General features: G+C 40.4%; 1 protein-coding gene across 1 annotated transcript; it reads left to right on the top strand.

Annotated features, from left to right (window-relative positions):
* Nucleotides 1-50,242: 50,242 nt before the first annotated feature.
* SLC35F1 (solute carrier family 35 member F1) lies at nucleotides 50,243-279,318 on the top strand. The gene is made up of 8 exons (XM_033055053.1): nucleotides 50,243-50,445; nucleotides 182,239-182,414; nucleotides 229,701-229,828; nucleotides 243,300-243,459; nucleotides 248,781-248,937; nucleotides 253,116-253,168; nucleotides 258,431-258,585; nucleotides 275,245-279,318. Exons 1-8 carry the CDS (start codon nucleotides 50,243-50,245, stop codon nucleotides 275,467-275,469), a joined length of 1,257 nt encoding a protein of 418 aa, XP_032910944.1. The 3' UTR covers nucleotides 275,470-279,318.
* The last annotated feature ends 9,040 nt before the right edge of the window (nucleotides 279,319-288,358 follow it).

The raw sequence follows: 288,358 nt of genomic DNA, 5'->3' as shown, positions 1-288,358 counted from the left end.
TTTTGTTGTGATTTTAATGGAAAATTTCTCCCTGAGTCAGCTATCAAAGTTAAAAGCTTCCCATTAGGCTTTATAGTCTATAATTCTGGAAAAGTTGCCACTTTGTTGGTAGGGTGCCTAGTATGTTTTTGCAAGCATGAAGGTGTCTGAAAATGAAATTTTCAAGGGGCTCTCTCTAAATCTGGCAGCGCAAGGATGTTTTTGTTAAACTGATATCATGAGTCATTCTGCAATTTTCAATATTTGAAGTTGACATCCAAATAAAATCTCCTCTTGTTAGCATGACAGAGGAGTCACACTGTTGGAATTGGAACCCTAGGAGAAGATACTTGCGTTATGAAAATAACAATGTCTTACACAGAATTAAGTGCTGTGCTGGTCCTGATTATTTGTGGTAGAGTGACACTGAAGGAAAGCAGAGTAAGATGGTGATGAGAATTGCAGAATAGCAGGAAAATTTTACTCAGGAGGAAGGTGGCTGGAGATCACCTAGTCCAACCTGGGTTTCAGTTTTTCATAGTCCTTTTCCAGCACTTCATCCCTTGCAGAGCTGGGCTGCTGTAATTCAGTACCCTGAACTGGCAACTTTAAGGTGTGAAAGAAAACTCGGGAAGATTTCAGGAATGAGTCCAAGTGTTTTGCCTTAGATGCTGTCAGATTACATACTTTGGGGTTGGAGAGGGAACATTAGGGTCTGGGAAGGTGCCCTGGACAAGGCCCTGGCAGTCTCATTCCAGCAGAATGCAGCTGCTGGTCTATCTTTTAGAGCAGAAGCTTGGATTTTCACAGACTCAACTTGCAAATTTTATGAGTGGCTTATATATTTTAAAGTAGTTTTAACTGATCAAAACATCTGTAATCTCTTTCATGCAGCAACTGAGAGCCCATGAAGCCTGTCTCAGGAGCTCCCTGGCAAGCCCTGTGTCAGCTCTGGGGTGGGCTTAGCTCACTGCCCCTCCCATTGCTTCGACACCGGGGATGGTGGCACCAGGCTTGCAGGACTGGCAGTGTCCAGCAATGGCAAGACCATTTCTGAACCCTTGGCTTCTTTACTGAAGCTCTGCTGAGTCTGATGAGCCTCTCTGTGCAGGCATATTCAGGAGGCATAAAACAGCATGTCTAATGATGATCACTACCTTGCAATTATCTCCATGTAGCTGCTTCTGACCACATTTTGTTTAGCTGGCTACCTACAACAATCCCTCCTCTGCAAGCCTGCAGCCTCCTCCAGCTCAGAGCAATTCCTCTGAGTGTTGTGTTGACTTAGTTCTCTGACTTGCTTGTGCCCAGGAGGGAACTGGGCAGAGCCTGCCTCTCGTATCTCAGGGGAAAGCAGAGGTGAGGGTAGAGCCAGCCAGTGCATCAGCAAGGAGTCCTTCTTGGCAGTGCCTTGTGTCCCAACCACAGCTCCCTTCCCCAAAACTACCTGACACCTTTTCCCCACCTCTGCAACACCCCACTTTTTCTGTGTGGGCAGAAAGCCTCCACTGGTCCTAAAGTCCCTTCTGCTCTCACATGACTCAAACCTGCTTGACAAAACAACTTGTTGAAGACCAGCCTCTTTCCTTGGAGACCCCATCCTGCAGGATCCCCTCATGCAGGCAAAGGCACAGGGGAAAGCTCTTCTCACACAACAGGTTCCCTCCCAGTAGCAGCCTCTCCTACTGCAGCTGCAGCTCTTGCTGGAAAAGCTTTCAAGTTCTTCCAGGTAAGAAGGCTACCCTCATTAAAAAGCTGCTTTTAAAAATTTTTTTCAAAATAAATTAAAAATTTACTTGCTTTGAATGTGTTTTCATTCATAGTGAATCTTTAAAATATGTGAAATATGTAGGAGGTAACAGCAAGGCTGGTATATGAGTTTTTGGGGGATGTCTTTCTTTTCAATTGAAAGAGAAAATTAAATTTCAATTTATGCATCATCTCCAGTAAGAATTTAAAAGTGCAAAGGAATGGGAGTAAAAAGATAAAACTTATTATACTGACACCAACTCAGCTGCATTGCATACATTGTCTATGTGCAAAATGAGCTCATTAATACCACAACAGTTGTGCAATATAATGAGTTTAATACTGCTGGGTTTTATTGTTTCCTACTGTCCCTCATTTTAGTGCTAGTGGTGTTTAAATCCTGATGCACTGAGATTGTGTTTACCCAATTTGTCCTGTGTTTTTATTGTGACCAGGTAAAATTAATCCATTTTTCTTTCAGTAGAAGCAAGACCTGTGATTGTTACTGTGGCTGAGACTGCTTACAGGGTGTTTTGCCTTCACAAGGCATGTTCAGAGATAGGAACAATGGTTGCAGCTCTTTGAATTGTACTCAGGCTAGGGCAGCGTGTAAGGAAGGTTGTGGAGACCTGCAGGTATAAGACAGCAGCTTTCTGAGGGAGAGTTTTGAATATGGAAACCTCTGCCACACCTCTGCTGGCAGTGTGCTACTGGCCACAAACCTGAAATAAACTTGCTCCTAATTTCTGCTCTTTTTCAGGTTTGTAAAATGCTGATTTTCTAGGGGACCAGGAAGGTGGAAGTCACTTTGAACACCAAGCTCTTCAGAGCTGTTAGGTTGCAAGATTGTCAAGTGCAACCTTTGACCAAGCACCACCATGCCAACTAAACCATAGGACTAAGTGCTGTGTCCAGTAATTTCTTTACTGTTTCCAGGGGTTGTGACTCCACCACTTCCCTAGGCAGCCTGTTCCGATTCTTGACAACCCTTCCTGTGAACCTGAACCTCCCTGGTGCAGCTTGGGACCATTTCTTCTTGTCCTGTGACTAATTGTCTGATAGAAGAGGCTGAACCATACCTTGCTACAACCTCCTTTCGGGTAGTTTTACAGAGCTATGAGGCTTCTTCTGAGTCTCCTTTTCTCCAGGCTAAACAGCCCCAGCTTCCTCAAATGCTCCCCATATGATTTATACTCTAGACCCTTCAGCAGCTTCACAGTTCCACTTTGGACACTCCAGCCCCAAAAGTGCTTCTTTTCTTCTTTAAGTGAGGGGCTAGATAATCAGTGGAACACCTCCTAGAGCCTTGCTAAAAGTAGTTGTAGACATCTGTGGCAGTGGACAGCAAAGCTCCAATCCCAGTCATAAAGCAGAGGCAATGCTCTCAGCTCTCAAGGCACTCTACTCCACTACCCTGCACTTGCTGTTTGCCCTGCTGTGCTGTAAACCTGCGAGGTCAGAGTTGTATATGGGGATAACAACACAAGAAAGGAACTATCAGCTCTGAAAAATAACTGCAAGCTTTTAGAAAGCTCCTTCTACATAATGTCTGTAGCCCTTGGCAAGCCACCAATACATTACTGTAATAACCGAGTTTAACTGCTGGAATATAACTGTAGGAAAAAGAGCATACAAATCTCAGGGTCACTTGCATTTTATTAATAACATTAACTCTTTCTCATAGTGCTCAGATCTGAGGGTGTGCCATATTTCAAAATGTGCAGAGCTCCCAAACCTCAGACAGGTTGTTTTAAGGTACTGATTTATCTCAGACCATAAAGCCCTGGAAATGGCTTTATGTTTTGGAGAGTTCAGGAGATTTTTTTCTTCCCCCTGCAGTATGCAGTTAAAACAGGTTTTGGGAAGGTGTAAATACTATTTAGGCAAAGCTCTCCCACTTCAAGCACTCTGCCAAAATCTGTCTGAGCCATCACAGCCCTTATGGCTCACTGTGGTATTGGTTTTGGTATGTGGGCTAGGTTTATCCACCTTTTCCAGTTTTTAAGGAGCTTGCCAATGTAGCTATTCTAATCATAATTCCAAAACACTGTGTTGTTGGTTCAGGTTGCTTTCAAAAACAGCCTTGTGCATCTTTAGGCACCTACACTTGTAGCATATCTGATCCCAAACCTTGGTACAATGAATAAAAATGGATCTACTTGTACCAAAACTTGATAGCTGTTTGCATTTTTCACCACTTGAAGAACTGGTATCAGTGTCTGTAAGGGTATTATATCTATTTTTATTGGAGAAATGTGAAAAAGAGTTGTCGTGTTTTTGAGCTGCAATCCCATTTCTTCACACTACATCCATGGTGCTACCAGGGCAACATAAACTGCTTGATGGCCTCTGGCTGCTGCCTTTCTCTGTGGCATCTCTCAAAGCACACTGTGTGCCTGGGGAAGTAACCAACCCTGTATTCCCAGTACCTGTGCTGTCACCTGTCACATTATGTCCATGGTTTCTGCACTGATCAGAAATGCAACCCTGGGTGTGAGCCCAAGGCTTAAGGGAGCTTGCAGAAACAGGCACAGCAAATCTGTGATTCCATGTTTCATGGAAGCATCATACTTGTTTCTATCACCTAGGGACAGCACCTGGTTTGAGTTGCTATGCAGTAACTCAAGGGTGAGGGTCAATGGTCCAGAAGGACTAGGGAGATGGTAGAAGAGCCCAAATTCTGCTGGGGCAAAATACCCAGAAGAAAAAGTAAGGGCATATTTGGGAAACTTGCATGGGTAGACCCAGTCGTTCTGTATGCCAAAGGATCAGCTTTTGCTTTGACTCAAGGAGAACATCTCTTCAAGACCTCAGCATTTTGCTGTTCAATGTGGAAGAATAAATTCCACCTTCAATTATTGTTTTGTAAGCAACTAACAACTAGAAAATATAGGTCACCAGGACTTTTACAGTAAGATATCACCACTAGATAACATCAGCTTTGACATTAAATCAGGGAATGGGAGACATAACCTACTCATATTCATTTTTATTATGGTTGTGAAAGAGATGACTCAGGTAACTCAAATCTCCATGGTCAGAACATATTATCTGACAACAGGCCCACAAGCGACTGATCACAACATTATTTTGACCTTAAGTTGTTCACAGTTTTACTCTTCAGGGCATTGTGTCAGCTTATCTTGATCATTACACCTCTTGAATAGGGAATCAATTAAATGTCATCTGATCTCTCTGATCTGTAGTGCACAGTTTATTTTTATGCAGGAGTTTAATACTGCAGCATGATCATCCTGCACCTTCAATTTTCACTGTATAAACATACTGAATAAATACTGCTGCTTTGGCATGTTTAGAACAATACTTCCCAAAAATACAGTAATATCACGACCATAAGGTGCACCGGACTATAAGGCGCACCCCCGGGGAGTCAGCAAAAGTCGCAACTTTGTAGATCATATAAGGCACACCGGATTATAAGGCGCACTTTTTTTTTGCAGCAAGGCTCCACCCCCAGCTCCCCCCGTGCGATTGCTGGCCGAGGCCCTGCCTCAACCCGGCAGCCATGGGCCCCCAGGACCGCCTGTACCCGGCGGGGCCGGGGCATGCCTGATGTTGTTCTGTGCTACCTCACCGGGACCGGGCTGTGGCTACCGGGGCTCCTCCCTGCCTCCACGGGGCCAGGCTATGCCTGCCGCCCCTCTGTGCCCCCTCCACGGGGCCGGAGCGTGCCCGCCGCTGCTCCGCCCCGCCTCCACCTGGCAGCCGTGGCCCTGCCGGCTCCCCCCGTGGCTCACAGCTCTCACTTCCAGGTAGGCAAATTTCCGAACTTTGTACATCAGATAAGGCGCATGGGACTATAAGGCACACTTCTGGGTTCAGGGGAAAATTTTAGTCAAAAGGGAGCGCCTTATAGCCGTGAAATTACTGTATATGTTTTTCAGTGGCCCAACCCAGTTCTTCAGGTGAAAAAAAAGGTTGTACTTTTATTGAAGCAGAACTACAATATTTCTAAAACTACAGTATTCTTAAACATTATGATAACATATTCTCATTAACAGAGATGATTTTCTAAGAAGATCATGTCTGAAGAGTCAAAGAGCCAAAAGTTGTTATGCAATTGGGTTTTCTAATAAAACTCACTTTGAATTGTTTTGGTATGTTAGAGTACATCACATGTTAAGCAGAACTCCAGCTTTTTAATAGAAAGACATTTGTGTAGAAAGAAGTGCTATTGTTGAAGAGTTAATGCGAACATAGAGGGCACCAGCACTGCTCTAAAAAGAGGAAATTCTAGGAAGGCTTAGCCATAATATGCTGAGAAAATTAAATTCTTTGGTTTAAATCTGTACTGTTTTTAAGGCACAAAATTCTGCAGATTTCGGTGGGGGGGAGGGATGGTGCGGAAAAAGCATTAACCACCCAGAACAAGCATAAACTGGAAGCTAAAAATGTTCAGATGTGAAACTTTTGTTACCTGACTTTGGGGAAGAAGCAAACGGCTGCAGAGCATCCACTGCTATTCCAGAGGGAGCAGGATCTCAGCAGAGGTGACTATGAAGGTTATGGTATTGTCAGACTGAAAGCAGCAAAGTGGAAAGCAGGAAAAGGAAAGAATAATATCATATTGATTCCAGATCATGTTTGGTGATCTCTTTATATATCTTTTTAGCAAAAGACCCGTGATGAAAGTCCACCCGGGGCTGTCCTGTGGGAACATAACATTACATGTGTGAGCTTAATTCAATCATCTCTAGGCTTTTACAGTCAAGCTCCACCATTCTAGGGGCCAGTGCCCAGTCCCCAGACTATTAAAAAGTGAATCTAGCTTCCTCTTCCTTTCATCCTTAAAGCCTCTTTTGTTGTTTGCAGGCTGATAGAAGAAAGTCACTTGCAAAGGGATGGAGCAAATTTCTTAACATCAGAAAGAAGGGCAACGAGAGGGCATCGTATGCTGCAGAATCTGCAAACATGCAAAAAATTAAAGTTAGTGATACTTAAAAGGGAAAAAGGAAGGAGTAGGTTCAAAGCAAATTGCTCAGTAACACATTTTTTTTTAATCAACAAACAATTGTGAGTGGGAATGGGTATAGCAAGGTGTTAAGTTTAGAGATAAGACAGAAATTTAAATTACAAAAGAAGAAAAATTTTCTGACAGAGAAGCTGCAGATCTTATACATCCCATCCCCACTCCCATAAATAAATAAAATGAAAAAAAAAAACCTCTAAAAGGTAAGTTTTTTCCATAACTAGAACATAATACTATTTTTTATGTTTTACACAGCGCTGAGTTGGCAGCTTGCAAGAAATGAACTTTCAACACCCATTCATATTCTCAGAGTCCCAGACTGAAATAAATATGAGTTTTTAAGAAGCACTGAGCATCTTCTTCCAAAAACTCAGGTCTTTTGGGACAGTAAACATTACTGACCATTTTTAAAAAAATTGTGTGGAGCCTTGGCTGTTCTTAACACTGTGCCTTCCTTTATGCCCAGAGCAACAGCAAACCTGAAACCACAAGCATTAGTGTTTTGGGAAATTTTCTTTCCCAAGGAACTGCCAGCTTTGGGTTCTGCTGCTACAGGTCCTATGGTTTATTACTTAACAAAGATCTCCTATTATGCAGTTTTGGTCAATGAAAGGTTGCAATAGTAAAATATAGGGGAAAAGACAAAAAGAATTACCGAGTGTAGCAGATTTCAAAGTATGGAGAACATGCTGGGTCTGTCTTGGGAAATGTCTGACATTCCTGTGTTCAGCACTAGAATTTCTAACATTATAAATCAACACTGATAAAATCAAAGGGCTGCTGTGGGTATAAAGGAGGATGCAGACTATTGTTTGGTGTATCCCTGTTGTATACAGAGTTAGAAAGCCTCAGCTACCTGTTCTAAAAAAAAAGAAAAAAGAAAAAAAGGAAGCTGTGAAGCTGTGAAAATTGGCTGTGTGATCCCCAGTTCATACTGGAAAAAAACCTAGCCCTAAGTGGCTTTCAGCTTTCAAAACCTTGCCTTTGGAAAACAAACCTACTGGTGCTCAGATGCCAATAGAAAATGCCCTTTCTTTTTGCAGTCATGTCTTGTCCTCTAGCTGGGCATGCCTAGTGTGGTCAGAGCAAAGCAGTTTCCTGGTCCCATTTTGCCTCTGAGTCGCACTGAGTTTTGAGAGGCAATTCTGCTGACCTTGCTGTGCCTCAGCTCAGCCATTCAGGGACTTGGTCTTCCTTACCTGGCCTAAGGTCATTGTGAAATTTAAAAACTGCCTTCAACTTCTGAACAAAAATTCAAAGAAATGCAAAGAAAATGCCTATAACTCAGGTGTTGAATGCAAGCAGAGGCTGGAAGGGTCACACTGGTCTTCCCGTAACACAATGAGTGACTTTGGGTTTGACCCAGCAGAGCCATTCTTAGGTTCTTATTGCAGCAAACCTAGAAATCTCCTTAAGCATATTAAACATTTGGCTGACATGCTCTGCCCCTCAAGGGCCAGAAAAAGCATCTCAAGTTGTGGCTTGGAGAGTTGGTAACATCCTGAAGGCCTTTTGAGTATTTTGTTGAATCAGGGCAATCCTATTCTCAGTGACTAAACATTTGGGTAATGCCTTCTTTTCAAGATGTTTGTTGAGAGCACACTACTTTTACAACATGAGCCGAAAGCTCTTCAATCATTTCTTATTTTAACCATAGGGACTAAAGTTCAAGTTTGCATCACAAGAGATGTGTGTCAGCTGGATAACAGCTGGATCATTTGGGGTGAGCTGATACAGACTGGCTCCTTCAACAACAGTTTCCCAGGTGTGCAGACATGTTCTTGATTTTTTTCCTGGATTTTTTTGTGTGGAATTTTTCATATAAAAAGTAATATTGAGTTTGGCTGCTGTGTGGCTCCACTGGAAAAAAAAGAATCAATTTTTTTTTTTTTTGAAATTATGTTCAGAAATTTATCAACATCCCTTTTCACTTGAACCTCTTGAACTGAGGCAACAGAGGAAGGAAAACTAAAAACCCCAAACGAACAACAGAGGAAATCTTGAACATTATTTATGAAAGAGCAGGAGACAAAATTAATATCCATGTACTTTAGACACTTGATTACACTGTGTTTCTTATGCTGTGCAATTTTGCCTCTAAGCTCCCTCTCTCACCTTTCCTTCCATCTGCATTAAGAAAGAAATTAGTATAAATGTTTGTAGGACATACAACTCTGACAGATGTTCAAGTGATAAATATTTGCAGGCAGTGTAATTTTCAAAACTGGTGTCATTTTGTTGATTTAGGATTTTTCTGTACCTTGTGTTTTTGTGCAGACACATAACTCTGGGAAATAAATTTGTCTTAATCAAAGAAAAAGTAATTAAAAGGATTGTAGCTGAAACTGCTGATGTTGCTTCTGAATGTCACAAAAAATGGGGTTTCAAGTGAAGCATGATGCTTTTCAAATAGATTTAGGATATACAAAATGAATTGAAAATTTCTCTGAAATGATATATATGTTGGAAAGTGTGGACACTAATTTACTGCAAAAACTAGCAAAGCAGAAAGGAGAAAATATAGGTAAAGCAAACAAAGAGATTGAAAGAGATGAGTAGGCAAAAGAGAAACGGCCTTTGAAAAACAGTGCTCTGAAGTCAGGAGGACAACTTGTATAGAGCTGAAAGAAACACATGTTAGAGGATGGTATCACTGCTGCAGTGCACTTCCCAGGGCACTTCCAGACCAGCAAAGCCACAAACAGCACAGCAAAAAGGAATTTTCTTTAACATTGCAGTTTTTTCACTTTTTTCTTAAACTTACGAAAAAAGAAAAAGTGGGAAGAGATATATTTGTAGTCTTATAAAATAATTAATTCCTGTCTAGGTGTTTTATTTTTTATTGTTCCTGTTGTTCCTGACCCTCCAGACTTCTGACTCAGGTTTAAGCAAATGTGTTTACAACAGCTAAAACTTGGGTGAAAGAAATTTTACCTAAGCCACTGACTAAAAACGTCATGTGGACTTTATTCATCATTGATGGGGAATATTTCTGTGCACTAGAAATGAAAAGGCAGGGAGCCTTCATTTCCAACTTTTTAAATTTTAAAAACCTCTTTATTTTGGATGTATTGACTTCTGGAAAAGCAAACACTAGTAGATTCATGATGTGGGGAAAAGAAAATGTGTTCTTCACCTTTTCCTTAGCAAAGTGCTTGAGTTTACAAGTTTACAAAACCTCTGCATCTGCCAGGGAAGCAATCCTCCTCTGCTGTGGGAAAGTAATGGAAAGGAATCAAAACCACCTCAAAGGGCTAGAAAAATCTATATTCCTGGCTGTTTTACTGCAGCAAACAGCACATTTCCTGCCTGACACACTGACACAATCTGAAAGGCTGTGTGAAGTGTGGTGAGGAGGGAAGCCTTGGAAAGGGATGCCTGGATCACCAGCAGGCACCACTTTTCAGCAGAAGAGAAAAAACTTGTGGGAAGGAGAATGCCAGCAGTGCTCTTAGCTGTGTCTTTTGTCTTGTCTTCTGTACCAGGAGAGAGGGCAGGGCCTGAATTACTTGGTAGACTGGGATGGGAAAGAGAGCACAGAAAGGTGAAAGTTCCTCTGGTTTCCATCGGGAACCCAGAGTTCCTGTAGGAGAGGCAGTTCCTTGGAGGAGCAGGTCCTCCCTGGCTTCTCCTGGGGCCATCCCACCTCACCCCAAGGCCATGATGCTTTTCTTCCTCTCACCCTCCACTGACTGCTCTTCTCAGCTCTGATTCTCGACACTTTCATTCTGTTAGGGTTCCCTGATCTCTTGAGCAATATCGTGCCTTTTAGAAGGGAAAACTTCTATTTTATTTGGGAGACTGCTATTATTTTAATGAACACATCTAATAGTAAAATCACAGAATAGTTTGGGTTGGAAGGGACATTTAAAGTCCCCACTCCAAACCTGCTGTGATGGCAGAGACAACTTCAACTGGACCAGGTTGCTCAAAGCCTCATCCTCAAACATTCCTGGGGATAAGGCAGCCACAACTTCTCTGGACAATTTGTTCCAGTGCCTCACCATCTTCACATTTCTTCCTAATATTTAATTTAAACCTACCCTCTTTCAGTTTAAAGCCATTGCTTCTTGTCCTATCGTTATATGCCCTTGTAAAAAGTCCTTTTCCAGTTCTCTTGTAGCCCCTTTAGGTGCTGGAAGGCTGTTCTAAGGTATCCCCAGCACCTTCTCTTCTCCAGGCTGAACAACCCCAGCTCTCCCAGCCTGTCTTCACAGAAGAGGTGTTTCAGCCCTCTGAGTAACTTCATGGCCCTCCTCATCTAATCAATCTTGTTGTGCAGGCGCATGTAGGGTGGAGGACTGCACCCTCTGCTGGGTACCTTCTGAAAGGAGAAGAGTGCTCTCATCTCTTCCTTGCCCAGGACTTCATTTATCCCATTATCCTGAGGGTGCTGGGAATAGAAGAACATTTTGTTAATAATATTTTTGGTGTGTTGTGCTCACAGGCCATAACACATGCCAGGGCTTCACAGATCTCAGCCAACACTGAGCCTAAAAGCAAGACACAATGACACAGGACATAAGACCCTTCTTCTAGCATCTCTAGAAAGGATGCCTTTCTCGTCCAGCACTGAGCCACATTCCCCTGCCAAGGCACTCACTGCTTGTCCTGTGGGAAGGGAAGCCCTAGAGGAAAGCTTGGGGGACCAAGAAGAATTTGTGCAGATAAGCACCTTATAAGTGCTCCTAATTTGGGGGAATGTTGCAAAGAATTGAGAGGAAGGAAAATTTGCTCTTTGCATTTTGTTGATTGAAAAGAAAAAATGTGTTTTGTATCTCAGTTCTCTGACAAACTTGATTTTCTCTGTCTTGTAAGGGCTTAGAACTTTCAATAAATTCCTGGCAATACCATCAAATTATGACAGCATTTGTAAAGATCGGCTTCCTTTTTCTCTTTTCCTTCCCTTCTTTGAGAGAAAAATCTTGTTGTGTTTGAAATGCAGAGATTATTTGTCAGAAAATATTAAATCTTTTGAAGGAATCCAGCACTTGTGCAGTACAGGATTTTTGTATCCATGCAGTCAATGAATTCTTCACAAAAGCCTCCCATCATTTTAGCCTTCAGACATAACTCCAGATACTTCTCTTCTGTTTCTGCCATAAGAAAACTTGATCACATTAAAACAGAATAACACACCCAATATAAATATAGTGAGCACCTATTCCGAATGAAATGCATGATAACCAGGGGAACCCAGGGGTACCCTGATTTCTCCTGGAAGTCATGTGTGTTCATGAAGGGTTCAGGTTGTGGCAGTACTAGAGCATTTTCTAGTATCAGCACTCTGTATCAGAAGAGTTTTTGTTGCCCCAGGTTGGTGAGTTGAGTTATCTTCAACACAATATTGTAATGGTGGTGTTGAGAGTAAAAATTACTGAATTAATCTGAGGCTAATGGTAAGCTGAAATTTTATTATTGTTGACATTCAGACAGTGAAAGCACTGCTTTGTTTTATTTTTTTTTTTCCCCCCCCCAGAATTAGACAAAGGAAATAAAACATTTGAGGATGACACTGCCGTTGTCATTCAGCTACTGAGACTTCTCCACTCCTTTCCTGAAGAGTGGTCTCTGAAACTAAGTTACAAATAAGTAGTGGGCCATGGAGGGAACACAGAGAGAGAGAGATGTACCGTGATAGGAGCAGAGATAAGTCACAAGATGCAGCGAGGGACTTTCCATCCCCATGTGGGGGAAATGGGAAAACAGAAGTCTCAATGAGTGGGTCACATGCTGGAAACAGGGCCCAGGGTGCGGTCTCTGCAACCCTGAAGATTTGTTACACTTCACTAAACAATGTTCCAGCCAACCTTGGGATCTCTACCTAACTTTGAAGCTGACTCTGGTTTGAATAGCAAATCGGATCACATGACATCCACAGTAATCTAATATTTTTTTTTTTTTGATACAGTGGAATTTTTGATACATATTTCTTTGAAGGGCATTGTTTCCCTCCTGATCCCACCCATCTCCTATGAAAATCAAGGATTTAAAATAAAATTTTTCCCTTTCCTAAATAGTCTTAACCAGCCCTGTTTATCCTTTTAAGGACATAACCTCTCTCCACTTAAGGATGCCCATATCATATCCATACTGTTCTTCTGGGCAAAAACTATCTCTTTTTGATGTGCCTTTTTCAAGTTTTGCTGCCTCTGGGCACTACTATAGCAATGAAAATGCATTTCTCCAGGCATGCCCCAAGGGGAGGACTGAGTTTGTTGCTGAAGTGCACGAGAAGTTTTCACCAAATCTCCTGGTTTTTCTCGTTCCCCATCAGGCCCTGTGCTCCCTGCACTCCTGCCACTGTGTTCTCATGCAGTACTTCAGCTGTGGCCCTATGGAGTGCACCTGGGGCAAAGGATCCCTAAAATACCCAGTGCCATGGAGCAAAAATGCTCAGATGCCTGAGAACCCCTGGGGGCTGACTCCACACCTTGGCATGTGCTAGCCCTCACATGCTTCAGGAGGACAGTCCTGCTTCAACATCCCTCTCTGGGACACAACCAGCAAAACCAATTTTAACAGCCAACTGGCACCAAAGCGTGTTCAGGATCCCTGTCCTTCCCTCTGGCTCAGGGATGATGGTGCAGCAGTCCCTGAGGGAGCAGGCTGTGGCAAAGATCCTGCCAGCATTTCAGCCTGGATTGCTGCTCTGTGTGGTATTTCAGGGCAGGGCTGGAGGGAGGCTGCATTCACTTTGGCCTGGGAGAAGTGGTCCAGAAGAAACGAAGGGAAATTCTTACAACTGACGGTGTACTTTGAAATCAGCACAAAAAGTGAGGTTGCTACGTAAGGGAGATCAAGGCTAAAGCATGATGTGAAGTGTTGATTCAGCCTCTCCTGTAAGAAAGAGAAACAACCTGTCAGTGCCAGACAGGAATGCTTAAATCACCTGTACCTCAGTGAAACCAAAACACAGAAAGCATCAGACGGGCAGAAAAACACCATTAAAGGTATTTACAGTAATTTCACAATTATAAGCCACACCATTTTGACTAAAACTTTGGTCTGAACCCGGACGTACGGCTTTTAATCAGGTGCAGCTTATATATGGACAAAGAATGAAAAGTTGCCGACACCCAGAAGTGCGGCTTATAATAGTGAACATTTGGCTTGGTGAAACCTGCTCATGCCAATGTCCAAACTGTGTGTGCAAGGCCACTTCCACCCAGCCACAACACAATTGTTAACACCAAAATAATCACAAAGGTTTTTTGCCCCTTGAGATCTGTTGGGTGCTACCTGCCTTGGAACTGTACCTGTATTTTCCAAAGGCTTGCAAAAGCTTTGGTTCTCCTCCGAGAAGACGGGGAAAGGAGATGCAAGGGAAGTGTTTGCCTTGGGTGGGAGCCTGGACACATCTGCCTTGAAATGCTCTGCTGGTCACTGCCCCAAACCCGCCAGCTTTCATGGGAGCCAGCTCAGAAAAACAAGTTTGTCTCGCATTTTCCAGAAGATGGAGCTCAAGAGTCTCCCATGTGGAATGGTAAAAGGTTGTCTGGGGAATACTGGAAGATAGACATTGTTCCTGAGGAGCTGCCTGAATAATAATTTTTGTAGCAAAAGGCTTAAAATATCTTCTTGTGAGAAAAGGAAGTACATTCCCTCCCCCTGCTCCCCAAAAGTGTGTCTATAAATGAGACAGAAACTGTGAATTTGCGTCTATGGTAAAAGATAAATGAAAAAGTATAATTTAGTTGTGAGAAAAACAAAGCATGAACTAGACATTTTCTGAAGTAATTTGTGCCCTACACCACATCCCTCCCCAGCCTTTAATATTCTTACTGGCCAGAAACTGCATTTCCTGGAAAAAAACCCAAGAAAACAAGAAAACACCAGTCTCAAGAAATCGCGAAGTCAATTTCCAGAATGGCTTAAAACATTATCCGAGTGCTGCAAGTGGAATGACAGACAAGGCAGACTGAACCACCTCCTTAGGAGCGAACCATGCACGTACAAGAGGTCAGCAGGAATTTGCAGAGATTAACAACTAAAACCATCTGCACTCTGGAAAAAATCAAACTTGTAGCATATATTGTGTGGGAAATCCATGCAGCAGCATCAAAATCCCTGGGGGTCCTATTAGTCAGACCTCTAGATAGCCATGAGAAGACAGTCCAAATGAAAATTATTAGCAGCTTCCTCTCTTCAGGTCCACCACAGTGCAGTCTAGTATAGTTTTTGAAAGAAAAAGATGAGGTAATTCTCTGTTAAGCTCTTTGGGCATCGATAACAACTTCCTCTAAAACCAGATGGATTTTTATATCCAGTCTCAGCTGCCCAGTTCCATACTTAAGTATACACACTCCCAATCTAACTGAGATGATGTTGATGTAAAGTAATAAATATTTATTTTTATGCTACTGTTATGGTATCCATGTTCTATATAAAGAAAAAATTCTATAACTTAACTTTTGCATAGATCTGAGTAAAGCTGAATTAATAAAAGTTGGAATGAATTCTACTCCTATAGAATATCTGAAGGCTGGACACTAAAAAGTTTGAAATCTCATCGTCTCCATTTTGCAACTGTGAAAAATACTATCTATATATCTATAAATCCATAATGCCAAATAGGCTACTTTTACTGCCTGGGGTTAGGAAATTCCCAGACTTATTAAGTCCTGTTTCTTTCTCACTGCAAGACTGAGAGAACCTATAAGTCTCTGATAGCTCAGCTCTCAGGGACTTCTTTCCCCCAATTCCTTCCTCCTTTGGGCTTTCCCATTATAAAAGACCCAGTGCAGCTGCCTATTTTCACTCTTGGAGGAAATGTGAGTACACATTGCCAGGTCCAGCCTTACATCCACCAGTACACCCAGGGTTAACCCAGAGCATGACACAGGCACAGCACAATCCCAGTGTATGATGGGCCTCTCCTTTCAGCAATATCACCTCTACAAATTTGATTGGAATCCTCCCAGGTGAGCTTTGTGAGAATATCTTTGGACTCTTAATACACATCTTTACACAGAAGGAGCTAATGGAATGAATGAAACAGATATCAGCTGTTTATTTTCAAAGAGGAGTATAGACACCGCTGCTACAGAAAAGAAATATCTGGGACCAGGGCAGTGAATTCTCCTTTGTGCTCTTTGCTCAAGGCTGCGAAAGGAAAGTCCCAAGTACTGACTAAGACAACCAGTCTTTAGATATTCAGTGCTGGTGAGCAAAGGACCTTCTTTTTTGGTCAGAAGTGTCTTTTCCCATATTTCATGAACAATTTTTATGACGCACATTTATTATTGGACCTTTTATAGGCATCTATTTGATGCAAAGTCAGCTAAAGACAAATAAGTTTTCTTGTTTTTGTAACAAATGGTTATAACTTGCCTTTGCTACTAACCTTTTTATTTCAAAATTAGTGTTGAAATTCAAGATTTTCAACAAACTTCTTAAATTTGCAGCAGAAGACCAATTACTGTGAGTTTATGCAAAAATAAGCACAGAAGCAGACTATTCTTGAGATACTGAATATGTAGTGCACTTTTGGGAACAGTGAGTAAAGAAGATAAACAAGGCTGAAAGCAGAGAAAAGTCTGAGGATGATTCTACCTGCTGAAAAGGGGTGTGGAAGAGGAAAAAAGTAAAAGCAAAGTATACTAAAATGAGATTTAGTGAATTCCTCTTTTGTAACTTAATGATAAAATGGATGAGACGTATACATCAATTATCAAAGAAAAAATTAAGCATCAGACTACACTGAAAGCAAACAACTTGGAAAGCCAATTAGGTGAAGAAAACTTTGCTTTTATCTGGCTGGAAAAAGATTTGTGTCAAATATTTGTTAAAGCACAGACTCAGCATCCTGTCCTAGTTGTGTGGAACTGAATCTCCCTTCACTCCCTAAACCTGCAGAGATAAATGTATTCCTGAGATTTGAAAACAAAGGTAGAACCAGATTTTGCCAGAGACTTGACCCTCTTCACCTAGTGCTAGTAGAGAGGCATGGACTGAACATACTTTTCCCTGTAATCCACGGATTTTTGTTGAAGTCCAGTCACAGAAGAGTTAATTACATGCCCAAAAAAGTGGCAGATTAGACCTATGGGGGGAGCTGTGCTTGAGTGGGTAAAGATAAAACATGATTATTGCTCTGTAATAGCTTGCACCTTGCAGGAACTTGCAGCATTTCATACAGCTAAGGGCAGTCACTCCTGTTCTTTATGCATATTTCTTTAATTTCATTTTTTTGCTCCTTTTTTTCCTTTCTGTTTTTACAGTAAAACTTATGTGGTTTGCTAAATGGCACCCAGACTGATAATCTGTGATACAGACATACAGATAGACAGATTCTTAACACCAGATATACCAAACCTTGAGTTGGACACATGCAGTAACTCTGCCTGCACAGTGAAGAACACAAACTCTTCACTCACACATTGTGCTGAGGGGTATGGGGGTCAGAAGAGCAATATCTTGGACTAACTGTCTCTGAAGCTGCTCCAAATTTCCTGTTAGTGTGTTCAACATGACAGATAGCTTCTCTCCTTTTCAAAATGATGACCTATTTTTCTACTGTCACTGCAGAATACATTATCATAAACTACAGTTTTCAAATTTATTGCTCTGGACCCTAGAATCATTATTTATAAGAATTATAAGCTTGTCTACATGTTTTATTTTTAGCATTAAACATGGCTGAAGTTTAGAATGAGCTGTTTTCCATTCTTACCTTATTTTGTAGGCCAGAAGTGCTCTGTGTGGGTGTCAAAATACAAAAGGTTTCACAGTTTTCAAAATTACAGCATTTTCCAAACTATTTCCAACATTAGGCTTTGAAATAGGGTGGAGTACCACTCCACATGCATTTATTTTCTGTCTTAAAATAGAAAATTATTGTAATATCAGCTTGCAGGGTGGAATAGCTCTAGACTAGGTCTTTAGGTTGGAAAAGACCTGAATACTACAGCAAACCAGTAATTCTGTACTATACAAAGAATGTTTTCAAAACAGTCTTTGAAAGAAGTGTGGCATTTAAGCTATGCATCTTCATATTCTTGAAGTATCCAAACAGTTTCACCTCTGTCTCTTTGGCAAGGTCAAGCTCCTTTTCTCCCCTTCAGGTATGTTTGCCTGTCATTTGGATACATGTTCTACACTTGCAGGGAAAGAGCTCTCTCACTGAGCGACCTCCAGACTAGAGAAAACTTGGCTTAGAATTTGTCTTAATTTGCTGGCAACAAATACTAAAAGAAAGCCTGGAGGATGAGCCTTGCTCTTTTCTTGGGAGAAAGTGGAGAAGGAAATATCTAACTCCAATATCCAGCTTTGTTTGTCCCAGTGGTGTTCTTAGGGAAAAAAATTCCTATCCTCTAGTTCAGTGTGTGCAGTGAGTCAAAGCTGGCTGGGAGGCTTCCTCTGCAGCCAAAGAGAGTTTTACACTGATGGGATGTGGCATCTTTAGGAAGTGCCTGAATACCCACACATACACTGACCAGAGGAGGAGCTAACTAATTACAAGTAGGTAGGGTAATGTCTTCCTCTGCCCTCAAGGTGAAGCTTGTCTGTAAAGGAATACAGGGTTTCTCCCCCAAACACTGTTTCTCTGAGTGAATAAATGGATGAAGTGTTTCAAGATCAATCCTCTGGAGACAGGATTAGAACAAGTTCAAACCAAGTGCTTCATGGTCACTGACAGGTACTATTGTTCTTGGTTGCTGATCAATATTGAGACCGGGTCAGACAAAGGTACATCACTGATAGTCTTGGGCTATTGTTCACTTCACTTTCATTGAGCACTCCCACAACTCTGTATGTTTTACCAGAAATCTGGGACTACAGAAACATTCCAGATTTACTCTGGATTTGTGAACCATGCTGCTCTTAAATGTCTACACTTTGACACAGAGACCATGAAAACTTTTCATATGACATTTAGCAAATTTCTTCCCCAAGCAACTGTAAAATTTACTAATGTGTTCCCAAAACTATGGTTTTATAAACCAAACAAATGGATCCTGTACAATGCAATGTGTTAATTGTATCTTTATCCTCGTTCATACTCCTGTCCTGCCATGGAAAATAGCACTTCTAATTGTTCTTCTGTGTGCCACACTTTGACAGCATGTTTTGCTGAAAGCAGGCTTCTTTAGCTGAAGTTAGCAGTTGAAGAGTAGCAAAATATCTGGAACCCACAGACATCCTGCATTTATAAAATTTTAGAAACATTTTACATTTGTCTCTATTGTACAAAAGCTTGAGTAAACGCAATACATCTACGCTAAGAAGAGTTCATATACTCCAGAACACAATCTGACATTTACTCCCATTTATTTTGAAATGCAAATGAATCTAGTTTATTCAGGATTCTTTTGCAGCTTACCGTCTTATTAGTGATCATGCTGATAACTTGAATTTCTGAAATGTTGTTGCTAAGCAATGCAACTTCAGGCATGTAATGAGGCTTTCCAGTGGCTACTTGAAGATGAAGAAAATTATCTCAGCTTCACAGGTTGTTTGATCATCAACCACATTATAATGGTTGGATGATAAATAGGTTTTCAGCTTGCCCTCATTCTCCTGCAAATAATTTATTTGTGTGTGGTAACTGAAGATCATACAGTATCAAGAAGAAAGTTGTATATTTTGGGATGCAAAGGCAGAACCAAAGAACTTGTGTAGCTCCTTTGTGAAACTTTCTATAAAAAGAAAATTCCTTACTGCAGCTCATTACTTCAGGGAACAGTGGAGGAAAATTAGGATTCAAAGTTGTCCCAGCGGGACCCCTCCCCACACAAGGTGATGCTGCCCCTTTACCCTTCACTGTGCAGACCTCCTGTTGGTGGGACCTGACTGAGGTGACCCTCCAGCTGTGACAGGAACAGGCAGCTGTGCTGGGCTGCGTGCTGAGGCTTTGTTCTTGGGAAGCCAAAAACACACACGGAACTGGGACTAGTTGAATTCCTCTGTCGTGGTCCAGCCTGGAGCTCCCAAGTGCATCCAGGCAGGATTCCTGTTCCAGGCACTCCATAACACAGCAATACCAGCTGGAATCTGGCTATTCTTGAGTAATCTTTCCATTATTTTCCTTCATCAATACTAAGTCCCGTCACTTAAGCCAACTATCAAGAATCTGACATTCCCCTTTTTCTGTGGGATGATCCTGGAGCTCTTCCTTTTCTTTTCCTCTCCACTGAAGCTGAAGGACATGAGAACCACGTCCTGAACAGCTAACCTACTCTTGTGCATGCTGCTTGAGGCAAAGAAGGCCCATCCTGATCATCTTCTCCCAGTACCTCAATGCTCCACCTACCAAAAGAGGCACTATCTACAAGTGCAATCAAACCAGCATCTGAAGTATTTCGAAGTGGTAATAAGGCTAAAGAAAAGGCCAGGGGAAAATAGACAAATCTTTATTCAGAACTGGTTTGAAAAGTCTACAATAGACAAGGCCTGGGGCTACAAACTGGAGACAAAAGGAAATAAAATAAAATATAGACCTCCTGCTCAAAAAGTGCGTTACCTTCTTCCGTGCACTTCACACTGCAGCAGACCAATGAGAAAAGTTGTGTAAGACGGTGCCACAAGAGTCATGCAAGTGGGTTAAATTCAAGTTGTACCAACAACTGTCACATTGTTTCTTCAGTGCCTTGTTTTTGCAGATTAATATTTTTGAAACTGGTGAGTGTTTTGTATTTGTCCGCAGTATTGGTGTACAGGGCTTTCCTAGAGGAATTTTTCTAGAATAAAGGTGTCTCCTACTACCGAAAGCCACTTTTACAAAATTGTAGAGAAGTCTCACATTGAAAAATTAGAAGTGTAAAGTAAGATGATGAATTTCTCACCCTGAAGGATTTATTTGATATACTTTTTGCCCTGGACATGTCAATGTTCAGAGCGAGGAAGTAGTTTTAGAGTAGTCACCCACCCAGCCAAGACACATTTCCTGTGGGTGAAGAAGTGACATTTTTCTGTCCTCATCAAGACAAATTTTTGACTGTTTAACAATTAAAACCTTAAGGATTTAATCCTGGAAAAGCGAGCATTTTAAATGTTGTGGGTTTGAGCATCTTTGATTTCATTTCCGACCAAAAAGCCACTAAATCCATACTTACAGTGTGTAGACATGAACCTAATCTAAACATCAGATTAATTTTCTTACCTGTGGGCAAGCAAGCCTCAAAATTCATGCAACCAAGCGTTTGTGTTATATTCTGTGCACTATTCTTGTCACTGCTAAATGTTTGTGCTCCAGGAGAGATTTCTGTTCATTTTGCTGCTGCATGTTCCGTAGACAGTCACTAGGTGCATTGTTGGCTGCATCTCATTATAGTCACAGCCAGCTATGTTGAATCATACAAGGAAGGGAAAGCATGTGGGAAAAGGTGAGATGATGGGTAGATTTTTTTTTTTACTTTTAAGGAAGGAGAAGAAATTGGAAATTTAAAAAACCAGACTCCTGAGGCTTAATTCAGAGCTGGTTGTGCAGCAGCACAGGATATTCTCATGCAGGTAAACCTGGCATGAAAGCACATATCTCTCCTTTCCTGTGCTGAGAAAGCCCAAGTGAAGGCACAGGCTCTGAGCTTCTGTGGAGAATGTCACCCCAGGCAGGCAGCACACCTCGTATTTCAGCCCCGCAGCATCAGCGCTAGGCAAGGAGCTCCGCGACTTTGATCCTCATAATGATTTTTGTCTTATCTCTGCTGTTCGCTGGTGCAGGAGCAGTCAGGTTTTATTGGTTTGTGCAGTCCCCTTCCTCAGTGGCACACACAGTCTGTGGCCATCTGAAAGGGGATTTATTTTCTGTATCTGTGATAAAATCTTTTCAGTTAAGTCATTAATCTTCTAGACTGACATTTAACCCTATACGGGTCTAGGATTTCAGCAGCTGGAATCCTCTGCATGCAAAGCCTGGCTAATTAATATCCTTCATTTCCACTCAATTAGAAGGAATATATTTTCTAACACAGAAATAGGGCTGTCAAAAAAAAAAATACAACAACTAACATTCAATGAGAATAATCTGATAATGTAATCAAAGATTCTCTCTAGTGTGGAAGTTAAAATTAAACATTGTGAACAGTGCATAATGTTCCCATCTCCTAACAAGTTCCTAAATACTTTAACCCTTAGCAGCCTGGATAATTCCAGCATGTTAAGCTTGTTGGACATGGTTGAGCCACACACAGACAGGAAAAAAAGCAAAGTATTTTGAAAATAAAAATCTCCTTTCTATACTGTTTTACATTTTTACATTTCTTTGCATTCTTACATTGTTTTCTATCCTGTTTTACTGTTGGATTTTACTTTTACTACCAGCACCTCTGTGCTGCTCTGCTCAAGCCCCCAGCCTGTGCTTAGGGAGCTCTGGCAGACAATAGTGTAGGAGATGGGCCAGGGAAGGCAATTGGGTGGATGTTGGTCCCCAAGCTGGAGGCTACCCTGGGGCCAAGTACAGGGTTAATGGGGAGTGGAATATGCAGAGAAATGTAGAAGAGGAGCCTGAGGAAAGAAAGAAATCCATAGCAGCCTGAGGACTGAGCTTAGTGATCTGTGTCCTGATCCTCCTGGGCCACACAAATGCTTCCTCTGCGCCATATGGGAGGGAGCGGCTTCAGTGGTTCAGGCAGGTCTTGCTGGGGGCTCTTCATTCACAAGGAAGCTGATCAAAGCAGTCAGGCAAAGGGCTTCTAAACTTGGGGTGAACAAGAGGATTTGTATTGCCTGTGCCACCTTCAAGGTCACTGATTTCATTACAAGGTCAAGCTCATGACAATGATCAGTTCTTACTGTGTGAATGACAAAGGCTGGATGGGAGAAAGTTCAGCTTCTGGTCCTCTTGTGAATGGGCAGAAATGCTTTTTAACCATTGTAATTCAAGGATCCTCAGTCAAGAAGGAGACGGTGCCTCTAGAAATAAGATTAACAGCTAGTGAGCTTCACAAGAGGGCTTGAGGATTGATTAATACACTGGGACTGCTCGATAGCACAGAAGTGCTACATATCAACTTATCCAGGGAACTGCCAATGCTGCACGAGAATAGAGCATGAGCCCATGATCCTCAGATACACAATCTTTCCTGGAGTTTTACATGCTAGACCTTGTAATAGAGTGATTGCAGATGAAGATGTATGGAGGGCTAATCACCCAGATGAGGAAGGTAAAGCCCCCAACATTCAAACACCGAAAACCTTCAGCTAAGGAATAGTATTATATGTGTTTGTATGTGTGTATTTCTTTTAGCATAAGTAATTGATAGCTCATTAACAACCCATCAGAGTGAAAACTCCTGGGATAAAGAGCATGCTTGCCGTTTGTATTTGAAAGCCTAACACAAACATAAGAAGGAAAACAATTTTGGAGTCTGACACAGTTGATCCTGCCCTGTAGCAGGATCTTTCTCTGGCTTCCAACTGCTATGATCAGCTGACATCAGGGAGACAGGGATTTTCCATCCTGACCAGAGGAGACCCAGCTCTACTAGGTCTGTCATTTTTTTGCAGTAGGATTTTTAATGGTTTGCACTATAATGTCCTTCCTGCAGTCCAAGGGTTCTGATCTTCACAATGGCATAAAATGCTCAAATGGTTTTCTTCTGGTTGAAAACCTAAGGGCTGGTAGAAGGAAAAGAAACTTTCCAACCAGAGACACTATCCCCACTCTTCTCCTCTTGACCCAGCTCTAGGCATCTTGTCCGTGAATGAGTGTGGAAAATGTGAGCGCCTTCACAAATGCAGCTCTCAAAATATACTGGGATAAATAGGATACATTTTCAAAAAGTAATTTATTCTATGCAGTTATACATTTGACCATCCAAGGTATCTCTTTTGAAAAACATTGATAAATGAACCAGGAAATAATGCTGATCCAGGGTCAAAAGTGGTTTCTTTGCTCTTATGTTTATTTCACAGCAGGTCAGGGAATTAGGGGAAGACTGATGGAAAAAAACCAGAAATGTGTACCTTGAAATACGTCAGACAGAAGTTTTGTTTTTAGTGTGTCTTGCAATAAAAAAGATCACCATGTCTTCCACTCTTCTAGTATGTAAATCGTTTTCAGATTTTAGCATAAATAAATTTTGCATAAACAGAATCTTTTATTTGGATCTGAATATGTAGACAGACAAGACATTTAAAAATTATGGGAAAATTATTCATTTCCTCTGACAATTTCTAAAATCAAAGGCATGCATTTTGGAATAATACATACTAACTAGAAAAATAATTTTTAAAAAGTCTTTCGCAAATTAAATATAACCTTCAATACTATTTCTGAAACATTTTCTTATCAGAGGCTCCCTGTGTTAAATTTATTCTGTTGTATTCCTTTTATATCATAGCAATATAACAATGAAATAGTCAATGACTGTAAAATACACATTTATGCAGGAGAAACAGGTGCATCAACACTTTCTTCTAGATGCTGTTTATCATTGTATTTAGCAGACAAAAGCAACATCTCATTCGTAACACAGGAAACTTAACAAAAGGCAAGCAGATATCATTGCTACTTGATCCTGTAAAATATTCAAATGGAAACAAAGAGTTGCAGGTGAAGGAAAATAATCTTCATCTTAGAAAGGAAGAGAACATTATTTTTGACAACTGGACCAAACCTAGCAATACACTTACGTTGCAAGGAACTGTGAGAGGGCAGAATGGAAAAGGTCAGTGTGGAGCCCAGATTGCCTGCAATCACTGAACAGCAGCATTGTCTGGGGAGGACTGAGCTGAGCAGAGCACGACAGGCCTGTCAGAGCCTAAAGCAAAGCCACAGAGACCAGCCAGCCACGGGCAGCCCCTGGCTCCAGACCCTGAACAGGGCTACAGGAGCATGAGGAGCTCAGCCTGCGCCATCCTGCAGCTGTGTTACAGGCCCAAGGGCAAGAAGGGGCCTTCCTCCCCCAAACACAGATATTTCTTTTGAAACTGTGGAAGATAAACATAGAATTATTAATGATAATAATCATTAATCACAGCCTGCAGACTATGGGGAAAGTGTGAGAGCATTCACCCTGGAAGGCTAACTAGCCCTGGAGACTTCTAGTGAAACAGATGTGGCTGCTTTGCAGCTGTATGCTGGTTCTGAAGAGGCAAGGAACACAGATTTTGGATCTCTCCTCTTTCCAGGCTAAGAGCCTTTTTTTTTTTTTTTCCCTGAAGCTTTCTTCTGTTATATTGAGCACTTTTCTCAGTTAAAAGTTTCAGTACAGGTTTTGTATTAAGCTTCCTCTAAGATCATCACCAGCAAAAGCATTTACTGAGTGCCTGGAATTAGTCAGAATTTCCCCTTTCATCATGAGTGATTCCACATCCATCCATAATTCAACCATCTTCTGTGATCAGTTTTAACCCCAGAGAGAAGCCAGATGAGACAGACCAACACTCTGATCAAGCCTGAAAATTCTGGTGGTCTTTCTAACAGTGTTAATACTCTACAAATCACACAGAGTGGTTTTTTAAAGGTATTTAGGCACCTAACTTACACTGCAATAAATTTAAAGGTCTTTGAACAAATTCTTATGCAAGAAACTCATATTAAGGAAAGAATGCTTGTCCTTCTCACTTAAAATGAAATAAAAGATCTGAAGTCTGCTAATGAGCAGTGATATTCTTGAGTGCCAATTTAAATGGAAAAAATTGCTTTCATTATGCAGATTTTGACGCTGGCCGTGTCATGACACTACTTTCTCCAGAGGATTAATTTAAGTCCAGTAAAGCAGAAAAGAATCCCCTTGAAAGTGATGAAGTGAACAAGAATTGAAATTGATTTATGCAAAGTAAGAAAGTCCTGAAAGTGTTGTAGATTATGCAAATGATTAAGAAAAAAAAAGAACAGGAATAAAGTAATTTGAAATTTGGAGGGGAAAAATCAAATTACACTATACAAGAAATAGTAACTCTTCAGTTAAAGGTCTTTTTATTTGATTTTGTAAATGGAATAAGTTAATAATAACTTTAAAAGAATTTAAGAATGCAATGCATATTGAAATGAGCCCAAATCTTGCTGGGGACTAGACCTTTGCCAACTCCTGTGACAGAAATATTGAATAAGAACACCCATGTGCGGTTATTTTTAAATAGCATTACTGCCTGCTGGCAGCTCGAACTGCAGTGCTTCGGAGAGTACAGAAAGAGGAATCTGATTAGTATCTAGTATAAGGTGCAAGTTCAGGCTCATTAGCCAGTGGTGATGAAAGCATTAACGCCCTTCAAGGAGTGCGTTTACTCTGAACACATTTGCTCATTAGGAGGATGAAGGTCTCTTTTTTCACAATGCATCTGAGCTGTGAAAGAGCTTAGGGAAACTCTTTGGTTTATCAGGAGCTTTGTCTCCTCATACTGAAAACCAAAGGGAGGTCCCATGGCACCATCATCAGGGATGGGACTGAATTCTCTTGGCAGTGCCTCTCATAGGGCAGCTGCTCGCACCCAAGGGGTCAGCGAAGTTTTCACTAAGGTACAGAGAGAGGAACTGGAACTTCCAGTTACTTGAGATGAACTGAGGAAAAATGCCCCATGAAGAAAGAGAAGACTCATTGCTATGAGCCAAAGAGTGGTTTAGATTATCAGTTTGCAGAGAATTGCCCACATCACCCTTGGGCAGATGAGTCACAGCCCTTCTGCCTGGCACAGAGTCATTGTCACTTTAGTCCAGCCACAGCTACAGTAGATGTTATTTTGCTGTGGATCAAGACAACATTTAAAGCCAACAGGAATGGCAACCTCCTATTGCATCCTGAATGGCAGCCTTCTACTGCATCCAGCCACAGAGGTAGAAGAAATGAGGAAAGTGATTTGAAAGTGGACCCTTCAAACACTATTAGAGACAGTCAGGAGTTTCTTGAGAAAATGGCCCGCAGAAATGTCACCAGTAATTGCACACATTTGAAAGAAACTTTTGCCTTAAGACATTTGCCATCTTTGACACAGGATCAAGGCTGGACAGCAAAACAGACAATTAATTGCTCATAGGACATGTCCTTGTTCCTATCCTCACCCTCCTTCATATAAGGGAATTTGCTTCCAGACCCACTTGAACTGACTACTATTTTCCTCCTTGTCTTCCAGAAAGGAATTCAAAAGTTACCAACAGAAGTGTAGCCATAGAAAAGGCTCTTTCTTAATTCTTAGTCTCACCAAATTTAGCCGAACTATTGTGTTAGTTCTCTGGCACATGGGGGAGTAGTTATACACATGGAAGACATGCAAAACAAAGGAATTGTTCCATGTTCTTTCAAAGCTGCTTAAAATGTCTTCCCACTCTGCAGCCTATTATTGTTCAGAGAAATGCGACACACTGACACCCCTTGCATGAATACTGGTGCACAGCTTTGTTAGCCTGGTACAAGTATTTCTTCAAAAACACTGTCTTGTAAAGAGGCTCAAAATACAGATATATCTGCCCAGTGAAAGTTTAGAGAAAAACAGAGATTGCACTCCATGCTCCAAGAAAGAAATGCTCTTTTTTTTTTTTTTGTTATTATTAACCCTCTCTTTCACAAGCTTCCAATGTCTTTGATTACAAAATCTCTTCAGACATGATGAACTGCCAAGCCATTGTGTTATTGTTGGGAAAGATGCTGTCTTCATCAGCTTTGTCAGCATTTCGTGTTGTGAGTTCCATTATACATGGCAAAAAAAAAATACTCTGCAGGGAAAGATGCATATATATGCAAGACAAAAATCCCTCTACTCTGCCACACTAAAAAAGGGGAATTCTGATATCCATGAAAATGATCCTATCTGTACCTTTCATCCTTCTGATCTCCTATTAACTATGCATGGAATATGTTAAGGTATTTTATTATTTTGGGGAATATTAGTTTACTATGAAGTTACATATTATTTAATCATCACCAGCTGCATCTCTACAAAGATGGTGACTTTGTGGGAATTGTCACAACAAGAGGTTACTCCAATAAGAGATTTCTAATGAAAGGGAATTATACTGATTATTAATGAGTTCCAAATGAATTCAAGTCCCATGGTAAGGGTAAGCTTAAAATAACACAGAAGCAAAAAGTACTGCAATGGAAAACAGTTGATCTGATCAGAGGTGCATTGAAATGTAGCTTCAAAAGAGTAATCAGACAGAACTGAGCCAATTTTACTTGTGAAAGTAATTATTTTACTTATGTCATACCCTTCAAAACTGTTCAAAAAAGAACCTCATGCTCCACCAATCCATGGATTTTTGTATCTTCTCAAGAGATAAATTCAAAATAATAGAAAAGAAAAAAAAAAAGAAGAGAAAAAAAGGAGGGTTGCATACTTAGAATAGGAGAAAAAAGAGTTAGAGGGGAGTAACAGACACTGATCATTCTCAAAATGTGTTAAAACCAAAGAAAGAAGGTGCAGTACAGGGGAGGTTAGTTATGCCCCAAAGCATCCCAGTGAAGCCTGAAGATAAATGCAATGTATTGTCAGCACAATGCCTTGTTATAAAGAAACTGGTGCCTTTGTTTACCATCTTGTGTTGTAGGCACTCAGAGAGGGCAAAGACAAAGGAAAAAAAAAACGGTTAAATGTGGTCACATAGTGTTCTGAACAGAAGAAATACTAGTTTTCTATCCTGGGAGGCAACTTCTTACACTGTAAGATCTGTATGGCTGGCAGCCCCAGGTACTACTGTATGATATGGACATGAGCCACCAAAACTGCAGAAACAATTTAAGGCCAAAGTGAAGCTGAAAATCCTGGTACCCAGAATTTCTTCTTCAGTGTGAAATGAATTTCTGCTGCATCTGTTTTCTATGCTGGGCTGTGTGAGGTGTGCTGCCCTCAGCATTAAGCCCTCCCCTAGGCAGGATGCACCATCCCACTTTGAGTGTCAGGAGCCCTCCATCCCCTGACTCCCACCTCCACAAAAAGCTGCCAAGGAAGATTTAGCAACTCCCAAGTGAAGTTACATAGAGGGAAGGAAAATGAAGTTTACCAGAGTTTAAACAGAACAAAAGTGCCTCCATAGCATCTTCCCTAATGGCCAGGCTCCATTAGGCTTCACTGAGATGGACAAGGAGTGAGATGCATCTCTGCCCATGAGTCTCTGGATTTTATTTACTTTTTCTTTGTGAGGTTCTTCCAGAGAAAGTGGATTGTGCTATTTCTCTGACATTGGATGCTATGGTCCCCCTCTATGGAAAAAGGCTGTTTGAAGAAAACAGCAACCTAAACAAAGGGTGGTGAACTTGGTAGGGCAAGAGTCCTCTTCTGACTGAGTTGGGCTCCATGTACCAGCTGGACTTGAACAGAGTAAAGGGACACTGGGAACAATGCAGATTACTGAGGGCTAAGGCATCATGAATAAATTCATTACTGAGCACATCCCTTGAGAATTCCCTTTCTCTTGTGTTTTCTTTCCACTCCTGAGTTACTCAGTATTCCCAACTAAGGATGTTCTGTCAGTAAGCTTAATCTGTAAATAGCAGAGTGCACAACACTTATTTCTGTTGGCATTCACAATCTGGATTCTAATGTCTGCTGAAATATAGGTATGTCCCTTCCTTTTACAGAAAAGGATATTTCCAACTTACCTTTCCTACTCAGTCTCCTTGAAGTTGTGAGTAAGAAAGCCCCATCTTCTTGTGACTTCTTAATATGTGCTAACATTATATTTCATTTTATTATGGTATCTCATCCTCTCAGTATTATATGAAATGCTGAGGAGGAATACTTTTGCTCAATAGTGTTACAAATCCAGATGTCCCATGGGGAATCAGATAGTTTTAAATGTTAGGAATTTGGGAAATGCCGAGAATCTCAGCTTTCTAAAACACGTGCAATATATGTCAGGTCATGTAGCTAACCAGTAATGATGGATGAATACAATACACTCTCCACCAAACACATTTTAATGTACTAAAACACATTTAGTACATTAAAATACATTTTAATTAAACCAACAGCAGCGTCTTTACTCACTCCCTGGCAGATAAAAATGGGTTGCATTTCCTTGTTGTGTTGATCTACCTCTCTGGAATTCTGTGTAGTGCTTAACAGGCTGGCATGGCTCACACGACTGCAGGAATAGCGTGACCTTCCTCTTCTTCAGAGGGGCACTGGGCTGAGGTTAGCACCTGTTCTTGGCTGTGCACAGTTGCTGGGACTGCCTTTCATGTGCTCATCCCTAATGCATCCATCTCCTTTTGCACTTCATGGCACTACTGAAGTAATTTGCTGATACAGAAAGTGAGCTGAGAGACACAAGCCTGCAAGTTTCTTGTCTTTATCAATCCTTTTTGACACAAGGGAGTGTGTGTGGCTGTCATTGATATTTTTGCAATTCCCGGGCCTGAACAGAGGAACACTTTTAGGCACAAAAAACATCTGCACAAGGTGAGATCCATGGCACAAAATGTGTCACACAGCTTGGACCAGCACGTGGGGACTGGTGTGATGCTTTACAGCAATTGAGATAGCCCTGCATAGCTACAGTTAAGTCATGAGAATCTCACCCTTTGAGTAAAACTTGCAAAATACAAGACTTTGCAAATATAAAACATAAGTCCTAATATTTCAGTCGTAATTGCTCTCTTTATTCCCACACTCCAATGCATATTGGAATTGATTCCTCTGGATATTCTCTGATTCAGTATCAGTGGGGAAAAGTGCTGGCAATCAAAGACAAATTGAATATCTGCTTTGTGCTTGATAATTACTTTTTGAAGAAAAAAATTATCTGACATAAGGAGAAAGAAGAACTAGACTAAGAATCTGATACTCCTGATGTCTGTTTCCCAGTTAGAGTTAGATATTTTGCAGCTACTTGTTCTTTTATATATACATATGTGTGTGTTTTATATTTTTCTTTAACCATGCTTCTATTAGTAACTTTTAAAAAGTGAACTTCTTTTTGCCATTTGTCTGCCTTTTATTGCTGAATATGAAATGCTAGTAGTAGTATTTTTAGAAGTGATTTATTGACTGATGTCAGCATTTTATTTTTTCTTTGTGAAAATAAGCTTTTTCATAGCTATTTTAGAAGCTTAAATTAAGCAGGACAAGGACCAGTGCTTTTGAGAAATAAAAGAGAGTCAGAAGGAAATTACTATTATGAAAGGAAGAGAATAAGAAATAGGAAGGAGACTGAAAGAAAGCAGAGAACGTTAGGGGAGCACTTTAGGCAATATTTATAAAAAACCTGTGTTCTTTCACAGTCTTGCTTCTACCAAATGCTATTTTGACAAGTAATAAAATGTAAGATGGGTATGGAGGTCTGGCTTCAGCTCTCATGTTCATGAGGTATGCAACTCTTTTTAAAAGAAAAGATAGAAATGTCAGGGTCTCTATATTTGGGAAAAATGAGAAACAACATGGTGACTTGTCACAAGATCTGTCATCACTATAACTATCTTGTTTGTATTCTGCAATTGTGTCCATTTTGTGACCAGCTCACAAAGATGCGTATCTGCTCCACAGGTGGGCTTTGCTGTTATTTTTAAGCATCCTCAGGAAAGATGGGATCAGCTGGAGACAGTTCAGAGAAGAGGGTGTGAATGGGCAGGGAAAACAGGAACGTCTCACTGGGCCTGGCTGAGCCAGACTTGTTGGCAGCTGGGCTGAGCTGGGCTCTACAGAGGGAAACCACAGGCTGAGGGGAGTAGCATCTCCTCTTGGCTGGGCAATTGCAAGGCTTACAGTCCCCAGTATGAGAGAGACTGACAAACAGGAGAGGATTGTCTGGGATGGTCAGGGGAATGAAGCCTTAACCAAGTGAGGAAAGGCTTGAGAGGACTTTTATTTGCTAAGAACCAGGCATTATCACAAGTCAGATAGCTAGTAAGCCATATAACTATAGAGTAATTTCGCGACTATAAGGCGCACCCTTTTGGCTAAAATTTTTCCCTGAACCCGGAAGTGCGCCTTATAGTCCGGTGCGCCTTATGGTCGTGCAATTACTGTAATTAGAGATGGTTTAATGGGTGCTTTAAAGACTTTTAGATGGCTCTAAAGCTGGAAGACCTTGGAGTCCCTTTGCTCTTGCCCCTGTGCAAAGCCACCACAATGCACATGGCTCAGGCTGCAGATGTTTTCTGTCTGTGCGGTAGTCACTAATGTTCCTTACTGCTTGAACACAGGAATACTGCAAGATGAAAGTGGTTCATTGCCATCACTTTTCCACACTTGCATTGTCACAGCTGCTTTCCTCAGTGAGGGACAGGTCTTCCCAAAGGGACATGAGGGTGACTCCACGCCTCACCAGTGGATGCTGCCCCACAGGCTCTGGCTGTAGTGGGCAGAGACAATGGCTGTAACAAAGTCCACCAGTGGCCCCTGACATGGGAAGTGATGAATAAGGACCAAGGACCATCCAGGAGCTCCTGTCCAGAGCTGAAGGAGAGGATGCAGGAGACAGGACGGGAGACCAGGCTGTGATGTACAACCGAGGGATCCCAACACTGAGCCAGTGCTGCTGTGGTGTGAGTAGGGCAGGACCTGACCCAAGGCTGGGCTGAAATGGAGCTTCTGGCACCAGGTGGATCCAGCAAAGGCTGGGCAGGAGCAGTAGGGCCCCTGGTGCCCCCAGGACACTGACATTTGTGTAGTTAACTCCTTGTGAAGAGAAGGAAGTATGAAAGCTGTCCAGTAGTTGCTCAGTGTGACATTGCTTCAGGCACAACTGGCAGGGAAAATAAAAAGAAAAGTAGGTCTTCTCTCTCTCTGCAAGCTTTCTGGTGGAGGAAATATGCAGGAATCTATTTTTGGAGGTGATCAAATAATGAGTGTGAGGAACTCTGTTGTGCTCACTGCATGGGGAACAAGGAGAATAAAAAACACCCTTTCCTCACCAGGTAGTTAACCAAGAACATCAATGTGCACTGAGCACTTTGTTCATATTTCACCTCAACAAAACTGAAATATCAGATAGGTTTTATAGACAAATTCACAATGATTCAGTTTCATTTTTGGGGGAAGAAAAATAAAATTATGGTGTTTCCCAAAATGTAATGCCTTTATGTTCTGTTTCACTCTGTGTGGCTGAGGTCTTGGGCAGATTCAGAGATGTCCACCAGACCACAGAAAAACATTCTAATTGCACCCTAATATGAAAGTTCCCCCATGGGCATTCAGCAGCTCAAGAGCCACACCATGGCCCATGAATCCTTGTTGCTTTTAACATGAAGCACACCCAAAAAAAGAAGGGGAGAAGGCGGTGAGAATAGGTAGATGGGTCTCCCTGAACCTCATCCTTTCCCTTCAGATTTTAGGTAGGCTGGATTCAGCTCTATTTTCATGACGGTGGGTGCAGAAGCAGCTGCCAAAACCTCACCTTGAGCAGGTGCTGCTCCCTCCCTCCCTCCCCTCCTCTGTCCCTTCCAGGAGTGCAGTGTGTGTCTGGGTCTGAGGTCTGTCTCTCAGAAAAATAAACCTGCTGTTTTAGCTGCTAGGTAGGCAGGTACTTTTCAGCGAGTAACAAAACCCCGCTCTTTCCTGGGACAGAGGCATTCTCCAAGCTGTGTCCACAGCCTCAGGCACAGCAGGGGCTGCCTGGCACTGGGACTCAGCCCAGCCTGGCCTAAGCAGCAGGAAGTGGGTGGCATGGCCAAGCCTGCTCCCCTCCCGCCTTTCTGCTCTGCTGCATGCCAGACAGAAATTATCCCTTTGTTAATTTAAATAAACAGAAACACAGTGATGACAGGTTGTTTATTATAGGCTCCAGGCAAGAATCCATGTTTTCAGGATCACATGGAATTCTGTCGTAACAAAGTGAGGCAAGCTGGGAAAACGCCTGCAGGACCCTTTGATTAATGCTATATTGCTCCTCCTGCCCCCTCCCCACATTTCCTACTGCTGCTTGTCTGAATTCATAGCGCTAACTGAAAGCAGGCAACAATGGGATTTTTACAGATCTGAGCAAGGAAAAGTAAAATGATGACCTGGTTAAGCCAGGCTCAGGTACTCAGCTTCAAAGGAATGATGATAACAATGTCCTGCCTCTACCAGACAGGCTGGGTAGCCAAGTAGCCAAGCCTGCTTTCAGAGGAGCCCCTAACACCTCTGAGATTCAAAAAAAAGGCAGGGAATTATGTGAGCCAGGAAAAGCTGATAGGCTAAAGATATGTTTGGAAAAAAAAAAAAATTAATCTCAGGAAACAGGCTGCAAGCCTGATAGCCAGCTTCCAGTTCTCCATGTTGGGGGAAAAATGCTCCATCAAGGAAAATTAAGGATGAGTACAAATATAATGCGTAAGGCACCTCTCTTAAATCTGTTCTACTAAGACCTGTGCAACTTTTTGGTAAAATAAATAATAATTTTATTTCAGTTAAGCTGCTGTTGCAGGCTACCAGCACACTAGTGCTGGCAGCCCCACATCCCAAATAATGGAGTGAGAATTGCAGAATTTCATGCAGGAGCTATCTCCTAGAATCTTGGGAACATAGAAAGGGAGATGGGATCTTAGAGATACCCACAGCAGGGATGGCAGCACAGCTAACCCAAAAGCACTGATGCAAAGGATTTAAGGCATCCTGGGTGACATTGTACATGTTCTGTCTAGGTCCTTCCTGGACACTGCAAGACCTGTCCTCATAATCTTACATTGTTGTAAAAATGATAATTTTTTTTCGTTATAAACCAGCCTGTAATTCCTCATAAATCCATCTTGCTGTCTCACAGAGATTGCATTGACTTTTCATTTTTCACTCCCTGTGGCATTCTATGGTTAGAGAAAACACTGTGGTGAGCTGGTCACGCTTCAATAGCTCTCTCACAAATGGACTTGTCAATAATTAAATTAATATATTTTCAGACAATGAAGAAAATATTTTCAGCAGAGCTGTGAGCTATCAGTGCTCTGCTTCCAGAATATTTTGAGACCACAAAGGCCACTACAGAATCCAAACCTAGTGCATTAAAAAAAGAAACAAAAGCAACTGAGTTTCCACAGTCTTCATTAATTTAATTTAGCTTGAATAATTCATGTAGCATAGCCCCTCTGTAGTATATTTTATCTGGAGATGCAAAAGTTCTTTAGAAAGTTGGGCAGTGTAATTATCTTTTTGCAGGTGAGGAAGCAGAGATAATCTCCTTACTCAAACCTCAGGCAGCAGGCAGGATTTTCCTGAGGCAGGCACAAAGCCCCTTTCTGCCAGGTGTCATTCTGCAAGAAGGCAAGCCTGGACTCATGTGTTAGGAAAGCAACTCCAGAATTTTGGCTTCTAACCCTGAATGTGACACACGTAGGAGCTACACTTCTGCAAATGAGGTGACTTAATTGACCTTAAGAGTCGAGTGTTTAATGTAGTGCCACTCTGTGTCAACTGAATGAGCAGAAATCTGAAAACCACAAGTGATGGGGGCTCTCTTGGCAGTCTAGTGGCACCCAGCCCTTTGGCAATCCTCTCCTCAGCTGTGGTTTCACAGTCTCCTCACTGCAGCACAATCAGCAGTGCTAAGGGGCTGTTGCCCCATTGCTGCTGCTTGCCCAGCTCTCCTCACACACCAGACCTTCATGCAAACCTAGCACAGATCTGGCCCAGCCTAAAAATGACCAACTAAAGTCACTGCTGGAGCAGGTCTATTGATTCCTCCATCACACTCCGAGTGTTGTGGAACAACAGTGCCTCAGGCAGAAATCTGTTTGAGCAGAACAGTAGGAAGGGACTTCAGACTGGTACTGCCACCAAGGACCATCTTACAAAGCCACAAAATCATGGTCCAACTTTTAGTAGCCCCTCCTTCACTTGAGAACAAAATTTTCAATGCAATTGAGCTTACTGGTCCAGAATACCCAGATTTGGGGTTGCATTTAGCAGTCTAAATCTTTAGAGCCCAGCTGAACAACACTCCAGATGTATTTTCTTAGCTATTGCCAAGTCCTAATATCTGAGCCTGTGCCATAACCATCCAGACTGGTACAAGAGATGGAGCTCTTGTTTGAAGATTGTTTCTCGATAATGGAAAACACTCAGTGTGAACCTTTCATTTTTTGCCAATCAAGGCAAAAGTTTGGTGAACCTTTAAAATGCATTCCACACAAAACTCAAGCTTGGCAGCAGTTACATGGGGTTTTGCTATGACAGAAAAAACCATTTTATCCTAAACTGCACGTTGCCAAGAGGTAAGAGAAGCAAATAGGACACAAGAAAAATGTTTCCTAGAAGAGGATGGACAAATGCATCACACTACTATTGCAATAGCAGTGGCCAGTAATTAATGAGTCTAACAAAATGTACTTATTTGTGGCATACAAGATAGGCAGTTCTGAGGGAGCACTGTGATGATCAATTCTGTTACTAGGAGAAAGAAATGTTAAACGTGGTAGGAGGGACTTGAGTGCAACACTGATGGCTTCCTAGTCTTGTCTTTTTTCCTTTTGTGCTTGTTTTACCAAGCATTTCACTTTATTGTTGCTCAAACTCCCATCTTATTCCTTTTGCTGTTGCTCATAGTGTCAGTGTAGCAATTAGCTAGACAAGACAGGAGCTATTTGCTGTGATTTGCTCTTCAGACATCAAACAGACTCTGGAGAAAAAAAAATAACTTAGAAACCAGACAGGATAAAGTGGACCAAGTAAAATCAGCAATCAGAAAAACAGAAGTAGTTGTATGAGAACATTTGTGGGCTAAAGTGAAATCTTCCATGTTCTCAGAGACAAAACCCTGATTTCGAATTTTTTTTAGGACTTGTTATCATGTAGTTTAGAATAGTTTGGGGTTTTTTCCTGGGAAATAAGACCATGTTGAAATTAATTTAGTCTCACCCAGAATGAGAAACTGCATGTAAACAATCTTCAATTGTTTGTCTTAAAAGAAAATCAGTCATCAAGGCACTTAAATTCCCCTCGTGGTTTTAGGGCAAGGAAGGAAGGGCAGACAGCCAACAGAAAGCCCCATCTATGTGACACATTCTATCAGGTTCATATAAATTATCTGTGCTTTCAAAGTGGGTTGTGTACTAGAGAAGGAGATGTTATTTTGGGAGCTAGGGAATAATAACACAGAAAGGTTTGTATCATTATGTGGTTTGTACACAAAATTGCCAACCCTTCTACAGGGGAAAATGTTGAGTTGTGTAACCTCAGTTACAACCTCAGCTGGTAACCTCACCTCAGCATCTGATGTGAGCCTCTGAGTGGTCACAGAGGCACTGCCAGCAATAATGACATGACAATAAGTCGACTTCACTGTAATGGAGGGCCTTGAAAATGATGTTTGCTTGGAGGTCGTCTGTCAACTGGAAAGGAGGGATGATGAAGAGTTCTCACATGAAATCATTCTTTGTCTTACTGCAACTGACGAGCTCTACAAAACTGGGTTTGGTAAAAATGACCCCAGCTATAAACCAAAAATTCCCCATGGAAAGGGCAGTGCTTCACAGCCTGCCCTGCCTGTGAGCATTTCAGTCAGAGATCTCTGGTGTTGCATCCCAAAATATCCCACAATAGAGTAATTGTACATAACAGTCTACTTGAAAGTCCTGCAGAGAGGCTGCAAAGTCTAGGCTGGCCTAGAGAGTTTACAAGACTCAAACTACAGTTTAGGAAGTTCTCACTAACACTCTGAGCTGAACTAAATCTCCAAGTGCCTAAACTGATTTAAATTTTTAAGTAAAACTCATAGCTGTATGATTCTACCTTTACCAGGGGTGAGACTTACCCTAGAAACAAGTGGTTTAAAGGGGAAAGTGATTTAAACCAGTAATTTTTACTTTGTAAAATGGCCAGCTATTAATATGCAATGATCAACTATGCTGTCTCTGTCAGCATGCAAGGCTTTTTACTCTGCTAAGAGGTGATTGTCCACCAGAGGCAAGGGTTGCAGGGATACTGATAATGCACAAGGTTAGCAATTCAGGTCATGTTTACTACACAACACTGCACTGTAAGGGAAATTTCTTCATTCTGACTAATTTTCTTCTTTTCACATCCAGATACCTTCATACGGCTCCTTCTCTGTCACACTACAAGTCACTCATCATCTTGAACCTGAAAGTCGCCAGCCACCCCTTTTTTATTTTAATCCAGTCAATGGATTAATGTTGGCGCACTGTAAAGCCTTGTCTCTACCAGAAAAGTGAGTCATTTTAATTAAATTGATTTAAACTTAGCTAAATTACTATGATAGATGTACTGAAGCTGGTTTAGCCCATGTTGCTATTGATTTATCTTGCATCAGTTCTGCTCCTATCATGAATGCCAATCATGATTCTTTTTTAACCAGTGTATTTAGACTGGCAAAGTCACAAGACAAAGGAAAAAAGTCAAAGCTTAGGTTTTCTTCCTTTTCAGGAGACAAATGGATCTTGTTGATATCATGTTGTGTGTTGCAAAAAGTAGTGAAATGGTGGAAGAAGGGAAAGAAGATGGCACAGAGGCATAGAAATGGGCAAAACACACCCAGTCGGGCAGGGTTTGAGAAACAGGAAAATTTTAGAACAGCAGTGATTGTTGTCAACCCATATTTTCCATCCCATTTAGCTGTCATTTCTCATCATTAATTTTTGCTGTACCTAGGCAATACTCTGTGCTGAAAAGACCTTTTCACCTGATGCAAAATCATCCCAAAACACCACAAGAGATTCCTGAAGAGCTCTCTGTGTCAGAAGCAGCAGCAGTGCTGACCTTCAGGCACAGGGTAGAGATTGTAAAAAAAAAAAAAAAAAAAATGGTTTGGCTTCCAGAGTATGCTCAGGTGTCTCCAAGTTTTATGCTGAAAGCCTACAAAATTGTCACACTGACATTGTCTGGGTATGTTTTGTTGCTCTACTGCAGCTATTATACCCCCCAGACTTTTCAGAAAGCTACTGCAGCTGCTTGCACTGCTTACTGTGACATAACCTCACAGCTTGTAAGGGGCCTACCAAGGTTTCTGTCTTGCTCTCTGCACAGATTACTGCTGCATTACCATTGGACACAGCTCCAGAGCTCATGTACAGCCACTCACTGCAAACACTTCCTCTGGGTACTGCAGTCCTGAAATAATCTACAAAGCAAGAAGACAATGTCTCACTCTGTCTGAAATCCAGCCCCTTGGGAAGGACAGGCACACAGCTTTTATTTTACTAGTAAAATTCTTTTATTTTAAGTGAAATGGCTGCAGTATGACTCCTGTCAATGATTCTTGTACTCATTCCCTTATGCAGGGATGTATGTCACATGGGATGTGTGTATGTATGTTAGGGATTCCTAATCCAGCAGCTGGTCCAGCAGGTGGAAATACCATAATCAATTACGGTATTATTCATAGAATCATAGAATGGTTTGGGTTGGAAAGGACCTTAAAGATGATTTAGTTCCAGCACTACTGACATGGGCAGGGACACCTTAATCTAGACCAAGTTGCTCAGAGTACCATCCAACCTGGTCCTGAACACTTCCAGGGCTGGGGACCCACAACTTCACAGGGCAACTTGTTCCACTGCCTCACAACAAAAACCCTCCTAATATCTAATCTGAATCTCTCATCTAATTTGAATCCATTCTCCCTTTTCTTGTCACTACATGCTCTTGCCGAAAGTTCCCTCCATTCTCCTTGGAGGGTCCCCTCAGGTACTGGAAGGCTGCAGTTAGGTCACCAAAGTCATCTTTATCTGGGGTGAATAAACCCAATTCTCTGCACCTTTCCATGCATGAGAGGTTCTCCATCCCTCTGAACATCTTGGTGTCTCTCCTCTGGAAATGTTCCAACAGGTCCAAGTCCTTCCTGTGCTGGGAGCCCAGAGCTGGATGCAGCACTGCAGTGGGGACTCACCAGAGCAGAGCAGAGGGGCAGAATCCCCTCCCTGGTCCTTCTGGCCACACTGCCTTTGATTCAGCCCAGGACACAGTTGGCTTTCTGGGCTGAAAGTGCACATTGCCATCATATCCAGCCTCTCATCCACCAAATTCTTTGAATTGCTTTCAGTACAGGTTTTGTACACTTTTGTACACTCATGATTCAATGTGAATGGATGAGTTGCTGTCTTGTCATGACACATGGCTTGGACACTGGCAGATTTTTATCCAACAGGAGATCCTCACCTGGAGTAAACAAATATCCCATGTGCAGATATTGTACTGACCACTTACAGTATTTTGAAGAACAGAAGAATCTCTCTTTTAAGGTACAAAGCACTGATCTAATGACACTTGCTGAATGGCAGATGCTGTACTGCAGGGGACTTGTAGTTTCTTTGTTGCTGGACCACAGTGCTGAGGCTGCATCTTGCATCAACCCCTCTGCTCCTCTTTGTAATTTCAAAAGGCCTCAGATTCAAATTCAGAAGGACTTAAGCACAAGGTGGGTTACGTTTATTGTACCACAGATACCCACTCTTTACTAGAAGTCTTGGATGTAAAATTTGAAATGTCTTTGTACCCTTCATAGACTTTGAAAGGACACTTCCCCTTCAGTAACATTAGCTTTGCTGCCTATTTTTCTTTCTGGTAAATTCTTTGGAGGTGGAGGGAGTTGAATCTCAAACAGCAAATGCAGTCTGTGCTTGTCCAAGGAAGGGGAACAAGCAGAAAGGTTGGCATTATCTGGCAGGCTTTTCATGGGGCAGTAAGCAGTAGTTTACAGGATTAATTGTCAGGCAATACATTTTAATGGGTGCAAGTCAGTCTTCAAGTGATGCTGTGAAATATTTTGCATGTCTACTATCCTTCTGGTACATTCTCTCCAGATCTGTACTGGGCTATTGAGTCAGAGAATGCTAAAAAGCAGTCCCAATCATCTCAGCTGGATTTAAACTCTGTTACCCAGGCTGTGCTGCCTTGAGAAGGATTTCACAGTATGTACAGGAGCATATTATGGTGGGATTTACTTGCTTTTACTTCAACACAGGCATTATATCTGTCTGCTAAGTAGTTCTTATCACAGAGGATAGCTCTTGCTTCTGTTAGCACGGCAGTTAAATACTTTCCAGAATATGATAGGCATGTTCATTAATCCCAGTGTAGGAAGAAGCAAATCCTGGCTGCTTGTACACCAGGACAAGCACATTATTCATCCTAAGTGCAGAGAAGGGTGAGGCTCCAGCTCTGTGGTTTGGTATGAATGTGTGTAGAAATCAGAAGATCTGTGTTTGTGAGAGCAGTTTATGGACCTGCAGCAAGAGTCTTAAACCAAGTAAAATTTCCACCCAAGTCCTGCATCAGTTGTTTAGCATGGAAACTAGTCGAACATGCTCTGAGAATAAGTTAAAATAACCAAGTCAAGAGACGTTAACATCCTAGTCAGCAAAAACAGCTGAATTTATTTGAACACTTTTTCCCATAGACTCTGGCTTCCATATCTCTTTTCAAAATTCAGTGTTCATTCAGATAATCCATTATTAGCCATTAGCATTTCTCAGACTCTGTGTGGGACATGAACTTCTCTAATCATCAAATCTAACCTCTGGAATGAATCAGGGTTAGTTGTGGAAATAATTCCACTTTCCATATATCCTTCTTTATCTTGAACACTGCTGATGGTGTTGACATAAAGACCTGATTAGGTGATACCTTCCTAAGCATGAGTCATCCTCATGTCTCCTGCTGCTATTTCAGTATTCAGAACTAATATAATAAATAATAATTTAATAAAGCCTTGAACCTGACAGTAGCTCTCATTAATTATCCAAAGAGTTCACCTATTTGCAAAGTGTGACTAGCAGGTGTGATTTTCTTGCCCCCAAATACTATGTATTTCATCTTTAATTCCTTCAGCACACTAGCTTTTGGACTTGTCTTAGCAGCAATCTCTCCCCTCATTCACTTGTAGAATTGCAGTTATGTCTTGCCAACAAGGCCTGCAAAACAAATTGACACATGAAGAAAAGATAACATGGAAAGGCACTTTACACTTTGAAAAGAGAATTCGTTAATACCTGGAGATCGATCTTTATTTTTAAAAGATTAAGTCGTTTCACAAAAATGTACCAGATTTAAAGAATCACCAGAAACCTGTAATAAATATCTCCAAAGAGTCCTGCTTCCAAAGGAAGTATTCTGATTTTTATCTGGTTTTTTCAGTGTTTGCTTCTGTTGATGGATACACTAAAACAGCCAGTCAGTCACATACATACTGAGTCTTACTGAGGCAATAATTCTAAGAGGTGCTTCTCTCTCCAGTCCTTCAAGGAATACGGCAAGAGAGCTGAATCTTTGCTGCTCTTTCCAATAAATTTGAGTAATTACGAATTTGCATTTGTCAAGTGCTTCATTGTTGCTTTATTTACATACATTTTATTTTCATTCTTGAAGAATGCCATGTGGGAGTAAGTCACTTGGTAGATCTTCATCCTTTCCTGTTTTCCTGTAACTTTATCCTAATAAAATGAGAAGTATTGAAAAGGTTGCTCTTCTCATCTATTTCCCTTCTGGGTTTTTCTGACCCCACAGTTACACAGGCACATACTGCTGAAACATAACTTGGCACAACTAAAATCCCAATTTACAGGACTGTAGGATAACTTTCCTTGGAAGGGAACACAGAAAGACTCTGATCCAATCTCCTGTGAAACCAGGTGCCTCGTGATTTCATTAATTGGATCATGAAAAGCTCCAAGGATGGAGACTTTCCATCCTGGGCAGTCTGTGCCATTACTTGATGGAGTTAACAAAGCACCCGGCTTGTTGTGATCTCTATGCTAAAGATGCTCTGATTTGGTGCCTTTAGAGCTTTGTCATGCTAGAGAAGAGCAGGTTTGTTCTTGTATTTCCCACACTCTAGGGCAGCCTCAAGGTGTAACCAGGATTCTGGCAGTCCTGAGAAGCCTCGGGAAGTTAGAAATGATAGAAAGGAGGAAAGGAAGTGCAAAGATCAGTCATTCTCCTCCCTGTAGCATTGACTAAAGTGTTGCTGCGCTGTCTGCCACAGATATTTGGATCAGCTCTGAGAAGGTGGGACTAGATGTACACAAGGCCAGAGAGAGAAGACATGAGAAGTCTGAGTAGATGGTGAAGAGTAGGCACTGCCAGCAGAGACACAGCTGTGGTCACAGCAGCATCATTTCAAACGGCGTGTGTGCAGCTGAAATGAGGAGGGAAAAGCTAAACCTGCACCACTGTGTGACCACTGCTTGAAAGCACAACACTTCTGCTCCTGTCTTCTGCAGCCTGTCCTCAGTTGGACCATCCCTCTTCCCACGGCCCTGGAGGAGGAGGGAGCGCCACACTGCACCTGGACTTGGTCAGGGCTGGGGCTGCACTCCCTGGGACCTTGCTTGCATCTCCAGAGGGTTTAATTTAGGTTTCAGCCCTATCATTTTGTTTTCCCATGGGAGATATGACAGCAATAATTAGAAACCCAGAGGCCTCTGGTGTTATTAGCTAGGACAAAAGTCTGTCAATGAGATGTATTACAATACCACTAAGACATACAATATGTATGGTTGTTTTTCCCTGGAGGTGAACACATTTACTGTTTGGGAAGCCCCTTTAATTTTTCCACAGTCCGTCTAATGGCTTTTGTCTTTTACAAAATGAACTCTCATTTTTCTTCTGAGGTGACTTACTTTAAATGTTGAAATTCTTTATCCAAATGGAATTCTTGTCCAGCAAAACTGTTGTGTCACTTTGGCCTGGAATCTGGAAGTCCTGGCCAGTATCAGAAACAGTGTGGTCAGCAGGATCAGTGATTGCGCCCCTGTACTCGATGCTGGTGAGGCCACACTTTGTATCATGTGTTTAGTTCTGGGCCCCTCACTAAAAGAGAGGGACATTGAGGTGCTGCAGTATGGCCAGAGAAAGGCAGTGGAGCTGGTGAAGGTTCTGGAGAACCAGTCTTACGAGGGACAACCAAGGAAGCTGGGATTGTTTAGCCTGGACAAGAGGAGGCTGAGGAGGGACCTTATTGTTGTCCATAGCTGCCTGAAAGGAGGTTGCAGAAAGGAGGGGTTTGGTCTCTTCTCATACATAATAAGCACCAGGCTGAGAGGACAAGTTGCACCAGGCATGATTTAGACTGGATATTAAAAAGGATTTCATCACTGAAAGGGTTGTTCAGCATTGAAAGAGGTTGTCTAGGGAAGTAGTTGAGTTACCAGCCCTGGAGGCATTTAAAAACCATGTACATGCGGTGCTTGAGGCCATGGCTTGGTGGTGGCCTTGGCAGTGCTGAGCTAATGGCTGGACTTGGTGATCTTCAAGTCCTTTCCGACTGAAATGATTCTGTCGTTCTGCATCCCTCACGTCTCACCTTGAGTGCTGTTTGGACATTGTTTACCCAGAGAGGGCATGGCCAGGAGGACCTTGAGATCACCTTAGATGATCTCGTGTGCATCACAGGCCTCTAATTCCACTGAGCTACTGCTCCATGGAGACAGTGTGCTGAAACCAGGGTAGTGGAATGCCTCCCAGTCCAATGGCAATTTCATTCTTGGAAACCCAGGCCTCTCCTTGACAGACTGTTAATTATCTGGCTTGCAAATGGACTAATAAACCACCTCTCTGTGAGGTCTGTAATTTCCAAAAATGTTTCCCAAGTTGTGTGTTGAAGCATGCCTCCAAAATCCCTGCTCCCCAAATCCCCCAGGCAGAGAAGATCCTGCAGGATTGAGGAGTTTTCTATAAAGTACAGATAAGCAAGGAAATAAAGCAATATCATATTGTCATATTTCTCCTGAAATGGATTTTCCAAGACTTGCTTCCTCAAAATCAAAAGGAATTGGTCTGATTTTTCTCATCTGTGTATCACATTTTCTGATTGCTGAACAGTAACAGATTGAAAAAAGTTATTGTTTTCCCATAGAAGAACAAGATTATTTAAAAAACTTGTTATTTCTGAACAAGTAGAGACACTTAAATCAGAGCATGCTGTAGGCTAACATTTACTAATACAATGAGGAAGGACAGGAATCACACAATAGAACAAATAAAAGTAATTTTAATGTGGTTTTATTGAAAAGAACGAGTAGATTGAATAGGCTACTGAGCTGCACAAAACCAGGAACACATGAATTCTTATAAGTTCATTTCTCCTTTGGTATCAGGTTAGGGACTTCTTCCAGCTTGCTTTTTCAATACTGAATACCAGCAAGGGAAATAGCAGTCTGCCTCCCCGCAGCTTCCTGGGCTGATGAGCTGATGAGCTGCTGCTTTCGAGATTCAGCTCTCTTTCCAGTCTGAGGTTGTGAGTCTGTGAGTGACCTATGTTACAAGCAAAGCAGGAAAGTTAATACTGCTCTTAATTAATCTCTGCAGGATTCATTTATGTTTATGCAAATTAGGAAGAGGACAAGTAGGTAAACGTCTGCAACTGTCAAAAAGCTGCCGGTGATTGCACGGCTGTGACAAAGTGCTGAAATGATTGCTGCAGCAGAGAAGCAAGGAAATCTCAAAGAAGAGGCAATCACATATGAGGCAGGAGCTCTCCCCACTCTCCTCCAGAGAAACTGAGCTATTCCAGATGTTCTGGTTCTGAAATGCTTGTGAATCTTGTACTATTGTAAGCTCAGGCATTCACAGATTATTTATTGTACTTTTTATTGTGCCTTTGCTGCTCACCCAAGGTGATGGAAATGAATAAATTCTATTTAATTTTACCTTTTCTGTATTGTATAATGTATCTTCTTTATATGGATGCAGCTGCTTGGTCTCAGGCTCCAAAGGCATTGCAATGTGATTCTCCCTGTCTCTGTGCGTGTGTGCGAATATTCCCCTACAAGAATGAAAATTATTAGTCAGTTGTTGTATTCCCTCCTGCAGCTAATGAAAAATATAAAGTATTTTTATGATGGATGTGAATAATAGACATTGCCACCCACAACCTTCCTCACTCTCTCTGCGGTGCAGGTGGGGTGTCTCACATTTCATGCAAGGCAAGGAAGTGAGAATCAGTGGGGAGAGCAGCTCTGTCTGTGCCTCCATGCTCCTCTCCTCTTTTTTCATGAGATGCAGAGTTCTTGGCTGGGAAGTGTACGTGAGCTGCGTGCTGATATTCCCCACAGCTATGTTGCCTTTCCATAGATGTTCATCTGCTAACATGTATGAATAGACACACTATGCTCATCATTCATCTCGTGACAATTTGTCTTGTGAGGCCATGATTATCTCTAACAATGGTCTCAAAATGGAGCATGGAGGCTGAGGAATAACATGAAGGTTGTGCTGCTATGCTCTACCCTCCCTTTTTTTTGTCATAGTCAACCTCCCACTCTGGAAACTTGTCACTTCAGTGAATCTTTCTCATGTTGGGAGGTGGTTGGAGTAGCTGGACTCTCCTAATTAACTCTGCCCAAGAAGAGGCTGGGAAGGATTTTCAGCAAAGGACTTTTGTACGCACCAACACTTTGCCTCCTTGGCTCTTGCTTGTCCCCCAAAAGCACCATAAAAAAGGCTGTCACCATTTCCAAATGCAGTTCTGCCTGTAGAGATACCTGGGTTTCTTTCAAATAAGCTAGACAGAAGCACTACAGTTTGAGGATGGTGCTCAACCCAAACTCACCAGAAATATGACTAAACCCTCTCTGGAGCACCATGAAGGAATAAGTGGGATGAATTGCAGCTCTGAGCTAATGTTGATCCATCTGGTGTTGCTGTAGAGTGTGTTAATGAAAGATCTCGTTCCTTCCAGCTGCAACTATTTAATTCCAGGGATGAATTTTAAAAAAAAGTAATATTTTATTTCTTAGTCATAATCAAGCAATGTTTTAATAAAATAAAAAACTGTAAGATAAACAAAATGTTATATCAAATATAAAAATTTGCATATCAACATAAAAATTTATATATTTGATATAAATCAAACAGGAAATATATAACAGTCATTCAGAGGGATGAAAAAGAGATCATGATTCTTCCTCTTGGCATCCTTGGTGGTTGATTGAGAAATGACAGTGCATGTCCTGTCTTGGCTGGAGCTGCTTCAGTACCTCAGTTTTCCTGTCCTTGAAAAAATGTGACAGAAGAGTCTAGTTTGTCTGACTGAATGCCCATGAGACAAACAGCCTTGAGAGTTCAACACCCAGAGCTGTTCCACAGAAATGTAACCATTGAAATTTGGGGTTCTTTTCTTGGAGCTGGAAACCAAGGGATGCCAGCAGAAAAAGCAACTTCAGCAACTCCAGGAGACTCAGCAGCAAAAGGAAAGACTGAGTTTAAAATCTTTAAAATTTGGCTAATCTGAGGTGAGAGCCCAAGTCCTCACACCCAGGAAGATTGTTCAACCTACTGAAGGTATAGGGGCATGCCTTTATAAAAATTCCATCTGTGTTAGTACTGCTGCCCTACTTACAAGTTTTACTGGTACTGTGTTGTCCCTCTAGTTATTGGTTAGCCTCTGGTCCTGCCACAAGTCCTTCCAGGTCTCAAGTGGGATGAAGGCACAGCTGCAAGATTGGAGCCCCAGGAGAGGATTCCCATCTAGTTTAAGGATTGTACTTTAGGCACGAGGATTTAGACTTAGGCCAGGCCCCTGGGCAGTGTGTTAGGCACTGAGGTTGCTGTTATAACAGCTTTGTACACCTTTATTGACAGAAACTCAAAAGTTAAAAGGACTTGATCCCCTGTGAACCCTGGTGGCCATGGAGAATTTCTCCCTTTTATTCAGGGAGACTGTTGGAGAACAAAAAGGCTGGTACAGTTCAGTGCCTTTGAGGGTTTAAGCTCATGTGATAATATTGGAAAACCTACACTTGAAACCAGATTCAGTACTGAAAGGTAAATTGCTTCTTCAGGGTAAATGACAAAAAGGAGTCGTTGGACTAACCTGTAGTATGTTCACCTGGGGGGTGAAATGCTTCGCAAAAAATAAATTTTCACAATTATGTGGATTCCATGCTTACATTCTGGAAAAAGTACTCCAGTTGAGTGTTACATAAATGAAAATGCCAGATGTGCCATAGTTGAATCGTCAACATGGGAAGTAACAGTTACAAGGGAATAGAGCATCCTTAGCACTTTGTTTGAAATCAGGCCAGGAGTGCTAGGACTGAGGAATACTGAGACACAGGAACAGCATCTTGAGCAATTATTAAAATGTTAAAAAATGCTGTTCTCAATCAGTGCTTACTGATTGTGTGATGCAGTCCACTGCTGATGTTGCTAAACAGAATGCATCCTGTTTAATTGCTCCTCCCAGTACTTTTGTCTAACCATGGAAAAAACACCGCATGGTTAAGCTGCAATATTAAAAGCATGAAGCCATGGGATGGTGTAATGCTATGTGTGTGGTGTAGTAGTGAGACAAAGTGAAAAGTAATTGGAAACACTTTCATTGGACACAGCAAAAGTTTGGCATCATATTTATGATGGACCTGCATGTGCAAGAAATCCATTTGTCACAATGGCAGCAGGGCTGTCTGCACAGCCTACAGTTTTTCTCTGCATTGCCAAAAAGGAGGTTGCCAAATAAGGGGGCTGCTCTGAGGACAGAACCTCCCTACAGCCCCACCGTTCATGGGCAGATCCCAAATTGAACTTCAGGTATGCATTCATTTGGTTTAATCAGCGGGAATAAAGTTACACAAACACTGTTGTTCTGCTCCGCTCAGCTGTCGGATTAGCCTGAAATGGCCACTGAGCGCCCAGAAGCGAGCACATCTCTGACCTGAACCCTCTCCCACCGTCACAGTGAGTGCTTCCAGAACTCTCACCCAGCAGCAGTGAAGAAACAGTTTGTTTAATAAAGGACATGGAGACATTAACAAAGAAGTGCGAGAGGTACTTAGCACACAGATGAGTTTGCGAGTTGGGAGATGCTCCAGCTGGACCCAGGTGGTGCCGGCTCCCAGCACGGACGGGCTGCCAGCCCTGCAGCTAACCTTGCACCGCCCGGCTGCAGCTCCCGAGCCTCCGTCCCTTCCACTTCCAAGAGCTGCCAGGGAGAATGAACCTCATCTTCTCTCCACTTACGGAAACATGTGGTTGCCGTGGGGGGGAACAGGAGAGACGAGAATCTCTTAGTAGCATAATCCGATTCAACTGAGGTTCGGCTCGCGCTGAAAACAGCTGGCTGTTTGCCCGGAACAGAGAATGAACTTTACAGGATTTCGAGTGAGCGAGCCCCATCCTCAAAAGCATTCCTCTGGTAAAGCAACATGCTCCACCGGATCTCATCTGAAGACCTGTTAGACGGAGACTGCTGAAGTACTCAGAGCAAACCGGCATATTAAACATTGATATTGGTAAAAGGAAGAGTTCCTATAAACAGACATTACAGTCCTGAAACCTAAAAATTTAAAAAAAAAAAAAGGCAAATATAATTTTGAGTATCACATCTATCTGATTTCTCTGGGCATGGCTTTGCAAACACATTTCCCTGCTTATCATGAATGTTCATTTCATCTTTACAGCTTTCACACAAATAGAAATACAGGAAAAGAATTCTTGACGAAAATAAGTAGAAGGGAACAATAGAACTGAGAAGGTGAAATTTCAAATGTATGTCGCTTACAGGACTTAGCAAAATTATCATGTAATATGTTTCAGAGAGACATGATTAAAAAGACACTTCCTCTGAGCCTAATTCAATTTTTGAAGAGAAATATCTTTATCTTTAGAGTAAGGAATTTTGAACCCACGTTCGTTCAATTTCTCTTTGGGGAGTCTCCCAGTATTTGAAAGAGAGAAACAACACTACAACAAGCTTCGCCCAGGCATGAACTTGAAGTGCACTGTCTCCATGAAAAATGCATGGAGCTCTGAACTTCCCAGCGACTGCCATGCCTCCCTCAGTCCCTTACGTGCCTCTGGCAGTGTAAGAGCCAGGGCGTTGTTCAGAGGCGATTTTTGTCTTTACACTTTTCCCAGCTGGCTGAAGACGACACCGGCTGTGCCGCGTTTCACAAGACAAGTGTACGGCAACTCCCGGGTGCTCCCACAGCACCGGCCAGCCGAGAAAGTGCCGCGCAGCTGTGAGCATCCCCAACCCAAAGAGACAACAGTCCCAAAAAAAGGCAACTAAACACCCCAAAGAAAACCGATGAGCACTGAATGAGCCAAAGTTCGGGGCACCCCAGCGCGGAGTTCAGCTGGAGGCCAGCAGAGCTCTCGGGGTGGGCAGGACCCCGCGGGACCGATCCCGGCCGCGCTGACCCGCTCCCTCCCGGTGCGCTGTCCCTGTGGGACCGATCCCGGCCCCGCTCCCTCCCGGTGCGCTGTCCCTGTAGGATCGATCCCGGTGCGCTGTCCCTGTGGGACCGATCCCGGCCCCGCTCCCTCCCGGTGCGCTGGCCCCGCGGGCGCTGCCGCCGCCGCGGGCTCCCCCTGGCGGTCCCGGCCGCGCTCGGCCGGCGGCACCGCGGCGCGCAGGGCTCCGCCGGCACGCCGGGCTCCGAGGGGCTCCCAGGGGCTCCGCGCCGGGCCGGGCCGAGCCGTGCCGCGGCAGCAGCGGCGCGCCAGCGGAGCGCGGGGCGGTGGCGAGTGGGAACAAAGGGGATCGAGGTGGCGCAGCAGCGACAGCTCCGCCGGGGGGAGGCACCGGCTAGGCGCGGGGGGTGTGGGAGGAGGAGGGTCGCCAAACTGCTGCCACTTCGTCGGCCGTGAGCGGCACTCGCTGGCGGCGGCGGCAGCATCCCGCCCCTCGCTGCATGGCAGCCCAGTGAGGGAGGAGCGGGCGAGGGTCTGGCGCTGCCCGGAAGCCGAGGGAGCCAGCGCCGGCGGCAGCAGCGCCCGCCGCCCTCCCGCCGGGATGCGCCCCGCTCTCCGCTGAGGCGCAGCCCCGCCGCGATGCTCTCTCCCGAGCGCCACCGCCACCACCGCCACCCCCCGCCGCCGCAGCCGCCGCCGCCGCCGCACCACTCGCCGCAGCCCAGCCATGTCGTGGCCACCATCGAGAACCTGCCGGCGGAGGGCGGCAGTGGCGGCGGCAGGAGCGGCATCTCCGCGCCCTCCTCCAGCGTGCGCCAGAGGATCAGGAAAGTGCTGAACAGGTGAGGCCAGGGGATGGAGCGGGGCTCTGGCTACCCGGCACGGTGCCGCTCGCCCTGGGGGGCGCAGGTTCCGAGGGCCGCCGTCGGAGGGGCCCCGGCCCGGCCCGCTTGGAGCGGTGTGAGCGGCGGGGCACGAAGGCTCCAGCGGGGCGGCTGGCTCGGCTCGGCTCGGCTTGGCCGGGCTGGGATGGGATGGGCTGTCAGCGCCTTTCCCCACAGAAGCCCCTGGCGGGCAGGGAGCGACGGCGCGGAGCCTCCCCCGGCCCATTGTTGCTCCAAGGGGCGGCGTGAGCCGCCAGCCCGCGCCCTCCCCGCCGGTGCCGGTGCTGGTGCCGACCGCACCTGCCGTGTCCACGGGCACAGCCTCCGCAGCGGAGCCCCCGCGCCTCCCGGCGGCTCCGGCTTTCCTGGCCCGTCACTCGGGGCTCGGGAGGAGGGAGCAGACATCCCCGCTGCCGCAGCCCGGCCGGTGGCGGAGGCGCCGCCGGGGAAGTTGAAGCGCGGTGGCGGGCGAGAGGGCGGCGGGGAAGGGGCGGCCCTGGGGCTCCCGGGCGCGGCCCGATGCTCCGGGGTGTCGGGAGGCGTCCTGTGGGATCTGTGCCCGCTTCCGAGCAGCTCGCGTGCCCCCGCGGCAGCACTCGGGCTGCTGGAGAGAGGCGAGTCCCTCGGTTCGCCCCCGCGTGCGGCTCGGAGTGCTCAGCGCAAAGGTGGGAAACTGCAGGGTACTCGGAGTAAATTGTTTAACCGAAGGCACAAGAAAACGCTGGAACCATTTTAGCTAATCCTTTGTGCTCCCCTCTCTGCCGGTTGTTTCTTTTGCACTGCATTTGATTAGGGCAGAGGGTTTTACTACAAAGCAGAGTCCATCCAGTGCCTCACTGGTTGCTCTTCTCCAGAAGGAGCTCCTGTCTGAAAAGCCAGTTGGAGCCATCACTTCTGCCTAATGACTCTTACGTGCTCAACAGAGCAGTTGCAGCAATGGGATGGTGCGTACCAGCCTTGGCCTCATTGTCCCAGCTTTAGTTTCAGATTCATGTAGCATGGACGAGCTACTGAACCCAGCTATTCTAAATGGTGTATTCGGTTTGAAGACGAAGATTTTAAATATTAAAAAAATTACAATTCCTACAAGTGTTACATTGTTAAAAATACGTGAAGCTATTTGCTCTCAGAACATCCCTATTACACTCAATTAACTGTTACCATTCCAGGAGGATTCCCCAAAGCTTCAGTGACAGAGAAAATACTTATGTTTTGTTACTTGAACATGACAAAGGTTGAAAAGAAGTTGAAACAAGCAAGAGCTGCTTCAACTCAGTTACACAGTTTCTTGCACACATACATTTTACAACTGTCCGTATTGTAAGATTGACTCAATTCCTCAACCCGACAGTCCGTGTCATTTTAAGCATTCTGTGCTTGCAAGATCCCGCCCTCCTTCTGCTTGGTCATCCTGAGGTGTGTGTCGGTCCTGAAACAAGACACTAGAGAAAAGACGTTTCCCCAAGGGCTCCAAGAGAAAAGTGAATGTGTGTGAAGAGATCAGATACAAAAGCAATAGCTCTCCTGTGCAAGGGTGGTAATAATGACCTCTGGGGAGTCATCAAATTGACCGCAGTCTTCATGGCTAGGAGGTGTTGGATTAATTCCTACAGTTCAAACAGTTACTGTGCTCATGCATGTTTATGACTGAGCTGTAGATAAAATGTCAGTTTGTTGTTCTTTATTTATGATTGTATGAGAATACATAATTTTTGTGGTTGTGTGTGAGGGGAGTTGTTGTTTTTGTTGTTTTGGGGTTTGTGTTTTTGTTTGTGGTTTTGTTTGTTTGTTTTGTATTTTTTTTTAAAGGTGAGGGGGGAAAGAGTAGAAATTTGCTCTGGTGACCAAAGTTCAAATCTGTTCTGATTCATAAACTTGAACATAGAAATGAGATCTCCCACAGCCCAGAAGAGCAGCCTAAGGAACAGGGGAGTCAGTCACTTTTTCGTGATTGTGTCCTTATCTCCTTCTCAAACTTGAAATAAGAGTAAAATTTTTCCAAATTTATGTGGTTTATGGAGAAGTCATGTTATTTAGATGTTTTAATTCTTAGACAGTCCTACATTGTGTATCAATGGAAATTTTTCAAAAGTTAGATTTCCTTAAGCTTCTTTCTTTTAATTTACATGGGAACTGATGTCTCCATGTAACATCACAGCTTTCATCAGTTTTTCTGTTGATACAGTGAAATGAAATGACAAATGAAATGACACAATGTTTATATTTGCATCCTCTATGGAAACAATAGCCTGCAAATACATGCGTGAGAGAAAGAAATATTTATGCCATATCCCTAAAGAAGCAGGAGATCCCAACAAACCAAAAACACTGGCTTTTCCAACTGTTTTTCTCCCATAAGAGGGTAGCACTTTCTCTGTGCTCTCTATTCTTTATGTGCACCATTTGCTTGAGACCCATTAGTGGAAGGTTCCTGACCAATTCATTATGCTTCTGTTTCCTGCTGCACAAAGTAGGAGTTCTTCAGGTAGACATCAAAATAAAAAGGTTGACAACAACTGGGGCAGCCAGAAACCTGTTTATGGCTGGTGAAATCATAGAATGGTTTGGGTTAGAGGGGACCTTTAAAGGTCACCTAATCCAATCCCTGCTGCCATCAGCAGGAACATCTTCAACTAGATCAGGTTGTTCAGAGTCACATCCAACCTGACCCTGATTGTTTCCAGGGATGAGGCATCTACCACATTTCTGGGCAACCTCTTTCAGAGTTTCATCAACCTCATCATAAAAAAATTTTCTTCCTTATATCTAATCTTTTAATTTAAAACCCTTGTCCTGTCACAAGAAGCTCTGCTAAGAAATCTGTGCCCAGGGAGAGGACAGATTCTGGTGTGGTCAAGGAGTAAACAAGACATCCAGAAAAAGGACACAGACACTGGCAGAAACTGACCATTGTTTCTTTCTCACTTTCTTTGTAGCAGTTTGGTTACCCAGGCACTTGCTGATTCCTGAATTGCCTTCCATGGCAATTCAGGAGTCAAAATTAAACAATTAAAACAAATTAAAATTGTTTTACAAGCTATGGAAGCTTATTTTACCTTCACCTTCCAACCTCTCCTCTCTGTTCACTCAGTAGATCCCAATGTAATAGAGAAACACTGGAACAACCCCTGCAGGGTATTTGAGAGAGAACACACTGAAAGCAGAGCTGGATGCCTGTAAAAGTCTATTTCAGTGATCACAGCATGCTCTGCACTCTGAAAAAAGTTGTCCATAACAAGAAAGCTCTAAGAAATTAAAACACAAAAGTGAATGGTTAGAATTATGAAGGACTGGAGATGCTCAGCACAGTATGGGATTTACTGAAATAGTTTGTGTATAAATTCTGAGCCTCCAGTGATGGTGAACAGGACCTGCTGCAAGAGGATCAAACTTGCTGTTATTCTTGAAGTAGTTGTGGTGCTTAGGTATGTGGTTTAATGGTGGATATGCTAGTGCTGGGTTACTGGTTAAACTCCAGGATCTTAGAGGTCTTTTCCAACCTTAATGATTCTATGGTTCTGAGTTGGGAGAGGATGGCTTTGAGTTGCTGTTGCATTAAGGGGAAATGCTGTGCTGCAGATATGTTCCTGGACCTGTGACTCACACCCATGGTCCATAAATCCCATCTGCAGGGCCCTGCCTGGTACCTTCCTTGGCACATTTGCTGAGCAGGTGTCCCTGATTGTCCAAACTGGACTCCACAAACCCTGTCTGCTTGCAGAGGACCACTTAATAAGCAGTGACTCACTTGGTCCTCATTGACTCCCACCTCTAGTGGGAAGATAGAAAATAATTCATGCAGTTTGGAGTTCTGTGGTTCTCTGTGCCTCCACCCCATCACCTACCTATTCGTGAGTCCCAGCTCCTCCATCTAGCTGTATTCTGGCACAAGAGGCAGCCTGTCTCCCTTTCTTGCACTGAGTGATCTGTAGGGCAGAGACTCACCTGGCAGATTTTCCCATGGCCCCTGAAACCTTTTGAACTAATTTACAGGTTGATCCCATGTTGGGAAGTCTGGTTATCAGCTCTTGAGAGGAACTGGACAGACAATAAACACTGCTGAAACACAGGGGGAGCAGGTTGCAAAGTAACCTCTTTGGGGGATTCTTGCAAATTGTCTCTAAATGAAAGCCAACAAGCGAGATACCTGCTTATACATGGGCATTATCTCCGTAGTCCTGGGCAGCAGGTCAGGGAGGGAAAGCGAAGTTTCTGCAGGCAAAATGAGTTGATATCTTTAGATACTATAACAAAGTTATTTTAGCTAAGTAAATGAGATTATTCCTGGAAACAAAAAATATCATAGCTGTGTCGATGAACTCAGTTTCTCCAGAGAAATGTCTAAGGCACTGCGATTGTATTGCTTTCCTTGACAAGGACTTTTTTATTAAGCTGGATGGCACATGCATTTTTCTAGGTTTACCCAGTTCTATCTTTTAGTGCTTCCTTAAGGAATAGGAGCTATAAATTCTGGCTGTGCCTTATCTTGCTGTTTCAAGGTTGTCTTCATGGGCTTTTCTTTCTGTCAGTTGCTGAATAGCACTTTGTATTTATCAGAAGTTTCCTAAAAATCATGTCAGAATGTTACAGAATACTCAACTTGAATCAGAAAATGGAATAAGAGTTATTTAAGCCATTCAGTTCCATCTCGTATTTTAAATAGCTTTGTAGTTACATTCTCTGCACTAGTGAATTGCAGAAGTTGTCTGTGGAGCAGTGTGACTTTCTCAGCTTCTTTGCTCACTTATTTACTTTGTCAAATAGATTTCAGCCTTATGCATAAAGCCAGTGCATGGTCTGATTCCTGTCTTAGGAAAAGGAAGCAAAAAAAATGCTTCTAGTAACTATAATTCATTAAATTAGGCAGTGATGTATTGAAAAAATTATCTGAAGAAAAACAATTTAGATTCTTTTTGAAAGAAAACTCATCTGTTTGGGTTCAGTTTGAGTAAAACTTTTGAATTTTTAGTGTGTTACAGCCCTAATTCCTCCTTGACACTGGAGCTGAGAGAGAGTTTGGCCCACTAGCTGACTAACTTTGAACTTGAACCATGTGTCAAAGCTACTAACTCTTCAGAGGTGGATGCAGTTTAAATGGCACTGAAAGTATCAAAAGCTATAACCCAATGTGGTTTTTTTCCCTAATAACATTCACCTGCATAATAAATCAAACATAGGGATTTTATGTACTAAAAAGAACCTGGAGCTGAATAATAATAATAAAATTGAGATGATGTGTTTCATTGCCCCAAAGCAAAAACATCTTTCAGTTGACTGATCAGAGAGGTAAACAAATAATTTATGGCATTTTTCCTTAATGAAAAGCAAGTCAAGGATCAAACATATAATTTTTGAATCCAAAAAAAGAGTGAGTATTCATGACCTTCAGTTGCTTTCCTTTCTTCTTCAAAACAAAATAATTTGCTTCCTTTGGGATTTTTATTCTTAAAAAGTACAAATAGCTCCTCAAAGTCCATCCAGAATAACAGTGACTGTAGAAAAATGAGCCTGAGCTCAATTCAGATAGCCACAGTTCTCCTTTTAGGTAAAAATATTTATACAATTCTGAAGTAAGTCAAAGAAAATGAGATCAGAGCATAGATAAAGCAACTAGGTTGGCTTTCTTGTGCCTGTTAGTATTATTCTTTTTGGTTGCGGAAGTGGGAAGGTCATATCTGCCCGTAGGAAAGCACCCTGGCAGAGGATAAAGAAATGAAGTGATGAAAAATTGTACATTATTTCCTTTTCTCATTAGTTTACTTGTGATTGCCATTTGTAAGTGAACAACTTCTGGAAATTAGATGTGTTCCCAATGATTGGGGCACATAAGTGAAATACCTGTAAAACAGGAGAAAAAGATGCTCTTCGTTTCTCCAAACAGCTTATTTCAGTGAATGCACACTTACTTATTAGCTTGCCATAGTAAACTCAAAATAGTTTAAGAGTGAAGATCAGCTAAAGTACAAAAAGTTTCCACGATTTTGATGTAGCATGCACAGTTTGTTTCAGAGTGTCTGAGTGTCATTTCCTAACAGGTTTAGAAGCCAGGATTGGGAAGTTTTGTCCCTCTTGCCTTGTTTTTGCTCCTGAGAATTTATACTTTAGGAGATAGAAGCCTTACTGGTCCTGTTCTGAAGCAGGAATTGTTTGAAGTGATGTGATATCGCAAATGCACTGTAATCCAAACCCAACAGTCCCCGTACTGAGTGGATAAAGACTTTCCCTAGGAGGGGCAATTCGGCAAGGCAGAATATGTGGGTGTCTTCTGTCTACCTATGACATTCAAAATGCCACTTACTGGGTGCCTGTCTGTAAGTGGGAATTTTTGACACTGGCTGTGCTGTGGGCTTTGGGAAAGGGGTTAGTGCCTCTTGAACTAGGGGGGTTTCAAAGGAGCAGCACCATAAATGGCTCCATAGAGAAAGCGGGAGGAATGGACAGAGTGGCTCTTATGGGATGGACAGAGCAGCTTTAATGTGCTAATGAGGGGAAGGCCAGATGCCAGCAGCGATCAGAAGGGCTCTTTGTGGCTCTGTCTCTTTGGAGATGGCTGGAGTCTCTGTCCTTATCGGGGTTGTTTCTGCAGGCAGAGGGAAACACTGGGGCTATTAGTGAGGTGTTCCCTTCCTTTAAGTCAGCAGATAGCCTTACAGACTAGCACTTGAATACTGATTAGGGCTAATTACCAGGAAAGGTTAGGAAAAAGAAGTTGCTGAAGAAGCTTGACATTAAAAATTACAAAAAAACCAGCGCCCAAGCCCAACAACAACAGAAGTCTCATGCTCAAAGGCTTGTGAGCTGAGCTCAAACTCAGCTGAAATCACCCATTGCAAGAACAGCTGTATGGGGACTCATAAATTGCTATGATTGTAAAGTGTGTAAGTATTGGTGATTCTGAGATTCTTGTTGTGAACTGCCTACTCTACCTGTCTGTGCTTATTTATGTCTGTCATCCATCTAGCTGAGATTTTTACTGAAAACACTTCAAGTTTTGAAGTTCGTCTTTCAGCTTTCTCCAACTTGGTTTCTCTTGTGATTTAAGAAAATATTTCTTCAATACATATTCATTCTCAGTCATTTTTCTCAGAGACACAAAACGATTGAGGTAGCAGGTTTGATTCCCATGCGTCACCTTTTCCTCAGTGCAGGAGAGAGCGTCCCCACAGCCTCGCTGTGCTGGGTGAGCTCATCTGTACAGCAACACTGTGCCCTTCATCTGCAAGGAGTGTGCCAGCTTTTTGGGATGTGCCATGGCACATGGGGATGACCACCTAATTTCCTAGAGGAGGTAGGTAACCCTTGATCTCACCAGAAAGGTCTGCCCACAAATGATACCATGCAGGCTGCACAGTAAAATCCAGTGTCACTTATTAAGCCAGTTTTCTGTTTGTAGCTGATACAGTAACTTCAGTCCATAATCTCAGAGCTAGATAGAATCTTCTCTTTTGCTATAACTTTTTTTTCCTAACAGAAAATGTAGATGAGTCAAAACCTTGTCAAGAAGAGTTGGTCTTTCTCGAGACTGCATGTTTAGTAAGGTTTTTTATATCCAGATTAGATTTTTTGGTTGGAGAGCAAGTAAGACTTCATGGTAATCTGGTGATGGAAGTGCTTATGTAGGAGACCATGTTTAACTCTGCTTTTCTGCATCCCTGAAGGCTGCTGTGAGGTTCCCTTGGGATGAAGGACCCCAAAAGGTCATGGTTTTGTCCTAATGCAAAACCTGAGAAATTTTGAAGACTAAAAGTTTACAACTAGAAGATGCTTCCCCCCCACCTCAGCTCATCTTCCAAGGCATTTCAGGCTTCAAAGTGTTCATTTAAAAAAACACCCTATGCTTGAAACAGATTGCTGCATCTTTAATACGGGCAATTTAAGTACAGTAATTTCACGATTATAAGCTGCACTGAGTATAAGATGCACTTCCAGGTGTCAGCAACTTTTCGTTCTTTGTCCATACATAAGCCACACCTGATTATAAGCCCCACGTTACAATACAGAGTGTGATAAAAGGTATCTGTTCTATCACCATCTCTTGAGGGTGGGGACAGTGATCCTTATCCCAACGGCAGATATTCTGCTAATGGGCCATCCATTGAAACCAGGCGGGGCATTGTTCTTTATCTTTTCACAACCCATCCTTCCTCCAGCGAGTCATTTTCTGCTAATGGCCCATTGAGTCCCACTGTGGGACTGATAAAATTACTGCATCCCATTGGAAGTTGCTCCAGCCAGGGGGAAGAACCCAACATTTCTTACCAAGATAAAACAGAGGTTTTGGAACACTAAGGGAGCCCCTTTCTCCACTGGATTCCAGAGGAAAACCGGATTTCTCCACATCACCACTGGACCTCCGGAGGGAAACTGCACCTTGTACAGGAGCACTGCTCCAACTGAATCACATCTGTCACTGCAGGAGGATGCAGCCACCATTTAATGGGACTGCTACCAACACCCTGTCTGACGGGGTGTCAGGTTGTACTCTGACTTTGTCAGGGTTTGGGGTTTGTTTCTTTGTAGTACTGTATTTCTATTTTAATTTCCCTAGAAAAGAACTGTTATTCCTAATTCCCATATCTTTGCCCGAAAGCCCCTTAATTTCAAAATTATAATAATTTGGAGAGAGGGGGTTTACATTCTCCATTTCTAAGAGAAGTTCCTGCCTTTCTCAGCAGACACCTGTCCTCCAAACTAAAACAGCAACTTTTTGTTCTTTGTCCATATATAAGCCGCACCTGATTATAAGCCGCACTTTGGGGTGAGACCAAAATTTTAGTCAAAATGGTGCAGCTTATAATCGTGAAATTACGTAATTTATGTCTGATAGCAAGACCATAACCCCAGTGTTAATTTCAACCTATAAGCCAGTATTAGCTGATAATGGAATGAAAACAAAATTTGAAACATTCATAGTGATGGCCATTAGTTTACTTAGTCCACTTTGGTGTTCATTTGTCAAAAGAGCTGTTGTGTGTGTGTCCAGAAGCTTCACTGTATGTAATTAGGCTTCACTGATTTTAAAAGGGTGCTGTCTTCTGTCACATTTATTCTCGTTAGTTTCCTCATTGGGCAAGTGTTTTTTGATGGGTGTTGCCTTTTTCTGTTTTCCATTTGTCAGAAATGGAATATGAGTTAAGAGGCATGTAAATCTTTCCCCATCTTTAGTGAAATAGGTAAGAAGCCATTGACATTTTGAGAGGGAGACGCCAGAATATGTTCCTGCTCTGATACCTCTTAATCTACTCCTCAAAGGAGAAGAGAGCGCCACAGCTCCACTCTTGGATCTCTCCAGCCTAATAACTAAAATTCTGGTCCTTAATGTAGCCTTGAGGTGGCTATCTCAGAGCTTTTCAAGGGAAGGGAGAGTTTGAGGGAGCTGGGCTGGGCTGAAGAAGAGTGGTGGCTGCAAGGTAGAAGTGGGGGGAATTCTCTCTCCCTTTTTATGAAGAGAGGAGGTGTCTAACGCTTCAAGAGGAGGCCTGAAGTGAGTCACTGAAAGGTAGGGGCCAAATGCTCCAAGGAGGGATATGGCATAAGCTGTTCCATGTCCAATTTTTTCTTTTCTGGTTTTTACCAAGATTTCAGGCTCTCTCAGGTGCCTCTGTGGCTTTCCCAGGGTGCAATATTATTCTGTATGGATCTTTTGGGGTTTTTTTGTCCTATGATGGTAAGACAAATGCTAGAAAATACTTATTAAAATTAAATTAATTACCTTGTGATTATTTTAAGCCCTGGTATTTTATGGAGTTTAAACAGCTCTGTATTTCTGGTGGCTTCTGCAGCCTGATTTGGGCCATTTGCCTTCAGAAATATCATCTTACTTGAAGTTGAGTGCTGTAAAGAAACTAAAGGTTTCTTTCCTGTTGCTGCTTTCCTTTTCTCTCTCTGCTACTGCTGTTACAGACATGAAACACTTTAGAATATGTTTTTTTTAACTCCCTGCTGCCAGTATATTGAGGTCTGTAGGGGTTCTCCTGGGTAGATTGAAAGTGAGAAAGGATAGAAAATAGCAAGTAGGATGGGAAGAGTTGAGCAGGGAGCTGGAAAATATTTTAATGGATATGGGATTTGATACTTGAAGGAAGTAAAACTTTAATGTTGTAGATATAATTTTCATCAGGCTGGGTATGAGGATTAAGTACCCTTAGGCAGAAAAAGTTTCCAAGCTTCATCCCATATAGTGGGGAAAAAGCCATCACCCACATGTAAGAAATGATCAACTGAAGTACCTCCTTGTACCTTGGGGTTTGGGACAAATTTGGAAGGGAACTTCCAAAGGGATGATTCCCTGAAAGGCAAAATTCAACAACTCTTCCCTCAACTTGTTTGGTAGATAAACCTCCTTTGAGAACAGTGGAAACAACTGTTTGTTTAACAAGCAAATTATTCACAAGCATAAAAAATGAATAATATTAAACAATAAAACCTCTCACTGTTCTGAAGGGATGGCAAATTCAGGGAGTCCTTCCGAGAGAGTCCTGTGTGGGTGTGTCTGGGCTCACTGAGTGTCTCCCAGTCCCTCCTGCTGGAAAATGTCCTGGCCCCAGTGGGACACAGGTGTGAGCTCCTGGTGTTCTTCTGGGTTTTCAGTCCAGAGAAGCTTTGAACAGTTCCAGGAAAAGAAAAAGCCACAGTCCAGGCAACTTCTCTGCCTCAGCTGGCTAAAAACCTAACTAAAAGCAAAGGAGAACTCTCTGCCACTGTCTGTGCTGCAGGCAATGCACACCGAGAGAGAGCTGAAGCTCTTATCTCTGTGTTTTTCACAACAGCCGGAAAAAAATTCCGCTGCTTTTCCTTCTCTCGCCCTTCGCTCTCAGATCTAGTTTTAAAGACACAAAACTTATTTCTGGGCTAAACAGATGAATGGGGATACAATTCAGCATCATAAAGTCACCCCAGTACACTCCTTTTCACCCATAACCTACCAGACATGCACGGGTAACTTCAGTCAGATTTTGATACCTGACCTCTGCTGTCAGGTGCTTGATGTGCTTAGTGGGATGCTTTGTGGAAAAAGGACTTTCAGCATTTGCAGAAGTGCTGTCCAGCTTGTCCCAGAGCAGACAGCACCTGTGGGTAGCCCTGGAGACCTTGCTCCATTGCTGCCTCCTCACATTCTTCTGCCAAAGCTGCTTTGCTTTTTGTTGGGGCTCACCAGCATTTTTTGACAGTATACTTAAGGGTTTTCTTTTTGGGTTGAGTCTGTGGTGGGGGAATCATATCTTCAAAGACATTCAGTAGATTCCAGAATATTTGGAGGATTTAATCTAGAAGCACAGGGGCAAGGTGGTGTGATGGTTATCATACATGTAAGAAGGCACATCTTACTGGCACTGAAAAGGAAAATTCCAAGTTATCTCTCATTTAAACACAATGGTGACAGCAGAACAACTGTGCAGGAGCAGAAATGTGCTCAAGGACTGAGGCAGAGTGGTCAAGGTAAGATGCAGTGCTATGGTGGTGGTTGAAGGGCTGCCAGAAATGAAACAGTTACATTGGATTTATATTAACCAAGTGAAATCTCTGGGATTCAGAGCTGCTCCTGCTCTAGAGAGGTTACTTGAGTTTAAGACATCAAATAATTCCCTAGTAATTCACTTGAAAAAATCTGTGACTGTGGGTAAGCATGTGACATTTTTTGGTTACCTGAAATCAACTTCCCATTATAAATAAATAAATTCTAGCACATTCTAACTAAGAAGAATTTCTGTTAAATTTGATGTCTGAAATTGTCCATACATATTGATTTGGTATGCATTACTGTGTTAATGGAACTTATCATTACTCAGCTAGATTAATTTATCAGATTTATTCCTACATTACAACTTATAGACGTATTGAGACATGAGCCCACAGAATCAATACCAATTTATTTTCTCATTTATGAATGTTATTGCTAACATCCAAAGCACTGTTACACCCAAGAGTATTTACCTGCCATTTATCGTGAAGCATTACACTCCAACAATTTTGTCTTTTTTCTTTGTCCTTTAATGATTATTTTTCCATTTATGTGGGCACGTCTTTGAAAAAAATGCCATGCATCAGGCTTCAAATGAGTAATGATTTTACTAGTCATTGGGTCTACCAGTAACTTAGGTGTGCAAAATTAGGGCTCTGAGACCAGAACTAATCTTTGAGATGCGTTTTGGCTGCTGTTCTGTGTGACAGGCCAAAGCAGGAGAGGGAACAAAGGTACAAATGTAACTTATACTAAGTTGCCTGCCAAATGTGGTGTATTTGCATGTTTTTCTTTGAGCAGCAGCCATGCATGCATTTATCTTTCAGAAGCAGCAGTGTTTGGCCGAAGAGCAGTTGCAAAGAGCAGCTGAAATGGGTAACTGATGTGGAGCTCATTCACTTGCTTCCAGAGCTTGAGCTGTTGAAAGCTCATGGTGGGAAGTAAAAGAAGTGGGGTCGAAAGGAAATATGGGGTAAGAAAGCTGTTTGATCACCTCTGCCTCTGCTGCAATTCAAGACTGGTAGACAGCACTGATGGCAAGGAGAGACAAGTCTTCAGACAGTCCTAACACTGGCATTTCTATTCCAATCACAGCTCCAGTGGTGCTTGGGTTTAATGTCCTTTCTTCCTCTGGATGGATCAGACATGTTCTGTAAGGAAGAGAATTGCAGGGACTGTTTGGTCTCAGCCCAGCCTTTAAATGCAATCCTAAGCAGCTCACCAGACGGTTATGTGGAGAAATCTCCAGCAGCTGCATACGCCCAGAGATAACATTTCATCCAGTGGTCTGTAAGGTGAAACTCTGTAAAACTAACTCTTCTCCAGACAGTCCTTCTTTCTTGCTTTCCAGTAAAAGTTGCTGTATTCACTGAGTATGCTGCTTATCTGACCAATTTTCGTCTTATATTTAACTATTGCTGCTGCTTGTGCACCACTGCAGTTACTGGGCATTAAAAGCTCAAGCCTGATAAATGAAAATCAGATGCACAAAAGGATCAGCCAGGTGATAAAGAGAAACTGAAGGGAAAAAAAATCACCCCCCAAAATATCACATATATATATATATATATATAATATATTATATATATATATATATATATATATATATATATATATGATGCAGACGTAGGCATCAGAGTTAAAAAACGTGGTGAGTTGCCCCATGAATATTGTCTGCCTGACCCAGCTCTGGGGTTTGGGACCAAAGCCAGAGCAGGGTGATTTGTGTCCTCCTGACTGTGCAAGACTAAAAGTTACAGGACAGCTGGTGGACAAAATGCAGCTTTACCAATGTGTGCAGTGCAGGACAGGGAGGGGTAGGCTTTTGCCTGTTTTGTTTTCAGGAGAAGCTGTATTACGGCAGCAGATGAGGGGAAATACTGTGTTTTAAAGGACTTGGAGAGAAGTTCAAACAGTAGCTTTTGATTTACAGTCTAGAATTAGATAACAATTGGTTTTTTTGGCCCTTGATGAATCTCTAACCTCGCTGGGTCTGGTTCAGCACCTGTAAAATGGGGACAATTAACTACCTGGAAGAGTTGTTGATTGGTTAATGCTTGTAAAATGCTACACAGTGCCATAAAACAGAGTGTGGTACTCAGAAGCATCTGGTTTGCAGTTACTGTAGTGCTTCTCTGAAACTTTATGAGCAAACTTTGCCAAGAAACAAAATGATTAATGTGTGCAGTATATGTAGGCATTGGGAGATGAGGGACAGACAGCTTTTCAAAAGCATCTAACTTTCCTGAGGTACCTTCTCTCAAAAGACAAGAGATTTCCCCAAGAGCACCTGAAGTGGCCTGGGGCTGAAAGCAGTGTCAGGTGAATTTGGGGCTGCAGAATGAGGCTCTGGCAGGTGGCAGAAGAGCTCTTTGCTCCACTCCTTCTTTTTCTTGACCCTGTCGCCTACCTCCAAAGACAAGTTACACTGATTTCATTGGAGATATGTATGGCAGCAGAGAACAGTCATTTGGTGAAGAGCTGATCCTAGCTGAAGCTCATCAAGTTGTGTGAAACTCTGCTAACAAAAGGGAAGGTGCTAAGAATGAGCTAGAGACAAGCTTGTGATAATTTCTGAGATTTGCATCTCGACTATTGTTTGAGATACAGTGTAAATATGTGCACTATATGAATAATGCACATGCATACACATATTTGATTTGCTTTAATAGAAGACTTAAAAAAATTAGAAGCACTGATGGAGGGAAGAAACCATTTCCAAATCCATCACTCCTTCACTGATGCTTAGAAAGAGTTAGACCCTTATTAAGAGAGGGTCACAAATTACCTCATGTAAAAATTCAACTTCTCAGTCATTTTACAGAGCTAGGTAAGATAAACATGAGTGAAAGCTAAGAAATGAGTTTGTTCTTAGCAGAGCATCATGAACTACCAAAAGGAGGCTGCACTTCTGTCTCTTCCCTGCTCCTGACCAAATTGCTCCTTCTGCTTTTGCTAAGCCAGGTCTGGTTCCTATCACAGGCAAATCGCTAAAATCACAGATCATTAACCCAGCTGAAAGTGGTTGCTGTTGTAGCTGGGTTTTAGCTAACTTTTGATTAAACTGGTGCCTAGACTGATAATGAAAGGAATGAGGCTGTGAGCAGAGAGGAACAAGGGCAGAGAAAGTGAGGAAAACAGGGATGGGAGCTGAAAGAAACTGGAAAGAAGGAAGGGAAAGTATATCTTTCTATGGTCTCAAGCTTTTTAGTTGGCTCATCTGTGTTGTAATACCATGCCTGAGCTAACTACTTGCTGCCAAAGTCTCCAGCTTCCTCCTGCCTTCTTGTTATAAACCCTGGTGCTTATGTTCCTGAGCAAATGAACACATGTGAGACCTGTTGGCTATTGACAGCTGGTAAACAATCAGCTGTAGCCGATTCCTCCCTCAGGTAGGAGGAAGTAGTGTGAGTATAGCAGAGAGAAAAAAGAAGGTTGTCAGATGCCAGGTAGTGTGATTCTAAGTGGGGCTGGTGGAAAAATGTCTGCTGTTAGACCTATAAGTACTTGCTATTGGAGGTGATGGTGGAGGTGTGATGCAGCCCTAAATTGACAGTAGTCTTCTTTGTTACATGTTGAATTTATTTAATTTTAGGCAAGCCTGAGTTCAGTGAGGATAGGCATGTGAAAAACCTTAATATAAGCATGCTCTGTGTTTCCCTGTTGCTAGAAAATGGAAGGGGAGCCTTATCCATGAAACAGGGTTTTTACCTACAGTAAATAAAAGAGGACGCATGTGTTCAGCAGGTCTAAAATCATTGTATCTGGTGTGCAGCAGTGCTCCTGTGTGCTTTGTGACTCACTTCTGCCTCTCTGCCAAGGTGTGCAGTAACTTCTTTGCTGCAGCTGACTAGGAAAATAGCCCAATCAGTGGTGGCCAAAATCAGTGGCCACTGAACTAGTTTGTCTCCCTTTCCGTGACGATATGTGATGTATTATAACATTCTCCTATAGTACAGTGCAAATAGCTGTTTTTATTTGGCTGATGTGATCTTGGAGGTTTGTTGCCATTCCCTGACCTCTTTCTTCCTGGAGCCAGCAGCCATACACAAGTTTTCCCAAAACTGTGCCTCTGATCTGCAATCCCATAACTTCAGTTACCAAAATAATTCCTGAGGAGTAAAACAGCAACCAATTTGGCCACCTTGGGAATGGTCAAAAGATTGTACTGACATAGACAGTTTTCTGGAAGCATTTCTCTGTTAGTCCTGCTTCCCAAATTGATCCTGTATCCTCCTAGCTGTTTGTTGTATTTTCACTTGCAGTACTGTTGTATAGAGATGCTGCACGGTTCCAATCTATCAGTTCACAACAATTTCTTCTCTCCTGCAGCAAGAAAAGCTTTTGTATTTAGAGCACCAAAAGCACAGGTAAGGAGGAAAAGGGAGTGATCATCTTCAGACTGGGAAGGTGTCTATTAGTAGGAGTACAGGTTGGGTTGATTTTTAAAGAAAACAAAATTACACCACATCACTCTCTCACTCCCAGGGAAAAAACCCAAACCCCCAAAAAGGCAAAACTACACAAAGAAATACCACCAAATGCAGGAACTTTGCTATAGGGCAAATGTATACAATTACACAAATTGTATATATACAATTTATACAGCAATTTGTGTTTTGATACCAAAATGAGCGAGCAGGAAGCTAGGGAAGCTTTCAGGTAAATTCTGTCAGTGTTTGAATCCCATTTGTTGGGAGTGGAGAAGTGCAACATGACAAATACTTCCTTCTTGCTTTGTCTGTCTCTGTTCAGATATATTTCTGTGGCATAGGAATAAATTATCATGGAGGGAAGGACCTGTGTCTTGCTATTTTGGTGTATCCTGATGACTATGGCTCTGCTCTGATCTTAGGTAGGCAGAGATGGGCAATGAACTTGCTTGCAGATGTGCTGTGGTATAACCACATTGGTTGTTTTTATAAACTCAGTGATGTCCTGAAAGAGAGAAAGAAAATGAAAGACTTCTGGTATGAGTAAAGAAAATACATCATCACTGCAGGGAAAAGCAGTATGTCAGTTCTTAAGATACATTCCTAGCTGGACCCCGAAGTACCAGATAATCCCCAGTTTTGTTTCCTTTGCCTGTCCGACTCTCTGCTTTCCTCCTCCTCCCCTGATCATGCAGCCACAGCAGCACCATGGTTTCAGTATTTCCTGAAAAGGAAGGGGGAGTAAGGGGAGAGTCCCCCATGCCTGGTTAAGAGGGTCTATTATAGAGGATTAACTGTGCCCAAACAATGAAGCCCCTCGAGGAGCCCGTTACCCTTTTGAGATGCGTGTGTGGGTAAGAGGGCACACTGCTGTCCCTGTACCCCAGCCCAAGTGCGTGTGGTTCCATGCCCTGGTTGCTATGACAATTAATCGTGTCTTTTAAGGGCTGGTGCCGACTACAGATCCCTGTAAATTGCCTGAAAGACTAGTTAAAGCTGCTCCTCAGGCACCTTTATTTGCTTTTGCCCCAAAGAAATGGGAAGGAGAGGTTTTCTGCTTCCTGCTCCTAAAAAAAATCCAGAGTAACTTGGTATATGCTTTTAGACTGTCTTTGGCTTTCCTGCGCATGGTGAGATATGGAATTTTTCTGAAGAGCAATTGTAAAATAGGGATGTGATGCCTTCCAGCTCTGTGTGTGCAGTTTTCATGTGACCAGCAGATTGTGCATGCCTGGGAAATGTAAGAAGTATAATCTTCAAGAGGTGTGCATGGATTGTTTTGTGTTTGTTTGTTTTTATTGGAAGGTTTGCATGAGGCAATTAAGGTGTATGTCTTTGGCTTTTCTTTGTACTGTAAAAAAGAGCAACAGGGAATTACTGTGGTGTCTCAACCTAGAGCAAGACTGTACTCTGTATTTGCCTGTTTGCCGAGGTAATGGGAGAGAAATAGATGTTTCCCATGTCATTAGTCCAGAAACCTGAACAGCAGTGAATACAGATATTCTTAAAAGTCTTCCTGTAGGTTAAAGCCCTGTTCATTGGAAAGGCAGTCCTAACTCCCTCTGTACATTATTAGAATGGTTGAAAAAAAAATATGTCCAGAATTTTTTTTTTCTTCCTTGAAGGCACTAAAGTCTCTGTTACCTTTAATATTGCTTCTCAGGGGAAAAAAAAAACCAACCAAAACCAAACCCCATGAAGGGAAACATGTTTAAAGGGATAAGTTATCAAATCCACAATATTCTCTCTTAACCTTCAACAAAAGGAGCAGTGCTATTCAGCACAGTCTCTCTTTTTAATGAATGTCACCTTGATGCATACATATTTTTATATACAACGTATGTCTGAGGAAACTTACAATTACTTTGACTGAGGACAGTGGACAAGATTGGCATTGTTTGGTATGTCACATCAGAGTCAAATGTGCTAAAATAGATTAGATAACTTTGATTATCAGAAATATTAATAGCTGTGTGCACTCAGTGCATGCTGTGTATCCTTGTTTTGGGTGACTAATTTAGTCCCACTGGTCACAGAGACATGAATGTACCATCTGCAGGACCATAGGTGTATAATATTGGTTTGCTTTTGATTTGTAATTTCAGTACTTAAGAAGTATCAGGTACTGCTGTTGATAATTAAGCCGTGGCTGAAGAAATAGTTGTGTTCCATCCTGTGTAAGGCAAATATGTGTGATCTTTCAGAATTGGTCAAGCTGGAGCAGCTACAGGAGAAGCAATCAAAATGGACCCAACCCCCAGTCTATGGCTCTGCAGCCATTATGTCTTTCCCTTGTCAAAGAATTTTAAACTGGAAGTGTGCAGGATTGCTGCTCAAGGCCTGCAGGCTAAGGTCTTGTTTATTCAGTTTGTATCCTCCAGCATCAGCTTTCCTGTGTGGAAGAACAAGAGCCAGTTAAATAGCGGTACACTCCCTTCCTTCCTTTTCGTGGTGCCTGTGGAAAACCCTTTCTCCAGTCTACATTCTTCCTGGTCAGCAGAGGCCTGTGAAAGGCCCCACGACAGGTGATGTTTTTGAGGTAGTACCTGTTCAACTTACTAATAGCCCTGGAGGTACTATTCAGAGAAGAAAATAACATCCTCTGGCCTTACCTTGCCTTGCCACTGACAGTCAGAGCCCCATCTTGGCACCTGGAATTGGCTTGCAGGGGATGTGACAGACCACAGTTCAGTTCCTGCCATACTTGTAGTGGCTCTGCATCATGATGATTGTGACCCAGACAAAGACCTGAACTTGTGTGTGCCCACACCCATGGTGCTGTCAGTACTATCAAACATAGCCTCTTACTCCATTTTTCCCATGTAACTTTGTCCAAGCCAGTATATTTTAATTTCTTTTTCCAATAGAATGTGTTTGCTTGGGTTTTTTCCCCTTTAATGCAATGTAATAGTGCAATGGGGCTCTTGCTTCTGGCAGCCCTCTGTGTGAGAGCAGTGCTTGCCTTGAATACATCAGTGTGATTACAGGCCCTGGTGTTGTGCCATGCATCCTATTCAGCCATCACTGTGTATCTTTACAGAAATCCTGAAACTTCTTTTCCTCCTCCTGCATCCACTGCTGTGCCAGGACTCCCCTTTGTGGAAATGGTGGGCCAGGTTCTCAGGGCTTTTCTGGGTGACATTCTTCCAGGTCCCAGTGGGACTGTACTGGGAGGCTGATGGAGGCTGGGTGGAGATAGCCTGCGATGGCAGAAAGAGGAGAGTGCTCTCCAACTGCAGGACCTTGAAGTCCAGCAGAATCATAGATAACAGCTTTTTTACCTCTGCTGGCAATGCAAGAAGAAACTTACTCTTGTTTGATACCCTCTGAGTTCTCACCACTAAAACCCCTGGGTTCTCCCCACTTTGGGGCCACCAGACATCTGGCAGGTGCTGCTGCTGCCACTTGTGTCACTGCTGCCAGCCGTGGCCCTGCTCTGCTCCCATGGGGTGGCTTTAGCACAGAGCCCTGCAGCATTGTGCTGGCTCCATCCGGCCTGGAAAACAATTTTATCTTTGTCCTTTTAATTCTTTGACTTTTGAAGCATTAGTTAGTGTTCCTTTCACCTGGAGCTTCCCCTTCTTTCTTCTCCCCAGCCTTGCTGCCTCTTTTTCTTGCCCTTCTCACAGAGGAAGATATTCTTAGGCAAGGGTCAGATGCTCAGGTCTCTTGGGGAAAGTACTTCAGGGTTCTGAGACTGAAATAGCACAGTAGCTTTTGGTGCCTGCTGGGAGGAGTCACTAGCCTGTGTCCTCTCCCCCAACTTCTTTGGGCTGCCATGGAGTTGTTTGGCCCTACTTAAATGTGTAGGCTTGAAAGGGCTCTGAAAAGCAGAAGTGAGCTGGGTCTGTTTTCCCATGGCTTTGATCTGTTTAGAATGCCTTATAAAGGCAACATATCTAATTAAAAATAAAAGCAAACTTACATTAAGATATGATTTTTTGCGATTGAAATTGTTTGATGTGGCAACCATTGGATTACAAATAATGTCTTGATGCCTCACTTGTCATCACGTGCAGGGCTTTGCACTCCTGTTCTGTCTTTGTCTGCTCAGGGCTATGGATATTCCAGCTGCAGAGAAAATCAGGTGAGGCTCAGCATCTCTTGTGGAAGAGCAGTTTTAACATAACAAGGGTATACATAAAATCAGCTATTTGTAGCTGGAAAGATTGTTGCTGTAATGGGATAATTACTACACAGTGGTATGAACAAAGAGAAAAGCTTCTTTAGTTTTAACCCATGTTCTGATATGCAGTCCTTGCCTTTTGAGCAAGGCGTTTTCCATGTTTGCTTCTGGTTTTCCCCCTTGGATGCAAACACTAGCCCTTCATCAGGAGACTTGGACTATTTAATGAAAAAACAGGAAAGATATTTATAGATGCTTCTAATTTGTATTGTAAATACTGGCTGGCAAGGAGAGCAAGAGGCTAGAAAGGCCATGGCACAGATATGGAAGAGCCTCTTCCTTCTTTCACTGCAAGCTCAGGAAAAACATAAAAGGGCAATGTAATTGGGATGCTGTTGAATTATGTATAATACTGGCATCAAGTTCTCTATCAGTTTAATTTTGGTAATGCTTTCTTTCTTGCCAAGAGAATAGTCTCTGTAAATAAGCTGCCTCCTTGTTTGCTTGCATGGCCTGATTATATACAATTATCCCTTGACTGCTATGACTTTTTAAATTAGTAGTGAGCTCAGCTGGGTAGGTATTCTAGGATTTCATCTGAAATAATAATTGCTTTAACTGACCACATAAACGCACATGGTTCAACCCCAAAACCGGAAAAAACCATTCTGCTGACTGCTTCATTGACACATTCATTGCCCCATTGCCATTATTGCTTACCACAATAAGAATGACCTCCATGGTTTTAAATAGAAGGTACCCTCTTAACAGAGGTAAAATTTGGAGTATTCTATAAATGTTGTACTTCTAGAGTATTTCAAAGTGTCCTGGCAACTGTAAAACATACCTGGGAAGAAGGTTTTTGTCCAGCCTCAGATCCAGATGTGTCTGCAAGAGCATTTTTTTGGCCTATTTTGCAGCACGTCCACGTCCTCCTTAACTTGTGGAAACCTCTGTTCCATGCCTCAGCTCCACATCTCTGAGGCATTGTTATCTTTACTGCTTCAGAGATGGAACACAATTTTCTCCCTTGTCAGAGGGAAATAGCCATCTACAAATGCAGTGGTCTGGCTGTGATATGATAGACTAACGTGAATAAGTTATAAGCCCAGATAAACACTAGACTGGGATTCAGATTTCAGGTTACAGAAATTTTCTGCAGACTGTTGTTTGAACAGAGAGACAAGCTGGCAAACTCATGTTAACTGCTGTTAATGAACTTGAAATTTCAGTTTTAAATATTTGAAAAATGTTGTCTTCAGCATACAGAAAATAAAGATCAGTGTGGAGTGTGTTAGAAAAACGTGTTTTCTAATGAAACTTCCAATGTTTGGCCCTACAGAGCTTGGAAAAATCGACACTTCCATCTTATGTGGTGTCTGAAGAAGGTAAAAAAGTCAGCATACAATTCCCAAGTGTTTTGGTTTCTATGTTTCTACGGCATGGCATGCTCAGTTTCACCACAAAATTTGCCTGTTCACCACGTGCTATAGTAATAAGCTTAACACAAGATTTATTAGCTTCCTAAATAAAACATTACTTCTCTATATTTTGAGATGCATTTTGGAGGCTGATCTAGAATAAAAATTAGCCCCAAAATGCATTGAAAGAGATTTGTGCCCTCCAGTATGTCAAAGACTGATTTAGCCCCGCAAAGCTCCTTAGTTTTTAATTATCTTTTCTCTTTGCTTTCTTCATGAGAAGTTTTTGGGATATCATCTTTTTCTGTGAAGTCCTAGTGCTATGCACTCTTAGAAGAAAAAAAAAGTTATATTTATTTTCTGGTAGGGACGCTGAAGGATGTGAAAGAACATCTACCAACCAACCTAATGTGCTACTTATTTTGATTTTTAAGGGACAAAATCTGAAAGTCTTACTTCTTTGCTGTAGCAGAAGGCTTTTGGGACATCTCAAAAAAGATGCAGTTAGAACTAATAGGATAAATACAAAAACTTGGGAGTAGAAAACAGGATTTGATGGCGGTATCTATTTGTATGTAGACTAATATTTCAGAAGAAGAGATATCATCCAAACTAAATCACAGAAAACCCTGCCAAACCCATTTGGAGGAAATAATTCTCTCCTGATGGGAGGAAGAGAGAGGTACAGATGATATAAAACATCCTTTGTTGCTCTGATATCAATATTTTTTTTAGCTCCTTTGTAAAAACTGACATTTTAGAGTTATTAAAGAGAGGGATGGAAGATTTGTATAAGGTCTAAATGTGAGTGTGACATGCTGTTTGCAGTTTCCCTTGGCACAGGATCATGATTTGCCACAGGCATCACCCTCCCTGTGCACGGGCCCATACGGCACCCTGAGCAGTTCTCTGGTTGCCCACCCTTTCCCTGGAGCAGTGATGGGATCAGGCTCTGCAGGGTTCCCGCGTCGGGGGGCGGTGGGACAGCGGTGCTGCAGCTCCCTCCCTCCTCTGATCCAGTGCTGCTGGTGCCGGGCTGCTTTCAGCATGGCTGTGCCCTGGTCCCGCCCTGGAGGCACCCAGGGCGCGGTGAAAGAAGCCTCAGTGCGCGTCCCTCCGCCGGGCAGCGCGGGGAGCGGCGCCTGGAACGCGCGCAGCTCCCGTGTGAATCCAGCCTGGAAGGATGGCCGCGCCTCTGTGCCAGGGCACCCAGCCCCGGCACACCGAGCGCCCCGAATCGCTGTCCCGGCCCTCTGCCGCTGCCCCTCCGTGCTGGGAGCTCCCACATCCCTCCTGTTAAAGTAATGTGTCCTCACAAACCACTGCGTGAACTCCTTGAGGACTTTTCCATGGAGTTCAGAGCGTTGGGAAGCAGAAACATAGCAGAGACCCGCTGCACGAGGAAGTGAAACAGCGTTTTGTAGCTGCTCTGAAATATAAAAAGACCCCAACAACCTACTGGACAAAAAGAAGTGTGTAGTTGATTTGTTTGTTTGTTTTTACCCCCAAACACAAATGTGAAACAATGGCAATGTCCTAGGAGCCAAACAATCAATGAACTGAGTATGACGTACATGTTTCTTTGCCTGCCAGCCTGAGAGCAAATATTGCATCTGGAACAAATGGGTGAAATTAGACTGAATTAGCAGAGAATCACTGTCTTGAGGTCTCACTTTCCCCACTCTAATTATTATTTCTTATGGAAGTCCCAGTTGTGCTCCAAGGCTGTGAATGAGTGGAATTTGTCTTCCAAAGCAGATAATCCAACTGCTTGGCTATGAATGGAGAATTGCATGTCTTTCAAATTACTACACCAACTTTCAACACATGATGATTTTCTGAGATTTACAAGTGGAACTCTTAAATTAGTTTGTAATTTAAATGGAATTTTAAATTTTATTCCTTCGAGACTTCTCTGGCTGCTTGCTTTTCATGTGCTAAGCAGAAAAATAATGCAGAGCTTGCATCTTTTTCTTCTTCCCTTTTTGTTCTTTCTTCCCCACCCCCCCATCCCCCCCTGCAATGTCGTAGGGCCTGAATCCGTGATGCTTTGACCTTCAGACTCATAGTGCTGATGGATAGAGGAGGCTTGAGAAGTTTTCCTTGTAGACATATTTCTGTAATTGTAGATATAAAACTGCTTCATAGAGTACACATCTTCGTGCTGGAAGAGAAGAGGAACACTTTATTTCCCCAAAGGTTAACCAAAGTAAAAAAAGGTGGAGAAGGAATAAACTTGGGTTTTTTTGGTTTGTTTGTTTTGTTTTGGGTTTTTTTTCTATCTCAAGATGCGAGCTGGAGTGCAGCCATCAGTTTTATCCTTTCTTCTTGGTGCAAGTGTTGTATTTTTCACCGAAGCAAGCTCAGCTACCTGAAGGAGACTTGTCACGATCAGGAACATGAGTTATTCCTGTAAGCTGAAAAGTGCTGAAAGCTGAATAATTTTCATTGACGAATTGCCATTTTTTTTTCCTTGTTTTAAATTTATGTACTCTAAGCTCCAAATTTAGATGCATTTTTAATAAACACGTTTGCCTTCCCCTCTCCTTTTTGGAAGAGTGAAAAGTGACCTGAGAAGTCTGTCTTTTTTTATGGCTTAAGTTAGATGAGATGCATGCCACTCCTAAATTAATAGGTTGCTCTTGTCTTTTGGGGGAAATAAAAAAATCTTTGACAAATTCTACTTGATGAGACTCAATCTACTTTGTCTCCAACATATACACAAGGTAAATTTATGTTATAGAGGCGAACCCCAAAGTTAAGTGAAAGTGCTCCCAGACACACACACACATCCACCCCTATCTGGGAGCAACTGAGTGGTGCCTAGAACAAGGTTTCGTTCTAATAGCTAAAATATGGTTCCTTTTGTGCTATTTGAATAGGAGAAAAGCACCTTGTTGGCTTTAGCAGGTGTATGAAAGGGTGAAATGATGTTGGCAAGAGCATAAGAAGTGAGAAAGAATATTGGTCTTTTTATAAAACCTTTTAATTGATTTTAATGTGTTGCTTTTAATGGCAGCATTTAAAAACCTTTTAGTAAATAATCTCTTCAGTACAGGCTTTTATTCAGAGAAGAGACATCTCTGAGAGATTTTTAAACGACAGGGCTTCATGCCATAGGTAAATCAACTAAATGATGTTTTAAATACCCATTGATTTCTTTCTTTCAGCCCCTGTACTGCTATATTTCATGCTGCCTTGCTGTGTGATAATATTGGGCCGTTGTACAGCTAATACAATCTTACTGCTCTGAACAGCAAAAATAAACCCATGTTTTGCCTCATACTTGGAGACAGATGAGGATCTTTCCAGTGCTGGTGAATGAGTTACTGGGGAAATCTGGCAGACCTAATCCTTGTTGCTAATAGGTAATGTGTTCCTTCAGATTTAATTTCTATGGATTTTAGGTAAGTTTAGGTGATTGTCTGTGTTATGGAGAAAGAGCAGTGAGTACTAGACTTACGTAACTTAATAATTCTTGTAGTTTTAATGGGGGTCTCCCATCAACAGAGCCCTTTAGAGTTTTCAGCGAGACTTCAATACTGAGTTGATGTGGAGGCTGAGTGACACCATCCACTTTTTTGGGTGAAAACTTGCTCTAATTTGGCCAAGAGTCACAGGTCTAAAAAAAACACAAAATCACAAATTGCAGTGAGATATGCTACAATACAGCTTGTGTCTGACACCATGCCAGACTTAAGTGTCCATCTAGTAACACACATCTGTCTTCTACTTGGAAGTGTGGTACCATGAATAACATCATGAGAGTACTAAAAGGAAAATACATTTAGATTTCCTATAGATAAATAAAAGGCAGGGGAGAATTTTTTAACAGCATATGATAAAATTTTCCATAATGTGAAAGTACCATCCTCTGGCCTGCTAATGTAAAGTCTAGTATCTTGCAAATAAGCAGAAAAGTTGCATAAAGAAGATGGGTGCTGTACAAAATAGCTAGATAAAATTAATTTGGCTACTAGAAAAATAAGGCACATATCTTTACCTCAATGACTTTGCAGTAATTACCCTCAGCTACTGCCTGCTAAATCTTGGTTAGATCTTAATTGACATACTCAATTATGAAACTATAAATTTGGGAAAGATCTCCCTTGTTTTTAGCTGCAATAATGTAGCTAATTCTAATAACAGTTTGTTATCTCGCCAAATACGTTCAGTAAAAGATTTTTCTAATAGTTTAATGTCCCTACAAGAAAACAAAGAATATTCACAATCTCTGGAGAATATAAAACATCCAGTCAATAAGTTAATCAAATTAATCCTGTCGGTCGTAGCGAGGGGTTGGGTCTCCTGTTCACTGACACTGTAGTAGCTGAAAATGTTGATAACTAAAATAAAAAACCAGTGCAAAACCTGAGATGTGGGTTGATAATGATGCTCCTTGTAGATCTTGAGAAATGTTGAGTTCTTTGGACTCTTATTATGTCCCATTACAAGTTTTCCAGGTTTACAAATGGGATTTTCTTTAATCGTTGTCTTAAAATAAAGCAAACACCAACTAGGTACAGAAATGACAATGCTAAAAAAATGAACATGAAATTTAATGAGGAAGTTTAAAGCCTCATTTTAAAATTTCCACAGTGGTCCTGTAAAATGTAGTTGTTACCCTCTAGAATATTTAGAGCAGCAGTTTCTATCTTTAACAAAATTGAGTCCTCTTTAGTCTCCAGAGGGGTGTGCTGCTACCAACAGCTTTGAAACCTTTCCTTGGAGCTTCTCTACTGTGGGGTGCTTGTTGCATGTTTTGAGAAAAGAGGGATAACAGATCAGGCTATTTTCAACATTGTCGAAATGTTCGAAGTAAAAAGTTGTGATTTCCCCCGCCACTCCTCCCCCGAGGAGGGGAACTGTAACTCAACCCACTTGTTGGCTCTTCTCCACTGAATACAGATCATATGGTGTAAATCTCACTGAAAGGGAAGTTGTCATTTATTATAAACACATTTCCCTGAAGGGAGTCACTAGTGAACTGTAGACACCTGGATGTACTGAGTGCGTGACTAAACATGTCTCTGCGTGCTTGCATACAAATTTTGGGTACTGTAAAGATCACACAGCAAGCCTAAATAATCCACTGTATCATTTTGGGGATCAGAATTCCCCAGAGGAAGTTTAACAAGATGAAACTGGCTGCTGCTTCCATCTGTATTATTATGTGCGTGTGTTTTAGAGTGCCTTCTCCAGGCTGATCTCTTCAAGTGGCAGCCAGATGTGGCTTTGAACTACTCCCCTGCTCCTTCTGTCCTTTGGCTTTCACTCTTGTGAAATCACACGTGCTTCAAAGTTTGGGAGCCCTGTGCTGCCAGGCTTCAGTGCTGATGTATGAGGTCCAGTTCCTGCCAGCAAAATCCCACCTCCAGTGCTGTTCAGGAGAGCTGTCAGTGCTGGTACCCGTAGTGACAGCCAGGGGTTGATGCTGGCATGTGAGCAGGCCTGCACTGGTACTGATAGAGGAAACCAGTGGAAGTGCTGTGGGCAGCATCCCTAGCAAAAGCAGTAAAACAAATGAGTGGCCAGGGCCTCTGATGTTAGATGGGCTATGGGCTATATTGGATTCTGAAACTGATTTGTGCTTTCAATTTAAAATAATGTTGCTACAGCTGCTTTTTTCTTCTTTTTTATTTCTTTTTCCTTTTTAAATCTCGAAGGGCTATGTGGGAGAACAGAGATTCTTTTTACTGAAGCTGGCATCACCCTTTTCCCTCTGCTTTTCTACGTGATTTTATACAACAACTGCAGCTGACTTTCACGTGAACTGGACAGAAGCAGGAAGAAATTCTGTCTCTGGCATTATTAGCTGACTTCTTGGCATGGGAAAATAAGAGAGTGTGCAGACCGCTAACACAGGCAGTATTTCTTGAGATGAGTTTGAACAGGAGCAGCATCTGATGAAGTGGAAAAATGAGCTTTTCTGTTCCAAAGGTTTCATACTTTCTAGGGCAAGGCAGGAAGTGTTCTTTTCCAGAGAGAAAGGAAATAGGAGGGAGGCTGGTGAAGTGATATGCATGCTGACAGAGGAATAAAAACCAAATAATACTTCCAAGAATACTATAGACCCCAAAGTGTATATTTGTGGATTTTTTTGTTTTTTGGTGGAAGTGATGTACTCACTTTGATGCTGTCAAAGTTCAATGTATGACCACAACAAAACCTGTAATCTGAAAGAACAATTTTCTTCCCCTCATTGTTTCTTCTTGTGTTTAAATTTATCTTCAGTTATTTGTTTGGTACCAGAGAATATAGAATTTGAATTTTGTAAGCAAGGACCATGTATGCAAGAAGCATTTGCCATGTTGCAGTAGTTGTCTGTAAAAAATACAATATTCCTGAAAACCTTTATCAACGGGATACTTCTCTGCTTACACAATATCATTCCACCACTTGTTTGCCCAGTGAGTTCTCCAAAGACATATTTTTCTGTGGCTGAAGTGATGCTGAATGCTTTTATTTGGCATTAAAGCTGCTAGGCAATGAAGTTGCTTGGTCTGTAGCTAATGCAGGTCTTTAGGCAGCTATAAATCTTGGGGCATCAGGAAAGTCAGCCTGCACCAGTGGGAAACAGTGATTTATTCTCATTGATCCCTTTTCTGAATAGTTAGCCATTTCATAAAAATATCTAGATACACAGCAACATTGGCTCTCTGGGTTAGTAGCTAATTATAAAATGCCCTGCAGTTCTCTTTTAAAACAAAATGAATTTTAGGTGTTTGTCTTATTTTTTTTTGTGCAAAGTAAGAGTTTAAAGTGCTCTTGGTTTCAGGAGCACCTGAAGAGACTTGTAGAGGCAGCACAACTTCTGCTGTGGAGCAAACAGCTGTGAAGGGATGCAGGTCCCATCACCTGGATAGTAGTCCAGGGCAGGGTCTGAGTCAGTATCTTGTGTTCCTTTGTGCATTTCAGATTTTATTAATTTTAGTAATTTGAAGCAGAAGCCTTTTCCTTGACTTTAGTGGGACTGAGATCAGGTACTGTATGATTTTGTCTTTCAGTGGTGATTGAAGCATAGGATGAAGTGATTCTGTGCCCAGGGTCTAGCCAGGACATGTTGCAGGTGCTGGATGTCCCTTTGTCAGGATAAACTCTTAATAAATAAGAGTGAGTCAGTCACTTAGGCTCTTGCTTTGTCAGAGAAAACTCCACCTGCTATAAGAGAAGATTTTCTAGTGGTTGGTGAGGAGAACATTCCCTGGGGTTCTTCCCTCAGCAGTAGGGTGAATTTATATGGGGCATCATGTTCCACCTCTGATTTTCTTTTTAGTGTTGTACCTTTTGGTTGTCTTGTGAACTCCTGGTCCTGACCTGATTTTTGTGTATTTTTTTTCCTGCCTTTGTGCCTGGCTCTCTACCTCTCTCTAGGTTCTCTGGTCCTTTATGTCATGTTTCTTAATCACCTTGTTATCTTCATGCTTGCCTTCATGCTTCTCGCCTTTCATTTAATGAGTTTCTCATATCTTGTTGCTTTCATACTTCTACATGGCTCTTTGCTTTACCAAAACCAAGCTGCTTTAAGAATAATAATGTTTTCTAAATAAAAACCAGAGAACCATCAGTCTTTCTTGCAGATTTCCCATAACTTTAGTGCATTCAAAATGCACACAGAGGTATTCTAAGCTACACTTTCTGTTTTTGAAGGATGTAGCAGGTGAGAACAATAAATATTTTTTTCATTTATCCTGGTAATAAATATAACCTCTGTCTATTTGGGAGCAGCAGCTACAGCTGTCTCCCAGCTTGTGTTCCTTTGCTGTGTTAAAGATTAATTATATTTTTAATAATATGAAGTAGAAATACTCAAGATTTTGTTTGTAATTTATGGATTTGATGGAAAGGTTTCTGAAGAAGGGTCTCTTCATACATGTGTAGAACTTCACTAAAATTCTCTCCACAGTTCTTGCATATACAACAAGTACCTAAGTTTTTCAGTAAATGTAGGAAGGAAAATGAAAACAAGTTAATATTGCTGAATGCAGCTTAAGGATAACAGGATGCATCTCAATGTACTTACTGATGCTGGATTTTGGCCAGGATTCCAAGACAATAGATTAGTGAAGCCCAAAATTGTGTGGTTTCTTTAATGATCATAAGTAATTGGGAGATTTTGTATTTGCATTTTACCTTACAGGCAAGTGTTAGAAATAGGTGTAACCAACTGTCACATAATCCAGCTTAGAAGAATGCTGCCTTTCCAGCTGCATGGATGCCTTGCTGGCTGGAGGGTTTTTCTGCACATGAAAAAAAAACCCCAAAACAAAACCAAAACACCACCTGCCAATAGCATATGAAAAGACTTCAGTGTCTTTAATCTCCTAACTGTCTTAAAATGCCTATCTGGTAGAAATAATTGGATTTTCTCCCCCTAAATACACACTAGTTGTGTTGCATAAACCACAATACAAAGCTGATTTTACATTGATACAAGTTGCTTGTGAATCTCTGGAGTTATTTTTAACCTGGAGGTGAAAATAGTGTATTTAGTGTGTGTTCCCACAGTGTTTCCTTTGGCTTGATTTTTCCTTTTACTACCAAGATGTTTCATTGATGCATGTTTCAAATGCACATCAGTTTTCTGTCACAGACTGGTGAGAAGGAGAAACAATAGATTTTGCAGGGTTACAGGTTTATACATCTTCCATCTTGCAGTTATGGGAATTTATTGTATATCCTGTACTTTATTTTTTCTTCCTGTCTCGTTTAGGCTTATTTGGATGAAAAAAAGCTGGAGAACTGCAGTGTGTGAATATATGACAGAATAGAGACAAAAGTCAGTATTCGATGGAGATCCAATTTAGCTTCTTTTCTCTGCAGTGGAGTCACCTTTGTACATTTGCACTGCTCTGACTTTACAAACAGTAAGAACAGCCCTTAGGTCAAGCCTCAGTTCTTCAAATAAACTATTTAAAGTCATCAATTTTATTTTTTTAATGCAGTTGAAGTACAATTTTTATTCTTCAGAAATCAGCCAGTTTTGAGTCTAAATACTTGGATTGTCTTTGCTTTTCTTTCATAAGGTCTTGCTGACTCAGAATGCTGATGTATTTGTAATTTTATTTTCATCTCCAGGATAAAATTCTTCTATAACATGCAACTACAATTAACTTATCTGTGACATAAAACTGCTTTGTTATATGGTTATCTCTGCAAATTTTAGGCCTGGCTATGACTAAACTAAAGTGATACAGAAAAAGCCTTGATTAGGTGGGAAATTGGGTGTTTCCCAGCTTCTTTGTGTAAACTGAGAAATGGCCTTACTAACTACTTCAAGAATAAGTACTACAACAGCATATATGAATTTTGGTTTTGTCTGCATTTCATTTTACAGCTTGTTTTTAATAAACTGCAGTACTAATGGCTAATTATGTAAATACTGAAAAGAAAAAAAGATGAAGGGATTGATTTTCTTTCCTATACCAAAGCAAAATCCTACAGATCTGGTTTTGATAAGTACATAGCATCCCCCATCCCCCCTTCATAGTAAGGGATTATTCATTTACCTTTAGAAAAGCAGATAAATCTCTTTTATGTTGCCACCAGGTGTACCTAAGAATCCCTGACCTTAAGGCTGTCCTTTAGCTCCCCATCACACTCTTCCTGTGGTTGCCCGTACTACCTGAACTCTGCTCCACTCCTTCAACTCAAGCTGTTTGCTCTGACTAGCACAGAGCGTGAAAAGGAAAAAAAAAAAGAGGAAGATAAGGGTGACTTTTTAGCAGGCAGAGCTTCCATGAGGCTGAAGATACCTTGAAATGACTCTGAGGGTGTGTTGGTTGGGGCTGTTGCCTCTTACTGTGGTGGGGGCCTGGCACTTGTCCCCCTTGGCATGATGCTCATTTCTGCCCTGGGGTGATATCCTTCTGCCCTCACATGTAGAGAGGATGTGACGTAGAAAACTGGAATAAACTGCTTTTTTTGGAGGATGAGGGCAAGTCTGAGACAGACCATGCTGCTTAAGGGTGATAACTTGTCAGGGAGATTTGTGTGAAAATGAGAAATCAGAAAATATGGGTGGGTGCGGGAAAGGAGAGCAATCCAACAACAGGAAGGAGGAGATGGAGGCTGGGCAGAGGGCAAAGGGAAGAGTACAGGAGGAGTTATGTTTTACAGATGTGGGCAGAAGCATACATTGGCATGGCAGTACTGTTGTCCAGGTCTGGAAGAGGACATGATTTTTCTGGATCTCATCACTGCTGAGCTTCCATCTAACTTGACATCTCATGGCAGAGAGTTTGCTCTTTGCAGTGGTGATCCACCAAGAGAATAACAACAGTTTCAGTAACTTCATTAGCTCACATGGCAGATGAGAAGTTCTCACTGTGCCAGTGAACCTTAGCAGCATAGCAGGATGGCCAGTGAGGACATTTTGGGTTTGCAGTTTGTTGTTGGAAATCTAAATGATTAATTGCAAACCCACATGGAGAAGGAACTTCAAATGTTAGGGTTACATATGAAGGATATCTCAGTTGCCAGAATGAGTGACCTGTAAATGCTGAATTTGCTTCCCCTTTCTAGAACAGAGAAATTATTATTTCTGTATTATTATTCAGATAATAATGTGCTACAAATTGCCTAGCCCATCAGGAAGCAAATGGATTTGCTCAGCACTACTTCAGGTACTGTGCTACAGCTCTGTGGTGGCTGCTGCCTTTTCAACCCAGTCCAAGGATCAGAAACTGGAAAACATGCAGCAAAGGAGGGAATTTCAGGGTGGCAGAGGAATACTTTGGCAGTTTGGACTGTCATAAGCTGCCTTGAAGGATGAGTCACGCAGGATTCAAAGTGACAAGCATTCAAGTACTTATGGATTTAGTGTTTTAGCTTGTAATGTTAAATACAGAGTCAGGGTGGACATCTATTAGGCTATCAAAACTTACTGTGTTCAGGCAAAGCTACTGCTTAAGAATCTGGCCAGAGTGAACATGAAAAAAAGAAAAAAAATGCCTTCAAGACATGGAAAGTTAGCTTAGGCAATCAATAATGAAGCATCTTTGAAGTTTCTAAAACCATGGAGATTAATTTCCTAACAGAAGAGAATTTCTGTGCCACTTGTGACAATATCTGGTATCGAAAGATAATGAGAACTTTTTATCCTTTGATCAAATTTTAATAATACTGCGGGTAGGCACATAAGCCTGTTATACTGTCAGGTCTCCAGAACCTCTCTGGGCAACCTATCCCAGTGTTTGACCTCTCTTGCAGTGAAGTTGTCTTAAGATGTTTCAGTAGTTGCCCACAGCCCCTTGTCCTGCCAGTGGGCACCAGGGAGAAGAGCTGGGCTGCAGCTGCTTGCCAGTGGGATTGTGCCATCCACACTGCAGGTTTTAGCATACTGAATAAAATAGATGTTGCTGTTTTCTCTTATAGTGGTGATTCAAATTCAGTCTTGTCATTTTTAACTCCCCTCCATCTCCTATATTGTCAGGAACGCTTACACCATTTGGAAAGGTTTCCATATTATCAAACAGGTTACAAGATTTCAAGGGCAGGTACAGAATTTTTGGATTCCATGAAAAAGCACTGGTTTGATACTCATTTCATCTGAACATCTGAAAAGTTACTTGATTACTTTGGAAAAAAATAGCAATACTGACTTTCAGAATTACTATTTTAAAAGAGTCCTGTCTTTCAGTGTTGTCATTTTCTGTTGAAATGGTGGCTTTTTGAGTTGCTTTTTGCAGTTGAATATTGATGGTATGCAAAGGTAAAATAATTTTGTTCTGACACCGGTTAACACATCCTATGCAAGAAGTCTTGTATTTTTGTGAAGATCTCGTTAACTTTAAGCCAACTACTACTCTACTTAATTACATAAAACCAGATATTTCCATGCTAAATCATGTCATGCAGGGTATCAGGATCATGACATGAAGCCAGGTGGTCTCCATCCTGTGAGGTGCTGGCACTTAGGTCTTCCCTCAGCAGAGCACTTTATTTTGTGCCAGGCTGTGATTAGTAAGTAGCACACACTGCTATGCTTTGCTTCTGAGGGGCTGGACACTCAACACCCCGCTGTATCGAGCCCAAGAATGTGCTGCATATTAGAGGGGGAAAAAACTGTATTGTACTCTAAAAATACTACCTTTTTGCAGGTCATATTTCCTCTCTCTATTCCCTTTCAGGTCTCTCTGGTACCTGATATTATTCAGTGGTGGTAGATAGAGAGGTTTGCTGGACAAGTGCAATGCTTTTATAGAAAGAGTCATTCTGCGATTTCAGATTGCTCAAAGCTTTTTCCCTTCACTGCACTTATTGAGGGGAAGGGAATCTAAATGTATGAGGGCAGAAATAATTTCCCTTTTCTTTAACAATTGCACCCATGATGTCAGCTGCTGCTAGTAATGTAGAGTGATAAATTGACATTGAACTTGAACAGAATTCATGGCGTGCTGGAGACAATAAGAACCTCTGAGGAAATAATTATGTTGCTGCCAGGAGCTCATGCATCTCAAATTGCTTGGTGCGGGACTTTAGAGCAGCCTGCCTGCCTATTGACTGGAGTTGAGAGCTGGTGCTGCCAGCTCTGTGTTAGTGCAGGAACTTGGGCTTTGTGCTTTGCTCATAGCATGTCAGAAAAAAGAAAAGAGAGTGACAAAGGTCTGATGTTGCCCACTTTTGCTTGCTTGCTTGCAGGGAGAGGCAGTGGGTGCTGAAGACCAAGTTCAGTAATATGTTTTTTCCAGGGAATATAGGACTTTGATACTCTCAGCAGTACTTAACTGCAGACACTTGGTCATAGCACGACTGCTAATGAGCGGGAGGTCAGTTGCACACTGCAGCCACTAGAATTCAATTTAGTGTTCATGGGCTCAATCGATTTGGGAGGGCAGAGTCCCTCTGATCAGGTGACAGTTGTTAGTGATTGGGGTCACAATAATTAAATTTCCTATGAAAGTAATTAGTTTGCATTGAGTGCAACACTTTGCTGGGGTGTTTTTTTATTTTGTTTTGGGTGTGCCGGTTTTAACTAAGAAGCCCAACCACTCTGTTCTCCTTCTTCCCGCAATGAAGTCAGTTTGAATATTGAGGATGCTCCATGATGGCCTATAATTAAGCTCTTGCTATTCATTAGAATAAAACATAAATGACAAGCTGGCACTGAGTTCCTTTTGGCTTTCACTGAGAGTCAAGCATTTCGATGTCTTTTCTGACTTTGAAAATTTTACTTTTTACTCAAAGGTCATGTTCTTGCAGAGAAATAATCTTTCACTGTGTATTTCAGTTTTCCTAGAAGTATTAATACCTGCAAGGGACAAGAAAAGATAACTTCCCAAAGTTTGTACCTTTCTTATATCTCAAAGAGACTTTTCATTTGAATTTTGACCTCTTAATTCAGGATATGTTATTTTGTACAGGTCATAAAGTTTTGGAAGGTTATAAATTAGTACACTTAAACCCTATCTAAATAACAAACTTACAATATATAAGCTTGCATTTTCAGAGAATAGTTTGGGTCAGAAGGGGCCTCTGAATGTCCCCATCTGGTCCAACCTACTTGTAATGAGCAGGAACATCATCAGCTACATCACTTTATTCTGGGCTGCTCTTGTAATGTGCCTAACAGAGCATGGAACCTTGGTGTCATCTTGGCTCCTGATTTGGGCTTGGCTGCAACTAACAAACCTCCAAAATATGGGACAAGCAAAATAAAATTTTCATCTGTGAAAATCAACATCGTGCCTTCAATAACAATAACTTTTAATAACAGTTAGTGTTCCAGCTCTGTGTTTTTCCAGTGTGCATTTTTTAATAATGAAATTATCAGACATCCAGTGTGGTGTGAACCACCACACTTACTGGACAATAAACTTGATGTCATCCAATGAAACATGGTTGAAAGCTATGTCTGAACCACCAAAGGGTTGTCTCCTCTGATATTTATTATTTTGATAGTCCTGGGTTTTCAGTGATGCATCTCTGGCTATATTTGGTTTGTTCGGTCCCATCAGTTATGGTGTTACACTGGTTAGAATTAACTTTTTGGGGTCTTTTTTAGGCATGTAGCAGTAAAAAAAAAGTGTCATCGATATATTCAGTGGTGGTGCTTTTCTGTGACAATTGAGGATAGTCTGTAGAGTGACAAAGGAAGTCTTCCAGTAATATCTGGGTCAGGAGAGTACCATATATTTAATCTCTGACCTGAGTTCTTTGCTTTATTTGGTGCTTTCAGAGAAGAATCCTCTGTTCAGTATCTTCCCTTTCTTCATGGTACTGAAATCTTTAAAAATGGAGATGTTTCAGTTTGTTTACCAAGGTAAATGGTATAGCTAAACTAAATAGTAAAATGTAAAAGAAAAATAAAATTACTAGTACCTCATGTGCAGGGAGCTGGTTTAGTTACCTGCTGGTAAAGCAATATGAGCTGGCTAGTCTTGCCTGCTGTAATTTAGAATTTGATGAGACATGAAGGCATGAATGAAAAGGTTAAAAATCTGTAATACTTTCACTCAACAGCAGTGGCCCATAGTACTCTTTTTAGGGGAGGTTTAGCCAGTCATTGAGGGAAGAAGGCTTTGATGGTACCTGTGCTGCAGGACAGCACTTCTGTCACTAGAAAGTTTCAGTGTGTCCTATCAATTTTTTCAGCTGAAGTGACAATTCATAAAGTGATCTCTTAATATTGCTTAGGAGTCTGCGCAGTATGTAGTGATTTTTCTGTATACAGATCCATACAAACACCCCGGGGGGAACTCAGAACAGAAGAGCTCTAGTCACCAGAGGAAAGTAAGTGCTTAAGTATTGTGTACATTGCTTGGGTTCATGCAGTAGTTATAATCCCTTCTCTTTTCCTTTTAGCTGTATCACATGTAACACCAAAGTCATAAAATGGTCCATAAAATAGAAAGGTGAAAGGGTTCCTTGTCCTATATAATTACTAGACCTTAGCTCCTGTTCACTAACTCCCATTATAGAAATGCTTTGGCTCTGGTTCCCTGCACATGTTCTTTAATGAATTGCTGGCATTTATACTGAAGACAAAAAAGGAAAATGCTATCCTTTAAAACTTTTCTTCTATTTTCATTTAATTAGTGCTCTTTACAGAAGTAAAGAAAATATTTTAAAAATCCAAATCTGCTAGTTTTTCCTTTTGTGATGTTGGTAATACATGTCTGGAATGCAAGGTGATAACATCACTGATGCTGATAGGAAGTTATTTGTTAGTTGACTGTCTCTGTTTGCCTGTTCTTCAGAATTTGAGATTGAATTTCTCTGGAGTCTCACTGGTGACAGGATTATAAGGAGTTTTTGCATGCTGGATTTTACTGACCCATCATTTTGTGCAGTGGCTGCTGGGTTTCTGAGGAAGCAGGAGTGGGCTGGATTCTTCTTGTTTTTGAAGGGGAGTGACAGCGTGTGATAATACTCAAGTTCTTTTTTTCTGTATCAATTAACAAGTGTCAATGACATGGATAAATAAATGAAAATGTGTCTATCATTGGTTTATGAGATCTGGATATGTGATGGAAAGTCTGACTGGTCTTGTGTTGCAATTAAATTCGAGTTCATCAGAATTTTTGTTTTTTGAAATAAGAATACAAGTGCTGTGATTATTATTCAGGCCACCCAGTTCTCTGAGAGACACCTCTTTTTGGCTTCTTGAAACTTCCTTACCCGCAGCAACCTGACCTCACCCGTTTCCTGACTGGAGTCAGCCTCACCTTTTCCTTGCATGTGCTTTCATTTTACTACAGGCAGTTTTGGTCAGCTGGAGACTGCTCATGAGCAGCAGCTCTCAGTCTCTGCTTTGATGTTCAATTTCTATGCCTGTGTGTGCAGCTTAGGTGTATTTTGGAAGTGCCACTAGGTGAAACTACCCCTTCTGCTTGAGTCTCCATGCTTGTTTTGCAAACATTTGTTCCTTTATGATGCAGAAAATGTCACCATCATAATACCATCTGAGTGCTTTTTTCATAGAGGAATGCAGGGAAAATTTAACACTAGGGCTGTTCCTATTTCTCAGCTAGGGACTTTGAAACCTGCTTCATTCCTTTTATCAGTTTTGGGTAGAAATTTCAATTTGAGTAACCAGTAGAGACTGCTATCCATTTGGGAGAGAGAAAGATAGCCAGACACAAACTGTGTTATGAAGCCAAAAGTTTGATGTGGACCCTGTGTGTCAAGAGTCCAGGAGAAACAGCAACACAAGGTAAGAGTAAGAAAAAGAGGTGGCCACTGAACTAACATGCACGGTAAAGGGCACAATTAGCACTAATCGGTTCAGAATGAGGGAGTCATAATGATTATAAAAAAGTAAAAAAGCTAATGTATTGTTTTGATCATAGAAGATAAATCACCTAGCCAGCTCTCCTTTATAAACAGCTAATGTGGGTTATTTTTGCTCCTGGAGTTGTGGGCCTCCAATTTATATTATGATTGAAGAGCATTAATCATCCTTCTTTGCACAGACTTTATCCCTGAACAGATTCAGGTCAATTAGATTTTGCCCCATCACTGCTTTAAGTAATGACTGTGTTACATTTAGGCTTCGTTAGGGGAAAAGTGTTATAATAGCTGAAGTTTTGTGTGGTTTTGGGCAAGCTAGAGTGACCTGAAGGCTTTTGTGTAGTTCACTGTGATTTACAGCATAGAAGAAACAAGTGGCTTGTGCTGCCAATTCAGAAGATGCCAGAAGAGAATTTTAGTAGGGAGCCTGGTCACATAACTTATGTGGGTTACAATAGTATAAACTAGTTTATAAATTAGTTTTTACCTATATCTAGTAGCATAGAGAGTTCTTATCTTATGTACAATGCAGCTCAAATCTAAAGCAGTATTAAGCTGTCAGGCAGCACAGGTGAATATCTCTGGGTCACTCTTCAGGAGATAATGACAATTTTTCCTGTGTTTAAACTGGAGCAGACCAGCAGGGGGTATATCCATATCTGCTGCTTCATTGCCATGCCATCAGTTAACAGCTGCTCTTGGAGGCTCAGGCAGCACATCACCTGTGGTATATTAAGTGCTGTACTTAAACCTGACTATCAGGGCTACAGCAGACAAATGTCTGAGTTTAGTTGTCCGCTGCTTAATGTACAATGTTGTAAGTAGTTTATAATGTAAAGGAGTAGGGTACCTAATGCCTGATGAGATGCATGTAAATGATTGTCTGGATCCCTCATGCTGTTCTGAATGTCCTGTGATGTGCATTTTGGCTGATGTGCAGGAAATACATTTTTGATTTTTTTTTTTTAATAGGAGGTTAATCAATGTGCATGTAGGCTGTGTGCCACATGTAGACGATTTGTCTCAAACTTCACTGCAACCAATATTTTCACTCACACCAGTAGTATCTTGAGACAGCATACTTTTCTTTGCATTTATTTTGTTAAGAAAAGTTTGTCTAGTGTTACTAGTAACAATATTTATTAGTGAGTTTTTCCTTACCCGACAATTTACTTACGTAGAGACCTGCTAAATGAATTCAGGTATCACACATGGACATCTATACATATATGCTCATGCACAGAGTTTTCTATTAATGTATGTTCTTGTAGACAGTAACACTTAATTAGTCATCACAGCTTCCCAAAATCTGGTTAGATTAGGTTATGGCTATGTGCCATTTAAAAATGAGTGTCTTCAGTTTTCTGTCTTTTTGAGTTACTGTAGTCTAGCTAAAAATTCATCTGAGAATATACACCTATGTACAACACTGATTCAAATGAAACAGTATGATTGCATATATTGTTATTCATATCTATTTATCTATTCAAAGGTTTGAAGCACATGAAGAGCTAGGGTCTGGTTCCTGCTCACTTTACCTCATTCTTGCATAGGAAATGTCTTGCAGTGTTGAGTTTTTCTAACAAAAAGAACATTGGCTAATTCAAAGCTTGGCAGATCCTGAGAAATCTTGACCCAGACGTTTTCTTTCTCCTACCCTTTTTCATGTAAGCTGTTAAAGGAAGTTCTGGGATTTTTTTGGTGGCTGTTGAAATTATCACTTTGGGTTCAAAAGATTTTTTTAGCAATTCAGAATGTTGTAGATTCACATTTGTCAGGGCAGGCCCAAAAGGAGAGACAAAATCCTGGGCTGCAGCAGATACTAGGTAGGACAGGTTGAGCTCTGCCCTCTATCCAGTTTTATTAGCTCACTTGATAACTCAAGGGCAGCTGAACACATAACATTTTTGAAACATCATCTCCTTGGAATGGGTACCTGTGTAAGCCCTACAGCACTAACTTAAAAAGTTCACCAACATGTTGAGAAAAAATGGACAAAGGTCTGAAATGTATCATAATTGAACAAGCGCTTCTAAGTGCCAACCTAGTTAAATTACAGGAATTTGCTCTAATTAATGCAGCTGTAATTAATACAGCTGTACTAGTGCCATAATTAGTATCTTTTTCAGCCATGGCTTGTGTTATGGAAACAAAATACTGTGCAGTGGAATTCTGTTCACATTGGATGCTTTGATTTACCAGTTGTTTGAGGAGTTTTTTTTTAGCTGATGATAGGAAGCTCTAATAGGAACGAATGCAAAAACCCTTTAGACATTATCTTAATTTTAAGCATTGTTACTGGATCTATTGCCTTCAGTAGAATTTCTGTTTTGATGCCTTCCTAGACTGAGCCTGGCTTAACTGGAGTATTTGGTAGATAGGCAGTGTACCTGTTGCAGGCAATCACCAGAATGAACAAGTTCTGCAAATCTTGTACAACACCAGGGTGGCCAGGGAGTATGTAGGGCTAATATGCCATGTGCAGTGTTCATGGATTTGGGGATAAGTGTGCTGGCTCTTTGTCCCGGCTGTAGTTGAAGGCTGTCCACTTAGTACCTTTCCTTAGCCTGTTGTGCAGTATCACCATGCCTGTGCTTTGAGTCCTACCATGCCAAAATAAGCAAAGAAATTGAAGAATTGCAAACCCAAATGTCCTGCTGCAAGTCGGAGCTGGGTACCTTAATGGAGTATTTTTCTATTTGTGTTCTTTGTCTTCTGCTGAGGTACCTCAGCCTCAGATACAGGATGCACACAAATTAACCCTGTACCATTGTGATACTCTTTCTAAAACTTTTTTTAAAAACAAAATTTCTTCGTATAAACCACTTGCTGACTGGAGTTTTCAGTTTTGCCAGGTTCAGTCTACTGTTAGCAGAAAAAGTATTTCCTACTCACTCTCCCTCAGAAATTGTGTATTTCAACAGGAAATAGTGTAATAGACTAATCAAAGAAAGCCTGAGGAAGGCAGCCCTGTCCTGGTGGGAGACACCCAGTTGTCCTGGCTCCCGCTGTGCCATGACACTGGGGAGAATATGCTACCACATTCCCTGAAGTATAACTCTCCCAAGAAAAACTGATTAACTAGTCTTACAGGCTATAAAGCACTTTTTTTCATTAGCTACCTTGCCCTAGCACCACTTTTGCAGTGTTTGTGGTATTTTTTGCCCCAGGGAATATCTTGCTATTTAGATCGTGTCTGTTGTTGAAGAAATTAGAAAACTCATAGTTGTGGTGGTGGTCTTAGTCCTTGCTAGTACATGGATATTCCTCTGAGCTACTGTTTTTTCTAACTTGCAAGAATGTCAGTTGTGTCTGAAAGGCAACTTTTGTACTCTGCTGCAACAAGATGTGAAAATAAGGAGCTCTTTGTCATAAAACTCAAAAAAAAGTATTGAGAGACAATTTATAATTAGCTTTTTTTTTCTGTAGTTGCTAGTGGAAGTACTTATATGAGTCTTTTAAAACCCAAGACATAAATGAAATAAAAAATTTACCATGGATGCTTAGTTTCCTTGTTTGCTATAATGAAATAGTTTGTGCTGGTTTTTTGGGTTTTTTTCCCTCTTGTGTCTTGGAGAAGATCTATTAGAGTACAGTTTAAAGTGATTTTCTGGATGTTGTAGTAAAATTGCCAAAGCAGATTAAAGTATATAAATAGAGACAGCAGTGTGATGAAAAATTCAGTTTTATTTTCTCATGAATTGTTATTCATGACAGGAGTAATTTAGAATCTCCAGGTATTTTCTTGCTCATTTTGCAGGTATCTTTGAGATTCATCTGAGGTTCTAACTCAAAAACACAGGAAGCTTTAGTTAATGAATTTATTTTGTTGATAGCATTAGTCCATGCTTCATTTCTGGTCAGATAACACAATAATGATGTGACTTTTTCATCCATAAAACCTTGTACATATGCAGTGAAGATCTGCACATAATGAATCCATTCATGCAAAGAAAGATAAGTGACTTATTTATCATGCTAGATTTGCAAGAATTTTTCCTTTTCTACAGGCAGCTTCATGTTTGCTGCCATTGAGGGAAAAATTCCACATTCAGTTCCTCTAATGAGCAAGGTACAGGATGGATCCTTAGAAAATGTCCATCCTTTTTTTTAGATTAGCAGGTAAATATTTGTATAGTGAAATAAAAGAAGGCCAAATGATTTTTGCTGTTGTTACTTGCTGAATTACTTTGACAGCCACAAAGCACCGAGTGCTGCCAGTGCATCCTGGATGCAGCAGGTGTGATGTGGGCTGAGGTGAAGACACCCACCCTGAGTCTTACAGAGCTTTCAGCCTGTATGGTCAGCAAAGCCTTGGGAGGTGTGCTTCAGCTGTTTACCAGTATGGGCTCTATGCAGTTACCCAAACATATAATGGCATTTGAGATGTGCTGTAGAGGATCTGAGATATCTTCATGGACAGGTAGGTGCTGTACAGGCTGTAGGAGACCTGCTCCATGCCCTTCTGGACAGGCAGCTGGGAGCTAGGAGGGGTATTCTAGGGAACAGGACACTAGACAATTATGTCCGGTGCCTTGTCTATGTGTGATGTTTGTGACAAGTGCGTTGTGCCTTAGGTGTTGACTTAAACATCAATTGAATAATTGTCCACTGATTGTATTGACTGGATCTGCATGGATCACAATGGTAGTGTACACAGCTGGGGATGCCTGGACACCTGTGCACAGACCCCTAAATGGAGGTGTCTTGCTGCCTGCCCACCTTCAGGTCTAGAAAGCAACATGAAGAGTGGGAAGGATTTTTTGACGTGTGCATTATCACACCTGTGACATTTTAATTTATTCATGGCAGAACAGGGTTCTGGAGTCGAGGAGAGAGAGCAATGTTTGCTGGAATTTTTGTCAGAGGGTCTCCATTGATAGAATTAATCTTTCAGAGAGAAATAGGGCAGCGTTTGGATATAGCCTCCACGTGATGGATCCAGGAAGGTGAGAACAAATACTGACTGAGGGATGTTAAAAGTCACCAGGGTGCAATTATCTCTGTAAACTTCTCAATGGGAACAGATTAACTAGAAGGACATAACCTAGTATGTTCTAAGGATGTGTGAGGGTGGTGAGGCACTGGAACAGGTTACCATGAGAAGTTGTAGATGCTCCATCCCTGGGAGTGTTTAAGGCCAAGCTGAATGCTGCTCTAGGATGCTCACGTGGCTTTCTCCATCCTTCCCATGTGTCTTACTTTTGCATGCCCTGTGGCTTGGAAGGTTTTCCCAGGTTGGCATAGCCCACTGCTTTTGCGGAAAGAGCAGTTTTCTGCTCTCACTAGTGACTTCCACCCCCTCCATGTGCACAGCTGGGAAAGGCAGGCAGAGACCCTCCCTTCCTGCATCCCACTAGCACAGAACAGAATAGCCTTATAATGTACTCCCTCAGGAAACTACATAAATAAAACTGATAGCATTCATCCCAGACTTAATGAGATGAATGGAAAGGGAGGAAGCAATTGGTAAGTTATAGAGAAGTGTACCAAGAATCATTAGACAAGACTCTGGCACTGAAGTAACAGGAGGAAAGTAGATGGTGTGAATTGGGATGTTGTGTACAGTGGGAACTGTTGAAAGTCATAAATGGGCTGAGAGGCATGGAGACTAAGCCAAACCCTTGAATTTGAAGGAATTGCTGGAGACTTCAGTGGCAGCAAAACCATAAAAGGGACATCCATGAAATTGCTGGGAAAAGCAGATGAAATGCGAGGAGTGAAATGCAGCTTTTTCACTGCTGAATTTACCTTACAAATGACTGGAGGAAGGAATCTGAGAAGTGGCTAAGAAGGGTGATTAGGATCAAATGCAAGGTTTTGAGGAAGGTAGGAGGTCCCAGCAGACTGGCACTTTAAATGCAGCTCCCCTGGATGTATTGAATTGGTCTGCTAATGCCTTCACTTAGCTGGCAGTAAAGTTACTAGTTTTAGGATTGTATTTCTCCATCACTTGTTAACAAAAGTCCATTCCTGCTGAGTATCAATAGCTTTTATTGAAGTCTATGTCTCGGGAGACTGAACCCAGAAAGGACAAGGGAAAGGCATCCCTCTACTCTGACAGAGATGCCTTCGAGGCAGAGATGAATAACACAAACCTTGGCACTGTGATGGAACTAAGAAAGGTGGAAATTATTTTCTTCTTGCTACATAGGTTTTTATTTTTTTTTTAATTCTTTAATTGCACCAGACTGTTAAATCTAGTTTGGAAAGGGGAGAATTTATCTATCACAAAGAGTTTTGTTATTGTAGGATTTTGAATACATAGGTAATCTGTTTGCGTAATTTTTTCCAAATTCCACAGATGGATTTTGAACAAACCTATGAGTGGTGGTGTTTTGAGAGCAAGGGTTTGGTCAAAGGAGGCAGCAGGAGTATGTGTGTGTGTGTATATATATATATATATATATGATTTATTTATTTATTTTAGCTGTACTGCACTGCTGTAGCACAGCACACAAATGTAAAAGGGAATGAATGAGGCAAAAATAGAATCAAGATAATTTTTTGTTTGGTACAATGAGGAAATTTTGGCATGCAAATGTGCCAAGAAGGTAAGCTGGCTATGCTCTAAAATTTCAGAAAAAAACCAGTGGTTTCAGACACCTCAGTTTTTTACAGTTCATGAAAGTCTGTCCCTTTTTCCATATGTCAAGATGGACACCAAGAGGCACCAATCTTTTGGTAGCATTTAGGGATTATCCCTTGATTCTGAGTCCAGGGTCAAAAAGGTTGTCTGCAGTCCGGTAATTCACAACAGAAATAGGAAAACTAGGTCAGAAAAATGCTTAAGGGATTCCCTTTTAATGACATGGAGTCATTGGTGTTGTCAAACCGTTTATGAATTCAAGTTCTTATTTCTTTTCCTTCTGTGTAGCAGATGATTTCTAGAAAGTACAATCAATTGCAAGTTCAGGCAGCATAGGAATAAGTGTCAGTAAGTATGGAAAATCTTGTATGCCAGTGTACTGCAAAATCCAACGTGTCTCTGCCCTAGGCACTCTTGCTCTTATTTCGTCACATTTCTGACCTGAGAAGCAGTTGATGTATTAGAAAAATCTTTTGGGAGGGGTAATGCATGGTTTAAGACTAGCAGAAGTGCTGGGAAAGGTCAGCATAGAGGTAGACACCTAAACCTGAGCTCCTGTCTGGAGTGTTCCATATAGTCAGTGCAGAGAAGGGATCTGTGGGAATGATGCACTTCATCCAGCCAGTGTCCCACTGCAAATGGGAAGGAGAAAAAAAAAAAAATAGTTTCTTGAAAGTACTTCTTTATCATCACTGAATTTTAAGGGTGTTTTAAAATAGCTCATGTGTAGTTTGATGTCTATCCCTTGTCTGACATTTAGCAAGGAAACATCCCAGAACACGGGAGCCCAAAAGAGTGCCTAGGAACAATGTCTAGCTGTTGATTTTTGGTTACTTAAAAAACAGGGGAGGAAGCTTGAACTGCTCAGCTTCACTGGCTTATTCTAGGCTATAGAACATGTATGTGCCTATGCTTTTTATCTTGATTGCAGAAAAAGAGCAGAAAGAGGTGAGATCATACACAGGTCTGAATAGACTTATTACAAATCAGAAATCTTGAAGCCTTCTGCAACCCTTGCTGAAAACTGTCAGCTTCAGTGTGACCAAGGTGGAATATTTGGAATGTTATTTAACTCTTTTGTTACAATAACACCTGTCCATAAAAGTCAGGGCTTCATTTGTTTTGTCTGCATTTGCAGACAAAACAGATCTATCTCAGAAAATTTACAGTATATATATATATTTCTCAGATGTATATTTACTTATTTAAACTCTCTATCCTCGAGATGAATGTTAAACAGAAAAGCTCAAAGAAATACATTTTCTTACATATTTATGAAGTTCTATGGGTTAAAAAATTAAAACTTCCAATTCTCATATATTGAAAAGCTGTTTTATGTACAACCATCACCACCCTGCAACAGTGAAAATTTTTAAGTGTAAATAGAGGTGAAGGCAAAGCAGTTAACTTAAGCAAGTACTTTTATACTTAATGTTAGCCGCTTCATCCACCATGAAAAACTCAGTTTGGAGAATGTGAATCAAAGAATATAAATCCATTTTGGAAGACCTTATAGGATCATTGAAACATCATGTTGAAAGGATCTCTGACAGTCTTCAGTCCTGCCCAAAATCAGACTAACTTCAAAGCTGTAGCAGGTGGCTCACAGCCTGGTGTAGTTCAGATTAAAAGAATCCACAGCTTCTTGGGACACCTTGTTCCAGGGTTTGTCACCTACAGATCTCCACTGATTAACACAGAAGTCGCATATTCTTTGCTTTTCTTTGAAGCTAATCCATTGCCATTAAGAGAAAGTTGCTAAGGACTTGTTTCCAAATTCCCCAACTTTTTAGCCTGGAAATGACCCAAGGTGCATTTTGGTAAGCTGCACAGAATGACTTGTAAATGTATTAATTCAGAGGCTGGGAATTGTTGCAGGCCACTTTGCAAAGAGGTTGCTGCTGCTTTTTGAGCAAGGCATTTTTATTTAGGAAGCAGAAAAGATCAGCAGTGGACTGTTTCTTTGAAAAGTACTGATTCAACAGGACCACAGCGTCTTGGGGAACACAGTAATCCTAGTAATGCTTTCCCCAGGAAAGGCTTTTAAAGTACCAATGGATTATATGGTCAAGTCAATGAGATCTGTGGGGGACCAGGATTTTCTTCTGTAGTGGTGGATACAGCTGTGCAAGACATGAGATGAAGACCCCCTAGGCAATACCTGTCTTATCCATGAGCTATAGAGCATGCACAGACACAAATCTTAAGGGAGACACTTAAATTCTGCAGGGCTAAAGTCAGAAAGGTAAAAATTCTTTTTTTTGTCATTTATTTAAATGGTTAGTGTCTATTCCTGTAAATATTTTGTGGATGTAAATTGCTTTGGAAATCTACATGGCAAAATAATAGGGAAAGGAAAGAAACTGATACGAGCTTCTTAAAGATCATGCATTGTGAAGAGTTCCCCTCCCTAGGGAGGGCACAGCTGGACTTGGTTGCACTTTTGTGACATTCCCCTGGCAAATGATCATTAAGGACTCTGTGGAGAACATCTAATCTCTGTCAGTACAGAGATAAAACCACTGCTGTTGTTCTGAGCAAACTTTTCTTGTAGCAATGTTTTGTCTGTTAGCTGTTTAGCCCAGCCTGTGGTTACAAGCACAGAAGTCTCTGCTCCCTCAAGTAAAACAAGCAAATTTTTAGTAATCTAAGTGTTTTTCCATATGCGTATTCTTTTCACATACATGACTGAACTGAATTTCCACCTAGTACTGTTCAAATGCAATCCACAGCCATGAGACCTGAGCATGATTTCCTAAGGATGAAAAACTGCATCCTGCAACTGTGCTTTCATGAAGAAAGCAAGTTGGATGCTTGTTTTGTATATAACAAGGGTCTCAGAGCCTAAATGAGCTCAAGTATTATTTTAAGTTCATTCATAGGCTTCTGCGATCTTCTTGTCCTTTTAGTCCTGATGTTCCTGGTGCCAAATAGGATGAAAAGCCAGATTCTCAATGAAAATGACATTTTTGTCTGTGATTTAAGCTTTCATTAGTGAAAAAGATACAGCACTGAAGACATGGTCATGTGAAAAGGATATAGTTGACATTAATAGGGACTTCTTTAATCACTTTCTACAACCATGGTAGAGCTGGGCATGGGGACAATGTATGTGTTTTCAGATCTTTACCCTTTTATCTCCTACAAACCTAAGACGCTGCTAGAATAGCTTAAAAGCCAAGAGGATTCAGAGCTAACCATAGGATCAATATGAAAGTATTGTTTGTTGTAGTATATACAAACATGTACATTGTTTTTCAGTACAGATTTTGAAAAGCAACACTTTTTTTTTTAAGTAACATTTTTTTGTCTAACCCACCCTGTTATTTGGGGTGTCCGTCTTTCTCCAGAGTTTTGTGTTGTGGCTATATCCTTTTAGAAACCATTTGTTCATTAGTGCAGCAGTAATCATGGAAATGGGTCGCAGCCTCTTTGGAGTTAAGCTGTTGCGTCCCCACAGAGAACGGCACTTAAATATCAATGGCGTAACCGGGAAAACTCGGCAGTTATTTCCCTGTTTTCTGCAATTCAATGAGGAGTTGTTCCATGCAGACCCCATTGCACTCCAGATGAATGGTGGTGATTGTGAGAAAATGATCTTCTATTAATGCAAGATGTCACACTGAGAACAAAGACTACTTCTTACCATGATGGGATGAGCTCACTCTAATCCCCAATTTGGGAGACTTTGATGCTTGTTCAGGTGCCAATTTTTCCATATATGACATACCAGAAAGAACTTTGAAAAGAATGCTGAACAGGGCAGTTTTAAACTGATTCAGGGCTCCTGAATCTCAAGGTTGTACTGGGTAAGATGTCATATAATTATCCTTTTGCATGCAATTTCCCAGAAAACCACCTTTCCTATCAAGAGTTTGAGCTTTCAGGGTGCTATGAAAATCATTCATATTAAATTGCCTTAAGTAAATAAGTGCAGGCCTTTTTTTGAGAGCCCCTGTTTTGCTTTATCTGGCTTAAATGTCTAAAATATGTCAGTTTAATTAAAACCAGCTTTGCCTCCAGGTTTTTTGAACTGCAGAACTTTACACCCCCATCCTGGGGTTTTGGTGTGTGGTCAGTGAAATCAGGGAGGACTCACTGTGCCTTCCTGACACATTGTTCCTCTGCAGTGCTCACCCATCTATCAGAACAGGAAGGATCACAACAGTATGAGCGGTCTGTTTCATGAGCACTCATGCTGTCATAACCTGAGATTTTGTATAAATTTAATCAGTTATAAAATTTTAGAAAAAAAGACATTTGTGGCTTGGAGATTTAGAAATAGTGAGATAGCCAGCAGGATTTAAAACTCAATAATCCTGTAAGCATACAGTTTCCTCTCTGTTTCAATAGTGTTTTATGTTGGTTTCCCTATTCCACTAAGATGCCCTTCTCTTGGTTCTTTATCTCTTCGGCACATAACTGTCTTTTGCCCAAGATCCCTAAGAAGGTATTTGGAAAGTCAAGCAGCAAGTTCTAATAAAAAAAAGGATATATATTGCTCTAAACCCAACTTTTTTCCCTTTTGATGTGATGCAGGTGGCACACAGAGGAGGGTCTGCTGGGTGCTCTCTCATTGTCCTGCTGTTCCACCTTTTTATTCTGCCAAATCTTTTCTCTGGGGAAAGCAGGCAGAGTGCAGAAATTATTCTTTTTCTGTATATCCCACCAGAGTAAAATGTGAACATTGTGTAACCAATAGGATCAAAGGTTTTAAAAACCTCAAAGAAATAGCATAATTTTTTTTTAATTCTAATTTTGAAGGTTATGGGGAAGACTGTTTGAGGGTGTATGCAGGGTGTCAAGAGAGTAGAAAATAAACTCCCTGAAGAAAAAAGAAATAAAATATTCAAAATAGTGCTGGAACTGCCAGACTCATATTCCTTAGAGAACACAAGTTTTTATTCTGTAGGCTGCTTTGTAAGGACTAAACCCTCAAAATTTCTGTTTTCAGTTATGAGTTTATTTTAATGTATGTATGCTGTGATGTAAAATAGAAGCAGATCAATTAGCAAAGTAAAAGGACTAGGCTGATGTGCCAGAAAGACAAAAACCAAAATAACATTCCTTACACCAAGTAGAGGCCTGTAAAATTCCAGTCTAGATCTGTGGGGGTTGAGGGGGGGAATCAATGTCAGAGTAATTGGCAGTTCAGAAGCACTATGTTGGAAAGATGAGGTACATTTTGAATATGACAAGATTAGATTCAGAAGCAGAGATATTGCAAGAAGATGTAAAAGAAATTTAGTATTTTCTTGAGTTTTAAAGGCAACTTAGAGTTACGATTTGTGTTTGTGTTACCAAAGGTGTGTGGTTAATGAAATGCTAGAATGAGTCTGACTACATCACTGATTTCTGGAATATTCTTTTGTTTACCCTGGAGATTATTTTTTTTCCTACCTTCCATTAACTCTGAATGCAGAATCTTTGTGGGTTACCATCAAGTTTTAGCTCAGGAACTTTCCTGAAGATTTTATAATTATCTCCTTTAATTAGTACTGTCAGAAAGATTGTCAGCATCTGTGGCTTTCATCACAATAAACAGAAAAACAGGAGATTGGAAAAGATACAAAGAACAGCAATCCTTCTCAGAGATGCATGTGTGTTCTTCTCAGGTGGCCCAGGAGGAATTTGACACCTGCCATGGTACCAGCCCATACTGGGGTTGCCTGGCAGTGTAGCAACACCTCTTCAACAGCTGTGTAAAGCAGGAGCAGAAATTTCAGCACTCCTTTAGAGCACAGCTCTCCTTGCCCCCTCCTCCCCTCCCAGCAAGCTACAAAGCCCCAGGTCACAAACATACCTTGCTGGCTGCCAGAGGTCTCACAGCAGCAAGGTTGATCAGCTAATGACATCCCTCTGATTTCATACAGTGCTTGTGAACTCCTCTGGGACACTCCTCCTTTGGTTACTGCCCTTTCTCAAATTCAGAGCATGTCAAAAGCCCAACTGCAGGTGTAGAGGGCTCTTCTAAATAACAGTTATTTAAGCAATGCTGTGAACTCCAAAGTCTGTGAACTAATTACATTTCTATAATCAACAGTAGGCTTTTTGTGTTAGCCCTAATGTGGAAGTGGCATTTTTCTAGTCCAGTGATGTTATTTTAGTGCTCTTCTGTAGAAAGTACTCATTGCCTGAAGTGCTTGAAATCACCCCTTTTTACGTTGGTTTGCTGGAGCTGTTGTAGTCCAAGAAGAAATGAGAGACGTGTGAGCCACAGCAAGGAACAAGTGGCTACTTGCACTACAAAATTGAAGGCCAAGCTCAATTTAAATGCACGAGCAGGCAAGTTACTGTGCAGGATTCAGAGCTGACAGATGAAGTGGCATAAGTTACATGTTACTAAGTGTATGTAAGTGGATCTGGCTGAGTCTGAAGGAGCAGAAATTATAACCTGGAAAGGAAGTCCTAATTACAGCAGTGTAAGTGATGCTAGAACAGTTTTAAGCACCAATCATGGAGAAGATTAGCTTAGACAACAACATGCAAAAGTTACAGAGTGCTGGGAGAGAGCTACTCAATTGCCACATTTATCTTAGTTTCTTTCATTGCTGAAACCTTCCTGTTTTTCTTCAAGTTTGGATTGCTGCATACATGGTGCCTAGAAGATGCTGTGTTCTGTGCTTTCTCTGAGCCTCATCAACCTTGTCTGATGGCTAACTTTCCTCTCTGTGCAAGGAGGATGTGTGTTAAGGGGGCAGGGACAGCTGCTGCTCTGCTTTCAGGCATTCCTGGGGCAGCAGAGGAGCACGATGTGCTGCTTCTCTCCTGCATTTTCCTCGTATGTCATTAGCTGTCGACTTGCTGAGCCTTGCCATTTCTGTTTACTGTTGCAGAACATGTCAGCCAAGGCAATATAAAAGGTAGTAGATAGTATCCGGGATTTTTAAGATATAGGTAAGTATTCTTAGACACAAAATCCTAAGTACTAAAGAGCTAGTGATGGAAAAGTTGATTTAGTCTGTGATCTCATTCAGTGACAGCTCAAAGAGCGTAAAACTGAGAAAACTATGCTGTCAATAATAGTGTATTGATTTTATGATCTTAATAAAAATTTTCAAGGCTTTGCACCCTAAAAGGCAGTGAGACACTGTTTTTCTACCTCATGCTATTTTTTTGGCCTGCTTTTCTCTACTTTCTTAATGCAATAATAATAGAGTATGGGGATCAGTGAAGTAGTTCTTTGTTTAAATATGCCAGGTCAGACATCAACATTGTTGTTTCTGCTCCAGTGCCCTTTCAGTTCCAGTTTGTGGAGGATTATATGAAACTCATGTGTACATTAGTTGTTAATACAACTAATTTTCTCCATTTCATTGCTTGACTGAGTTCTGCTGCCTCATGGCACCAGCACTTGATTAGAATGAGATTTGTTCATACCGGGGCAAGGAGCACTGAAGAGGTGGTTCTATATTGGAGAAGCATGTGCTTATCCATGGATCACTGATGTATTTCATTTATTTGGCAAGATTTGTTGTGGATTGGTTTGGGGGATGGAGAGAGTACTTCAACTGCTCTCCAGTTCTGACAACAAAGACAACAGTAACCTTGGTAACTAAGGATGCTGAAATACCACTTAATCCTTACTCATAAGTCAGTAGGGTTTTGCTCAAGTAATAAATTATCAAACCTCTCAGCATGTGGCTGAAGAAACTATAAAACAAATCGGGTGCTGCAGTTCAGATAAAGTATTGGTGCAGCCACTAACTGCATGGCTGCACAATTGAAATAAACTTTGTCAGGAATTTTCCAGCCAGAGGTTTTTTTTCTGTCTGAAATTGCTGATTCACAGAAACCAAAACTGTGGGAGAAGATTTGTTTTCAAGTTTCTAATTTCAAAGCGAAATCAAGTAGTTGTTTAAATATCTTTCTCTGACAGTTTCTTAACAAAAATGTTAAACACTTAACAGAAAAAAATATTTTGTTAGGTAAAAGACTGTAAATCTAGCAGCTGTGTATTTACAGAGTGTTTTGGAGCAAGCAGGTGCCCAAGAAAAAGCCTTGCTCCTTGTCTTGCTGCATAGGGCTCAGCTGGGTGAGCTAGTGGGGTCTGAGCTGTTTCACAACTGTCAGAGTGCCAGGTCCAGGGGCAGGAAGGAGTGGAGTCACCCCTTCTGGCTGCAACTCCTGCTTGTGCTGAAGGTGAAGGTAAAATCAGTCTGTGAGTTAAGGTTTTGCTCTAAATCACTCTTGGAAGACCTTCTATTTGTCTCTCTCTCAAATTTGTTTCTTCTGTCTTTGGGGGTTTTCTTTTGAAATAAATTTTGACTTTTTGTCTCTTCAGCAGAAGCCCTTATACCCTCCTGGTCTTGGAACAATTTCCATTCTACATTTATACACACAGTAAATAGTAAGGAAGTTCCTTTGATATTTCTAGCAGTGACTTTTGTTTATTATCCTGAGAGTCATTCAACATGATTAAAGGTAGTAATTGTTTCTTTATAACCCACACCTCTCCAGAGGGCGTGGAATATAGCTGTCTGTAACAGGACCACAGGCATGCACCGCCTTTCATTTAGTGCCACGGCCTCTTAATGTGGGGAAGGTTGAAGTTGAAGTTAAGCTGCTGTGAAATTTTTATAGTGGGGGGAAGTAAATCTTCTTTCTTCAAACTACTCCTTAATATAGGGATGGCCAGCCAAACAAAGTTGGTTTGGGAGGGAAAAGAAGCCATGGCAGTATGGGCGGGAGATTTGGGATCAGGCAGGGAGGACAAGCTGTCTGGAGTGAAGGTGGGGTGGGCAGGAGGTCAACCAGAGTGTGCTGCCACCACCTCAGCTTCCAGTGCTGCTTGCGAAGGCTGGCTGCAAAACCAGTGCAGCACCAGCCAGGGGAGCACTGCTTGCTAGGGGCAACTTTCAGTTGCCAGTTTTGGAACTACCTTCTTAATTTAGCAGCCAATTTGAGGTGAACCAAGCCCCGTTTGTTGACTTGACATATATAGATATATGGAGCTGATGAAGGCAGACAGTTTTTTTATACAATATAAGTAATTTTGAAATAAATACAGGTATGTTAAAAGGCTTGAGAAATGACTTTTTTTAAGGTTGCGAGCATGAGGAGCAACTTCTACTCTCTTTCCTTGTCTTTCCTGTACTGCTGTCTCATTCAGTTATTCCTTAGTTCCCCATTTCTTGCTTTGTTTTTAGGCTGTTTTCCCACACAAGGTTTGGAAATGTTTTCAGGTCATTTATAAAACCCTGTTCCTTTGGCTTTTCCTGTGTCCATATATACACACATATAATAGAGAAGTTACTATTACAGTTCCTGTCATGTCCTCTTGAAAGGTATTTTCAAGGCTGGAGAACAAGATGTTTCATCTTTTTACTTTTGTACACTAGTCCCACCTTGTGAAGCTAATCCATCTGCTGACTCCTGTTAGCATTGTTAGTACATGTGCTCATTTTATTCCCTTGGTTTTTCTCTTTTAAGCATCTAATAGGAATTCAGCTCAGCCATGCAGGGCATATTGAACTTTGCAATGCCTTGCTGTATTACTTTGGCAGTGTGGATATAAACAGTCCAATATTCATAGGAAAGATTTGCCTCCTGTAGGAAAATCCTTAAAAACCTAGCCAAATGTTCTCAGAATCGAGGGAAATAAAGCTGGGATCTCAGAACAGCTAATTGGATTTTGTGCTACCCTGTTGTTTTTCAACAAATGAAAAGGATCAGTAGTTTTTTGTATGTTTTGGGGTTCCCTGTTGTTCCCCCTCAAATCCTTTTCTTGGAACGACTTTTTTCTTAACAGGATCCAGATGCTTTAGGAAAGAGTAATAGCTACTACTAAAGTCTGACTGTCTTTTCCATTTATTGTGTGTTGAAGGCCTGTTAAGAAAGGTTTTATCACTTTAAAAGGATATGCAAATAGACATGAAGGAATAATTTTGCTTTTGTAGATAATAAGTGTTAAAAATAATTTGTAGGGTTCATGAGGCAAAAGATTCTCAAGGATGATTGTGCTGCTGTGACAGATTGAAAAAAAAAAAAGGAAAAAAGGCTGGAAATGGGAATATTATGAACTTAGATGACTATTTGCAGTTGTGCTGTCAGTATCCTGCATGCCTTTCACTCCCATTTCTAAGGTGAGTTAGTTCTGAATGGGAGGACAGAAAGTGATCCCTCACACTCCATCCTGTGCCCAGGCAGGGGCTCCTCACTCTCAGGCTGGTTTGACTGGTGCTCACACTGCTGCCAGCACATTACTGGATGCCTAGAGGCTGCTACTCGTGTTTTTGGGAGAGCCAGCCAAGGTTGCAGTAGTGCTCCATCATGCCTTTGAAGTTTTAGGGGGAAGCAGAGTTTAATTTACTTTGTTGGTTGCTGCTTTGGCTTTGTACCAGTGTGACTGTCAGGTTTGCAGCTGTGCAAGTTCTGCCCTTGCCATCCAAGGGGAACCTTTCCTTCTCCCTGGCATGTGTTCAGTGCACGTGTTATGCTTGTGTTTGCATGGACATCTTCAAAACTGTGAGCATTTTAGATCCCTGCTGAACTGAATCCTATTCCATTTAATTACTACATGAGCCATAATGTTACTTGGTGCAACTGGGACTAGTTTGAACAAGTCCCCTGAATCTTTAGGGTTGTCTACAGCAGTACCTCAAGCAAGATGCATTAACAAAGGGCCCCTAGGACTCTGTAACATCCCTCAACCAAGTGTAGTATTATATTGGATATATTTGCTCTCGCAGCAGGAACTAGAGCTTGTAAAGCAAAATTTAATGAAAGAGAACTAATAAAAAGGTAGAGGTGGGCGGTGAGTTATTTAGAGAAAACAGTTTTGTACTTACCCTAGGTCTGAGGCTGCCCTTAAGGCTGAGTCAGATTTGGTAGACTTTCACATAACAATAGTGCTGATCTGGAGCATGGTGGTTCATGATGGCACTGCTTGGATTGTGACAGTAGCGCTGGTTGCCCTTTCCTCTTTTCTAACAGGGCTGGGAGCTGGAAAAGGATGTTGCATACTACACGCTGAAGCATCCCTGATAATATACCCCAGGGAAATAAAGAAGCTGAACAGACACTGTTTGAATGCAGACTTTAGCATTCAACTGTCCATGCTTAAATAGCAGTACTGGTCCTCCTTTGCCTGGAGTGATACATCAGTTTGCTGCATGTGATTGTCAGGTTCACTGCAGATCTTCAATCTTATGGTACAGATCTAAAACATTTTTCTCAAAGTTTGCTTCTCTTACATGGACTTTTTTGTTTTTTCTTTGTGTATTTAATGGTTGGTTTTTCTCTCCCTCCACCATTACAATCACTTCATTTTATTGCAGTAGCTACAGGTACAGAATTTGGAGTCTTGTCATTTTGAACAAGTTTTTATTTTATTTTAGTGCATTTCCTACAGAATTATGCCTTTTTTGTCACTAAGTCAAAGGGCCAAAATGGAAACTGCTGACTTCCACAACACACAAAATTAGAGTTTCCTTTATGATTGCTTGGACTTTCAATCAATAGAACATTTAAAAAGAGCATTGATGTCCATGAATAATAAAAGTAGAACATGCTAGAATTAGGCAAAAAGAGCATTTGTAAAATTGTGATGAGTTTTGAAGCAGCTTTTGGGTGTATGAAATTTCTGTCTAATCACTTTCTTTAAATGAAAAGTGACAGGTAGGTGTTGTATCACAACAATGCCACTCTGCTTCTAAGAGTCCTTCCATAAGCAGCAATCCAAAATCAGCCAAACCCAACCATCCAGGATACAGTCTTATTTCATGCAGCTTCTAGACAGGCTTATTTGCTGTAGCATCTCAGACTTGACTTCATTTTAGTTGAGATCTTCCCATTCAACATAAAGACTGAAGTGTCTTGTTTATTTATGATGAAACTGAAAAAAGGGGAATTATTGAAATCGATGCAATCTTTTTCAATTGATACAATCTTTTTTGCCTTCTTTAAAATTGTGGAGATAATTCAGGCACCTAGATGAAACTGAACATCAATGAAAATCAGAAAGTCACTTCATAGATGGACTCAAAAACTTTGCAGAGACCCTTGTGTCTTTTTACTTCCAAATAAAATAAAGACACTAGTGACAAATCATCCTTTTAAAATATCCTCACTATTATGGTTTCATTGGTTAGTTTTGAAAAATCACCAAATTTGAGTTACTAGAGAAGTTTTAAATTTTCTTTTTTTGTCAGATTTGGAAGCATTTTTGCCAGGTGTGATCTACTAAGTCTCCAATTTGGGCAGAAGTAGCTCCATAAATGCAGCAACTCAGGACTTTTCTTCAGTTTGATTTTAGTGTGCACTTATAGATGTTGCTCGTGAAGTGGTGAATGTGAGAAATCTGGAAAGTGAGAGCCAGCATATGGAGCTAGCAAATAAAGATGGGAATGATGAGCTAAATGTCGCTTTGGGGAGACATGATGTTAAGCATTTGGCTTTTCAGCTTTACAGCTTAGACTGCGTAAAGCTAATTTGTACTCTTCGACCCAGTGATGTCTGTCTTCTAACTGTTTATTGGAAATATGATTGCAGTTTATGTACATGTTTTCATACAATAAGTGAGTTGTCAAAAAAAGGGGATAGCATATTGCTCCCCCCCCAAAATCCCATGGCTTACAGTCACTTTCCACATTTTCCTATGAGTACATTATATTATTTCTTTACTTTCTGTATATTGGAGTATGTCGGGTACAAGACTCGTGGACTCTCATTGTAAGGGACTTACTACTTACTCTTAATGATACACAATACACATACTATACAGTAGGAAGAAGAAAATCACTTATTTGTTATTTTTTTTCTAATGTTCAGGCCTTTATATATTTTTCTCTACCATCATCAGGCCCTCTTTATACATTTTACTTTTCCTTTCTTCAAGTATTCTAAAAGTTAATAATATTAATGCTGTTCTCAATTACTTTTTGTGGAAAGTGGTTTATTATTTTTTTTTCTACTTTCACTGAAGGAGCAAATCATCTCCCCTTTTAATAAAGGTGTTCTTCTTTTAACTTTTTCGCATTAAAAAAGCTAGCAACATACTTTTGTTGGCAAAGTGTATTGGGTTACAATACAGAGTGTGATAAAAGGTATCTATTCTATCACCATCTGTTGAGGGTGGGGGCAGTGATCCTTATCTCAACGGCAGATATTCTGCTAATGGGCCATCCATTGAAACCAGGCGGGGCATTGTTCTTTATCTTTTCACAACCCATCCTTCCTCCAGCGAGTCATTTTCTGCTAATGGCCATTGAGTCCCACTGTGTGACTGATAAAATTACTTCATCCCTTTGGAAGTTGCTCCAGCCAGGGGGAAGAGCCCAACATTTCTTACCAAGATGAAAACAGAGGCTTTGGGACACTAAGGTAGCCCCTTTCTCCACTGGACTCCAGAGGAAAACCGGATTTCTCCACATCACCACTGGACCTCTGGAGGGAAACTGCACCTTGTACAGGAGCACTGCTCCAACTGAATCACATCTGTCACTGCAGGAGGATGCAGCCACCATTTAATCGGACTGCTACCAACACCCTGCCTGACGGGGTGTCAGGTTGTACCTCTGACTTTGTCAAGGCTTGGGGTCTGTTTCTTTGTAGTACTGTATTTCTATTTTAATTTCCCTAGAAAAGAACTGTTATTCCTAATTCCCATATTTTTGCCTGAGATCCGCTTGATTTCAAAATTATACTAATTTGGAGGGAGGGGGTTTACATTCTCCATTTCAAAGAGAGGCTCCTGCCTTTCTTGGCAGACACCTGTCCTCCAAACTAGGACACAAAGTCAGAGAGTATGGGTAGCTATGGGAGGAGACACCAGTAAAAGAATTAAAGCAGCAGTTGATGAGATTGTGACTTTGTCAAAAACAAAGAGGACAAGTCCAAGTGAAAAAAACCCAACAAAATGCAAACTCCAAAAAACTTTGCTTTCAAGTGTTTTACTGAGCTACTGGTAAAATTGTTCAAATTAATGCCCCTGAAATACATGATGAAATAGCGTTTCTAAATAGTCTTTCAAAATTGCTAAGGGCTTGTTGTGTCAAGTACCTTTCCAATCCTAAAAAAGAGTTAAAAGAGAGAAGGAGTTTATGCAGATTTTGAAAGTAAAATTTATTTCTGGTAATGGGCTTAAAGCAACATGCAGGTTTCCAGAAGCTTTATTACCCAGTACTTTTATTGGCAAATTGAAGAAGGATGCCTAGTGGAAGGGTAGCCTTACAAATAGTTACACACCCCAATGTGTAGAGGACAACTGGGTCTCACACAATTCTTGTGCGTCTCTGGTTTTCATTAATGCTGGTAATATCTTAGCAAGTATTCAATGAGTCACTCATGGATCTGCAAATTGCAATTTAGAAGCAGGTGTCAATTTCAATGGTAGGAGCTTGGTTCCAACCACCAGCCCTGCTGATGGCACCAAACAGCCGTGGATGCAGTCTTTCCCCAGGCTGGCCACTTGTTAGGAAGCACTGTGGTGTGGCTGGCTGCAAGCCTGTCAGGCTGGAACAGTTCATGTGGAGAGAGGGAAAAGCCCTGTTTTAAACACAGTGACTTAAGTCTGGCCCCTGTTCACGGGCATGAGTTATCGGCTTGAGACCACAGGAAACTTTCCTTGAGAGGAGAGATGAGTCACAGGTGAGAATGGCTGCACTTTTTATCGAGATTCACAAGTTTTATTGAAGTTTAGATTTGGTTTTTGTTAACCTCTGCTCCATGCTGGATGATTTCAAGCCACTGAAGATATTAAATATAGTTCCAGAAAAATCTAATTTTCTCTAGTAAATTACCTGGAACTGTTGTGGGTTCCAAAGTTGTTTGACTTGGCATGAACTCCTTTAAGAAGGTTTGCTTGTGGATATGGCAGCCGAGACTGATTTCTACTGAAGGAGACTCTCCTTCTTCAAAAATAAACTATTTAAATCTTCTGGAAGAGAGCCCAGATTGTTTATTCTTAGGCTTAAAATGATGGCCTTTCATAAAAATCTGGAGACACTCAATCTACATATTCAAGTAAGATTCGCAATACAAGTGAACAAATGCGAGTCCATATGTTTGTTGCAAATCTTCAAGGAATGACAAGGGGGCTCTTGGTTTTGTTGTTCTGCTGGCAGCAGCAGCTTTCTTAAGAGTCTGACTCCTTTATACAGGATGACTTTTCCACAAAGGGTTTGCTGCCCTTGTGACAGTGGCGAGGCTCCTTCTTCCTGACTGACAGCCAGTGTCAAATACCAATCACTTTTATTGAACTTTTACACCTTTTTGGTCTTACCAACACTCTCACTTCATTCTCAGGATACAGACTGCTCTTAGGATCTCTATGGATAGTGAGGAGGACTTGCTCTTTTTACACTAATTGGCAGCATTTCCAGTTGAAAGGTTTTTTATGGATTCTACAACTTCTGTGATGTTTCTCTTGTTCTTTTCATTTTGGTGGCTGTTTCTTGTTCTCCCCTCTTCAAAATGGGATACGTGTTACTAACAAAGTTGCTTGCAGGTAGCGGAATATATCTCATTATAAAGCTTACCTTGTTCCCCAGTCTGTACACACAAGGGTTGCCTCATTCCAGGTGCAGAATCCAGCACTTCCCCATCTTAAACTACACACAATTGGTGATTGCTCATCTCTTTGATTTGTCAAGGTCTCCCTGTAGGACCTCCCTGCTTTCAAGGGAGTCAACAGCTTCTCCCAATTTAGTGTCATCAGTAACTTGTTTAGTATCCCTTCTGGTCCTGCATCCAAGTAATTTATGAAGATATTGAAGAGCACAGGGCTGAGGATAGAGCCCTGGGGGAAACCCATCAGTGACAGGTCACCAGTCCAACATCACCCCATTCCCTACAACCCTTTCTGCCTGACTGGTGAGCCAGTTGTTCACCTATGGCATGATGTCCAGCCAGCTGTGTGCCTGACATTTTGGCCAGAAGGATCCTGTGAGAGACAATATTAAAAGCTCTGCTGAAATCCAAAAAGGTTGCATCAGCTGGGTTCCCTTGATCAACCAGGTGAGTTACCCTGTCATAGAAGGAAATTGGGTTTGACAAGCAGGACTTCCCCTCATAAAATTGTGCTGGCTGTGACCAATGACTGTTTTGTCTTCCAGGTGTTTTTCAATATCTCCCAGAATAATCTTTTCCGTGAAAAGATTTTCAGGCTTTGAAATAAAATGTCGCATCTTCTGTAGGCTAGGCACCAGATGACTATAAAAATCTAATCCATTATCTGAAATAGTCTTGATTTTGTTCTTTTCATTAGCCACTTATATGCAGTAGACTTTATTTTTTTTCTTGTGCAATCTCAGAAATATAGTTTATATTCGATATTTTCAGTATAAACCGTTTGCATTTCATGCTGTCCTAACACTACTGTGTACTCCTTTACTTTGGCCATGCATTTCTTCTAAAATTGATGCATCTGCTTCATATAACCCTCATTTTATGCCTGACATACTCTTTTGATTGCAAGCTATTTCTGTTGCATGTTTTCAAAAGCTTAGTTTTTAACCGTATTCTTAAATCAATTTCATAAATATATTGGAAATAATAAGAAAATCATATTTCAAATATAAATTGCTTCCCACAGGGCTCTGTTAAGGATTTTGTGGAAACATTGCTTGCTTCATCATTCACTGGGGAAAAAAATCTTGAAAGAAGTAGTTAATGCTGGTGTCAGCTCATGAATTTCCATGAAACTGAAGTGAGTGCCTGCTTTTGGTCTTGATCTCTCGTATGTTTACCTCTATGAGAATAGTGCCAGTGCAAGAAGGCGTACATTTAAATCTCAATGCATAAATTTCTTCACAGTCTGGGCTGGAGTTTTTTGTGCTGATGGCTGAGCATTTGCTCAGGAATGCGCAGCATCAGTCAGTGATCAGAAATCAGACTGTTTCTGCAAGAAACAGGTGCTAGAGATGGACATGCTCAGGATCAGAGCAGTACTGATATTAAACTCTAAATGTAACACTGAGGCAAAAAGATCACTAAGCACCAGAAAGTAAGAGTCCAGTAAGAGTGTTAAAAGGGTTAACATTGTCTCATTTTACATATTTTTAAATTGTGAAAAATGTAGTTCAATGTTAAGATGTATAGTTAATAGAAAAGCAAGACAAAAAATAGTAATTATACATTATAAGGCTGAATTAATATCAGTAGTGGGACAGTTGCTTAAAAGTTTACTTCTGACTATTGATGGGAGTCTGTTAATACTTCCTTTTCTATTTAACTCATAATCAGTAAAAAACCCCTCAAATTCAATGTTATCAATTCCGCATTTGATACGTAGAATATTGGAAAAAGAAATAGCATACTACCTTACTCCTTTCTAATTAACTTACTTTAGGGCTATAATTGGCACTAACCAGATCCTTTCAAGTGATCTGATTGTTTGAACTCTTTGAGTGTGTAGCTGTTGGTCTTTGATGGAGTAACTTGTCTTTTCCAGGGTGAGACCAGAAGCTGGGTCCATGACACTGTTGTAGGGCAGGGGCTGGTGGCGGTGTGTGGAAGCAATGCAAGCCTCAGGGCACAGGGAGAGGGGGACGTGTCTGGTGCTTCCTGCTCCTCATTCAGTCACATGGCTGTAGCAAGATTAACAGCTTTGATTTTGAGGAGAAAGCCTCAGTATACCAAGAGTCAGAAGACTGATACCTTGAAAGTATGGTTATTGTTTGTTTAGCAAGTATTAAAGGCTTGAAAAAACCTCCACCCTCTTAACTGTACAGTTTCTCTCTCCAGATTTTCAAATAAGGCATACAACGTTGAGAAGAAATGGACCATGGAAATTTTAATTCTGAAATGGATTCATTTTTGAAATTATCAGTACATGAGTAGAAGCCCCTAATGGAAATTGCTTTGTAAATGCCATGCCTACTGAAAGTATTAGTGAAAGTCTGATTTGCATTTTCATTCCAGTCACTCTGATGAAATTGAAAGAGACAAAGATTAGCAATAAATCAGTTGGAAGAGAAAACGTCTGTTCTCACACTATGTCAGAGAGATAATTTTGAATTCCCTCTTTCATCTGGGTGGAGTTGGTGGGACTGTTACCTGTAAAGTTACAGGAATTTCTGTTCCTCGAGATTTAAATTGGTTCACAGATATCATTTTACATAAAAATGTGCCCAAATGAATTCTCTGTCACATGCCTGACAAAATCAGCCAAGCTGCAGGGAAGCTGTGATGGAAATAGAGATTATCTGCTAAAACTGATGGATCATGATGTAGAAACTCCAATGACAACTTAGAAGCATCCCCTTGACTACTTTTATATAAAATGTTCTTTTTGCCTATGAACTAGGGAAAGTGATATAGTGATTAAAAAAAAAGTAGAAATCAAGGTTCTGATTCTGCTAAGACATTCTCAAAACACTTGTTGCTATATGTAGTGTATATTTCCATTACTATCATGAAGGAATTAAAGGAAAGTCTAAGAAAAGAAAATCTTTCCTTTATCAAGAAGACATGAAGTTTCCATAGCGAAATCCTTGAGAAGAGAAGTATCTGCTGTTAAGGTTGCACAGGTTTGGCATCCAACTTTGATATTGCTCCTTCCTAAGTTTTGAATTCTTTTTCTTTTTCTTTTTCATCTTCATAATGGTCTTTCCTGTAGACTAGCTAGAAGTAAATAAGCATGTAAAAGAGTTGAATAATGTCTCTGATTCTTTTTATCAGTGCAGACCTAGTGCAGAATTAGTTTTCATGTTAAGAACAGCAGAGCACTAGAGCAGGTGATGGCGCTCGTCCTTGTTGTGAGATTTGTCATTCCCTTTAAAAGCAGCAGAGCATTTCCAGTTTTGGCCTCCTCCAAGCAACAAATTTCTCACTCTGCCTTCTCATTCTCAGGGCCTATCCATTACCAAGTAATTTTTTCATATATTGCATTCTAAGGCAGTATCAATTTTTCTTTGCATACAAGTGTGTATTCTGCTAGTGCCAGATTCTGCATGGCCTTATAAGCTGCAGACTCCCACTGGCTACAAGCTTAAAATAACTTTTTTTGAGAATCTACATCTTCCTGAAGGCCACAAGTACAACTTTCATGAATTTTTTTTGGCCTTGATTACTGTATTCCTTACCTATTTATCACATTTTTTGACTGATTACTTTCAGAGGAGCATCCATAAAATGCCAAGTGTGATGGAAGCTGGCAAAGACAACTGGTGCTATGTTGGAACCTGTGCTAAGCTGTTCAGCATGAGGTGTCACAGAAATAGATTATGCAGCTTTTGTAGGGGGACTAAGCCAAAGAACTGTGCGATGGATTGCTGGCTCCTCAGGAATCAAATTGCTGATACACGCAGAGCCTTGCTACTGTTCTTGTCACTCATGTTGTCAACTGAAGGAAAAAATACTTGAGTGTAGTGCTTTGATGGAAAGCCTACAGGGATTGCTGTTCAGGTTACTTGGGATAGTAACTAAGAGGCAGAACAAATTTTTATGAAAGTGATTACGAGGGCATCGAAGAAAGAATTTTCATGTGGTGTGAAGATGCTTGAGCACATGTTGTCTGTAAAGTTTAAAATATTAATTTGTTTGTTTGCCTGCCTTCCTTCTTAGGTCTTTTTCCTCTCCTACTACCCAGTCCTCCTTGAATTTAAAATTGGTGAAACTGTGGTATATGTCTTCAATGAAAAATGGTAGATGATACATTTGTGCTTCCACCTCCACTGGAATCTGCCTTCAGTTGTCTGCAGACTGCCAAACTGCATTCAGTCCAGGAGCTCAATACATCTGGCTCTTTAGACTAAACAATAATTTAACTGGTTTTTAAATTGAAATTTGAGAGACTGTCAAAGAGGTTAATTAGTAAACTAATTTTCTCTGGACTGGGAGTAATACTGCCTGCACACCTCTTCTACCACAACACTTACAAGACTGAAACCCATAATGCCTTACTGACCCAAGAATTCAAACTTGCTTGAGGGTGGTAGGAAAGAATATAGAATATGGCCATAGTGAAGTTTGTTGGTGGGGGCACCTTCCCGGGCATAGGATGATGAATTTTCTTTGTATTCTATTCAGAGTATTAACAAGAGAACCAACAGACACTTAGTTTGCTGATGAGCTAGATATTTTAGCTTACCAGATTTTCACTACTGGCACATTCCACGTGTTTTTGTGATTTCTGCCATAGATTTCTGCCCACTATGCAAGGCAATGCCTGCCCTATAATGCTTTAGACTAGTTTCTCCAAGAGCTCCTTGAGCTCTCATGTTATCATCTCAAGTGAGTCTTGTTTTACTACATAGTCCAAAAGTAAATTTCTGGGTCCCTCTTGCAAAGAGCAGTGACACTGGATAAGTTGAATGCTGTAATTTCATTATGTTCTTGAAAGCTCCTGTATTCAATGGTCCAAAAATTACTAAAATTAGTTAGACATATATGGTTATTTTACACTTAGTTTCTCTTGGCTGCAGTAGACTAATTCTGTCTGTCTTGTGTTTAGAGGGTGTCTTTCTTTGCCCAAGCTCACTTCTGCAGCCAACCTTGTACACTGCAGGAAGCACAGTGTGCAGTGGTCATCTCAGGAAGCAGAGCCAGATTCCTCCTCACACACCACGTTTGGAGCACAGCCAGACTCTGTGTGCTGTTTTCTGCCTTCTCATTCCCTTTTCTATGTCTGCTGACAGGTGCTATTAGGCAGCTGCTTTGTTAAAGATTTGAGTTACTGGCCATGAGGAGTTGCACTTAAGTAGGTGTGATGTTTGTTGATCTGTAGCAATAACCTGTTTTCCTTAATAGGTTTTCTGGTGTAGGTGATTCCTTTTGAACAGGGTTTTCTTTGCTAAATTTACCCTGTCCTTTTTGCTCTGCTGCATGTTCAGGGCAGGGGCTGCTCTGCTTGCTCCTGACTGGAATGCAGTAATTACAGACAGCAGAGGATGAAAAGGGCTCTTTATCAGCTAACCTGGCTGCCCTAAACACTGTGCACCAGCAGCATTTTATTGGCAGATTAAATGTCAGGTACCTGGCTTTGGAACTGACTCCTGCTGTGTTTTGATGAATACTGGTACTTTCCCTGCTCACAATAAAAGGGTGCCAGGAGTACACTAGTGCTTTAAAACCTAATATTTGATAGTCTGCAGTATCATGAGTTTTTTGTCATCCTTCCTGTGCAGCCCACCTGAAAGCATTCCTGCCTTCCAGCAGATTCTTATGTACAAGAAATTAGCTTGAACTCTACAAAAAACAAAGCCATGTGCTCTCTGCATAGTACAAGAACATTTGCAGTAAAAAACAAGTTATGAGAATAAACAACTTTATTTTTCTCTTGAACACAACGTCTCTGTAGTAATTTTCATATAAGCAGTGGCAAAGGAGGTTTTCAAAGTAAGCTTCTGAGACATTAGCATAGGCCATAGAGGATAAATCCAAGTTTTAGGATGGAGATTCTGGTTTTTATTTTTTTTTTATGTTCCAGATATTACCACTCAAATCCATCAGGAAATTTGTTTCTCCCTTAGTAGGAGAAAGGCTCTGATGTTTGATGTGCACTCCTGTCCCAAAACCCCTTCTTTTCTCCACTCCTGGCCCCTGACATGTGTTTCTCCAATGCAGACAAATAATTACACACTTTTTGCAGTTTCTGGTACTTAGATGAGAACATAAATCACAAGGTTCACTGTAGTTCCATGCTTGATGTTGTAACTTTTATCAGTCTGTAGTGCAGATGCTGTAATTACAAAGAGAAAATTGCATCAGTTTTCCAGGTGCTGCCTTGAAAAAAATGAACACCCTGAACTTGTTCATGTATTTCCATTAGATTGATTAGGAGAGCCACAAGGAGAGGGTATAGTGCTTCAGTGACCTTTTCACTCTCCTCACTAGTGACATTCTTTTTTTTACAATTAAGGTCAGTATCTGCTGTGCCTTACTTTGTTGTGGATATGTAGTGAGGTTTTATTCACTTACAGCCATGCAGTATAGAAAGGAGGGTTTTCCAGGGTAACAGGCATTTAAACAGGCTTATAGGCATATACCTCTGTTAGTGATACAAACACTTTATACTTGATGTGCAAATTATAGGCTCAAATCAGCCCAGCTGAATACTGTCACCAGTGCTTCCAAGGTCTGTACAGCTGGTGTGGCACCATTTTACTCTTGTAGCTTACTGGTGGTCCAGAGAGGTGGATAAAAAATGTGTCTGAAAAACCATGCTTTTTAAAAGTCATCTTAAGATGTTGGTGAGGAAGATATTTGGTGCGTTTTTCTAATGGAATGAATATATCTCACTTCATTGCTTCAATTAAATCAAGCTGTGACAAATACATACCCTTAGGCACACAGAGATTCAGGTTTGGGTTTCGTTTGTGTTTGTGGGGTTTTTTTGGGTTTTTTTTGGTTTTTTTTTGGTTTTTTTTGTTTGGAAGGTTACAAAGGAGTTTGAGTACATTAATTTCAAATACTCTGAAACAGCTAATTATTTTCCAGACTATTATCTAATGTATTCATAGGTCTACTTTTTTCCAGTGATTGCATCATTAATGACTGCACACTATTAGCAGATTATGGAGTCCAGTTAATAAATGCATTTACATATTAGACACCTGACAATGTAAATGTGCGTTTGTTCATCACTTGGTTTTATTGAGCTGTTGTGTATTTAGTTGTACACATCACACTGCTAAAATCAGGCATTGCACAGGCTTAGTGAAGAACAGTGGTAACAAACCTGCTATGACACATCTCTCAGGGATCAGCATTTTACTCTGGAGTCTTAAAAACAAGCAAGTGTAAGAAGAATAAATTTGACCATTTTTAAAAGTTATGAAAAGAAAGTAAATGAGAAATTTTAATTAATCATATTAATTAGTTAATTCTTTTATGCATAGCCTCTATAGCTTCCATCTGTGAATGTGCCCTGAAAGAATAATGTTTTCTGTTGATTTAAATTCTTTGGGATTTTTGGAATGAAAGAATTATTAACTTGATAACTTTAAGAAGACCTGCTTTCAGAAATATTTTTGCCATAGCTTTTTAATAATCTGTGAATGATTTTCTAGTATGCCAGTCTCTAACGGCTCCAGAAATACTGTGTGACAGGTATGTCAGGTGAGGGATCCCTTACAGCTGCTTAGTGCATTGGGGCATATTGTGGGTTTGTGCAGTATCTCATTGTTCATCATAATTGTCATTGGTATTACCTAATGGTGTCAATTTGGTTTTCTCTGCTAGGCTGTAACTTCTGACCAAGTGGGCTGATGTTTTCCCATCTGACTGCCACTGTCAATGGGAGCAAAATCTAGGTATAAGAGGGAGTTCATATCTGCTTGCTTGACTTCTACAAAAGCCATTCAGCTATATATTAGAACAGATTCAGAAAAAGTAAATTTTAAAGTTATTAAAATGTCTTAAAATTCTAGGGTCTGGACTAGAGACTTGAAACATGGCAAGGTTGTCACACACACAAATTTTTAAAAATAATACTCTATGAATAATTCATTTTTTGTGAGTTAGCTTACACAACTGGAAACAAAAATATTTCAGGTCAGCTACAGAATTATATTTTTTTTCTCACCAGTCTAGAAAAGAATCTGGCTTTGGATAAAGTTTAACCTGCAATGCTTTACCTGTATTTTTTTTTTTAATGTCGAAAAGAGTAGTAGCTTTTTGTGGCCTTGACATGCTTTTACAAACTTAGCAAGTATTAATTGTTCAGACAGGTTTACCATGTTGCCTTTTGCAGATAGGGCTGAGCAGATGCCATGGTGTGGTGTCTGGTGGGCTGAGTTGTGACTGACAGGCAGCGCTTCTTTCTGTAGATTTCCAGCTCATCAATACCCATGGCTTATTTTTCAAAACTTCTGAAAATGGCAAGCAGTATAGGAATTTTCTGCCAACATTTTCATAAGACACTGAAGTTTCCATGATCTGTGTGGCAGCACCACTGTCCAGAGACTCCTGCATAGTTATGTGGCTCCTACTCCTTGCTCGGTTCTAAAGAAAACATTATGAAACATGACAGCAACATCTCTTTTAACTCTCTGGACCACACAGAGCAGCATCATCCCAGCTGTCCCCCGAGGGCTTGTGCACAGCACAGTGCAGTCAGCCACAGGCAGGTGCCTGCCCAAGCTCTGCTTCCAGTGCTCCAGCTCCTGTTTTGGGTGCTCTGTCAGGACCAGCCTTGGTTTCTTCCTGCTGTCTTTCTGCACTGTAGCCATGACTATTGATGTACTGTTTACTACCAATACACAGAGCAGCAACAGCTTGGCCCCTGCACAGAATTTGGCAAAAATACACTTTGGGGAACATTGCTGCTGACTAAAGAAATTGTGTTTTTTCCAATTAAAACAATGCATGTAGGAGCACACTGGTGTTTGTATTTTTATGGGCACTGAAGGTGATCCAGGGTATTATAAACTGGTGTGCCATGTCTCAGTATCTGGAAAACTGATTAAACTGAAAAAGAAAAAGAAAATATTGCTATCAGGCAGCTGGAAAATCATGATAAGATGGGGTTAACATAGCATGACTTCTACAAAGGCAGCCTGTGCTTTGATAGTTAATCATCTTGAATTGTTTTAATGTAGCAATAGAGGAGCAAATAAAGGCAAATGGCTGGTACAGTTTATGAAAATAAGGGAAGGTCAATGAAGCATAGAGCTATTTTAGCAAAGAGCAGAACAGAAAGGAGTGAAGGAAATTAGACCAACAGTATAAGACTGTAATATCTTTGATGCAGAACAACAACTACCTTGCCTAAAATCTTTCTGCTTCTTCATTATCCATACAAATTATTGCAATTATTAATAATGGCTGTCGTTTTTTTAAAAAAAAGTCAAATAATTTTAAGAAGAAGACTGTAAAGAAAAATTCTGAATGATGCTGAATAAAAGTATTTAGGTGTTTAGACTACAATTTGCTTTAATATTTTTAGAAAGTTGAATGGAAATGTTTTCCATACTGTGACTAGCTTTGGTAATCTATACCTGTGATATAACAAAAATGTACAGAAAATGTGAAGGATGCCTGTATTTGAGAGAAATTTTGAATCAGTGAATTTGTCTAAGAGTGGGATTAGAAGTTCTTGATCAGTATTATTAGGAATTTGTGTTGTTAACTTGACTTTTCTCTTTTTGCTCTAAAAGGTGATGTACCATAGCCACAAAAAATGAAAATCTGATTTTAAAAGCTTTTGAAAAGTTACTGCAGTTTTCTGGTTGTTTTCTCTTGGTCTGAATAATTACAGTAATTTCACCATTATAAGCCGCACCATTTTGACTAAAATTTTGGTCCGAACCCAAAGCGCGGCTTATAATCAGGTGCAGCTTATATACGGACAAAGAACAAAAAGTTGCTGTTTTAGTTTGGAGGACAGGTGTCTGCTGAGAAAGGCAGGAAATTCTCCTTGAAATGGAGAATGTAAACCCCCTCCCTCCAAATTATTATAATTTTGAAATCAAGGGGCTTTCAGGCAAAGATATGGGAACTAGGAATAACAGTTCTTTTCTAGGGAAATTAAAATAGAAATACAGTACTACAAAGAAACAAACTCCAAACCCTGAAAAAGTCAGAGTACAACCTGACATCCTGTCAGGAAGGGTGTTGGTAGCAGTCCCATTAAATGGTGGTTGCAGTCCCTTTGCAGTGACACATGTGATTCAGTTGGAGCAGTGCTCCTGCAGAAGGTGCAGTTTCCCTCCAGAGGTCCAGTGGTGATGTGGAGAAATCTGGTTTCCCTCTGGAGTCCAGTGGAGAAAGGGGCTCCCTTAGTGTCCCAAAACCTCTGTTTTCATCTTGGTAAGAAATGTTGGGCTCTTCCCCCTGGCTGGAGCAACTTCCAATGGGATGCAGTAATTTTATCAGTCCCACAGTGGGACTCAATGGCCATTAGCAGAAAATGACTCGCTGGAGGAAGGATGGGTTGTGAAAAGATAAAGAACAATGTCCTGTCTGGTTTCAATGGATGGCCCATTAGCAAATAATATCTCCCACAGAGATAAGGCTCGCTGCCCCCACCCTCAACAGATGGAGATAGAATAGATACCTTTTATCACACTCTGTATTGTAATGTGCGGCTTATAATCAGGTGTGGTTTATGTATGGACAAAGAACGAAAAGTTGCTGGCACCCGGAAGTGCGGCTTATACTCAGTGTGGCTTATAATCGTGAAATTACTGTAATTTAAGCCTATCTTGGCTGCTCTGTGCTTTTGCTGATGAGAAGAGTGAGAGTCAAGGAGGAGTCTCTGCTACCAGTCTTGAGGGAGGCAGTCCTGTAGAATCTGTTCAGATGAAGAGATACTCAACCCAGAAAGTCATGCTGACGAGCATGAGATGAAAGCTCATGACAGACAATTTTGCTGAGTTTTCTCTTTGCGGTAGCAAATATATGATTTGGAGTCAGGCATGCCTTCCAGAAGGGCTCCCAGCTTTGCCTTGAAGAGAGCGCAGACAGAAAATGTAGCATCTTCCTCAGCTGTTTGCCTCAGCAGCTAGGATCAATTTATCTGGCTTTTCTCCACATTTTCTCAACTTAATTAAAAAATATTTTTTCAAGGAATAGTCTCTTTTTATAAGAGCATTTATAGAGTATAATTAGGTTTTTTAATACTAAACCAATTACACTTTCACAATAAGGTGTTTTCAAAGATTGTAGCCTTTTTACTGGCTTTTTATTGACAACCTTTTCTGTGCTTTCTGAGTCTTTGGAGAAGGCGTCAAGGGAATGTGTCAGGGGGACATGGCCAGCAGGTTGAGGGAGGCGATTCTGCCCCTCTCTTCTGCTCTTGTGGGAACCCACCTGGAGCACTGCCACCAGCTCTGAGGCCCCCAGCATAAAGAAAGATGTGGACCTTGGGGTGAAGCCAGAGGAGAGCCATGGTGATCAAAGGACTGGAGCATCTCTCCCATGAGGACAAGCTGGGGTTGTTTAGCCTGGAGAAGAGAAAGCTGTGGTGGGACCTCGTAGCATCTTCCAGTACCTAAAGGGGGTTGCAGGAGAGCTGGAGAGGGACCTTTGACAGGGGGCAATGGCTTTAAACTGAAAGAAGGTCAAGGAATTCTTGACTGTGAGGGTGGTAAGGCAGTGGAACAGGTTGCCCTGAGGAGCTGTGGATGCCCCATCCCTGGGAGTGTTCAAGGCCAGGCTGGACGGAGCTTTGAGCAGCCTTGTCTAGTGAAAAGTGTCCCTGCCCATGACACAGGGTTAGGAATAGATCATCTTTAAGGTTCCTTTCAATCCAAACCATTCTGTGATTGTAAGATATGTAGCACAAGAATGAACAGCATTGCCTCTCACAAAAAGCCATCAGCTTTTCCTCCCATGCTGGTTCTGGCTTCTCTTTTACCTCCTGTTTGTTTGGGGTTTTCTTTAAAATTTATTTAGCACTTGGTTAGCTACTATTTCTGCATTTCTACCTGCCAAAGATTTATTTTATCCCCGACCCGTTAATTAAAAGATGACATTATTATAATTCTGGATTAGATTTGGAGAGGTTTATTACTTTATGTAAGTATATGTGTGCAAAAGCACCAGATTACAGTATATCTTATTAAATAGACTATACCTTTGCAAAGGTTATCAATTCAGCTCTTTACATGATACATGTTATTTCAACACACCAAAAATTCTTAGTGCAAAAAGACTTTGCTACAGCTCTAAGGCTGCTCTCTAAGCCCTGTAAGATCATGTTCTTTCTACAGCTCAGCTAAAATACAAATTATAAACCTAAACTCTAATCCAGAATAATATTTTATTGCGCAAAATAACTAAGATTGTCCAATGAAACTTTGTGGTGCGTAGTGCATGACCTCTTAGCCTTCTAAAGGAAGATACGTTGGTCATATTGTCAGATATTTAGAAATTTTGTACACTGTGAGAAAAAGATTTTCAAATAGTCTGAGATTCTCCTTCCCTTCATCCTTGCTGTCAACTCCGCTATTTGTCAAGTGCTTTATATTTTGTAAATCTCTTTACCACTTACTATGTTTGACTTCCAGCCTAGTACTGAGACAGTTTTTCCTCTTAGCTGCGGCATCACGACGTACATCATGTCACAGCATTGCTGCTGTGAGAAAGTAGCCTAGTGTCTTGTTTGATCCTTTCAGCATGGAGCAGATATCTGCCCCCAGCTCCCTTGGACTGATGCATGGAGTTGATTAATTTTCATCTTCAGTGAAGACTCTTAGCCCCTTTTGCACTTTCCAGAACTGGCAGATGTTGAAATGAAGTTTTGGCTTTTACTCAGAAATAGTTTGGTACAAATTTTATATACAGGTGTGTTATGGTCTACTTTCCTTTTTGGTTTGCACTTGAGAATTCTTGTGCACTCATTAGAGGTAGCATGATGATGGACAAGTTCTCCCCAGTGAACAAAATCCTTCCTGCTAAGATTTCACTCTAAAGAACATTTTAAAATGTGACAAATTAACTTCGATGTTTTGTCGTTTGGGATAGTTACTCCTTCAGGAGTACAATCTTGCTGTAGAAGCATGGACATCTTGTGATTGCTGCTACAATCAAGTGTTACAATTTTATTTTACAAATTAAACAGGTTTCCCAGAACAGCTGTGGATGCCCCATCCCTGGAAGTGTTCAAACCCAGGTCAGGTGGGGCTTTGAGCAACCTGGTGTAGTGCAAGATGTCCCTGCCCATGGTAGGGGGATAGGAACTAGATGATCTCTAAAGGCATTTTCAACCCAAATCACTCTATGAAATTTGAAAAAGAACTTGCTGAAATGCTCTAAGTTGCAACCCCGTTGCTGATCTAAAATTGCTGTGTTCTGGCTGAGGGCTGTATTTGTTCACAATAATATTTGGTTCATTATCTTCTAATCTGCAGCTTGCAAACTGGCTGTTTTCCTATGACAGTGATGTATGGCCTGTGGCATGTAACTGAAGTTAACATTTGTATTGAGCTTAGTGATTTAAGTACAGTTAATCTCTCTATTAATGCTGATTAGTACTCTGCATGATCATATTTTCATTTCTATTTGACAGAGAGAGAGCATTTGGTTAAGTCAATGGTGAAAACAAGAATGTGTATTTTTTCCCTAATTGAAACTATTTCTAGCAGTTACTATTGTATTTTATAATTCACAACAAGAAGAAATAATGAAGGAAAAAAGCTATGTACCACATTTTAAGCAATTAACATATATCTCATGATTACCTTAATGCATGAAACGCTCTTCTTCAGCTTGATAATATACAGTAATTTCACGATTATAAGCTGCACTGAGTATAAGCTGCACTTCCAGGTGCCAGCAACTTTTCATTCTTTGTCCATACATAAACCGCACCTGATTATAAGCTGCACATTACAATACAGAGTGTGATAAAAGGTGAGGGTGGGGGCAGTGATCCTTATCTCAATGGCAGATATTCTGCTAATGGGCCATCCATTGAAACCAGGCAGGGCATTGTTCTTTATCTTTTCACAACCCATCCTTCCTCCAGGGAGGCATTTTCTGCTAATGGCCCATTGAGTCCCACTGTGGGACTGATAAAATTACTGCATCCCATTGGAAGTTGCTCCAGCCAGGGGGAAGAGCCCAACATTTCTTACCAAGATAAAAACAGAGGTTTTGGGACACTAAGGTAGCCCCTTTCTCCACTGGACTCCAGAGGAAAACCGGATTTCTCCACATCACCACTGGACCTCTGGAGGGAAACTGCACCTTCTACAGGAGCACTGCTTCAACTGAATCACATCTGTCACTGCAGGAGGATGCAGCCACCATTTAATGGGACTGCTACCAACACCCTGCCTGACGGGGTGTCAGGTTGTACTCTGGCTTTGTCAGGGTTTGGAGTTTGTTTCTTTGTAGTACTGTATTTCTATTTTAATTTCCCTAGAAAAGAACTGTTATTCCTAATTCCCATATCTTTGCCTGAAAGCCCCTTGATTTCAAAATTATAATAATTTGGAGGGAGGGGGTTTACATTCTCCATTTCAAAGAGAAGCTCCTACCTTTCTCAGCAGACACCTGTCCTCCAAACTAAAACAGGAACTTTTTGTTCTTTGTCTGTATATAAGCTGCACCTGATTATAAGCCGCACTTTGGGTGCGGACCAAAATTTTAGTCAAAATGGTGCGGCTTATAATCGTGAAATTACTGTAACTGAAAAACAAGCCAAGGTACCTTACTCTGCTTTTGCCAATATCCTTATATGTAAACAGAGTATCACCAGATCTTCAAGTCTGCTCTGTCCCCAACAGATTGTGATAACCTTGGGATTGCTCCAAGGCCTTTAAAGTGCAGGCTGTCCGTTCAAAGTTGGCCTGGCACAACTGTTTCTGCTTGAAGAAGGTTCCCTCTCTCTGCCCTCACCCTGTATCAAAGAGTGGTGTGCAGCGTTTTGGCAAAGTTTCTGACTCAATTATGAAATGCTGTGAGTCTTGCCTTTCGTTTTGAACAGACAAATTGGTACTTATACATCTGGAAGCAAAACCAATATAACATGTTACTGAATGTTAAATTTTCCACCTGAAGATTTATTAAGTGTTCAGAATTTTGCTTTAGTTCTGAATATTAACAGGGTAATTGTATTTCTGGAGTTGTCTGCATTTGAGGTACAAATCACCAAGTGTTTTAATACAGGCCAGGTAATTGTGTCACTTTGATTGATTGTATATTTAAGGCAAAAGAGTATTTTTTCCATCCAGGCTGAACATTTTAGTCAGTTTGCTCTTGATTAAAAGTGCCTCGTGGTGACATATTATCAGAAAGAGGTTCTTTTACTATCTTCTTGGCTAGTAAGATACCACAAAGTAACAGCTCTTCAACATTTTTCCTGTTTCTCTCCACACAAAAGGTATTGTGAAAATTCCATGCCCTCCTAAAATGGCTGAAAGGGAAGGATAGGGATTATACATACATACATAGACAAATATACACACACATATATATATTCATTTTCAGAGAAGAGTGTTTTCATGTACTTCAGAAATGTCACTGCCAGGCCATTACTTGCAGGCTATGACAGAACCCCACTGCTGTGCAGTCACTGGTGAGAGTCCCAGGCTGTGCCAATGGAGAGTGTTTCTTTCTCACTTCCTCTGGGTTCACTGAGTGTTGTTTTCAGCACAAGTTTTTCTCCATCTTGAACTACCTGGATGTGTGCACTTTCCTTTCCTGGCTGCTGTGTAATGTAGAGTTGTTATTAGATGCTGGATTTGGATGGGTTAGAAGAAAGAAGCAGGACGGTTCTATATCACATTCTTAAACCAATGGAGCCAGAGAATCACAAATCCTGCTGCTGGTGTGGGAAGGAACAGGTGCTAATCTTGTTTGCAGAGCTTGAGGCCTCAGTGTTTCGCATTAAGGGCAGTTGTTTAACCGAGGCGAGGCTGTAGAGGGTCTATGAGATTACAGTGAAGGTGAGAGTGATTATGATGGACACAGGACAGACAGAATGAATGATCAAGCCCAGCTAGAGTCACACTCAGCAGTGTGTAGAAGAAGATGAGAGGGCAGCTGAATGAAAAACCACTATGTGAAAAATGCCACATTTGGGAAAAGGGAGCAGTGTGAACAAATGCTCATGTTAAACAAAAACCCAAACCAATCAACCAACCAAACAAAGTAAAGAGAGAAAGGAGGCACTCTTGGGGAGCTGCTGATGTCCCTGGCAAAGATGGATGGACTGAAGCCTGCTATGTGGATAGTAAGTTGTGCTGCTCTAACTGGTATAGTCAATGTGCCAGGCAGCAATGGAAAGGAGTTTTCCTGAGCAGGCAGTTGCCAGAGATGGAAGTTGAGTGATGAATTTCAGTGGCTAGTTACATGGTGTTTTCAAATTACACTTTTTTTGGCCAATGATCTGTGCATTTCCGACTTCAACAGAGCCATCTTTCATAAACATTTTCATACCAGTATCAATGCAGAGTGGTATTGGTGGTGCTTCAACTGCGCTGTTGTAGTTCAGGTGACAGCCCCACGAGTGTAGAAGAGATAAAAGCAACTGACAGGCACAGCTGGCCAGTGACAGTAGCCTTCAGGCTTTGAACATAGTGTTGATCAGCAGAAAGCAAGCAGTGCTCTGTGGAAGAAAGGTGCAAGTAAAACAGGGCCCAAGATCTCATGAGAGACCTCAGCCCAGAGCCTAGCAGTCTTTCTATGAAAAGCTATGGAGAAAGGATTTAAAGTCTCTGCCTCAGCTTGTCCAGAGGTAGAATGGAGATGTGAAAAATATTTGGTGCAATAATGTGGAGTGTGAGTAATCATCTTGTGGAGAGGAGTTCCAAGCTGCTGTTTGTTCTTGGCAAGGACCTTCTGAAATTTTGAGATGGCAACAGCAAATGTTCACCTGGACACTTCTCTGCAATGTGGAGATGTGTGGTAGACTTCTTAATAAATATATTAAATATTAATTTGGTTATAAACATGTTCCTCTTCTGCAGTGAGCTTTACCTACTAACCAAGATTTCAGTGTTCAGAGGAGATTAAATAGATGAGATAAATATTCAAGAAGTTGGATATTTCATGTCTTCCTATTCTGGAGTTCATTTTAGTTGTTACAGATGAGTATAACAACGATGAGGTAATTACTTTTTCTGGTGATTAATACTACCCTGGTGTAAAGTATAAGAACCACAGCCTCCACGAGCACTGTCTTCCAAAGTTACCCTATCACATGGCCCATTGGCAGAGGCAAATGAAGTAATTTAATTCACTATGATTAGCATTTAAAGCTGTCTACCCAGAAACCAATAAAGAGGTTCAAAATTCATCCTGTATTATTTCACATAAGGCTTTAACAATATTAGTTGAAGGCAGTCTAGTTCAGGGAGGTAGTAATTCAATCTGTCCTCCTCCTCTGAATTCCTGATTTAAACCAGTAATGAACACGAAGGTTGTTATTAGGCAGCTGTGATAGGTCTGGTGGTGAGCAAGTAGGTGACAGCCTGGTTGCTCCCCAACAGTTGTATGTGTGACAAAAGTGTCATCCTGGGTGGTGCTGAGCTGCCACCTGGGTTGGCAGGCGCAGCATTCACCCTGGCTGGCTTCATGCCTCTGCCTGGAATCGAATGGTGCTGGGAGAAGGTGTGGGAAAGGCTCCTTTCCTCCCATTTCCCTGTCCAGGCTGCAGTTTAACACAAGTCTGGCTCTCTGAATTGCAAATTTGGCTTCTTCAGAACCGATTGATTTGGTTAGGAAAGCCAACACCCCCTATCCCACCCCTGTTGCATCTTTAAAGGACGTGCCAGTTGGGCACACTGCAAAAGCCATTTACAGTTGGAATAAAGCAGGACCTGGGGTGGCAGTGCCAGCCTAGCTCCTTTTTGAAAGGAAAGGCTGCTGCAGTGTGGGTGCCTGTCTGTACTCTTTTGTGCATTAACATACGTGCCAACTGGGCAAGTGTGGGCAAAGGCAGAGTCTGGCTTAATGGCATACAAAGCAAATGTCAGCTAAATAGGTTTTCTTTATCTTAATAAGTGATGAGATGTTGGCTACAGTACAGCCGTGCTGGATGGTGGTGCAGCGGTTTCCAGCTCTGCTCTCTGCCATCCATCCCAGCTGGTTGCTGAGGTGGCACTGCCTGCCTGGGCATCCCCCTCGAGGGCAGGTTAGTGCTACCACCTGGATATCCCGTTAGAAACACTCGGGGTGCACTCTGCAAAATTTTCTCCTGAAAGCCTAGTTCCATGATTTTCCACCTGGCCCAAATGGCACTCTGATTTTCATATTTAAATGTACCAAGAAATCAAGTTCAAATCATACTTTAAATGTTGTTAGGATTTGTCACCCCCCAAAATATACTATGAGCAGAGCTGTTAGTCAAGGTGTTAACCAGCTTATTTAAAGGATTAATGGAAAATCCTATACTCTTTTAAATACATTTTTAAATTTTTTGCAGCCTGTCAAAAAAGCAGGGAAATAAGCTGCTTCTGCTTGTTACTTGTTGCTGTGAGAGAGGTTTCTAGCCCTTTGGACCAGCTCTTGGCTTTTTTTCACTCCCCACCCAGTGCAGGGGAAATGGAATGTTGCATGTGTAGCACAGATGGGGACTTGGCATATGGGTCACGCCAGCGAGAATTAAGAGGGGGAGTGAAGCGTGAAGACGTGTTGCCCCTGACACCTCGGTGAGAGCTGCTCTTTGGGATGGTTTCTTTCTCTGCCCTGCTAGATTGGCAGCAGTGCGTGGTACAAAGCCTTTCTCTAATTTTCCTTGCCTAGAGGAGAAGGGTTTTCCCACTTTAACAGCCGCAGTGCCTTTTTGTAATCTCCTATGCCTGCCCAAAACCACCATTTCAGTAGCTCAGTGCATTATTTTTATATGGTCTGTAAGTATCTTAAATAGCTGACATTCAGAATGTGCCATTTGTCTTTGTAATAGTGCTTTCCTTTTTAATCATGTTCCTTCTTTGCTGTTTTTCTGCCAGCCCTTGGCAATGTTTCATTTTAGCTCAAAGTGAAAGAACATCCTCCTAAAATATTCTGTAATCCTCAGCTATTGTTTGATCAGTTTTAATTCAATTTCACTGCAATGAACATATAATGGGAGGATGAACTCCAGAATGTGCAATTCAAGGAAAGTTGCTGTCAACATTACCAAACTTGCAACCAACTTTTGAGACAGCAATGGAGATCTAAGCCTAGCAGCACTTGAGAGCATGGTTTGCAGCTCTTCTGTTTATCTGTTCAAGTGTGAGTCACAGTTTTCAAAAATTTTCCAAAGTAATCTCTTAGGTTTTGAGTAGATGCCTTTTGGGATGTTTATATGAAATGCCTTGGGTGTACCTCTCTGATAGGCTTGACTGCCTTTTATTTAACAGCAGTGTTCTTTGTCCTCAAGCCTTTTTATAAGCAGGCTTTGAAGACTTCATCAAAAAAGTTAGCACTTGTTCGATGCACTTTCAGTACAGATATAACTCAGAAATCTGTGCTTATCAAGACTCCTCTGCTATTTTTTTTCTCTTTTCTAATCTTGTATAGGAAAGAAAGAATGAAAAAAACCAACCTCCTTCTCCCCCAGACTGCAGATATTCTACCTTGTCTGGGTCCTCTGATACTCAGTAGCAGTCGTGACTGCTCTGGCTCTGATCTACGTGTCCTCCATCCAGCTTCAGCCTGTCTGGTGCTCTGTCGGGATTCAAACGCAATTTCTCACTCTTCACAGGAATTATTTTTGGAACTTTAAAAATATTCCATCCGTAACACGGTGTTCCTACGCGAGCTGCCTGCCTCGGAGGATGACTCGGAGGAGGAAAGCGAGGCTACAACCTCCCCAACAAAGCTGATACAATGCTGCCTTTGTATCTGGTCCCTATTCATGCATGACTGCAGCATAAAAGAGCAAACTAGTCCCGCTCTTGGGTATGGTCCAAGACCTGCTTGGAGGTGAGAAGGGGTGCCTAAGGGAAGGATTCTTTACAAGTAACCTGTACTCTGCCTCCATTTTATGAGCAGCTAAAAGCTCTTGCTGAAAGATACAGAAGTTAATGTTTGGAGCTGATGACGCTTGTTAGTTTAGCCTGATAGTAGCTCCTGTGTAAGACAAATAGTGGCAGAGCCTATTCTTTTCTCATCTTTCTTTGTTTTCTTTGGTCTTTAAATAGCTTCAGCCAAAGAAGTAAAGATTAAGTCAGATCCTCAAGAAAGGTGTCTTTTCTTACAAACCCATCAGTGGTCAGTATGCCTTCCTGGGAAGGCATCCCTGCTCCTGCTGGCCTGAAGGCCATGCCATGCTTGAGAATCCTCCTACCTCCAATCTGAATAAAAGTGGAATGTATCTTGGTGACCATTGGGTAGACCCTGGAACATCCCACCCTTCCTCTTGGCTCACAGCAACAAGGCAAGTTTAAGGATTTAGTTGTGTGGTGTCGTCTTCCTTTAATGTACTGAGTTTGTTAAGCAGCCACTTGCTTTGATTCCACAAATAGAAATTAATCATCTTGCAGTGCAAAAGGCAGACACAAGAATAGCAGTGATCTATTTAAGCGGCATCTTTTGTTTCTTGAGTGATTTTGGAAGTTTTTTTGGTTATGTGTGTGTACGTATATACACCAATGCAGGTCTTGGAGGATACTGTTGTTCTGAGCAAGATCATTGATTCTGAGATGTTAAGAGGTTGGGGTGAAAGAGAATGGGAATCTGCTTTCTAAAACAGAGGCCAGAAGAGATATGTGCCATTGGTGAGGTAGTAGTGATCAAAAACTAATGTGAAAAAAGGGTAGGTTACAGAAAAATGTTTGCAGTCTTTGAGAAGGAGCTACACAAGCTGTTGCAGTGTGGATCCAGTTGACATTTCTTTTGGGAGTGAGCTATCCACAGGTCTTTTGACAGCAGAATTCACCGGTGCAGAGGGACTGACAGTTAGGTCTTAGAATCCTGTCCGTAAAGCTGTGATAATTTGGAGGTATGAGCCAAAGTGGGCTCTGTTTGCAATAAACCCACAGTGACACGTTCATTTTGATTAATTTAGAGAAGGACCTGCAAGTAAAATTTAGTGGGAAATGAGTTTACTTTCGTGAGTTATGCTTGACTCCAGCCAAAGAGTGTGTGTGATATAGATGCTTATCAGCCTTTAAGAAACAGCACTGGACGAATATAGGATCATAATATACAGTTGAAGATTGTGTCCCCAATTGCACTCCCTTGTCTAGGAAGGCTACATAAGTATCCACTTAACTTCAGGCTTATACTTACATTCTTTTCACTTCAGAGGGATTTAATCATGTGCTGGAATAATTTCTTGTACTAATACTCTCCAGGTGCACAAAGGAGCAAATTCAAAATTCAAGACAAGCAGTTCTTTGCTGTGATTCCTGATAAATATTTAAACCTAAGTTCATTAATGCTATCTCAGAGGTAAATTTATTGTCTGTACACGAGTGTGCAAAGTCTACAAACCTACCATATACTTGCAAACTCAGAAGGAAGTGCTGTCTCATTTACTTACCTGATCAATTTGTGAATTGTCAACCAGCAGCTATGAAAACATCTCCGATTGCTCCTTTGGCCAAGCATTGGTGAAGGGTGTTTGCATCTTAAAATTCAAAGAACACACAGAAATTCTGTTTATTTGCCGGTATGGTTTGACCTGGCTTGTATGGGGTCAAGGCTGATGTTATCAATGATCAAAGGGGAGTTTAGGTAGGTGGCTGGAATCCACCTCTGCTCCAGCCTGACTGAAGGCTTCATCATCTGTGCATCACCTGGAATCACTAATGTAACTCAATTAAAGTTAATGAAGGGAAGCTGCTGATATCTTAGACATGCTGACAGCCCTTCTGTTTGTTTTTTTAGGGTAATGGATTGTGCAACCTGTTTTTTTAATTGGAGCTGTGTTTGTGTTTTCATGAACTGCCTTTTTTTTTTCTCGTTTTTAAAATGAGTTTAGTTCTTTTTAATCAAGAGCTCAAGTACCCTCAAAAATTGTTACAGGTCTCCTCAAGTTATTTTGTATGGGGTTTCTTCTTCCTAGGTTCACAAAAAAGGATTATTCCACCCGACTTAGGTGTAAGAATTGTTTATCTACAGCTACTGTCATACATCTTCCTGACAAAGCTGTTGTGGGTCTGCTGGCTCCTTCATTTTCTTTCTTGCTCGTTGTTCTTTGTTTTGTTGGCTTATTCTGGGTGGATAGCATTTTCTTGCTTGTTTGCTTGGTGCTGGGGTGGCACCCACAATGAGAGTCAATGGAAGAGCCTCTCCTGACATTGCCCAGCAGCTGAGGTTCACTTCTGGGGGTATGGACTCCTTCTGGGAGAAGAGCATTTGGGGGTTGCACAAAGAATAGCTTCTTAAATACGCCTTTTACATCTTACTTGTTTCACAATGGTATTTAAGAAGCCTTTCCCCATCCACTGTCTGTTGTTCAATTGGATGCACGGTTCTGACAGGCTGCACGAATCGCTCACATCAGCTGTTAAAGCTGTGCCACTTAACCTTATGCTTCATCACCAGGAAAAACATAATCGTATTGGACATCTCCAGATGTTCTCACTTTAAAAAAATGGCATATCTGTATTGCTTTTACAACTCACAACTTTGAGTGCTGTGGTGTTTCCAGATACTGGAGTAGCTTGAAGCAAACTTCTCTGCCATGGGTACTGATGACCTTTTCTGCAGAGCCAAAAAAACTTTTGCTAGCCAGGAGAAACCACAGGACTCCGTGAGTGCTTTCAGGCTCCATGGCTGCTACAGTAGGTGTGAGTGCATGTTGGTAGAGCCACTGCTGTCATTATTGTCTAAGCTGCCAACAGGGAAAAACTTGATTTTGAATTCTGGGATCTTGTCAGCCTTGTTGGTGTTACCCTGAAAACTCCAGAGACTATCGTGGCATCGGCTTCATCAAAACCATGATCCCAAAACACATAGCCTGAATCTTCCAGGATGTGTTATAGGATTAAAACACCTCCATGCAGCAGGTGTTAAACACCTTAGTCTGCCTGTTTCTTCCAACCACCTTCTTGGAGATTCTCTCTACACTTCTAAAGGTCATACACAATTCTGTGAGCAGTCATAAGAGGCAGATATTTATCACCAACTGTGGCATCCGGTTTCTGGTTTCTCTGTCTATCTTTTGGTTCGTGGAAAGCACATTCCACCAGTGTTCTTCAGCTACCGGGGCTGTTTTTTATGGAACTCCAGGGCTTTGCTAACAGAAAGCCTGGATTGTCAGAAAGTGAGAAGTTTGGTTATGGGTTGTTGCAATCAGATGGACCAGCAGGAAAATATTCCAGACCCTGAAAATTCAATCCTGTACATTATTGGCTAAAATGGGTAATACATTTTTAAGATACATATGAATGTAAATCTTAAACAATCCCAAGGAGCTTGTATGATTTAATTAGAAAATGACTACAGTAAATGAAATGTGAGGGGAAAATGTATCATCTTTTGTTGGGAAGGCTAATTTGGCTTGAAATGCATGTTTTACTAAAAGTTTTCATGTTTTAAATATATCCTCTGATCATGCTGTGTAACAGCATAATGCTAGAATTAGTAGGAAATTTAAAACCAAAACATTTGGGAGTGCAGATGCTTAGATTATACCCATTAAGCAACTTGGTCTAATTATTCTTATATATACTATTCTTAGGGTTATGTGTTTCTATCACTTCACCAGCTCAAAGCAACACTAATAGGTTAATCTAAACTGTATATTAAATATAGCTGCATTTTGGTGAGCTTCAGTGTAAGCATAGAGATTTCTTTATTACTGCCTTGGAAGTCACAGGAAATAATCCTCATTTAATCACAGTGTGCATCATAGTCTTGAGATTCAGGGAAACAGTCATCTGCCAAGATGAGCAGCTATCTGTTCTCTGAAAATTCCTCTCTGCTTCATGATCTTTCTCATCAACTACTTTATATGGATGGGGATATACATATGTGTCTGTATATAGAGAAAGCACTTAAGCAGCAATCTTTGACTAGCTACTGAAGTTTTATATTGCTGCATTTAGATGTTGATAGCTCCCACCCACACAGGGAAGTCACAGTTAACTCTGATTATTCACCTGGCCACTTACTGTGTACAAGAAGTTGAAGAGAGATTTTGATTAGAAAAAAGAAAACAAAAATTGGTATGAACCCTTTTAGATTTATTTTTCTGACTAAAGAGTCTGTTCATGTGAGGCTGGAGAAGGAATTTCTTGCAATTCTGATCTGTAACTTGAGAAAAGTTGATTACTGTAGCATGTATGATGTGTCAAATTAAGTAAGCATACATGTAGACTGAGTATAAATGCTGGTGAAACAGGCATATATTCATGCTTTGACATTAATAAATTGTAGAAGGCACTGGAATGTGGGTTCAAAATCAGTTACTACAGGTTGCATATAATCAAGTAATACAAATTGCAGAATAGTTCTGTGATTGTTTATATAGATAATGTATTCTGGTTTATGGGTAATCCTAAAATTGCTCCCTGTATCTCACACTACACAGGTGCACAATTTTATTTTTTATAATTTTGGAATTTAAGATCCTCAAAATGATTTTTGAGTAGTTATGGGATCTATTATAGATAAATTCCAGAACTTTTAAAAAGAAAAAATTGTTCAGATGAAGCTGAATAAATAAAGGAGTAGGCCCAGAGCTGGAACTTCAGAAGTTGTTGCTGGTGTTTTTACAAAAAACCTTCTCAGTTTAAAAAGCCAAAGAGCAAACCAACTCAATGCTGAGCTTCTCCAGAAAGTGAAAACCTGTCTGTCAACCATGAATTATAGCAATCTTAAAACATATACTACAAACACTTCTAGTTTACCTTAGGAATCAGATTAAGCCAGACTACAAATATTTGCAGTCCATTACAAATATTTGGGGAGAGTTCTGACTTGTTTTTCTAAATAGCTTCAGTTAATTGGCAGTCAATTAACTTGAGATTTAAAAAAAACAAAAACACCAAGGAGTGAATAGGCAGAGTTCTACATGAAAATTACTTCAGCATGAAGACATTTACAAATAAATTCTCAAAGACATAATTTGCAGGAAAAGAAAATTTCACAAAAACTTCCCCTGGATAGCAGTTTGTGTTTGGTACCTTGTAAATGCCCTAGAATCACATCAAGCTATGTGTTTCACAAATGTAAGGGCTGTGTTCCTGGTGGAGTTTGGCTGTGGGGCTGCAGAGAAGTTCTGGGAGCACTGTGGTGCTGGTCCCATGTGTGTGTGGATCCAGTGCAGAGGAGGTGCTGGTCCCTCCTGGGGAGTCAGACACTTGGCCTTGAGCACAGTTGTGTCAGAGCCCAGCAGACTTTTACCCCCAACAGGAAATTTGGGGTTATTTGGCCCTTAGAAGTAGGAAGTCTAAGGTGGATTTTCTTCCAGGTCACTTTTCTGAAGCTCATTTTTCCCCTTAGATGTGCAGCCATATCTCTAGAAAGTGTCCACCCAGCTCCCCTCTTTCCCATCTTTCTCATAACTATGGAAGAGATGGAAGAGAAATCACTGTACACAACAGTTTGGTTTGGAAGTATTTTTTTCAAGATAATAAACCAGTTTTTTCCCATATAGTTATCTGATTTGAGAGGTTTTATCTAACCCTGTAAACAGTTCTGGTTAAAAAAAAAAGTTGCAAATTATTCTTTTACATTGTGATTACAAAATTAGTTAATGGCAGTGATATATAGTATGGATATGATTAAAATCTTTTTGTTACCTTTGTGTGAGTTCAGCTACCCCACTAAAAGAATGGGTTATGTACTTTAGCATACAAAAAAAAAGGGGGATAAGCTGTACTGGTGTAATTGTATTTTTCAGTAGAGAGATCTTGCAAGTTGAACCCAGCACAAAGAATATGTGTAGATGGCATTGCACTTGACCTTGAAATTTCAAGACATGCTCTCATGTTATAAGAAATTATGCTAGAGAAAAAGGTCTAAATGTCAGCAAGAAAAGGGACTTTAACAAATGAAACCATACATAAAATTTGTTGCTGCGTTATTTCATGGTTGGGGCATTACTCTTTCTTCCTGCCTTGCTGTCAGCTGGCCTGATATACTTTTTGTTCTGATTAATTGTGGTACCCTTTCAGATCAGACAGGCATTGCTGGTGGAGGCTTGCTAGGATGTGTGGCAAAGAAAATTTGCAGTTGCTGTCTGAACTTCTAGGAGCAGAGATTGTATGGTGTAAGATGGAGAAAAACTAATCTCACTAGGGCTGTTTCGAACTTATTTGGCAGAAAATATTTTTAGTATGTCAGTGGATATGGCTGAGCTGGTTTCCTATTGCATTTCTCTGAGGACTGGATAGGAAATATCTGCAAGGGGTGATGGGAAATGGAGGAAATATTTTGAATTGCCTGCAATATCCAGAATTTAAGTGAAGTTCTTGAAAGCTTAAGGTTTTGGGGGGACTTTAAAAAAAATAATTTAAAAAATTCTTTAAGATTCAGAGCTGCTTCATACTGTAAGTAAACACCTTTTAACACCTTTTGGTTGCTTCCCCCATGGATAGAAGTGGTGTTGAAGTGTTGCAGAAGAGGTGTCATCTCTGGTTTTCATTAATTTTTTTGTTTTCTCATTTTGCTTGATTTAAGGTCCATGGCTAGGCTGTTTCCATCATCCATGGGCTCAAGACTGTCAGAAGTCCAGAGGCTTTTTTATTTTACTTTACTTAAGTCCTCAGCAGTTAAGTAACATTGCAGTAGGTGGTGTGGGAACATTGATCACTGTAGAGTTTATTCTTTTGTCTCAGTGGAAGAACTGTGTTGTGGTCCTAAACCACTCCCAAAAACCTCACCCTCAGGCCAGAATTCAGACCAGGCTGGCAGTGCATATGTCTGATTTACAAGGGAAATCCTTGTCCTTATTCCTTATGGATATTTTAACTGTCACCTTACAGCTGCTGTTTGTCCTGTGGACCCAACAAAGTTTGAGGGCAGTCTTGCATGGTTTGGCAGCTTTTGCCACCTTCCCAAGTGGTCTGGTGGGACTTTAAAGTCTTTGATTTTATTACAGGAATGCATGGTTATGGCAAGTGGTAGAGGGACATTTGGAGAGTGGGTTGCAGCTTAACATCTCTACCACTAACTAAGCTTCTAGATCATTATCACTTGTGTTCTGCAATTATTTCTATTTCCCGTGGCTCTGCCAGGGAGCAAGGACTGTCTTTGGGTTTAGTCAAGAAGAATTAAAGGGTATCTGGTCTACATACTCCCTGCTGTGAAGAAGCATCCTACACAAAGCAAATGATCTGTTAGACAAAGAAGTAGCTCAGGGCACTCTTTGCTTTACAAACCTGGCTGAAGCATCCTGAATTGGCCACAAAAGTAATTTTATTTCTTTTTCTAATATAATTTTAAAAAAATGAACAATGGCTAATTTCTCCAGTGTCTTGGGGATTCTGATATAAAAGTGAGAAATGTGAAGGAAGACTTCAGCCCACTCGTTGAATGGGACTATACATTCAGTAAAATGTTGCTGCCTGTTTCCCTCCTCAGGTTTCAAACTGTACATGTCAAGCGTGATAGACACCTTCTTTCTTCAGTCTCCAAGGAGCTGTACAGTCCAGCCCAGTACAGTCAAGTCAGTGGAAAAAGTTCAACTGAAACTGGAGGGAAAAGATTTTTTTGCTCCTTCTCTCAGCTTTTCCAGAACATGGCTATGGTGTGTGTCTCTTTGCCAATTTAAGGGCACTGACGCTTTGATGAAATAAATCAGCTCATTTTATTCAGTTAAAAACATTCTGTTTTGCTCCTAATGACACAAGTACATAAATCCTTATATGAATGGGTAACTATTAATTGGTACAGTTCTGCCTATTTGGAAAAAAAAAAAAAATCACAGAATTAACTAGTTTGGAAAGACCTTGGAGATCATAGAGTCCAACCTATGATTTAACACCAGCTTGTCAACCAGACCATGGCACTAAGTGCCACATCCAGTCTTTTCTTAGACACCTCCAGGGATGGTGACTCCACCAACCTCCTTGGGAAGCCCATTAGGTAAAGGCTTTCTGCATTCTTGCAGGACTGGATCACAGACTGATGAGCCAAACCTTTAAAATAAATTATTATGATTAAGACAGTGATGGAAAAAGTGTAAATATCAATGTGGAGCAATGTGATGAATTAAAATGAGTCACATAAAAGCAAATATTTAACAGAAAGAGTGGGAGGTGTCACTCTGTTCAAAAGCATGTCTAAGTCATCATACACAATGCAAATTTGGAGGAAATATTTCTTGTATTGTCCTGGAAATCATTTGGGCTGTTTACAAATTTAAGTGGGAAATCACAGGCTTTGTACATGGTAAATTAGGTGGTAAATTTCTGCAAATTCATGTGTAGGAATAGCTTTTTTCTGCATTTTTTATCTTGTACTAGCCCTAGAGAAGCTAGAATAGGATTATTGATCTGCCAGTCACCTAGGACTTTGCAGTCACTAGGGAATGTGGAGGTTGAGCAGTTCTAGGAGAAAAAGTGACTTAAAGTAACTTGTGCAGCACCAAAGACACTGATTGCAGTGGGGCAAATGTGCAAAATAATACTGTAAGACAGCATCCCTCTCTGTGTGGCAGGGAGCAAAAAAGCCTCGGTGAAAAAAAGAGTGTTTAGAAGATATATTGAGTATTTTAAGGTGAGGAGTGCAATCAGTGAAGAATGAGGAGGTAATGTGAGCATAGCAAAAGGCAAGTAAGATGTCTATGAAGAAACTCTATTTTTATGAAAAATGAAGGTAAAATGTGGAATTTGAAAACTACAAGGTCACAGAAATCACTTTTGGAAAGAGGCATAAATGGGAGAATATGCTATGTGAGCAGTGGAGGCCTGCAAGGGTAGATTTTAGACATACAGGAATGATCAGTAAAAATAAGACATAGGTAAGGATGTGTGCAGAAACTGAAACTGCAGCGGCTAAGGAGGTTGGAAACTGCTGTCCTGGGAAAGGATGAGGAGGTGAAAAGGGGGTATTTGCATCCCTCTGGAGCAGAAGCACCCTGGGCTGACTGTGTGAGGGAGGCTATGCACATTCTGTCCAAGATGTGCCTCCTCTTGAGAGATGCAAGACTTGGTTCTTCAGACTGTTGGGTCAGCTCTTCCTGCACTTTGGGGAAGGGCATGGGAGGCAAGAGAAAGAAAAGCAAAATGTTTTCTCCCTTTATATAGCAAATACTCACTGTTGGATTATGCACGACAGAACATAGGTAATGTGCGTGTCTGAAGTACCTACAAATTCATTAGATTAAATGCAGAAGAAATATAAACACTGCATTTCAGGAGTATTTAAAACACTATTTTCTTGCTTAGACCATTCTGGCTTTTGTGTATTGTGCTGAGAACAGATTGCTCTACCTTTTAGGGGAAGAATTGCAGCAAAGCCAGCCTTGGCTCATGTCAGCACACTGCTCTTGACTGCTTATGCAGTTGCACAAGGATAAATGTGCTGGATTTTTGATGCCAGGTATGTTGACGTTGAAGCCCAGAACCAGTTAGGAAGTTTCTGCTTTGTAGTGACTTGAAGTTACAGAGCCAGAAAATATTTCCTTTGGTACAGAAAAGTAACTGAAGGCTTATTTAATTGTTTTTTTTCCAAACACCACCAGAAAATATTTCATTACACTAGCTGAAATGCAGTCAGTCAAATTAAAATGGCATAGTGTCCAGTAGATATTTATTCTCTAAGGGTATTTGTCATTAGCACCGAGAGTCATTTGGATTCTCCATTGGATCATACAATGGGCTATTCAACACTAGTTTCAGCACTATAGTAATAATAGAGAAATAACTGCTTAAACCACAATTAGGTGGGAATGTAACATTTCCTTCATGAAAAATTTAGTCATTAATTTTATGTTGATATCTTTTTAACATTATTAAACTGTACACTGGAGACAATGGTTCCATAAAACACATTTTTCCTATAGGAGCTGTATGACTTAGATGACTGCAGCCCAGTATGCATTAGAAAGAGTAATGAAAATGTTAAGATGACTAATGCTGTAATTAGGTGTGCAAAAAGCACTGGCAGGCAAGCACCGACTAATAGAGTATATGTGTTTGTGTGTGTGCATGTACATTTGTAACACATATTCATTTGGGTTTTTTACTGGGTTGCATGAAGCGTCTGAACTCTAATTAGGAGATTTTTATAATGTAATATAATCTCTTCAAGTATGTACTAGCATATCATAGTGTCTGGGACCTACATACAGACAGAAATACAGATGTGTTTCTTCTTTACACAACATACTTAGCTTGAAGAAAAGAGCTATGTTGTATTTCACAGGGCAGGAGTGAATTTTTTTGACAATGTACAGTAATTTCACAATTATAAGCTGCACCATTTTGACTAAAATTTTGGTCTGAACCCAAAGTGCAGCTTATAATCAGGTGCGGCTTATATACGCACAAAGAACAAAAAGTTGCTGTTTTAGTTTGGAGGACAGGTGTCTGCTGAGAAAGGCAGGAACTTCTCCTTGAAATGGAGAATGTAAACCCCCTCTCTCCAAATTATTAAAATTTTGAAATCAAGGGGCTTTCAGGCAAAAATATGGGAATTAGGAATAACAGTTCTTTTCTAGGGAAATTAAAATAGAAATACAGTACTACAAAGAAACAAACTCCAAACCCTGACAAAGTCAGAGTACAACCTGACACCCCGTCAGGCAGGGTGTTGGTAGCAGTCCCATTAAATGGTGGCTGCATCCTCCTGCAGTGACAGATGTGATTCAGTTGGAGCAGTGCTCCTGCAGAAGGTGCAGTTTCCCTCCAGAGGTCCAGTGGTGATGTGCAGAAATCCGGTTTTCCTCTGGAGTCCAGTGGAGAAAGGGGCTACCTTAGTGTCCCAAAAGCTCTGTTTTATCTTGGTAAGAAATGTTGGGCTTTTTCCCCTGGCTGGAGGAACTTCCAATGGGATGAAGTAATTTTATCAGTCCCACAGTGGGACTCAATGGGCCATTAGCAGAAAATGACTGGCTGGAGGAAGGATGGGTTGTGAAAAGATAAAGAACAATGTCCTGCCTGGTTTCAATGGATGGCCCATTAGCAGAATATCTGCCGTTGAGATAAGGATCACTGCCCCCACCCTCAACAGATGGTGATAGAACAGATACCTTTTATCACACTCTGTATTGTAACGTGGGGCTTATAATCAGGTGTGGCTTATGTATGGATAAAGAATGAAAAGTTGCTGGCACCTGAAAGTGCGGCTTATACTCAGTGAGGCTTATAATCGTGAAATTACTGTATTTATTTTTGATGTAACTTTTTTTTTTGTCTGACTGAATTTAATTCTATGTAAGTCTTACTTGGAAAGATGACTTCTAGTTCACTTTTGGCCCATGTGAATAAAAGAGGCACATTTTAATAATACATATCTGCATTGCCCTGAGTTCAAAGGAGCACTGACAGATGACATCTAGGATTTTTAAATCCATCTCAGCTGGATGTCATTTCACTGATGTCATCAGGTGTCACCTAGAAGGTTTGTTTTTCAGGTGTGTTCACTTAAATGATGGCAGGAAAAAAAGAGCAAGATACATCTTTGGGGACATTAAAAAAGAGACCACAGTACAACCAGTCCATAGAGGAATTACTCTAGGCTCCTAAGGGATCAATCGGCAAATAAAATTACAGTGAGTGATGGAATTGTCAAAACTGTTCTTGCAGTACCTCATAAGTCTTGTTGAAACTGTGGACATTGTTGTAGGCTGTAGCTTAGAAAATTTGTCTCTTTTTCAGAAGTGTTTTTGCAAAGTAGTATTACATTGCCCTGTGGTCTGGCCTCTCATCTGAGAGGACTTTGCTTCTCTTTTGCATCACTCTCATGCTCGGTCCAGGGTCCCTCCACCTCACCTCCTCAACTGAGAGGGACCCCTTCTTTCCCAAAGACAGTCTCTTTGGAAAGGAAACCCTGCCCCAGGCAATCACATGAGACAATAGAGTAACCTGGACATACTGACTACTAGCTCCTGCAAAAAATTAACCCTGTTCTGCCCAAAACCAGGACAAGAATCTAAAGACAAATATTAAAAGGTGATCTCAAGCCTGTATGTCCATGTGGATGCATGCATGGTAATTAGCATGCCCTTGCTGTACTATAGAATGTGAAGAAACCAAAGTGCAACAAAGACCAGAGACCTGCTGGAGGGACCTGTCAAAGTCCATGCTAATATTTCTTCTGGTTGATTGATAATGGCTTTCTAGTTCTAATTGAGCTGTTGGAAGCTAAGCCAGGTTTGAAATAATAGAAATGCTTGCATCATTTTCTGGTGCTTGCTCTGTGGTTGAAATGGTGATTGAGAAAAAGGTGGGAGGCTATTCTGTTTGGCCTGGGCTCCAAATAAATTCCATGCCTAAAATGCATTACAGCCAGTAACCAAAGCTTTATACAAAGCCTACCAGCTGGCCTTTGTAGCACTTTTTTTCCAAATGTGGCTGATGTGCTGATGCCAGCACTTGGATAAGACACATTGACTGAAAGCATTGCAGTGCAGTAAAACATGGAGTAAAACTTCTGTAAGAGCTGGTTGCACTACAAAAGACACTGAATCATGTCAGATATTTAGAGCAGCACTGGTGTACTGCCATTGGAAATCTTGGATTGAATCAATTTTGAGCTCTGGAATACAAAATGAGACTGATTTGTGTTTGAAATTGTAAATTTTACAAAAGGGCTCAAAGCAACGAGCCACTAAATGTGTCTCTCTAGTTTTGGGTGGTAAAATTTGTAATTTGGATGCTGATGTTAGAGATACTGTTGAAATATAAGAAAAGCCTTACTGTTCTAGTTACTCTCTCTCTCTCACTCTGTTTCATTTAAGAATATTTGTCTACAGGCTTTCCCAGTTTTCTTTGCCTTCTTTCTTCTACAGATTTACAAAATACTATATGCATTCCTGCAGGCTGCTTTGTATTTTTTTTCTACAGTTTCCTGTTCAGCAGCAAGGGCTGTTTATGGCCTGAATGTCAGATGGGTGTGCACACACCGTTTTGCTTACAAGCAAAGAGCACTTGCATGCATAGGCTTACTCTGTGGGAGAGTTTATATAAATCTCATTTGCAGAATTATGCACCTGGCAGCAAGTGATAGCTGGTAAACCTGTGACAGCAATGCTTGACATCAGATGTGCAAAATACGCCAATTCATAAAACAAACAAGTATCACCCAGGTAAAAAGCTTCAATAACCATCATAAAAACAGTAGCTATTCCAGAGTGCAAATGTAAATCTTGTGACAGTGTGGAGTTTTTGGCCCCTTACTACAAGGAAGACACCGAGAGTGCCCAAATAAGAGCAATAAAGCTGGTGAGGTGTCTGGAGCCCTGGTCTTATAAGCTGCTGAGGGAGCTGGTGTTGTTTAGCCTGAAGTAAGGGAGAACCTTATCACTCTGTACAGCTACCTGAAAGGAAATTCAGCTTCCACCAGGGAAGGTTTAGATTGGATATTAGTAAAGATTTCTTCATGGAAAGTGTTGTCATGAATTGGAAAAGGCTGCCCAGGGAAGTGTACCTCCCTGAAGATATTTAAAAAACATGTAGATATGGAGCTTAGGGACATGGTTTAGTGGTGGACTTGGAGGTGCTGATTTAGAAAGTTTGACTCAGTGATCTTAAAGGTCTTTTCCAAGGTAAATAATTCTGTGATTCTGTGTAGCACTATAGGAAGTTGTTGCACAGCCCAGGCCAGTGTGGGCTGACAGTGACAGCTCTGTGGTCCTGCAGCTGCACCTGTTGTGGCTGTTCTCACTGCTGGGCTGGATGAGTGCATGTCCTGACAGCCAGCTTGGCTCCAGCACATAAGCTGGCTCCAGTGGGCTCAGGAGAGAAGAGGCAAGTTCAGGAGCCCCCATGGGAAGAAGCTACATGCAGGATCTGTGGGGATATGCAGTGGGGAGGGCAATGCAGTGGTAGGAGTTACTGATTACACCACACTGAAGAGCTATGGGCACCCTTAGGAGGGGCTGCTGGACCCAGTCCGATTTTAGCAGTGAGGCGCCTTCACCTGCCTGGTATTGTGGCTGCCCAGGTCTAGGCTAATGTGGATGGCTGTGTTACACTGTTCTTCAGCCTTTGGAAACCCCTGGGACTAGCCTTCTTTCCACTATGGGGACCTGCCCAGTGGCTGCCCAAGAGAGGGTAAACTTTAAAATTCACACAGCAAAGAAAATCAAGACTTTTCAGTTGTTGAGGAGAAATAAAAAAGAACAAAAACAGAACTGCAGATTACCATGGCCATAAAAGTACATCTTAAAAACTCACTGTTTGGGCAAGAAACAGCTGACTGAAGTACTTATCATTGTTGAATCTTTTTAAACATAGCTCTAAGTTTGACAGATCTTGTGGTTAATTGATTTAGACCTGGAGGAAGACCTCAATTTAGACTTTGGTTGTTTCCTATTTCATACAGCTTAGTCTAGAGATAAAAACCTGCTTTTGTCAGAGTCCTTAATTTCATTTGCTCAGCTCCTGCAAGACAGCAAAATGTGCTGTAGAAACAGAATTTGCAAATGAACTCAGTTGGCAGAGCAAATATAAAAAAGCCTTTCAGGTGTGCAAATGCTCTCAGCTGATGCTGGACTGCTGCCATATGTCTTGGCACTGAGGTAATGCACAGCTGTGTTTCCTGGCCTGTCCCTAAACCAAGAGTTTAGATTGTCTTGGGAGGGGGAAAGTAGAAGGCAGGGTTCAACATTTGGAAAGTTATGACCCCTTCAGCCAGGGCTCACTCATTCTTGCTGCAGGAGATGCCCTCCAAATACCAGTGGCACCCTGCCACCACAGCTGTAAACAGCTGTTTCCAGTGAGCTACATGACAGATTATTCATTAGATGTTGCACAAACTTTAGCAGGTGGTGAGCATGCTCCATCGCTGTGTCAGGCATAGGACAAGGATATTCACAAGCATTATTATATTTTTCCTGAGTTGGTTCATGTAAAAGTCCAATGTGGCAGGTGGGAGGGAGAGTGTGGAAGACATCTGGGATTGCTGTGTGGTATCTGTGAGAACCTGCTATATCTGGGTCAGACAGTGTTAGGTCAGGAAATCTGCAGAGGAGGAACAACTGATGTCCCTCCATGATCTGTTTATCCCTTCTCAGAATCAAAGGAAAGTAAGGCTGAAGGAGATCATGTACTGCAGAGGTTCCAATGTCTCAGCTGCTTTGTGGAGCCACTAGCAGCTGCAGTAGGTCTTCCTTATCCCAGACTGTACAGCTGCTTTGACATTGGAAGCGGGGAAGAAGGGAGGGAGTGGGGAGGTAGGGTTGTGGGATGTGTCACAATCTGGGGACACCATCTTCTGCTGCCTTTAACTGCCTCTTAAAAACCTTGAGTGAAGAAGATTTTCTAGTCTTCCTAGGAAAGCTTTCCTGATGCCTATCCTTCCTCATCACCAGAAAGTTTTGCTGTTGAAAGAATGTGGAGATGTGTCCAGAGGCAAAAGGATGCCTGGCTGTGAGACCTGTGGTGGTAGTTCTTGGGAAGATGTCTAGGAATTTGAGCAGGCAATAGGAGGCTGAGAAACTGAGATTGGCTGTGGGAACCTCTCCGCAGTGTGGAATCTCCTTGTAATTAGCTGGTTACATTGCTGGTGCCACTACGTGACCAGTATGCTCCATCTGCTCCACCCTGCCTCCTTGTTGATCTCCTGTCTGTACCTGGCTTCACCGGTGGCGGAGGGAGGAAGGCTGAAATCTGCTCTCACTGGGACTTCAGTCTGGTGGTGAGTACAGGTGACTGCTGCCTCAATCAGCCTTGCATACCCAACCCATGGCTAAGTCATGCTGCAGTTTCTGTACCCCAGTTTGTCACCTGCAAAGCAAAGGTAGCCCTGTCCTGAGTGCTGGGAGTTTTGCTAGACTAAGTGTGTCGAGCTTCCAAGCCAGTGGTAATTAGTAGCCTCCTAATAGGTAGAGTGTGACTGCTAGAGGAAAGGCAGTGGCTCTTTGCCTGCTGAAAACAATCAGTGCAGTGGCATCTAGTGCACAGTGGGCAGAATTACAGATGTCCAGCAGCCCCAGCAGCTGGGCTGGGTGTCAATGAGGAAGGACTGTAGGCTGTCTTTTGAGGAATCTCTGTTGCTGGGAGCTTATCTATTCCTTTCCTTCTCTGTTCTCCTGAATAAAGCAGGGGGCCTCAAGTTTTAGGGCAGCTCAGAGCATCATAACCTGCTGTTGTATTTTGCTTATGACCACTCAGTCAGTCAAATGCAAGATTCTGGTGTAGGATTAAAAAAAAAAAAAAAAAAAAAGGATATGCTAATAATTCAGGCATGTACAGAGAAGAGTGGGTATTGTCACTGTTCCTGGTGGCAGGAGCTACTGGTGAGCCAAAGAAGCTGTAGGTGTTCTAACTGACAGGGGATAAATGTCCAGGCGCCCAGAATCTCAGACACAGCCATGTGCTGTGCCTTCTTGAACTGAAATGCACTGGGTACCAAATAGTCATGTCCCAAATTCTGTCCTGAGTCTGGCCACAAAAGCCAGTGCAATGCCACATTTTGCTCTTTTTTTTTTTTTTTTTACATGCAAGAAACGAAATCAGCATGCAAAATGGCAATGAGCAAGGAGACACCAAAAAGGGCAGTGATGCAAATAAGAAATTTGATGAGTCTCTATAAAGTATGAGTGAAAGTCTATTTCCAGTTGATGATTTGGTTCTTGCATGGTGATGTAATCCTGATGGGTGTCACAATCTGTTTATTTGTGTAGAGACCTTGTGTGCTCATTTTGAGCAGCAAAAATGTACGTGCATACACATGCACACATGTGATGTGTTGTGTGTATGCTGTGTTGCATTTTCATGGCAAAGTACAGGTCATATCTTTTTAATACTAAGAACTGTTTTGTTGTTGGGAGGTTTTTCCGTATATAAAATGTATGTGAATGTTCTAGATAAGCATAGAAATTTGAAAGAAGATGTTTACTGTAGAATAAATACATTTTTATCAATGGAAGACTTAATTTTGCTCTTAATGAAGTCAATGGTAATCCTTCCATTGTAGTGGTCTAAGCAGCATTAACTGTAGAAACCTTCAGTTTCTAGATGATTTCTCATTAGTGACAATAGGTCAAGAAAATCCTCTTATGGAAGTACTGGAAACTCCTGGATTTTGCCCTTAAGAGGTGGGAGTCTAAGTCCCCTCCTAGCAGCATGGAAGATCAACCACATCCTTATTCATTTTCCTTTCCTGTGTATTAGCACACATGTACAGCTTATAGGTACTGGATGAAACCTTCAAGTCCCATTCAAGTCCCATTGATTATGGAATTCAAGATTCTTAAGCATACAAATCAGAACTGCCTAACACTGAAGAGGAAGGGAATAACAAGACTGTCAAAAACATAGCTTCATGTGTCACAAGACAGTACATTAATTCTATTGGAATAATCTGCTAGATAGTTTTATTTTAGAAATTTAATGAGTTCTTTACTCTCCATGATCAGACTTGTCCAAATGTCTCTTAGTTTTCAAAATACTGCTTTATCTACCAAGCTACTAAATGTTTCTGACCCTTTCACTCTGTTCCTGCAAATCCATTTTTCATCCACCCTGATGATCTACATGGCCTTCCTTCCTTTCTGACAAGAGCAAAAAAAACCAAAAACAGAGCCCTAAGTGAATATTGCTTTAAAAGTATTATTTCCCTGGGCTGTAATATATAGTTAAGAATCTGTTTTCTCAAGACAGAGAACGCTCTAAAGATTACCCACATCTGTTTCTCTTGTCTGTGCACATCTCATTCATCTGATCACGGATGATTCATGGGAGAATTTCTAGATGGGGTGGGGATGCGGTGGGTGCTTTGGGGAAGTGCCTCTTCATCCAGTTGGGTAGAGATGGACTTGAAGGTATGCTTTGCTACTGGAAACAGAGGAGATAAAACCCAGTTTATTTTCTTTCTTTGTATTAAAAGATTATTAAAGAAAAAATATAGAAAAAAGAAGATTTTATAGTAAATGATGGCTTTCTTTTGAGTTCTTTACAATCACTTTGGCTATCATCAGATTAGGTATTGCAATAGCAATGCAGTAAGTATTTATTTATAAGATGGAAAAATGTTTGATGATACGAACTGCACAGTTGCTTATCTGGTGGAAACAAATTTTAAAAGTTATAACGGTTGTGAATTGAATTTTTTTTTAAAGCACTTGAGATCAAAGGTAAAATCCTTCAATTGCTCAGAGAGAAAAACAGCCTCTGCTGCAGGAAGAACTCAGTTATCAATAGCTTTTGGATAAATTATTTTCAGAATTTGCACAACTTCATATCTATCTTTTCTATCTGAAGCCTGTACTTGAAACATCTACAGCTGTCTGTACATTGCTTTTGACTGAAGTTAGCTAGAATGAAAAACATTTTATGGTTCTAGATGCTAAATTTGTTATGTGTAAGACTTTTCCTGTTGCCTCCAGGTGTAAGCAGCAGTTACTGCACACATTCTGCACCTCCTTTTTCCTTCTTGTGTCTACCACAGGCAAATTTTCTCTCACTAAATAAGATGGAGTAAGTTTCATCATTAAAAAAAACCCCAAACAATATGCTTTTCTTAATAACAATCCATTCATGAGTTCAAAAAGGAAACAGTTTAATCATGGTAATTTCTTATTCCCTCTGCCTCAGCCATTGGTGAGTCTGAGAAGGGCAGATGTAAGGTAAGGCTGCAGTGCCGGGGTAAGGCAGAGCACAAGTGGAAGGTGCTTGCTGAGCTGTGAAAATAGGGCCTAACAGAAGAGTCTATATGTCAAGGGAATCTGAGAGAGGTGGAAAAAGACCCGCTCTTGGGTAGTAAAAATGCAACTGTTTCATATTTTCTTTCCAAATGTGCATTGCCTGATGACTTCTAGGTTTCCTTTTAAATACCTTCTTACTTGGCTATTTTAATCACTTTTCCTAGTCCTCTTCTTCATTTTGTAAAGGCATTGCAGATATTAGGATAGATGAAATGGCTGTTTGAATAGCATCTAAAAAAACCAAAAGGTGTGAGACAGAAGTGCTCAGAAAGAACACTTTTCTGTGAAATTAATTTTCTGTGTCTGGAAAACTAGGATTTGACCTGTAAGGAGATTGCAGATTACAGTGCTGTCTGTTTATGCAATGCAATGGGAGTCCAAATCAAAGCCTACTAAAATATGGACAGATGAGATGTGTTACAGTTATAAGAAAATTTCATATGAAGAACCAAATTCTCTCTTAGCATAATCTGATACTTCTCCAATGTTGTTGGATGAGTAATGCCATTTATGATCCCTATTATTTGATCCATAAGTATTATAATTTTTAAGAAAACTTGGACAGAGTCTTTCAGCATTAGTGAAGTGACAGCAATGTGATAACAACACAAAGGAGTGGAGAGCCAGTGTGTTTGAACAGACTGTATTGATGATGATGGGGACAGAGGCAGAGGTCAAGAGGCAGTAGAGTAGCACTGGGCAGAGAAATAGTCGGTTCTTAAGGAGTGCTCCAGCAGAGATGTGCAGCTGAGATGGATACTGGTCACCAGCAGAGCAACATAAAGACACCAGAAGCATAGTGAAGAGTCTACTCAAAATATACTGTAGCTGCTACGTGGATTGGATTGAATTAAGAACAGAGCAGGCACTACTAGCCTGAACTTAGCTGACCTATGAAGCACTGTGAGAGCAAAGAGCGTGGCAGCTTGACTCAGCAGTTATTTAGGTTGGAGGATAGGGCAGGACAGAAGCACAGCTCATACAGCTCTCCTTTCATTAAGCCAGAAATGTGCATTGTTCACAGTACAGTCTTGAAAGAAAGGTTTAGCTGCTGTACCACACTAAGGAAACCACAGAGCCCTAACATTGGTGGCACAGCAGGAATTCTGCTGGGGAGGTGCCCAGTGCCTGATGGCTGTGCTGTCAGCTGGGATTTCTTTGTCTCTGTTGTTTACTTGACTGATGGTACCTGCCAAGGGCAGTACACTTACAAATATTAGAGCTTTTGAAGTGCCTGGTGACAACCTGCTGTAATTCTCAGGACCAATGTGTCTAGTCATTTAGAACTAGTCCCCTTTCAGAAGCCCAGGGTGTTCCTTTTCTAGTTCATCTTGACTTCACTATCCTTGTGCCTGGACACTGTATCCCTGCTGTTTTCTGTCAGTTGGTGACTGTTGAATTCTTGACACTGCCCACGACATCTGCTCTTCTCTTGGGTGCTGGTATGGTGCTGTGGATCTAACTTGTAGCTCCATGGCTCATAGGTAGGGCTGTGCTACTGCTGGAACCAGAACTGTTTGCATCCTTGCTAAAATAGTGGGAAGACATCATGACACCTTTGTAAGACTTCTTTCTACTCTTCTTTTCCCCTAATTTTCCCTTTCTTTTTCTCTCCTGCTAACCCTATTGAAGATGTTGGTGGACCAAAAACAACCAGGGTTGCCTTTTTTCCTTCCTTCTTTCTTTCTTTTCCCTTACTAGCTTTTCTTTATGTGCTGGGATAATTATGCCCAAATTGCCAAATATAAAATATCAAGCATTGCATGTATTTTGGCATGTATATAGTGTTAACTCATATGTAATATGGAAAGATGGTAAGTGTATTTTCAGTATTCAGCTGAAACAAACCTTAGTTTGCCTACAGCTGCTCAGGGTTTATTTCAATCTGTGCTAGACTGTTTTTGGTCCACATGTCACGTGTTGCAAATTATCAGCTTGGTAGTCTTCATTCAAATATATTTGGCCAACTCCTATTGTATTTGAGGAAAAAAATGAGTTTTGCTTCCTAAATTTGTATGAACATAGAATGTTTTCCCCCTAGACTGAAAATTGTAATTCTTGTGTTTAGTGGTTAAGTGGTATTTGCTGTTTATTTTTAAAATTTCAGTAGAAGTCGGAGCCCTCTCCCATGCCTGTCTTCATGCCAACAGCAGGCATTTCTGCAGTGGCGACTATTGTACGTTGTTTTGGCCATGAGATCCTGAAAAAGAATGTCTCTTGAGTGGTTTGTTGGGGTTTTTCACCCCCCTCCCCCCCAATTTCTTTTCTTCTGGTTGGTAAGAACGCCTGAGCACAATCTGACTCTGGCTCATCATCAGGATGTTTTATCTTGGTGTTGACAAATGCCATCTTCTGTGAAAATTTTTTCTTTTGAAAAATGAAAATCCAGCTGTCTGTGTGTGTAGATGTGGCTGTCAAGTTGCAAGTGCCAGAGCTGCTCTAGGTGCATTAAAGGCTGCTGGAGAGGGCAGTGTCAGGGTTTTTTCATCTCACACCTGTACAGCACAGCCATGGAAATAAATGCATTTTCTGAAGCTCTTTCTGAATAGTGGCAGTGCGTACTGACCTTGAATGTCAGGGCCTTGGATAGTTTGGGCTTTGGAAATTAAACAGTAGATATGTTTAAAAGGCAATAAAAACCTGATGTAATGCTGAACTAGAAGTAGGGTGGTATTTGTGAAAAGGACCTGCTTTCAGGAGAAACTTAAGCAAAGGGGAGGAGTAAGGGTATTGTAGGAGAATAAATGTGATAAAATTTTGGTCTGAGAAGACTTGGTGCCTGTGCTTCTCTGCTGTTGATGTGTTTTAGTTACTCATAAAATAAATGACCAGTGACAAATGTCTGCTCTCTGTAGTTCCTTGTACAGTGGCATGTTTTAGGGTTGCCCAATGGTCGTGCTCTGAAAATGAGAGCAGTTCATGGACTGAAACCAATATCTGCTCTCCTACGAATAAGAGGTCAGGCCATGCACCCCAGGCCTGTCCTGCCTGCTCACCTCTTCCCTTTTGTAAGCCAAATCACTCTGGGTTTGCTATCACCATGAGTTGGCCAAAGGGAAATCTTCTCACCTGATTTCCTTTTTGAAAAGTTGTGTTATTGCCTGGTGGCCCATCACAGGCAGGAACACTTCTGTTTCTCCACACATAAGCCTGCCAACCCTCTGCCTGTGGGGACCCGTGGTGCCCCCAGGGAGCAGTCGTACCCTCCCTCCCATGTGGCAACAGAAATACAACCCTGGCAGTCCATAGGTGCACGTGGAGCTCCTGTTTGGCACTGACATGCCCCCCACCATCTCTAGTTTAGATCCAAGCCCCGCTAGTTTTCTCTACACAGTTGCAAATAATTCCTGGATGAATAGTTCATGGTCTCTTGTCTGTGAGCCAGGGCTCTGTGCCCACAGCATTCTTAGTGTTGTCTAGTGATGAATTTGCAAACCTGCTGTTGGGGACAATGAGGGAAGAGTGGGTTGAACCTTTAATGAAAAGCTGACTGCAGCACTGTGTCCTGTGATGCTCTTCACTGATGCTCATCATTAATGCTCTCACTGAAGTAGATGGTTGGAATTTAGTGCTTGATTTTGTGGATGCCTTCAGCCTCATGTGCTCAGTTTGAGGCTTTCTAGCAAGCTTCTCAAAGAAAGTGGAAGCAGAGGATTTTGGCAGGAATTTCTGAGAGGGGCACAGGTGAAAAACAAACCACCCACTGCCTCCCATCAAAGTTGACCCAGCCATCTCTACTAATTTTGGAAGTACATTACACAAACCTTCCACTCTTCCTAATTTTTTCAATGTCTGTTAGAGTCATCTTAATAATAGCACATGAAATTCAAACCATCTCTGGACAATTGCAGCAGTTCTTGGGTTGTTAAAGTTTAATATCTCATCTTGCTATTTGTGGTATGATATTGATACCCACAGGTATTTTTCTGCTGTGTATTATTGGTTAATTATATCAGTTATGAATCATCAAAAGAAGCAGTACAATGGACATAGAATTAATTATCAATTTAAATATATGAAGGGATAGAGGAAAAAATCATGTCGGTGCTCAACTTCTAAAGCAGGCTGATCACTCACACTAAAAATAAAGGGGAGAGACTTCAAAATGGTGATTAAAAGGTGAGTTAAATGAGGCTACTGTGCAATGTAATCAGAACACTAAATTTCCAAAGTTTCATCTTACTTTTTGCCTTTCAAGTATTTGTCAAGCTGCATTTCTTTTGTGTCGCTCAGTTGTAGTTCTCTGGATATACAAATAGAATTTATTGTGTAATATACCAGCTATACAAGACAAAATCTTAAATCTCTTGCTATTCAATTTCTCTTTTATGTTATTTTTCCGTATCATCTCTTAAGTCTTCATTTCCAAGTTTCTTTAATAATAATGAGAAAGCGCATTGTTTTGGAGGCTAGATAATAAAAAGGCAGTCCTGTTTCCCAGAGTAGGTGTGTCATTGAGATATGTATTTACAAAAATGAAAAAAAAAAAATTTGCTAAGAACAGAGCATACATGCAATGCCACCTGGGGAGAGGAAGTTATAATGATCACATTGCAAGGAGCCTTAAAAATGTGAAATTAGAAATTCTCCAAGCCTACATGTGACTGAAATGTTAATGTACCTAAAGGAATATCCAAACATCCAGTCACACTGTAGTTTTTTCTGTGTATGCCTTTGATTGCAGCATCTACAGGGCACAGTAGAAGTCATGCTCAGGAAAGAAGATGCAGCAAAGCTGGTGAGGGATGATACTTCAGTGTGTCACATCACAGGTGTATGTTCCAACCTTTAACTTTGAGAATGCAGGTGGGCAACTAGTAAATCAGGGAATACCTAAATGCAGAACTCAGGTTGCCTAAGAGAGCTTTGAAGACTGACCAGGAGATGGGTGACCAACTTCACTCATGTGAGGGTGAAGATGAGTGAGCTGAATGGGAAGTAGACTAGGAGTTGGTTAGGTTGAATAAGACCAGCCAGTTTTGACTCATCCTGCTTATTACACATATAAATAGCATTCCTTAGAGCTGACCTGCAGGCTCTGCAGCACCCTTACCACATTCACTACCACCTTAAACTTTCTGACCCACAGCATTTCTCCCAAGACCCTCAGCTGCCCTGCTGAGGGTATTACTCCTGCTTTGTTAGATGATGTCTGCCCCACTGTCACAGCAGAGCTTCTGTGGCTTAATGCAGAGTTTCAACACTTGCTGATAGGACAGGGCACCAGGGAAATTGTTCTAACTTTTTACAGAAAAAAAAACCCACCAAAAGCAAACTCTGATTTTGTTGAAGGTTTTCCAATTTAAACAGGAATGGATGACACCAGAGACACAAAGGTTGTCCTTAACAAATAGGGGATTGGATGTGGACTTCAGGAAATGTACACTTGTTAAGGACCAGAGCCACCTGAGAGTCCTTCAGGGCACACACACATTTGCAGTGCCTGAAAGAAGTCATTACACTCATCTGTTCTGTGCTCAGGGTATAAAAGATGCCTCTCAAGGTCAATTACTATGTCAACAAAAGTAAGAAAGTACAATTTTCAAGTTGGTTGAAATTGAGGTATCTCAGTGGACCTAATGGAGTAGATCACTTACACATGAAGCTTAACAAGCCGGCCTACAGTGTTAGAGTTTATAAATTGTGGAGAAAACACCAAATCTTTCAGAGCTGTGCTAGCTAACAACATGAGTGCTGCTGTCCCTTGAAACCCATCTCTGAACTGTCAGGAGGGTGCCATGGAAAAAATATTTTTTCAATGTGTGAACTATACATAATGTGTATCACAATCATTTTGTCCAGAATCTGATATTAACATCTTTTTTTTTTTTTTTTTTTTGTCTAGAAATAATTCTAAATTTTAAGGTGAAATTTTCAAATAATTGTTTGGCCTATTGGCATATTTCAGCTAAGAGTTTTTTTTCTTCTATGTTTAGTTGGTTTTGGGTCTTTATTCTGGTCTCAGTATGAATAGAGAGATTTGTTTCTTTTTAATAATGAGACTTGGACTGCAAAACACAGGCAAATAAATTTGATTTATATATATGTATATAAATACATACACACACATATATAATTTTTTATATCAAGCAGAGAACATGACCAGACAAATCCAGAGATTGTAAAAGACTGGGGAAAAAAACCTCACAGCAAAAGTAGGAGGGAGATTATGTTAGCATAATGGAGAGAACTTGATAAATAAAGGCCAAAAAGATAGAATTTAATTTTATTGATAGCATATACATGTAGTTCATGTCTCCAGGCTTTTGAGTACAGAACTTCAAAGCAGCCAAGCTGATATAGGAAAGACAAGTAAGCTGAGGGATGGAAAGATGGAAACAAGCTGGGAACTGGTGGTGTTTTAGCTGACAAAAGCCCAGGGATGCTTACACAATCTCAGAACACCATCTCTGTGTAATATGCAGGGGTGGTTGTAGGAATATGGGAGCAAATTTATTAATGATAAACTTCTTTGATTGCTCATCAAAAATGTGTGGGTTTTTGGAAATGATTTTAAAGCATGTGGTTTGATGCTGGTGAAATTATCAAAGAAATGTCTCTGTATGCAGTGAGACTCAAAAGAAAATCATCATTATACAGACTTCATTCTTCTTCCGGGACAGAGCATTTAACAGGAGAAGCCTTTCAGGGAATGTGTGCAATCTTTCTCTAGTGATGGTTTAACATATTCCTTTCATTCTAAACTGCTGAACAAATAAAACTGTATGTAGGAAAATCAACCTCCCAGATAAAGGTGATGAACCATGAAGAGAAACCCTATTCCTTCAAATTTATTGAGGATCAAATGTAGATATATTTCTTCATGTCAGATAATGTCTTTTCATTCTGTCTGAGCAGTCATGATAGAATAAATGTTTCCAAATGGAAGTCACAGTGCCAAGTCCAGCAATGCTATCAATAACCTGGTTGGCTGGCTCTCATACATTTCAATATAATCTGGTTTGGAAGAACATGCTGGACTTAAAATACAAAACATTCCTATGAAATAAATAGTGAGCTTAAACTAAGTAACAGTGATAGGAAATATCCATTTTTGCATTTCCCTCTTTTTTGCATTTGATATTATTCACTATTTTCCGCATTCCCATGTTTGTGCATATGAATGTACAATGAATTACTGCATAGAGCTGTGCTATATGTGTATTTTAAGAACCCTACTGCATTTTCTGACCTCTCTCTAACACTTCTGGGAATTCATCCTGCAATTTTGTAAAAAAGCCTTACTATTCCCACCAGGACCTCTGAGGAGAGGAGTGATCCCATTTCAAAGCAAGTCCTTCACACAGTGAATAAAGCCCCAAGGAATTGCAGAACCAATAAAAGGATCTCCCACTTCGCCTTTGCAATGCCAGGCAACGATTTTTTCTATTGGTATCACATTCAGAGCAAAATGATGCTGTAACTATGTATTATAGCAAAATAGAGTATCCAATTTGAAATTTAAGTACAACAATATTAGAACATAAACTCTTTTTTTTTTTTTTTTTTTTTTATGGATATTGAAAAAACTCCTATGCAGCAAAGATTAAAGTAGCCTGACAGCTTTGCTCCTGCTCTCTGGTTCATGCTATGCATACTGGCATTAAAAATTCAGTGAAGGGAGAATAGCCATTAAACATTCATTGGAATGGTTAAGTAGGGGCACCTCAGTGCCACCTTTTGGGATGCTGCACCCACCTCTGTCACTGAAATAGACACATGGGCTGAGGCAGGCAAGAATGTCCCATCCTGCACAGCAACTTCTCCAGCTGAGTTCTCCACCATAGTTCCTGCTGTGCATGGCCAGACATTTTCTCTCCTGCCTGATTTTGTAGTGCTGCCCAGTGCTGTTCAATAGCTGTGAATTTTCACAATATAGATAATTAATGCAAAAGGGTTTTACAAGATGAAGAGATTAATATATACATATATTTTCATCTGCTGTTACTGAAAGTATTTTGTGTTTTGTGGGTTAAAAAATGTTATACTTGCAAACTGGCAAATTACATGGGCCTTAATATCAGGGAGATCTGGCAGCAAAAAAAATGCAGATGAGGTGTGCCTGCAGATTGAACAGCATAGGGAATGGTCAGATCTGGAGCTTCCTGGGGCATATGATGGCACTGGTAAAACAGGCCAGGCTATGTGTCCCAGAGCCACACTGACCTGCTGGGAGCTGAGCCACAGCTCAGCCAGGCTTTTGATACCAGGTGAAGGTGACTCAGAAAAGAATCAAAAGAGAGACTGGAAAATATTAAAGGGAGAGATTTGATTAATTTGTTCCATTCAGTTTAACTTTTATATAGATTCAGCCACTAGAAATTCATAGTCTAAATGTAGTCAATGTTACTAAAATTCTGTGAGAGTTTCAAACAATATTCAAAGGGGAAAAAAACCAAAGCTTTTTCTTAATTCACTGTTGTACCTGATGCTTGCTGGAAGCAAAAAACCTTAGAGAGAAAAGATAACTCTCCTAGGGGCTATCTGTAAGTGGAGACCTAAATGGCAGGAAATAACGGTGGAGAAGTCTTTAGTCTAACAAGGGTGGACAAGATTCAATAGTAAATGAGTCAAGGTAAATGCAAACTAGATCTTGAACAGTGAAAATAATCTGATACTGATAGTTTATGGCAACCATCAACTACCATAAGTAGAAATTTAAAAGTCCTAACTTTTTTTTTCCCTTCAAAATGAAAGCCTTTGTATATGTAATATTGTATCTTCGTGTATGTAATATTGTATTTTTGCAGATGTTTATCCACTTGATACAGATATATCTCTTCAGCTCTTGCTGAAATCTTTGTATTTCCTTTTAGGAATCTTGGGTACTTCAAAAATGAGTCACTTTTTCTAATTACTTGTAATTAATACTTCTGGCAAATGAATGGCATGGCTGATTATTTTTTGTTTCTTTGCTTGCTTCTTTTTCCAGAAATGTTTAGGAGAGATGCAATGCATTCATTAGCAAGATGTTAACATTCATTTAACATAATTACCATCCTTTTTCCTAAGTGGAAGGATTTCTTTTTCAGATCAGAAAGCTGTGCTTTGAGCTGATCACAACATGGGAAAACTGACTTTGGTGAGGCAAGAGGAGAGCGCTGAGAAAAGCCTGAGGAGCGGGACAGCCAGAGCTTAGCATCCACCAGGGAGAAAATGGGGGCAGAACACTCTATGCAAATACTTCCTTCTCTTAAGCATTAAAATGCCAAAAGCTTATTCATCCAGCAAAATCATTATCTTTCACCAAGAGCAAAAGGAAAATTAATAGTTTTGTTCATTGAAATATTGCTGCATTCCACACAAAGAGCTATTGTTGCTTCCCAAAAGAAGAGCACTTTATGGCTGCATAGGATTCACATAATTTAGGGAAATTTTCAGTTGCATTTGCTAATTATCAAATTCTCATAAGGTGCCAACTTGCAATTTTCTCCAAGCTCTGTTTACTTTTTCTGAGGTGGACTAGAGCATCCATTTGAGAAGATAAACAAAGAAAGCCTAGGCACCATTCAAATCACACTTAAAGTGTCCAACCGTGTGGTTATAGACTTTTTACCTTCAGGTGGGTTTGTCTCATTGCTGCTGATAATTCATCCAGGACATGGTTGATCAATTATCTTTTTCACTATGTCTGCTAAGTCACTTCATGTTTGCTTTTAGAAATAGACCCAGCATCAAGAGGATAAAGAAAGGCAGGAACGTGTTACTTGTCTTTAGAAAAACATGGATTGTGGCCCTTGCACAATGATGCTCATGAAGTGGAGGATAAAGTCTGTGAACTGAAAAAATTAATAACCCTAGAGGACAGGGGTATGCCATTTAGGCTTCATCCTCCCCTAGCGTTGGAGATTTTTCCTGAAAGTGATGAGGCACAGATTATTGAGTCCCCCTTTTATCACATCCATTTTTATACCCTTTCATAACATTTGTTTACTTCATTTTCAGCACCTTTCCCTAAGAGAAATAAAGCTTTCATATTTTATAAGTTGCCCTGCAAGCATATCTGGTTTTGTGGTTGTAGTTCAGCTCAGGGCTGACCAGATAAGCACACTTAGTACAAATGGAGAACAAAATACAGTAATGGCTGGGGAAGGCTCAGAATGCCGTGACACGTCTTTGCATGTTTATGTAGCCGTTCAAAAAGCTGAGAATGTTAGGAGGGGAAGGTTACTTCCTGGGGCTGCTGATATCAGAAATACAAATAATTCTAATTACATTCTAAATTATAGTTTATAAGAGTTGCATGGTCATGCTTTGCTTCATCTCCTTGCTATTTTTCTGGGTTTTTTTCATTCTTTACAGTTAGTCTTGTAGTGGGCACAGTCCTTAGGAAAAAAAAAAAAAAAAAAAAAAAAAAGCAGCGTGAATAAAGAAGCTTTTTTCTCATCTCTTTCCATCAGCTAAACTTCCCATAGAAGCTGAACAACATCCTCTTTATCAAGATTATGGGTTTCCACATCTTGGCATATTATTTCTTTCCTTTAGTGCATGCCAGCAAACTGAGCTAAGAGAGATGAAAGTAGAGAATAAGGCCATATTTATTCACTTACATCAAGAGCATTTATTTACATGAGTGGGGCAAGTGGGATATAAAATGCATTTGAAACTATGAACTTGGAACTATTTGGACCACAGCACACACCTGTGTTTCAAAAGATGACACATCTGTAATGATCTGCCTTGCACGTGAAAAGAATTGGTATTATTAATGGAAATATGAGTGAAAAAAACCAGCTACCAGCCTTTTGAGCCATTTTAGAACAAAAACAGAGCCCAACCCTGCACCCTGTCCGAAGTGCAGCCTTGACTTGCATTAACAGGGGGATGCAGTGCTTTGACCTGGCTATTGTGGAAATGTGGACTGATGGCCTTTGCATGATTCGTGTTAAATACATACTGCTGAATCAAGGAGAAAACCTCTTGGAAACCAACCACTTTCTCTTGACAGCCTGAATGCTTTTTAAATCCCATTCACTTATGTGGGAGGATCTGGCAAGCAGGGATATTGGACCTTATATTTGGGTTCTAGTACATTGAACTACTCCAACATGAAAAGCCACAGTAGAACAAATTGTGGTTTGGCAGGTTTGGACTTGACTTTAGGGAACAATTCTTTCCTAGGAGGGTACTCTAGTACAGGAACAGGTTATCTCAAGAAGTTATAGATTATCCATCCATGGAGGTTTTTAAGTCTAGGATAAGCAAAACTAAGACTGTTCTAATCTGCTGTGGCGACAGAGCAGAAAGTTGTGCTAGATGACATCCAGGCATCCCTTTGAATCAACATTTCTACAATTCTGTGGCTTTCTCAGCAAAATAGATATAAATTAGGGTTTTGTTTTCACTACACATTCTTTATCAAAATCAAAGTAGAAACCATTATTTTTAGAGAATAAGTTAGCCAGAATCAACTCACAATTTTACTGGTAAAGTGCCGGTATTTTTAACAGGGACAGTAAGGTTTGTTCCCTTGAATCACTGAAGAGCAACACTACTGTTATTTCAGTGGAGCAATAGGGAGAATGATTTTAATTTGAATCCAGCTGTTGTTACAATGAAATCAAAAGGCAATGCAGGCTATAATAAGGAGCTAAAACCCTGTGGTTCAATAGTCAGCATTGATCTCTCTCTTATTGATCTCAGGGAAACCAAGATTTCATTCTATGGCATGAAGAGCCTCACAAGAACTTTCCAGCAGTTAATTTCCTTTTAAGTCCTTCTTTGATGGCTCAAGCAGTATTTTAAAATTAATTTTACTCATTCTTTCTGCCAAGATGATTTTTACAATTTGTAATAAATTTTAAAAAGGATAGACTTCTTACACATCCAGGTGCAAAACCTTCAGTTTGCTAAGAGAAAATGAGTCTTTTATTATCAGGACAGATCAGTTAGACTCCTGTAACTCTAATGGCCCTTCTCACAGTTATAACATTCTTTACCTGCTGTGGGTAATTATTTAAAAATAATTATTCTTACCTATCTTGAAAAACTTCAAAGTATGAGCTATAAAAGCACAGTCTCTATGGATCAGCATAGCAGAGTATTCATCCTATGCAAATTATGTTTTGGGAAACAGATTTCAGTCCATATAGTGAAAAATTATGACAGAGGTATAACAGTAAAAAAAATAAATTATTTGGACTACAGTGAAATTTTCTTGGTGTTGAAAGTTTCCTAACATTTGATGAAGCTGTGAAATGCCACCAGTCTTGATGTTACTTGCATTTGAATGGATTTCTCTGACTGAGCACATTCTCTAGCTATTTTTCATGTCTTCTTTTTAGTTTTTCTGAAAAGTGTTTCACAGCATTTCTTAAAAGAACATCCAAAATATTCTACCTTCCAGTCAGTTAAGCTTTCATGACTGCATTAAAAAATGAACAAAAAGACTTAGTATGTATAACCAATGAAAGAAAAGGAGAACAGGTGGGAGTTGATGTGCAGTAAAAGGTGAGGACTGTAGGAAGCATGTGAGGCTATGAGAGGCAGAAAGCAGAAGTGGATGTGCTTTGCTTGGGGGTAGGTAGGTGGCTGTGCTATCTTTGCAGGAAGGGGGAAGTTGTTTGGTCCTTTTGCTTCAAGAGAGAAATTGAAGAAATAGGATTCTCTAAAAAATCCAGGTGGTGTATTGTATGGCAACAACAAAACACTTTCTGTTCCAGCAGTAGCTAAGGAAGATTTAATCCAGAAGCTGGAGACCTGGAAATGAGCAAGATTGTGCAGTGTGCATCCAGAAGAGTTCTCTGTGTTGTTGGTGCTGGCTGGCAGTGAGGAGGTCTGGAGAAGAGGAAACCAGTTACTGTTATACTGGTTTACTAAAGACCAAAGAGGTCATTCAAATATTCATTGCCCTATCACCTTGCCACTGACCTGACATTGCAGCAGATCTGGCATCTGATTAATCAAATATTAAGGAAAGGTTAAAGTACAGAAATTTCACGATTGTAAGCCGCACTGAGTATAAGCCGCACTTCCGGGTGTCAGCAACTTTTCGGTCTTTGTCCATATATAAGCCACACCTGATTATAAGCCGCACGTTACAATACAGGGTGTGATAAAAGGTATCTATTCTATCACCATCTGTTGAGGGTGGGGGCAGTGGTCCTTATCTCAACGGCAGATATTCTGCTAATGGGCCATCCATTGAAACCAGACAGGACATTGTTCTTTTTCTTTTCACAACCCATCCTTCCTCCAGCGAGTCATTTTCTGCTAATGGCCATTGAGTCCCACTGTGTGACTGATAAAATTACTGCATCCCATTGGAAGTTCCTCCAGCCAGGGGAAAAAGCCCAACATTTCTTACCAAGATAAAAACAGAGGTTTTGGGACACTAAGGGAGCCCCTTTCTCCACTGGACTCCAGAGGAAAACTGGATTTCTGCACATCACCACTGGACCTCCAGAGGGAAAGTGCACCTTCGATAGGAACACTGCTTCAACTGAATCACATCTGTCACTGCAGGAGGATGCAGCCACCATTTAATGGGACTGCTACCAACACCCTGCCTGACGGGGTGTCAGGTCGTACTCTGACTTTGTCAGGGTTTGGAGTTTGTTTCTTTGTACTGTATTTCTATTTGTACTGTACTGTACTTCTATTTCTGTATTTCTGTATACTGTACTGTATTTCTATTTGAATTTCCCTAGAAAGTTCTCATATCTTTGCCTGAAAGCCCCTTGATTTCAAAATTATAATAATTTGGAGGGAGGGGGTTTACATTCTCCATTTCAAAGAGGAGCTCCGGCCTTTCTCAGCAGACACCTGTCCTCCAAACTAAAGCAGCAACTTTTCGTTCTTTGTCCATATATAAGCCGCACCTGATTATAAGCCGCACTTCAGGTTCGGACCAAAATTTTAGTCAAAATGGTGCAGCTTATAATTGTGAAATTACTGCAATTAGTTTTAATCAGTGTGAGTTTATGGTGAATACCTTTTGTCAAAATAGCTTTGTGCCTTTTCTGAGGCTGTTGCTAGTTTAGGGACTTAAAATCATCTGTTTCAGCTCTCAGCCTTTTCAACTTGCTAATACACAATGTTTTGATTAAGAAAGTAGAATGATACAAAACCAACATTGTACACACATTAGGTGGTGTTAAAACTGACATAGTGGCAATTTCTAAACCAAAACATGTTTCTAAAGCACAGAGGATAATTAACTGCATGCTATTTTACATTATTGTCAGTGGATGTAAAAAAGAGAAAACTATTCCACATAAAATTTGCAGATGGCACAAAGTTAAGGGGGTGTGGTAACAGTTGACAGAACAAGCTGTTGTACAGAGTGGTCTACTCTCATTTCTATGGACAAAATGCAAGAGAGCAGTAGGAGTCTGTATGAGGCCTAGTAAAAGGACTGTATATAGGAGTAAATACTGTGGACCGTGCTGATAGAATTGTTCTCTCTGTCCTATAAAGCAGTATCAGAAGAGGTTGAGACACTGTGTGTGGAATTGGCAGGGTATGACCTCTACTGTGAGTGTATGATGCAAAATAGATAATGAGATTTTTGATATGGAACAAGAGAATATTGAGGAGGTCTTGGTTATTTTGTGACTGGCTTTGGGACACTGTCCCATTCCACTGTCCAAGACTGAGGAATACAGATAGCTAGAGAAATTTTAAATGAGAGCCACAAGAGTGCTAATAGAACATTTCATAGTGAAAGGCTTGGCCTGCTCAATTAAACAAAAATAAGATTAGAAAGTGACTTGATAGAATTTTGTATATGTTAAGCAAAAATTGGTAATAGATCATCATGAAGCAGTAGTAGAATGAAAGCTTGTGCTACATAAATTCCTCTTTGAAGTAGTACAGATTTTAGTAGACACAGATTTTAGTAGTTAGGTAATTAATGTCTGGAGCAACATGTCAAGACTCTCTCCATTGCTGACCAATAGACAGTATTGGATACCTTTATAAAATATATACTCTGATTCAAACAGTCATTACTTTTGTGGTCTGTCTTCTACTGGAGGTAAAAGTAAATGGGTACGTGGATCCCTGATGACATTATAGCTTATTATATCTATGTCCTTTTGTTGGAACTTACACACACCTCAACCTAATCTAATGCAAAATAAAATATAAAAGGGAGAATAATGAAAAGAGAATGAATACCTGCAATAATTTTATTAATTTTCATTTTCTTTTCAAACATGTTAGCTGTCAGTGTAACAGACAGCTTCACTGGAGAAACCTTTACTTGCAAAAAACTATTCTGCAGTAGCTTCATAACCAGAAACAGCTTAGCCAGGATGCCAGGCCATGCCAAGCACAACTTGTTACAGGGTCAGCCAGCTGCTGGTGCCTCATAAAACTCTTCTGATACCGTGATTTTTCTTCAATGTATTTTGAGCTTTAGCTCTGATTTATCAACTCACTTTTTAGTTTGTGGATATTCTTTTTTCTTTCTCCTATTTTTACTTCTTTTCACACAGCGGGTAGCTGACAAAAGCCATAATATGACCTGGTTGTAGAAAGTTGAAACTACGAAAATTAGTAAGTAGAAGTAAGGTTCAAATGAGCTATCCTTGAAACAACTTAATTAAGAATCTGGTGAGTTCCCATGCCCTGAAGTCAAATAAAACTGGATGTCTTTCAGAAGGAGGATTTTGTGCAAGAAGTGCTGATTTTAGTTATAGAGTTACTCTGTAGAATATTTTGGTTGTGATGTCCTAGGTTAGATTGCATGAATGGATTCTTTCCATTTTAGTTATATCATAGCATGAAAAGTATCAAGCTGTGTATTTTTCTAAATACCCTGTGCTGCTTGAATTAGCTGTTTGATGTGAAGCTGCCTGAATGCTAGAACTAGGATTAAAAAAATGTTGGAAAAAACTTCAGAAACTCAAATTTCTTAAGGAGGAAACAGTTTTTTAAGAAAAAACAAGTGGAGGTTGCCTTTTGTCTTGTCTGATATCTATGCTGGGATGGTTTACTCATCTCAAAAGTGATCTAAATATTAAATATTGTATTGAACATTAAAAGTTCTGAGATAATAAGTGTGGTGAGGTGAGTTTGAGGGCATTTGCTTAGCAGGTTACCAGGGAAATCTGAGATACAAAAATATGTTAGGGTTTAGTAATAGATCTGGAGTTAGCAGATGTATTAAGAACTTTTTTTTTCTGTGGGAGTTTCTTCTCAAATTGTGAACCCTGCATACTTTGGGTATGAAATTACAGTTGATTTTTGTTTGCTTGATAATGAAACAAAAAAGCACTTACCCTGGCAGTCTGTATCGCCATATTCTCCAGAGTATTGACAGTGACAAGAAAAATGTTTAGCTGCTGAGACTTTCAATCTGACTCAGATTTCACTTTAAAGAATCTATTTTTCTCTGTGTCCTTTTTCAATTGATTGAGGTAAGAAATAAAGACATACATCAAGTTCACCTCAAGTGAGACTAGACATGCCATCATTGAATTTTGTCAATGTAAATTTCTTCCACAGTTACATTCTGACCCCAGTACCTGTATATTGTGAGAAAAAGAAATTTCCTGTAAAATCTTATGTGTATAGATCACAATTGTAACTGTCATACTTGCATCACAAAATAGAATCATGGAATAGTTTAGGTTGTTAGGACCTTTAAAGCTTGTCTAGTCCAACCTACTGAAAATGAACAGGGCCATCTTCCACTAGATCACATTGCTCAGAGCCACATCCAACCTGATCTTGAATGTTTCCAAGGATTAAGCTGCTACCACCTTTCTGGGTAACCTGTTCCAGTATCTAGTCTGAATGTCCCCCATTTTAGTTTAAAACCAGTATCCATTGTCTTATTAACAGACCAGTTATCTGCAGAACAAGCTCACCAAGGTAGAGGTTTCCTTTTGAAACAAAACCAGTCTAAATTGTATTCAATTTCTGTCCTGCAACACTGTGAGGAGGATGGAAGAGATTAAAAGAATGGACAAAAGAGGAGGCTGGAGCTGAATGGACATGATTTTTAAATGCCTGATGAGCTTCGTCCAGTTTGATGAGAACTGTTTCTTCAGTCAGAAGCAAGGGGAAATGGAATTGTGAGGTTCAACCTAAGCTGTGTCAGCGAAACTGTAGAAGAAAAGCACAAAGCTTCAGGAAATAGAAAATCAATATATCCAGGCAATGAAAGCATTTTTATTACAAAGAACCAAAAGGTGTCACACAACAAATGGTTTGCTGAAAATAGAAAAGAGGAAAATGTAAGGCTTCAGCTTTCCCAAGTAAAAAATAAATTGCAACTACAAAGAGACAATACAACATACTTTTTGCAGGATAAGAAGGTCTTGCCAACAAGGAGTTAGAGGGGGTGAAACCTCCAACACTGGAAGGCATCTTCCACTGGGTTTTCTTGCAGAGACTATTTTTGTGTTGCCCCTCTGTTCCCATTCTGCTTCCCACATAAAGGCTTTCCAGTAGGTGCTCATTTAATATAGAAAGGAGTCCTTTCCCTGAGATTTTTTTGGATCTGAACAGACACAACAGTGGAGAGCAAATTGAGGCAGGGAGAGCTGAAGATATCCATGGGAGGTCTGTGGCAGAACTGAATCTATGTGTGCTGAAAAAAAATCCCACAGACCTCTGCCTGCTTTTCCTGACCCCCACTGCTAGAGTAGGTAAAACCTCTGGACCGAGGACCATCCTACAAGCCATCCTGGATTACTGAAGTGCTTAATCTCTCTGACCTTGCAGAAATAATGAGACACAACAGAAAGTCTAACAAGTATTTGCCACAGGGTCAGAAGGTGCAGGACTGCTGGGTTTTTCTTAACTGCTTGACTCTGGTATGAGGGAAGCTCAGCAGACAGCGTGGCTCCAGCACGGTGCTGCTGCTTCACCTTCCATGTTCCTGGTGTTGGGCACAGGCAGACGGAAGGGAGAAGTGTCTTAAAGTGAGACAAGAGGCACAATGAGATGATTTCCCCTCCTCTGGTGGATTGACCTTGTCTGGCTGACAGGTACCCACCAAGCTGCTCTCTCCCTCCTTCACTTCAGCAGTTCAAGGGGACAAAGTAAGATAAAAAATTAATGGGTTGAGACAAAGGCAGGTAATTGATCCCAGCCAGACCCAGGGTGACCCCCAAGGACCCTGTAGGCAGGTTGTTCTCACAACAGCACCAATTCCCAACTATTCTCATTTCCAGATATTTCTTCTGAAATACAGCAATGCACCCTCCCAAATGAGTAGTTCAGGAATGCCCTAAACATTCATTAGACTAACCCAAAGATTAAGCAAGCAGTTTAGCAAAGATTAAACAAGTGATTACTTCGATGTTTCTCACTGATTTGATCTCTCCCTGTGCTCAGTCAGCAGCTTCTCAGCACCCCAAGCAGTCCCATCTCCACTTTGGACAAAATTTTTTGAGCAGGCTGCGCAGACATATTTGTAGGTCTCTTATTGCATAAATCTGTACTATCGTCATTTTCTCAGAATGTCATCTGTACAGAGCTGTAAAATCATTGACCTTTGTACAAGGTTTGTGTTGAAATTAATATTACTGTTATTATTTCTTCCTTCTCAAAGTCTTGTTGTAGTTTGTTCCATAGTGTAAATTGGATTTTTAAGTCTGATCTCTGACTATGAAACAACATGGTTCATTCTGCTATGAATGCTCTTTCTTGAACTGAAATACTCTTCTTGAAGGAGTGGTTTCTGAAGCCACAGGTCTTGAACTGTTTTAAACTAGAGGATAAATTCATGATATAATGAGTCTTCCTACTATCTGATTTATGTAGTTTGATGAATTTCAATATAGAATGTTTCATTAATATTATATAAAGAAGTGATTTGCAGGCAGATTAAGTGGTTGACACAGGTACTAAATAATAAAAGCATATAAATTAAATTCAAGCACACAATTAATGACAAGGTTAATCTGTTCTTATCTGGTCCCATGATATCTCTCAAGTATTCCTGCATATTCATAGTTGTGTCAGTTGAACTTGAAATTATTTTTTAATAAATTTATTTATATGTAACCTTAACATGATACTGATGATACTGTGCTGTACAGTGCACACAGGTAAAGCGTGGTACCTCCCAACAGCATAAACTGTAAGCTAGCAAAAAATAGTGTCTGGGTCGCAGATTTCTGCCCTTTTTTAAGGGCCATATACTACCCACCCGTGCATGCAGTAAGGAAGCTGTAGCAGCAATGTGGCATGATTTGATACCAAATTTTTTTCATTGACTACCACTGTTTTGTTTGGATAATTTCCCCTGTGAGGCCCTCAGATGTCTGTCCAGGCACTTGGCCTAGTAATCAGACTTAGGGAGCAATAGGAAAATATTCTCTAGGAAAATAATCACCCTTATCAATTTCATTTGAACATTTGAAGGGCTGTTGTCCTGCCGAATTTGGTTTTGGTTGGTAAAGATATTTTTGTATCTGTAAACAGTCTTCTATGATGTCCTTTCCATCTGTCTTCCCAAGAAAATAAACCTTGACAAAGAATTTTGTTAGTAAAATTAATCCACACTGCCAGATGTTTATGTCCAAAAAGGAGACAGAGGAGTCCTTAACTTTATTTGGATAAAGAGAAAGGCCATGGGGCATTTCCCATGAGGTCTCTCAAATTGTTGGGTGACACAGCCCCAGTTTTATCCTACGTTCCCAGCCACATCACCTGCTCCTCTTCCCCATTGGCTGAGGTACTTGGAAGGTACAGACTTCCTGAATTGCCTGCTCTGTGCTCCCCTGTAATATACAACCCCCTTTTGTTGAAAGAAAGATAGAAATAAAGAAAGAAAGTGAGAAAGAAAGAAAGAAAGAAAGAAAGAAAGAAAGAAAGAAAGAAAGAAAGAATTCTATAAAGTCTTTGTTCTTTTTCTCTAGGTTCAGGGATTTAACATGGCCTTGGCTGAGCAACAGTCTATGTTGATGAACAACATTTTCTATCATTAATAGTTTCTTCTGTTACTTCTCTATAAGTACCTGGCCCTATCTACGAGCAAATTTACACAGTCTGTTTGTAAAGACATGTCCATCTTATCCCTTACAGGCAGAATCTGTAGGAGCTGAATGACATCCTGTTTGGTAAATCATAGTACTGTATTTCACATCTATCACCAACTTTTCAGTCTTATCTGAATTTCCCTGTTCCCACTTGGGAAGGCCACTGGGATGTTACACCTGCAGCAAAATTTTCACGGGGGAAACTCAGGGGTGAGTGCCGTGGCTTTAGAAAAGCTCACTCCAAAGTCACAGCAAGCCTGTTGCACATGCTTAACTCAGATATAAGGTGGATGATCTGTGTGTTCAAACTGGGCTTTAAAAACAAGAACATTTGACTTATACTAAATAATTTAATTCAAACTGAGTTAAATTTTAGTGTATTCCATAAGTAAATGGAAGCCGTAAATTAAAAGGTAGTTTGCTACATCTCTGAAGTATAGGTACTTTACAGCCCTGCATGGCCCTTGTCAGATAATCCCTTCCACACATAAATTAAGCAGTGCGTGTTGCTCAAAAACCATGTGTAAGGTATCTGCCGTCATGTCTCAGGATGACCCACATGAACGTAAGCACTTAGCCCAGCTGTGCACTGTATATGATGGGTGCGACACTTGATTCACTTACACAGCTATGAGAGAATTTCTGACTTTTTTCAACTTGTCTTTTTTCTTAGTAGAAAGAATAAAAAGCCATCAATGGAAAACATAATGCATATCATTAGAGTGAAAGCCGATTTAATGGCCAACTTCAATTCTGAAAGGCAAGGAAACAGCTATGACTGGGATTTTATCCTTCAGTTATAACTACAGCCTTAGATACCTTTCAGAAGGATGATTTCTGCCTTCAGAGCAAATGCTATTGAATAACGCAGAAATACTTCCTAATCTTTTTAATGCTAATGATAGGTTTATGCATGTATTTTTCTAACAGTAGCAATCTAAAACTTTAGAGCAAAGTGTCTTATATGTCATGCTTACACAGAACATGATTTCTTCTCTGATTTTTCCTCACACTTTTCTACTGTCAGACTGACCCCCCTGCTCTCTCTGCTGCAAGTACAGATGTGAATCATGCTGGGAGGGAAAATAAAATAAACTTGTCAGCTGAAGGTTGTGACCACACTTGTATGTGGCTGGGAGGCAAAAGATCCTCTGGGTCCTCTGGTTCTCCTGGGTCAGGGTGTGTTTTGGCATGCTATTGCCCTGTATATGGGAAGGAGATGGCATATCAGCTGCACACACTGGGGACATCCTCACTGGCCTGGTTACAGCCCTACTCAACTGCCTGTACAGCTCAGTGCTGGCAAGGCAAAATTGTACCCACTAAGAATATATTTTACTTGATTGAGTTTTCTTTTTTTGCATATCTGAAATTTAGATGCTACTATTTTGAAGAGATTGCAGTAAAGCAACCTGGAAGACAGGGAGCAATACTCTGGCAAATATCACTTGGTTCATTTCCTTCAAGAGGACTTTATGGCTCTCCTTTTTTCACAGTTTTCATTTTAATTTAATGATTCGTCATTCTCCTTCTTTAGGTCATCAGTGACTTTGGTCATACATTTGGCACTGCAGGTTCCTGTAGGCCAGGAATTTCTCTGTCTTGACTCTAAAAATTTGCAGTTGGCGACTTCCCAGACCACTTACAGTTTATTTATTTTTATTTATTTCAAACACCTTGCAATTCTGAATTCTAATAAAACAGGAAAAATGAGATAGTGGCCTTATGTTTTTTCAGCTGAGACTGTTCCATTATTGTGTGTCAGGTCTGTAGTAAATTTACAGTGTTGACAGAGGCAGTCGTGCTGTTTCACAGAATTGAAAGGAAGAGAGGAAGGGAGAGATTTATCTTGGAGCCTAAGGGTAGAGCAGTAAACCAGAACCATCACGCTCGTTCCTAAAAATGAAGAACTTAGTGTTGTTGGACTTTTCATTTCGCAGGAGTTGAATTCTCTCCAGTTGTAATTTCCACTTAAAATGTATTTTTTCTTTTTGAATTATAAGCAGAATGCAGAAGAATGCAGATGCAGAAGTTTGGACCTCTGTGAAGTGTGAAGTTTAGGCTGAGCAATGATTATCACTGGTGTGTATTGAACAAACAGCAAAAGCAAGGAGAGGGAAACGTACTTGCACTTCACCTCTCTGTAAGGCTGGTTTTACCTTGCCCCCTTTCACCAAGTGCTTCCTTTCCTACAAGACCCTTTTGTATCCTAGAAGTTGGAAGGCAGAGAGGGCCTGTGAGAGCACCCCGGAGTTATTGCTGAATCAGGTTTGGGCACCCAACTCAAAATGCCTTAGAGGTACCTTGCTTTCAGAAAGGGGCAGCAGCAGACAGAGAAGAAAACTCAACACCTTTCAAGTCCTGCAAGCAGGCCACTCACAATTGATCCAGATGGGCAAAAAAGGGTGGGTGTTGCCTGGTGAAACCCCTCATTGCTGTAGCCCTGGTTGGTTACTGACCCATACAAGGAATTCACTCTCCATCTGTGCCTCTGCAATTTCTCTAGAGCCAGAGCACAGACATCTTTTCCAGAGGGTGACACCCAGCTCAGTAAAGCAGCCAAACTCTTAAATTGTTTGCCTAAGTGGCTTCAGGAGTCTTGTTCTGAGAACTTGCACTCATATATTCTGCCTCCTGTGATGTATGAACCACCAGATTTGTGGTAGATCTATTGAGGGTGTTTTCTGTTTCTTCATTATGAAGTTATGCCACCCTGAAACTCAGTATAGAGGCTTCACAGGCAAGAATAGGATAAAGACACTCACTCAAAGGGGAAAAAACTTCTGTGCATTAAAGAACTGTTGGGAAAAAAATGCATACAATTTTAATGTCCTTGTGTTTGTCATAATATCCATGAGCAAGCAACTTTGAGCATTACTCCTGCTTGAGGGGCTGCAGAAGTGAGGTAGCAGCAATACAACCCGCACATGGGAAAAAGCAAAAGAAGGTCAGAGCCTTAAAGAGCTGAAGTTAGAATGAGCCACAGGCACATGAGCATCTCTCCTTTGAAGTAGATGGAGATTTGGAAAAGTGTGCAATGGTTTAGTGCTGTCCTTGATGAAATGCTAATGTGGAAATGTGCAAATCCTTTGTCTTTCTGTACCACAGGTGCAATTAAGGGGCCAGCATTCAGGGGCCAATTTAAGGACATTTTTCTTAAGGTTTCTTTTACATGCTTCAAGCATATAGATTATGGAGTAGAAACTCACTGCAAAAACTATGCAAACGTATGGGAATTGCATATGCCTACTTGGGGAGAAAATGTCGCCCACAGTAACAGGGTTTTTTTGAATTCTGAGACAATTTTCAAGAGGAAAAAAAAGTAACCATTGTGTTCTGAAGTTTTAAATGTAGTTAGTTTTATCCAAGCAAAAGATTTTGCAGAACCCAGGCAGATAAATCTAATTGTTAAATTAAACATTTACAATAGATACTAAGCACTCTCTAGAACGAAAAATCGTTGTTATTTATTTTGCAAATGCATTGATATTAAAAATGGATAAATATTCTCCCTCTTGTGATAATTGAATTAGTTGTTTTAGTTTTCCATGATGATCATAGATTCATTTTTGCTCTTCCGATATTAACATGTCTTTTTTTGACCTCCAGTTGTACAAGTAAGTTGTAATTTTTTTTTAGTTGCCTAATTGTAGATGAACAGTCAGTACACACATATACATATACTTAGATTTATAAATTTTATGGGGACAGAAATTCAGAAACAATTTTTGCCACTTTCAGGAGCATCAGGAAAAATTTGAAATCATCCATCATCTTGATTCACATACATTCTATTTTCTAGGAACTCCAAGCTCATACTTCTGTGTTTCTGACAACACTGAATTAAGTTACAGTAGCATCTATCACTTGAGGAATCTTGAGTCATTTGAACTTGTTTTCCATCAGACCATTCAATCAAGATTGGCTTATCAGTGGCAGGAGTATAGCAGGAGCTGTAATGCTTTTCATCTCCTTCTTTATCAACTGTCTCTCAATAGCTGTAAGAGTCCATAAACCTCCATCAGTTTGAACTGTATTAGCTCTGTACAGTAATGGCAAGAGAGCAGTAAGAAGTGATGTTGTACTACTTTGGGCACTGGTGAGCTATTTTCCTTGATGCTGGGAATCATCCAGGTCTATTACTGTAGGCTTTCAGCTCCTCTGAGAAAACTGGGAGCTGATGATGATCTTAACTGAGCTGAAACTTTATAACTCTTTCTCATATTATCTAAAGATATTCGTCACAGTATTTATAATGTCCTGAGCCTTAGGCGTAAAAACCACTGCAAGTGAGATGAGCTAATGCAATTTGACAGTGAATTCCTCTTCTACAAGAAACAGAGAGCCATCACTCCTTCCACATCCTCATTACTTTCAACATCTGAAAGCTCAGACTGGTGCATTTAGAACACAGTAAAGATAAATATCTATCTCAAAACCACATCTATTTGTGTGCTTTATTCTTGAATGATAAAAATAACTGATCAGCAGCCCAATGACTGCCTAAATTCCATTGGCAAAAATGTGGTATTTTCAGTAGCTGTCATATGAATTTCTAGCTTGAGAAATTACAGCTAGCTCCTAATACATAATTGAGTCTCTTACTCTGTTTCTAAGACTGGAAATATCACTTTTGAATTAATTTCTGGATAATGGTGGAAGAAGTTACTTTTTAAAAAGTACCATATTCAGCAGTTGGTGTTTGTAACCAGTTTTGTAAGATCTTGTATGAAGAATTAATTCTGTCACTTGTTATTCCAATGTAGATCAAATATTTACATATTTATATATTTATATGTCTTACTTTCTCTAGTCATACTAGGGTAGACAATGAAATTTATAAAAATTTATGGACTGCAGCTAGATTTGGTCAGTTTACAGTAATTTCATGACTATAAGGCGCACCCTTTTGACTAAATTTTTCCCCCTAACCCAGAAGTGTGCCTTATAGTCCGGTATGCCTTATCTGATGTACAAAGTTGCGACATTTGCCACCCCGGAAGTGTGAGCTGTGAGCTATGGGGGGAGCCAGCAGTGCCGTGGCTGCTAGGTGGAGGCGGGCCCGGAGACCCGCGGCACCACCCCTGTTGGGTCTGGGCGGGCCCAGGGGCCCATGGCTGCCAGGTACAGGCGGGCCCGGGGGCCAATGGCTGCCGGGTTGAGGCGGGGCCTCGGCCAGCAACCGCGTGGGGTGAGCTGGGGGCGGAGCCTCGTTGCAAAAAAAAAGTGCGCCTTATAGTCCAGGGCGCCTTATCTGATCTACAAAGTTGCGAATTTTGCCGACTCCTGGGGGGTGCGCCTTATAGTCCGGTGCGCCTTATGGTCGTGAAATTACTGTATTTGACTAAAATAACCTGAAATACAATTCTTTTATCTCATGGTCATCTATAATTATACTTTTGGTTTCATCACAAAAATTGAAATATTTTCAGTCTGTCTAGTATAGGCTGAGAAGTTGCCAAGAACCGTATATGAAGAGACCCTCATTCTTAAAGAGAAAAAGCCTCTGGGGCTCCAAGTCTGGTGATTTTTTACCTGAAAATGAACCAGGAAATTGCTGATAGGGAAGACAGATGACTGTTTCAAAACCTAGGCATGTTTTTAGGGTAAGCATGTTTCTTTTTCTTTGTTAGCTCACTGGTAGGATGAAGATGACTGTAAGCAAAATGTACCAATACACACACACCATGCATCCAATTTGCTTGTAAGGATTCAAGACTGGACTCCATCAAGATAATAACATGGAAGTTTTGTCACCATACTTCCTTTGCTATCTTTAAACACGTATCTTATTTAATAATAATAATAATTTTAAAAGGAGTGCTTTCTTTGCACTTTCTTTGTCAGTGCAGCAGATGTCTCAATAGTATATGGTTAACTAGTAAGTGCAGGGATATGTTTTATGTGTGTAAAAATAGTCTTAAAAAAATTCCAGTCACTAAAGTGTTGTAAGACACACATAACTATGAGCATGTTTGTGTGTATGTGTGTGAAGTGGGGTGTAAGTGCACAGCAAATTAAGCCCATTTTCAAGAATTACTGTAATTCACAATATACAAGAATTGGGAAATTTATTAGGTAAAAGTTCATCTTAAGAAACTGCTTCAGAGAGCCCCAAGGCTTTCTGAATGTGACTTGGCTTTGTTTTCATCCGAAGTCAACAATCTGGGTTGGTCCCTCAAGCTATTACTGAAAAGCAGCAGAGCCTGAGTCTGCTGCAGCTTTGAGGCAGATGTACCTGCACCTTGACTTTACGTGATGTCCCCAAAAGGGGACAAGCCCACTTAAATCAAGTTAAAATCAAGCCCAGTTGTATTTGAATACAAATTAGAACCTTAATGTCTTGGAAAGAAAAACCTCAGAGCAGCTAGGAAAGCCAAAAAGCAAACGATAAAAAACATGGGCAGCTCTACCCATGCCCAAGATGTCCTTCCAGCCAAGGCAGTGGCTGCTGGGGCTTCTTCAACTCTAGGGAAGTGCTGGGTGCATGTCCAGGTCTGGCTGTCCTTTCACTGCCCCTCAGGACTGTCCCTTGGATGCTGCAATGAGCTGCTGGGCCCTGCTGAGCAAAAAAGCTGTGGAGCTTGATCCAGAGCTGCAGTGCAAGTGACAAGTTGCTGGGGAGGTGACAAGAGAGGATGATGAGAACAAGAAGGTGCAGAGCTCCCCTCCTACCCCCAGTTTATGGCACAGAGAATTTCTTTCGAGCCTCAGTGGGAGCTTGAGGTAGTTTGCAACTCACTCTGTGGAAAACCCACCCTTTGTTCTGAGATCCAGTACAAAGCCTGTACATCACATAAATGCAATAAAGATTTCAAAATAATGACTCAGTAGGAATTAAGTGATGGATAGGCTTGGTGTTTCATGGCTTTCTTTCTCTGTTTTGTCTGTTAATATTAGAGTTGTTTGCATTTTAAAAATATTGAACACACAGTAGTGTATGGCTGTAGTTGGGATTCAGACTTAGGTATTTCACTGCTCACCAATGGCTTGATACCTATTTACATCAGTTCGTTTTTCATTGCCAGAAATATTAAAAATGTCTTTTATTTAGACCTGCAAATCCACTGTATTTTCTTGAGATATCATCTAGAACGATTGTAGAGAATGTAGCCTATGGGAATAGTTGACCAACAGAATACCATGGCACTTCAGCCCATGAAGTTATTATCAGTATATGTATTGGGCAGCATGTTTGCTCTTAATGCTGTGAACATTTAATTATAGAATATTGGAGTGCTTCTGTAAATTGCTCTAAAGCAGTATACAGCAGCTTTGATGCATTAACTGAAGATACTTGCTGCAATCCTTGCCTTATCGAGAGAGGCAGAGAGGAGGGAAGGGTTGATTGCATGTGCCAACTTGTAGAATTTCTCCCTTGTGTAACAGGCAGGTCAGAATAAGAGGAAAATAAGAAAAGACAAGTTTCCATGCAAAATTAGTGTAAAATCTTGTTCTCTAGATGCAATCAATTTCAGAGCAATGCAGGACTAATAGGAGACTTCATATGGTTCAAAGCTACTAGAAAATCTTCAGCTTTAGCTTTCAGTGAGAGCTCAGTTGATTGTCCAGAACAAATCTTGTTAATTTATTCTTTCATAAGCTGCCTATGTCAGTGTTAAGTATGAACCACAAAATATGGAAGTAATGCCCGTGTCCTCATTAAGCAGCTATTCAAATGGGGGGTGGTGTGGGAACTTAGGAACTCAACTGCAGTGAAAACAGTCACATTCCATGCTGGATGGTATTTGAGATTTTGACATGTGCTGTTCCTGTTTTTTCTATGGTAATAGGCATCAATATATTTCTACCAGTTAAGTAGCATCTCAAAATAAGATTCCACATCCACCTGTAAGCATTTAAATAAACTTGACTGGATTTCTATAGGGGCATAACTTTAGCTTACTTTGAATCAATGTGAAGTTTTTAAGACCTTGTTTTATTTTTCCTCACGCTTTTATAGAAACCCAGTAAAATGCATTCAAGTGAAGAAGCTTGGCAAAATCACAGTGCTGTGACAGACATCATCAACTTCGCTATGACATAGCAGTCGTCAGTCTCTGAATGAAGTGTATCTGTTTTTTCTTTTTTAACTACGCGCTTGGAACGTTTGGAGCGGTAACTTCGTGTGGCAGTCATTATCATCTTGGAGAAAGCACGATCCTGCCTGCAGGCCCTTTCTAACAGTGCCATAAAGCAGCCTTTGCAGATGTGTTCCTCTAGTGAAATTTTGGCACAGGAAACGCACTGCCAGTCTCTTGTCTGCTGGAGCCTGTGGCATGCTGAAGGATTAACACACCACACACTAGAGATTAAAAGTAGTGGTAGCCTCTGTTCTTTACCATCTGAGATACTCTAAAACTGATGCAGTGGGGACTTACCAGTGGAAAGATACAAATAAAGTGCAAAAAAGAGGAGGGAAAGCACTTAAATTAAACTGACATGGAGAGTGCCTTAAAACAGGATTTAGTGTCAATTAAATAGGCCTGAATGTTTAAATCACTTGACCACCCACTGCATGTTGCTGATTCTCCAGCATACAGAAGCTGTGGTTGTGTGGCCTTGATTTTGTGCTCTGAAGAGTGTTTGTATATTCTGGGGAGGATATGGGAATGAACTAGTATTCAGAGTTAAATATTTTAACTTCATGAAAAGTAAGTACAGGATAACCTGCAGTTAGCTGTTTGGTATACTTTATTACACCAGTGTGTATGTGCAAGGAACCAAGCACTAGCTCCAGAGTTCTTTGATGTGAGAATGTCTACCTTCAGAAGTTTGGCTCTGTCATGGCTGATAAAGAAGGAGATACTCAAGTGACAAAAATTTCCATTAGCCTGGAGGAACAAGTGAAAAGGATGCACAGCAGCTACCAGCCCAGACATTTAAACAGAATTAAATAGCCCCCAATGTAAAGATGAGGCTTTGTCTTCTGGCTTCATTTCTAAAGAGACAATAAAAAAGTATTTTTAAAATTCTGTTAGTATGCTGTGAAAAACCCATTTAACAATATGATACCTGGAGGTTTAGGAGTAATTCTGACCTACTTCTCACTTTGAAATACCCATCTGATCCAAGGTTAATTGTTGGACTGAATGACCTTTTCCAGCCTAAATGATTCAATGAGTCTATGCATTTATGAGATCAAAGTGTAACTATAAGCTGAAGACCTTTCTCTGTTTTGACTTGGTTTGAGAAAGTACTGTTGGTGTTAGTGAGGGAAAATGGGATTTTTGAAGAATTGTTTTATTTTGATTTAAATAGAATACAAGTAGAGAAATAGAATAGCACTCGGCTAAAGAGAAGTTGGATCCTGAAAGGCAGAAACCCACATTTTTATAAAGCTTTTTGTACTGAGATTCTCTTTTTGATGTGCAGTTTGAAGGCCATCAAACTACATAGTCTTTCTTCAAGGTATGAATTAATATTGCTTCCTCAGTGAATCAAGGTGCTACTAAAGCCAGATAGACCAAAGGCTTAGGGAAGAAATCATCCCTTGTACCAGTCTTTGAGTGATGGAGCATATGAAAAGCAACACAGAATAGGAGAACACTCCTATCTCCTGTTGCAGATAGGAGACATGTTATATATTTCAACAGTATTATGATTTTTGGGGGAGACACTTATAAGTACCAGAGATGTCAGCACTGAGTTAGTATCTTTTTACTTTGTCTAAAGGAAATAGTAGGTTTTCCACAGCCATTGAAATCTTCTTTCTAGTGTTTGCTTGCTGCTTCCTCTTAAAAAAGATTGGGTATGTTATTATTCTTATCCAGGAATTAAAGGCTCAGAAGTTAAGACTCTTGTATTATTAGATTGTCATTTGCAGGAAAAGAAATTAAATACAGTTAATGTCACCAGCATTTTTTGTAAAATTCAGGTGTCTTACATTGGTTATTAGGTTTATCAAAAACTTGTATTTTTCTATATAGACACTGACATTGTCACCAATTTAAACAAGTAATTTAAGATTTGCTTCCACTTTTCTGTTTGGTAAGAGATGATTTATTCTCTTTGGCCAAGGCAAAAATGAGCATTTTATTGATCTTGTGATTTGCTTTCTCTCACTTTTCATTTTGTTGCTGTTTTCCGTGGTAATGGCTAGTGTGTCACAGCCTACAGTGGTGAGAGAAGGGAAGGACACAAAATCATCTGTGCCGCTGCTTGTCATTCATGTCTGTAATGGGCATATTACTAGGTGTGGCAGGAGAGTTTAATGGGGGCATGAACAGACTTAGCAATAGTGAAATTTTATAAAATAGATCAACTTTGCTTCAAGTCTGAGCATTTAATGGGCACTTGAAGTAGTTCTCCTTAAACATCTAACATGCTACTCTCTGCACTGATGAAATAAGATTTCAATCTTTCTGTGTTATTCCATCAACTGTGAAATGTTTAACTAAGTCCTGACTGGAAGAGAAGCACAACAGCTTGGTTTCAGAATGAGTTTTCTTACATAATTAGAAATACCAAATGTGTGCAAAATTCAGAGACAAGCAGTATGTATGTACTCCATATCATTTATGTAGTCAGTGTTTTGAAAGAGTGACACTGATGGTACTACTTGCACTTGGACTCTCACAAAGTAGTTTTCTGCAGTTTTTACATTCTGTTTTTATCTAAAAGACAATTTTTACTCAAAAGCTCTTTCAAATACAGAGATTATACTGATTCAAACTTTACCTACAGACTTGGAGGTGTTTAGGTTCACAGTCTTGATTTTTGTTCATATCTATATTTATTGAACTCCAACTACCCTTTGTGTTCATTGATGATTTCAATAATACAGTAGCAGATGGATTTTTGGACTTATTTTGTAATTGGCAGAAGACATAAGAAAGTATTCTCAATGAGTTTTTAGGAATAAGATCATAAAATTTGAATTACCTTCTTGTTAGTAAGTTTATGAAGTGTAAAATACAGAAGCTGAGGACAGGCTGTATGCATGTATGTGTGTGTGTGCTGGAGACATCTACTCTTTAGGAAAACCTCCACTTGTAGATGTGGTTGAATGGCTTGGTAAAGAATCATCAATGAAAAAATATGGTTGTTTTAGAAATTGCAAAATAACAATGAGAGAATCAAAACCAGAGAGGGCTACAGCTATCAAACACAGCTTTGAAATTTACCTGGTGTTTTTCAGGTTTCGTTGGTTGGATTTTTAATGCAAATGTCAGCACAGACTGGTTAGGCCTGGTGATACACCTGAATATAGAGAGCTGAGCTAAAAAAATATGCCTTTTGTAAGATCTCATCAAATTTCCCACCAGTCTGGAAAAAATTTAATGTGGCTCTCAAGAGCTAACAGCCCTAGTGAGCAAGAAATATGTTATTGTGAGAATCCTTTCCTGAGAGAGGGTATGTTTAGCTTTATGGAAATCTAAGCAGGATCCAAGATGCTTCTCTTCAGAGCAGGTGCAGTCCCACAATGAATGTAATATGACTTTCCCTCACAGGCACAGCTGAGATACAGAAACACACCTGCATTTCATGTAAAGTGGGCTACAGATTTGCAAACATCTAATTTGCTAATGAAATGAAGCTACAGAAATGGCAAGAGGACAACCCTGTATGAAACTTAATTATAGAAGGATGTAGGAAACAATATCCAGTGAAATGAAGAACTGTAAACAAATGTGCAAGATTAATATGTGGATTTAAATTGTAGTCACTATTCAAATTTCCTATTTCCATGTCAACAGCAGAGCAGGTAACAGCAGGAACTGAGGATCAATAGTGTAGGCAGATTTGTATCATGATTTTGGATGCCACCACTGTTGAGTGTGTTTGTTTCCCCTGGTTGCGTTTCACAGTAGAGTGAGCAATGTGAAAAGGGAGGTAGCAGTAGTGGAGTCTTACTTGCTGCTTGTCCAGTAGTCTCCCGTCAAAACACAGGGTTTAGCAGATAAAGTTTGTTCTTCACTCTGTGTGTCAGGCTGTTTGTCAGCGAGGTATGTTAGCTGAACATAACTACCCAGCCTCATGTGCTTTCCAGTGTCTCTTTGGTTAAATCACGCCATGACTGACACTGTGACACATTAGTGGGAGGATTGTTTATGAGAAAAAGGGAAACAAATCTGACACTTGAGTTTACCAAGTTGTGGGAGCACAGATGCTCATCACTGCCAAACAGGTGGAGCTGAGGTCAGGGAAATCTGTCAGGGAAAGTAAAGCAGCCTTGAAGCAATATTTTTTTGTAACTGTCTGGCAGAGAAATACTGTTATAGTTGAGCAGGGTGCTGCCCTCCTTCCTCTACTCCCTTAGCATTGCCTAGTTCCCTTTCCTCATTCCATGCTCAAATGAGACATTGCAGAACATGGTCCTCTCCTTTGTGTCTTCCCCTAGGGAGCTCAGCCCCTCTTTTCTGGGAGCTGGTGACAGCAGCAGCAGCAGTGGGGAGGGCTTAGACTAGATGTCCCCTTTGGATGCCCTTTTGCTCTCCCTGGCATTGTTTTTACTTGTTTCTCTACCAGACCAACACTTCTGCATTTCATTCTTCTGCATGGAAAGATGTAGCTGTAGAGCAAGCATGGTCAGCAAGAGAGCACTGACATATCTTCATGGGAAAGCTCTTAAGGGTAATTAAAAAATACAGATATTCCTATGTTGTGGGCATAGAAGATCCTGTGACAAAATTTGGAAAAGGAAGATTGTTTGGAGCCAGTTGGACTGTGTAGTTAGATAATAAATTCTAAAAGAAAGTAAAAGAGATGGAGGTATTTGGAGGGAAAAAGTCTTTCAGATATAGCAATTTCTGCAGTAAAGAGAAAATTATAGGAAGACAGAGAACTTGCACACAAGAACTATTTGAGACCTGTGGGGAAAGAGAATGGGGTTGTAATAGGAGAATGCAGAAACTACTGGGGATGAAAAATAAGAAAAACACATTAAAGCAAAAAGCCTAACCAGAAAGTACATTTCTAACAACCAGAAGGAGACAGGAAGGGGAAAATTGGAATCTCCTGTTCCCATCAAGCAGAAGAGAAAGTAAGAAGTGGGAAAGATGAAAGAAAATAGAAATATATTTTTTAGTAGATAGAATAGTTTATATGATGAAATGTATATTCATCTTGATGATGAAGCATGATCCTTTATCTTCTTTTTCTCTTTGGCTGCTAAATCCTGAAAGAACTATGTTTCCCACTGTGTCTGAATTATACTCCTGGGTCTTTCTGTTAAGGAGGATGGTTGAAGGAAGCTGTACTGTGTTTTGGTGCATTTAAACTATCATTTATCCTTTGTGAAATGTGAAATGCAAAATTGAATGGTAGGGATGTACCATCTGCTGTTGTTTAACACGTGAATGAAAGCTACTGTGTTGGCACAATGTTTATGCTCATGATAAGAGCAGAAAAAATGGAAATGTAATGTTTGCTATACCCAGCAGGTCCCCTCGTTGACTGAAGCATCATGTGTCTTCCATGTCCCAGGAATGCTGAACATGATTCCTGGAGGTGGATGAGCATTTCCTCCTTAGTCAAGAGGCTGAGTGTTTTATGTCTGTTATTCTCATTCCTTTCAGGGATCTCTTGCTGTCTGTGGCACTTGGTCAGGTACTCTCCCTCCTTATCTGTGGCATTGGTCTCACAAGCAAGTATCTGTCAGAAGACTTCCATGCCAACACACCTGTTTTCCAGAGCTTCCTCAATTATATCCTTCTGTTCTTGGTCTACACGACAACATTAGCCGTCAGACAAGGTAAGTGTCTCTGAAACTGCTTTATAGAAAACAGTGGGGATAAAGGCTTTTGCAGAACAACAACAACAAGCAATATGATTTATTATATGATTTATTATATGATCTCACTAACATTTGTTCCATATTTACATTACCTAGAAATACATACTGGATAAACTGAAAAAAAGGCCAACAAATCTTCATTAGCAAAGAATGAGTCATTAGATCTCAAGGATTGGGGTGCTACCTAAAAGCTAAAATAAACATCAGTACTTTTGAATTCTGATTGTTCTTGCCTTACTGGGGAATACTAGTATACTTATGTAGACTAAGGAGAGCTCAGATGCAAGCAAAGAAGAGCTTGCTAGTTCTAGTTGCTGATTATGGCAATTCAGTAGTTCACTTACTAGACAGAAGGAAACAGCAGCCAAATTTTAGCTGTTGGGAAGTAGGAGATGAAGGGAAGGATTTCAGAGTGCTCTCTCTCTGGGGGGATGTTTGGGCAGAGCAGCTCGATGGGCCTATCTCTGCTTTGCCACGGGGCCTGTGTAACAAATCTGACCTCCAAAGTGAGAAAAGCATTACAGTATGCTTTGGTACTGTTTATCTAAAGATCCTCTCTTTGACTGTCTATATATAATATGGCGGGTAGTACCTTTCCTGATCATCCCTCCCTTCTTTGAGATTTCATTTCTAGATGAGGTGTGAGAAGTGAATGCATTTAAGTACATTTCTCAGCCACTCATCTTTTTGTAATAATTGTATTTATTCACCTTCACAGAAGACATAGACTAGAAGCTAAATAAAAGAGAAAAAATATCATGTGTTCTCCTGACATAAGGAGGGTAGGGCTCTGAGGAGGATAACAACTACAAAATGTATTAGCTGTGGTACATTTTTCAGCATACTGAAAAGCTCATGTTTTCTTACAGGAACAATGATTTTTGGATCGTTGTTTGATGTTACATCTTCTAAGGTTTTGGGAACAACCCTGAAGCTTAAGTTCTTCACTCACAGTACAATCTTGTGATACAATGCTATAAGTATTCCAAAGTAGCAAGGACTTAATTCTATGCAAAAATGGAACAGTCAAAATTATATCTCTGTACTCCAGCACAAAGCACTTAGGCATATTACAACATAAGTTTTATAAGCGTTGGTCCCCGCTGACTTTTTTCAGAGGTGATAAAAGCCAATATACAAAGGAAATGTTGGCTCTTATATAAGGAGAGATTGCTCAGGCAGTGTTTCACAGTATTTCAGTTTGTGTAGGGGGAAACATCACCACTTACTTTGCTCTGCCAAAGGTTTAAAATGTGTTATTAGTAGCAGCTTTTTGGAGAACTGTGTTTAAAAATAATTATTCTGAGTGTAGGATTACCTAGATGTTCACAAGTTCGGTCCCAGAAAAGTCCTTCTGTGGACTGATTTAGATACTGTGGAAGGCAAGTCCCTATATGGACTCTTAAATAGATTTTACTTTTTTGAAAATGCTGGTTTGTGAGAGGGTGTAGCCATATAGATACTGCATTCTGCTGTGCATTACAGAGGCTAATATGGAATAGTGTTTTATGCCTGGTGAGTATTGACATCTAAAAAATGCTATGAAGAACTCTGCTTTACTTATATATAAATATATATTAAAAAGGTATTTAATAAATAATTTTCTGAATCAGTTTAAAATATAGTGGTGGACTAAAGGGAGTTTGTCAGAAATATCTGTTGTGCCAATGTGGTTTGGGAACTAAGTGATAAAGTGTTAAGGATATGTGGAAAATATTTTCTGGACAAGTGAAGAGGGTTGGGGAAGGTGTTTGAAAAAATCTGTGGTTGATTGCAGACCATACAAACAGCTAGAGTAGAGCACATAAAAGCATATCAATGGAATTGTCTGGAAAAAGAGCTGTCAAAAAAACCCCAAAAAAGATAGCTTCATCCAAATAAAAGTCCAAATTAAAATTGGCTACAGAAGCCATGTAAGCAGAGATCCAGGCATTCAGCATAACATTCCTGCTGGATGGTATAGCGCTACACAGCCCATTTATTTACTCGGCATTTAATGTTGCCAGCTGACTGAGCCTGACATTGTCTTTTTGCTTGTCTATTTATTCAAATCCATTATCTGTGTTTGTTCCATTAAGGCAGTTTCTCTAGCAGCTCTAATCATGTGGGCTCATTAACAGATGGAAATCATATAATAATATTAATGATGATTCTGAATGCTGACATCATCAGAAAGCTTTTTTTTCCAAGTACAGTTCTACTCTATGCAAGACTGAAATTTTTTTAAATCATTCTCTTTCTCCTTCAGAAATCAAACCATGATAAATTGATTAGTAGTTAAAAATAATTTCATCCTTTTGTCTTTTTCTTTCCTTGCCTTCTTAATCCTTGGGATTTTTGCAGAAATGTACTGTTTAAGGAGGTGTAACTTGAGGTAGCCAAAAAACTCCTGAATTCACTGTGGGACTGAAATCTGTAATTTCCTCAAGACATAAAGAGTTCCTCTTTCTTTTGAGGCTTCTTCTAAATTTTGATTTACTCTGGATGCCCTTTGACTTAGCTGTCCCTCACTGTTCTTATATCCTCCCTGAGTGATAATGAAAAGGTAGATTTTGCACTGGTCTCTGAAAATTGTCATTAGCAGCTGATTAAAGCTGCTGAGCTTTTCTCTGACTAAAGCCTTCTGCAGTGAATGCTCAGCTTCCAGCAGCTAAAGTTAGCCCAGCATCGGCAGCAGCCCCTACATTTTTATATTGTAAGTTGAGATTGTTTTCCAAAATAATTTTACGACAGCACTCGCTCTAATGGATACAAAGATTAGGACTGTCACCTTGCAATGGATCAGCATATCATCAGATAGTGGAGAGGCACAGTCCTGCAGGTGTCAGAATCTCTGAGTGTTTAAAATTTCATTTCCATGTTGAAAAAAACCAACTACAACAACAAAAAACCCCAACAATAAAAAAACCCCAGACCCAATAAAAACCCGCCGAAGAAACCCCCAAAAACCAAAACTAAATGCAAAGCCCCCAGAAAAGAGAAGTTTCGAGGAGTAAAAGTAGACTCAATAGGACTCAGTAGTTTTAAGCAGAGAAGTCCATGTAAGTAAGGCTGTTCATCATTATTGGAGATTTGTTCTCATGGCCAGAAATAGAAAGTGATAAAAGCATTGAAGGAGATTTGTTCTTGTGAGATTTTCATATGGGCCTTAAAACATGGATACCACTAAGACATGGATAATGAAAAAGTGAAAGAATTTGTCTAAACTTGGATTTTTCTGATGAAAAAGAAATCTTCCAGACATTTAACAGGTAACCAAGACATTCTTAGTTCCTTCTCTTGAGATAGTTTCCTCTCATACCCATTGTTTTCACAGCCAAATCTTGTATTTGTCCATGCTAACACCTCTGAGAAGGTTTTAACACATATTATCTCACCTCAGTCTCCTCGTTAGTACAGGATTCTGCTTAAAATCTTGTAGGGATACTTCCCTATATCCTCTGGGTCATGTGCCATTGTTAGTTGAGGAAAAGAAAAACCTTGGCTATCAGTAACAATAGCCTCAAATGGGTGAAATGGAGCTATGGGATGAAGAGCTGGTGGAGATTAGTTTTAGCACCTTAAAAATCAGTAAGTGGGAAATTGTCCATAGTGGACCAGAAGGTGTTAATTGCTAACAGCCAATATGGGAGCAGCATCAGCAGCTTGCCACCAAAAATAAATTACTTCTAAAAGCCACGTCACATATGCTACAAATGAAAACAACACATCTACTAGACATCATTAAAACAGAAAAAAATATGAAACTGCTATTTTTTTGTTATTCTGGAAAACAAGAAATGAAGGAGCAATAGAAGTGTCTTGTGAACAGAAGGGAGCCATAAAGCCTTGAGGGCCAGATTCTGCATGAGTAGGGCTCCTCATTGCAAGCTGTTGCTTGAGTGTTAGTGCAACAAGTGACTGAGTATTTTCAACCCACCAGTACTAAGAGATGGCAATAATTTGCTAGTTCAGAAACATGTTTTATGAATCTCTGTATGTCTGGATGAATTCTGCTTCTAAGCCAAGTGATGAGGTTATATCATCTGTCAATGGAAATAGAGTTTTCCCTACAGTAATGTCTTAGATTTGACATATAATTAAAGGTGATCTGTGCCCCTGAGTAAGCCAGAGAGTCCTGTGAGACTGGTAAGATTGCAGACCTGTTACTGACACATCGTTTTTTTAAGCATTTCTATCTCAGGGTAGTTTATGCCATTAGTATCTCAGCCATATGTAATTTCCTCAGGTGTCTGCTATCCAAGTATGTATTTCCATTTAGATAATGGCACCCCTCCCCAGCATCACTCCTACTTCACCAAAGCTGACCAAAACCAGCTAATTGAAAGAAAATAGAGCTCTATGTAGGAGTTGCTCTTTTTCCACTGCAGTGCTTCTCAGCTATTTATTGAATGATAGAAAGGGTAAATGTCTCTTTTTACTTAATTCCATTCCACTAATAAAGGTATATTAATATAAAGCTAGTATTATGCACTTTACTTAGGTAGACATAACAGAATTTCTTTTAAACCAACACCTCTTCTTTTGTCGATTGCCAGTAAAAACAATCTTGTTTGCCTGGGAAACAAGCTAAGTATATGATTTAAGATGATCAAACTATATTAGAGATCATGTACTTTGGACAATATATGTTGTACCATTGAGATGAAATGTGTTCTGAAAAGGCATTGATCCTGTCAGAATTTCCTCTTCACTGAAGATGACAGGGAATGGTTTTGATTAGAAAAGATCTATTTCATCATTGTTCAGTTTCCTAAGCATGCCCATGCCACTGCTGTAAAACAAAGAGCTTGGTTATCCCTCCAGACATAAAATGTTCAAAGATGCAGCCAAGTAGCTTTATTGTCCTATCTACCTGTGATAGAAGGGGTCCTTGGATTCTCAAGGCAACAACTCAGCCCACACACTGGCCTGCAAACATGTGGCAGACATTGCAAGAAGCTGTGACATTGTCCTTGAAGCACAGGGAAAAAGGGTCCAGCTGGCCCATCTCTTCCATTTAATGAAGGTTTGTAGAGACAGGGCACAGAGAAATGGCTTTAAACTGAAAGAAGGTAGGTTTAGATATCCCATCCCCGACAGTGTTCCAGCCAGGTTGGATGGGGATCTGAGCAACCTGGTCTAGTGGAAGGTGTCCTTGCTCATGGCAGGGGTGTTGGAACTGGATGATCTTCAAGGTCTTTTCCAACCCAAAGCATTCTCTGATTCTGTGATTCTCACAGCCCTCCCAGTGCAAGGGGCCACACTCATTCTGGACTGTAAAAATGAAACACAGCAGCAAGTGTGGCAGTGAAAAATAATGACCTTCAGGTCTTTGGTATTCTCATAGCAGCGCTGCAGAATCTCCCTGCTGTGTTACACATTGCTGTCTGCAATGCACTTTCTCCTAATTACTTTGGGCTTCTAATTAGGGATGCCAAACCGTGTGGGATATGTTTATTATGAAAATGGTCAGCCAAATAGTCCCTTTGTTTGGGATCTGAAGAGCCCTTTTCATATTCAGAGGGAATTCTGTACTTTAGGAGAAATGAAACTAGAATGCTGCCTATTTACAGACACTTCAAATTGCAGAGATCTTTTTTTTGTAATGTGCAATTTTCAGTTTTGGATAGCATTCTCAGAGGAGCAAGGATTATAATATGTTATGTATTTGGGATTTGCCTATCACATCATGGACACCACAGCAAGCTAGCTGGAAAAAAACCAGTGTGACTAGAGCCAGATTTCTGTTCAGTTCCATTTATGTAATAATTGTGTTTGTGTTTGAATTTTCATTCTATTTCCAATTGAGTTTTTAAAATTTCCTGCTATAAAATGTTGACTGCTGCTGCTGCTGCTGAAGGAACCTTCATTATTTTACTTTGTAGGTGATAGCAATTCAGTGAATGTGTCAAACTTTTCTGATATATAAAGTTTTCATACAGAACCTTGGGATTTTTTTCTTTATGATAGTTGCTCTAAACCATAGAATTTCTCTTCCCAGTCCAGTGAAGTCTTCTTGCATTCTTAGTCACAATACTAAAACAGATGCAATTTCAGCACAGTTGTGATTATTCCACATAGCTTGAAAAGGTAGAGTAAAAAAAAATTAAAAAAAAAAAAAAAGAGACCATATTGGGGATAAAAAGACAGGGTTAAAACCAGTAGACTTGACCTCTGTCTTTTGTTTTGATTTGTTTGGCTATTCCTAGCAGAGAGGTTGGATGGTATTTCTTAATCCTCAGGGGGTTTTTTCACTGTCAACTCTTCTTGTTACACTGACCAGCAGACAGATGCTGTCTGCTTGGCCCTGCTGCTCCTTTCCACCCACACAAAGAACCAGGCATCTCAGGGCTTAGTCAATTTTCATTTTCATCAGGTGTGTTTTGCTTTGCCAGCTGTTTAACAAGGTACAGATCGACACTTACAGAGAGGAATCCTGGCCCCAAACATAGGGCAAATAAAATGGCAGGTAAAGGCTCAAAAAGCCCTTCAGCTTTTTCTTTCTAGGGTTATTTCTCTCAATGAGGTGCTCCTGATTGTTAGGTAAGGCACCTGTTGTCCAAATGCACTTCATGCATCCTGTGTTACAAAATACCTTTCCTTTTTTTAATCCCGACCAAAGTGGTGCATTCTATGCTCTTGCATGGTATCATAGGACTAAATCATGGGAATCCCATAGCAAGTTCAAGCCAAAAATTAGAAAACACTGTTCCTCTAGGATGCAGATGGCAGCAGTTAAGCGTGAGTCCTGGCTTAATGATGCAATCACTAATACTATCATGATAACCCCAAAGCAATAAAGGCCTGGCCTAATAAAGCATCCGTGCTGTAGCAGTCTCTGTAGTAGTGTCCCTTGATCCCCGATGCAGCTCATTCAACCCTGAGAGACCTCTTGTTACTAGGTTGCTTTCAAAATAGCTTCAGTGCCCAAGGAAGTACCCTTTGTGCCATCGGAGGCAAAAGCTCCAAGAGGGCATTGTGTGAAAGGATAGGAACACCTCATTTTTCCTGTGTCTGCTGATGCAGAAAACAACACAGGGGAAAAAAAGGGAGTTCTCTCACCATTCTCTTGACCTAAATGAGGGAATGGGAGGTCTTGGCCACACAGAGAGTGAATTTGTTCTAAAGCTGTGCTAGGGGTACCTCTCCTTTAAAATGTCCCTGTAGGATTCAAATCAGGCAGTTCAGATCACTCTTACTTTGGGAATCTCAGACCTGGTCATCTTTCTGGCTGTCAAGTTTATGCCCTCAGCCAGTACCTTCCAGACACAGCATTCAGATTTGCACCATGGTTCAAAAACTGGTGCATATTTTATGAGAGCAAACCTTACAGGCACTGAGTGCAGTGAGCGTGAAAGGGATGCTGAGCTTTAGGCTGGCCAAAGTCCTGGGTGATGAACCATGTTTGCATCAAGATGCTGCATCATTGCTGTGAGGCAATGTCTATACTGAGCATACTACTTGAGATAAAGGCAGTTTTACCCTGGAGGTAAATGTACGTTCATTTTAGGAACATTTAGCCAGCTGTGGCCATTTCATGCCAGTAAGTCCATAAATAGAAACCACAGATGCAATAAAATGGGAAGCATTGCAGTTACTTAGCTCACAGCTGCAAAATCACAGGTAGCTAGTGGAATCAAAAAATCAGTGCAATGTGGCATTTCATACTGTCATGCTTTTCTTAGTGATGCCAGCACCTAAGTCTTAGAGGCAAATCTGCAACATATATTTGCAAGTATTTATGTTTGGATCAGGATTTAGATTTTGCTGCTGAGCCTGGGAAGCTCCCTCATTGCTTACTTTTCCAGGAGCCCTGCCAGTCCCTCGAAGACAGTGCCAATCTGAGCACAAGTCTGTGAGCTCCTGTTTGAGAAGATAAACCTCATCACTAGAGGATGAGTGGGCAGGCTCCAGGAAGCTCGGAGGAGCTGTGGTTTGTACCATTCATGCATCTTGCTGCTTGATTTTTGTCCCCATCTCGGCAGATGCCATTACATGTATTTGTACCACTGGCATGGATGTTGTAGGTGAAATAATCAAGGCCTTTCAGCAGGTAGAAAGCAAGGTATTGTATGGCAGAGCCTTGAAAGTGCTGAGATACCATGGCCATGAGCACAGATTGAGCTTTGAAACTTAGTCCACAGTATCAGGGTATTGCAGAGGGGTGAATGTTGTTCTCAGTAATTTTATTTGAGGGTAATGAAGCTCCCTATGTAGCCCAGATTGCCTCACAGTATGTCAAATAATAAATTGTCTCATAAGGATGTGAGCTGAATCACAAACACTTGATTTTTTTAGTAGAATTAAGGGATAGTTGTCCTTTGTAGAGGTAGTATATGGGTCTAGCTCTTGTTAATACATAAACATCTCAAGTAGTGTTTACAAAACCAACCATCCCTTCCCACTTCAATGAGGAAAGTTAATGGTTCTGATAAAACAGTGCACCCTTGATCCTACAGCTGTAAGCATAATGCAAGGGTTGTCTCTGCCATTTCATGCAGTATTTCCTTGTGATTTATGGAATATTTAAACATTCATCAAGCCAAACAGCTAGCCGGGGTAGCAGGATCCACATTCAGCACACGTAGCTCCAGCGTTCATATGGGAGATTTGAAGTGTGGTTACAAGATGATAACTGTATTGCCTGAAGGAGATAAGTCCCACTTTGCCAGAATGGTGCTTTGTATGTAATTAGTGTAAAAATTCCGAGGAATGGAGTTTATCCTTGCGATCGTCTTTCTCATTAAAAAAGAATCATAATGAAAGAACAAAGCAGTCCCTGCAGTGAATTGAATTGACTTCCTAAGTTTTCATTAAATCAAAGACTCAATAACATCCCATTTTGCAGAGCCCAAGTACACAAGACTTGCAGCAAAGTCCCTGTGAAGATCACACCCTTTCTGAAGGTTTGGAAGTACTACCTTTTCTAAAATAAGGACTATAAGACAGCATGGGAATAAAAAGTTATGCCAGTAGGATAAAGCTGTATTCTCAACTTATTCTTCCGCCTCATACTTAATACTTAGTCCTGCACAAGCAGTGATTTTGTCTTCTTTAATGTCCCTTGCTACCAGGTAATACATATGTTTACTGTTACAACTAAGTACATCTTTGAGGCAAAAATGTACAAATATCCTGTAAGTTTATCTTCCACTTTGTAAGCAATTTTTTCCTTTATATTTGGCTGAATTCTTAGCTGTTGGCATCTGGTTGTCTTGAATTCCTGTTACATTTCTGGATGATAGTGCTATAATAATAATTGTGGCTTCATCTGAACGAATGTTTATAAACATTGCCCTCAATATTCAAGTCGCAGTTGTGCTGTGTGCTCTCCCTTCTGCCCATGGGCTGCCAAGCACAGGTCACAGGACACCAAGTCACTTCTGGAAGGTGCTTGGGATGCAGGGACCTGGGGACTCACCTCTTAGCCTGTGCATTCCTTTGGCTGCAGTATTGCTTCACAAACCTTGAGGATGCTTTAAACCCAGTTCACCACAGAGCAGAACAGCTCAAGGTCATTAACAACCAGTTCTGTTAGAACCTCCCCCTACATTATCTTTCCTGATTTAACATTAAAGAGAAAAGGAGAAGGATAATATATGCTGTCTGTCAGCCTCCTCCATTTCTTTCACACATTTCCCTGACGAGAGGGAGCTTTGAGGTAAAGGTGGGAGCTTTGCTGAGAGCAGTAGTGAGTGCTCCAAATACACAGGGGAGAGAGAGGCCATGTGCATGTCTCAAAGGATCACTTACTGATTAGTTTTCAGTTATATCACAGTGGCAGTCAGTTCACAGGGATACTTTTGTAACTGTTACAGAAATATAGCAAATAAGGTTTCAAAGAAAAATCATGCATCTGTGCCTTTTTTGAGTTAAATATTAATGAACTTGCTTTTGTGCAGCTACTATAATGTTTACACAATATCACTTGTCCGTGCTGCTCTGATTATCTGTCTGTGATCTGATACTTGGTTTTGTTTTTTGCCTAATTCTAAAGGATGTTTTAATACCCCTGAGTAGAGGTAGACTGTCACTATTTTAATAGAATGGATCTGCACTGATTTGTATCATTGATGACAAAAGGGAGGGACTGGCATGTTCATGACCATAAATTTTCATATATGCTGTTTGTTTTCATTGCTAGTTAGAATATTTGTTTTGAATATGCTATCAAGTGTCCTACTACGATTTCAAAAGCTTGGTGTATAAAAAGAAAAACTAGTTCCCTTATTTATTAAGTTTGGCATATAAGAGGTTTGTTTCCATTAAAAAGGACCTGAGGAGGTTTATATTGATGGAGCTTTTCCATGCACATGCATCTAATTATACACATGTGTACATACAAAAAAACCACAAACTATGTGTTTTTGTTTATTTTTAGAATTATTTTATATTGCTTATCCTCCCAAGATCACAGAACTTCATGTTTTCCTGAGCTAGGCTTCATGCTCATTTGGGCAGGCATATGATAAGAAACAGGCCACAGCATGACTAGGAACATTTCATGTCCACTCACAGCTTTTATAGCAATTCAAAGAGATGAAATGCCACAAGGGGAACAGAAACTTGCCAGCTGCCAAGCTTTCCATGGGAACCAAGTCACCAGTGAGCTCTTCCCAGGCATGGATGTGAATTCTAGAATGCATGGATGCTGGTGAAGGACCCTATGGAGTCTTTTGCAATAATATGCTGAAACTAAATTGGGTTAAATTTTGTCTTAAGACAAAATGTCTTCTGTTAAGATTGCATTCCAAAGCTGAAGAGAGCATCCAAACACTTGAAAGAGTCCAATGAACTTCTGATGCTCTCATGACTGAGCCAACCTGATATAGAAACGCTTTTTTGGGAACTGGTCCCTGCTAAAACTGGAGATAAGAGGTCTACATGAACTTGACCATTGAATCAGGCAGACAGCAGTCATTTCTGGGTTGAGATCATTGGCCTGAGATCTCATGGTCTCATGGGTTGAGATCATTGGGTTGAATGCTTTCTAGGAAAACCAGGTGGCTCAGGGAGTGGTCAGATGGCAGGAGCTGAAGTTACAGAAACAGCTTCACAGTAGGAAGTCTGAATGAATTTTAAGTGGATGTTGGACATGGTCCTGCCTTGGTGTGTGACACACCTTGGTGTCTGTCACAGCATGTCAGATGGGCAAGGTGGAGAAACCCTGCCAAGGCCCAAGCACATTGCATCAAAAAGCATATGCCCTGATATTTTACTTCCTCTTCCAACAATAGCACAAATGGCACGTACTACTGTCACATCCCAAGTGACATGTCCCTCTTCCCTTTGGTGTTCCCTTCTCTCTCTGGGAAAGTGCTCTACTGAAGATCTGTGGGGAAAGTAATAATCACCTGAAGTTACTGAGCAGAAACAGGACTAAAACTTTTACATTCTTCCCACACTGCAGCTGTAACACTGAAATTACATAGTTAATATTGGGAATGCTTGTGAATCTGCAGTGCATGATTGTCTGAGATCTGTGCACTCAAACACACCTACTTTTTCTCTGGTGAATGGAGTATTAGAAATGTGGGAATCCAGCCACTTTTAATTTAGCAAGGATATTGGATGTGTTTTTTTCTTCTATTGTTGTTTGCATAGAAAACATAAAATAGTCTGTTTTTATCAGAAGACTATTTCTTTGAAGCATGGAGTAAAATAAAACCAGTAAAAAAGAAAGTAGGGTTCTTTTTTCCTTGAATGATATGGCACACTGCAGAAAAGAAATGTGTTGGTGCTTCAGGGTGAGAGAACTCAAGTCATATCTCAGAACAACCTGCTTTTAAGAAGACAACTGATGGTGGTATTTATGATAGTATTTTTTTGCCAGTAATATAATGACTGCTCAATAGAATCTTTTTTCAAAATAGAGAGCACACTCAGCAAGATCTTTTCAGGAGCCTGTTGAAATAAACATAAGATACAAGACAACACAGAAGTTTGGGCATGTATACATAACTACTTCCCCTTGTATACGTTCACTTTTCTATTAACAAAAGTGTGGGATTGCAAGGAAGAGTTCCCAGAGCGTCTGTGAAAGAGTTGCACCGTTGCTATGCCTTGATGATAGAAACATTTTTAGCAGGGCTGACTCATTTCATACATATAAGGCTGTATTTCAGTGTCTCTGTCTATAAGGATTGTATCCATGCCTAAAGCTGTATGAAGACATGTCATTTTTATGGCTGATTAATCTATCTTCAAAATTACCTTTGTAGAAACAATCTTGATTTAAAAGCAAGGTGCTTGTTTCAGTTGTCAAGCAGTGAAGACAGTGAGAGCCCTCTTTGTAGAGAAAGGAGGGAGTCTAAAATGTAGAGGTGCTGTGTCAACGAACTTGTATGGAAAAGTACAAAATGCTTTCTATCAATAGGTATTTCTAAGCATATGTACACACCAAGTATTTAAAAATACTTATCAGTATGTGCCACTGGAAATTCAGACTTAAACAGTCAGATAAGCACAAGCCAACTTCCACAAGAAAGAAAATCCCGTCTTCAAATTTGCACACTATGTTTCTGCTTGAAATTTCCACAATTGCCTTCATTCTTCTTTACATGCTCACCTGATAATACAGCAGCAACTCATTCAAGGTTGGAAGCTGCTTAACTGCAAATTTTCAGGTTCTCTCAATATTCCTTCTCAATCTTTTCACAAAAGAAGGGTTTTTTTTAATCCAGTATTTCAGATTTTGTACAGCAGCCTGACAAAATGTCATCTCCTTTTTTCTTAATATTTTGAACAGTGATGTCAAAATGGAAACTCATTTTCAGCTGTCCCTGTCGTGTGCATTACAAAGGCATTTCTTCATATGCATTTGGTGAAGCTTCGTTTATTTCCATAATTTTAATGAATCCTGGTTTGGTGATGGAACAGTCTATCTTCTGTTAGTGACAATATTGAGAGATAAACTGCTTGAGTATGTTTTTTCAAAAATTATATATGATAGTATTAATATTTTCCACTAGTGCATTTATTTTGTACTTTCCTGAGCTCTGTTTAATGTTTTATGGATTTAATCTGTTATGTACAGGGTTGTATTTAATGGACTTGTCCAATTATTGGTTATAGATGTAAGCAACACTTAAACAAGCAGAATTTTTCACAGAAAAATTTTCTCTCTGGGTATTGAGAGAGAGATTATTGGCAGGTATTAAAAGCTGTAGAATTAAGGAAGTAGCAGGTGATGGGATCAATAGCAGTGATGTTTGTCATTGACTTTTGCAGTCTCATAGACAAAGATTAATATTAGTTAATTGGAATTAATTAGTTGTAGAATCCAAAATTTATATCTTCAGAGAAGATTTATGAACAAATTATTGATAGTGATTTTCAACTGAAAATGATATCCCACATCAACAGTGCCATTAAGGAATAAAGCATTTGCCTTCAAGGAATTTAGTCAACTACATTTCTTCATTACAACTTAACTTTATTACCTATTAACATTGCTAACTTCAAAGCAAGGACAATAAGTATTTTAATAGATATACTAGTAATAAGTATCTCAGAGCTTTAAATGATATTGAGAAAGGTTTTTCATTCACTTTCTTCTAAAATTATATTGCCTAGTGATAATTATACAATCATATAAAGTAGTAAGACCTCCTAAGTTAAATTTGCAGAGGAGATTTTGTGACCCAGTTGAACCATTCGCTGCATAGCAATCACCTATTAAATTTAAGAGCCAGTCTTAGAAAAGTATCTTCCAGAGACAATATATAGATACAAGAAATCATCTTGCAAAGTTTTCAATTAGAAGCTTTATATTTTTGTAAATCTTTTGCCAAGCACAAACAATGCTTCCTCTCAAAAGTGGTTACCATCTAGTAGGTAAGTAAAATATTAACATGAGAAATTGAGTTTGGTCAGGCTTCAGGGAGACGTGGTGAGGGAAGAAGTTCTTAGGAATGTTGTCAGACATCTGCAAGGTGGGAAAGCTCAGAAAACACAGATTTTTGCTCTGAAAACCACCCTTGCAGCCCAGCAGCATGCTTACAAATAGGATTATTTTGTTGTATTTGTCCATCCACCATGCCATAAGCCCCAGGGCAGTGGGCGTGTGGCAGAACTCTACAGTTAGCAGAGACTCCAAAGATTGCACTCACCCTTTTCTTCTTAGTAGAGAAGACACAGGAGACTTCCAGCAGCAGTGCCCAGATTCCTCCCTAGGTCATTCTTCCCCTCTTGTGGTGAAGTGTTCCCAGCATGGGAAAGTGGTGCTCAGTTGGCTGTGTGTCACTGTAGAAAGGATTTGAAACACTGCTGCTGGAACTCTGGTTTTGCTGGTTTGATTGTCAAAAGGACTCTGTGAGGGAACTGCTGGGGAAAGGATCTGCACAGAGGAGCACTTAAACAGAATAGTTTTTCAAGGACTATTTCCTGAAGAACTGATCTCTGGTTTCCCAGTGCTGAATGGCACCAGAGTCACAAAGTGACATTGCTCAGTGATCATCTCTTGTAAATGCTCAAACTGCCCTGTTTCCAGTGGTGAGATGACCGAGAGGAGCAAAAGGGATTTCAGTTCCTGCATGTGGAAATAGAAATCTGTGTTTTGCCTCTGTCAAACTCTAAAGCAGGCACAGTCTGAAAACCAAATACTCTGGATGCCTGAAATTGCAGCTGGAACAGTCTCCTGATGCCTACAAGGTAGCTGTTTGGGCAGTCAGGTTTGAGTTTTATATCATTACTAGCCATATCCAAACTGCAAATTTGTGGGGGGGTTGGCTGTTTATGGACAAGAGTTGATGGTACCCTAAGTCCTTGACTCCCTCAGGGAATAATTGTTCAGAGAAAAATTGTCTTTTGATCTTATGCAGTTCTGGTTGAAAAGACTGAATTACATTATGGCTGAAATAGAGATAGCCACAAGATTGAACTTGGAATTTATATTTAGAATTTGGTTGAACCTGGCAAAAAGCAAAGTGCAGCAGAAACCAATTTTTTATTATAACTTCAGAACGTAAATACATTATGATCTTTCTGTAGCCTTCTGGAAAATTTTGGAGATTACATACAACAAAATCTGTGAAGAGATTGCCTGATCAGACAAACAGACATGTGAATCAAGGAAACAAAGCTGCAATGAGCTCTGGGAGCTGAGACCAAAACACTGATATAGGCTTGCAGAAAGCTGAGTGAGTCAGCATGCCTGGAGAACAGCAGTTCACATCCTCTGTGTAATTTGAGAGCCCTGTGTCGCATCTGCGATCAGAGGAATTCCCTGCTGATTCCATTTATCCCTGCCATACCAAAATTATTTTTATGCTGCTTGTCCTACTGTCAGTGCCATCCAAAGCTTTACTTCTCTACTTAGTTTTGATTTCCTCTTCTAGAGTCCTTTCATTTGTGTTAGATTCCACTCCCTGCTTCCCTGTCTTTATCCTGTAAGCATTTTTGTAATTTATTCCAAATATTACCTATAGATGGAAATTGCTTCTTAACTGATCACATCTTTGAAATTATTCTCAAATGATGCATTTGATTCTGAATGAGGCATTAGCTTCTTTTGTACTTACTCCACATTAATATGTTAGGAACAATTTTTATTCCAATAGTTCCATGTGGATAAAACTTGATTACTATTTTTGGGAGGAGAAAATAAATGAACATCAAAGCAGCAATATTGGGTTGTACAAGGCATGGTGTTATGAAAATAAATGATACAATAAGACCAAATTATGAGGTAATTTCTCAGGGCCTTTGTCTGAAATAATCAAATGTATAAAGGTGAAATATGCACCATAGAGCAAGAGAAAAAAGAAATGTACCTGCCTTTTAGAATGTTTTCACTGCCACAGAGTTGCATTTTCACTGTCAGTAATGGATTGCATCCATATCCCAAATACAGACAGAAATTGAATGAAATTTCACAAGAATTTGATTTATGTATAAGCTGTAATGAGAATTTTTCATATAGATGACTTTTGAGGAAACAGACTATTTTGAAGTCAGGCATTTTATTAACATGGAAGAGTCCAACAACTTTTGAGGTATATGCTCTAGTAACACAGACAAATTTGCATTTATATCTTTTGGAAACATAATAAATATAAATAGTATCTGATAGAGATTTGATGATTAAACATTTCATCACAAATACTGGTGCAGTTAATCTGAGCCAGGATAACCTTTTCACAGCTGCTGCCATGGAAATAAAACCAATGAAGTTATGTTTGAAAGGTGTGCCCCTTGTGGTTTGAGTTCAGTCAAGCACAGTCTTAGGGAATTTGCACATTCTGTATAGCACAGGTTCCTACAAGGCAGTAAATCACACCAGAAGCACACAGATTATCTATCTGTCCATCCGTCCATTATTGTGGTTGCTGAGTGCCTTTAAAAGCTGTTTTATTTTAGATTCCATATGTTCAAATGCATTACACAACAAGTTTAAAGTGTCAAAATTCTATTCCTAGCTTTGATTCAGTGTGTAACACTGAACAAGTTGTTTAAAATCTAATCTTATTCTTGTTTCTCTGCTGTGAACAGGAAAGAAAATCAGCAGAGGCAGTGAAGCGAAGTGCCAAACATTGTGCTTTGTACAGAATAGTGCTGCCAGGTTTTATAGAACACTGTTGTAAAGAGATTAATGATAATAAATATGTCCTTTTTCCCTTAAAACCCTCATTTAATTTTGTCAACTGCAAATACCTTCTCTCAATTGCATAATTATGTTTCTTACATGGTAGCAAAGAAAAGTTTTCAAACATGGAATCTCAATTTCTTCTTATAATATCAAGTTTACTATGTTCAGCATAATGAGATTCTGTAAGCGCTCAAATTTCGAATGAGATGTATTTCATTTGAAGAAATTTTTGAGTGTTTATGGCTGACTGTACTGAGAAGAGTACCTACCTGATTGACAGGTTTGGTAGTTGGCATTCTGAAAAGGAGGCTACACATGCCTGTGCTCTTTTTGGCCAGAGGAACATAAAATAATGACAAAGGAGGGAAAAGGCTGAGCAGTGCCATTGATGCTATGCCCAATGCATGCAGTTTGTCTGCTGAGCCAAGCTTTGAGAAGGATAATAGAGTGTACAGCCTTCACTAAGTGCAGAAGTGTCCCATGCCACCAAAAGCTCACAGCCCGATGAAGAATTGTTATGATGGCTGCCTGCTCCCTCTGCTTGTAAAAGGAAAAAAATGTACTAGCAGCAGGTACAGTTTGTAAAGAAGGACAAGATACTATTTGCCACTTTTGGCAGTTATCTTGTAGAACAAACTCTTAGGAACATACTGAAGCAATTATGTTTACCTGCATGCCTACTATAGTTCACAAGCCATTGCAGCTGGAATCCAGTATCAGAATATCCTGCAGGTCTTGCGGCGTTAGTCGTGTGAAGGGTAATGTAAGTACAGCTATGTACTGGTGACATGCATTTCCAATCCAATTTATAAGATCCCTTTCAGTCTTGGTGGCCTGATGCCCCGGCAATGGCCCCAGTTGTTCATTCTAAAACCAGCTGTAATGACTTTACCATCTCACCCTCCCACTCAGAAACAGTATGTGGCAGTGTGTTCCTTCCAGTAACAGTGAATCCTCATTTCCTGATTCTGGATGATCACTGTCAATATTTTTTTGTCTGGCCTTGGCAGACTGCCTTTTGTCTTCTGGCTCCAGTAAGTGAGCAGCTCCTCCTTCCCTGCTGTTCCCAGTTGCCTTGTTAAATCCATCATATTAGAAAGCTCAATTTCTGTGGTAACATGCAAGAAAAACCACCTGATCGAGAAGTTCTCTCCTGTGTTTCCTTTTCACACTTCCTGCTTGGTTCAAATGCCCTACTGGCAACTCTAGCTAGCTTGTTAGAAGATTCCTTCCCCTACTGATGAAACAACGATGATTCACTTTCTGCGGGTCTGTTTTGATACAGGAGGTAGTATTGAACGAATTCAGGGTCTTCTCTCTTGTTCCTTATAGAAATTTGGAGTTCCATGATATTTTCTGCCTTCAACTACCTACTTTTGCTCAAGGAGTTGAATAAATCTCTGGGAAGATTTCTTTATTTTCTATCACCGAATAGCCTCATTTTGACATTTTTTAATTTATCTGTAATATGACCTAGAACCCGTGAAGTATTCTACAAAGCAATATCATTAAAGCTGGTGTGTATCCTGCCTAAATGGATCTTCTGCTATTTCTGAGTCTAGATAAAAGCAAGGTCATGTCTCTTTATTAATAAGAGCAAATTCACAAAGTAGAAGATGAATACTGCAGATTGCTCTTGATGTCTGACAAGGTTGAGCACAGCTAAAGGAATACTACTGGTATTTTAAATGACCATCAAAATGAGGAAAAAAAACCTTTTTATCTTTTCCATCTCTAAACAGGAGTCCATAGTGGTAATGCTTTTCTACTGTAGCTGCAGGAGTAGACATGACTTAAGTTGGCCCTACAGCCAGGTGAGAATGTAGCCTGTTGTCTTCACTAATTGCCTATGAATTAAAGTAAAAATAGAGCACATGGAGACTGGCTTTCCAACTCCTTCCTTTAGACAAAGCCTGTGAGTGTCATGCCATGGTAGTAATAATACTGAAATTTATACCACCCATAAACCTTTTATAGCAGTGTAATTAGTTGGGCTATTAGTACTACCCGAGCTTAGCCTTATTTTATTGCTATGAACACAGCCTGTAATCACATAAATGGTAATAAGTAATAACACTTAAGGGCACTGTATAAATGCAAGCATTTTAGTCTCTCTGGTGAGTCCTCTTTGTGAACAAAACTAGGGGATCCTACAGCTTTTCCTCTCCTGTGGGTACTTGTTTCCATGCTCACCTTAGAGAGTCCTCTAGTGCAAAATAAAATTGAGAAACTTCTTTTCAGTAATCTGACTCTGCTGACTTGTGTGCTAGGTGCAAACTAGGCAATTAATAGAAAGAACTGGATTCAAACAGTTTAGGGACTATTTCTGCTAGTCAGGTGTGTTACAGTGTTCTCAATAGTAGATTGTTCAAATGAGCTTCTTATTGTCTTGTGGTTTGTGCTGGTTTATAGAATTAATATTAGTCTATAAATAGGGCAGCATTTTGTAGAAAAGAAGATGCAACTTTTAATTTGCAGTACCTTCTTGAATGGAAAGCATAGTCCATTTGGCTTTGCAACTTGCTGCTAGGTTTGTTCTGTGCCTGTAAAGGAGATGGTATGTCTGTTCCCATGGTGCATCGCTCCACATCTTCAGCTTCCATCCCAGCTGGCCTATGCCATCATCTAATAATATTTCTGCTGTTTCTGGATCTCTAGCGCAAGTCAGCTGGTACAACATCAATTCTGTGCTGTAACTCTGGTGAGAATAGAGTGTTCACAAAACCAAAATGGGATATTTCCTTGTAGTGTTAATAGACAGAGGGAGATTCACTGTGCTGGTGAAAAGGTTTTTAGAAAAAATTAAATAGGCCGGGAGTTAACTGCCAGCAAATTGGTCAATACTCATCATCTAACCAGAATAAAATTAAATTTAATTAAGTGGCCTAGAATGACTGTGTATCAGTCTTGGGCATCCTTCCCACATTAATAATCTAAATGCACTAGAGAGAGTAAAGAGTCGGTACTGATCACTCGATTTGAAAGGAATTTAAAAGCACATTTTAAATGAAGTAGAAGGTGAGAGGCAGGTAATGACCTGGTCTGTTACACCAACCCCCACTCAGGTGACAGCACTGCCCCAGCAGTTGGCTTTTCTCTTTGGTCATCTTCCAGGAAAAAGACCGCAAACAAACTCTCATCCGTGTGAGAATATTATTTCTGTTGTATTTATTAGCGCCACCTTTGCAGCATTTTGCACGGAGCTGTGATAAACATTAATATCAAAGAACATAGTTATTATCTTTTAGATTTCTGACTTCCAAGGTTACAGTTACATAAATGCTTTCTTAACACTTCTTATGCCTAATATCTTCCATTCTTGAGGGTCTTTTAGAACTTCCCAGTCTGTTGGTTTGGGTATGTGAAGCTACTAGTAGATGTTTCTTAAAAAGTATCATGTCTTCATGATTTTTTACTCTTATTAAAAAAAATTAGAAAGCTAAATTCAAAACATAAATATATTTGTCCACAAAACTGCTATTCTTCTGAGCACTGTAATTAGAATTATCATGGCAGAATTTGTAAGGAAAAGTTGAACTTTAGATTTAATCACGTCACATTTTTAGAGTGCTTGAATTTATAGCATCGTGTCTACTATTCAAGAACTTTCAGTGCTTGTGGATTTAATGAGATTTTGTTTGACAGCTTCTCTAAAGATCAAATTTTGGACTTCATCTCTATTACATAGAGTTTCTTAGCTCTTATGGATTATTGCTTCTGGGCTGGGTGGAGGATCAAGTCCCTTGCTGTTTTCTCTTTAAATGTAGTCCTGCTTTTTCAGCTTTTACATGCTACTGTTTAATTTTAAAGAAGTTTTTAGTGTATCTCAAGAAAAAAAACTTTTATTAAATCATAGAGTACTGGGCTACTTGGAAAATATGTCAGAAGCATGCTCCAGAAACTTAAATATTTTTAAATTGTTTATTTTTCTATATATTTTCTGCTTCATTACAACTTAAGCATCCATAAATTGGTCTCATGCTAAGAGAGCTTGTAAACCCTGAGGGCCTCCCAATATAGCTAATACCCTAATTGCTCTTGAGAACATCTCGGGTGGTTTCCTGGTGAGCTCCAATACAAAAGTCAAGAAATTGTGGTTGAGAGACGATCGCTTCTGCCCAAGAGGTTCTTTTGTGATGTAGTTACTCTAAGACGAGAAATTAAAAAGTAATGTAGGAGAAGAAAATAAAAAACGAAATAGAGCAGCCCATTTAAATTTTCCAGGACAAAATCCTTATTAAAACTGGCCAAGTTTCTCAGACAGGTATTCTATGGAAGCAATTGCTGTAATTGAACCAGGTGTGAGGTAGTTACAATCAGGAAGGGACAGACTCCAAAAGAGTTACTCCTGACTTATGGCCCATCCATATTTGCATTGCAAATGATATTCTGAAACTTTCCTTGAGGATTATTAGGGGTTTGCAGTTTGGCAGCTTCTTTTTGGAGTTTTGCTGTGGAACAGCTGCTTAATATACAATGAATTTTTTATGAGCAGAGAGAAGAAGCATTTTCTGTTCATCTGTGTAGTGGATTGTTGGACATACTTGGCTCAACATAAGGTTCCATGGATAGGTTTCCATTCACAGCTGTCTCATCAGTTAAAGCTCTTTGAGATGAAAGCAAAAAAAAATTGCTATCCTCATTTAAAATTTAGAACATAGGCATCTAAGAAATGTTGCCTACCAACAGATGAATACTAAATTTTTTTAAATGTGCATTTATTTTTGTAATGGATGTTAAAAATGCTTGTTTGACCAAGAAACTGGAACTACCCTATTAAAAAATAGATTATTATGTCACAATCTAACAGACAGGGAATGCAAGTATGTCTGAAATATAAAGAGGCCTATTCAAATAACGCTGTGAAACCCTTTGACTTCTGTGCTAGTGCAGTGCAGATTTATATAATGTAATCATGTGAGAAAATCATGCACAATATAGTCCTTCACATCCTGAGCTACAAAACACCAACAGGCCAAAATAGTGTTCAGTAAGAGGGTTTTAAGGCAGTCGATGTTGGAATCCAGAATTTCACATTAAAGGAGTTTCACAGAACTTTCTAACTGTACCTACTGCTTTCCAGCATAAGAGGACAGAAAGATGCCTTCCTTGCAGTATAATCTGTCCCATGTCAGATTCAGTATTGCTCTGTCTTTTCTTTTTCTTGCACTTTTATTCACACATGAAGTCTGGGATCAGCTAAGGTTATTCTTATCAAGAAGCAGCTTCATCTTCAATCTGATATATATGGGAATGGGATCCTGCAGTATGGAAGCAGGAAAGACAGCCCAAGGCTGGGACCTGGCCTGGTTTCACACATCCTTTGTCAAAATGCATCCTTTGCCTTCTAGTGGGAGTCCATTAATCACCTGTTCAGCAGAGAAAACTGTCCTTTTTAGGTAATAAAACACAAACAAAAGAACCTTACATTTGTTTGTTTGGGATTTTTACCAGCCTCTTTAAAAGCTATTACATTTTTCAGTAGTTGCTCTGTCCACAGAGATCACTCAGAGTTTTGGCTTAGACATGTTCATCATGGAAGTGATCACAGTTGCCCTGTAAGGATTGTTATGTCATTGGGCAACAACTAGAATTGACCCTTGATTTAAAAATCAACCTCAGCCAACCTTTTTTTTGTCTTCAGTTAACACTATTTAAAAGGACAATTTGCACATACTGATTTTTGAAGACTTCTTTTCACCTGTTTAATTTACTGCTGTGTGCTTGAATACAATCAGCTGTTACTAGAAACAATTCAAATGAAAATTGCAATTGAAGATAGAAGCAGGTGTTGTGTTAAATAGCAGTTCCTTCATCTTCCTCTGATGAAACCCAAAATTGCCTTTGCAATTCTTTAGGAGAAGGTGTATTTTATAGATCTGGTTGGTTTGTCATGTTTGCTAGGTTACTTTTCAAATGTTATTGCTAAAAATATGAATTGTTTTGAATTTATATTTTGTTGAGTTCTTTAATTAAAATACAAATTGAGAAATAAACCCTGAACTTTAGTTTTGCCTCAGTTCGAAGGTATTTGGATTTGAACAGAATTTATTTCCCTGATTTTGTGCATGCAGTGTTTTACAAAGAAAATATCGATCAGCAGCAGTGAAATGTTTTAGGAACTTGTTATTTTTCTCGAATGTTTCACACTGTTTCATTCTTTAAAAGTCCGAGATTACCCTTTCAATATTTTCCAAAATGAAACTGTTGGGTTTTATATGTGAACTGCAATATATCATTTTTACATCAAAACAAACTGGGTGTAGGATCTTTCAAGTCACGAACTATGCAGCCATGCACGGTATGGCATCTCATGCCCTTGGATTACATATCTAATAGTGGAATAAAGCATAACTTATTTAATTTCTTACCACTACTCAAGGATTATTGACTGAACTTGGCACTAACACTTTTTGTCTGTATTTGCCACAAAACAGAGGAATTGCTACATGGCTGCTATGCCACACAAATTTTTAAGGCAACTTAACAGTTAAAGAAGATTATACGTTGAATTATCTAATAAAGTTTTCAATAACTTTTAGCCTTGGTAATGAACACTCCTATCAGATTTTGACTGTTACTTTTAATTTAGATTTATTAGAGGATTGGGGTTTTTATTTCTTTCCAAGCTCCCCAGTCTTTCAGTCTTCTTTATTTCATGGCTAACACTTCAGGCATCTTATCTGGACCTTGCAGTACAGACTCTTAAGAGGAAAAGTGTCTCTTGGGCTCACAGCAGAAGCAGATGCTCACTTTCTTCCTGGACAGCAAAGCTGTGCCAGTGACTCTTCTTTCATTTTCCTCTTTGTAGAACAAGCAAACTTGGCGGGTTTTTTTCAGCTGGGTTTTTTTCACTTTATCTGACTAACTATGTTATAATAGCAGGTTTGCTGAAAGCTCACTAAAAACTTCAATGCTGATAAATTCCTTACCTCTGTTTTCTGACACAAGTCCTTTTAAATGCTTTTCTTTTGCCTCTTTTCCTCCCATTCTCCAGCTGCCTGCTTCGTCTTCTTTCTCTTACTGGGCAGCTAACTATTTTAATTTGCTTAAGACATGGCAGTTTTTGGCAGTAATACTGTTCATCAGAGGGGATTTCTGATCCTTCATCCCTGCCACGATACTCTTGTGTTTGACTCTGTTAAACTACCTTCTGATTACAAAAGCTCCAAGGCTTTAATCAACAGTAATGGCAAAGCAACCTATAATATGACCAGATTATTTTGAAGCTTTTGCACGGAAAATTTTTTTGTTACTCTGGCTGCTTACAGGAAGATGGGTTTAAGGATTTAAGGACAGATATTCATTACACAGTATGAATCAACAGTTACTCTAATGTAGCTACAGCAATTTGCATCAGATGAGAATTGGTTGTTTGGTGGGGTTCACAGGAGACCTGTTGCAAGCGATAAGCATCCCAGGCCCAAAAAGAGTGAAGTTATTGCAGGTCTCTCTGTTGGTGTCACTGGTGGTTACAGTCATTTGGAAGCATTATTCCAGCTTGAACAGCCAGGAGTCAGTGGCCAACAGGTTGTGTGAGCCTACTGGCAGGAACAAAAGCACAAATGAAAGGAATATAAGAAGTGTTCAAGTTCCACTGATAGAAGTGGGAGGAGGGCAATCTAAAGATGACCTAATAATGACTTTATCCTACAAGGGAGGCAGACCATGAGTAATGAATGTACAGTGACATTCCCAAATACTTCACTAAGTTATTGATTTCTTAAAATTTTGTCTGTGATTAATTGAGCCCTTACTTTTGTGTTATAAAGTCCTTGAAGCAAATCCAGTGCAAATGCACTCATCAGGCAATGGCACTGTTCATTTTCTTTGTCTTCCTCATAACAATGACTACCAGAACGCCTCAGCAGACCTCAATACTGTTTCTTCTGGTATTTTAATCTTCTGGTATTTAATAGTTTTATGTTTATTTCAGTTATTCTGGTCTAAAAGTGTAAATAATATACTAATCATTTTCTATTAAAATTAAAAAGTTAACCTTTAACTTTTCATGGATAAAGAAAATGCTTTCAGATAATAATCTGAAGTGCTAAAAAGCAGAAAGCAACTAAAGAGCATTGTGCTCAACAATCAAGAGCAAAATTTATTATGTTTTCTCACTGCAAGGACACCCCCATTTTAATTTTAAAGGAATGGAGATGGTGAATCTGCCTTTTTCATGTGTATAACCTATGGAAGTTCAGCAGTGTTGGATCTACATAGCTCCAGTGGGATTAAAACCTATTCTTTAATCTGCATTTACATCCAATATACTTCAGATGTGCACACTGACTGCCAAGCACTACAGACCTAAATTCTAAAAAATAATTTGGTAACATTAATTTTCTTCTCCGTGCTATCTAGTCCATGCTCAGCACATTCATGTATCTCTCAACTGTTTTAAGAAAATATAAGTAGATGCACGTTATTTGACCATCAATGTCTCATCAGTTTTAACTATAAGCTTTCTAAATTGCTTATGAGACTAAATACAAGCCTGGATGCCAGACTTATGAGCTGGCCATCTGTGGGCTAACAGTTGCAAACTGGTGCATTCTTTCATCAGCAAAATGCTGGCCAGGCTATTGCTTCAGTCAGCCATGGCAGCAGAGAAAAAAAATCAGACAATCCTTAGCATTTATGCATATTCAGAGGAGGTCACTATGTTCACTCAGTGTCAGCTGCACATGTGCTCTGGAAGAGGCACAGCCAGGGGGAACAGCAAGCAGGGAAAGTGAATGATATTACTGAGAGGGATACTTTTATTCTGTGCCAGAGTCAGCTGAAAGCGCTGTCAATAACAAGCACCATAGGAGAGTAATGACTGCAGAAGACCTCTCTCCCACAGTGCGATGCTGCAAAGTCTGAATGCCAGTCAGACCCCTCCTCTTCTGGCTGTGCAGCAAAAAAAAATTCCCTTTGTTTCATGCGTGTGCAGCTGATTGAAGCTATTGTTTACCCTGGCTCCCTTCTCTTTTTCACTCCCTTGGGGAAAAGCAAGAGTTGAGTTGGGGCTTTCCCTCGTCTGAGAACAGCCATGAAGGAAATCAGTCCCATTCCCAATTAAAGACTGCAGTCCCACAGGAGACTGATTTGGCTATTGCCTTTCATAGCATTCCAGGTTGGGAATAGCACAGAGATGACGAAAGGAAAAACTGCAAAATAGCTACTGGATCCTACCAGTTATTTTCAATGCAGAACATTCATAAGGTTTCCTTTATTTCAGACATTTACCTGGATTTGGGTACTAGAACAAATTATAGGCTGTCATTATGGGCTGGGGAGAAGTTTGGTCTGGGTAGCAGCTGCCAGATACCAGTCAAATCAGAAGTCTGTTGAACTATTTAATATAGATTAAGGAAACATAGCACTGAACAGAATGAAAGAACCTGTGGATGAATTACAATAGTTCTTAGCAGCAAAACCTGGCTCTGGTTCTGTTGTTTGTTTTGACAGAGAGCAGCAAAAAAAAAAGCAAACCAACAAACCCAATCTCTGTGTCAGGCTTGCTTCTGGACTTCAGTTACAGTGGCTTATGGTTCCACTGTCAGGTGAGCCGGTAGAAGGTTGTCATTTTCTGCAGAGAAAGGAGGATTTTATTAGGTTGGAATAATCCTTTAGGTCTTAAAGGGCTGGCTGAAAGTCTGGACCAGCATTTGCAGATGTATCTTAATAGTTACAGTTACAGGTAGGACAAAGACAAACTGAAAAAACTAAAAATACAGTAAATGGTAGAAATAAGACTGGTGCCACATTCCTTACCTCTGGAACCTCCATTGTAATTCTGTTCAATTCAATAAAACCCCTTTAGGCTGGAGCTTTCCCATCACAGCCCTCTGGGCCTCACTGATGGACAGCAATGCTGGGATCAGCCAAATGAGCAGTGAAACAAGTACAGATGGAGCAGCTGTGGGGAGCTCCACTCACAAAACCAGAGCAGAATCTGGCTGGCTGCTGGCTGATGTCTGGATATGAAGATGTTTCAGCTGGTGCTCCCTGCTCTCTTCCTCTCTAGTTCTCCAGCCAATCCCTCTCAAAAGGAAATAGATGTCTTCTCCTTTGCTGGTGTAGTGTCCCAGAAGTGCTGAGAGTCTCACCTCAGGCCGTGACAGCAGGGGTGCAGAGCAATGTAAGCAGCTGTGTTTGGGCAGCGCCAGGCTAAGCTGCTCTTGGCTGGAGGGTGTTGTATCCTTGTGACACAACCCACCTATGAGGACAGCAGCACAAATGTTTTCCCAGTCAGTGGTCCCTACCATGTGTTGGAATACCAGATCCATAGCTCCAAATCAGTGTAGGCATCCCACAGCCCTTCTCATTCCTGCTGTCTTTCCCCAGGGTGGGAGATCAGTCCTGCACCTCTCACATGTCCTTCACAGAGGCCCCCCAAAGAAGAGAAGTCTGTTCTCCCTCTGAGGGAGACTGGGAACCCGTCTGATGTGGAATCATTAATTGCCGAGACTTCCCAGTTGAAGTGCAGGTTTTGCACTCAGGCCTTTTTGATCAGCAAATTGTATTAGTGGCCAAAATTTTCTTTTGCTGACTTGCAACTATGCACCTATTTATTTTTGAGTGCTTTAGCACCCCACATAAATAGCTGTTTCTGAAGCTTTATTCTTACTGATCCTGGCCTTCAGATGAGATGTAGTAACATATACAAACCTTGACATCTGTGTTTGTGAGAGCCTTAGCCTAAAGAAGTGGCATAGATTCTGTGTAATGCCTATGGCGAACACATTAGAAAATAATTGGCCATTGAAATTGTCATGTTAGAAGTAATGAAAGCTAATCTGTCTTTTAAGATTTAGACCTCTCACATGCAGATTTATGAAGTAGATGCTCTGCTGGCAATTATTGTACTACAGACATAAGCTTGCTTGATTCTGTTCAGCTTCAAGTTTATTTTGATGGACAGGATCAGCCATAGTAAAGAAAATAGCAGTAACCCATCAGTAGTGTCCCTTTTCTCTCATGTTTTCTTTCTGTACAAATTCCTAATAATGTATGGCTAAGAATGCACCATAAAATCACAAAATCTTGGAAAACACAGACTCCATTCCTAGAGAACTGTAATTATCACCACAAACAGGCATTATTGTAGAGTTATTCTACGCATTGCTATCCGAGCTTGACTCTGCTTGGGTCATGTGCAGTCAGGCCTGGGCACCACCTCACCCAGTGTCCTTCTGCTGAGTCACTGTCACTTCACCTGGCTTTCCATCCACAGCATGTTCTTAGGAAGACAGAAATAAATGTGGTACAGGAATTTCTCAAGAGCATAAAGAACAAGATTTCTCCATGACTGTCTAGGCTCAAAGCTTCCCTGTCCTTCAGTTATTATATTCTGGGATCACATTTCATCAGCTCATCTCAATTCAGCAGGCAATTTAGGCAAGTGCTTAAATTTAATAAGGAGTTTAGGCTTCAGCAGTATTCTGGGGTGCTAAAATACTGTTTGCAGATATAGGATGTATGTGCTGAGATGGCATTTTTGTGGTTTACTTGCACTTGTTGTCTATGTTCTTTCATATATACCTGCCATTAGGTCAGGCTATCACTCAGGAGCCATCTAGATGCAGTCCTGGGCAGCATACTCTAGCAAGACCCTGCTTGAGAAGGGAACCTCTACATGTGATATCTGGTGCCTCTCTCCTGTCCTTAACACTCTTTTTTCCGTGACAGAAATAAGTGTGGTCCTTCATGGGTTTTTTTGACAACTCTGTGTCACTGTCACCTGTTCTTGCATTGCTTTCCCTTCACACTGTGAATTCTCCAAGAGAGCTGAAAACACTTTGGTTCTGACTTAACAGCTGTTTTCAGTGGGTGAGGATAATGCTTTTCAGCTGATTTTAAGACAAAAAAATTTACCTTAAGCACTATCCCTTTGCTTTTTTTAGCCCAAGCTCTTTCCTCTTTGCAGCCAACCAGAGTTGGTGAGACCCTGGAGCTTCAGTGCTGTGTCTCTTCTGTAACATGACAGTGGCTCCTGGAGGTGCCTGTCTCTGTGAGGATGTGGCTGTTTATTATGAGAGGTGGCCAAGGATCCTGCCCAGAGAGATGAGCTTGCTCAAAGTGGTTGAAAATATTATTATCTCTTTTACAGATGGGAAATTGAGAGGAACTGAAACGAAGTGATTTGTGTGTGATTACACAAGCTGTCTCTGGCAGAGGCAGAGGAATGCTCCCTCTTTAATATCTTAGATTAATATTTAATAATGTAACTGACAATATTGATTTAATATAACCACAGTCCTGGCTACCATTTGCAGTGCTGGTGATTTTCCAGGACAAGTGTTTGTCTTTTACAGACTGATACTCCTTTCAGCTGGCCATTCTGCCTAGGCTGCTGAAAATTGGATAGCTATGAGGTCTTCTTGTCTTTGCTCATCTAGTGGGCTGTCAGTGGGCTTCTGGCCTGGTGAGAGTGCTTCCATTACTGATTTGCTGGGCACTGTAGTTCCTTCAGCCTTTCAGCTTTGATTAACAGGAGTAATTAATCGTACACTGATGAGGCTTGTGGTGACTAAGATGCTGCAGTTAGGGGAGCAGCATGTAGATGCTGGAGAGCCAATTGTGAAAAAGGAAAGAAAGAGAACAGGAGAAAGAGGCCATGTGGACTTTTGTTCCTTTGAAGTGACCTTTTTGTGCAGGTTCTTTACTTTTTCACTTCCTTTATGTTCTTTCCCTTATTTGCTCAGAAAAGAGCGGAGCCTTCCTTGCAAAGCAATTCATATGTAAAAAGTTTTCACATTGGGATTCATCTGATAAAGTCTGCAGAGGGAACTTATTTGCACTGACAAGCTGGCAGCCAGACAGCCTCTCCATTTTCTAAATGAAAGGAGAGTAGCAGCAGGACATCTCCTACCCTCTCTGCCTTTCAGTGCTGGAAGAGAACCAAAACCTGGCCAGCAGCCGTTCGGGGGAGTCGGCTGTTTAGAAGCTGCAGAAGTGTACGGACACTGGGAATGTAACATACGGTTTGCCTTCTGTGAGAACCAACGCTGACAAGTGACATTTGGGTTGGTGATTTTCAGGGACGGGGGATGGGAAGCTGGACCTAGCAGATGCAATTCGCTTGCCTTTATTTTTTGTAACAGGACTGTTCCAAATGTGAAGCAATCTAAATGTATTTTTAATTCTTGGCTGTAAAAGAGGAGGTAATCATAAAGAGCAGGTAATTTTCTTCCTCATTCAATCTCATATTCTAGCGTGTAATGAGCATGGGAACACTTTCCCATTTCCTTCAAACATACCTGTAGGGAAAGAGGATGAAGGTGCCTCAAAAGCCACCTCTTGGTCACATACACGTCACTGCAGACTTTTGGCAGAAAAAAGAATTACTGCCCATGCCCAGGCTCAGTGTTTCTGTATATATTCATACTGTAGAAGCTAGCACTTGAATTTTATAGATTTAACTAGACAAATTATCTGTTTTAATTAAATACACTGGTGTGCATTTTATGGAAAGGTTTTACCTTAATTATGATGATGTTAAAATAAGTTTTTTTCCATAAAACCCAAAGGGAAGCTAACTTTTCCATAGTTACTGGCTTATTTATCTTGAAAGGAGAAAAGAATATCAGCCGTATGCCTAAACCAAAGTCCTTTTCTACCAAATTAATCTGCAGAGCCTAAACAACTGCCTGTAGTACCTCCAAAGGCTGGTGATGGCCACAGCATGAACCTAATGCAGGCAGCTGCTAAACAGCTCCAGCAGATCACAAACATTTCCAAGGGTTCAGATGAACATTTTCCAAAGGGGACCCATGTGTCATGGCAAATTATTGCTGATAAATTGGACCATACATGGGTGTGAATCTCAGTGAGAAAACATGATTTTTCCAGTCCCACTGCCAGTTTTCTGTGTTTGATGGTAATAGACCCAATACTAGAAATACGACTGATGTCTGTCATCCAGTAAATGGCGCCTATGTATAAAAGCTTTCACACCATGTCTGAAGGAAGCAGAAGGTCCTTTGGTTATTGGAATGGGACCCTTTGGTCAAGAGAACTAGACAAGAAGAATAATAACTGAAAGATCAGTGTTACCGCTATTATTTTACATTCAAATGTCTGAGATGCCGTAAACTGTAAGAAAAGAAGGCAAGTGAAGGAAAAAAAAAGAGAAAACAAAAAAACTATAAAATAAAATCAATTTAAAGGATAAGGCCTGTAGTAAATTTACCAGATCAAAAAATGAAGTATTTCTGAATAAGCCCTTATTATCCAGCGTCAAGCACAATGGCATGTAAATGAATGTAATAGAGATGATGAACTGCTCAAACCTTGGCTAATGCTCTTAGGACTGATAGAGTTGATGAGAATTTGAAGTACAAAAGGGTTTTTTTTAGAACAATATCACTGCTAGTTCTGAAAGATGTTATTAAGGGAAGCTAACAGACTCATCACAATCTTTTAAAGCTGTGTTCCTCTAATGAGCAGCTAAATGGAAACTCATGCATAAATGACAACAGTTCATTTAAATTGCACCTTGCTGCTCAGGCTGATGGTCAAGCAGATACATAGAAAGTAAAACTACAAAGCAGGCATAGCAATATTTGGGTAGACACTTACTCCTTTTCTCAGTCTCTGCCTTGTGTTGAAGTGCTAAACGTGGAGTGGGTGAGAAATGAGAGCTCAGGGGATGTCAATGGGAGCTCTCATGAGCTGCCTTGCTTGTCTAAAGAGGAGGAATTAAACAGGAATATGAGCATAGGGCATTTTTGAGGTGTCATTTATAAAATCAGGGGAGGGTTGGATGGGGGAGTTGTCAGGAGTGGTGTCTTGCAGGGAATGGAGCCAGCCAGCTCCAGTAGACATGTGGCAGTGGAGGAAGAGACCTGTTTGGAGGAAGAGACTTTGCAGAGCAAACCCTGGTCAGAGTGCACACTAGGCTGACAACCTGCCATCAGAAGTTCTACCTATTGCAGGAAATTGCAGAAAAACTTCCAACCCTGAGTGAGTATAAGGCTTCAGGCCTCAGTGGCCTTTTCATACAGGCACTCCTGGAAAGTCAGGTATGACACATTTCCATAGGAAGGGCTGTTGTGCAAGGAGACGCAAAGGGAAAGCTGAAATATGTTTTTTCACATATTTAGAAGATTGATGACCAGAGAAATTCACCTGGTAAGACATCCATTTACCTGCATGTCCCCAGTCAGGATAACCCAAATAATGAACAATTTCCCCTTTTTAGTCCAGAAACCTGGGAATTGGGCTCCCCCTTGCTTGATTTCCTCATATCCAGAAAGAAAGGCTTCAGAGAAAGCAGGATTGCAAAAAGGAATAGATGGATGGGAAAGCTTGCATTCATCTCATATGATGAAATTATAGTGTGGTTCAGCTGAAGGTAGTGGTACTAATTGTTGGAAAGGGTCCTAGATAGTTGTCAATTAAACTGTCAGAGGAGAGAGGATTTGCTGCTCTCTTGTAGAAGCTGGGCACAGCCAGCCCTGTTTTTTTCTGTTGGGGGCAGGTAAATCTGCTGTGTTGGTGAGCATGACCCTAAAGGCATGACCGTAAAGGCCAGGTCCTGACACTGAAGGTGAAATAGCAGACTCAAGGCTGATGCCACTTGCCAAACAGCCAAATGATGGTGTGGTGGAAGGTTTAAGCCTCAGTTTCTGCAGGCTAACCACAAGGGTAGGCGTGTGAATGTGGGATACATTCATATTTGATGTAGCAAAATAGTTTGAAAAAAGCAAAGGTAAAGCTGCAGTGGGCGTGTGGGGAAAAAAGTACAAATGGGGGAGTAATATGGAAGGTGAACTGGAAAAAGAAGGAAAGCATAATTATTTTGGGGAGTACTTTGCATTTGAATGCTGGAATTTTTCAGACCGCAAATCAAACCAACACTTGGAAGCATCTGCCTGTGTGTTTCCAGCTCACAAAATATTGGCTACAAGAGCTATTAAAGGCCTGCTGGTATCAAACGCTCCTTCCAAAGAGGCTCCACTCCAATATTTAGTCTAAATTCTCTACCTGACACTTTCCTTGCAGTAGGTAAATATGATATCTATAAGATGATAAAGAAAAGTGCATGAATTATATCCTTCCTGCCTGGGTGAAGCCATCCATCTGCCTTAGCTCCCTTCTCTGACAGAGGACTGCATGCTGGAAGACAGAAGGTTTGAAGCAAGAACTGAGAACATGAAGCCACATCTCAGAATATATTCTGTATATATTCTGACTAGTGATTAGTTGCAATATTATTTTATTTATTTTGATGCATCTTACCTTCTTTTTGAAATCAAAGTATCTCTATCTATTGTATGGTTTATAAAAACGATGTGATAAAAATACTAAGTATTTCAGCTATTCTATTGACACGTTTTATGTTACAAATATCAGACCATGAGTTCATCAGTTCACTTTGCTTCTCCTGACCTTCTCTGAAATTATTAAAAAGTATGAAATAAAATAAAACCATACAAAATCAATCAACTAAAAATCAAAATGAAACCTCAAACTTGTAAAACAAATATATCAGAATTCTAATGTAAAAATATTTACACGTTCTTCTCACTGGAGACAGTAGTCAATTATCATAAAAATATGTTCATTTTGTCTAAGCAAATTTTATTGCTTTTTGACTGGTGAAATTGATGCAGAATTCTGAATCCCAGGAAGATTTTTTTAGCCTTTCCTATTTCCAAATTATGTAAATAAGAAAGCAGTTATAAATGCAGTCATTTATTTTGAAGCGGAAATGTTTTAGAGGACATGCATAAGACAGATCATAGCAGACCTGAATAGTTATTATGGATCTTGTGCGTTTAAGAAACTCAGAATTTGGCAGTAAATGAGCCTATGTACTTCAATATCTTGACTACACATATGGTAAAGCATATGCTTTTCTGGACCTACATATTGAAGCATTTTCTTTGTTTCTTTGTTTATTTAAAGCTATTTTTCCTGGATGTTATCTGTCTTGGATACAATTGTAAAGATGATGTATGTGTCATACAGATGAACTGTATTACCCATTCTTTCTCCTAAAGGAGAAATTTTGTACTTTGTGACCAGATATTATGCATTCCTCTTCAGCAACATTAAATAGAGCAAGGCATAAGAAGAGACCAAAAAATAGAGAGGTTGTTAGGAGAGCTGTGTAGTCTTTTGCTGTCACAACACAAGCCAGCATTGATGGTTTCTGTTGTTTGAACTAAAAATGGCTTGTTACTTTTTCCTACTTAGGGAAAAAAAACTATATGCTTAAAACCAAACCAAATCGTTGTTAACCCCATAGACAACCTAAATAACCCCATTGGAGTTGTCTTCTAGCTCACTTGAGAGTAGCAAAGATCTATGCAAACACTGAATATTATCAGGACAAAATTATTGAGAATATGTGAGTGTTACTACACGTGCATCGAAGATGGTAAAAGAGCTGGATAATAAATGGATGCATTCTGTCAGACCATGGAAAAGCTGACTGTGGTTTTCCATTAAAATCTTAAGAGGGGGAGAGAGAGAAATGGAGAGCAGGAAAACAAAATACAAATAAGAGCTTCTCCTACTGGTGCGCTGGTGGTTACAGTCAGCAACAATACCTGCTGGTAGAGATCTCATGACCAGCCCATAAACTGTGGTGGCTCCCAGGTCTTTTGGGGATGATTCTACTTCAGTGAACCTAGTATCAGCTCTAGCAAAGTAGATAAGCAACCATTCCTATGCAGATACTGAATGTGTAGTTTTAAGAGGTGAAGGCATAAGTCCAAGCAGCATAGCTGTGTCCACATGCTACCTTCATTCTCTCCCTCTTCCTTTGCCATCTGTCTAGCATCTTGAATTTTATACCTTTAAACATTAACTGCTTCTTCAGAGCTTCATAGGAGCTCAGCCTGGTGCTTGCAGCTAGAAACACACAATTGTGTGAACAACCCAAATGATCTAATTCACCTGGGCTGCCCTACATAAATTTCACCTGAAACCTCTGCTCACATTTCATGTACAGCAATTTCACGATTATAAGCCGCACTGAGTATAAGCCGCATCTCCGGGTGTCAGCAACTTTTCGTTCTTTGTCCATATATAAGCAGCACCTGATTATAAGCTGCAAGTTACAGTATAGAGTGTGATAAAAGGTATCTATTCTATCACCATCTGTTGAGGGTGGGGGCAGTGACCCTTATCTCAATGGCAGATATTCTGCTAATGGGCCATCCGTTGAAACCAGGCAGGGCATTGTTCTTTATCTTTTCACAACCCATCCTTCCTCCAGCCAGTCATTTTCTGCTAATGGCCCATTGAGTCCCACTGTGGGACTGATAAAATTACTTCATCCCATTGGAAGTTGCTTCAGCCAGGGGGAAGAGCCCAACATTTCTCACCAAGATAAAACAGAGGTTTTGGGACACTAAGGGAGCCCCTTTCTCCACTGGACTCCAGAGGAAAACCGGATTTCTCCACATCACCACTGGACCTCCAGAGGGAAACTGCACCTTCTACAGGCTGAATCACATCTGTCACTGCAGGAAGATGCAGCCACCATTGAATGGGACTGCTACCAACACCCTGCCTGATGGGGTGTCAGGTTGTACTCTGACTTTGTCAGGGCTTGGAGTTTGTTTCTTTGTAGTATTGTGTATCTATTTTAATTTCCCTAGAAAAGAACTGTTATTCCTAATTCTCATATTTTTACCTGAGAGTCGCTTGATTTCAAAATTACAATAATTTGGAGGAAGGGGGTTTGCATTCTCCATTTCAAAGAGAAGCTCCTGCCTTTCTCAGCAGACACCTGTCCTCCAAACTAAAACAGCAACTTTTTGTTCTTTGTCCATATATAAGCCACACTTTGGGTGCGGACCAAAATTTTAGTCAAAATGGTGAGGCTTATAATTGTGAAATTACTGTATATGACTTGTCTTACTGTCAGTGGTAAAGTTGTCTGAAAGGACTGAACCTTCACCTAGCAACAGATTTCAGTGTAGAAGATGTAGACTGGGGACATCCAGTGCTGTTCCAACATCACAGAAAGCCCCCAGCTCTCTGCTGCTGTGCACTTTGTGGAGTCATTGCCACTCTGAACAAAGGAGATGTAGCTCATCCTCACCCAGTTTACACTCCCTGGGCACAAGGCTATGGAAAACAAGGGTCACAATTAAAGAAAATTGTGAATGCATATTTGAGTATCAAAGAATGGGAATAGTTATGGGATATTTAATGACACCTTCACTCTTGTTTGATGGGTTACACAACTCTCACCTTTAAATATTCTTCCATAAAATAATTCCATCCATTGTTTTTACAAGAAACTTTCCTTGGTGCTAGATGCCACCCAGTGTTTTATGGGAATTATTTCATTAACTGCATTTCCTGAAGGGTTATTATTCTACTTCTCTCACAGAAGATGTTTTACTGTTTCTGACAAACCAGATTTCATACTTACCTGTCATGGCCTTTATGATGAAGTTTGAGTCTTCCACACTGACACATCTTTTCTCTGAGAGGGTCAGACAGCCTGTTCACCCTTTCTGGCTGCCTGATCTTGTGTGATATACCTTCATTCTGCCTGTGCTGATGGGTTTTCTGAGAGATGGGATTGCTAAGGTGACCGCTGCTTTTGGAATGCTTTTTTCCTTCTCTTGAATCATCGTGCTTATGCATTTCTCAGCAGTGGATGCATCACTCTCATATATGGAATATAAAAATCAGACACAGGATCACAAAATATTCCAAGCTGGAAGGATTATTGAGTCCTATTCTTAGGTGAATGTCCATACAGGGATGAAACCCAGAACCCTGGAATTATTGGCACTATGCTCTAAGCAGTTGAGCTAATGCTTTATCTGTATTTACCAGCCCTCCGAGCTCTGTTACTTTTATTAGCAGCTTGTGCAAGGAAGATGCATTAACTCTCTTCTAAAAAGGTGCTAAAAACTGATGTGTGATGCAACAACCTCTGGGCTTCAGCTGTGGAATAGGAGAAACTAAGAAAAATTATGACCCTTGCACAACTGGATTGATGTCAAAGGATATGTGTCTGAGTCGGATGTGCATGCTTGTAAGCATAGAAAGGTGTGCTCCTGGACAAAACAATAGATGACAAGGTGGTAAAAGTTCTGTTTGTGTGTAAGTAACCAGCTGGACGTGTAAGGGGGCATCCCTAACTTGTGATACATGTCCGTAATTTACATATTAATGGTTGGCTACCTGATTGGTTGATGAATTTCTGCTTGGATGTTAATTTCATAGGATGCAAGTTCCTTTTATTCTAGCCCTAAGTATCACATTATAGAATTTCATGTTGCTCTTATCAGCCAGAATATCTTCCTAGCACATTAATATTTCCTATTATTTTCATTATAAATGAATTGGACGTATTTCTAGTTAGGTGTTACTTCTCATTAGTGTGGAGAGGGTACAGGTCAATACCTGTAAAACACAGCCAAGACAGGATAAATGCCAGTGAGACATTCAGCAATTTGCTTATGAATCAGGATTCAGGTAAAGGAAACTGTTTTTTTGTAAGTTTCTTTCTTGTAAGTATAACTGCTTTTTTATTGCTGGGTATTTTTTGAGCTTTGTGGCAATCAACTGGAATCAAGAGAGGTGCAATCACTCCTCACAGCTGCTGTGTCAAGTTTGTATACTTCTTAGCAGTGTTTTCAGATGCATGTTCTCTTGAATTCTTGGTGAGGAGGAGTGGGAGATGTTTAATTTTCAGTGCTCTCTGCTGAGCACTGCATGATTCAGTAGAGTGTGCAGAAAGTGACTGAGATTTCCAGACACCAAGAGCTGATTATTTCAGGAGTAATCTTAATACCATTGTGATCTACTTGCATTTATTCTGAAACCAAAATGGGGGTATTTGCTGCATCTTCCAGTAACTGCCTCCCACAGTGATCTCTTTTTGCCCTCCCAGAACTGCTAGTTTTCCTGGGATCAGAACCCCAACAGGCACCAAACCACCATTCTGGGAAGCACCAAATTATGTGCTGGCTCCAGATTCTGCCCCTAGAACCAGCTCTTCCTAAAACCATGCTGGCTTTTCCAAGATGCACAGCTCAGTTTCTGGATGAATTAGTGGAATTTCTCTTATTACAGTAGTACCAATGTCATACTCATCTTTCACTGATTAAGCAGCAGCATAGTGGCATTAGCTCTCATACTGCATGATACCTAGACTCAAACTACACTACTTTACGGTATATATTTTATGAGATCCTGGATTTCTCTATCATACTTCTATTGACTATCACTTTCTTCCACAGAAAGATAATGCATGTTATCTTCAGTTACTTAATTACTCTTTTGATACCTTAAGCATGGGCACAATCTCCAGTCATCAGTAGCACTATCAGGTGCACAGTTCACTTTATAATAGCACTGATGGAATATCTCTCAGTTTGGACATCACACTGCAGGTAGTCTTTTGCCAGACTTTCAAGGACTGCAGACCTCCAGCTTGCTAATGCATCATCTAACTGCTTATCAATCTCACTCTCAAACTCTTCATTGTTTCAGTAGCACAGCTACAATGATTAGAGTCTGTACTTTTCAGACTTCAAGACTGCACTAGGCAGGGACACAACACTTCTTTTGTCTGTAGATTTTGGGTTTTGCTTTGTATTCCGGCCATTATTTCGTGCAAGACCAGAACCAGGTGAGTTTTGATTCCTGATACAAAACTGCTTTGACCAATTTACTGAAGTTGAATTGTTACACACTGATCATTCAATTAGCATTTAATGTTCTAGCTAGAGTAAAACAGCACCTGAACTGTATTTCACCAACTTCCACCACCTTCTGGGTATGATTGTACTTACACGTTAGTCATGACCACCACGCTTGTGAAAGATGGCAAAAAACCTGCAAAAGTTGACTACTCTGATTATGCATCTCTTAGAGATGCTTTGTAAACCTACTATGTTGTCTTTTTATGGAGTTTGAATCATGGAAAATTTGTATTTTTCTTGTGAGAAATGCTACAGTTCTGGCCCCATTGTAAAGTTTTTCTAGTCCTGTTCTGCGAGCTGAGGAGGCAAGAAGTGCAGGATGGAGGGCTGCTCTTCATGGTTCCTGTTGCCTCTCATATCTCTTTCTCCTTTATGCAGACATATGGATGTATAACTCTGATACTGCTAAATCTTCAAGGGTTAAATCAAGACCCTGTTGATTTAGGTACATAACAGATATGCAACAAAATACCACCTGCTCCAATATATGTGTCATCTAAAAATATGTCTGGCTTAATGTCTACTCTTAACGGCAATTCTGAGAGTTCATTCAGTATTATGCGATAATGAATAGCCAGTTTCTTCAGCAGAATTACTTGTAGATGTCTAGTTAACATGGTGGTAATGTGATGCTTTATGCAAATTATTTAGCATGGTTCAGTGATGTTTTATGCTTTTGGCATCATACTTCACTAGTCAGGCTGCAAGGCATACAAACAATGAGGAGTTTTAGTAGTTTTGATTATTACAGATGCAATATTGAGATTTCTGGTCTGTATGACTCCTGGAAGTGTCATGGCATCGGCAAACGAATGCACCAGCTCTCACCATTGTTTGAAGCCATGGTGTTTCATGTATTTCTTTATGCTCATGCCTGCATTTTCTGTATTCTTAACTGGGTTTACTCATTTTGAGTAAGTCCTTTGGAATTACTGCCATGCATAAAACAAGGTGCTCATGCTGTGGCCAACAATGGAGCCACAATGGATTGGTGTGTCTTGCATGCTTCTCTTTGGCTTCTGCTGCTGGTCACCTTGGAGACCTGGACTGGCCTCACAATTGCTTTAACTAGTGACAGATCCTACATGTTCTGCTTCATGTGTAATTAGTGGCACTTCTTGAATAATCTATGGTTGTTCTAAAGTGAGGGTTTTACTCATGGCGATGAGAAGTTTCCAAAGCTTCTGTATTCCTCCAGAGATAATATTTAATATGTAAACTGGAAGCTTAGCAAACTTTATTCCAGTTCACCAACAGTTGTGTCAGGGAAGTTCCAGAAGGGAGATAATTCTCCTAGATTTTCCCATGGCTGTACCACAAATAAATACTCCAAGAGGACTGAGTGTCTGTCTGCAGACTTCTAATGCAGAAGAATGCTGGAATACCTCTAGAGATCATGGAGCAACTGTAAAGCCATTTACGTCTAGAGCCCGCCAGCCACAACATATTCTGAACTCTTCAGGTCTCCCCTTGGCCCTGGATAATGACATGAAATAGTGCTGGCTATCAGGATTTTACATATTTTGACTCCAGATGAAGTTTTACTTCTACCAGCATTGCTTCTTTATCCACAGCTTCCCATCTATTCTACTTGAAAATGCTCTTTTAAATGTCAATTAATTTGTTGCAAAACTAACAAGAATTTTCAGGGCTGGAGTATGTACCACAATAAACAACACTCCCATTTTCAGTTGTTCACCAATAGCCTTATTCCTCTTAATAAGTACTGGCCTCTTGGCAGTCATCAGCAGAGAGATTTCTTTTTTAGTGGATATCTCTAGGTTTCATAGCTTGTAAAAAAACTGGTTCTCCTTCATGTGCACCATATCCTGGATACAGTCCTTGCTTAATTTCATGCCAGTGCCTGCTACTCAGTACCAATTTGGTGATCCCCAGAAGGGGCATTCCCATATCTTTTAGGGATTTGTGGCTCCTGTGGAATGAGCTGGTGTGTAAGAAGATGCAGAGTCCTGACTTTGGTGCCTAGTAAAGTAGTGTGAGTACCTCCAAACCTCTACATAGTGGTGGCTGTGTTAGGTTTTCTTTCTTCTGCTCAGTTAACTATTAAATCTATAGGAAGTAATATATTTGCACTCTCTGTCGGATCAGATTTAAATTGGATCAGTGTGTTCAGACTTTACTGATGGAGAATGGAGAAAGATACACACTCCTTGACTTCCTTTTTCTTTTCTTTTCTTACTTTTAAAGAAAGGGTACATATTCAATTTCAGTTAGGTCTGCTTCATCTATGAATGGTTAATAGTAATGACAATTTTCATTGGATCTTTATTTTTTTACTATCTCAGTCAAATCTCATGCTTTGGGAATAAAATTTGTAGGAATCATGAATAACAAGTAGGTAATTCATTATTCATATCTGTCTGCTGGGAAAAAAATGTCACAGAGTGGGTAGGTGGCTGGACCAACATTTTGTAATGAGTCTATGAAAGGTGGGGAAAAAAAGAAAACTCATGCATCCTAACTGATTCCTCTGCCTTAAACAACAAATATTATTTCTTTTATGATTATTTGACTTTAATTAATCTTGTGAATATGATGTAGATGCCCAAGTTTATCCAGAAGGATAAATTATTAATGCAAATTACACATTTATAAATCACATATATATATACATACAGATTTCTTTCATTTAATCATTTGACTTACACTCTATTAAGTTTGAAGATGATGTGGTTTTTTTTTTCTTCTGAAAACTTTTGCATTGTTGTAAGTTGCTTAATTCTAGGTAAAAGGGGATGAGCAATGAAAAAGGGCCTGATGGGAAGGGAAGGGAAGGGAAGGGAAGGGAAGGGAAGGGAAGGGAAGGGAAGGGAAGGGAAGGGAAGGGAAGGGAAGGGAAGGGAAGGGAAGGGAAGGGAAGGGAAGGGAAGGGAAGGGAAGGGAAGGGAAGGGAAGGGAAGGGAAGGGAAGGGAAGGGAAGGGAAGGGAAGGGAAGGGAAGGGAAGGGAAGGGAAGGGAAGGGAAGGGAAGGGAAGGGAAGGGAAAGACTTGGCTTTAGCTTCTCAGTGTGATCATGCCCCTCTGCATTACAGAGTGAGACGCATTCTGCCATTTCAGGGAAAGTGCTTACCTAAGTTTAGACTAGGAGATAAACCAGCTGGAATAAAAAAAACCCTCTGTATTAGAAATAGCACAGTGGTTTTTATCTTGATACATTAAAAGGCTGGGAGTTCAGCAGTTTGTTTTTTGAAACAGTGCACTGTTCCAAGCTTTCTTCAGGTCGAACATGGCTCTGGACATGGATTGTTCTTTGCAGTAACCTGTGGTAGTGACACCAAGCATTGTGTCTGCCACCAAAGGGAAAACCATATGTAGTTTAGTGGGTGGGCAGGAGGACAGACACTGAGGCATGAATAAAATGACCAGTATAGCTTATATTGTAATTTACCCCTTAAAGTAATGACCAGTAATCTCATGAAATAAGACATCTGAAGATTATAAGATCTAGCAACAGAGCTTAGGCTGGATCAAAATCAAGGCACCAAAAATTAATCCTTTCATGTTTTATGGAAATGCGTGTTCAAATTCCTAGATCCTAGAGCTATTATGATTTACATCCACGGTCAAAACAGACTGTTCTGCAAAATCTCTAACGGGAAATAACAAGTCTAAACACTTCAGATGAGCTTGTAATGTAGTAAAGGGAATGCTGTGTTAGGTCATGTTAATCTAAGCCTGCCCTGTAACAGAGAAAGAGAAACTTGTCCCTTGCCTGGATCTGCTTACTTGGTGCTCGCCTCCCACAGGAATAATATGGGTTTGGTTACAGGCTGCTCAGGACACAGTCTAAAATTTAAAATTAAAATCCCAAATCTTTAGTTTTAGGCAGATCTTTGCCCTGGCTCACTGTTCAGCCCCGACAAACACCAGCTGGAACAGGGCAAGGAACAGGAGCATGTGAGAGCTGGTTGCAGCAGCAACTCAGGGCTGTGACACCAACGCAGTTTTCCCACTGTGAGAGAGGAAGCAGGAGGGAGCTGTGAATGGGAGCAAGTTGGATAAGATCAGATCTTCTGAGGAGGCAAAAGGAAATAGTCTCCCAAAGGCTTGCTGAAAGCGTGGTATAGGACAAAAAGCAGCGCAGCCTGTATGCAGTTTGTGAGGGGAGCAAAGCGTTTTTACGTGTTTTGGGAAGCCAGACTGGTAAAGTATTCTTACAAAGTGCATTTTCTCTATTGTGTAAATAATTTACAGTGTTGGTGTTTTCCCTTTAGGCAGCAGTATTCTCATAAAGTAGTCATCAGTAATAGAAGTGGATATGAGGAAATAAGAAACCTTTTTGGGTCAGAGGATGTAAAGTCACACAGCAGAGAAGTTCTTTTTGCACTTTTGTGCAGAGATAAGTCTCCTACAGCAGGCCTTCAGTCTCCTGAGCCAGCTACTTGACCAAGCAGAGAACAAGCAAAGTTCTGTTGTTCGGGCATGGGGGCCTTTTGGCTTTGTAAAAAACCTGTGTTTCCCCTACAGTGTAACCCCATTTGGCTGCCTCCTTCCCCAGTCCTGTGGCAGGGCTGGGTGTCTACAAAGTCTGCAGAGAAACAGCGTTTCTGGTGAAGCTCTGTGTCTGCAAGGCTGGCTGTAATGGGAGAAAATTAAAAAGAAACAATTATCCTGTAATTTTGGTTTGTAATTGAGATTCTTTTTCAAACAAAGAAGTAATAAGTAAACCCTGGTATAATCTTCATCCTTTGTGAGACTTTTGAGACTTTACCATGCAGCCCTTGACTCTGACACTCTTGTGAGAGGCAGGGGAGGACCAGCGTGCCTGGCAGCCCTTTCCAGTCTGCCTTCCCCCTTGCAAATCTCTGCACTCATTTAGATCTCTCTGCTAAACTCTGTGAGGAAGGAGAGCACAGCTCCTTTCATGATGCTGATCTAAAAAGCAAGTTGTCATCTGAAGTAAAAGAGAGACTGCAGTGGATGAAAGAGAAGCAATATGCTGATTTTCTGGTCTAGCAGTACTGATTTTCTGGTCTAACAGTGCTGTTATTCTACCTGTGTCCCAAGCCCATACACAAATAATTGGGAATTTGCTGTCTTAATGATTGTTGGGTTTTTTTATTGTACCTCTGTGGCTGTGTGGGTGAATGTAAAAAGGATTTTGTAGATGTATATTTGTATATTTGGTAGACACTGCACAGCTAAAGCCTCTTTCAATTTTCTCTCTAATTTATTTTTAATTTTGTAACCCCCCAGGGGTAAATCCTTATTACAAGATGTAAAACCATCTCTTCTACAAAGCAGCTTATTTGTTGATTTTTAATTCAAGTCAGCAGATGCAAAGCTGTAGCTTTTTTCCAAACACTGAGAACTCCTCTGTATATATAACTATCAAGCGAGAAACAGTAGTTTGTTTTTCACTGAAAAATTAGTAAAAAAATTAAAACTTAAAATATCCTTCTAAAAAGAGCAAGAAAATAAGGTTTTTATTTCTCTATATTAAGACTATGCTAGACTTCTGAATTTTGAAACATTCTTAATAGCAATTTACTTTTAAATCTACATTACATTTGGATTAGACTGACTATGAAGACCTACATTTCAGAAGCTCAAGTGCTGAAAGAAGTCAAGGGTTTGTTTTTTTATGGAGGACTTCCATAAAAAGAAGGCAGTGTCTAAAGACAGCATTACTGTGTGCCCTTACATAAATGCGTGTTCACTGGCATCAATATGTGCTTTCTCAAGGGAAATGTTGCCCTTAAGCTAACCTGTACACTTTATGGTTTAATATGTGTTTATATGTCTGGGTGAAAGTCCTAGTCACAGATGTATTGCAATAATAACAAAAAGACATCATCTGAAATAATCTCTCTTCCTACTGTATCTCATTCTAATCAAATCATGTTTTAAAAAAAGTTAACTGAAGAAAACCCTTTAAAATGTTTCACCAGATGGTTCAGGTGTGGTCATCTTCATCTTCTGGTGTACTATGTTGACAACTCAAAAGACAGGAATAATTAGTTTGCTTTGAGTTGTCATCAAGGGAAACAATTTTAAAAAAAAACTAGGTTGTCTCTTTTTGGTTTGTTTTAAATAAAATGTGATGGTTTTGTTCCCATCATTGTTTTTACTCAAAGGCAATGTTTATTTCTATTCAGGATGTGAACCTTAGAATAAAGCTCTAGATTCTCTCTGTTTCTCCTTTTAGTCTTCACAACTCAAGGCTTCCCACTTATCTCCTTAACTCCCACTTCCATTCTCTTTGTTATCTGAATTCACTGAGGATGCCATCTGTGATTGCTGTTCAGAAGTCCTGTCCTGCTGGCAGCCCCACACCTTCTCCAGGCTGTTCCAACAGTTCTTCCACTGTTGCCTTTTGTTGGGTGTTTCTTGCTAAATTGGGACATTTGAGTATGGTGACTTCACTTCAACCACCTGTCAAAGAGGACTCCACTGCCTCTGCATTGATTTGTCCATAGCATTGGACTTGCAGTCACTGCAGACGATCATCTTCCCTCTGCCTATCTCCCCAAAAGGTCTCCCACTTTGGAAGTGATCCCTGAGCCTTTTTCTCTGCCCAGCATTCTCAGCAGAAACTGCCCTTTTGCAGTTTGGAATATCTCAGAGATCTGTATCAAAGATAGGTTACCATATATCAAGTATTTTTCTTATTTTCATCAAAAGCAAAGAAAGAATCAAGAAAGCAAAAAGAGAGAACTGTGTGTACCAGTTTAAATTGTAGAAGATTTCATTCCCATCACTGGAAACTTTACCCATTAGCCAGAAGTCATGGCCATACAGTTATTTTCAAAGCTAACTTAGTTGGCCACATCTGAGCAATACAGTGATCTGTGGCTGGAAATTGAAGAAAGAACTGGCAAACCAAAGGCACCAAGAGGCTTAAAGTTGTGTCCATAGTCCTGGCTCAGGCAACCTATTGCCATGCAGTTCTTGAGCCTGCTGCTTCTCTCTGCTTTTGTAGGTACCATCCAGGTCCTGTTGTAACAAAAATGGATTCAGGTGGGATTTCCACTGTTGAAATAGAAGCTGTAGTTTGATATCTTTCGTTTTTTTAGCTTTATCTTTACAATTAAAATGAAAAATTACTCTGCAATCTTAACCACATCTTTCATTGCATTGTTGTTTTCCAGTTGATGCTTTGAAGGCATTGTCTGGGCAGCATAAAAATTTGAGATACAATTTCAATACCTGTAAAGGACTTGTCTGTGTGGTTTACACTGATTTCAGTAGAAATTAGGACACGAATCTCAAATTCCCCCTTAAAAACATCTCCCTAAATATGTTTTAAAAATAATGAAAATAGTTCTACATGCTCAAATCATCATAAAAGTATATAGATGAAGCTATAATTATGTGTGAAGGATGGGATTTAGTAAGTGTAACAGAGAAGTGTGGTATGATTAAATGTACTTTTTATTCATTGTCTTAAGTATTACTCTTCTCACCACCTTGTTTCTGCTATTTTTCTGTTGCTTACTGAAAGAGAGAGAAAGAGGAGAAGGGAGTGAGGCAAGAAAGGGTGGGAGGGAGGAAGGAAATGGAAAGAAGACTTTTAGCATTTACAGCTTGGCACTCAATGTCATTATCACTGTAACAAATAATTAGGCTGTTGCCTAATAATATCCCACTGAAATAGCGTGTGTGTGAGCACCTCTTAATGAACAAATGTGAAATGATTCAGATTTGTTCAGGTAAATACCCATTCAAGTCATTCATCATGTCCAAGCTTGAACAGCCATGTTTTTTAAATTAACTTTAGAAATAATTATCTGTTTTTCTGTGTTTCAGTCTTATAAGATCTGAGATACCTGTGCTATAGAGAGCCTGCTGTTTCTGCCATGGTGCAGCAGCCCAAATATCAGTGTGTCCATTTGAACCAGAGACTGAATACACATGTGATGAGGGAAAATGATGAAGGAGAGTTGGGGAGCCTGAGCAAGCTTTGGTGGCAATGGACAATACTGATCCTTTTCTTCTGTGTTTTCCATCACCCATTTTGATGATCATGGGCACTTAGAAAAGCTACAGCAATATGAAAAAAACCTCAGGATAGTGTGGTTTGCTTTGAAAGTTTCAAGACAGTTCAAATACCATTTATAGTACTTTGGCATGACAAGTAACCCTACTTAGATTCCTTTTTAGGCTACAGACTCTGAAAGACCTCCAGTTATTCAATGTTCAGTCAGTCTGCCCCTTTCACGGTGAGGTCTCATCATGTGTGGAACTTACTGTAATGCAAACAAGTTACAGGTTTGCCCACCCTCATTAATGAGCTACTTGATTTTGAGTGGAGAACAATAATAACCTCTAGTCTACCATGAGGAATACTTTGACTTTTTGAAAGTTGTGGGTTTGATCTGCAGGCTGTATTGTAGTGTCAGGTTTCAAGTAGTGAAGATTAAATACTGGGTGATTGGCAGGGTTCCCATAGAAGGCAGCAAACCTGCCTAATTCAGAAAAAAGATTCTGGGAGCAGAACAACTGTCACCCAGAACAGGTCTCAGTGCAGCCTTCCTCTAAACAAGTCTGATACTTTGAAACTCAGAATAACCATCCTTGGAACAGGATATATCTTATACCCAAATGTGATGCTGTTACTCTCCTGCTCTAATATTCCATCATATTTAAAAATACTGATAAACTCCCACCCTGGCAGAAAACCTGTTGCATGATATGTGCAACATATAACTTTTTATCAGTGTGTAGGGAAAGTATAAATGTATAAACTACTCCATTCTTTAGCACTTCATATGTGCACGTATGTGTGTATATATGGTGTTTACATCTTAAGTGAAGTGTTAGTCTGACCCTCACATATTACTTTGCCAGGCTGGCACTTTTAATATCTGCTGGACAAATAGAGTGTGTTAGTTTTCACTTCCTTGCAGTACCTCTTTGTATATGGTGGCTTTCAACTGCTGAGTGTAAATGTGAGAGATCTAGATAATTTTTCAGGCATGTATTTGGGGCATGTAAACCTAACTCTTTCATAATTGCTCTTATTTACTACCACAGGAGAAGAAAACTTGCTGGCAATTTTGAAGAGGAGATGGTGGAAGTACATGATTCTGGGGATAATAGATATAGAAGCCAACTACCTGGTAGTCAAAGCTTATCAATACACGACTCTTACCAGTGTGCAGGTAAGGACTTAAAGATTTTCTCTGTTGAGGTGAGGTGAGGTAAGATAATAGGTCCGGTGGGGTCAGTGGTGTAGTATCCATTGGCTTCAGTGAACCAATATTCAGTTGCTGCCTCTGACTTCTGTGTACTTTTTAATGCCTACTTGTAAGACACATGTTTTCATGTTGGACTGTTTTTATTACTCAATATTTTCCAAACTGTACAAAAACATTCTGATTTTCATTTAGTTCTCCGTTCTAAACTATTCATAATCACACTTTTTCATTATCGACGTATTTTTTTTCCTTTGAGGAAATATTTTCAGATTGGCTGAAATTGTTTTCTCACTTTGTACTGTGCTTGCAGAAAACACAAGCATTTGTTTGAGGATTTCTCAATTAGATCTGAGTTTCTAAAGGTCTGTGGTGGGTTGACCCTGTCTGGACACCAGGTGACCACCAACACCACTCTATTACTCTCCTCCACAGCTGGACCAGGGAAGAGGGAATATAAGGGAAGGTTTGTGGGTCAAGATAAGGACGGGGACAGATTATTCACCAGTTACCATGACAAGTAAAACAGGCTCAACTTGGGCAAATTAGTTTAATTTATTACCATTCAAATCACTCACATTGTTCCCCTGCTCCAGTGTGGGATGCCTCCCACAGGAATCACTTCCCCACGAATTTCCCCAAAGTAAGTCCTTTCTGCAGGCTGTGGTTCTTCACAAACTGCCTCAGCACGGGTCCCTTTTGCAGGGTGCAACCTTTCTGGAGCAGGGTGCCCTCTAGGGTCACAGGTCCTTCCAGCAAACTTGCTCCAGCATGGGATTCTTTCTCCATGTGTCCACAGGCCCTGCCAGGAGCCTGCTCCAGCACAGGGTTTCCATGGGATCACAGTGTCCTTTGGGCAGTGATCTGCTCTAGCATGGGGTTCTGCACAGCCGGCAGGTGAATCTCTGCTCCACCATGAACCTCCATGGGCTGCAGAGGGACATTCTGTCTCATCACAGTCTGCACCACGAGCTGCAAGGGAATCTCTGCTCTGGCACCTGGAGCACCTCCTCCCTTCCTTCTGCACTGCTCTTGGTGTCTGCAGAGCTGCTGCTCTCACATGTTTTCACTCCTCTCTCTGGCTACAATCTCTGTTGCTCAGGGCTGCTTTCTTTTTCTCTCTGCCTAGCTGTGTTATCCTAGAGGTGCAGCCACTGTAATTGATGGGCTCAGCCTTGGCCAGCGGCGGGTCCGTCTTGGAGACAACTGGCATTGGCTCTGTCAAGTTCTAGCTGCTTTTCAGAAAAAAAAAAGTGTAGCCCCCCGCTGCTGTCACAGCATTGCCAAAGCAAACCAAATAGAAGATGTTTAGGATCCCATGATTAGATCAGAGTGCAAAAGTTATCATTAAGTAAAATGAATGCAGTTTTTGTGAACTTCAACGCAAGCTGCTAGAGGTATTATATAACAGCCTAACTGCAGCTATCAAAAAGTATAGTCCCTGCTAAAGGATTATATGTGCAGAGGACAAAAGCTAGGGTAATGATTTCTTCAAAGATACAATCTGGATATCTTATATATAAAAACATAAAAAATTTAGGCATCTTCCAATTTACGTGGAAAAGTGAATAATGGAAACATTTTTAAGATACTGGAAATTGTCTGTCTTGGGAAATCATCAAATGCTTCATTGCTACTTGTTCTGAAACAAGCCTAGTTCCTCTTTACATGATTTTAAAATAACTGAGCAACACTGGATAGTGTTCAATGTATTTTACACCTTACTTGCCTGAAGTTTGCATTAGAGCTAATAAAATAAAGGGGCACCAGTTAATGTTTTGCAGGATCAAAGCTAATTAAGAGTACATTTCTTCCATAGCTGAAAACAGTGTTGGAAAATCCTGAGCTTTTTTAGCTGAATAAGAAGCAAAAATAAGTAAACTATGAATTCAAGGAATTTGAATGTGAGGTTTATGCTAAATATTCACAAGTGCCTCTGGCATCTGAATCCGGATTTGAGGATTCTTTGAATCATGCCCAGACAATGTAATATTGTTTTTAACACTTTTCCAAATCTGATTGCTTATTATAGAATATAGCTTAAATCCACATAAACCTCATACTCTCTGATTTTACAGCCACTAAAAGCCTCAAAGAGAAAAGCAAACTGAATTGCTTCTTTTGTGTGATTAACTCACAGCAAGTATAAATAGTGGACTGAGCAGAATGATTTGGGTAATTAAATCCCATCTCCCAAAGCCACCAACAAGCACGTATCAAAGGTTCATCTGGCCTGACCACCTGTGAACCCCCTCTTCCAGACGATGCAGATCCTTGAGCCAGCAATGCAATGAGCGTGGCCTTTAGTGTATTGTGTCAAGAGATCAAAAGTTACAGTGTGATAGGGAAGCAGGCAGAGGAGTACAAGGGCATTGCCTGTGCCTCAACAGGGAATCTGTTAGCTGAAATCCTCCATGTTCTTTTAAACAGAGAGAGAGAGGAGTGTCAGAGAACTGTCAGAGGGCACAGACAATGTGATATCCATTTTTAGACCTCTTCCGCATCAAAATTACAGCAGAGTTCAGGTTTCTTTCCCATGTAGCTTGAAAGAAGGAACAGGTAGGGACTCAAATTCTGTTAAGCTTTTTTCCAGCCTTGGTGTGAATAAAGGGTCACCTTTTCTCATAGTAGCTCTTGTTTGCTGGGATGCATGTGGAGTGACTGCGAATACCTGCTGCATTGTAAATTCATTTCATGCCCTAATGTGAATGAGCTTCTAAGTGACAAACCCAAAGAGATTATGAGAATGGGACAAGTATGAGGTAATGCATTAAGAGCTGAATCAAATGAAATGGCTACATTTTCTGAAATGTAGCCAAACACTCTCATTTAAAGAAGGAACAGAAGCAGCTCAGGGAATTACTTCATCATTGGTCTAAGTGTGTCATGGTATGAAATGAAGACTGAAAAAGTGAAAAAATAGAAGATGAAAAAAAGAAAGCTTTTCCTAGAATCTGATTTTTGAAGAAGCAAACAAGAGAAAAAAACTCTCTCTCCTGAAATGTCTCATCCTGCAGGAACTCTACCTGTGAGGCCATAAATGCTTGCTGGCACATAGCAAAAAATGTTCAAATCCTTTCAGAACTGAGACCCAAGAAGCTATTGCTACCTGCCACAAATCAGCATGGCTTAGACTGAAGGCTGTGGGAGCATATACAGTATTTTCACGACTACAAGGCCCACCCTTTTGACTAAAACTTTCCCCCGAACCCAGAATTGCACCTTATAGTCCGGTGTGCCTTATATAATGGACAAAGTTGCGACATTTGCCAACCCAGAAGTACGAGCCTGCAACAGTCCCGAGCTGAGCAGAGCCCGCTCAGTGGTGGCATTGGGGCAGTGCCAGTGCGGGGGGAAAGCTGGTGGTGATGGAGCAGTCTGGGTGTGGGGGAAAAAACCCGGCAGCGCAGCCTGGGCGGGGGAAGAAAGCCAGTGGCATCGGGGCAGCGGCAGCGCTGTGCGAGCCTGCTGGCATCGGGGCTGCACCGGCGCGGGGGAAAAGCCCGGGAATGCGGGGGGGGTGGGAGCGCAGGGCTCCCGGCGCGACATGGGGCACCCGGAGCGCCGGGGCAGCGCAGGGAGGGAGGGAGTGGGCTGCCACGGAAGCCACGAGCCACGGGCGCTCCAAGCTACCGCGAGCCGAAGGCGCTCTGAGCCACCATGAGCCAAGGACGCCATGAGCCGCCGCAAGCCACAGGCTCTCCAAGCCACTGTGAGCCACCGTGAGCCCCGGGCGCTCTGAGCTGCTGTGAGCCGCTGTGAGCCCCCACCCCGAGCTACCTCAGCCCCGGCGCTGCGGGAGTCCCGTGCCACGAGGGGGAGGTGGCACCACAGCACCGTGGAGCCATGAGGGGGAACAGCCCAGTGGTACCACAGAGCCGCAAGGGGGAATGGCAGGGTGGCAGCGCTGAGCCGCGGGGGACAGGCGGGACGGCGGGAGCGCCAAACCAAGTGAGGGACAGGTGGCAGGGTGGAGCCGTGAGGGGCAACAGCATGGCAGCACAATGGAGCCACGATGGGGAACGGCACAGCAGGAGCACCAAGCCGAGCGAGGGACAGGTGGGACGGCGGGAGCGCCGAGCCAAGCGAGGGAACGGCATGGCAGCCTCCACGGAGCCACGAGGGGGAACAGCACTGCGGTAGAACGGAGCCGCAAGGGGGAGGCGGCCCCACAGCTGCGCCAAGCTGCGCCAGCCAGCACCGGGGGCGGGCGGGATTGCCAGGGCCCACTGCATGGGGAGGGCACCTGCGGCTGCCTTTGAAAGCCTACGCTGATCTGTGAAAAATGTTTGCAAATTGAGCACCTGCCAGTAAACTCCACGATTGCACGATTCTGTTACGAATTCGTTATTTTGTTGCTCACGGCGCGGCTCCTCACTGCACAAAAGAAGTACGCCTTATAGTCAGGTGCGCCTTGTATAATGTACAAAGTTGCAAAATTTGCCAACTCCCAGAGGTGCACCTTATAGTCCGGTGCGCCTTATGGTTGTGAAATTGCTGTATATTGGGCTGAGAATTGAGCCCTTTGAGTCAATTCTGAGGGATTTTATACTCAACAGGATGTACATCAAGGCTTTTCTCATGGATGAAATGTAAGAGGTTTTGAAACTGTCACTTGAGTAAATGAGAAGTTTTGCAGTATTTTTATAGTGGTGGTACACAAACCATTTTGGTAGGAAATCAGTTTTAGAGCATATCCTTTTTTCACATGACATCTCTGCTCCCTCATGCAAAACTAACAAGCAAGTGTACAGTACTTGTGGTGCTTTTAGGCAAAAAACATCACACTGGTCCCAGGAGAAAGCCAAAACTTAACAGTAAAAATGCATCTTTATTGTAAATGCTTCGATTTCAGCTTCACCAAAAACTCATAGCATTCAACAGCTTTGTTTTCCAAGTAGCTTTAAACTCTTGAGACTTTCAGGGTTTCTAGTTTATGCTCCATCTTTTTGGTTTTTAAGTATTTGGTATTATTTCATCATGGTTCCATGAAAAGACTGAAAATGGTGCCCTACTTTTTCTCAGTGTTTCGCACCCAAATTTTCTTATATTTTAAGATTCTCCTTTGGCTTTGATCTGGGAAAACAGGATTTTCTAATAAACCTTCCTACATCTTTTTCTCCAAATGCCTTCAGAATCATAGTGAATGAGAACACGTAGGCACAAATCAGAAATGAATGTGGTACCTAACCTTTACTTTTGGACAGGCTTCTGATTATTTCAAACCCTCATGTACTCTATAATTACTATCTGAGAATGTGCCAGTCAGTTTCATCATAAGATGAAAGCAAAGTACTGTGAAGCCTAGAAACGCATAATTTTCCTCTTAAAAAAACCCTAACAAACAACTAAAATACCTCCCTTACAAATTAGTTAACATACAATTTAGATGGAAAATCAATGCACCATTTATATTTCAGTCATCAAGGTGTAGGTCATTTGCTAAGAATAAAATTCAAGTTGCCCTTTTCAGGCACTAGCAGTGCAATCCAAAGTCAACTTGGTCCAATGGAACAGTGCAAGAAACTCACACCTACTTGTCTACAAATCTAAAATGTTGTGGACGTCTATTATTCTTTCCCTTGCTGCTCAGAGCACAATCTTGGGGCATAAAAATATGTTTGAGCCTATCAGGTTGCTTTTTTGGTAACTTTAAGCTCTGGTTCTTTGCATGCCCAGAGTGATCCTGTATTGATGCAGATAGATACCTAAACACCTACCTCTATTAAAAAACTTGAAAGCTAAGTATTGCTACATCAAAGTACCCCAAGGAACTCAATTTGTTAGATATGATCTTAGTATGCCTCAAGTGCTTGCAGAAAGCCTGGAGTGCTTTCCAAATTGCAAGTGTGGAGCGACCTTTTTCATGAAGTCATAGCTTTTAAAGTAATGGCCCACAGAAAGGGCTTCACTTAACTCCATCTCATCTGAGGGGAGGGTAACTCAAGCTTCCTATGGTCATGAAAATGCTCAGACTAATACATGAAAACTCTTCCTTAGAGGGTACTCTTAAAAAACTGAGTATACATAAGTTAAAAGGCACAAGAGTTTGTAAGTGGATCAATTTGATATACAAACCCACCTATTTCAACAAGAACTAGAGACCAGTCACACTTAATGTTATCAGACATATGTGTATTGATTCCCCAGATGGCCCAAACTTGTGAAATGATCTTTAGTTTCTGTTTGTTGTATTACTCTGATATTTTTCAGCCTTCTTGCATGTCAGCTGTACCAGGTACAGAACGTACACTAAGCACTCCCTTGTACACTAGCACCTGGTCCTATGGACTTGTGTTAAAAGCTGTGTACTTAACTTTCAGGACTGCCTGAGGTAATGTGTGTCATATTTATCCTAATGGGTTTTAGGACAGCCCTGGTGTAAGCTGGTGGAAGGTTTAATAACTATTCAAGAAGGATGTTTTAAATACTGTTAGAGACAGTTTTACACAGCAGATAAAACTGCTTCCCCCCAAGGGAATTAAAAGATTCAGAAGTTATTGCAGTTATTTAGATCTAGATATTAAATTTCCTTGAAACCATGTTTTAACTTCAACTTGCCTGTACTGCATTTACAGTGTACCACAGACATACATCCTTCCAAATCCATAGTGCCTTCCACTAAGCCTGTTATATATTAACAATTGTAACCTTTTCTGCCAGTACATGCTTTCTCATCATATCAAGCTGTATTACGAGGCAGACTGCCCTCGCCCTCCTCCACTAATTAGTTAGCTCTCCTTGCTCCAATACATTGTTCTATAATTTTCATTTTACACTCATATTGCACTCTCTAGAGGTTCTTCTTTTTCTATGTTATGACATCACACAGAAATCTGGAATATTTCTGCAACACCTTGCATAATCGTACTGCAGAATATATATACAATGTCACAAGAAGAGAGGCACTGTCAAGGAGAGAGAGATGTTTCCAAATAGCAATTTATCTGGTAATTTATTCCTTGGGCAATCAAGCCTTTGATTGGCATGATGAAAACAAAGGCAATAAAAGCTGGGATTTATAGACACCAGGAGACAGGCTATAAAGCTATGATGCTGATGTTCTCAACTACTCTTAGAGGACTGTGAGGCTCAGCAGTACATCACACTTCCAATTACATCTGGCAGTTCTCATATCTCAACAACTGCCACCAGAAAAGGAAAGGAGTCAGCAGTAAGTGCTTATTATAGGAGATCTGGATGGCAATAGACTTCTCTTTGTTCTTGGTCCCTGTGGACCCAAAGTACATTGAGGCAGAAGGTTTGAGATGGTTTTGAAGCAAATCTGTGAGGTGGGGAGCAGGGGATGTGCAAATGTTGAAGTTGTTGATCCACTTTTTCTGGTGACTGCTAATGTGAATTACCCCAAAAGCAGAGATAAATTCCACTCCTTTGCTTCCTCCTCCTGCCCTAGGAACGTAAGATTGACCATACTTTCCTGTTCTGCTTCAGGGCAGTGAGGAAATAGTGCAGTGTTAATAAAGTTTGCAGATCAGCATTTTGCAGAAGTGTTGAATACTGTACATTTATGCTGTGAGAGGCTTTCTTGTATCTGATTTATTATCAGACTTTGAGTTACTGTTGTCTTTTAACTTGTTACATATCTATGCTGTGCCAACCAGGCCCTACAGTATCCATGGTCTCTGCATGGGTTTGAAGTCGACAGAGCTCTCAGTATCCAGAGCTCCTGCCTCTCCTGGCAAAATTCACCCAGAGCCAAACTTTTTACTAACATAAATAGGCAAAATCTTGTTAAATTCAGTGGAGCTGTGCCCATTATAAGAGCAGAGGTTTTGGCCTCCTGTGCCCGTTTTGCATATTCTGGTAGGTGACAAGGAAAAGCAGAGATTTTCCTGTAAGAGAGATCCATGAATTTTCTTAGGCCAGGATCTAATCCCCCCCACAGGTTGCAGCAGGTCATGGCATGGAGAAGTTTCTAATGAGTAACCTTGGGAAAATGACCTGCTGATCCAGTCAACTTATTTTGAGAGAAGCTAAACAGAAAATGGGGGTGGGGGTGATTCTGCAGAAACACGTGACTGCTGGCAGAACTGTCTTACAATGATCTTTTTGTGACAATGGTATGTAGAATCAGAGGAAGAAGTCAATTAAAGGAAAGACCATTTCCATGGCCAGTTTGTTGGTAAGCTTTCCTGGTATCTGAGCATATCTGTATAAGCACAGCTGGATTTCATGTACAGAGAAGAGATGAAGACATATTTTTTACAGGAGTCAAGATGTAATTATTCATGTTGGTAGTAAAGAATGTCCCTGTGTAGAGAGTTCAGAGCAGAGGAACTGTGGGTTGGATGTGACCACCACCTTTCATTTAACATAATTTCAAGAAGCCACTAAACTCCTGTGTACACAGAAAGCTGAAACTGTGAAGTCCTCATCTCAGGTTTTGATACATACAAGTCAAATAGAGGGGAAGGTCAAAGTTATAAGTGAGTTTCTGTGTCCCCATGAAAAAGAGAACACTGAGAACAGGTTAAAGAATTTAAGAAATTGATAGGAACAGTTTTAGAAGCATCAAGAAAAAAGTTGGAGATCTTGTGGGCAAAGTGGAGAAGACTGGGAGCAGTCTTCTGGCTTTTGTTTTTTCCACATCATGGAAATACATGTTTGTACATTTTTAAAATTACATCACTGGTTCTTTCACCAGCCTCCATACCTGAAGTACTGTACATTTTGGCTGAATAAAGAGTCAATGGTTTCACGTTAATTTTGTGATTAAATAAAAGCCATGCAAGAAAGTGGTAAAGTTATGATGAAGTGGCAAATAGAAACATGAAAGGTAAAATCAACACTCCTTTTTTATTTCAATTACTTGCAGTAACCCTGTCAGAGATGCAGCCAGCATCCACACCTTTCCTGCAGGTTTTGGTTGCAGGGCAGCAAAATTGCAACACAGCTCCCCTGGCAGCTGGCATCCAGCCCTGTGAGGGTTCACATCTCTCCTGCTTTTGTTGAATCAAGGGTGTGTGATATTGTGAAGGTGGTGTGAAAGGAGGAGGAAAAGCCCTTGAACGAGCTGTAAACCCATTCCTCCTTTGAAAAAAAAAAAAAAACCAACCAACAAAGTAAGTAAATATCAGAAGCTGTGTCTCTTACTGGATATAGCATTTGCTGTTGTATTAAAATTTCCAGGTCAGGTGCTGAAATTCTGTAGCCATCCTGTGTGCTTGCCCATACAATGTTTGATAGATAGGGCACTGATTTTACTGATCCCCCTGCTCTGGAGAGCAGGGTAATAGAGGGTGCAGCTGATCCTCCGCATGATTTGCTGGAGGGCAGCACTAATGAGAAACCCCTAATGTGAAAAAAAAAGGGCTTATAACTGGGGGGAAAAATATCCAATGAATGTTTAAAAAGGAAGATTCAGCTCAGCTGTTCCCATAGGGAGTTTGCTGACCAGCTTTTTTCTTTTTGATATCACTGCAGATCAGCAGTTCACATTCCGTATTACAGACCTTTCTTCCAAAGCTTGCCAGCTCTCCCTTCCAATGACTTAACAGAACATTCTTGCTATGGATATGCAGAGACATGCTGAATTTGTGAGACCAGAGACTGGATTTTTACTGTTAGCAAGAGAGTATTTGTCTTTGATTCACAAGTATAATAATTTAACAAACAAGTAATCAGAGGAAATAGATTTCAGCATTGTGTTTCATCAACAGACTCGCATGCAGTGTGGTATCTTTTAGAGTCAAATAATAATCAATTTCTACAACAACATAACATTCCTATAATGTCTTACAGGACAGTATATCAATAGATTACATATTTTTGTATCCTGCCTTCTAAAGCAGCCCTATTCAAAGCTGTGACGGAAGAAACCCACAGAAAAACACAGCACTGTCAAAGAACATGGTCTGCACTATCCTATGGCAACATAGGAAATATGTAGGAAATTTATCTTTTAGGTCAGTGAGATATAATAACTTCTGTGATTAACAGGAATGTTGATTAAAATCAGGTGAGTCATTAATTTACCTTAATGACAGGGTATAGGTAGTACCTTTTAAATAAACAATTAAAATGAAGGATAATATCAGAGATAATTATTTGAGGAATACTGATAAACAACTGACCTTTATGTACTATAAATGAAATTCAGTAAGCATAATCTGTCTTTGTTACTGTAAAAGCTTTATAGACAGAAAAATTACAACTAGGTATAATATTTTTTTCTTAATAGCTGAAATAATTAATAACAAAGAAAGAAAAAAAAGGCAAAACCCTCCATCAATAAAAAGCCATGTTGCAGGTGAGGTAATCCTCAATCTCACATCTTTTGTCTGTGAAATGCATGTGCATTTTTTCTTCTACTAGACCAGGTAATCTGAGGAAAAAAGAAAGGTAGGGTGAATTTAGTCCTAGAGAAGTGAAATTTAAAGCAATACCTGAAAAAGAGTTCAGTAATATTCTCTAGGTTATCTTATTACTTGCATTGTAGTAACCTAATTTATTTCTGTCTACCTCATTGTTTAATTAAAGGTATAAGCTAAGCACAATTTAAGAACTATATGTCAGTGAACATTGCCTACATTTCATGTTTGTATCTATTGATGCTACAGGATTCCAAATAACAGTTTGTGAATTAGACTTTGGACTGCAGCCCAAGGAGGCATTTTCTAGCTGTTATCAATATTGTTTATTTGTGAAAGGTTCTGTTCACACGTCCTTTCATGTTACTGCTTAAAAGACACCCATTCACATACTTGAAAGCATAGGTATGTTTAAATATTTATGGAATGAGAGGAATTTTTAAAATCTTCTTCTAGAGAACTGTTCATGGGAATTTGCCTGTTGAAGTGCACATGCAGCTGGTACAAGCAATTTTTGAACTCATAGAACAGTTTAGACTCATAGAACAGCACAGCTTGGGAGAGCCCTCCAAGCTGGTCCAGCCTTTTGTGGGAAAGGGAGCCTAGATGAGATTATTTAGTACCATGTCCAGTCACATCTTGAAAATCTCTGGTGACCCTACCATGTGTCTGTGGAGTTTGTTCTCACTTTGAAATAAATTCTTTCTTTATTGAGATTAAACCTTTCCCAGTGTAACTTATGTTCCTTGCTCCTTGTCTTCCCTCTAATCCACTCTGATGAGACACCACCTGGAATATTGCATCCAACTCTGGACACATGTCACAGGAAGTCCATAGAATTGTTGAAGCCTGTCCAGAGGTGGCCACAAAGATGATTAGAGGGATAAAACACCTTTCCTCTGAAGAAAGGCTGAGAAAATTGGGATTTCTCAGAATGGAGAAAACTCTGGGGTGACCTTGTAGCGGCATTTCAGTGCCTAAAGAGGTCTACAGGAGAGCTGGAGAGGGACTTTTCACAAGGGCATGTGGTGACAGGACAAGGGATAAGGGCTTTAAACTGGAGGAGTGCAGGTTTAGATTAGACAGTAGGAAGAAATTCTTCTCTGAAAGGATAGTAAGGCACTGGAACAAGTTGCCCAGAGAAGCTGTGGTTGCTCCATCTCTGGAAGGGTTCCAGGCCAAGTTGGATGGAGCTTTGAACAACCAGGTCTAGTGGAAGCTGTTTCTGCCCTGGCAGGGGGCTTGGAACTGGGTCGTCTTCAAGGTCCCTTCCAATCCAAATCCTGCTATAATTTTATGATTCTGTGATTCTCCATGTGATTTCTGTTAAAGAAAGAACCCCCATCTTCTTTGTAGCCACACATTAAGTGATGGAAATCTGTGGTGAGGTCAGAAAACAGTAAGTTAAATTCACCTGCTCAATACTGCACTGGGAGGGAATGTGCCAGAGGCATTCAACCTTCAGGGACAGCTGTGAGCTTTTTGTGTTCTGTCAGTAAAGAGGCCTGACCATGACTTTTAGATGACTAGCTCTCACTTTAAATGCAGAACCTGCTTTTAGCATCGACTGTTCCTATTTGTAATTTCCCTCGTCTGTTCTGCAGCTCTTTGGGACTGTTTAAACCTGCCAAGAACAGCATGGTCCCACTGATAAACTGGTTTTCCTCTGTAGCCTTTTGCCTCTCACTGTCTGGGAAATCTTTGAAATGGATAGGTTTTCCCTGCACACTCCTATTTTTCAAAGGAAGTTTCAGGGGAATAATTCTCAGTCCAAATTTTTTTTTTAATTTTTGCTGATCTCACAAATATAATGTTTATTTTGTATATATCTTACATGCAAAAAATAGCTTTCTAAGCAGTAAAATTCTTGGAATAATCAAAAAATCTTTCTTTCTTCAAATAACACATGGATGGACAAAAAAGTTAAAGGGGGTTTGATCTTTATTTGATAATGGTGTCCTTAGTGCTAAATCACACTGAGAAAGCAAGTAACATGTGATGGGTTCAAAGGGAAATAAAATCAAACATAATCTAAAATAAAGGTAACAATATCTGGAGTGATTTTTTTCAGAACTATAGACACAGTTCACGGTTCTTCTTCTTTGGTTGTGCCAGACATTTTCATTAGGAAGAAGATGCATGTCATACTGTATCAATTGGCATTGAACAGTAGTGTATCCTGCACAATTTGTTAAATCCCATCATTAGTCCACAGAATTGCAACTCTTCATTACCTATATCCTTTTAGGAAGTGGGATTAAAGTCAAGTTCCTTTGAGTGATTCTTATACAAGATTTTTGTTTACTGGTGATATGCAGTTAGTAGTTTCTAAAATACATTTTAATTTGAAAATCTGAAGGTTCTCTCACAAACATTTGGTGCATTTCTGTCACATCTTCTCTGGGCCTATAGCTTGATGTCTCTGAAAAAAACCTAAACAATTAAAAATTGTGTTTCATAACATTTCTTTGAGAAAGCTCTTTCCAAGGGTATATTGGCAAGAAGACTGAGTTTCTTGAACTGCACGCAAGATGGGGTTTTGTTTCTTTTTTTCCTTCAAAGGCATATGGGACTCTATTTCCACAGAGATAACAGTCACGGCATGGGCCAGATTTTTGTAAGCATTCTGCATGCAGAAAACCCCTGATTTATATAGACAGATTTAATGAATCTCATCAACTTATGTGTTATGAACATCCTTAATATCTCGACCTGAAATGACTGAATCAAAGCATATGTCTAGACTGCAGGAGAACTACCTTCAGTCCTTGTCTATTAATCACCAGAGGTGAGGACCAGATGGAGTGTTGTGACTCTCTTTTGGCCCAGGTTTTCTTCCCATGGCTTTGAAATATGCATCTGAATCCAAGAGCAGTGTGTTTGAGTGTTACCATAGAGCAAGAGCTCTCCTGAATTCGTGGAATTGTCATGGACAATCTTACCCTGAGTCTGATGTATGCAGTGTCACTTGAATACATTTCTTTTGGTACAAAGTGCCATCACAAACTAAATAACCCTGCTTCCCTCTGCTAGAATCTGTCCTAGTACTTTAGGGCAAAGTATTGGCAGGTTGATGTGCTCTTGATTTTTGTTCTGTTTTTTGACAGCTCCTAGACTGTTTTGTCATCCCAGTGGTGATACTCCTCTCCTGGTTCTTCTTACTGGTACGATACAAGGCAGTGCATTTCATTGGGATTGTGGTCTGCATTCTGGGCATGGGCTGCATGGCAGGAGCAGATGTCCTCGTTGGGAGACAGCAAGGAGCAGGTAAGTAACAATGAATGGGTTGTATGGCCAAGCTCTGTTCAGAGAAGCCATTGACCAGTGTGTGTCAGACTGGGGCCAAAAAAGGAGGAAATCTGGCAAGAAATTCTGTATTTTCATGGATCCAAAGCACTGCAAAATCCAGAGTTGCCTCTTTGTGAGAAGGGCAAAAAGGGGTCAACACTTACAAGTCAGCAGTGGTGCCAACAAGTTTCTTGGGAACTGTGTCTTATAACACACGTCACCCTGTGTGAGCTGGGGGAACAAGCTAAATATTTGTGGTTTTGTTCTCTTTTGGCTTAGCTGTTAGACTGCAAACCTCAATATCTTCATTTCCAAATTGACTATGTTTCTGAGTTGTAAGCACCTCTCACATCCACTGTGTTCTCTTACTTCTCCTCAACTTTGCTTGCTTTTCTACAGAGGTGGAGTCACTTGGTAGGTGCTAAAATACACCAGTTGGGTGTCTATATATTACCAGTTGGGTTTTACACACAACCTCATACTAAAGCTTTGGGACTTGGCTGTAATATTTTTGAAAAGACCCTCCTTATGTGTAAAACGTTCTTTTTTAATGTGTGGCATCATATGAATAATGTGTGTGTATCTGTTAATGCAGACTAGACAAAGTTAGATTTCATCGATCAACTTCCCCTGTCACATTGATTTTTCTAGCGCCAAGCCAAATGATGTGGGAAGGCTGGAAATTCTTTTCAAAGATTGTCAATTAGGCACAGTTTTCATTCTTAATTAAGAGCACTGAATTGTGAGCAGAGCATAATACACTGGGATTTAAAATTCTTGACTCAGCTTTCTGAATATAAATGCAAGTGCTGTAAAAACTGCATTTGCCAGAATGCTACTAAATAAAACAATGGAGTTTTTGACAGTGCTCACCACATCTCCCTGCCCCCTTTTATCTCTGTCCTTAATCCTGAAAGGAGAGTTTTAGTTACTGGTCTCCTCCAGAAGTAAGTAGCCTTGCCCCAGTTAAAAAAGAAATAGTATAATCTCTACTAGGTGTATTGGGAATGGCTGATTTCTGAGGGATTGAGATTTCAAACCAAGGTTCCAGAAGAAACATCCTGTGTCCCAGCAGTCTAGAGAGTAACATGCTTGAGCGAGTGAGCTGTGGATCAGCAGGAGCATGTGGGGCAGTGGAAGCAGACAAGGAACAGATTGAAGAGTGCTGACATTTTGCCATCCAACTGCAGTAATTAGATGTTATTTGCCATGTTCTTTGCTAAAGCATGGGTATAGCTGTTAAGCAAGTTTGTCCAGAAAAATCTGTTAATATGCATTATTGCCTTCTAATTTGGACCTACACATGAAAAACTGTGTCTGTGCTCATTGCTGTGCAGAGACATTGCAACTTTTTAACTTGTTTTAGTGGCATAATGATGTTATTAATAATGCTGTCTTTAGCAGAGTAAAATAGATAATCTAGTTTAATTTCTTTGAAAAGCTAAAACTACACATGAAAATGTACAAATATAAAGAATTAGAGGCAGGAAAAAACGAACAAAATTCTTAAAACTCTTCATTACAGGGTTGTACACCATTTATAGGATGTTTCCTAGGACTAGACAAACTAAAGTAAGGAAGACACCAAAAGCAATGATGCTTCATTAGTCCTCAGTAAATGTCTCTGTTTATCTTACATTTTAAGGACAAGAACTATTGATACCTGTGTACCCCTGTTGACCACACTGCTTACTGTATTAGAAAAGCCATAAGGCTCTGCTAGGTACCCACAGCATAAGGCAATTTAGTCTGTCATCTCTTACAGTAAGGGAACATGAATTTAAAATATATCACTGAGAGATTAATAGGTATTTTCCAAACTATTTGCAAGAATAATGGTATAATAGGTATAATATGCACACGTGCTTTCAATTTTCAATTGTGTCCTTACTGATAGTTTGCACATTACTCAATGGGAAAACAATTGCTCTCAAGTATTTAGAGCTCTATCATTTTACATGCTAAGTATACCTGAAAATAACATTATTCTGAACTAATACCCATGAGTTGCTTTCATACTTCTGTTCCTGCCATACACAGGGGTCTAAGCCTCACAGGTCTAAATGTTTCATCCCAGTTTTTCAAAGCCCTTCATCCTTTAACTTAAAATAGTCTCTGAAAACCAGTTGCATCAATCCTGCTAATACATGTATCAATTTAAAATGGGACACACTGAGAGTGATTTTTAGGTATCATGTTAATGAGTAGCTATAATCAAAAGCAAAGAGAAACACCTCTTAATGGCAGGGGCTAGGGCAAAAATGTGACAAAGAGTCACACTATTGGGAGTGTGAAAAGAAATCGTGTCAGAACACAATTCACATTTAAAAGATTTGTGTTGCACTATGATGCTATAACTACCTCCTAAAACACTAACTCCGCTCTGGAACATATGACTTCTCCACAGAATATTAAATATGGTAACAATCACTAATGTAAAACTTGTTTTGCCAGGCTATGCCTTGTGTGTCTTCTGAAGAATGACCATTACACCATTAAATTGGTCAAATACAACTTTATTATCCTAAAAGTCTTTAGAATGCCTCTGGCTAGTTGACGCGTTTCCTTAGCAATGAAACCAGTAGATGCATGTGAATATTATGCCCGTGAAAATGAGCCTGTAGGGATGCGTCAGTCTTGGGAGAAAGTTCCAAAGTCTTCACCTCTCAGGGAAGCAAAGATAAGGCATTTGACAAACAAAATAGTAATTGCTAGGAAAGAAAGCAAAAACATATTTTACAACATTTTTGCTCCGGCATATAAGGTTTTGATGCACTAACTCCTTGGGTACCATGTATTACTCTAGTCACTGCATCTCAAAAAGAAGTCACTGGAAAATAAGCCTGTATAAGCTGTGGAGAAAAGTGAGAAAGCTGTTCAAGGGCATAAAATGGATTCAGATGAAGAGGCAGTAGCCAGATTGGGACATTCCATCTCTTAGAAGAGGCAAGAAAGAGGCAGATACTGTAAAGGTATATGAAGTCTTCAGTGATATGGAGAGGGTCAATACAGAGGGATTTTTAAATACTTCTCAGAAAATTATGGAATGACTATTATGAATTTGAGGTATCCAGCATAAAAGTTAAAAAACATGAAGTACTTGTCTATTGTAGGCAAAAAATGCACAGATTTTACACAAATTGGTGAAGAATCCCTCAATGTTTATTAAATTTGATGGTCTAATGCAATTTCTATCTCAGAAAATGCCCAGTCTACTTAGAACTGGCTGATAAAAGTACCTCTGTACTTCCCTATTTGTTTATGCTCTCCTCAGCCACCCTGTACTGATGAGTACCAGAGGAGGTTCCAGTGCCAGAGTCTGGTGCTCTGAACAGATATCAGCTCCCTCTTCTGGGAAAGCCCTGAAGGCTGAGGCTCACACTCAGCATGAGAGCGCTTTGGGAAGAGCTATCAGGGTGTGATGCTTGAGGCCATCCCATCTGTGTGAAAATGCTCAACCTCTGAGCTGCTTTTGTTTCACAGAGGCAAAGGGAGGGTATTTTTGTCCCAACAAAGGTTCTAAGGTCAAAAGCTTTTTCAGCAATACTTCCCTGAAGTGTCAGTGACTAGATGCAATAAATACCAAATAAGTGAGCTCAGTGAGGAATCAATGGAGCCACTGTGAAATATGAAATGCAGCAGGGATACGAAGAAGTTTTGTGAAGTGCTGATGCTTATTTTAAATTGAGAATATCTTCCATTACTGATTACAAAAGAAGACTAAAATCAGAAAAAAAACCCCAACAAAATACCAACAACAAAACAACCAAGTTATAAAATGATAAATGGTCAAATACACGTTGCCAGTCAAGGAGCATTCAAAACAGAAATTCAGTGAAAGGCTGGATGAGTATGTGAAGAACAAATCCAGTAATGCTTGCTAAATACACAGAAGCCACATCTCATCTGAGCTGAAAAATTTTGGAAACTTTGTTGGAAACTTAGTTGGGAACTAAGAGAGTGTTGCTGGGAATATTTTACATTTTACTCCATTCCTATTGTCCTAAAACAACTTATACTTTTCTGGTGCTTGTAACCAGTATTGCAGACAGGATTAATGAACCCTTGGTCTGTCCTCTTATGACCACTTTTATTATCATAAATTTCTTCTCTATAGAAATGGAGAAGCACTACACTTTGAAATGAAAACTGAAGGCTTAGAAGAACTCCTTAAAGAAAAACGTTGAAAAAGATATTTTTGAACCAATCAGAATGTTTGGTTTCCATTTTTATTTACTGTGGTGTATATTTTATGAATCAATCTAAATAAAACTTTAAAAGGCATGGCTTATAAAAAACAAGCCATGGTATTTTAAAAGAAAACAAGGATTCTTCTTAAAAAAATGCAGTTTAGTACTTCAGCATTTCTGCTGAGACTTTTCAAAGAAAAATCCATTATATCCAACCTTTCAGAATATGATTCTGCAGCAATATCTGACAGCTTTGTGAAGCTGTAGCTCTTGTAGAAATAATTTAACAAGCCATATGTGCAGAGGGAATTGCATGCACCAGTTTGCAAAGCTGGGGCCTCAGTTTTCAAGCTGGAACTTGATCTTGATCAAAAGTCACTGTAGCTCTCCCAAACACGCAATAATAAAATCTTCCAAGACTTAAAAAGATTTCAAGCAGTCTTTGATAACAAAATGTTTTAGCTATTCTGTACACCTGGAGATATTGAAAATCCATCTTGTTATTATTTGCATGCATTAGGTACTGCTATGTTAATTGAACCTGTTTTAAAAATCTGTCATTATCATCACCCTGTCTACACCCCATCTTTCCTCTTCCCTTTCTTGTCAAACAGCTCCATGTGAAAATGAGGTCAATATTAGGTTGTAATGATTTCTTCACTCATTTCACAGGTACACAGAATTTTTCAGTTGTCCTCAGATCTAAGTACTGAACATGTTTTAGACTAGTTAAATTTCAAGATGAGATTCAAACTACTCTATAGACCTGAGTCACATTCTCTCTGCAAAGAAATAAAAAGGTAGTAATAATAAAGTAAAAAGGATCAGTCTCTGAAGAGTGTCACTTGGATTCTTTTTACAAGTTTTTCAGAATTTTTTGGCTTCTTTTTTCTACAACAAGGAACATTCTCTCCCTTTGTCTCTGCTAGACTTGGCTGGTGTACTGAATGAAAACTGTTAAAATGACAGAATATTTGCATTCATTTTATTAACCCACATAAGGGCTATGTAGTGACTGAGGAATTAAATCTGTGGGGAAGAACATGCAATGGTTTTGGACAAAAGATGTTTGTTTGGAGGCATTATGATTTTTTTTCTGTTTACCCCTAGGTGAAAATAAGCTGATAGGGGACCTCTTAGTACTTGGTGGAGCGACACTCTATGGCATCTCGAACGTCTGTGAGGAGTACATCGTCCGAAATCTGAGTCGAGTGGAATTCCTGGGCATGATCGGACTCTTCGGCTCCTTCTTCAGTGGAATTCAGCTGTAAGTGGGCAGGTTTGAGCCCACTAAGGGTCAAATAAGTGCAGCTGTGGCCTCCATTGAGATACACTAACCACTTCTTCAAAATTAGTCCTCTAATCTGCATTGGTTTTCATATTTCAAGTTTGTGATTTGAATAATAACACAAATTTTTACCCAAGTACTCTAATTCAAGGGCCAGTGTCCTTGAGTAGTCGCATGAAGAGGGAGAAGACACATCCCACCATCTTGCTGCTGGAAGACAAGTGGCTACTTCATGCGTTAGTCTGAACTGTGAATAACAAAATCTACCGCTTCTTCTGGTTCTGGTTCTGTTTTATATTTCTAAAAAGCCACTTTGCTTTCTAATGAGGTAGAAAACACATCCAGTCAGAAGGTATTTTACTGGTTTGCTTGTTCTGTGTAACTATATCATGATACGGCAGGAATCATGAAAAAGCCTTTAAGAAAATGGCCTTTCACTTCAAAAATATTTAACACGAAGGAGATTGTTGCCTGGATTTCAGGATCTACAGAGTCTGGTCTATATCCACATTACCTAATGAGCATCTCAATTGCAAGACTAATAGTTGGAAGGTGGCTTCCAATGTTGCAGTACCTTGAGTGATCTAAAAGCAGTCCTGCAAGATTGCTGCATTTTGTGCAGGTCTGTCACTGGTGCTTGTAACACAGAATGATTTTTGGTTATTAGTCCAAAACAAGTTGCTATTTTATAGATCTAAGCTACTCTACTTCTAAGAACAGACATTGATAAAAAAACACAACCTATCAATTCCTACTTCAATAGTTCTATATTTTTAGCTAGAAAGCTTAATATATTTGTTTGGGATCGGAACAAGTGTCTTGAAATTATTTCTATTAGTTGCCATACAAGAAGCTCCCTTTTAAAAAATATGGAATCTAAGAGCGTGTAAATGTGCCTAGTATCTTTGGCTAAACCATTTTTTAATATGCTTGTGATTAAGTAGATACTAACATTCTGAGGACATCAAAGCAGTGCCCTTGTCTTGCTCTGTATGTGTAAACTGTCATGTAAATGTCTCATTTTCCAGAATTCAGTCGTAGTGCCATTACTCCCTCTTGATGCAAGCAGTTAGTCACAATTCAGGGTCTGTGAACTGTTCTGCTGGTGAGAATCCGGTTTTGAAATAAGGCATCTTTGTATAAAGAAGACATACCTGGAAGGGAACACTAAGAAACCATCTCTTTGCTGAAAACCCTAAGGTTTTTCTATTCAACCTTTGGCCCAAAAGCTCACTCCAACAGATTTTTCTCCACCAGCCTCTGCAGCTTTTTGCTGATGGTGCTTTCTGGGTACCTTTTGGAGACCCAACCATGCTTAGTTCATACCTGTGCCTTTTTCTTACCTTTACCTGTAACAAATAGTAGAAGTCACAGTTAGGTGTTCACAGAGATTTAATCTAACTAAATATAACACCTACTTCAAAGAGAAGCCAGTTCCTCATATTCAATTTACAGGCTCTTTCTTTGAAAAACTACTGGCCACTTTGGTACAATATAGGACCTTTAGATCCTCTAAACTGAAGGACTCTTGGACTGTAGCATAAAATAAACACACATAAAGCCTGTTGTGCAGCAAAGGAGGAAGAACTAAGGTGTCAGGGGAAGCAGTGAATTAATGAATTGGTTGATTACCCAGACATGTTGGAAAGAGAAGTTTAGTATGTTGAATATGATTAAAGAAGGAAGGAAGAATAAGAGATTAGTTTACAAGAGCTGGGGATGTCACAATTACCCAGCAAATGGACACAAGATTATATGATGCAGTCACATAATCATAACATGGCCTATTTTCTAACGGCCCCCTGAAGATCATCTGGTTCAAGCTCCTACTCAAAGCTAGCTTCAAAGTTACATCTGCTTGCTTAGGAACTTGTTCAGTTGATTTCTTGGTATCTCTGAGAATGGAACTGGAGTCATACTGGAAACCTGTTCCAGTGTTTGACAATTTTTTTCCCTTGATATTTAATCACTTTACACATTGCGGCTTGTATCCATTGTCGTTCATTCTTTTGTTGTGCACCTCCCAGAAAAATAAGATTATTTTGTCTGTAACTACCCACCTCACAGTTAAGGTGGAAAATTTATTGTTCTGTCCTCCTTTCCCCCAGCTTAGCTTCCTCTTCTTCACACTCAGCAAACCCTGCTGTTTCAGCATCTCCTCTTACATGCTGTCCTCAACCTGCCTGACCATTGTGATGGAGTTCCAGTGTACTCCCTTCAATTTGTTATTGTCTGTCTTGTTCTGGACAGCCCACAGTTGGATACAGTAATCTAGTTGCTGTTTCACTAATCACATCCTTCAGCTTTCTGGCCAGACTTTTCATAATACAGCTCAGAATGTTGTTGCCCTCTGCTCCAGGGACACATTGCTGACTTGTGTTCAGGTTGATGTCCACCAGGACTCTAAGGTTTATTGCTGGAAAACAACTTTCTATCCAGTCAGCTCCCAGGCTGTACTGTTTCACAGTGTCACTGCACCCCAGGTGCAGTTAATACTTGCTTTTCTTGAACTTCATGAGGTTTCTTCTCATCCTTTTCTTTAGACAGCATTGGAGATAGTCCTCTCATCTAGTCCATACATCTTGAGTCTCTAAAGATCTTTAACGAAATCTTGTTGGAAATCTTGCTAAAGTAACACCACATCCTCTCATCCATTCCCTCTCCTTTATTTGCTGGTACAGCCACCTCATCATAGAAGGCAGTCAGGTTTGCTCTTGAGAGCACTCTGCTGGCTGTTCCCAGTGGCATTGTCTTCTTCATACCCTGCAAATGGCTTCTGGTAGATTTGTTCCATAATCTTCCCAAAGGTTAGCATAAGGCTGGCCAGGCTATTCTTTTTGTTCTGTGTTAAACTGAATATTGCATTTGTCTCTTTTCAGTCATCAGGGACCTCCTCCTACTACCAGAACCTTTCAAAATCCTTGTGATTACAATTCTTCAGTGCTTCTGGCATCACTAAATGGCCACTTCTGGCAAAGTTTCTCTCACTCCTCTTTGTTCCACAGATAATAAGGAATCACAAGCCATAGCATACTGTTTTTAGCATCTTTTGTATTGGCTAAGCAATAATATGAACGCAGTGTTCCTACGTTTAAGTTATGGGAATTTTTTTTTCCCAGAACAAGAGTCGTTGCAGTTTGATTTCATTCTATTCTTCAGGAATTACTGATGAAAGAGACATATATCTTAGGCATACAAAGATACCTATAAGAATATAGTCTTACTATTCTGTACATGTTATTAGATTTTCCTCACATCAGCAGCAACCAAATGAGAATTTCCAGGATGCAACTCTTTAGACTACATTAATCTGGAAGGTGCTGAGCTCCTGTAGTTTTGGTCATCTACCTGCCACCTTTTCTACTAGGTACTTTGTTTTTCAATCTGTATAATTCCATGTTGTTTAAAATAGTGTCCTGACCAACATGCAGAGTTCTGCACAGCAGGATTTATCTGGAAATCACACAGATAGGGAAAGCAGTTATCTGAGTGAAGACCTAGCTTGGGAGATACCTTATCTCCAAGAGTCTATTTGCCTGGATTGGGAAGAGCTGAGTTGTTGCCACCTTAGAATTTTATGGATCTGTGACTTTGATATAAATGTACAGTGCAAGATTTACAAGATATTGAGAGTGGACTTTTGCAGGTTTGCCCATCCTTTGCTTATTATCCTGACTTTCACTGCTGTGACTATTTGGTTTCTCTCAGTGTGTAACAAATCACAGTATGTTTCCCAAACCAGCCTGTGATATCTATTTATTTTACACTGCAGAGCTATTCTGAAGTGTGAATAACTCAGATAGATACATTATTAATAATTAACATTCAAAAGCTTTCAGAATATTAAGTCAGAATAGTACAAGAGGATTGAACATTAAGGGGAATGGGCATGTAGAGCAGGTATATAGAGAGCTGGAAATAAACCAGGGGAAATTGTATGCCATCACATCTGATTACTGGCTTGCAGTTCTTCCAAATACCCAGGCACAGGGATAATGCCAGAGTAGATTAGCAAATTCTTGATTGCATTTGGTTCCTACAGAGACTTTTTGTTATAAGGTTATTTATGTTGTTTTGTCCAGAATTTGAATTGAATGAGTGGAAATAATTTAACTTCTGTTCTCTTCCATCAAATTTTGCCTTCTCTTCTCTTCTAGGGCAATCATGGAACACAAAGAGCTGTTGAAAGTCCCCTGGGATTGGCAAATAGGTAAGAACACACTTTACATCATTGAAGATGGTTGCTGAAGGAGGCGTGGAGACAGCCAGTGTTTGGGGTGGCAGGACCAGAGTTTCAGGGGAGCCAGTGTTTGTGACTTTTCCACTGATTTCTACCAAGGGTTGGGCTACATGCCTCATGCCTGTTCTTAAATGATCTGTCCTCCATCACTGTGTTACGCCATCCTTACACAATTAGGTTAAGTATATGGATGCTATAAGATAATCACTCAGACAGCTGTGAGGTAAAACAATAATGAGGTTCCAGTTCTGAGATTCAGTGCAACCCTGGGGCAATAAATGAGGTAGTCATTAAGAGCCAAACCTTTTCAATGAAAGCCAAAGAAAGAAAATGGAACCTTACAAAATAACCTAAAAAAGTACTTGCAGTGCATATTATAGCCTCATAAATTCACTTCCAGGGGGAGCATTTCTGTGTGGAAGTGTTTAATTGCTTTCCAAATAGTCTTGGTGGAATGTAGCAGATGTGTCCTTTAGACAAGTTTGGGGAGCATCATGCCCAATGAAGCTGTGATGGTGTTCTGCCAAGCAGGGGATTGCATTTTCCCATTTCAGTCTGGAAGCTGAGTTTATGACTCCCTTCTAATTAGACCAGTGAATTATTTGTTTTAAAAGCAATTGATATTTAAAGGAGTCCCTACAATGAGTCTTTCACTATTCATGACAATAGAAGAAATAAAAGAATATTAGTAGCACAGAGCTGATTGATTGCAGAGGATTCAAGCTTTGGCAATCCATTGACAATAGCTCTTTACCTAGTTTCAGACTGAACATCAAAATGACAGCTCAGAAGTGTGCAAAAGCAACTGATTATGTGGGGAATCCCTGAGGGGAGGGGATACAAATTGTGGAATACAGTTGGTTTGTTTAAACTTGGTTCACAATTTCCTTTCATCATCCTAAACCTTGATAAATACAGCACATTTTTCACAAAACTTTGCACCTAAAAATCTTGGAAATTTGATGGTCGAGCTGTAAAACCAAACGACAAATCAATTTAAAGAAGTATCCATGGAGAAACAATCTCAACTGTGTACTAGAAGTGTATTGGCCTTCTTTAATCTGAGATAATTAACATAATTGCATCAGTGTTTGTTTATAGTTCATGAGAAGGAGCTTAGGGACATAATTAATCTGATACTGACGGAACTATCAGTGGTCATAGTGAATTAATCTACTATCCTTGTAAATGTCATATATACTTCCATGAGATTTCTGTTCAAACACAGTATTGGTGAAATGTGCTGTTAAAATAAGGTCTTACTTCATCTGTGATGCTGCCAAAATGCCCCTGAAAGTTGATTGCTAATTCTGAAGAGTCCTTATGCTTCTGAAGGCTGAGATCATCTTAGCAAAAGCATCATAGATATGTACTTGTTTTGTTAGAGCAATAATTGGAATATGGTGTATTTGAACATGGATTAAATGGTGACAGTTCTGTAGTTCTTCCCTGGCTTCCACTGCACCTGGTGTACTTTCCATTGCATTGGCAGTGATACAGGATTGTCAAAAAGTGATTGACAAATCTGTGTCAGGGAGTTCACAGCCTTGTCCTGGGTAGTTATCCACTGTGACAGACTCAGACCTGCAGTCCAGCAGAGTTAAATCATCAGCCTTCTGAATGGTGGTGATAAAGTCACAGCAGGCAACCTAATAAATTACTCAAGGTGGCCTGTTGCCATCTGCCATAATTGTGCTTTTAAGATCAAATGAGCTACCTTTTAACTGATGCAAATGATTTTTGAATATAAAGATGTGAAGCCAATCTGTTATGTCTATCATGTTTAAAACAGGCTGTGGCCCTCCTGGTGTTAATTTTGGAAATTGCCCTGATACATATCATCATCTTCACACTTTGTGTGAATCAGTGTAGCTCTGTTTGAATCCTTGAAGTTTTGAGTATTAATACTTGCTGACAACCAGACTAAAAGGAGGATGATTTTACAGTTTTGACTGAGTGGTCTCATCTGAGATCATGACAAGTTTTATAGCAATAGATGAAATAGTAACAAATAAACACACATCAGTTTTATTTAAGGGAAAAGCCAGTTTGTAGCTCCAAGGAAGTGTCCTTTGTTACCAGGGGTTTAAATCTTTCTGAATGGTCTTTGTTCCAAGGCAGTATGGAAGTTCATAACTGATTCCATCTCATGTCAATTAAACATCTGCTTTTGAAGTAAAAGCACAAAGGCAACATTAGTGCATCACTGCACCATGCAACATTCAACCATCTTGCTCAGGAACAAGACCAGAAGTTCTCAAGTCGTGTTGGTCTTGGTCATACTTGGGCTATTTTGGAGTGGTCCCTAGGGACAGATCCTGCCCATTTGTGTGAAGACACCATGTGTAAAGAGAAATGGAGAAATACTGAGGGACTGGGGCTCGTTCAGCCTGTGGAAAGAAGTCACCTACAAGGACATTACCAAAAGGACAGAGCTGAGGTCTTCACAGAGGTGCATGGCAGGAGGATGAGAGACAGCACACAGAAAGAAGCTCAAATGACAGATTCAGACTGGATGGAAGGAAAATCTTCTTCACAGTGAGGACAGGCAGGCAACAGACTAGGTTGCCCAGAGAGGTTCTGGAGTCTGCTGGGACTGCAGCACTAGTGGCGATTCCCAAGGCTGCTATTTGCACTGCATGGGTACCTGAGGAGGTTGAGGCTTCAAGATGTTGACTTAAAACATATTTTCAGTCTCAAAATTGTCCCTCCAAGAAGCAATATCTGAAAATCATATGATGTTAATTTCACTTGTTTATTATCATCACCAAATGCCACCCAGCTGGTGGATATTACATATATTTTTAAGCTGTAAATGAAATGCCACTTTATATTCACCTCTGCTAGGACAGCTACAGTTTAAGCAATTTTCCACTGGAACTGAAATACCCTTTGGAAAAGCAACCTATGAAGCTGGCTGTCAAATAATGTGAACACCAAGGCAGCACCATAAAATTATACTGTAAACTGAGTGCATAAACCAGCAAAGCTGTGTAAAATCCAGACAACCAGAGGCTTGGTGGACCTGTTGGTGTTTTGCAGACTTTGACAATACTGGTTTCTGATCCAGAATGGCTTTACTGCCTGACTGTTCTTCTTAAACCTGGAAGAAAAACTGGCTTAATGCTCCTGTATGCAAAACAATTTCCCATTGACCAAAAACTACACTCCATATGGTGCAATTATTTGCCTGCTACAGAAGAGACTCAAAGTTTAAATAAAACAGCTTTCAAGCACTGCCTAAAACTTAATTCTGATACCAATATACAATGCAAATGTTATAAATTTGCTACTTCTGTGTAAAATCAGTTTTTACCATGATTGTCCATATTCTGAACATAAACTCAAATTCCTTATCATGCCACAACATGTATGGACACTGATAGTTTGTGTCTGCTGCATTTGTTTCAGTTGAATGTACACTTCAGTTTACATGCTTCTAAAGGACTCAATCTGTCACAGCTGATTTTATCCTTTAGATACATTTCTAAATAATTTTGAACTAAATGGATCTACCTACCAGATATATGGCCATTTTATGGCCTTTTTTTAATCCTTTCTGATCCCTTTCAAGGACTTTGGCAAACATATTTTCTATAACTTTTAGTCAATAACATGTTCTGAAAAGCTGGCATGAGTCTAAATTTAGGCTCATGCACATATCAGTTGGGAATTCTGTAGCATACAGCAGCTTAAGAAACATAATTTGCATGAGAGCAGATGAATAAAGTGTTTACTCATTTTTTTAACTTCATATTGATTAATTTGCCTTGGGATTTATCAAGCAATAACTGAAGCAATGAGTTCTTTCCCGGTAAGTTATTTAGGTTTTTTAATTAATTTAGATTTTTACTGTAATGTATTTTTATTATATTAGTGTCTAACAATCTAATTTGTGTGAAGCATTCTGTAAACATGTAGAAGGAAAGAGTTTCAACCCAGAGAAGTTTTATTAAGGAAGGCAGACAAAAAAGTAGTAGAGGAACAGAGGTGCAAAAATATGATTTGTCAGTTTTGGTGGCAAAACAGGACTAGGACCTCTGACACTTGAGTGTTGTCCTCATGCATTCATACGCTTGCTCACTAACTCCTCTGCAAATAATCTTGTATGTTGGGTCCATTCCCAGAATATCCTATGCATTCCATCCAACTCACCTGAACTCACTTAGTGCTGGGGACATTCAGCTCCTGCAGAGACTAGATTTGATATGTTTAAATGCATCATTATGTCCAAATCTAGCTGGACATGAGGTAGTCACTGGTAACACTACAGTAATTTCACAATTACAAGCCACACCATTTTGACTAAAATTTTACTCCCACCCCAGAAATGCAGCTTACACTCAGGGGTGGCTAATATGTGAATAATTTTCTGACATTTTCAATCCCGGAAGTGCAGCCGAGGTGCTGAGCCGAGCACCGGCCAGTAAAACCTGGGATTGCGCGATTGTTACAAATTGGTTACTCTGTTGCACAGCGAGTGGAGCCGGGCTCCCTGCTGGCAGCGCAGGACGGGGAGGCAGGCAGGGGAGCCCCCTCCTTCAGGCAGCGCAGCCTGGGGGAGGCAGGGGCTCCGTGCTGCCATCCCCACGACGCGGGGGTATGCAGGGGCTCCCTCCTGACAGCCCTGTGGCTCGGGGGGAGGCGGAGGGCTCCCGTCCCCGCCTGCCACCGCCGCAGGAGTGGGGGTCTCCTTCCCCTCCTGCCTCCCCGCTGTGGGGGCCGGCAGGCTCCGTGTCCCCCTGCCACCACGCGACAGCGCTGGGCCAGGGTGAGCGAGCCCAGAGGCGGCGGCTGGCCCCATCGGCAGCCCCAAGCAGGCCGAGCCCTCACGGCCAGAGCCAAGCCAGTAAACACTCCTGATCCCACGATTCTGTTACTATTTGGCAACTTTGTTGCACGCAGGTCCTTGCTGCAAATGACAGAGCGGCTTATAATTGGGTGCGGCTTGTGTATGAACAAAGAACGAAACGTTGCGACACCCGAAGATGCAGCTTATAGTCAGTGTGGCTTGTAATAGTGAAATTACTGTAATTTGAAACAACTCTGCTGTTAAGGACATCCCAAAGGACCTCATGTCCTGTTTTCACTCTCATATATGTATATTATTAATTTGAATTTTTCTTTGAAAAAGCATAATTCCTTCTTTTCCTAAGACACAACCTTCTTTCTCCCAACAAAGTAATTTCTGCAGACTGTAAGGTCACTTTGCCTCTTGTTTCTCTTCTGCAGGCTTGCTGTACGTTGGCTTTAGTGCCTGTATGTTTGGCCTCTACAGCTTTATGCCAGTGGTCATAAAGAAAACGAGTGCTACTGCTGTCAACCTCTCTCTGCTCACAGCTGATCTGTACAGCCTTTTCTGTGGATTATTCCTCTTCCACTACAAGGTATGTGGAAATGACAGATGTATTTGGGTAATAGCAGTGTGCTTGAAGAAACATCAGTGCAGAACAAGGAAACGAGCCTCCAAGCTTTGCTAGATCTAGACAATAAAATTGGAAGTTGAGTTTTCTACTTCAGGCTTCCTACACTAAAACTAATTTTGTTTTATGATTTCTTGCTTCCTAAGAGAGCTCATTTAGGTTTAAGATTTGAGTACCTGTTCATCAGCCACTGTATCAATTATTTCATCTTACTTATCAAATGTTACTTTCAACTGCTGTGAACAGACCTAAGGGGAAGGACTCTTCCAAAATTCCCAAATGCCTGGAAACAAGGTTATTTAATTCATACTGATTCTGAATTTATAACTAAATTGTTCATAAATTACACCTTTCTCTTGGCTATACCAGTGACTTGCCTCTTACTGTAAATGCCAGAATGTGCAGCATATTTATGTTAAAGTTAAACTTTGACCTCCCAGGTCCCCTAATATTTAAAACACCATGTTGTAAAGGACACATTTGACCTCCAGTTATGAGGAATGGCACTTCATTATTCACAAGTATCCCCCCCAGTGTCCATCCAGTGAAAATAACATCGCAGTGCTGAAAGCAATTGCTTTCTACCATCATTTATTCATAGGAGGGAGGCTACTTGATAGCTAAAATATGTTGGAAGTGTTAGGCAAAAGAAAACCTTAAAATTCTGAGTGTGTAATCAACTCAAATCAGATTTTGTTACAGTAATAGTACCTGAATTAATCTGAATGAGACAGTGAAAGTTCAAATCTTCAGAGTCCAACACAAAATTCTTTGTCACTACTGTCTTTTGATTTTATGTCTTTGAGAATTTTGCAGGCAGAAGAAAAGCAAGAATAGAAACAAAAATTTGTCTGAAAACACAATGTATGGGTTGCCTGCTGCTTTTCAGCTCAGTCTCATGGTGATATTGTTTTACCTTTCTGTCTCACACTTCAAACCTAAAGTGTTTGACATTAGGTGTTATCTGAACACTGTTCTCTCCTGTTAATAATATTATTTGATACCCATAGACAAATATATTTAGTAGTGTTAGTCCACTGTTTCTAAGAAAAGTTACTACATTACACAGTGAAAGATAAATGTTATTCTGAAAACAGTGGTGGTGTACTAGCAAAATCAAACTTCAGTAGAGGAAAGGACTCAAAAGGCAGCAGAGGTTGGGAAGCTCTCTGGTCAGCATTGCTCACACCTAACAAAAAAGGCAATTTTGCAAACCCAAACTTTAAAGTTCAGACAGTTGAAAGGCAAAAGGTGCATTAAAGGTTAAATTTCTTCCCTGTGTCTAATTGTTGGATATATTAGCTGAGCCAGAAAGGAAGAATTTTCAGCTTTACTGGCCCCCATCTTTCTATGGTAAGTGCATGTCAGCTGCCATCCATAATGGCATCTTGGTTTCCCTTCAAGACCTGTCTGGAATAAGTACTCAAGAGTAGAAGGCTCAGAACTGAAAGGTTTTCTGGTTGAAAGCATCCATCTCAACATGTATCGTGGTGAACTGGTTGAGTTCCATATCTGAATTAATTGAGGTCCCCTCTGCCCCTTGCTCTAATTGTCAGAAAACTGAAAATCTCCTGTGGTTACTGTATGTATCATGCTGTTGCTTTCATAAACACTTACCAGACAGTTACTTAAACCTATTCAAGTTTTTTACCTCCACTGTTCTTGGAAGGTTTTTACTTTTGCTGTCCTTGGAAGACTTTCAGAGCATTACTTCTCCAACAGTTACAAACCTCCTTATTTCCAGCATAAATTTATTTGTGCTTGGTTTTGGTCCATCCATCTTTCTACCAAGAGTATCTATTAGCATCTCCACGGCCTTTTACTCCATTGGTAATGTTTACTACCAGTAGAGAGGAACCATATTTTCTCTCAGCCTTTAGTTCACTAATCAGAGCAAACCCTTCTCTGCACCTTATCTGGTTGGATTTCATCCTCCCTGAGACAGCCCCTTCAGCTCAAGGTCCTGCTTCCTCCAGCACCTGGTGCAATGCTTTTTTTTACGCTGTTTTTTCAGTTACCCCATAGATAGCAAGCCAGCACTCACATTTTTTATCACTGCTTTTCTTTTGTAATTTATACTCATTCTGCAAGCTATGCAACTCACATGTCTCTCCTTTGTTCTTCCCAGCTGAAGTGTTGATAAGGAGAAGACCTTTATCAGGGCTTCGTGAAAGGACCTTTACCCAAAATGTAGCATCAGCTTCTCAAGCTGTCAGTGTCTCCTTTCACACCCTTCAAACTTACATTATAGACAAAACATTGAAGAGAGAAGCTATGTGCAAAGATCATTTAAATTTAAAAGTCCACTTAGTTATTTGATTTCTTCTTTAGCTACCATGTTTTTATTCGTAGTCAGACGTCCTCCTCCTTTTCTTTATGGTTTGCTCTCCCATGCTGTTTGTCACCAGACAGGTTTATTGCACCTATAGCAGTAGATCTATGAAAATCCATGGAAAATGCAGGAAATTAGTTTAACTGAGCTTTAGAGCTTTTGAAATCAAACTGAACAGAAGATTGTCTTTGAAGTGTTTTGATTCATTAGCATTTCATTTTTCATATATATTGCAACATCATTGCATGCAGGACAGGAGTGAGTTTATAAACAGCTGCATCTCTAGTCTTACCCCACATGCAGGCATCTTCTTACCACACTGAACTCTTCCCAGGCCCATGAAAAATGAAAATTCAGCCTGTTAACTTGACACAATTCTGGTGATACATTTGTAATTCAAGATGTTAATTGTTCAAGATTTTATTGTATTGAAATGCAAAAATAAATTGCTTTCAATTTGAGACAGATCACTAGATTGTAATGCATCATTCTTAAATGTTCTTGCATGGCCCTGCTGTCTTTTTAGTTCTTCTGTAATCAGTAATTGATTTCAGATATTCCAATGGATGCAGAAATGCTTCATGCCTCTTTGGTAGCTGAATATCCATCACTGCCATAGCATTTAAGTATGCAAAACCATATCTTCAATTTTATTTTTCTTTTAATTCTCACCATATTGATATGCGTTATGCAATTTTTATGTTCAAAACTTTCTTAGCTGTCTGATGTCATTTCACCACCTTCTTAGGCACAAGTAACAGGACTGTCCTTGGCCATTCTTTGTTATGGATACATGGACACCAGTGGTGCTAAAAAATTCAGGGCTACCTCTCTGGGTGCACAGAGTTAGAACTTTTGTGTAAATACAGGGGCATTTCCTCTTAGGAGTGTTCTTTTTCCCATTTTAGTCTCATCTTTATCTCCTTTGTCATGTGAACTTTTAGACTCACTGCTTTTCCTTTGCAAGCTCTGTGTTGTCTTCAGTTTTTCTGAGCAAATTAGGTTCTCACTAAATAATATAAGCAGTTTATTTTATATTTTCCAGCAGTTAGAGCATAAATACTGATTGTGTTCTGGACCAGCAGGTTGAGTCACACTATATTATATCATTACCTAAAAACCAAGCACAATCAATGATATTATGCTTGGCAAATTCATTCATGACTTTATCCAAGATGCTGCTATAAAAATTCAGAATTTCTGGATATAGTAGCAATTCCCAAATGAAGAAAATGCATATATTTAATAATGAATCAGGGAAGTCATGTATCTTGATTTAGAATCTCAGAGAGTATCTGTGAAAAAAGGATGTGGATACACAGATAAACATGATACTCAAAAACTTCAAAGACCAGAAATCTGAAATTATGCTAGTTGAAACCTCATTTGCTGATACTCAGTGATGTTTCTAAAAATTACGTTTCACTGCTCATTTTAACAGTATCCATCCAATGGAAGAAAGAAGATTACAGTCTTCCCATTACATCAAGAAACAAACCATGAAGACTGGGGTTTTTCCAGATGGAGAAGAGAGGGTGAAGGTTGGGGGGAAGTGGGTTCCAGTTTCTTTTTTGCCAGCTCAGATCCTAAGCAATGCCTGTGAATTTGGGATTTACATAGTCTTTACTGTAGAGAAAATCTGAAACTTGCTAGAAATATGAATTGAAGGCAGTGTGAGTTTTTCTGCTGGTTTTGGTGCACTTCTGTTCATTTTACTAAATAAGGAAAGCCTGCCACTCAAGAAATATTCTTCTAAAAATTCACAGTTTCATGATTTTGCAGATGAAACCTTGTTTTTGACCTTGACTCTATATGCTTCAGGCAGTCCTGGATTTTGTTGGAGCAGGATGGATACCAAGTCTTTGGTTTGACAGCAGGAGTTAAATAAAATTGTTTTGGTTTGGGGGAGGATTGTTTATTACTTTGACTTTTATTTGGCAGCCATCCGTAAACATCTGAGAGACTTTTCCCAAACCTCTGACATAACTGAGAAAATGCTTCAGTTTATATTCTCACCTTTTTTTTAAACTTCCCTGAAAGTATAAGCTAAGGCCAGTAATACCCTATTCTTTGCTTGTACTTGTTAGGGAACTAACACCTACCTATTTTAAACTTTGACAGTGCTGTTGTCAGTGGTGCTGTCAGTGGTGCATCATTATTTCTAGTGAAGTAGGCAGTGCAGGTTAAAAAACTGGTTCTTATACTATCACTTTCTCAGTCATATACTTAGCAGTATTTATTTTCCTGATGAAATTGGGCATGCAAGCTGCTTGATTCATAAACTTTCTGTTTTAATGGAATTTAATTGCACAGGGCTTTTATCCTTGTGAGTGCTTCTAAGCCTGTGATAAAAATGAAGGTAAGTCACATTACTAGTTAATTCTTTATGTCATTGGTAATGTTCAAAAAAACCTGTGTTCATGTGTCCTTTTCTTTTCCAAAATACTAAATTTCTTATGGTGGGAGTCCCTCTCAACAGCTCTGCTCCTATGAAGCTGTACTGTCTGCACGCCTTTCATCCAAGCAGCATCGTTTTCAAATTTCTTTAAATTTATTTATTTCATTGCTTACCTATTTGAACTTCTTCCTCCAAACTATGGACAATTAGAAAATATTTAGGTGTATATATTTAAAGAGCTGCCTTGAGGTGGAAAGGAGTAAGGTGTGTCTTTGATCACACGAATTCTTGTGACAGAAAGGGCCCCATTCACTCACCCTTTTTGTGATGGTGCAGGATGGCATAAAATAAAAAAGCTATGAAGTTAAATTACAGAATAGGCTAGAAGCTGGAAAACGAAATGCCTCCCACCAAGATGTTGCAAGGCCTGACAGATTTTTAACAACACAGCACAGATGTGGCAGCTTTTCAAAATACTGCATTTTTTAAAGGATGTCTTCCTTTCACAGTGCTATCTTGCAATAGATTCATTAGTTGCAAAGCATGAATAGTGAAGCATGGACACTCTCTCTTTGGAAGCCGTCAAGAAGGGTGTAAATGATGTGGCATTCATATTGCAGAAGTTATGATAAAAGATTCGATTTCAAATATATTTTTTCAGACAGTAGCTCATCATACATGTCAAGTTTTTTAGCTTGTTTTCAGTGCTTTTAGCTTGAGATTTTTTCATTTGGTCTCATGTTAAAAGACTGCACAATAGAAATGATTTGAAGCTTTCTAGGAAAATGCATTTTTGTTGAAAATGCCTAATTGGCAAAACAGAAATGCTAAGTGAACACATCTTGATCTTAGAACACTCAAAGTAAACACCACCACCACCATTTTATGGCGGGTAACTTCTGAATCACAACTTTCTATGTCTGAGTATCACACCTTCCTGCATACCTCAAGTGTTAAAATGTAAAATGTATGGAATTAGTGAAGAAATTATTGGGGAATTGTACAGAGATCTATTAAGTATACCTCAAGAGGACATTATGAAGTGTCGTTGTTACAATCTGAAGGAAGTAAATAACTTTTAATTCTTACCCAGTAGGAGAGTTCAAATGTATTAAGTGAACTCTTCCTGTTACTGGAATTAACTTTTGGATGATAAATCTTCAACAAAACCATATTGATTTTAAAGGTGCTGGTGATTATGGGCTGAAAAAGGAAACCTGGGGGATCACAGCAATAAAGACACATAATATCAAAGAAACAGAGAATGAATTGCAAACTGCAGAGACCGAAAAATATTATAGCAAATAACTTTATCACAAGAAAGAGTGCAGACAGAAAAAAACCATAATGAAGTCATCCTCTCTAAAGAGATAGATCTTACTGACAACATACTTTTTCTAAATAATACTCAATGACTATGGAAGCGAAGACCAAGAGGCTATGTTTTGTAATTACTTGTGGAGGAAAAAATCAGCATAAATAAAAACCTCAGCATTTCCCAAGGCAAGCATATTTAAGACAAGGATGTACAACGAATGTGCTGAGTTACATATCTCAGCAATAATTTGCAACCCAGGAGAGAAAGCAAATAAAAAAAATTTAAAAAAAAAAAAAAAAATTAAAAAAAAGAAGTAGCAAGGCAGCAGTTGCATTCTAAAGCTTAAACAAGGTTCAGCTACTGAAAATCTACAAGATTTGGAAATTATGATCCTTTGAATTGGATGCTATTTTCACATTTGTGTAGGGAAAGAAAGACTAGCAGTTACTCAGAGATATAGACAAAATCATCTTTGAAAGAAAATACTAAGGTTATATGCAATAATTTCATTATAAATTTGGAGATCTGTTATGGAACTGAGTAGGCTTTATGTCAAGAAGTGACCAGAAAGGAAGGTAGAATATTTAGGAAGTGTGCAAAGAATTTTGTTTGACGTACAAGTTATGCCATGGTCTATGAGCTGCCAGGAAGGAGCATACATTGATGTACAACTGGGTTGAAGTGATTATTCCAGTTGTGCTTCCTACCAGCCAAATCAGTGAATGCTACAGACGTACAGGGTTAAAACATCCACATCAGCTTCTCTTTCCTACCAGAATGGAGGAATGGATCAACACTCAAGTAAAACATCAGTTAGAAAACATCACTTGTACATGGTTTCAATCTAAGCAGTGGAGTATTTTATTAGCTTCCAGAACATCTGAAAAAAAAACCTTCTTATTGTCTAAACTCCCTCTTCCCACTAAACTGGAAGCTTTCAAACCCGTGATATGGGATAGATGCTTGACATCAACACTGCTGACAAGCAATTTTATTAGCTGGACTAAACTTCTGGAATTATTCCCTCCACCTACATGACTTAAATTTAACAAGGAATACTTAAAAGGCTCATAATGGATCTGAAGGAGATTTTCTAATAGCTTTAACTAATAGTAATCTGAATTTTGTATCTTAAAGACATCAGGACAACTTGTAGGAGAGAACTCCAGATGCAACTGGACAAACCATCTGTTTTAAAAATTGTTAGAAATAAACAGAAAACAAGGAATCACAGAAGAAAACTAGTACTGTGCAGGTAAAAAAGAGGAGTGAAGTCTAATTACTGTAAGTCTAATTAACCAGCTTGGCAATGAAGAAGAAAGTGAAACAAGCAGCAGAAAAGTCTTCTTGTATATTAAGAGAAGAAATAGTTTTGCTGTGCAAGGACAGTGCAGGCCAAAATTAAGCAACTTTTCACTTTGCACCAAAACAAAATTGGGACCTTCTGTCATATTCAGGAAGGATGAGAGTTAAATGTGAAGACAATGCACCATCTTTAATAGAAATGGAAATTACTATGTCAGAAGTGGAAACAGAACACAATAATTTGAATACTTCAAATTTGATATGGAGTAGAAAATAAAATCCGAAGTAGACATAATTAGGAAAGATAAATGGAAAATTGGATGAAGTGCAAGCTGATTCACAGAAGATAATCCCATCTAAATCTGATGTCCATCTGAAAATTTAACAGATTTTTATAGGGAAAAAGTCAAATGGTAGATCTAATGTGCAAGGTTTTTGAACAGTGCAGCACAGAAAATTATCAGTTAAGCTAAAGAACAAGATTAGTGATGAAAAGACTGGAACCCAGGTGAGAAGCTGGCTAATGAGGATAAAGGACAAGGCAATGTGCTGAGAGAGAAACAGCATGCTCGAAGGAACTTGCTGATGGAGGCCCCAAAGAGTTGGTCTGAAGACCAGCCTTGTGTAGTGACTGTAGTAATAGATTTGGCACCCTCAGTAGGAAGAAGAATTAGAATAATCAGGCAGCTAGAACTGGCTGACATTGAGAAATGCTGTGAAGCACAAAGTGCGAGGCAGTGTCTGTGACAACAGATGGGAAGAATTTGAGCACGGTTGTGACAAAGCTGTTTCCAAATGAGTCTGTCTAGGTATTTCTGATGTTGATGGAGAAGTGCTAATACCATGGGACAGGACAACTTACCATCGCAGGGACAGCACTTTTCTAGCTGCAGCTATAGGCTTTTTTTCTGCCAGCTCAAGAGTGTCAAACAGAGTTTTTTCTCTTATCTGCTCCAAAGCCTTGTCAGAGTAATCATGTGGCCCCTAACAATGTATTGAACATGCAGACCCCTAAAAAATCTCCATTGTATGTAACATAGCTTTGATGGGTTGGGAGGGAGTTGGAACCTTAAAATATATGAGTTAATCTATAAATTCATAGGGAGAAAATGAGAATTATATGATACAAGTATGTATGAGTGGAAACTGAGAATGTATAGAAATTAGGGGGATTTTTTTTCTATCATAGCAGGGAGGTTCCAGGATAATTTCAAATAGGTTAGTGAGAAGTGAAAAAAAAAGCCCTAATAATGCTTGCATGAGAACGATTTGCCAGATGGAATATGTGATCTGATAGTGAGCAATAATGGGGTGTTGGATTTGACCACGTAGGACATGCTCTCCATTCTGATTCCCTCAGGCACCTGCCTTGAGAGTTGACTGAATTGAGAGCTCTTGGAGTTCCTGAAGTTTGGCCTCTTGTTGCCAGCAGCAAATGTGTCACACTCCAGAGAAAACCCTGACACGAAACAGGCATGTCACACTCCCTCCAGACAGCTGCCCTGGTCACTCATGCTAAGAGTCACTGCAGCTGCATAGTCCTTGTTTCTCAGGGTAGGACTGCTCCCCATTTGTATTGCCAGGAGAAAAGAACACCATTTGGGAAGGAATTTCTACAGGGATATATTGTTAGATTCAGCAGAAAAATATAAATGGATCCAAGATTAATCTCTTATTGTAACCGTGGTTTTGAACACACTGAGCACAATTAGCCTCATGTACAGTAATAGAGGATCAGTTACAACAGACAGCTGCTACTGTATTAAATACTTGCACACAAACCCAAAAAGACACATGGCAACTGGCAGCTGATAGAGCAAACTAACAAAGAATACTGAAAGGTAAAAGTGGGGAGGGGAAATTGATTTTATAAGCTTTTCTGTTGTGCTCCTCCTTTTTGTATTAAGAGTGTCTAAAGGATAGGTCCTTTACCACTGTCTTGCCTAGCAATTGACACAAAATAATGAAATGAAGCCCCCTTATGCCACAGTAAGGATGCTCACAGGAAATTAGGGCAATGCAATAGAAGTGTTTTAACTTCACATGAAAATCTCTTTTCTAGATAGATAAGATTAAAACAGATTGCAGGACTCATTCTACCTTGCACTTTTAATTAGACAGACTGCTGGTACCGCAGGGGTACTGAACACGGGCTCATTTTCTCTGCACGTCTGATGTCAGAGACAACAAAGGGAAGAGAAAGCAGCGTTCCCATCTCTCCCAGCACTCAGGAAAGGAAGATAAGGCATTTTACACAAACAGTTTCCCCTATCAGGCATGTATTTAGAAAGGACAGGCCATTATTAATTTTTTCTAAGGATGCTATTTGAGAAGCATAAAATCATGCAGCTTTGTGCAAAATCGGTATTTGCCTTACAGCTGCCTATGTCAGGCTCAGAGATTTTTACCAAAATGCTATCCATTTTCTCCATAACTTTGTTTCATTCCACTAATGAATTGCAGGAAATCCATTAAAGTTCCTAAATTTTAACAGAATCCATGAAAATTTTCCAGTAAACCCTCCTTATTTTTCTCCCTCATAGATAACCTTGGTATCTAAAATGTGAGAAAGCTTAGGAGTTTCCCACTGACCACTGTTTTACCAATTAAACTGTACCTACCAGTAAATATCATGCAGGAACTGAAAAAGAGGGTGCTGTTGTATGACAGAAAGCAGAAGTCAGTATGTTTTAGACGGACTAAAACATGCAAGCAATAGAACAGAACCAACTGGAAAATACAGAAAATGTCTCATCTGATTCCTTGTCAACACAGTTTCTATACAACATTTGCAATTCAGCATAAGCCATAGTAATGTAAGGACAGCATTTCATCTGAGTTAGATCATATTGATGGTGCAAGCAAGCATCAGCAATTGAGAAATATGGACTTTCTGCTGTGCACAAATGTCAGGAAAACTTCCTTTGGCTTCTTTGTTTTCACCAAATGGCAACAAGGACAGTGTCAGGTTTTCACTGTCATTCAGGCAGATCAGAAACTTCTTGCTTTGGGTTCTGCTGGCATGAGTGATGTGTTGAGACAAACCATCCATTCAAATCCACAGTGATTCAGCTGTGTTCTGTGAGTGACTTTAAGTAATCACTTAAGACTTTATCCTCATGGTTTGCCTAAGAAATAGCTGAAGGTCATTAAAGCATGAAGATAATGCAATCCTGCTTGTAGTGGACAGACATGTCCAGAAATTATGATCATTGCTGAAGCTCTGCAGCACCCCTTGGTGCCTTTCTCAGCAAGAGAACCAACATTTCTGCTCAGACATTCCAGCTTCTGCAGTCAGTGAGCAGGAAAGGCACTCTAAACCCTACCTCAGTGGTTTGGGTCCCTTTGGAGCTTTCTTAAAAACTGAGAGATCTGGCAGGACACATAAAGGTCCAGGTGGATTTGTTTTGTCTGTTTCAAACCAGCCCTTCTGATGTGTGGTGCCATTTGGGGTTACAAAACACAGTGTTTTACTGTTGGAGGTTGCTTCAGTTTCTGTTGATGAGCAGAACAAGCTCTGAATCCCAAAGAGGTATCTTCCTTGTAAGCTGGGATAAAAATAGTCAGCAATAGTTTAAGTCACAGTGCTGATCCAAGGCAGACTCAGTCAGATCCTTGTGGGTGTGATCCAAGGCAGTCACCAAAGAGCACTGCTAGCTATGACTAGGATGCTGGCTGCTGTTACTATTAATAAAGTAATGTGGCTGTAGCATCCAGCCAGGCAAGTGAAAGCACTGTGTGAATTCCTAGCTCTCAGAGCCCTCAGCCTTCTGGTACTGCTGCTGGTTGGAGAGTGTGTGCATCCCACAGTGCAACTTCTGCGCTTGGTCACGGTGAGCTTCATTTGCTACATTGGAGGCGAAAATAGAAAATTGTGGAAAGAAGCTCAGCCTCAATCAATTTATCAAACAGAGTGGAAATGTCTGTTTGCTATATAAAAGATAATGAGAGAAATTTGGTTTTAACTCCCTTCACTCAGCCTGCTCAGGTATTCATGTGTGAAATTACCCAGGGGAAAAAGCCATAAGTCAGTGAAAGAGCACCTATTGGCCTTAGATTTGATGGGCTGTGTAGTGTATGCTACAAACTGAATTAGTCTGGAAAGCAGAGTTCATTGCACTGCACAGACCCACTGATGGGAAGGAAGAAGCTGATGGGAACTACCTGTCTGGAGAGCATGGATAGTGCCAGCAGAAATGTGGAACTAGATGAATTCCCCCTGATATGTACATTTTTACCCCTCTTCATCAGTGTGATTCTGAGGAGGTCACTTTTCTCTGAGATATAAAACTTGAATTAATTGACCTGATTTCTTTATTCATTTATGCCAAAATGTGGAGAACAGATGAGGTAGAGAAAAATGTAGTTATTCCATTTCATACTTTATCACTGAATTTGTGGAACATGATAATTATAAATTTCCTGTTAGTACTTTAACAAAAAAAACCTTTTTAAGGACTTGAAAAGCACAGTTGGGTTGCCATAGGCCAGGAGCTGTGGTTCATACTACCTACCAAGAGATTCAGTGTGTGACTGCTGTTTTGAAATACAAATGGAGTGCTGGAGTGCTGCAGCTCAAATAGTCTGCTCCTGCAACTATTTCCAGTTCAATGGACTGAGTAAAACAGAATTTGCATTTTCATAACTGTAGTAATAATGTTCAAGATCATTATCACGATGGCTGAGCGAAACTCCAAAATTAGCAAATCGTTGTTCTTTTTCTGTGTGGGCTTTTCTGCAGACTCACATCTGTCTCATTTTGTTACTTTGGATACTGTTTTGCTGTGGTGTCAGTGCTAACATGGACATGAACATCTGTGACAGCCAGAAGTACTTGTCTGCAGATTCCCTCAGCAGGAGTCAGTGAGCACAGCCTTTCCTAGATGTGATTTTTACATGCAGTTTCTTTGGGCTTTCCCTTCCAAGTAATGAATCTACTACTTTCTAAAGAGTTTTTCTTTCTATTTTTTTCTTCTTCTTACTGTCTAATCATTGTTCAAGACAATGAAATCAGATGCACTCATTTCCCCATTAAGAAACTTCCTTTTCTCCCACCTTTCCCAGTGGATTACTTTAAAGCATAAGAGTCTCAAGAGTGAAATAGTAGAAGCATTTTACCCATAGTGATTTAAGGATATATGAAAGACAAGCTTCACATGGACAGACAGTAAAACGCAGAGCATAGAAGCTAGTAGGAAGTAAATTTTGAAAGGTTTAATAGTTTATTTTGTATTTTTTTTAAATACTAATTTTTCAGGTGCCTTTATACTCATCGTCTTTATTTTAAGAACTTTGTGATGTTTGACTTACTCGTAATTTTGATTCACTTGCAACAAAGACGCTATATATAGGAGCTAAATTTTGGTTTGTAAACTTTATCTACACTTTTATGTAGCACTGCAGATTGGGTTCTTTTCTTTTTTAGTGTCAACAACATTGTGCATAGGTAACAGAAAGAATAATTTCACCTTACATTTGTTGTGATCAGCTGGACCTTATGGCTGCAGTGGTTTTCCTGGTGGGGTTCTACTGTTGCACACACTGGAGTGAGGCCCCTATTCCTGCAGCCAAGCCACCAGCTTCCACAAGCTCATCTGCTGAACCTGACTGAGCAGATCCATTCAAGTACTGTGTTCCTAATGAACAACTCAGACAAATACCAGAAATGTCCACTCACCAGAACCAGTGCGTCTATGGTTAGGCTGACCAAATCTTGTGATGCGTGTTATCTTGCTGTTATTTGTCTAGGTTTTGCTTTGTGTGTCTATCTTCAAATTGACAGACACCAAAGAAGTGCCTTTTATATGCTGAAAGCATGTAGGCTATTTTCACCACAGGTGCTAAATGGTGTCAGAGAAGATTTTTTTGTGTGTTTTCATAGTTTTTTAACATTTATGAATATCATTGTACAATCCGTATTGAATACTATTGATTGAGAAAGCATTTATAGACACACAGATGTCAGAGCAGAGCAGATATGGTGAGCTCTGTAGAGCTGATTTAACTATTTGATTTGACTGCTTAAAAAGCTTTGGTAGATGCTTTTCACGTGAGGGATGAAATCTGAAATGTTTGTAAGTAAGGCACTTTCCCTGCAAAGGAGATCTCTGCCTTCTCCTCAGAGGATCCCTATTCCCCATTTTTATTCTGTAAACTCATCTTTATTTAGTAACCAGTTGTTATTATCTCTTTTAAGTGATTGAGAAACTGAGGATCATCTAAAATCATTGTGATTCACAAAATAAATTCACAGGTTGAAAATCAAATCAAGAGTGTTAGATCATTGGCCCCACCACAAAGTCATCTGGTCTCTCAATGAGCTTCATGGATAAGCAAGTTTATATACATATGTACCTATACATGTAGATACAAAATCCTTAGTAAAACTGTAATGATACAGAAACGTGAGTTGACTTTTAGTCTGTTTAGGGTGTGTGACACACATTAGCTAATAATCTGAGGTAAACAGTTTCTCTTGACCATGTTACTGTTTGAACACTTTCCTTATCATGGAGGGAAGGATCGGAAGGATTTGAAGAGGCATACAAATCTGGATATTTTAAAATATTTTTTCTTAGAGGAAATATGTTTCTGAAGAAAGAGATAATTCAGTAAAATGAAGCACAATATCATTCTCAAGTAGCTTTTTAGGCAGAGAGGGAAATTACACACTTCCCAAGAACCTTCAGTTTGGTACTGTAGTTGCCTGGAGAGTGGCAGTGAAAAGTGATCTTCCCTCTCTTCGTTTCATAGGAATAGCTCTTTCTGCTGGTTTTAAATGTGTTTCTTTTTCCTGTCTATTAATAGCAAATCTCAGTAGATGAGGTTTGCAGATCAAGATTAAAAAAACCTCCAAACCTACACAGCAGTAGAGTGTGCCTGGAAATCTTATCTTCCATAAATTGCATATCTTGCATAAATTTCAGCTGAATTCTGAGTAGCATAGTACATTGAACAACAAATTTTGCATTTAGTCTGCATCTTCCCATTGCACTGATGGATTCACTGCTGTTTTAATAGGAGGAAAATACCCATTTATTTCAAAGGGGTTTGGATCAGTCTGACAGGGTATTGACAAAAACAGAGATTTGCCATATACTTCAGTATATATTCCTATATTAACCTCACTAACTACCCTTCTGCTTCATTGTTGCAGAGAGCTCACAAATTAATTCAGCCTGAACCTTGTTTCTAAGGAGGGTAAAAAGGAAGGAGTTGTCATAGGACTGTCAGAGTCCAGGTCTCTTTGAACTAGCTGTGCACAGATACCAAAGACAAATGTTTCACAGACCTTTGTTTAGATTTCCCCAAACTATGCCCAAACCCTTTCTCCCAAGCTGGAGAGCTGCCACAAGGGAGGACACTACCATGGAAAGAATATTATCAGCCAAAAGAACCCACTGGCAGGAAGCCCCTGAGACAGGAATGAGAGGTATGGCCAGGAGGAGGGGGATGTGTAGAGCTGGAGCCATGAACCAAAGCAAAAATCAATTGATTTTGTCTGGGCAGCTCCTAGAACAAGAAAAAAAGTGCATGTAGCTGCTGGAAGTCCCACAGATTCCTCACAGCAGGACACAAGGCAGTCACAGATCTGGCTGGCACTCTGGCTATGCACTGGGCCAAGCCAATTGGCTGGCTGGGGTGAGAAATTCAAGCATAAGGTGGGAATGAGGGACAGTGGGAAACTAGGAATGGGAAACTGGATGCATTTGGCTCCTGAGGTTTGCTTGAGCTTAGTCTACTTCGCTGCTGCCAAGTGATACTCAAGTTCAAATACAAAGTGAAAGAGGGGAAGAAAGTGCTGAGAAAAAATTGTACTGAAAATGGTGGTGATAAAATCAACCAGAAATTTCTTTGAAATTGTTGACTTGTGTTTGATTGCCACGTGGGGGAGATCTAAGCTTAGCTAGTCCTATCAGAGCTGTGTCACATGGAAGGAATCCTTCAGCAGACACAGGGTGAGGCTCGACAGTGTCTCAGTGACTGAGCTGGCTGGTTTCGTCAAATTGTGCTGCCAGACGACACATGAGGGCCTGCTGACGTGCATGTTAAAAAACAATTAAAAGCTGATGAAAAGCAAAACTCTTCCTTACCCTGTAATCCTCCTGACATGCTTTAAAAACTTTCCCCTTTATGGCATTTTCCCTGTTGAACATGCATACTGAATGTAGGAAACACACAGATGTATCACCATGAGTTATATGACCAAAGCTTTCAGAGGTTGTGAGGATTCTGTAAAAATGCCAAATGCTTGTTCAGGAGGTTGGATGGAGGTTTTGTAGGTTTATGCAACAGTAACCAATTAACATCACTACAAATTTAGCTTAAGTAAAATTTGTTTTCTCCACAATGATCATTTCTTTAAGCATAAAAAGCAGAATTGCTCAAAAGCTTCCAAGATAATACAGTCCACTCTGTCTATTTTGTACTGTGCTGTGATCCAGAGGAAACAAATGGGGCATCCATCAAAGCAGAGTCAGTCAGGATTAACAGACTTGAAGATGCCTTTACATAAAATCCTGAAGTACCTCATGGAGCAGCTAATAGCAGGTTGCAGGTAGTTGATGGTGTTCAGGTGCAGATTCCTGACAGGTACTTCTGGAAATTCCACTGAATACAAAATCATTTAAATCTTCAACAAGGTGGCTGTGCAATTTGTCCTTCATGGTTTCTCACACACAGCATGCATGTAGAAGTAATTTGTAGTCTAGGATCAGCATAAATGAAGTGCCTTTATTAACATATATTTTAAAGTATAGATATATTTTTTCATTCCTATTGAAAATATTATTTAATGATATTTTTATATTTCCAACAGCGTGCTAACTTCACAGACTTGTGGTTTAGCTGTAACTAACTTCAGATTTGTCCACTGCCTGTCTGACAACTGTAGATGGTGGTACCTCACACTGGAGCTGGAGAAACTTGGACTCAAAGGAGTAGTTGACTTGTCTAAAAGCATGAAAAAGTCTGCTTTGGATCTGTGACCAAAACTGAGCTTTTCCAAGTCCCAGCCAGTCAATACTTAACATGCCTGGCGCAGGGGAAGGCACTGGTTAGCTCTTGGCTATGGAGGACTGGGGAATTGGTGGGAGCAAATCAACTTTCAAAGAGTAAAATTTCATAAAAATTCCATATCCAAATGATAGGGAGTTTGTTCTGCGCAGTGCATGCCAAAACAAGGATCTCTGCCTAACCCTGTCTTTGGGTCTTCATGAACTCAGGGTAATTGGTACCATGTCTAATGACTCTACTGTTATTTCTGCTCAGTTTTCAGGACTTTACTTGTTGTCATTCTTCACGATCCTTGTCGGGCTGATGCTCTACTCCTCCACATCCACCTACGTAGCCCAGGATCCTCGGGTGTACAAGCAGTTTCGAAACCCTTCCGGACCTGTTGTAGACCTGCCAGCCACCAGCCAGATGGAGCCTTCGGTGACATACACCAGCCTGGGGCAGGAGACAGAAGAGGAGCCTCACGTTAGAGTTGCTTAAACCCAGGGCTGTTGATCACCTATTGACAGTGGAGTTCGTATATCCATTATCTCTGTATTGTACATAGAGAAAGGTATTTACCAGGTGCAGTTACACTGGTGAGCTGCAAGGTAGCAAATAAGGAAAGCTCATACAAACACAAATTAATTGTTCCAGGGTGTTCCTTGCAAGGAGGTGCCAGTCCCTTGTTTACGAAATGAGCAGCAATACAAACTGCTGTGTAGGAATCAGTTAATGTCAAACTACCTGGGAAAGATATTCAATGCTTAAGATGAAATTACAAAAAAGGAAATTCATGGAAGGGTGTTTTACACACACAGAGTGATTTTATGCCTAAGCCACACCAGTTGTGGAAAAAACGCCTTTTTACAGCAAATACGCTTTGTGCAGTCACTGTTAATTTCTCTCTAAAACTTGTTTGTTTGCACAAAACAGATGGGTTAGTCGTGGTAACAACACCCTGACACATTTTTGCTAGCACCTTGGATTTGGTGAGGGAAATACAATGAGTTCTTCTGTGCTATCTGTCTAGTTGCCCTTTCTAGGTAATCTGATCCATGAATCCAGAGAAGGGACAACTTACAATATCCGTCTCTATTCTAGGAATAGGTATAAGGCAAGCATTTTAGCCTTTCTATATTTGCAGAAGTGAAGTACTCAAGCATTAACCTCTCTATGATCCATGGCAGATTTCCTGGTGGCCAAGGTTCTGCATCAGGTGACAGGGAGTCAGTTTCTCCGTAGTCATGACTCAACACAGATTTCTTACTTTTACAATTTTAACCTGTAGAAAGAAAAACACATTTTCTAGTTTCCTACGTATTGTACCTCTCCACGGAAAGATGACACATCATGTGGATCAGGGCACTTATTTTAGATACTCAGTGCATCAAGGGTGCCTTCTGCTGTTCCAGTTTGCATAGTCTCCCGTGGTTCATTATTCTAACAATAGCTATTTAGAAATGTGTCAGTTTTTCACCAAAACCCACAGATTGTAAAAATCAGGAAGAATAAGGGAGGAATTCACGAGCAGAAAGACTGGACCATCTGCTGGTGTTACCACAGTAGCACAAAGGCATTTTACTAGCAGGGTGCAGCCAATTATTTTTCATTAACTGTGAAACAAGCAGAAAAATTCAGCAGTTTTCTTACATTCCTGGGGACGTGTGAAAATAGTAAGGGTGTGCTCCATGTTTCTGTATACAACTGTACTTCTGCCTCAGGAGCCTTACCAGAATGGGGGAAATCTTAGTTACCACCATGAAAAATCCATCTTTGCCTGTATGTTTGTTCTTCTGAGAGCCCAGTTGAAGGAAATCATTATTTCAATATCCTTTATCTATTTTTAATTTAAAATTAAGGAAGACAGGGTGTTCCTGTGTCTAACAGTAGGTGAGGAATCTAGGAGAGGTCTTGGTTTTATTCACCAATCTGCCACATCTTTGCATGAATCCTTGGGCATGACTTACCTTCTGTGCGGCTGAGTTTCCCAATCCGTATATATGGTAATAATGACATTTTACCTACCTCACAGAGGTGCTATGGGACCAAGCTATCTCAAAATGCTTCAGGATCTTCAGAAAGAAGGCATTTAAGAAGCACATAACAGTGCTGCAAAAGTGTGTATACATTCACTGTATTTGAAAATGGAGTTTACAGCATGGTTGGTGAATATTTTGCTTGTGGGCATAGAAGGTGAATTTGATTTGAATGTTATTTTGCTGAAAAAGACTGTTTCAAGCAAAAATGTAGGCCTTCATGTTTGAAAAATACAACTTAGCTATTTCTATTTAAAAAGGAAGAAAAAAATCAATCTATACACTGGAGATTAGAAAGGTCACACAGTTCAACCAAGCAGGATGAATTTCTGCTGAGGTAACATTCATTTTTTTATAGTCCTGTTCTGCTTTAATACAGAAAGAACTTCCCTGAAGCAGACTGAAAGAAGTGTATATATGCATAATAGACATGAAGCGGCAAATGTCAAAATGCTTTTGAACAGCAGAAGTATGCTGTATCTTATTCTTACTGAGAAGAAGAGGTGATTTCTTTCCCACTGTGTTGAGGCTGTCTGCCACAACCCTATTGCACTTGAGGGAAGGTCCTGCAGTGTTGCCAAATCATGCCCAAAACTAGCCCAAAAGCTTCGGTTAAGATGCCTTGGTACTAAACTAACAGATGTATGATTTTTTTTCTCCCCCGCCTTATGGTTTTAAATCTTTTTAGCACTCATGTTTCAGAATTTTTTTTTTTCTTTAAACTATTGAGGATTAAAAAAACACAAAACAAAAAACCCACTGGATTCCCATAGAAAAACAGCGTGTGTATTCTGGGGATAATAAGGAAAGTCTAAATCAAAAAAATAAAAAACACAAAAGAAAGATCACCTGACACTTCAGGGTAAGATCCTTGGGTCAAGCCCTGTGAGAGCTTTGACTTAAGGTGGATTTCGTACATTCCCCAGGAGAAGGGGTCTGATTATAATCATGGCTTCCTCAGGTACCCAGTGGCACACTGGTGGGCACCTGCCATCTCAGTCTTTTTTGCTACCTTTTGTACCAATTAAATACCTTTCTCTGAACATTAGTCCCCGTGTAAGTCTGAGAACCTTGAGGATTGTGTGCGTGTGTTTCATGTTTACAGTCCCTTCCTTTTGCATAACTGTTTTGATTAATTTCCTTATTAGTATTTATTTTTAAGCCAAATGTTTGTAGTCCTTCGGCCTCCACCTCCTCATTTTTCTGACACTAACTCGTAGATGTTTGTTAGTCTTTCTGCGAAACAGCTGGGCAGGAGGCAGCTCCCAGCCAGGGAGGGCTGGGGGTTTCTCCTTACATGGGGTTACGATCCATGGGTGGCTGAGAGGGGCCACCTGGAGTGATTTTACCAGGCTATTTTGAAAGGCTCTGTTGTACAGGATTAAGTGATGAATGTTTCAGTGAGCACTCTGCCACCAGCCACCACCCCCTGTGCTTCTTGTGCAGGGGGAGTTGGATGTGCAAAGCGGGGCTGCTTCGCTGTCTGTTTCCCGATAAACAAGGTGGATGCTCGGATTAGCACCAGCGCGCTAGTCCTGGATGGACCTCGAAGGAAAGCAGTAGTGTAGCTTTACAAATAACTGTGTTGACTGAACAGCTGAGGTCTAGAGAAGGAAAACATTCCTTCTGCCTGCTTGTGTTCTGCAGTTGGAGCCCTCAGTGCGCACCAGCAAAGGCTCAGCTATCTAACGGCAGCTACTCTCCGTGTTGTGTAGGACGTCTCTAGCTCTGCATAGCTCCTTGCCTGAACAAACTGAAACTCTCTGATACTGCTGGCCCTGGGCAGCCCTTAGCAAGACTGATGTAATTTGCTGATACTGGATTAAAACCCTCACTGGGAGACAGACCTTGTCTTTGTTCCAGCTATACAGTTTCGAAACACACAATGATAGACCAAGCAATTGAAAATTTTGCACCACTGTGTCATAAGAAGAAGTTTCAATGTATAGTGTAGAGATTGCTAACTTGTGCTATTAACATTTTGACAAGCGTGTAGTATTGTTTTCTTTCCTTTTTTTTTTTTAAACCATTTAGTATTCCTGAGCTAGCTACAAATATAAATTTTACCCCATGGGTAGGATTTTATTGTTAAATGCCATAATAAAGCACACTAATCTTGACACCACAGATGGAAGTATGAACCAAAACCAAAACCAGGCAAACAAAATCCCAACCCCAAATCCTGCATTGAGAAGCTGAATAAACCTTTCTCCATTTTGATATTTGCATGCACCTATATGGACTGGCTGTGGCAATGTAATGCCTGTATAATGTTTTCAAATAAAAAAAATAAATGCTTTATGAAAGCGGGGTTATTGGTTTCATGACTGTTTTCTTTTTGCTATCTTAATCTAAAACTATTTTTCAGAAGTGTAAATCTTGAATTGCAGGGAATAATTTTTCTCTGCGCTCAGGACTTCTTCCCTTTGTGATGTGGTTAATTTAGAACCCTTTCCAAGGTGTCTAAGAATAGATGCCATCAGGCATCCTCAAGTAACTTGCCTGGCCCCAGAGCACTGGTCCAGAAGGATAAGAGTACTTCTGCATACCCTCTGTCTTAACCTGCCATTTCCCTAGGGCTAGCTCATGTATCCTGCCCTCATTTGGAGACAAAACCACCCTCTCCACTGCCTTCCAGAAATTATTAATTAGTCTAGAATTAATCTGCAGAATTTAATCAATGTAGAATTAATCTGACAAGTGCGTAATAGTGAAGGGTTTCTCTTAGGCAGAGGTTACTGAGTGCCTGCAGCTGTGTTTCCCAGCCCTCCCTCCCAGGCTGCCCTACACTGCAGCACTACACCCAGCAGAGTCCTGAAAAAAAAGGACCGAGACAAAATTTAGGCATTGAGGGAAAAGGAGTGTCAGGAGGAACACAATTAGGATGAGAAAGAAAGACTTTGAATGATGGACAGGAAAGGAAGATCCTTAGTGTGTGAGAGCAAGGGATTTTATAAACATGTTTTCATTCACTTCTAAGAGTGTTTGCCAGCAAATGCACCTCTCCATCCTTCTTTCCCTGATGTCTCCCTGGGAAAATTTGCCTCAGTATTTCTCACATACTTCACTGCTGGGAGTATAAAAGGAAATGGAGAGTGGTGAGCTCATTTCCAGTGGCTCCCTGCACTGCGTCTGCACAGAGCCCAGATGTTACAAAGCCAGCAGTGCTGCACCCATGTGCTTGTTGGTGTCTGATATTCCTCTGTGAATGTTTCCTAAGTTATACAGAGCTCCAGAAACTGAGTTAATGTGCACAGCTTTATCATACTAACAGTTGATTTGCATTTTCCTCCAAATCTTCTCAAGAGACTCTCTGGCATTACAAAATTATCCTTTTATTGCCTGGCTAGAATTCAGCCTGGGTGCTTGAGTCATATGAATAGTAATTGCACGGAATTAGACTAAAAATAGATCATAAATAGGCATTAATGAATCTTTCTGTTCTTAAATCAAACACGTTTTAACACTGAAGGACACTCAATCAGCTAAAAGCTGCCAGTCTCCCTTTGTTTTTGTTTATTTGAACTAGTTCTCCAAAACATTACAAACCCAAAGCTGAATGCTTAGCAGCAATATGTTGTGGCATACAAACAAGGAAGCAGTGCTTTTATGGTTAGAAAAGTTGTTTTGTTATGTCTGCTCTGCAATTATAAGCACAATAATTGTGAAATAAACAATAACTAAGCCAAACCTTTGTGAAAGGGAACACCCCTGCTTGAGCAGCCCTAGACCTGTTCCCTCAGCAATTGCAAAGTGGGTACCAAATGCCAGCAATGCAGCAGTAATGACAGTATTGGAGTATTGTCCTTGTCATCCTTCTCCAATTTGAAGTGCAGGCTCATGCCCTGTGGTATCTATTGTTAAAAATCCTGCTGTGTGGAAGATATTAATTCTACAGGGCTGGGATCACTAATCAGTGATTAGTCACAGACTGGCTGTGAGGCACCAACAGGAGACAAAATCCTATAAATTGACCACAAAAAGCCAGTGGCAACCCTCAGATAACTTGTAGTTGGTATTTCATTTTCACTAAAAGGCCCACATCACTCTGAACATCAGTGATGCTCAGAGCATCTTCTACAGCCTTAGAAAACAGCACAGGTGCCCAGTGATCCCAGTGACGCCACTTGGCTGGGTCCAGGGAGGAACCACAGCCACTCTGCTGCCTCTCACAGAGGCATTTCCCTCTGTGAAGAACAGCCTCTGCTGCCACTGCTATGATACAGCAACCAGGTGGACAGAAACTGGCTCATAGCAAATCTTGAAGTCTGAAGTGAAAAGTCAGCACTCTGCGCAGTCCTTTCATCTGTAAAACCATACATTAGCTATTATTTGGATTTGATTTTGTTTTGTTGGTTTTTTTTTCTCCCTAACAAGTTCCATTTTTAATTGGAAATTATGCCCCATGTTCCTCCTGTATTCATGAGGACAAAATTTGGCCCTTTATGAATAGTCTAATGTATGGAATCTCTCTAAGAATGCAGATTTGTCAATCCTACATACTATACAAATATTTGTAGGTTGAGACTAGGTGAAGCTGATTTTATTGGATTTATAAATTTATTCTACTTAGATTTTGATTTATAACCTTGAGCTATAGTTGACTTTTTTTGTGACTCATTATTGTGTGCGATGTCCTCAGGCAATTTCCTAGTGCTACTCTGACCTTAATAATGCATTATTAATTCATCACTGCTAAATACATTATTTATATTAACTACTGCATTTTATTCCCCACATCTTGATAGCAGTGAACTCATCAGATTTTAGCATAACCGCGAAGTTGTCAGTATGAATTCAGCTCCTCTTTCCCATGTGCAACATGTACATGCTTGTCAAGAGCAAAATACTGAAATTATCATGGAAAAATAATTACTTCTTTTATTCTAGACCTTACCAAAGCAGAGAAAGATAATGAACATGTGCTGAGTTTACCTGATCACTGAGCACTGAAGCACTAGGTGATTCAATGACAACACCAGAGACACTTTGCATGCAGAATAGCTGGGGATTTTTACAGGTGCAGAACCCTGTGAGCCCATGGATCAACGTTATGTGAGGTCATGCATATTTAACTTCCCACTACCTATAGTAGACAGCATCACAGAAGCCTGGATGCTTGCCAGATCCATAGAAATCAGCAATCAGCATTTGCATGTTCTTAAAATGACTGCTTACCTAAATGAACTTCCTAAGTGAGAAGGGGGGAGGGAATGACAATAATAATCTGAAGAACTTCACTGTGAGCTGTGGCTTGAACTATCTAGTGTAGTTCTTGGCATTAAACAGATTTCTGGATGCTGAATAGGTACACATGTATGCAGCCGTTGGAGTGAATTTCATGAGTCTTTATGCCCCCATACACTGTTTGTGAGCTGACACAGTAATTAAACAGAGAATATTCACAAAACTGTACCCACAATTTTGTTCATTCAAAACTGTTGCAGCAGGATTGATTTAATGACTAATTTGACAAGGAGCATTGATGTTGCAGGACCAGCTTTGACTTTGTATCCTCAGGTGACACCACCTCTTTGGATGATCTGTACCAGCAAGCAAAGCATTTGGAAAACGCTAAATTTGAGTCTTTATTTTAGCCTTGAGCTTTAATACAACATACAACATAAGCAAACAGGGATTTAAAGTGAAATGGGCATATATTAAGAGGAGGATAGCACCTAGCTTCCTATTCCTCTGTTATCCAGTTTGTCTGAAAATCTTTTTTCCACAAGTCACCACGCCCCAAAATCCATGTGGCCAAAACGACTGCCTAAGCTTATCTTCACCTTTTTGCTCTAATTTACTCACACTCCCTTCTGAATCACTGACCTCAATTAATTCGTTCACAGCTTCAAGATCCTTAGCTATCCTGCCTCTGCCCCCCAGTCTGGCCTGTAGTGTGGGTCCTCTGCCTGCTCACTGACCCTGCATACAAACATCTTACTGCTTTATTCCTAGTGTCATCCAGCCAAAGGGGCTCCTGGCCTCAACACAGAGGCTACTGGGCACAGAATATTTGAACAGGAGTTTTTTTCACTTTCTTGTACAAATGTCAGATTTCAGTCCCACTCCATTGCAACTGGAGATATTTTTAAAAAAACATAAAATTCAAATAAAATGCCCACTCTTCTACTATATGATATTCAGCCAATGGCATACCAGTATGTTACGAAGTCAGTCATAGGAGATTCAAAAATCAATATACATTTGCCTGCCATCTGATTTACAGTGAAGGTGAATGAAGAGTGGCAGATGGAGAATGAGCTGCAGGTACCCTTCAGGTCATTGACTCTAACAAGTCAGCACCAAAAGTAGTTGTATTATTTGGACTGAGCAAGTGAGCGTAATCCACATCATTCTGTCCTCAAGGAAAAGACAAACATAAAAAGTAAAATGCCTCTCCAGCTTGTAATTATTTAAATTATTAACAGAGATGGCATTGATGATGCATTTCCATATATAGAGATTGGCTTCCTCTCCTGCAGCTTGTTTTCCTCTCCAGCTTCTCTGTGTCTGGCCTGACCAAGGAAAGATTTAATTCCACTAAAAAAAAAAAATAAGAAAAGAGAGAAAAATAAAGGGAAGTGTTTATCCAAGGTATAACTGCTTCTCTCTCCTTGTACAAATGCCTCCTTTGAGCTACATTCGGTGCAAACATGAACTGTGGCTGAGCTGGCATTTGTCTTCACAAGCTGGGAGGAGGACTGTGAGTCCTCAGCCCCCAAACCTCAATCTTAACTTCCACCACAGACTTTCATTTCTGTGAGACAATGGAGAGATCCAGCTGAGCTCCTTTTATTTCCCCTGGGTGTAGGAGGCAAGATGTGTGCTCAAGATAGCACGAGAAAGCTTGTCCTGGTACAGCTACTTGAGTTCAGATTTTGTTGATAGATGCAGGGCCATGCTCTGCAGAGCTGCCAGCCTGGCACCTTCCCCAGGTTTACTGTTAATTGGAGTTACAGTGGGAAGCTGCTGAACTGAAGAAAGTAATTTCAGCAGCTGCACTAGCAAATGCTTCTCTCTACTCCTGTAGAGGGGGAAACATCCCTGTCAGCTACAGCACAGGTATTTCATTATGACAAGGGAATACTGATGGACTTTGCTCTGAGTGTGCATCATTGTATACTAGGGAGCAGTTACACATTCAATTAAAAAATCCCCTAGTGCTCCCATTTTAACTTGTGCATTTTCCTTGGGAGTTTTCCATTCCTTTTGCCCATACATAGTGCCAAGAGACTTTTTCCACATCAGCATCTGAACATTGGAGCAAAATGCAGATACAGAAAGGCCAAAAAAAGGCTTTACCAGCCCAAGAGATTTTCAGTCACATGAAATTCACCTTACATTTCATCACATGGAAGTGTTTTAGCCAAGAAGGTGTCTGCAAGGCCAGGTCTAACCTCTTGCATCCCCTGTGATAGTGAGGGAGAAGACTCACAGTTGTGAAAGGTAAGGATGTGGCAGTGGGAAAGAGAGGAGAGTGGTGATTTTGGGCAGAGGGAGAGAAGGAGAGGGTTCTCTTGGGATGAAGAAAGGCTGGAGAAGGAACATGAGTTGTAAAGGAAAGAAAGGCTGGGGCAGGGGGACCATGGCCTGGGAAGGTTGTTTAAGAGGTTAGAGAGGGGTGAGAGAGGGGTTCATCACCTCACCTGCTGCCAAAACACTGCAAAGTCCAAGGTTTTAGCTCTCCTCCTGATGAGCAGGGTCTGCAAGGGAAATGTGCTCTGACAGAACAGTGAAAATAGAATAGGTGGCTTCTCCTTGAGGTGCTTGTGTTGGGGGTGTGTGAACCTGAAGCAAACACTGCAAAGATGTGATTGAAGCCATTAATGAACAACCATTCCCATATATTCAAGATGGAAAAAAAAACCTCCTCAAGCAAGAAGGATGTGAAAAAAGGCTTCATTTGTGTTGTCAGACTCTCAAGATATTGCTGTTGTCTTGCTTTTTGGTTTTTTTCCCTCCAAATAGCCCCCACCCCACAGTGACTTTTTAAAAGTCTGTCAATTAATGAGGGAACATTATTGCTGAATGGGGTTTTTGCAATCTGTGAACATGAAAGATTTGTCTGAGCAGAGAAAAAATAACCCATCCTAGTTTGTTTTTTCTTTATTTCCCAGTGTTGATACTGGCTGTGTTCTGATTGTCCTTTGCACAAGCTGAATGGCAATTGGTATGTTTGAGGCACTGTAAGGGCAGTGTCTGGAGTTTGCCACTGACACTTTAATCTAATGAGAAATGCCAGGGACTTTCTGTTGGTTATTTCAAAATATTTTGTTTGGAAGAATTTTAAGACTTATAAAATAAATCAGTCGTGTTATATCAACATTTCTGGACAAAAACAACTCCCAGATCTTGTGCTCAATGTTTTCTCCCCTGCTTGCCTCATACTTGGCTTGCATCAGAGCTAGGAAATAAACATGTCACTTCTTTCACTGCTCATTTATCAGGAAGGAGAAAAGATGGGGGGAAGAGAAATAAAGGCAAAAAAAAACCTGTTGGGGCTCTGTGGGCTTAATCCCTGTAATTGTGAGTTCATAAAGCATTAAATCCTCAATTACTCTAATTTCTTTCTCTCCATTTGCCTAGTGATGCATCAGAGTGTTTAACACCAGTCTAACAATGCTCATATTTGATAAAGCAAATAAAGAAAAAAGAGTGAAGCAGAAGTATTAGAGTACACTGAACAAAAGCTTTTAGCCACTAACCAAGAACCACTCCAATCAGCAAATGTCACTAATGTGTTTTGAAAAAAACACTGCTGAAATGCTCAGGCATTCTGATTTCCATTAAAATGGAAGGTGTGGTGCACAGAAAATGACCCAGATGGTCTCACCATCCACTGAAGAGGACAGAAGATGAAATCTCCAAATGGAAGATGTTTATGCAGAACTGTCCTCAGGTTGCAATAGCGCCTGCTGGGATAACACATCTTCCTTGGGAGCTGCTGCCATTCTGAGGCAGTGGCATTTATCCACAGCCCCACAGAGCAAATCTTTCTGTAGGGGTCTTGCTTACAGATGGTGACCTGAACCTGGTTTTTCTACACACAAAAGTGATTTTCACTTTAGCAATTTAACATGCAACTATTTGTATTTATATTATCTAGAGACAAGCAGATTTTTTTTCAGCCTGTTGAGGCTGCAGCAGGTGGTGCTCATTTGCATTCTGCAGATGTTTGGGCTTTCCAGCAGGGCTTCAAGAAAAAGAACATTTTCTTTGTGTCTTATAAAGACTAAAACTTTGAATTTTCACATGGAGAAACATATGACTAGATCTGAATGCTTCTATTATTCTTGCAGAGCTGTATATAAAGTGCTGCTCCATGTATCTTTTAGGTGACCTTTGTCGTATGCCCATTTGGCCTTCATGCATTATTTTGCTGATGAAAGTGATCAGTTCTAATTTTGGGTGATGGCAGGGCCAAGTCTTGTTTCTGGGTCTTGTCACTGATATGATTTAATAATTAAACCTGTCATGATTTAACAACCTTTTTTCCTGAATATTTACATCTCTGCTTGGAATATACTTGGGATATAACTGTCCTGCATTTTTAAAAGCCTTTAAAGGATGCAATTGAAAATGTGGAAGGGAGTAAGTATTTGAAATATGTTTGTTTTTTCTTTATTTTATATGACATATACAATTTAAACATGCTGCTGAGGTACAAACTAATGCCAAAAGTGCTCTTACTGAGGTTTCCACATTGATACCTATTTTTCCAATGAATGTATGATGTTCTGTATATTGTATTTAAAAATAGGAGCAACCTGATAGATTTTGCATTTAGGCAGAAAAGACAACTGTGGCAAATATGCACAGACAAATTGTTCTTGAAATGCATTGCTCTCTTGAGCTGTCAAGTGATGTTTCTCTTTAAATGAGCTCTCTCATTTTGGATGCCTCCCTCCCATTCAGATCCCCTGATGGACAATGCCTTCAGGCATCTGCACACCTGGAATAACTTCTACAGAAAGCTACTGGATAACAGCTTCAAAGGTTGACCTTTTCTGGAGGTACGTTGTGCAAATGTTGACTGGGCAATAGCAAATCCCCTTGCCTTCTTCCCAGCTGCCAAATGTTGCTGAAGCTTCTGGATGGCTCCTGCCCAGCCCTTGGGAAGATCTTTATGAACAGATCTCTGATTCTGCACATACCCCCTTCAATTAACTGGCAAACACCTTGAAAATCTGTCAGCCTGGCAGTTGCATGCTCCCCTAAGATCCAGAAGTCTGTCTTTCGGGTTATCCTCTGAATACTCTTAACTGTGTTCCCCCCGTCTCTCCTCTAAGTCTTGGAGAATTTAATTCCTTGGTCACTTTCTCTCTTCCTTCTGCATCTTATCCATGAGTAAACTTTTTCATATATGGCCTGCCAAGCTCATATCCTAAACCTTTCTCTCAAGTGCTGATCAGCTTTGTTTGTCCAGACTAAACTGTCTGTGGCTCTCACTAACATCATTTTGTGGGTGACAATGTGACTTAAGCCTTGCTCAGACTCTTCCCATTGGAGCTGCTCATCTCTGTTCTTAATTACGGTGAACTCTGCAGTCCCGAAGCCACTGCCCTGGTTGATGGCTGTGCAGTTTTGTCCTGAAGTGCTGCTGCTCATCTTGTTTTAATTAAAGTAGTTTCTCCTTAAAGGTTGTTCTTTGGCACAACACTTAAGAGATCAATTCCACTTCTTTTTCACTTCCACTGCAGATAAGAAGGGGGGAAAGTAATTAGCACAAATGTCTCCAGCAGCAGAGGTTCCTAGCTGTGTATCACTGAAGTGTTGTGTATTCAACCGGCATCACACAAATGGATGTTGTTTTAGGGTTCTTTTTAAAGGAAGCTAGTCACTTATTTCCTTTCAAATAGAGAAATCCTCTAGCACCTGAAATCCTGTAGTAAATTAATGGAAGAGAAGTCTGTGTAAGTCTGTACAGAAAGGGAAAGAGATTCCTTAAATAGCAACTGTCACCAGTCTCACTCACTGTCTCATGGGCTGCACTTATTCACACCCAGATGTTCACAAGCTGCCCACAATCATAACTGAACAACGCCAAAAACTAGGATTTCAGTTTCCTCAACAGATCTCTCGGGAAAGAAAACTCATTTCTGGATGGACTTGATGTGCCTCTGAGAACTCAACAATGACTATGGGATGAGCTTTTGCCTCTGAACCTTGCTTATCTTGTCTTCCATTAACCTTAGGCACTGTTGATACCGATTGCCTTTATTTCCTCATTTTGGTTGTCTTTCTGGCTGTAACTTGATTTCTGGTTGTGTGAGAGGGGTGAGAATGGCACACGTGATATAGCCTTGTTACCATCACCTTGTTTATACTTAGATGAGAAGATTGTACCC

Source organism: Catharus ustulatus, chromosome 3 (genome assembly GCF_009819885.2).
Source record: "Catharus ustulatus isolate bCatUst1 chromosome 3, bCatUst1.pri.v2, whole genome shotgun sequence".
NCBI lineage: Eukaryota > Metazoa > Chordata > Aves > Passeriformes > Turdidae > Catharus > Catharus ustulatus.
Note: the sequence above shows the minus strand (reverse complement) of the source record. Positions and strands in the feature narration are given on the sequence as shown.

Excerpts from the sequence above, each read along its gene's own strand:
- SLC35F1 (XM_033055053.1), top strand. The coding sequence starts at position 50,243 with ATGCTCTCTCCCGAGCGCCACCGCCACCACCGCCACCCCCCGCCGCCG. Across the intron at positions 50,446-182,238 it reads ATCAGGAAAGTGCTGAACAG|GGATCTCTTGCTGTCTGTGG; the intron begins GTGAGGCCAGGG and ends CATTCCTTTCAG. Across the intron at positions 182,415-229,700 it reads AACATTAGCCGTCAGACAAG|GAGAAGAAAACTTGCTGGCA; the intron begins GTAAGTGTCTCT and ends TTACTACCACAG.